General features: G+C 39.2%; 3 protein-coding genes across 4 annotated transcripts; 1 reads left to right on the top strand and 2 right to left on the bottom strand.

Annotated features, from left to right (window-relative positions):
* Positions 1–3,180: 3,180 nt before the first annotated feature.
* Positions 3,181–42,398, bottom strand: RPS6KA6 (ribosomal protein S6 kinase A6). The gene is made up of 22 exons (XM_030448939.1): positions 42,079–42,398; positions 33,142–33,201; positions 29,772–29,888; positions 26,586–26,667; positions 25,688–25,768; positions 25,107–25,186; positions 22,268–22,374; positions 21,962–21,999; positions 20,263–20,405; positions 19,451–19,521; positions 18,163–18,251; positions 17,665–17,729; positions 17,294–17,396; positions 15,888–16,012; positions 15,487–15,612; positions 14,821–14,910; positions 14,013–14,171; positions 13,180–13,341; positions 12,692–12,768; positions 10,902–11,019; positions 9,017–9,157; positions 3,181–8,093 (listed from the first exon to the last, which is right to left on the bottom strand). Exons 1-22 carry the CDS (start codon positions 42,157–42,159, stop codon positions 7,968–7,970), a joined length of 2,241 nt encoding a protein of 746 aa, XP_030304799.1. The 5' UTR covers positions 42,160–42,398; the 3' UTR covers positions 3,181–7,967.
* Positions 42,399–64,723: 22,325 nt separating this feature from the next.
* HDX (highly divergent homeobox) lies at positions 64,724–106,073 on the bottom strand. 2 transcript variants are annotated; one of them, XM_030449012.1, is made up of 10 exons: positions 105,998–106,073; positions 98,601–98,747; positions 93,003–94,121; positions 88,546–88,599; positions 80,330–80,476; positions 75,003–75,210; positions 71,722–71,801; positions 68,844–68,927; positions 66,392–66,514; positions 64,724–65,371 (listed from the first exon to the last, which is right to left on the bottom strand). In XM_030449012.1, the coding sequence occupies exons 2-10, from the start codon at positions 98,745–98,747 to the stop codon at positions 65,246–65,248; spliced, it is 2,088 nt and encodes a 695-aa protein (XP_030304872.1). In that variant the 5' UTR covers positions 105,998–106,073; the 3' UTR covers positions 64,724–65,245. The 2 variants fall into 2 exon arrangements, with proteins under 2 accessions (XP_030304872.1, XP_030304873.1); XM_030449013.1 differs by lacking the exon at positions 98,601–98,747 and having other exon boundaries at positions 105,998–106,012.
* A 22,069-nt stretch (positions 106,074–128,142) lies between these two features.
* Positions 128,143–283,917, top strand: LOC103528412 (connector enhancer of kinase suppressor of ras 2). The gene is made up of 25 exons (XM_030449060.1): positions 128,143–128,209; positions 187,429–187,592; positions 206,829–207,031; positions 208,313–208,400; positions 213,845–213,886; positions 217,592–217,711; positions 222,622–222,681; positions 225,734–225,802; positions 233,197–233,343; positions 235,529–235,662; positions 236,207–236,412; positions 239,616–239,702; positions 239,945–239,952; positions 241,060–241,305; positions 249,199–249,233; positions 257,711–257,759; positions 261,099–261,147; positions 262,499–262,674; positions 264,137–264,210; positions 270,702–270,773; positions 279,990–280,060; positions 280,803–280,906; positions 282,301–282,808; positions 283,116–283,315; positions 283,702–283,917. Exons 1-25 carry the CDS (start codon positions 128,143–128,145, stop codon positions 283,915–283,917), a joined length of 3,195 nt encoding a protein of 1,064 aa, XP_030304920.1.
* Positions 283,918–288,358: the final 4,441 nt, after the last annotated feature.

Raw genomic sequence — 288,358 nt, 5'->3', positions numbered from 1 at the left:
AATATTAAATATAAATTATAGTTATAAATCCCACCCCAACAAAGCCTCAACCAGTGAGTTACCACAGGTCACCCACCCCAGCCCTTACCCAGGGCACATTAAATCACAATAAATTCCATAATCAAAATAGTAAATGAAGTTGTATTTACAAGCTTCAGGTGTCTAAGTTACTTTTGAAAATAGTATTTAAAAGAAAAAGAAGCAATAAAAATATACACCTGATCTCTATTTTGATCCCAAAATATCTCCTTTGTACCTCTCAAATGGGTATTTTGTAGATTCCAGGATTTATGCTCTGGATTAGAAGTTTCCAGATTTGCCTCCTGCTGCTCTTCCCAGATGTTTCTGTGCTTGGCTGCACTGGATTCAAGTGTTCAGGAAAAGCAGATGAGGTGCCAGAGGTGAAAAGTTCCACATCCAAGTATTGCCCAAGCCCTTCCATAGGTGTCCAGGGGCTTTACTTTGGATATCAGGAAAATTTCTTCACTGAAAGAGTTGTCAGGCCCTGGGCACTCAGGGCAGGGGTGGTGTCCCCATCCCTGGAGGGGTTCCCAAGCCCCACAGCTGAGGTGCTGGGTTAAAGCTGGACCTGGGCACCTGAAAGGTCCCAAAGGATTCGTGATTCTGTGCTCAGCAGCTGATCCCTCAGCCGTGTCCAAGCTCCCCCCGGGGGCAGGCAGCTGAGTTTTTTCCTCTCTTGGGTCAAGTCCCAGAACAGTACCTGGTTATTTTTTTCCTCTCTTGGGTCAAGAGAAGCCAAGGGCAGAGGGGATGAAGCCCACATAGGGGTTCTGAGTACCAAGTGATGCCCGCTCGGAGCAGCCGATTATCCACAGCGGGGCTGAAGGAGGTGGAAAAAAAACCCCAACCCCACTAAAAAATAATTAAACAACTGGACTGCCATCCCACCATCCTGGGTCCGTATCCTCCAGCCCTCAGCGGGCTCTGAACCTTTTCTGTGCCGGATCAAAGCCTGGATGAAGGTTTCCAGGGTGCTGCCTCCATCTCCTGGGCGGAGCGGGGAGCGCAGGCGACACACGACGGAGAGAGACAGGACAGTGGGGGAGAAGGACACGACAGTGATGGGGGGGGGGATGACGACAGAGGCTGTTTGAGCTGCAGAGAGGGTGACCTGACTCCCCCCAACCCTGCAGTCGCCCGGGTCCGACCCCATTAAACACCCCCGAGAGGGACAGTGAGGGCAGAACCTGTCCCCAGCGTGGTCTGAGGGTCACGGTTTAGTGATGCTCAGGGTGGTTTTGGGTTGAGAGTTGGACTTGGTGACTGTAGAGTTTGTGGTTCTATGGTCCTGTGCCCCTGAAGCCAACCAGCACCCACTGCTGAGGAGCACGGGATGAGTTGGAGCCTCTTTGGGGAGCAAGCCCTTCCCTGGGCTGCAGCCCTGCTGCTATTGCAGCCTTCTCACCTGCAAAACTACTGAATTCAGCCTAAAAGTAGAAGACAACACATTTCTATGCCACACAAGCAATGTTGTTTATAGAATCATTAAGGGTGGAAAAAAAGCTCCCAGATCAAGTCCAACCATCAACCCAACCCCACCATGCCCCCTACACCCTGTTCCAAAGTCCCATGTCCATATGGTTTTTTTAACACCTCCAGGGATGCTGACTCCACCACTTCACTGTTCCAAAGCTCGACCACTCCTTCAATAAAGAAATTGTTCCTAAGATCCAATCTAACCCCTCCCTGGTACAACTTCAGGCCAGTTCCTCTCATGCTTTAGCTGCAGGAAAGCACATTGAAGAGGTTGTTGATCCTGGAACATCCCACTCACTCTCCCCTTTCTAAACTTTGGCTTGTCCTTGGTTTCTGAAAATCCTCAATGGCACCAAATCAGAATGGTTGGATGGTGGTTAATCCATCCAACTTAAGCCTTGGCTCCTCTCCCACCAGCCACACCTTCACCAAGCCAAGAGAAAGTCACTGCATTTGTGGGTTTCAGGGCTGCTGTTGCCATTTTACAATTAATTTTTTTCCCCCAATTTGGTTATTCTTTCCTGCCTACCTTCAAGGTGAAAATGAAGAAATCGACACCATCTTGAAAGCTTTTGTACCTGTTGCCTCCTGTATGGCTTCAGTCACCCACTTCTTCCCAGCCCAAAGGTCTTCAGCTTGAGGAGACCCCAGGGTTCCCTCCATGACCACCACCAAGGTTTGGTCCCCCCAGACACCCTGCAGGCTGGACCAACAGCAACAGTTCTGCTTCTTTCCCATTCCACTTACCAGTTTGAGGAAAACATTAAAGAAAAAGCAGAAGCACTTGCTCCTTCCCCAAATTGCTGAGGGGTTTTTTTATCTGCAGGTGACCTGGGATCTCCCTTCCTCTGCATTGGGCCAGGTCTGACTCCACCACCAGGCAAGAGCTTTAAAAAGAAGTGTCTTGTGTCAGCAAAACATCATCCAGGAGATGGACTGAGTGCAGGCAGCTGTGAAAAAATTCTCCCTGCATGTTTGGGCTGATGGGGCAACAGGAAAACAAGGGACCCATAACCCAGTCTGAATACAAACAGCAACACTACTTACCAAGCAGTCACTTGGTTTAGAGTAATATTCTCTTACCTTACTTAAGTGCCTCTATTTGACCTTTGCAGGAAAATTATTTCCTCCTAATATATAATTCAAAGCTGAATAGATACCTGAAAAACACACAGAAGGCAGACCATCCCACCCTGAAGTAATACATCAATCCTAGCTGGGAAGGTTATGTTTTATTGAGAGTGTGGCATGAGACACTTGACTGAGTATAAATTTATGAACAGCTCTTCATCTATGTGAGATTTTTGGCAAGATGTGCCAAATAATGCAAGTGACAGTACCTTTAATTTAGGAGTGTTTGCTCATTGGGGTTTTTTTATCAATTAAAAAAGAAAAAAAAAAAAAGGACTTAATGAACTTCCAAATCATAAATGATGGATTTTTGTCAATTATAAAATATTCTGAATTTGTAACCTTTTTATTCTAGTACTCAAGGAACTGCCAGCTATTTAAAACTGTACCTTTATCATTATTCACAAAGTTTAACAAAAATAAATACAATTTTGAGGTTGTCTTTGGCATGTGGTAATTCAAGGCAATAGTATCTTTTAGCAGCACAGTGGAAAGAAAAACAACAAACCATACAATGCACTACCAGATTCAGCCTTACAAGGAGAAGAGAACGTAGTACAATGCAAACTTTAATGTCAATATATACAGAGCTTTAAAGAAAACATTATTTTTTTTTTCATTTTTAAAATTAAATGAAATAAATACAATATGATACAAAATCCACAATATGCTTCAGAGAAAGAAATGACAATTACAATAACGGGGACCTTTTGGAGAGTTTCATCTTTGAAGTACCTCAGAGCATGGAATTCATTGCACACTGTTTTCAATTAATGCCCTTTCGTAGAGATTTACTGCCAGTCACGTGCCAGGAGAGTTTTTAGCTCTAATCAAGAGTTTCAGTGCAAGATGCCAAAGTGCTTGGGATGAGAATGCAACCACTTAGCAAATGCTGCTCATAAACCAGATGCAAACCACACACAACAGAACACTTTGTCCTGCAAAGGAGATCCACCTCCAGCATCTTTGCAGTTCTCCCATTTAAAAACAAAACAAAACCAACCCCAAAGCAGGATTCAGTGTTATTTAAACTCACTATGGGTAGCAAGCTACCACCCAAATTTTAATTAGTAAGAGACAGAATCAATGAAATACCTTTTAAAGCTTTCCTTGAACGTTTGCTTTCCTTACAGAAGAAAATAATCTCAATAAAACCAGTCACCAATTGTTCTGGGGGCAACTCGTAATTACATAAGTTATTAAAACACTCAGATCAGCTGTAGCTACACGCTAAGTGTGAGGGCTTTTAAAAAAATTTTACTGGTAGTTCTATTCCCAAAGGGAAAAGTAGGCTTCTCAACAACAACCTAATTTGGGAGAGTAAACATTTAAAAGTACACTGAAGGAGAGACAAACAGGATCCAGAATGTGCTTAACCAACAGGGTGTTAATGCAGAAGACAGTACAAAGGTGTTACCAACAAGTATGAGAAAGTTTCTGAATAAACTTCCCAGCAGAAATCTTTTCATTTTCTTCACCAGACAGAGCATCCTCATCCTGGATGATACAAGGGCTCTGTTATCAGGGCTTCAGAAGCCTTCTGAAAACTCTAAGAAAAACCTGCTCCTCCCTTCCACAAGTATTTGCAGAAAATTCTGGATAGGACAGACAAACTTAAGTGCTACAGAAAGCATACAACCCCCCCATATGTTTGCATTGATGTTTTAGCCTAATTTCATTGCTATAAATCAGGAGAACTACTATACTATTGTGTCATTCCTTTGACTCAATTCCTAGAGGCTATCTCAAGTTTTTAATTTTAACATCTGAGGGCAGAGAGCCCTGGATGCAGCTATCTGTCCCTGCAAAAAACAAAACAAACAAAAAAACCCCAACACCCCAAAAACAAACAAACAAAAACACCAACAAAACCCATGATTATGAGTACCCTGCAAGTAACTTCCAAGTGTTGAAGTTTGCTAGAGATCATTTCAACTATTGGACATGGAAAATTAAAACATGGAAGACAGAATTCAAGCTCATGGGTGACCTGGGTGAGGTTTGGGATGCAAGAACAACATTGAAACCACACTACAAAAGAAACAAACCCAAACCACACAATATGCTAACAACAGCCACAAAGCAGTGGCTCCACTGAAGCCACCCCTGGGGACACTCTGGGGTACAGGCACTCTTGGTTGTGCACCACTGGATGGTATCAATGCCACTGCAGTTTCTGGATACCTGACAGGAATACAAGAGAGTTCCTCACTTGTCCTCTAAATGCTTTAATAGGTATGTTTGTGTCTTTGTAACTATAAGGCTTAGTAAAGTTAAAACTTTTGTTTTAAAAAATATAAGTAAATCAGTAAGATTGTAACTACTCTGTCATCTCTAGCAGAGGTGCAAAGAGGATATGGAGTGAAACAATTTACACTAACCTTACACTCCACCTAACAGCACCTTGAAAGTGAGTGTTCTTCCATTTCAAACATTTAACTGATTACTCCTGAGCAGACCATGCCACTTTTACATTAATTGTGTAGCTGAACAAAGCCTACGTCTGGAATAAAAGGGTAAATATGCAACAACTTCCAAGAAGTATCACAAAGAAAATGATCATTAAATATCAGGTAGTAAGGTTAAACTACCAATGTACTCTTCTGTATCCCTGCATATCCAAAATGTTTCAAAGACTGATATGTTTAAATATTCACTGTAAGAGAACTCTTCCCCACAAATTAAGAATTAAAATTGGCATACCAGGTGACTGTCAGATATAACAAAGGTATTTGTCCATATGTTTTCCTTGTGATAAGACAACTTTGTAATGCTGCAGCCACTGAAACTTTGCTTTTAGCCCAGTAGTACCACTTGCACCAAAGGCTAGTAATGGTATAACCCCCCCAGGGACAACTTTATAGAAGATGTTTTGAATTCTTTGCTAAGAATCAGAATATCCATCTTGTTTGAGCACTTTTCCTCTTACCACCTTTGTGTTGCACAACAAGAAAAACTTAAGTACCTTCAGCTGCTTTTGTGCAAAATGCTTTTAAGGTGCTTATAACGTGGTGCTTCCAAGCAAGCTAAAAGAAAATACCAATATAAACACTGTTAAATGATTCATGAATAAAGCCATTAAAGACCAGCTGCTACCTTACAGGAAACCTGAAGACAATTCAAGTTTGACACTACTTGTGTTCCATGCCTCACATTCCCCTCCATCCTACATTATACCTTGACCTTGGGTTCAGGAGGCTTTTATTTCCACCACTGAGGTTTTTGCTTAGCATGAATTCAAGTTCTTTTGGCAGTCATTTGTAAATTTACCCCCAAAATTGATACCAGTAGACTGTAGACCAGAAGCTTCCAGGCATTCTTGCTGGCAAAGTTCTTGAGTAATGAAAAGAAGGATGAACCAGCTGCATAAGGGGCAGATTTTTTGTACTGAACAAGAAACTTTCCAGGAAGCAGTCATGTTCTTTGATAAGCTTTCAAGCATTTCAAACAGGCACCTCAAAACTAGGCACAAACAGCCCCTAAAGCTTCCAACATCTATCAAACACTCAAGAAATCTAGTATGGGGTATGTTCTGCATGATACAAATAGCACACCTATGTTTTCTACATTCCTTAAGTCTCAAATCTACACATATTCATACCTAACTATTTGGCCAGATATTTTCCATCTTCCCCCACCACAACAAAAGAAAGCAGCTTATCTAATAGTTTTTCCAATGCCACCAAGTACTTCACAGGTATAACCAAATACCAACCAGCACCCCCTTTGAAGATCTGAGTTGCAGTGCCAGAATTCTCCCAAAAGCTTTTTTTCCTGTCTCAAAAGACCAAGTTCTGCCACCACAGGCCCTGTAACTACTAAAGCAATCAGCAACAGGACATTTGATGAAGGCAAATCAGTGTGAAATACATTTGATTTTTGGTCATTTGTATCCTCCAACTGTTCACAGTCTAACAGGCAGTCACTGAGACATTGATTTTAAAACATGTATCATCCTACCATGACAATACAACTGCTTGGTAGTGCTTGCAGCTTTCCAAAAATACTTTTAAGCTCCTCATCTCTGAATGCATTAGCTCCCAGTCCACTAGCAGCTGGCACTGATTTTGAGAAGGAAAACCAAGATAATTCTGGCTCTGACATTAATTTCCTCTCCATCACAACATTTAGAAACAGCTGAAGTGCTACCACCAAGGCAGAGAGGGTGAGTGGGGTGCTGGCCACAGAAGACTGTCAGTAACTTGTCCATAACTGTGAAATTTCTTGGTCAGAATTCCCTAATCTGGGCACATTGCAAGGCTTATTTATTTTCCCAAGCTACCCCTACAGTTAGGCAACTAGAATTTTGCATTTATGTTCTGTAATATTTGTACATGCGGCGAGAGATTCAGGTAGAAGCAATGTTCTATAAAAATCAAATAAATAAAAAAAAAATAAAGTCCACGTGCCAAGTTTGTTATAATAAAGTGTCAGTTTGTCTTCTACACCAAACAAACTTAATATTGGATATATTTGGTGGAAATGACTGCTAAGGAAACAGCAACATAGTCACTGCATCAATAGACAATATAAATATCAGAAATTATTGGATTGCATGATGTTGTCTGAAGTGGTACCAGTGTTACTTAAATCCTTATTTTTCTCAGATTATACACATATTTTCTCCAGCCCAGTGCAGGACACAGCAGCATTTGTGGTAACAACTAGAAATGTTCTTTTTCCTGGAACAGGTAATTTGTTAACCAGCATTTCTTTTGGGTCACAAGTCATGAAATTAAGTGTATGGGTAAAGTGCAGAGTCTTACACATCCCTTTTGTTTGTATTTTATATAAACTTATCAGTTACTGGCACCATGCAAACACAGACCTTCCAAGTTAACATTAATGCATTTAACACTGGTACAATACAGAAGTCAGCTTTTCTTAGTAGAAATTAAGAAGTGAAACAAATTAAGTGCCCAATTACAAAATTACAATTTTGTCCTCCACAACAGGGTCTAAAAGGTGTGCAGAAGAAGATGTACACTGACACTTTATGTACAACTTGGTCATTGGCAACGGTCCCCTAAACCATTTTTCAAATTAACCCAAAACTATACAGGATGTGAAATAATATTTGCAACAGATCTCTTAAAGGACAGTGTGGAGAAATTCATTATGGTGTACCTGATGTTTAAATTAATTTAACAGATACAGCCTGTAAAACAACACAGTATGAACCTGTGGATTTTTTTTTTTCTTTTTAAAAAAAGGACTTTTACAGAATTCAAGTAGTGTAGCAGGAAACCATAGATGCCTTTTTGATCACAGGTCAGGCTAAATAGAGCCACTTATTGGATTTTCCCCTTGCTTCTGTTTGCTAAGGTGTCCCAGTGGATCTATAAGTCTGTTGATGTAAGTTTTTTCATGCTCCGTCGCTGAGCTAAACTTGAGGCTGCCACAGGCTCCAACACTGGCTGAAATGTCTTGTGATTCAGTGCAGAATATGTAGCAGCCATGGCTCCCTGGAGAACAGTGACACATAGAAAAGGTTTTAAAGGTGATTTTTATCAGAAAACAAAGCAATTGAATATTAAATTCTTAATTGACTACGAAAAAACAAAACAAACCAGGATTTCTGGCAGGTCAGACACATTCTCTAAAATTTGTTTTCAAAAAAACCCAAAACACCAATCATTTATTGCTGAATTGCTCAGGTTTCTAAGCACAGGTATCTGAAATTTCTACTTTTTCCCCTGTGTCTCTCTTTTACATACTTTATATTTAAGAGTAACCTTTTACTGTGGGTTAGATTTAGTATCTTTGAAGCAAAATTAGCACCAATTTACCAAATGCAGCCACTTAAATGGATATTCTGGTTCTGACTTATAAGCACAACACAGTTAAGAGCAGCTATCATAGGTTCTTGTTTTTTAATCCAACCAAACCAAATAAAGTCAACTTAAAAGTTGCCTGCATACAGCACAATGATTTTGTGTAACATCAGAAACACAGATGCAGAACAAGAAGATAAAATATTGGTGGATAAACTAATGTAGTTTATGAATTTGTATTAGGAAAGCATAATATGAGCCAGTGAGAAACAAATCCCAGAAGATTTCTTGAATAAGAATGCTATGAGACCTGTGGAAGGCTCATTCTCAGGTAAGTGTTTTAATCAGGTTCCCATATGGCCAAAACTATCTTCATCTTTGAAAACAAGACATCCTAAAAATCTCTCCCTTTACACATAGATTAAAAAAAATAAGTCTAGCAATAATTTACTTAGATAACTTCAAGATTTATGCACTCATGAAAATAATAATAAAAAAAATCAAGTGGATTTCTTTTGTAAAGCAACAAAAAGAAAAATTCTGCTTGTAACTCTAAAAGCAACTCAATTCATTGCCCATGCAGCAGGCAGTGGTCAGTCTCCAGGTGATTTTACCTTTACTAGATGTGGTGCATCTTGTCTGTTTAGTTGGTAATGTGGCAACTGGTCCCTGCAGGCTATCCATGAATGTTTTAATACTTGCTCTGCTGTGTACCGCTGATGGGGATCTACATGAAGCATATGTGATAACAAGTCCTAGATCAAAATGAAACACACAGATCAGATGCTGTTCAGTTAAAATCATCTTTTACAGACTTGAAAGCACGAATTATGGCAGTCAGGAAAAAAAAGCAGCCTGTGTGGGAGGGATTAGTACAATGCAAACACACACACACACGAAGATCAGCAGATAAATTGGATCATTCTGTGCCTTGACACCAGGGAAGCCAGACAACAACGTGTTGTACTATTTCATCAGTTTAACAGAGCAAGCCTTTATTGCCAAGAAACTTCTTGCTGCTTGTGTTTCTCAGCTTTTTTTTTTTCCAGGTTGTTTATTATTAATATTCCAGTTTAAAGACTAGAAATCCTATTAAAATTCAGCAGGCAGATTTTGTGGAAGAAAGCTATTGTTTGAAAACATTTCTCCTTGTTCATGCTGCACATTTGGCATCTGTGGACTACATATTGCAACTGAATTAATATATAGTGATATAATAAAGAATTTTGCCTTCAAGGAGCTATATAAAGTAACAGAAATGGCCACTTGTTTGTGCCTGTTTAGGAAGCATTAGCAATAAGCTAATAATTACAGTCTTGGTCAGAAGAGCTGGGTGGGAAGGGCACAGAATAGAGCCAGGAATAGCTTGAAAGAAAATGTATGAACAAGCTAACAGAACATTCCTTTTGTTTTAGGTACAAAATGTTAAGCATTCTGACATATAAAGAAGTGAACTACTTGTCCTAAGAGAGCATCAGCCAACAAGGATTCTGAATCACTCCTACTGAAATGAATAGTGGAGTTCCAAGGAACAGGAAAAGATGTAATATTAACCCCAAGCTTTGTAAAAGGAAACAGTGGTGACCAAGACAGCTCCAGGCCAAGCCAATACCAAACTCAAAAATAACACAGAAATAAATGCAAGCTTTAAATACAGCTGCACAATCAGCTGATGAAGATCTTTGGCAAAATATCCAACACACTGGGTTGTTAAAGTCAGAGTTTAATTGCTGAAAGTACTGACAAAGGCAACAGACCCAATTACTTCAGCACTGAAAACATTTAAGGAATCAAACTACAATTCTTCACCTATTAATGCAAGACTTGTTAGCTACTAGCACTAAGGGTTGTAAAGAAGTCATCTTTGCATCTAAGGCATCCCATAAACACCTGATTTTGGTCCAGTAACAAGGAATAAAAAAACTCCATAAGGATTGTAAAAGCCTATATTGGGACCTATCTTTTTCAAGTCTTTAGCAGCCATCCAAAGGGAGGATGGAGCAATGGGTTCACCAGAGCCACACCAAATTCAGCAAGGACAAATGCAAAGTCCTAAGCTTGGAAAGGAAGAAATTATTGCCAAAGTACAGGGTGGGGACTGACTGCCTGGGGACCAGCTTTGTTGAGAAGGACCAGCAGGTTTTGGTGGTAGACAGCACAGCAAATAGACTGAGGAGGTAATTGCACTTCTCCAGACAGCATGGCCCCAGGAATGGAGAGAGAGGACAAAGTAAAATAGGAGAGGTTATGGCTTCCCACTTTACAGCAGTGGAAAAGGCTGCCCAGGCAAGTTGTTGAGTCTCAGCCCTTAGAGGTTTCCAAAATCAGACTGGTCAGAGCTCACTGCTGACCCTGCTTTGAGCAGGAGGTTGGACTAAATGAACAACATTGCAATAAAGTTTGCAGGTAATAACAGCAAATTACTGTGTCAGTCTATTTCATAAAATTCAGCAGATGTTCATTTGAATTCTACAAAAATAAAACAAAACACATTTATACCTTTGCTGCATCTGAAACTGTGTCCCAGTTGCCTCCACTTAAAGAGAATTTTCCACTGCCTATCCGTACCAGGATCTCCTCTGGAGTATCATTAGGACCATTGGCAAATGGAGTATAGCTGTTGAAAGGGGAAAAAAAAAACAAACCACAAACAAAAAACCACTCATATTGCAAGAAATTGTTAAAACCCCTGAAATAATTTTGAGTAGACATCCCAAACAGACACAAACGTGCTATATACTATTAAATGCTTCATAAATTAGCATTTAATCTTTAAAACTTTATTATTTCATTTCCCTATAAATGTGGTTAATCAAGTATAATAAATGGGAAATGCAGACTAAAAAGATGTCTTAAACTATTATCTTAATAATGCATTCTAAACAGTGCAGACTTTAAATAGAACTGACTCAACATAAACTATGGCAGATTAGCAGAGCATGTCCAACAATCCAAACTTGGATCAGTACCCTAGCAGAATGGGACAAAAAAGCTGGAGTAATATCATGTTTAAGGCATGTGCATTTAATCAGCCTGGGAATGAGTACAATGTACATGCATTTATCATTTGGGGAAAAGCTACAAGAAAAATTTCATTATAAGTTTTTTCCTCCAGTGAGTTGGAAAGACTTAAACCACAAGAAGTTTGGGAGGCTTGTAACAGTTTACAGGGATTCCTGCAAATCTGGCTTATTTTCTACAAATCCTACTGTGACCAACTCAAAAGAACTAAACTGAGAAATCTGAAGATCAAACTGAATCACTTAAACACTGGATAACAATGGCAAGATGATGTTCTGGCACCTCCCATGATCATAAGCCATATTAGTTTTAATTATAAAACTTACCCTAACTCAGTCTTACTCAGATTAGGTAGTGATATCATAATACTGCACAGGATTTCAAATTAGCTTGCAAGCAGTAATAATTAAGCTTATTGCATTCTTTGTACTTTGAAAGCTCTGACTAGAGGGAAGATCATCATCATCAGAAATTCAGGAGCTATCCCAGCCAGCTAGTTCTAGTCTTTTCAGTTGATGAGCTTAAGAGAAACAAAATGGCAAGACAGAAATTCCTTCTGGATCATTCCTCCTCCATGCTTTTGGCCTGCCATGCCTTTGCTTCAGGCAATGTTCCTCAAACATGTAAGCAGTCTACTGCCCACAAGCTGCATAGTTGCACTTAAATCATACAGCAATTTGAGGTTTGATGACACAACTGTAGTGGTGGTGGTTTTACATGTGGCAATACCAATGTATCCATTTATTATTTATCAAAATTATCTATAAAATAAACCAAAAAAAAAAGGTGTATTCCTGTTGGAGGAGAATCCAGAAAACCCTTTATCATTCAGCCATTAAGCACTTCAGAGTGCTCAATGAAATTTTAGAGGTTTAGATACTTAAAAGGTTACAAGAAAGTGTGTTATACAAAAAAGGTCAAGAATCAAGTCCCTGGCAGGAGATACAAGTATAGTAAGGTGGGGAGGACAAATAGCAGAAGGAATAAAGCCACCACATACTTTTTCCAGACTAAACTCCCTCCTGGATACAGGAGAGTCTTTGGCATTTCCCAGCCATGCAGTAAAGGAGAAAGAAAGCCTTCAATCTACCTGTAAAATAAGCCTAGTTTATGTACACATTTACTTACAGCTCCTGTTCCACTGCAGGGTATTTGTCATTCTGCATTCAAAGCAGTGAGGTCATCTCTTATAATTGTAGTAAAATCATGGATTCATGCAGCATGATGGAGTTTTAGGTAAACAAAAAAAGCCAAGAAATCTTTCTCACCCTGCCAGCATTGTGTACAGAAGAACACCCAAGCTCCAGATGTCACAAGCAGCATCATACCCCTGCCTCATGAGAACCTATTAAAAAAAAAAGTGTCAAATATTTCTCATATATTAAAAAATCACCACAAACCAATACCACTACACAGCTTAAGGAGGGGTAAGTCAATCCTAGGATAAATGAGAGGTCTGAGTATTTATTTTTCAATGCATGAGTTACAGTAACTATAGACAGTATTTCTTGTTCCGAAGAACACCACCTCTTAAGATTCTGAACAGATTACATCTTATATTTGAGGGTGGATTCTACTATTTTTAAAGCAGGTTTATTATACACATATGCACCAGTGTTTAGAAAATATGTATAACTCTACTTAAGGACAACTAGCAGAATACTTGGTTGTTGGTTTTTTTTAAGCACTGATTGAAAGTTTAAGTATTCAATGCACCAAAAACAGCACAGAGAAAACACACAGCAGCTGAAGATACCTCTGGTGCCACAAAGTTTGCAGTGTAGCAAGGAGTCAGAAGTAGTCCATTTTCTCCTCGAAGCTGTTTTGCAAATCCAAAATCACAAATTCTGATAGAATCAGCATTATTTGAGTCATCCGTATACAAAATATTACTCGGCTTAAGGTCTCGATGCACCACCTTGAAACAAAGAAATTTTCAAGTCTATCATTTAGAAGTTGCATGTACATTTGTTTCTACATAAAGTGCAATGTATAAAAGCTATTCTCTAGCTTAATGTACTTATTAGCAGTTCTACACAATTATATAATGTTTAAGTAAACAGAAGCTACTTTAAGTAATGTCATAACAATGTCTACTGGCTCATAATTCAGCTGGAACTAATGTGACCAAGCAGAACAGAAGAAATGGAGTGGGGCTTTTCACCAGAGAATGCAGTGACAGGACAAGGGGTAATGGCTTCTTCACCATGAGGGTAATAAGGCACTGGAATAGGGAGACTGTTGATGCCCCAGCCCTGGAAGTGTTTAAGGCCAGGCTGGATGAAGCCCTGTGGGATGTATCCCTGCCTAGTAAGGGAGGTTGGATCTTGATGATCTTTAATGTCCCTTCCAAGCCTAACCCTTCTATGAACCTAAATATCTGCTGTTTCACAATCTGTAAAGGAGTTAAAAGGGTTTCCCAGAACAAGAAGATGAGGTGTTCATCTTATTCACCTCAGCCACAAAATACTCAGAAATCTTTTTTCCCTTCCGCCATAAAACCAAGCCAACCAAAGCACGTAAGAGAAGGCTATTTCTGTTAATTCTAAGAAATGTGAAAGGAGCTCTGCCAGAGAACAAACCACTCACTCCTTGGCAGTGCAGGTAGTCCACAGTCTTGGCTATAGTGTACAGCACAGCACTGGCTTCTCGTTCCGAGAAGAACTTCTGCCGGAGGATGCGATCCAGCAGCTCCCCTCCTTTCATCAGCTCAGTCACAAGGTAGATGAATCTACCATCATCATACACCTAGGGAGAAGTTTAACAAGTGCAGAGGTATATAAATACAGGCAGATATATTAAAAAAAGAACATCTATAATTACACATCCTGAGAAATGTGAAAATTACAGACTAGATCGTTCACCTATTCCCATGGAGCACAAACAGCAAAGGACTGAAAAATTCAATTTGGAAATTCAGGAGCCTTAAAGCATGAAGCATAGGACTGCTTAAAGTGTCACTCTGCAAGACAACATAAATTGATTGTTAACTTGTGTCTTGGAACTGGATTTCTCAGTTTAGGAACATCTTTGAAGAAGAGAGTAGCCCTACCACTCCCCAGTGCTCCTCCACAGACAACTTTTAGCTGCTGGTACTCAGGCTGTACAGGACAACACACTACTGCTGATTCAGGTTATTAGCTGCTCATTTGAAATAAGAAATAATACAGCATTTCTAACCCTTGCAGCATTCCTAACTTCAAGCTCATTGAACAGCCTTTAGAAAAAATTAATATCAGGACAAAGTCATATTTTGAAATACTCAACACTTCACCATATGTACTGCTCTCCCAATATATTTCACTACATAAAACAAATCTAATTAATCCCCAACGAAATCCCTAAATCTATATTTATTTACTATGTAATAAGAGGTAGCAGAGAAAGAGGTACATACATCCTTTAAAGTAATAATATTTGGATGTTGTCCATAACGCATGAGAATCTCAATTTCTTCCGAGGGATCTCTCTTACTTTTATCAATTATCTGCAAAATATAGCAACAGGAAAAACAACTTGGCTAAACAAAGTCTCTTTAATGAATATTTATATTTACATACTTTTTCATTTCAACAGTAGGATAAAAAAAGTTTCTAGGGTTCCTTACTTCTTCCTAATCATGACTAATTAGTTTTCCAGCTCTACATCCCATTTTTTATTAATTTCTTGCTCCTTACTACCTGTTAAAACTGTAACATTGATGCAGTCTGCTCTGCTCCAGTGGAGAAGGATATGCAATGGACTGTCTGAAGCATCACTGCTTCCCTGCAGCCCAGTTCCACCCCTACAGAGCTGATTTTATTTCACGTGTTCTCACAGTCATACAGTGTTTTCAGGTTTCAAAACTGTAATTGCAAAGCCAGTTCTTCAAGGTCATAACTTTGCCCTCAAAAAGAAGAGCTACAGAAGCTAATGCACAATTTAAACAAATGAAGAAAACACTGGTTTTAATTTCTCACAGCATGAAAACAGCTACAGCAGCTGGAAAACTTGTGCAGTTCAAGTTTACAAGTCTACTAAGCAATAATTTCAGAAGAGTCACAGTGAAATTTATTCAAAGTACCTTGACAGCAAACTCCATATTTGTAGCTATGTGTACACATCTCTTGCAGACAGAGTAGGACCCAACACCAATATCTTCCTTCAGTTCATACACATCAGTAAACTGTGCACTGTTTCCATGAAGTTGCTGTAAAAAACACACAAGCTGTCACCTAAAGCAATAAAACACTCTGCTGTAGTGTTTGCAACAGCAAAAATTTCTTCTGCTTGCTCATGCTTTCTGTTGTCAATTCTGCCTCCAGGAAGACAAACTTGCTTTTTACAACATAAAAATATCATGTGGAAGCATTTCAATAATGCAAATTATCATTGTCCCCCCAACAAAAAAAGACCAGACTATAAACACTAAATATTGGTCCACCTTTAGCATGTCAAGAAGCTCCCTCCAAAATTCAGTTTTACCTGTACTATTGGCAGTATGTTGGTGAGTGGTGATATTTTATGATCTTCTACAGTAGTGGTTGCAACAAAACTAAATCCTTTGAAGAGCTGGTGGGCATTTGCACTAGGTGGGACTCCTGGAGAATCTAGTTGCACAAACATTTGATTAGCAGGATTAAATCTTAGCAGAGCTTCTTTTAACAATCAGGAGACATATTAGAAACAACATTTTGAAGGCAGAGATGCAAATGAGCAGTACCAGATGATGAATAAGACTTCTGGTCACTTATCTGTCTTTTTATGTCAATAACACACACAAAGCAAGTATTCCTGGGTGTTATCTACAATTGCAAAACACTGCAAGAACTAATGAAGGAATTCATGTTCTTAGGAAGAAGTTTACTGAAGCACAACACTACTTAGGAGAAAGAAATAAAGATCATAGTTCAAGGCCTGAATAACAAAGAGTGCTCAAAGATTTTGCTGCTGTCAGGGCAGAAGTGAGGCAAAACAAGAATATTCAATTAGTAATGCTACTGTATAATTAGAACCAAATTTTCCTCACATTATATTTTGTGCACGTCTGAATTCACTGTTTGAAATTTCACAGTAAGCACCAGCTTGATATTTTTGTGTAACCTACCAGAACCACAGACATTCTCCAAAAAAACATGACAAGTGGTTGGATGCAACAGTTAAGAAAAAATATTACAAAAGAAAACCTAAGTGAAACTTGAATCATACTAAGCAATAAGTGTTTGCACTTACTGTCTTTTTTTTCCAAGCTCAGTTACTTGGACATTTTCATAATGCAATTATTAGGGGATATTTTAAATATCAATTTTTATAAGCTTCTTGAAATTAAGATGTCTTTGCAAATGATCTAGTTCTAACACCCAGTCCCCCTGTACTTTTTCCTCACCCTTTTCTACTTTTGTGTTGACATTTTCTCAAGGGCAAAGTCAAATGCAGCATGATTAGTGAGGGAAGGTGCCCAATCAAAAAATAATGCTAGCTTTAAAATTTAATTTTAATAATAATTAATAGCCTCAAAAGGTTACTTAGAGCAAGTCATTCTCAGTGGAATACTGACCCTAAAAATAATCACTGCTGCAAGAAAATTTCATTTATTTTTCATGCTGAATACTTCCCCTCCAAACATGTCTGACTTTAAATCATAACTAGCAACACTAGTTCAACTGTTAATATTCCTTTTTTGGTTTTGGCTTATCAAAATTTAGAGGAATATTTCAAAGAACAGGAACCTGCTGAGGAGAATATAGTCCTTCAAAGTCTTAAAATCTGTTGCACCCTTTCCTTTTAACTTCATCACTGGATTTTTCTTAACAAGCTTGCTGTTGTAACTTCAGTTTGTCCCTTCTTGTCCCACAAACCTCACCAATTCATAAACATAAACAAGCAATTACCTTTTGGTGTTTTTGCTGTGAATTCTGGATCAAAACAAAAGGTATCTTCAGGCTTTCCAGAAGCAGGTTTAAATGGGGGTTGAATTTCTCTTCTGAACAGTTTCTAAAGCAGAAGGACAAAGACATATAGGTTAAAAGCAAATGGGTGCTATAATTTTGCCAAACTCAAGGGTAACTAACTCTTTTTCTCTACACCATAAATACCATAGCTCCAGATGCCAAGGAACATTATAACAGAAGCAGAAGGTAACAGAAGGTACTGCAGAAGGTACTGCAGTGTTTATGGAGCCCTATTCACCTGCAAGTATTTATAATGCTACCCATAGAAAAATTAAAAAACAGCTTTGTTATTCAGATCACTTTGCACTTACATTCCAGTCAACAGTAGAAAAAAAAGGATGTCTCTTGATTTCTTCAACTCCATCAGAACCAGCTCCTGAACAAAGAAATATTGTATTTAAAACACTTTTGGATAAAATCTTCAAAAAAGATTGCACCAAAAAATTATTCATTTCTAAACAAATCTGCATATACATGGTTATTTGAGGGACATGTAAATATAGAACTATTCCAAGAATGTAAACCACTCAGTTAAGCAGCACACACCTCATCAGGGACATAAATAGAGTAATTTTCTTTGCTCTCACATTGCCAGATCTTTGGCTCACTGCTAAGAGTCATTGGTCTGAAAAAGTAATTCATTAGCCAAAGCCAGGAAGCAATGATCCAGGCTGGTATCCAAGAAATGGTATCTAAACCCAAACCCCATTGGCCATCTGGAGCTTGAGAGTCTCTAGCAAATTACTTTTGTTAAATAATCAACTCAGCCCAACTCCTTTTGTTTCAAAGATCCAAATAAATGAACCAACCTAATCTATTTGATGGGTTCCTTTTAAACAACATCCTAAGAAGACTTTGTGCTTCTGGACTGAGAAACTGAGGCATTCCAAGCTTTGCTCTAAAGGAAAACAGAACAAGAGGAAAAAAATGTAAAAAAGTGTACTGAAAATTGTCTACAGAGACTTCATTGCACAATTTGATGTATCAAAGTTCTGTTCCAAAGTCTTGTAGAGAGCAAACATTTAAGTCACAAGCTTTTAAGTTTCATGGCATACAGTGGTTTTCAAACAAACAAACACAGACCAGAGCAACAACCCCAAACCTCACCCACACCCCAAAACCAAGCTTCAAGATGGAGTAAAATAATTGTCAGGAATACAGAAGAAGTATTTTCCAAGATATCTTCATGAAACCAAAAGTTATCACCAAAGTAACTCTACCAGAATCAGCACCAGAAAAGCACCAAGTCCCTAATTATTTGCCCCTGAAGTCACTGCTAATATTCCTCTTGAAGCAAGAGCTTCAAGAAGGAGATCATTAAGCCATTACTTAAGAACTTACTGATTTTACCAAGTTTATTTTATGAAAACAATTATGCTAAGCCAAGTTGTTCTTCTGTAGAACTCCAGGATAACTTGGAGCTCCCTGTGAGGGTTATGATCTACTCCATTCACTTCCCCAGCAATATCACTACAAACTTACACCTGGACTAAGCCCAAACTGCTCTATATTTGTAAGAACAGAGTTGGTCTCTCACCCCCTTCCCCATCACCCCCCAAAAAGGCCCAAAGCTCTGCATGTGGTTTAAAGGAAATTGTTAGCTGAGCATAAATAAAAGACGAGGCCGTATTTGCCCAACTTACTAATCACCAGTTCACCCAGTTTGTCTTGTCAGACAGCTCCTGTTGTAACTGGGGTAACTGAATATGGGAAACGTGAGCATGGAACTGCACACTCTCCATCTATCCATCCCCAAAGCAACACCTGAGGAACTACTGCTTACAAAATGTGTGCTGCAATGGGAGCAAGAGAGCATGATGAGTGGCAAGCAGCACTGCTGCAATGCACTGCACTGTTTCTGTCCTACAAAGCCACAATGGAAATCAAAGTTCATCCCTAAGACTTTAATTCCTGAAGATTTGAACAGTATTTGCATCATCAATGATGTAAAAATTATTGGGAGGGACTTGGGTTTTTTGTTCCTGTTCTAGATGAAGGCTTGTCAAGCACAAGGAGCTGGTACAAGCTGTTATGTTAAAACATGTTTAAAAATTACATTTTCTGACTTTTTGCAAAAAAAAAGTAAGACATACTTACTTCAGTATCATATTCATAGTTTCATTTCGATCTTTACCTTGAAATGGTAGTGTACCAGTCAGCATTTCAAACTGAAAAGAACAAATGTTAATCAACACTTCTTCCCCCAACTGCTGAAACCCAGTGTTAATTACTGCACTCTTCCCTCCAGCTGCATTAGACATACTAGCCTAAGCTTTTAAAATATGACCAAAAAAATTGACAAATCTAAAACTTTTTCATTGGCAGTTTACATGATACTAAGAGTGGCAAGTGCAATGTAATGGTGATCTAGGAATATTTTACATCCGTAAACTACTTTAAAGTAACAAAACCACTTTAAAGTAACCATAGCCAAGTTTCAGATGTTGCATACTCTGAAAAGAGCAAGAAAAATAAATTCTAAACCAGTACATTGCTTTTATGCCAATATGTCTATTTCAGCCTGATGCTCTGACACATCACAGCAAAGGTGTGCCAGCAGTTACTGGCTTATTGCACTACTCCAGTATTCATTCAAGTGTTACTCTTCCAAAAATGCAATCAATATTCCAGCAAAACAACTCTATTTTTTAATTCTATCAAGTAACATGCAAAATAAATATACAACCTGAAGCCCCATACTGGCTGCACCTGCACCATGCTGCAGGTGCAAGGCAGCTTTTATTCAAATGAGCTGCTATTTCACTAGCAATTCAGGTATTGAATTCCCTCTTCTCTGAGCATTTGAAATTAAACCTGGACAAGCTTATCCCAAGGACACTATTTCACATTGCCATTTGCAAGTGGTTTTTTGTGACTTTAAGGAAGGGAAGGAAGGAAGCATACAGTACCATGAGAACACCAAAGGACCACCAGTCAGCACTCTGGTTGTGCCCTCGCCTGTTTACTACTTCAGGTGCCATGTACTCTACAGTACCACAGAAAGAATAGGCCTTCTTCTCTTGATCTACTGATTCTTTGCTGAGTCCAAAGTCTACAACAACAGCATTACAAGAATAGAGCCAGTAAAGAACTTGAGAAAAATAAAAGCAATCCTGTACAGGGTAATCAAAATCAAAGCATTGACAGCTTTCGTTTGTTTGCTTTCAAGAATTTGAAAACCCATTCTCTAAGTCATACTAAATAGATGATTAGCCACCAGTATTACTAAAAATCACATTTGAAACATTGAGCCTGGAGATAATTCTAATTTTCTTGTTTATTGCCTGCTTTATCCACACAAAAATTGGACAGACTTAAAAATGAGTTTCAAAAAGAACATGGTCTACATGGTCCAGTACTACTCTGTGATGAATAAATAAAATCAGACTAAAAATAATTATTATGTAAGACAACATGGTTCTGCAACCTGACTCAAGCTCAGCAGTCTTGCATATCTGCCTCCTTTATTCCCAGAATACTTTTTTTTTCCTAGCTTGAATACACAAGTTCTTGATACTATCCCAGTTTGCAAATGCCCCTCTTCTCAAAGGAGAAATGATAGCTAATCAATAATCCTATCAATTATCCTTCCCAGTTTCAGGAGAAAACAAAGATTTTAGGATTGAACTGGAATTATATACATCATGCAGAATATTACTAATTATACACTTTATCAACCTGATATCCATCACCATTATCCCATCAAATCTTTGAGAGTATTAAAAAAAAACCCAATTAATTTTACCTTGGAATCTAAAAGCAATATGTATAGAATGAAATATATGGTGAAATTTTTAATACAAAAGCATCACCTTAAATGCCATTTAAAGCTTTCAGAAATTCATTGTAATTTGGTTTCCAAATAGTCAGTCTTTTGTATATATCCTTTCCTAGAATAAATGTATTTTAATTGTTCCTCACAGAACATTTTTCTGTCATTTTAGATCCATTTAAAAGTGATAATCCAGAAACACAAAAGACAGTATTTCAGAAGCCTTTTTGTGCACTAAAATCTTTACACCAAAAGCACCTCTGCTTCCTTTTAAGACAAGTCTCACAGCCAGCCACTTGAGCCTGGGTTTAACTTGATCTTCAGTTAAAAGACATTTCACAGTAAATATTGATACAGCTCATTTTCTAGGCTTAATAGGGGATGGGTTTAGTTACTAACTTACCACCACCTGAACTAAAGCATCTGGAAAAAACACATTCAGTGTCTGGGTTTTTTCATGTTCATCTCAATTTCTATTTTACAGCAGTGCAGCTGCTAACTGCACCTTCATTTATGCAAATATTAGACAACATGAAAACTAACTTTAAGGGAACCTGCATGGACATCAGTATCTGATAAGTGACCAAATCCCTCAGACACATTCTCTGATTATCTAAAATACTTCAATAAAAATGTCTAATACTATATAAATAATCATTATACAGGGAAGAAAAACAGATTTATTGTAAGCAGTCTGTCCAATAAAAAAAAATTCTAAACCAGCTAAATGCTGGATCATACACACTCCAGACACTGCTACACATATCTTGGGCTTAAAACTAAAAGCTTAAATAGAAATATGTTCAGACAGTGCTATACTAATAAATGTTACCCACCTGTTAACTTGATATGTCCTGCTTCATCAAGCAAAATGCTGAAAATTAAAATTCACATTCACCAATACACATAGAGAGAAATGTTGACATATAACATTTAAACTGCAACAGTTACCAAACTTATATAAATATATTATAAATAACTTATATTATTAATTTAAGAAGTCAATATTATTACAGTTAAATCACATTTTCTTTTCATTTTGTTTGTTTATATAAGCTCACAGAAATATTTTTGATTTTTTAAAAAAATGCAAAGCAACAAGCAAAATACACATAATAGTGGTAAAATACATTTTACTTTACTTTTCTGGCTTCAGGTCCCTGTATACAATTCCCAAGCTGTGAAGGTGATCCAAAGCAAGGGCCAGTTCTGCGAGGTAGAATTTCACATCTTCCTCTGTAAACATAACCTAATAAGAACTGTATAGATTTACCTTCTGATCTTGTCTTCAGTTTTTAAAACTGCAATCTAAAAAAAAATAGTCCTGTCTGCCTAAATTTCAAGTTTTAGAAGCACCTAAGGAACTCAAAATTCATTTATGCACCTAGCAGAAATTGTATTAATATATATTAATCATCAATACACAAAAGAACTACCTGCAATACTTTAAGCCATCAGTAGTTACTGCTTAGCATTAACTAACTTTTGAAGCAATAAACTTAATAAAATATTACTTAATAGTACTCCTGCTGCTGCAGTCCTGTAGAGAATGGTTTTCCACTGCATTGTAAAATTCAGTACACAAGAGCTGTATTGGCTGGCTCTGAGTTCACACTCAATATTTATGGGAAAAAGTAGAGATAATTTAGGAAAAAAGTACAGAAAATAAACAGTAATGTGAAAATCTGCTGGGGATATTGAAGAACCTACTCTGCTCTGAATAAAAATGTGCTGAATTTCATGAGATACTGAAAAACTGAGTGATATTGCATGGAGTGCATTTGAGAAATGCATTTCTATCTCAAATGCTCCACAGGTTGTTTCTAATTTCATATACAAGAGTTAGAGCTGCTTGGACTCTTGTGTTCTACAACTTCCTGGAGAAGCTAATAATTTTTAAAAGAACTGCAATTGAATTTGAGGTTTAAATGAACTATCCCCTTACTTGTGGCAAACACTATGTATGGCAGAGAGTTAACAAGTCTGAAATTCAGATAACTGGGATTACTGAATTAGTAACACCCTGATCTGTGTTCTGAATTGCACAGATGGAATCTGTTCCACTGGCAATAGAAGCATTCCTCATTTCCATAATAACAGGTATTAATGCTGTCTGAACAATAACACTGTTACACTGCACCAAGTTTCACCTTCTGTGTTTAAAGAGCAATGTTGATCCTGGTTTTCATCTATATCCAAAGGAGCAAGAGGAAACCTGGGATACCAATTATTCCTTGGAGGAGCCAAAACACAAATCTCTGAATGCAATCATCATCAGTGGTCATCTACCATCTCCCAATAATGATTTCATTTAAAATTGCTTTCTGTGTCAAATGAAACATGATACAAGTCAACTTCATTAAATGTTACCAATAAAAACTGTATTTTATCCTCATTTCACTTCCACAGCTCAACCTCTTACATATACATCAGAATTTACAGACCAGAAGTGTTTTAGTAACCTCATACTAAAATCCAATTAATTTAAAAGATGTGTGGAAAGTATCAAATGTCATTGGAAATTTACCCTCAAGTGTTTTGTCCACTGTCTTTGTTTCACCATGTACTTTTGAAAATACTTTATCTTCCACAAGAAAATAAAATAAAAATAAAATTATTTTTTTTTTAAATCTATTTACACAGGAAGTGTTTAAGGCATCACAGAAGGTAACTCTGTTAAAAATTGGCAAGTTTTCTTACTGTTAAATCTGTTTTTTGTAAGACTATTTTTCTCAAAGGGAATATGTAACTCTTCAACTACCTACCTAGTATTATCATGGATAGACTTGCATCCCTCATTTCAGCAAGTTGACTGCTTGGTAATCCCAGCTCTGTTAGTGCAAGAGTAATTCTTCCTGCTATACCAGAATTTCTTCTATAATTAGACACCCTATATCAAAGAAGAGATTGACCTCTTTCCTACCTACTGTTGCACTGTTACAAGTCTTTTGCAAGTCAGGCAGTTTAAGCTTTTAACCCCCATTTTAGCCTCAAGGTTAATTAATTTTGAGCTCAATTCTTAGACATGAAAAGTGCTTTATGAAGGTCAACTTTTTATAAGAAAGGAAAACAAAAAGCCCTTTAAATTCTTCCTTCTCTGTTGCCTGTTCCTGAAGTAAAGCTTTCTTTTCACAAAAAGTATATGGGGAAAAAAAGCTAACTCATGACCTTACATACTGGGGATAAAACAGCCTCCTCATCATGAAACATCATTCAGTTTGCTCATTTAAGAAAGTGGCTTCTCCTATAAATTAGCAATATAAATGCATTTACTCAAGCAAAAACACTGGAAAGCTCTTTAACTGTGAAGTAGAGACACTGCCATTAAAAATGTACATCTTCATGAAACATTTGCAGAAAGTAAATACACGTCTTAAACATGTTCATAATACTTAAGGTAACATTTAATAAATATTTGATGACAAATGTTTAGGAAAAAAAAGAAAAAAACCAAACCAGGCTGTGTGATATTCCTTCCTCTCCAGAAAATAGAAATGAAAAAATGAAGTTGGATGTTAATGCTAGATGAAGGGGAGTGATTTCAAAAAACCTCAATGTTCACAATGGGTGAGATTAAGCACCAGGATTTATATTACAGCACTATGAAATTTTACAATGCAGCAGAAACTTTTTATATGCAGACTTCCAGGAGCACCTGAGCTGTCTATGAGCATGAGAACTATACATCCCTTTATTGCTAAATCTTGATTTTCTTCAGCTAGGTTTCCAAGCAACAAAACATTTTTAGACAAAAGCACTGTACTCTGCAGATATGAAATTAAAATTCAGGCTACTAATCAATACACAATTATGTTTCTTAATGTTATAGAATATATTCTAGAATACAGAAAGGAAGCCCAGCTAAGTTATTAAAAACTTCCCAACACAAAATGTGGGGGAAAGCAGGTATAGAAGACAACCCTACACTGATAAAAAAAGTCCTGTCTAGCACTGAGAAAAGATAAAATTTTAGGTACTTACCTCTTTGGATAATCGTGTGAATACATCTCCTCCCCTGAGAAAATCCAGTATTAAATACAGCTTCCCTTCAGTCTGAAAGGCTTTGAATTTAAAGAAAAAAATAAATAAATACATGAATGGTTGTGTGACAAAGATGATCTGCAAAACAGATTTGAATGCTTTTACAACTTAGAAATTTCAGTGAAAGGCAATACTTTTGCTACAGAACCAAAATAACTCAGCAGAACATGAGGTAATTCATTGAATGGTTATTTACTTCTTCACAGAATACAATCTTAGTCATACAGATTCATTACAATACTGTTCCTTTATTTCTCCTTGGGAAACACCAAGTATGTGAATGGCTGTGTTTTGATTTTATTCAAAAAGCAAAACATCTCTACAGAACTTGTAAGAATTTTTCAAATCTTTAATTTCCTGAGGACTTAACCAAAAATGTTTATATCCACATGTATTTACATTTTTTTAAAGTTATTAGAACCTGATCCTGACACTAAAAAGGCCACAACACAACTGAGAAAAGCCCAGATCAGCCATGCCTTCAAGGAATGAAAGAAACTAGCCAAAAAAAAAATACCAACCATAGTGCAGTTTGACGATAAATGGATGATTTACTTCTACCAATATATCTCTCTCCATTTTTGTACGAACTCTATCCCGAACTGAGGAGAAAAAAGAAAAAGTTCAGAATAGTATGAAACAAATGCATTTGGTACAGTACAAATGGAGCAGAAACCAGGATATGAAAGTTCTTGCTGTCTAAAAAAATACTTTTCATTGTTACCCAATTTGTTTTTAGGTCTCCCACAAAACACATCCTTCCATGTGTTGTTTTGTTTCTTACCTTCCCCAACTTCCTTACTGTCCTCACTTTTTCCAATACATCTCAGAATTTGTATTATAATCCATATTACTTTCAAGAAAAAAAATTCACATCTACATTTCCAGGCAGCTAACTTCAACTTCTAAATTAACTATTCATACTGAGTCTGCCTTTTAAGATTACTTTTCCCCCTTCACCCACTAACAGTTCCTACACAAAGTGGAGATGCATCCACAGATGTTTCTTCCGAAAGCCAAAACACTAAGCTAGCTTGCTACAGCACTTATAACAAGGGAATGACTTTATTTTAACCACAGTAGAGTTCTAACTTAAAAGACAAAAGGAAAATTGTTTATGAAATTAATTTGTTTTAATATAATGAAAAGACTAAACAGAATTAAATAAGGCAATTTTAAACTTTGAAAGAGTACTTTTTACCACATAATTAAAGCTACCTGGCCAGATTCAAAATAATTCTTTCTGGCCAGATTCAAAACAATTCTTAAACATGAACTTACAAGGTACTCTAGAAAAAACCCAAAACTGTTAGAGTTATGAACTCACTGAAAATTATTTAAAGAAAAGATTGAAAACAAAAGAGATACAGGTGCACTGAAAGCCATTTTTTAAAGTTTCAGTTCAAAAGACACACATACCTTTTAAAGAAGCTTTTTTCAATACTTTCATTGCATAAAGCTGCCCAGCATCAGGACCAATTATCTTCCGTACAAGGAAGACCTGGTAATATAAACCACATTTTTCAAATTACTGCTAAAAATACTGTGTGAACATTAAATCAGCCTGACTAGAAAACTATATCTTTACTTTCCTTTATTATATTTTATTATACTTTACTTTTTATCTTTATTATAGCTTTACTTTTAACTTCAATAGTACAGAAAAGGAAATACCATTTTCTTAATCCCATCCCTCAAAACTCTTGAAATAAAGAGATACCAAACATTCACAAGAAGTCTTTTTGCATAAGCAAGCTTAGTAATTAAATAAGCAACTCTCACAAAGCACTTGCAAACCTTCTGCTCATTTCAGACAGCTTTCAGGTGTTCTTTCCTAAGTACACACCTTTAAAGAAGGGCAAAACTGCATTCCCTTCACCAGACCAGATGCACACACACCACCAAGCTCTCTAGTTGGAAAATACAAATTCTTTCCTACAGCAAGCTGTTCAAATAACTACTGATCAAAAAACACTTACATAAACGTGTTTAAATTCTTGGAGAACAACAATTCTGCCTGGTCTGCCACCTCCCAAGAGATTTTTGAGGTTTCAGACCCAAGTCCCAAATAGGTATCAGGCTATCCTATTGAATTCTGTACAAGTGGCAAGATGAAAGCAAAAAACCTCACCACTGAAGATCAAAGTACCCAAAGTTGCCTCTGGAACAGCCACTCCAACAGGTTTGTCTACTCTCTCCTTTCCAGAAGAGTTTTAGAAATAGATGGTACATAACTTGACACTAAGGAAAGCAAGTTAGAATAATCAAGTCCAAATTCATCTACCTCTACTAATAATACTAATTCCTAGGGATTTCAATTTTCAAAATTCTTTGGTGTGTGCTCCCATTTCTAAGTTGTTCTTAGAGTATTAATTGAGTTATGAGGAATGTTTGTCCTGTAAAAAAAAGTACAAATCACAAGATAAAACCAAGAGTTAACCCAAAACTGCCTCTCTGACCTCACTTTTTTATTAGTACTAGATTTATTTACATGTATACTTTATCAGAAGTATAAGATGTTTAGAAATTATTTTTAAATAAATAAATAAAGGAATGGTTGTGTTACAAAGACAATTTAAAAATATAAAATAAACTTCTCAGGTTTTCCTTTCCAGAAGTAGAAATACATATGCTGCCACTGACTAAATAGTACAGGATTGCTTTTATTTCAAGCTCTGGTTAGATGAAAAACATGATGTTTCAAGGTTAACCATTTTTTTTGGTTTACATTCTTCCTAATTACATGACATTGGAGCTCAAATAGGGAGTATTGCAAACACCAGAAAATAACATTTGTAGATTGATACACACATAACTCTAGAAAGTAAAATATTAATAAGAACATCCAAGTATTTTAGTGCATAATAACTAGCAGCTAGTGAGAATATAAGGGAATACAAATCCTCCTAAGGACCAAAACATCTGCCACTGTGGAAACTACTCAAGCACCATCTATTTCATTTACAGACAAGGTCTCCATAATCCTGCACCTTGTGGATATGCAACAACTGGTTGTTAATTGTTAAGCACAACCAAGAGGGACAGATATTGTGCAAAGTGATTCACCTAAGGACATCTTCAGCAGGAGGTGGTGATGCCTCGGGACATTATCAAAGGCTGAAGAAATTCAGCACCTGGTACAAGGTTTAACCCTTTTTTTCTGTGAAGCAATAATGTTAAACCCTGCACAGATGCCAAAAAAGAGAGAAGGAGGATAGGCTGGAGCACTCTATTAGCCAAAGCAAACCAACTTTGTTTGCTAAATCCAAAGGGACATCCCTGGGAAACATGAATTGGAGAAACAAACACCATGAATGCAACAGCCACTGATCTTTGTTGTTTGTTTTCTCTTTTTGACAGAAAGTTACAAATATTAGCCAAATATTAGCCAAAAGAGCTCTGCTCAGATGTGCAACAGAACTGCCCGATTCTTCAAGCTGGCTCCTGAACAAACTTGCCAGGTTTCCAGAGCTCTAACACAGACATCTCACCAAGCTTGGGGGATTTCAAGGAAGAGCATCCCTTAGGCTGTCAGAAGTTGGTAGACTTAGCAGTGCTGGGTTAACAGTTGGACTTCATGATCTTAAATGGCTTTTCCAACCTAAATGTTACTACTACTCAAAGCCTGAACTCCACAAAGTAAGAATCTGAGTCAGGACTAACGTGTCCATACCAGATCTGCTGAAGACATCTCAAGTCAGGAATGACAAATGCTTGGAGCCTTTTAGGTCCTGAGGATGAGAAGTGTATGAGGGAACTGGCTACCAACACTACCAGATAAAGAAATGTTTCTTAAGTTGTAAAAATTATGAAATATTTTAAAGTCTACTTTGTAAACTCACATTTTCACAGATGCCTTCCTAATACCTAATTCTATTTTTCCCCTCTCAAACATCTCTGCAGGTTTGTTCCTGCCACAATACAGACAAAACCAGCAGAAAAACAGAAAACTAGAAACATATGTAAAGCTGATTGTCTCTTTTGTGTTGCAAAACATCTAGTTTAAGGGTCTGGTCTTAAAAACTAAGTTAGCTTCTCATACACTAGGCTGAGTGTGTCAATTAATGTGTTTCAAACTTGTGACTCAGGCATTTATTATTCATTTCATTTCTGCAATGTAATACCAAGTGGAACATTACAAAAATTATTTTAACAAAAAATTGCCATCTTTCTTCCATAACTTATTTGAATAATTGTTCACTCAGTGTCTTTTATCTGCAGATTGCTTGACAAATATAACAAAATTAAAAACTGAAATACGTGTCACAGGTTATTTATTTCACTGTTACCCTGCTTCAAGTTCCAAACTACCACGATCATTCTTTTGTATCTACATCACTACAGATTTCCTATATTGAAAAAAGTCAAGAAGCATGTCAGGCACCCTCAGCTAAGAGACAGATCACTGGATTCTCTGTATTTGTCTACTGATGTTTTAGGATGTCTACTGATGCCCTAAAATGTCCTCCTGACTACAGACTGAGGCTGTACATCCACCTCTACTCAGATTTGTCAGCTTTATAACTGAAATAAGGCAAGTAAAACATGAAAATAAGGACAAATGTCCAAAGTGGCATCAGATGAAAAGCAAGGTTATCATCTTACCTTTCCAAATGATCCCTGTCCAAGAACCTTAAGTAGCTCAAACTGTGCTGGATCTGCTTTCTCACATCCTTCTTTCACATGGTGTGTAATAGGAATTTCTTTCACACTTCCTTCATCCTATTGTTTCAAGGCAAACAAAAATACAACAGTGAACAGGCAACACTGGTTAGAAGTGCATGTAAATGTCTGCTTTTTTTTTGTTCTCTGTTTTGTTTGATTGGTTTGGGTTGTGTGGTTTTTTATATTTGGGATTCTAACAAGGCATAAAAGTAAGATGTTCAAATGAAGAGTTATCCCATCCATCTTATTTTAAATAAATGCATCCAAAATTTCTAAACTAAGGCAAAGTGCTCAAAGACTGCTCGTTTCCTTTTATCATAAATATTACAGCTACAGCAAAGATGGATTTTCTTACACAAAAGGAATAAATACACAGACTTTTAAAGCATTTCTAGGATGATCCTTCTGTGCTTCACCTCTGCTTTAGCAGCCTTCACTTTTCCCAGTGATTACTCCTCTCATCTTCCCCCTTTCCTGAAATAGTCTCAGTGAAAGCTAAAAGGAATTTCAACATTTTAGGTAATTATTACTCTTCACAGCAGTGAATAATAAATATGGTCATTCAGTAGTAGCTGGAGGAACATGCATCATTTGAAGAGCTCAAATAAGAGCTGAGTCATCTTAGGAACCCTGAATTCTTGGATCCAACAGAACCACAGCTCTGGGGTGAAGAGCTCATGGGAAGCCTATCCTGTGTGGAGAGCTCCTCCAGAGAGGTAATTCTGAGGTAGGTAGAAGCTTTGTGTTCTGTTGACTTTTTCCAGTTACTCTCCTCTTTAGCAAAGCAAGGCAACAGCAGCTACAATTGTGAAAGGACAAACAGACGTGATGAAAACAAATCAAGATTATGTATTGCAGCTTTTATGGTGTAGGAAAAGTTTCCTTAAGCCAAACGAAGCAAGATGTCAAAATAAGAACATCTGAAACTAAAACCTTCATGCTAAGGCCTACAACAGCAGCCTCAGCTGAAAAGGAGCAGCAACCCTCAACCCTGTCAAGAATGCCAATGAACTTCTTGTGCATGGCAAACACAACCCAAAATCCCACCTGATTTGCTTTTAGGGTATCCAAACTATTAACAACCATCCTCCTGTCCTCTCTTGAGTTCTTAATCTTGAAAGGCTCATTTAGGAAAAAGCAGAAAAGACTCTTACCAACCTACAGTGCATTGCTTCCCCTCATTAACAGGTATGAACATAGACAGAAAAAGACCTGATGATTTGATGCAACAGTTGGGCTTAAGACAGAACATCATTTTATGTTCTACAGAAAGTCTTGCTTCAAACTAACCTCTTAATATATTCACAAACTGTAGTCCAGCTGTTATTGCACAGAAATATTTTCCCCTCCCCTCTCTATGTCATATTCTTGTTTGTTCTGACTGCTTCCCAAGCAGAGGTAAGTATTAACACCAGACACTGCTGGATAACAAAGTTAATTCACACTAAGCCACTTTATTTCCCTCTTTGTTGACAAAAAACCCCCAGCTGACATTGGCTGATAATACAGTGTACACATCCCAACATCCATCTTGTTGACTCTGTATCTATATATTCATAGGGGAGATGCATATACCTTTTCATTTGTGTTTCTTTTTTTTTTAAACACATGCCTGGAATTTAAGGCAGGTAAGAACACTTTCATTTCAAGTCATCTGATGACAAATGAAAGCAGCAAGTTGTCTAGTTATACACCAAGTTATACCACAGACTTAATGACTGGTGCTATGAAATATGTAAATACTCTATTTAGAAGCCTTTTTACTTGAGCATCCTAATTTGTATGCCTTCACAGTGTGAATCTTTGCATGAGAAAAGATCTTTTAAGAGTTCACCTGTTTCTCTGTTTATCACCCACCTTGAGTCATTAGCCTGTGACATCACATGTGGTTGCTGAGGAGACTGACAGTTTTTCTAAATGTGAACTGAGAAGAATGTTTGCCATGCAAAGAAAGAATAACTTCAGACTTATGAAAGGAGATGTTTTTATGAAGCATTTTACCTTTGCAAAAGGTATCTCTATAATTTCACCTACCTACCTATCACTTAAGTACTAAAAACTGGCGTGACTGAGGTATGAAAGGACCTCTGCATCATCAACAAGAAATGAGCAGGTAAAGAGTTGAGCAGATACATAAGCAGGTTCATTTTCAATTCACAGTCTGGCTTCCATGAACTGCCAATTTGGTTATCTGATTTTCTCTCTGCTGCCTGAGCAGCACATCTACTTCGGGGCTCAGCTCCCACAAGCCTTGCACAAGAGGGGAACGATTCCCAGCAGGTTCACCAGGAGACAAAAGCAGTGAACAAAATGCTGCAATCAGTTATGGCTCTGTGCCATCTCCCTTCCTTCCAGCTCCACTGGTATGCAGCCCCAAGCACCTAACAAACAAGCTCAGCAACATCCTTTTTGGATCAAGTACAGTGAAAGATTGAGACAAGCCATTGCTCATCTTTTTTTGCTTCATGTCAGATGACTATAACACCAGTGGTTTATTGACTTCACACCATGAAATGTCCCAGCACTGCATGTCTCAAGCCCCAAGAGTTTATTCTCCAAATCACTTAAAAAATATAACATTGCAATACAAAGCAGTGGTTACAATTGGCAATAAGATCTACTTGATACCTTCCTTGCATGATCCTGATCAAAACCACATGAATGTGTGTGCTTAAAATTGATGGTAATTTTTTCCATGCTAATTTTTCCATGATTTTTTCCACACAGAGAATTTAGCCTTAAGTTTAGCCAGAAAACAGAACACTCATTTCAGCATCTCCTACATGTGCACATCACCAAGGCACCGGACAAAAATCATGCTTGATTTGGTCTATCTGGGACATTTCTACATAAAAGGCAAATTAACATACTGGTGTAAAAATTCATTCTGTTCTAAAATAGCAGGAATTAAATCACCTCTAGATGAGTGTACAGCAACTACATTAAAAAAACCACAAAAGAACAGATGACAGTGTAAGGAGAGCAACATTAAGCACAGGGTATATAAAAGGTTCATGGCTGAGCTGAATATTTTCTGAGGTCAAGGGACCTGTAAATGCTCTTTCCATCACATGCAATCTGTTTTCCTTACAGCATTGCCTTGTGTGGCAATCTTCCCCAAAGAAAGCACTTACAGCCCCTACCCAGGTACTTATTTTCAGAATCAGCTTTGAGACTTAAGAGCCTCTTCAGATCTGTCCAAATAAAATGATGGGTTTGAAAGTTAAAGAGCAGGGAATGAATACATTTTGGTTCCAAAGGAAGGCATGCTAATGAATGCTTCATGTGAACATTTATCAATTATACTTACATGGTAGGAATATGGTTCACCTTCTTCCATAGGCTCATCTGCCATTTTAAGGCCATTTAGCTGGAGAGGGGAAGGGGAATACAGAAGAGAAAAACAAACAAACAAACAAAAAGTCATCATTAGGACATAACAATTTAAAATACACAGAGTTTATAACTTGAGCAATTTACATTTCAGAACACACTAATGAAAACTGGTGTTCTTGTTGCTCTCAAGCTGCAGTTTCAAACAAATACTACAGCACAGCAGTTATATTTAGCATCTTCCTTATGTATCATGTAGCTGATCCCTTTGTAAATGCCATTCCAAACTAATTTAATTGGAATTACTATAAAATTTCATGTTCAAAAGCTACAGATCCCATCCATACAAGATGACACTAATCCTTCCATTGTGCACAAAATTTATGGTCCAGATGCTTTTCAGAAACCTAAAAACTGCTGCTGAAAATTAATTTGCAGTTTAAGAAGAAAAGATTCAGAAGTGATTTTAAGTCTTTTTGGAGCAGAGGGAAAAGTCCTCAGGCAGAATGAAGAATACTTACCACAGAATTATGATGCATAAAAATAACTCCCATTTCCTTAAAAAATTCCATTCCTCTAAAAACTTGCTTGTTTCAAAAGTTTAAATATCCAGCAAACAGAACACTCAAACTTTAACGAGGTACTTTAGAAACTATAGATCTGTGTATTATGGATCAATTTTAAAAATAATACCCCTGAGAGGCAAAAAGCATGACAAGAATCTGGATAGAAGCAATTAAATGTCAAGCTCTTAAATAAGCACAATACTTGCCAGCATTTGCCTACCCCCTTCACACACTTCAAACAAAGATATCAAGCCCACAGTCACAATAAGTTTATTTATAGATAAGTTTAGTTTAAGCTATCCTTAAGTGACAACTCACTGTTTTTTCACAACCAAAATGAAAAAATACACAGAAATACAAAGGACTTGCTCTGTTTCAATATGCAAAGCATTCATTAAAAAGTGGGAATACTTGATAAAAGGGGTGAAGCCAATTATAGATTTTGCTAGTGACAATTGCTAATTTATGTTAATTGTTCGGCATCACTAACTCCATGCCACAGATTTCACAAAACACTAAGTAGAAACAACATAAGAAAACCCAGGGTTTCTTTCCTGAAAACAGAAGTTAAGCAATTAAATTCCCGAACAAGGTAATGAGGTGGAGTTTTTTTTCTTCTGAATTTATCTAAAATAAATGCTTAAGATACTGCAATATGGCGTGAGCTGGCAAACTACAGGACTACAAAGAATCACAAAATGCCCTATCCAAAAACCAGACCAGAAAACTTGACAGAGAGGCAGAGACCCAGTGATAGCTGATACCACTTCAGTGAACTCAACCACTTCCCCTGCCTCTTCAAGGACTCTTGAATTCAAGCAGAGCTTTTAAGAGCTAAATCCTAAATTAATGATTTTGATAAAATTAAATCTCCAATTGTTGTAACAAGATACAGGCACTTATTTTTGGATTGCATCATCATAAAATAAAAATAAAAAAAAATAAATCAAAGAAAGTAACATAAAGCTTTGGTCACTTTCACTCTTCTTGCTACATATTTTTTTTTGCAGTTTTTTTTCCCCAAGTTAAATACTTGTAGGGATGGAACACCCAATGTATTTGTTACTTTATGAATTACTTGGATGGACCAAGAAAGGATGCCAAAGTTCAGGCAAGATCTGAACTCCAACCTCGTTTCAGATATTTCACTGCCATGCCATTTATTTTCACAATATCACTACATTGGACTCAAGCATGAATTCATGTGAAGCCCACCCAAGTTCTCAAAAATCCTATTTGGACCTGGTAAGAAAAATGAGTTTCCATTTGAAGTGCTCAGAAATAAATAGGCTTTAATTTGAGGTGAATTTAATATTCAGCTCACCTTTTCTTTAAGAATGGCCAACATTTTCCAAGGTTTTTAACTAACATTTAAACTCTGGAACCATATCACTAGCCAGAAGATCTGTGGGCACACTGAAAACAGTAGCTTAACTCCAGGCAATCAGATGGAATAGGAATCCAGCATGATATTTGATTTACAAAGTTCCTAAGCATGCCAGGTAGAAATACTTTAATACTTTCAGCTTTCTGGCAAATCAAATACAGTAAGTGACTGGATTTTTATGGCAGGTAATCAAACGTTGTCTTAATTAAAAATTTCCTATCATACACTTTCCCCCTTCATTGTTACTCATGTGTTTTGTTTTTTTTTTCCTGTCCAGCCTCTCCATAACACCAGAGACTGGGATGCCTGCCAACTTTTAGTACAAAGAATTTTATGTTCAAGTGCATGAATCTACTTTTATTGCCTGATATACACAACTTCACTTCTGCCTTACTTGTTTGTGAGCATTGGTCACTATCCATTAAAACCACAAAGTAAAACAATAAATGCCAATGAACCCACTGGATTGCAAACAGAAGTCTAGCAGTGTTAGAGAACTAGTAGTGTGCTAGTTATTCAGTATAGAAAACAAAAGCAATGAAAAAAATCAAATCACTGCTGTCCTATAGTTACTTCTACTGGCCAAGTTTCAGCACCCAGAAATTTCTTGTCTCTCAGACAAAAAAAGAAAAACTGCAATTAATACTTAATTTCCACCTTCAGGGAAACCAAATACAAAATTCTGCTTTTGCAGCCAACTAGGACCCCTTTCAATTATTTATTCATGAATATTTATGCACAAACATATATAGAACAGAACTAATTTAACCTGAGTTATTATTTACTGTCTATGAATGCATAAATTTAACTTACTGAGAATTAGAAAGCACATCTGTAAGAAAAGAGGTGAAATGAACCAAGTACTATTATTCTGAAGGATATTGTTTCATTCTGGAGTCACTTGGCTGCCCAGTACTGCTGAAGGTCTAAAACTAACTGAACATTTTAAATATTAACTTTCAATAAAACACAAACTAAACTCAGACTTTTAGGCAAACAGTGTCAATACTTTCCAGATTAAAAAAAAAAAATCAAGTTAAAGTATTCCATGTTGTTGCCAAGCACAAAGATAACCAAAAGCACTACATAAAGAAATGAGAACAAGTTAAGGTCAGACAACCTGGCAGGTAAGAAACTTACTTTTTCAGAGGTAAATGCCATAAGAGGCTAGATCCTTCAATGTTGAACTGCCTCTGCCTTCCAACTTAAATAGCTGTGATGGATCCCATGACTAGCTGGGACTATACCCTGTTACCTTGGGAGAATATCCAAAGGGCTTTTGTGGGCTGGTAAAAAGCTTAACTCCAATTGCCCATGTTTTTCTTCTGTTAATTACAACAGAGCAGATGAAACCCAGCACTACCAAAGATAAGAAGCATCTCCCCCCTACCCTGCTCCCTAGGAAGAAATGTTTTTAATAATTTACATGGTGAATTAATTATAGTTTGGTGGGTCTATAGGTTTAGGTTGAAAGGAGCTAGACAAGTGGTCAGCAAAAATGTCTACACAGAAAAACAGCACAAGACATAAAGCTGGTTTATTCTGCACTGTTTTTATGTGTCTTCCTTAAGCCATTCAAACAGAACTAAAGATTTTCTAGGTAAAAAACCAAACACAAACAAACAAACAAAAAACCCCAAAATAATTAAAAAAACCAAATCCACAGATCTAAAAATTTTATAATCAAAGTATTATTAGAAGTAGAAAGAATTATTCATCATCACTCACGGATAATTTTGCCTGGTTTCAAATAGGTAAAATTCTACCTCAGGATCAACAAAAGCTTCTGCATCCTCCCCAGTCCCTTCTTCACTGTGCTCCCTTTGCCAAGTTACTACAGCTACAGTCACCAGACCTACACCTCTCAGTTCTTCCACACCAACACAAGACAAACCAGTTTGCTTCCCCACAAACAAAAGCATTACTTCAAATGCTTATTTCAAAATGTGAAGAGTGGAAACCTACATTAGAAACCCCAATTATCCTGAGAGGACTGAGGAACAAAATACTCAGGGAAAAAAAAAATTCCTGTTAAGACAACCACATTTGTTCCTCGTTTATTTGGAATTACAGCTGCAAAGAATTTGCATCATTAATTTAATTAGCAACATATTGGCCTACAGAATTTCCTGAGAACTTTGGGAGTCTGTCCACAGCCACAGGTAAGAAGTTATTTTTTTAAAAAAAAGTCTAAAAGTTATTGTGAAAAAAACCTAAGACGTAAAGGCACCTGCTCTTCCTATAAAACATCCACAAGTTTTCTCCATGCAACAGGTTTTTTTAAAAAGATCTTGCTCATGCACGCAAGTAGAAGAGGCCAAGTAACTCCCTCCCACCTCCTTTAAACATGGCAAGTAAAAGAGAAAAATAAAACCATCTACCTCAAAAAAATGAAATAAATCCCTAAAGCCATAACCAATTACCAGGGAAAGTTCTAAAGTTCTTTTCCTGTGGCAAATAAGTCACAAGTTCAGACAGGATAACAAACATGTAATTACTGATTTTAAAAGAACATTTTGATCCTTCCCATTATCAGAGATCAGGGGAGAATCATGTGTGCCTCAGAGTAGTTATGGCTAGGACAAGACACAAACCCAAGCATAAGCACAGGGATCACTGAACTAGTGAAGGACTTGAGATCTTCTCATTTCTGCCTCTCTGGGAGATGATTTTAACTCCATAACCAAAGCTCTGGACATGGTGTTCAGTGGCAGATTAAAGAAGACTGGGACAGAGCAATATTTAAACTCAGTGAAAACAACAAAATTTATTTTTTATATTCTTAATGTAACAAAAAATTACATCTTTAAATATTAATTTTAAAGTTAACAAACCATACTGTTCTGGTTTAGAGTTACTGTGAAGTCTCTCCAAAGCCATCCTGGGGGAACAGACAGACCCCTTGCTCCTTTTAGAGACTCCCACCACCACAGCAGATTTCCAAAACTGTCTTTCAAAGTGGAAAGCCCAAACAGAATCCTTACAATTACACTGTAGAGCTTCTCAATAAATAAAGAAACTCATTGTTTTCCATTTAAGAGTATTAACATGCTTTTTTTTTTTCCCCCATTTTTTTCTCAAGGCAGCTTGTTCTCAGCAGAACTGTAAATTGTTGCAGTGGCTGAGGGCACTTAATTCAAGTTATGGCCAATACTACTGCTTTCTTTTCCTAACATAACACCACCTAATTGTGGAGATTTTCAGAGATGCACGAAACTAGGTAGCTGAGTCATCCCTGTCACTGCCAGGAATTACTCACAAAGGAGTTATGCAACTCCCAACACTGACAAAATTCTGTGGCCTTTGACAGACCAAGCTCAGAACATGCTTAAGAGGATGGACTGAAAACATTGGTCAAAATCAAAGATGCATTTATCTAAATTGGCACGGGTGATGGGTTATGTACACCAGCAGCAAAGCTCAACTCAGGAACATGGCTTTTGGAAGGCAGCAGCTTCCAATGCAGCCCAGTTTTCCAGCAGAATACTTTAATTTCACTTTGTTGTTCCAGCCTTGTCTTCCTTGTCACTGTCACCCAATTAAGCAACTGGTTTCTAAAGTATTAATTAAAAAAAAAAAGTATAAGGATAAAGTTAAACATTTATGCAATTGACAATATTCACATATTGAAACCAGCATGCACTTGAGTCAATTACACTTCTCTTTCCAAATGCATGCAAGACTACTTCAACTAAAAGGGCAGAAAACTGCAAAATTACTGTATTCTGCCCAAGTATTTTTGTATTTCATTCAGCTTGGTCAATAAAACGTTAACATTTAATTTCCTGTTTCTTTGTAGCCTGCAATCACACTTGAATAAATCTATAACAGTTGATTATAATGGACACCCTCATACCTATTTTTATTACCATGAAAATACTTAGTAATCCAATATTTAAGAGGAAAGAATTTCACTCAATATTTGAAATTTAACCTGCATGACATCAACCCTTCCTTCTGCCTGAGGAATTCCCACAGTGACAAAAGTGCTTCACAAGTGACACTGTCATAAGAACACAAAACCAGACAGGACCAACACAATATAGTCTAAAATGTAATCCTCAGCACTTCAAAGACCACCAACGTGAAAAGGGGCAAAATAATTTAGTCCTTAATTACTTCCAAAAGTTCATGTTGGTTTTAATGCCTTAAAGCATGAAAATGTGCTTCCTTCAAGATCACATCCTTCCCCTGCCAATTGTTTTTTTTTCTTCACTTCATCAACACAAGCAGCACCTCACTGATTCTGGTAACATCATCCTAAATTTAGTCAACAAGCAGACTCCACAGAGAGAAACATTTCTCAGATTTTTCCTCCTCTGCTAGAGCTGCTGGAAACAAGCACCAGCAAGTGCAAATAAGCTAGTTTTCAAAATATAGAACAATTCACAGTGACACTGCTGACTGCTGTTCCAGTGAGGCCAGGGTCACTGAGCTCTACCAGAGTGTCAACATAAGGCTGTGGTAAGTACTACAAAGCTGCAATTAACTCTGTAACATGAAAAGTGAACCAACAGAATTTTAATATGAAGCCAACCTTTGTGAAATCCTCAAATGACGAGGATACAGAATTTCAACAAATGAAAAGTACTGCAGACCCCTGAGATGCACTTAATACAAAGTGTTATGACAGTAACAAGTATTTGTTAACATATTTTGGGAACTTACACACGACTTGAAGAGACTGGTTTTGGTATCAATGAAGTCTCAAACACTGCTAGCCAAATGTAACACAGTGGTAACAAACATGATGCCTCATTTTAATCAGAGTACAACTGAAATAGCTCTATGCAGCCCCTGTTGAGTAAGTTGTTCATGTACAAGCTTGAGGAAAAAATTTGAAGAAAGAGTGTTGCAAACATTCCTCTTCAGATGTTAGGAACCCAGAGCTGTTTCAGCCACCAGCCCATGACCTGCTGGCTAGAGGAGGATGACTGCAGAACCAGGTTCTCATATCACCAAGCTCATGTCTTTTTACCAGCCCTGACTCTCTCAAGGATTTGAAGATAACTTCCATGTCCCCATCCTCAGCAGAAGTATCTGGTGAGCTTTTCTGGGCTGGTTCTCCAGCCTCTTGCTCACTGCCAATCCTCTATTTATGGCAAAACACAAAAGCAGCACAGAACACAATACCCTGAAAACAGCAAAAACCACAGTGGAGGGATAAAAAAATACTAAAACACCACAAATGTTCACATTTCAGCTGCAACACTGGTTAACATTGATGTATTGCAGTTTTCTTAAAGACAGCATCATCAGGGTGAAGAAAGTTCTGAGACATTCATACCTGAACTACAGCCTATTATTTTTACAGCCCATAAGGTTAATAGTAAGCCTAATACTTCTGCTGACTTTTTAATCCTTACCTTTAGCTTCACTAACATAATAAGGATTTCTCTAATATTGAAGTTCAGGGATTGCATCGAGTATTATTAGATCATTAGAATACTTTGCAGTGTTACTGTGTAGCAGCTGTGGTGTAGAAATGCATACTCAGTAATTACAATTCTTGGAAGTAGCACTCTGTAGACACAGCTATTGAAAATAATAATAGAAAAAAATTAAGACATTTAAAATCTCATGGCTTTACTCCTACGGTGAATTGCTGGTTTTTATTTTTCCCTTTCCACGCATAAGTTTTTATTAAAGACTAAAATTTCACCAAGGCTTTTAAAGGATATTCTTTCTTGCCAAAACTTTAACCTTTGCCTGTTTTGCACACTCTGAGGTCCGAGATGAATTTTCTACAGAACTTTTTGCTTGTGATAAGAAAACCCCACCGCATCATGGCAAGCAAGTATGACCAGTTTCAAGAAGCTTTCTTCTAGATAAGATTGTGTGTCTAATACACCTAGGTGTAATCTTTTTATTTGTCATACTTGATGATACTTGATAGACAGTCCTACGCTTCAGATTTTAAAGTGCAAAAGTTTTAATACTCCAGTGTCACGTTCTGATAGGTTACATCCATTAATTATAGCCATTTAATAATTTGCTTTTAAACAGCATTTGGTACTTGCTTATGGATGCACCTGGAGTGCTAAGCAATACCTCGAAGACACTTTTGAAGTTGTTCCTTGTTCTTGAGGACACTTAAGCACCCAGACCTCAGCCAGGTTCCTTCTGTTCGTTGAGCATCTGACAATTATTGTGCAGTTATTAAACGGGAAAGCAAAGGGACCTCTCCTGGGGACAACATCCAGATGCTCACCCAGATCAATTTCAGAAGTTAAAAGGAACTTTCCACGGGCGCTACGGCCACAAAACCCAGTTTATAAAAATTCTCCAGAGCTGAATGTGAACGGAGAACCCACGGCAATGACACTGGCACGGGTGGGAAGGAGACACAAAGCTCCCCGGCCTGCACCGCCCGGTCCCCGCACGCCCCCGTGGCTCTCCCCGAACTCCCCACGTGTTCCGGCCGCCCCGCAGCCCGCACCGCCCGGGGAGCGCGGTTCGGAGCCGCCGCCGCCGCCCCCCCCACCCGAGCCCCGCAGCGGGGCTCAGCCGGGGCCGGGAGGCGATGGCGTGGGCCGCGGTGGAAGGCGGCGGGGCCGGGCCCTTCCGGGGCTGCGGAGGGGACGGGAGGGGGCCGCGGGTCGCTCCTGGAGCCGCCGCCGCCTTCCTGGGACGGGACGGAGCTCCCGGGAAGGGCGGTCCCGGCGCGGCGGCGTGCGCAGGCCGGGTGCCGGGGGGATCCCGAGGGAAGGGGGGGGCGGAACGGCGGCGGCGCCGCCACAGAGGGCGCCGGGATCCGGCGGGGGGGGGGGAACAGACCGGGGGCTGCCGGGGAGAGGTGGGGGCCACCGGGGAGAGGCCGGGGGCGTTGCGGTCCGCCCGCCCTCCCCGCTTCCTCCTCCGTTCCGTCCGTCCGCAAGCGGCGGGGAGCGGTGAGGCAGGTGCCGGCGGGGAGTCGTCGGCGGCGTGGGGAGCTCCGCCTTCCCCCCCGCCCCGCACTGACCTCGGCGCCGCTCACGTACAGCTCCATTTTGTGGCAGGGCTCCGGCTCCTCCGCGTCCTCCAGCGGAGCGAACGGCACCATGTCCCGGCTCTCCTTTTAGCCGGGCAGCGACCGCCAGCCGCTGCGCATTCCCCGGTCCCGCGGCACGGCTCAGAGGCGGCGGGCAGCGGCTCCCTTCCCCTTCCTCCTCCTCCCGCCCATAGAGAGCGGCGGCGGCAGCGGCGGACCCAGAGCCCGGGTCTAAGGCTGCTGCCGGGCGGCGGGGGCGGCTCCGCTCTGCGCTGCCCCGCGCACACCCCCCAACATGGCGGCCGGAGGGGGCGGGGCCTGCGCGGCGTGGGGGTGACGTCAGCGCGGGCCGGAGAATCCCCCGCAGGGGGAGGGGGCGGTGACGCGCGCGCAGCCGTTAACGGCCGCTCTGCCGCGCGCCGCCTCAGTGAGGGGAGAGAGGGACGGGGGACACAGGGGACATGAGGGGGACACGGGGGACATGAGGGGGACACGGGGGACGTGAGGGGGACGTGAGGGGGACACAGGGGACACACACACACACACACACACACGGCATCCCGGGAGGGCTCACGGGGCTTGGGGAGGTGAGGGGGAGAGGTCAGTGGGCGTAAGGCACCTGGATGTGAGGGGAAGATTAAAAAAAAGACCCGGGGGGTGGGGGCTGAAAAAGCGATGGTGGAGGTGAGTGAAGTGTGTGAAGGAGGGGACCCACGAAGGAACTCCCTACCTGAGGGGTCTGGAGGTGCCGAGCGTGGGCAGGCCCGGCTGTGGGGCAGCTCCAGGGTGACACCTCTGAGGAGTGAGGCTCTGCTCCCGGTGAAGTGATACAGGAAGGGGGGGGAAAAAAAAAAACAAAAAACAAAAAAACCAAAAGTTTTGGTTTGCAGAATTCAGAGGTGGTAGGGTAAGAAGGACAAGGCGACTGGAAAGTGGAAAATTATAGCCTGGATCCTCCTAGGTGCTTGGTGAGATGCGAAGTGTGAGTAAGCTGAGCGTGGAGCAGTTTGCTTCACCGTGGTTACAAACACCAAGGGGATGGACTCCTTTGTTTCCAAGCATGTGGTTAGAGAGCAACACAACAGTATTTCCAAACCTGAGTGGGTAGAAAAAAAGCCCACGGGTGAAAAAATATTTCTCCAGTACCGTTTGATCTTAGGAGCTGGAAAACCCTAGATGACGCTGTAAAAAATACGTCGTTTTAATGACAGAAAGCTGCCTCAGTGACACTGAGTTGTTATTGAAACACTGCATGACTTAGTAGTGAGCCCTGCCCTTTAGATAAAGCCAGCAGAGGAGGCCTCAAACCATTTTTATCTGCCAAATAATTTTGATGAAATTAGCATGACCGAGGGAACAACATGGTACACCCCACGGAATGCTTGGCTGCCTTGCTTTTTTTCTTTTTTTGGCTCAGGAGTCAATCATCACACAAACAAATGCCCAGGATAAGATGCTGTGCTGCTGGAGACCTCGATGAAACCGAAGCTTTCCCAGAGCTGACCATCCCCAGCTCCCTGTGCCTGAGCCTGCTGAAGAGCTCACATTGTCACTGTGTCATTGCAGCAAGAGCCAGCTGGCAGCCCAGCATTTCCACTGCAAACCTATTTTTAAAGGTCTGTAACTCAACCATGGAAGGCAAACGTGTTGGGCTGAAAGGGGGAGTGTGTACCAGGAATTTTCATCCTTCAGAAAATAAAACGCAGGACCAAAGTTACCACTACTTAAGGGCAAGAGAGAGTTTATGTTTAAATTCCAGAGTTTAGCCTAAGTTACTTGTAAACATTACCTTTAACCAAAGCAATTAAGTGACACAGGAAACAAAGTGACAAGCTTCAGTTTCCTGGGTTTGGTTCACACACAGCTGGTGCCTCTGCAGAACCGGTGTGCATCTACAAGAAGCCAAATTTTTGCTGTGAGATTAAATCTGAATGTGTCATGAGGCAGATCTTCACTTAAATATAAAAGAAATCCAGTGAGAAGTGGCTTTTTGAATGTTCTTCAGTGCCCAGCAGGAGCTTGTGTCTGAAACTCGTGTTGCAGACACTGGTTTTCTGCATTTTTCATATTGCCTCGAGCAATGAGAGAGAGCAAATAAGTGTTTGGCATCCCCTAAATCTTAAAACTATAATATTTTAGAAGCTCGGAGAAAAGTAATGCTCAAGGAAGTTAGGATTGTTACTAGTGAAAACTAGAAAAGGGAAATTATTCTATATAGAGATATGGCCATGACTGAATAAGAAAAAGTAAATTCAGAATTTCCTTTAGTTTAGGTCTTACAGCCAAAGAAGGGAAAAATAGTCCATAAAAAGGCAACAATATAGCACTGAATTTTAAATCTCAGTAAGACACCTCCCCAACAACAGCTTCTATAGATAAATCAAACATTAAAACATAGTAGAAAGTCATTAATTAGGAAGGCCAAGGGCTTGTGTCTTGGCTTTCACATGAACATTTAAATATTATATCTTGGGATATTTTTCATACCTTTTTCCAGGGCATCTAATCCAGCCCCTGACCATGACTTCATGGGTATTGGATCTCCTTTGGTGTGCAGTTTTCAGATGAGGATATCAGATCTCATTTTGTGTGCAGTTTTCAGATGAGTATTTTTTTACATTCCAGCACCTTGATTTGCTCAGCAGGCTCTGCCCATGAGGTTCCTCAGCAGGTCCTTGTGTGATCAGTGGGACTCTACAACCATGACATTTCCTCTGTCAGGTGCTTTTTTATCAGATGAAGGTTTCCAGGTAATCAGTTTCTAAGTATTTCAATATTTATTCACTTCAAAATGAATTCCACAGCAAAGTGGCTGACAATGCTATTTTACCACACCCAACAGGAAAGTAGTAGTAGTAATAATAACAATAAAACATTAACAACAACAAATGAAACAAAACAAAAACAAACAAAAAAACCCAAAAAAACCCAGTAATGAAAATAAACTGGGATCTGCAGCAAAAGTTCAGCTTACTAAGTGTCAGTAAAATGTACCCCAGCCACTGAGCTGTCCCTTTTATAGACCTCAGTCAGCTGACAGCATCCATGCTTAGTTTGCTCCTTAGATTTCCCCAAAAGTATCAATTGTACACTTGAACAGATGAGCAACAGATTATGAGGTTTAAAAAAAAAAAAAAATCCCTGGAAATTTCCTGCATTTCCTTCCTAGCAGGAGATTTCTCAGAGAGCAATACTACAGAACTGTGTGCCCTGTTTTCTGTCAACCTGTATCAACTTTGTCCCTAAAAAAGATACTTTCAGAAGAATCCTGGAAACTTCAGTCACCCAGCACATTTTTCAAGTAAGGAAAAATCAGAATATAAAAGACCAGTGTCTTTTGTCACCCACCTGCCCCCAGTTAATGGCACTGGAATCTGAACCATGCTGACCACAGCAAGCACAGCACAGCTCCACCCTGGAGAGCAAAGCAGGAAAAACACAGTGACTTTGGGGATATGTGGATAGTTCCTATCAAGATCCTAGGAAGGAACATACACAAAAAGCAAAGTCTGAGGAATGACATTTTCATCCTGGTTTTACTGCGATGGAAGAGGCCCTGAAAGGAAACAGGCACAGATTTAGTGCTTGTAGATCCAGTTCAAGGCAGCCTGTGAAGCCCAGTATCCATTCTGGAAGTGGTTTTGGGGGTGATAGAGTTAATCTCTCAGGGCAAGTTTATTCAAGTTCATCATCACTTCACCTTTAATCTTTTGTACAACACAATTTAACACTTGCACAGACAGAGCAGTACAACCCTTTCCTATTGTGTGGATGAATTTACGTGGGTACAAAGCATGCTTCTGTTAGTCTGACTCGTTCTCATGCAAGAAGGGAAAAGAACTGTCCTGATGCATCCAAAATATATAGCTCCATGCCTGTGTTTACACCAAAATTATTCCAGAGGAGGAACTGATCTGTGTGCATTTGGGTTCAGTTATGGAATAATACCATGACAAACTTTTACTGCAGTATTCAGAATACAAAGCAGAAATGTGAGTGTCCCTATCCCATCCCAAATGAACTGATATTTTAAAAATGCAAATAGAGCCAAGCTTGTGTGTGTCTGCATTTACAGCAACATGGTATAAAATATACCATAAACAGTTTGAGGTTGCAAAATAGTCCATTGTATACTCTTTGTCCCACATTACAGAGGCAAGAAAAGTCACATGAGGAAACAGCAAGAATCACTCTCTCTCTCCCTCTGGCTATTTTAGGACCACAGGACAAACTTAGCAGCAAATTTTGACACATTTGTCCAAAATGAGCTAAAGAAAGATCTCAGGCATATGGAAAATGCAATGAATTGATCTCTGCTGACCACAGTGCTTTGGCAGTAGGGCATGAAACTGCAGATAAGCACAGTGAATGAAGATCCTACTAGGTTTTTTAAGCTTTTCTCAGTCTTTTTTACTTAAGAATTCTTAGTTCATCTTAATTTCAAAATGCATTTTGAAATTAAATATGCTACAATATTTTTTTCCCCAAAAATACAAGTGAGTGCTGGCAGCCAGCCACCTGACACGTCTCCAGAATTCTATATGATCAACAAAAATCTATATACACTCAAATTAAACATCCAGCATCCTGTCTCCAGCACTGGCCAAGAAAGGAGATGGCAGACAAAAAATACAAACAGGGCATGAGGTAGCTAAGAATACGTCTCCAGGATTTGTTTTCAGCCTCCAGCAACTGAGGTTTCATGTGCCAGAGGTGGTATCATCTTTCATGGCACAATCTTGATGGATATTTCTTCCATCAATTTGCCCGAGCTTTCCAGAAAGTCTGAATTGTCCTGGGCTGTTTAGTCACTCATGAATGAAGGGTGAGGGAAGTCCTGTTTCTCTGTACACATTTTCACCAGCAATTGGGAAACAAATAGAAAATAATTACCACAGGCTGTGACTGAGTAAGGAGGGATTTTGTTTTACATTCAGAAACAACACTGCAGAGGTGGATACTCAGACTGTGCACTGTTTTGGACTCTGTGCTTAGAGAAGTCCAGCAGAGAACTATGGATGTGCTCCAGCCTCTGACTTACAGGAGAAGCCTGAACACTCACTTTACTTTATCAAACCTTATCAGTAGCATTTTCCTTGGAAATTCAGGGTTTTCTCTGAAGGCTAAGGAAGAAAACTTGAGCAACTGTCTTCCTCATATAAACCCTTAAGGTTAGCTGAGCCAAATGCAGGTCAGAAAAAGGAATTAAATATTGAATAAGTCACCACAGCAGTGTGAACACACCAACAGATGGCAAATCTACCACAAATGATTGATAGTTTATAATTTATTTTTTTTAAAACAGCATCTCACTTTTGCATTTTCCAAAACTTGATTCAGTATTTGCCTTCAATCCAGTTTAATCCTTGAAGCTAAATCCAAGCCTGAAAAATTCAGCTTGGATTCCCAGCGAGTTTATCCTCAGAGCACAGAATAAACCATTGTCATGTTCTAATATGCAAATGTATCAACAATGATGAATACTTAAGGAACTGATTGCATCTAAAATCATTATGATCTCAACATTCAGGAAGTTTTTGTGACAGCAGAGGGTGTTGCTTCTGAAATGATACAGAGCCTAAGATGGTGCCAGTTCCTAAATTTAGCTATAAGCCCACATAGGATGTTTGAACCAGTATCCCAATCATCTCAGGTGAAAATTCTTTCCATTTTGGAAGATTATAATTAATTTCCTACCATGCCATGCTTAGAAAAATGTCTTAACCTGGAAGATGAAACTGGGACTTGGTGTCTGTCAGAAATAATTCAACAGGAGCTGTTTGTGTCTTGCAGATAGTGATTTTAAATATATATATATATATTTAGAAATCATTTTCTCCATATGGTGGAACAAGAAGACTTCACTGCATGAGTAATAGATATATTACTGGGAAGAGAGAGTAGGTTGCTGAACACCACTTCACTAATATTACCTTAGGTCTTCAGATAATTGCTGTAGCAGTGGTACTTAAAAAAACCCTGCTCCTGAAATAAAATAAACCAGTGCCCCTCCCCAACCCCCTGCTCTTCCTCTGGCTTCAGGGGGTCAGCAAAGCTTGAACTGATGGGTGTTTTGTCTCCACTACCATCAAGGTTATTTTCAAGCCTTGTTGACTTTGCTTTTGTTCCAATTGGGGCACAACTTGACTCATCAGTTCTTTATTTGGAAGGCACATCACATTTCTTCTCTTCATCAGTTCTCTTCCCAGTGAGGTCACTTCTTTGTGGCCATTCAATGCTTCCTGCCAGTGCCCATTCCCCAGGTGAATTCATTTTCACACAGAATCTTGCTGGAAGCCACCACTCAGCCACACACCCGTTTTGCAGCACTGTGACTTTGGGTTCCTCAGGTTATAAGCACACAACAACACCTGAGGACATTTTGAAATATGTTTCAGAACCAGAATCTGGAGCCCAACTTTTCTTGCCATTAAAAGTGGTAACAATATTCATAATTCAATGGGAGCACAATCATTCTGTAAGTAATTGCTATCAGGAATTTAATTTAAACCTCATTTGACAGACAGTTCTTGTTTGCAAGATCTCTATTTTAGGAACAATGCCTTGCTAGTGTATCTCTCTCCATCTTAGTCATGACTGATAACAGAATAATCTTCTCAACTACTTTCCTGCCTAATGGCTTTACTGCATTTTTACCTACCAAACATACAGGAATAGAAACAATTAGACAAATAACAGTATTACATGTAGATGAGCAGGTAAGTGACTAGAACTAACTAGAAACTTTACACCAGGCAGGCTGTCTAGGCAGAGAACCCTTTGAAGCTGTATACTGAATTGTTTAAAAGACTAAGATGCCTCCAGCTCCCTGCCTCTCAGCTGGCCATACACATGTCTGTTAAACACAGAATCTCAAGGCACCATAACTCATGTATATTATAAATATAAAATATATTCATATAAATCTATGAGCATCTTTCTAACCTGCTCCTTATGTGTCTTTCTGATTTAATTGCTGCTCTGCAGGAGTTCACTGCTCAGCCCTGCCAGTGCTATCTGATCAGGCAGCACTGCCAGCAAAGTCACAACTCTTTATCCCACTCACATTGTGCTTTCCTCAGGACAAATCTGAAGCAGCAATTACAGCTGCAATTTATCTTTAAATACCATTTATCTTTCATACAAGGCAACGCCACAAAACGCTTGGCAGTTCATTTCATTATCTTGCCTCTTCTGCTGCTCTAACAGAAGGCAGTGGTCGCAGGGCAGCTGAATGGTTAGTTAGGAAAGGACACAACCTCCCAGTTCTTCCCAGAGACCTTCCCCGTCCTTGGCAATAATTTCCCATTTGCCATAAACCTACGAGGATGAGCAGGTTATGAGGAGTTTTCAACAAGTTGACTGGGCCACTGAAAGAGCTGCTTCTCCTTTCAATGATGAGCTGTCAGGCATTGATCAGTAGCCATGGCAGAGCAGATGAAAGCAGGAAAAAAATGTCAGAGGAAGAGACTTGTTACTGATGAGGAAGAAACAGAGTCCTCACCATCTGAGAGGAGGATTCGCACAGCCTCTAATGGGAGATTTTTTCAGTAAACATTGTGTATCAGCCTCAGTGAGGAATGAGAGCACTCAACAGAGGAAGCATCTCATAGAATGAGGTCAGACTTTTAAAGAATGGCTCTCACCCAGCAGAGCAGACCATCAGCAGACCACTACAGAGTAAACAAGAAATAATCTTCTGTTAACGGGAAGAATAATGCTTGCGGGGGGTATCCTGAAAACCCTACAAATAAAATCCTACAAAGCTACAAAAGGTCAGCTCAGGCCTGGTATAAGTTAACAACATTTCAACAGTGAGTGGTGTTTTGCTGAATTTAAGCAATTTGGAACTGAGCCCTGCAGCTGATATGACAAGACCTTAAAAAACACAGGAGAAAGGAGCTGGATGGAGAGCCCTGGTGCTGGAATGCTGCTGGTGCCTGGGCAGGCTTCAGGGGAGAGGGAAGAAGGCAAAGGCTGCAGCAAAATACAATCCCATAGCACTGACTGGGCAGTGCTGCTTCTCTCTAAAGTTTGGAAAACTCCATGAGCAGAGCCACTCCTCTCCTAGCAGTGTCAGCAGTATGCAATGAAATTAATTTCTGGCAACAATAAACCCCTCTGCACCCCTGGAAAGTGCTCTAGGGATGGTTTTGTACCTTCCCTCTTTTCAGCTACAACTGTAGCTCAGATCATCCTGACCCCAACACATAAATGGGCTGCTGCTCAATACCCTGGAGTGTAGAATCACTGGTGTACCTTACATCTGGGGAAGTAATGTGCTGTTTTCATTAGATGCTTTTTTTTTTTTTTCCCAAACTTCTAATTCTGAGCATCAAACTTTATCTAATAGAAAGAGGAGGAGCCCTTGATATTTTTTCCTGCAGCTAATGTAAGGATAATAAAATACCATCTTTGGAAGGACAGCAAAAAAGCAGCAGGGCAGGACTCTCAAAAAGAGGAGGATCTGGTTTCTTAATATTAAAAAGAAAATAAGGCTCACTTTAAAAAATATGCTAACAGTAACCTAAGGGAAAAAAAGAAATAATGCTGGGTTTGTGTGGGAAGGAAGCATATTTCAATCAAAAGTGAATGACGTACCTTGTAATTACAGAAACCACTGAAAGAGATAGTCAGAATTAAAATACTTTAAATATTCATATTGAAGTATTAATTTGAAAATTTTTAAAGTGTGTAGAAGTGCACATAAACAGATGATAAAGGGCTGAAGTTCAACTCCAAGAACGAAGTCGTCCTTGTTAAATGAACACTAAAATTGTCACTGAGCTCAGCAGTGAGGTCTTTAGGCAGCATGTGGCTGGGTGAGCAGCTCTGCAGCTTCAGATTTAATGTGAAATTATGTCTTTTAGAACACCACAACTGCCTTCCAGTGATGCTGTTCTAAAGCCCATCAACTCTGAGAACTCTTAAAATCAGAACACCCCGCTAAATCTATAATCACAAGACAAGGGGTGATTAAGCACAATTGTTACACTCAGAGCAATGAAGTGAAGCATTTCTTCTGTTTGACAAAGTCCTCCTTGTTTTTATAAGACAGTTACAAAGTTATCTTTTTACAGACACGTAACATCCAGCTACTAATATTGCTCATTTGGCTTACTAGATGGAAGATATTTTCACTCAGGGACAGATTCTGTCTGTATTAACAGCCTGAAATAACCACTTAATACTGAAAGATAACATTCTGGGGGAAAAGGATGATGCTTATCTGAGAGCAGGAGCAGCACAAGGCTTCCACAGTGCCCAAGTCCCACTACAAAGTCAAGATTTTGATGGAGTAAATGTGTTTTCAACATGGGAGAACACTTTGCCCTAGATATTTTCTTCATGGAAGATTTTTCCTCCATAAAACATCGCGCTGAGTTCTCAGAGTTTCCTCTGGACTCTGCTTGTGTCACACTGATAGATCTACTCACCCCACAGAAAGCTCAGGGGAACTGAAAATTGTCATTCCTTGTTTGTCTGCTTGTTTGTTTAACTTCAGCCCCTTAGTTCTGGCTTCTTCCATAGCTGTTTTGAGACTCTGGGAGTGCTTTTTTAATGCTGTTGGCACGTCAAAGTGACACCTACATTTCATTCTGCTCTCTTCAGCTGGAAAACAAAACTGAACAAAACAAAAAAGCAACTCACCTACAAAACACCTTGGCTGCTCAGCCTGACCAAACAGCTCCTAACCAAAGCCCAGCCTCCAAAGTGGGTGATTAATCTTCAGGGCTTGGTGGTTTGTTTTGAGCAGCACCTGCCAAAACAGCAGCTGATGCATTTCATTTCAACATTACTGAAATATTCACACACAGGATTTTCTATAGACTCACACCCTGAGAACCTCAATCCCTCCTCCCTCAAATTGCTTTTGAGCAGGAAATCATGGTTCAAGCTTTTACAGGGTCCTTTAATCCCCCAAATGACAAGCAGGTCGCTCAGCCCTTGTTTTTCTCTTCATCCCACTCTCTATGTAAAAACATCTTCCCTCTGTTTTATCTCCATGGAGTACAGAGCTTCTCAATTTGTCTTTTAATTTCTCCCCGTGTCTGCTGAAAATTATTAAGCACATGGAGTGCTACAGAACCAGCTGGTTTGCCTCCAGACTGTCCATTCCTCAGCTGGCATCCATTTCACTGGGAGCTGCAAAAACCTTTTTGCTTTGTCCTTCAGATCTCCGGAGAGATTCCAAGTCCTTGGGGAGCTCTGGTTGTACACGTAGGTTATCAGGATCCTGCTGCAGCACGTTCAGAAATGTTTCAGCAACAACATCTGAGAAAAGTTCTGCTCCAGCCAGGGGCTGAGCTGGGAAGGGTCAGCATTGCTTCCCCTTTCCACCAGTGCCAGATCCCCCGAGGGATACAATCCCCCCCTGTTTTACTACAGATAAGAAATACACATTTAAAAGGCTTATATGTTAATGACTGACCAGGTAAGGAGTCACCAAAACCATGCAAATTGAAGTTTTTGGGTCAGATCTTGGCTTAGAGGAAGCTGGAGTTACCGAGGCTGTTTCAGAGCAGGAGTAGAAGCAGTTCAAGATCTCTTTCTCTTTCCTAAAAAAATACTTTGAGAAAGAATATTCATAAGTAAAATTCTCAGAGTATGGAAAAGAATCATAGAATCAGCTGGGCTGGAAGGGACCTCTGAGATCATCAAGTCCAACCCTTGCTCCACTACCACTGCAGTTACCAGAGCAGTGCTGGGTGCTGCCCCCTTATCACCTCATTGATTGGCCTCACCTGAGGCCACCAGCAGAAGCATATGTAACCCAACATTAGTATTAGATAAGGGTAAAAACAGCCTTTAAAACCTCCTGACCAGGACACTGCATTTGGATTCTTGCTTATAATTATTATTATACTGCTTTTAACACAAGTGATTATTTTTTGCACACATTTTATTTTTTTTTCTTTTGCATCTAATACAGTCCTAAAATGTTTCAATGGAAAAAAAACAACCCAAACCAAACACCATATGTAGCTTATAGTGAGGCTGTAATGACACAGGAAAAAAAAAAGAAAAAAAAAAGGTTGGGTTTTATTTTTTCCTTATTGAGCCAAAAATCAGCTGTCATTTCATCCCACTGCTACACCTACAGACAGCCTCAGCAGCAGCACACAGAGTGGTGCTGAGTCTGTTCCTCCTGAGCCCCAGCCAAACCAGTGCAGTCCCAGTGACATGCTGGTCTTTGGGTGACTTCTCCAACCCTATTTCTGATTTCATCAACCCCAAGCAGCTCCACTTCACCCCAGGGAGGAGGCTCTTGTGATGTGGTTCCCACTCACCCCCACTCCTCCTTTCTACCCCAAGGCCTCTGTGTTTGTCTCTGGGTGCATTTGTTACCCACTGACAGTGCTGTCCTGTCCAGTCCAGTTTTCCAGTCCCATCTTTCTCCATTATGGACTTCACTGACATTTTGTCCATCAGTTTAATGTGTCTTTAGCACCTGTAGTTCCAAGCTGGTTTGGTTCTCTCCCCTTACATTTCCTGCTGCTTCCTACACCCAAGAGAAGGGTAAAAAGAGGACTGGGGTGGCCATGGATTTCAACTTTAAATTCAGATCCAAATCATGATGGTCACAAGGCCGAGAGGACACAAATCCAAGCCTTTGTTTTATCTCTACTCCTCACATATTTTAAACCTTGTCTTTGCCAAAACTTTGCTGCACCTGCAGATCCAAACATGGGGTGAACCACATGTCCCCATCCACCTTGCTGGGCTCCTCCTCCCCTCCTGCCTACTTCACAGCTTTCTCCTCTTCCTCTACATACATGAATTTCCTTTTAACGAAAATGCTCCCCTAAAAACCCCAGGGCAGGAGAGGAAATGGGAACCTCTGAGGCTGTGCTGAGATGTTGACTCAGAGAGGGGCCACCCACAGAACCAGCTGCAAGCAGATCCCCACCCTCCCCTGCCTAGCTCTACATTTGCAGTTCAGTGTAGATATATATACACACACACACACATTTTACATCAACATTTAAATATAATATACTGCCAGCGTTAGGAATATTGAAATATCTGTGGTATCTTGGAAACCAATTGTCTCCAGTTGCCCAAATCAATTCCAGAGTGAATCAACACATTGCTCCAGCGTGGGAGCAGCCAGCAGTCAGCAATGCTGCCTGTCCCCATCCCTTTCCCCATCCCTGTTCCCATCCCAGCTGGCAGCACCTCAGGGAACAGCTCCACCAGTCCCAGCCACTCCTGTCCCCCCTGTAGCAGGACAGAGCAACAGGGAATGCTGAACATCTGTTCTCTTAAATGGCTTCCTCTGCTGAAAGTTGATTTAAAGGGGAGGAAAAATCACTGAAAGAGAATATACACAAGTGCTACAGCTCTTCTTTAGGAATTTTTTGCACAAAATAGGGGGTTTCTCCTAGCTGATTGTTGAGGCTGACTTAATTTCTCATTGTTTTTTCCCTGTGTCATTCACAGAAATAAGCAACACATTCTCTGGAAATTAAGAACTTGTATGTTCATTCTGCTGCTCGAGAAGGAAACATCAGAGCAGTCAACTCCTGAGCTCACATCCCACTGGTGGCAGCAAGAAATGACGTTGTCAGCCAAGCATGCAAGGTTTTGCAAGAAGAAATTTTAGGTAAATTAATGCTCTAAGGAAATGAAATTCAGAGAACAGTGAACATATGATCACAGAGCATGGGAAAATCCTCTTCTCCTGTCCCTGAGCACATGAGGTGGCAAAAAGCCTCCTTAGAGGGTTAAGAGAAGGAGCCTGGGTCAAGGGTTGGTGCCAGGCAGGAGAAGAGTGTTCTATGATCACTCAGGTTTACCTCATTGGGTTCAAACCCTGCTGCTTGGCAGCCAATAACCTGATCAAACTGAACAGTTTTATTTGTTCTGCTCCTCTCAGATCAGTTCTGCTTTTTTGGCCAGCTCTGTGAAAATCATGAAATTTGAAATAATGGCCCAAAAATGGGAATATGTAGCTAGGAGAGTGTGGGTTGCTGAGAGAAGAGATTGATGAGCTAAATATTTGGCAGAATTAAGAAAACCAGGAAAGATGTGGGCATAAAGAAATAATTCAATATCAAATTTCTGGCAGAATTCATAAAATCTATTTACAGCTCAGCTCACAGTGAGCCATTTTCTTACTATTATTGGAAATGAGGTCTAAGGGATTTTGGTTGCAATGGGTTTGCAACTAATATACCAGGTATTAACAGAATATAAAACCCAGGCAAATCAACCTGCAGTCTGGGTCAGACATACCTGGAAGGCAGAGCTGATCTGCTGGCAGGTGCCACCTCAGTGACTTGGCTGTCCTCAGATGTGTCCTCCTGGTGTGGCCGCAGCTCTGCTGCTTCAGACTCCATCCCTCTCTGATGGAGGGGGGGGAACTTGCTGGTTGTCTTTTAATTCACTTTTAAGTCCCCTCTGTTCCAAGTGCATCCATGGGCGTTTTTGTTCTTCTCCCCTGCCCTTGATCTCTACCTCCTCCCACCAGCTTTCTCATCTTACACACTTTGTTTCTTTCCTTCTTTCCATCCCTCATTCTATCTATATTCCCTTTCCTTTTAGCTTCCATGACTCCTTTCCCCCCTCCCCTTCCTACCCCAGGAGGGAGCCCTGGGAGCAGCTCCAGGCACAGCACTTGCACCTGGGGCTACCTAAAGACCCAGTGCCAGCTGCAGGGAGAAAAGATGCTCCTGGGCAGGACCCTGGGTCAGCCTCACACCAGCATCACCAGTTTGGTGACATGGGGAAGAAAAAACTCATTCCACAGCCCTTGGCTTTCTGAAGCAAGTGGTCACCTGGGAAGGTGAGGAAACAAATCCATGGGAGCTACTTGGGAAGGTGAGACAAATCCATGGGAGCTACCACCACTTGCTCTCTTCTAAACTGCTCCAGTTTCTAAGCCACAACACACCAAGGAAGTTTTCAAACAGGGCTCCAGCTACTCAGAAGCAAACATAACAAGGAGAAGCTCAGTCCTGGCAGAAGTTCCAGCCCTGCCCACCAGAAGGAACAACCCAACCTTGCTGCCCTCCTCAGAGGGGAAGGACAGACCTGGCCTCACACCCAGGTGACAACTTTGTGGTCTGGTTTTTCAGGCCTCCCAGCCCAAGAGGCACCAAAGTGAGGTGGAAGTGAGGGGCCAAGTGGGATTGTGTCCTCCCCCCACCCCAACCCCAGGGGCATCTGTACCCAAACCTCTTCTGATGAGAGGGGGAGTGGGCAGGAACTGAAAACTTCCCCTTAAATGGAAGAGAGGAGGAGGCTGTTGTGGGAAGATGGGAGCTGGTGAGAATATTTCTTTCAAAGAAAAAAAAAAAAGGCCAAATGAATTTTTAGTGAAAGATTTCACACAGTCCATTATTCTGGATTTCTAATGAAAAATAACAAAGTAAGTCTCATAAAATATTAGCTGAAGTATAAAAATCTTGGTAGGAGTAACAGAGCTCCCCTTTTATTCTTCCTTTTGTCCCTACTAAAATAAACCAAACATCTGCAAGTCAATAACCAGAAAATACACTTTTTTCCCGAGGCATTTCTTGCAGAAAAGCAGAGACAGGAGAGATTACAGCACAGCTGGAAGGCTCCATGTCAGGCTGTTTAGATGCTTCACTTTAATTTCTGGGAATAATTTTCTTCAGGTTTGAACAGCTCCAGAGAATTCTGTGTACCTGATAAGTGCTTGCTTCTTGTTCATTGGCTTTGCAAAAATAGCTGTCCCCAAAATTCTATTTGGTTATTACTTCTGCGCAGCCCTGGATTAATGATAAAACCCCCCCAAAACCTAAACAAATTTAAGACTGATGTTCAACTTCTGCAGCTGCTCTAATGCTCACAAGGAGGATGCCTTCTTTTAGTAAAAGATTTAATTTTCATTTCGATAACAAAATAGTTGCTCACTCTGAAGTATGGGGACAGTTCAAGACTTTTTCCCTCCAGTTGCTGGAGTTTTTCGCCACCAGGTGGCACTGCAGCTCCGGCCACCAAAACATCCAACTTGGTGTCACCTATGACTTTGTTACTAAATCTTTAGCGCCAGGCGCCCCTTTATTCATCTGCTTCCCTGTTTTGTTTTTTTTTTAACCTCCTCTGCTGCAGCCATCACCACAGAACCTTAATTTGGTCTTAGCTCTGAGGTTTTTGGCGAATTTGGTTGGCTTTACAGCACTGAGAAGTTTTTTAGTGACCCTGTGCTGCAGGGATGAGGCTGCACTGCCACCTGCCAACAGAATAATCACTTTTATTTCTTTCCTGTAGCTGTGGTACCACACTGTGAGCTCCCCAGGACAGCTCTGCTCTTGTTTCCATCACCTACATTTGCTCAAGCAGCAAACAGTCAGTGGCTCTAGCAAGTTTTGCCAGATTTCCATCAGCACGTTGCACCAATCACTGGGATTTCTGCCTGAAGTCAGAGGTCATGGGATTTACTTCTGGAAATTTTCAAGGTAGGAAGTGCCACAGCACGTGGGGAGTTCACAGTCACCTTTAAAATTATTTAAAATAAAACCAAACAAATGCAAACCACGTGTTAATGGTTCCCAGCTGTTGTTAGTGTTGCATGCCAGTTGCTTTCATGAGACATCAGTTGATGTTTTGGAAAGGGAGATTTCAAAAGGACAGAGGGCTGCAAGTTCTGGATATGGTTCCCAAAAGCTTCTTCATAAAGTAAAAATGAATCAATTTAAGGTATTCCTCACCCCTCCCAAGGAACACTCCATCTCTGAGTACCCATTTCCCCCCCAGAGATCCTCGTTTCACCCAAACCCAGGTCTGCTCCAAAGAAATAAAAACTCCTGTAAAGTTAACATTTTTTTTTCATTATTTCTTTTGGGTTTATAAACCCAGAGAACCGTGTGAGCTCCTCAGAACCCTTGGTGAAAATTAAGTAGCTTGTTGTTTGCTTTTTTTGTTAAGCCCACAAACTAGGTTGAAAATGCCCCAAATCCAGCTCCTGACAGTCCCCACTAGTGATCACCTGCACACTGCTGCTGGACCTGAACTGCTGCTCCAGTTCTGCCCAGGGAACCGGGACCTGGAGTTATTTCAGGAGTTCCTGATACCTGGGACAGAGAGAAAACTGGAGGAGGATTAGGGAAGCAGCAAACCAAGGCACCTGTGATGAGCCCTGACCTCCAGTTCACTCTCCATACTCTCAAAAGGACCCAGTTTTTCCAAGCCAATAATAAATACAGAAAGCCTCATATAGGAAAAGGAGTTAGTTAACCTTTATTTCATTTCTCCATAATCCCAAACTTGACAGACGTAGAAAAATATCCTTGAGTCTAGTAGACAAATTTTACCAATGCTAAATAGCCCTTTGCTCTGACCTTTTGGGCCGTTCTAGATACATTTGTACAAGCATTACTTCATTTGTTTTTTGTTTGTTTTTTTTCCATGAAAGGCTTTGCTAAACTAGAAACAAGAAACTAGACAGAGGAAAAACTTCATCTACCAAAGCATGCACATGAAGATTACCTTTCAAAACTTTTTAAAAAAAAATTAGGAAAGAAAATCAACCTTGAGACACAGATAGAGAAAAAAAGCAATTAGGAACATATCGAGGGGAAAAATAATTAACTAAAGAACAAGTCAAAGCAAATTCTGTAAACTATCTGTGGATAAGTTAAAATATCTATGGCACAACTTTTCACCAAAAAAAAAAAAAAATTAAGGCGAAGACCATCATTTTATATAAAAATAGCTGAGCAGGCTTCTAGAGAAGGAAATAAGCATTTCTTATGATGACTCTGTTAATACAAGATTATAAATACCCTTATATATACAGAACAAAAAAAATCAATACAATTGTATGGAATATTTCACTAGGCATCCATCTTTCAAATAAGCCAAGATCAAATGTCCTGGACCATTGTGGAGGTACTTCAGTTTCAGATTTGTAGTAGTTTCTTTGCTACACATACCAATACAAATAAAGAAAATGCAATATAAATATTGATTTTCACAGAGAAACCCAGAAACACACTCAGGTTACAAAGCTTGGACCAGAGAGAAACTATGAGAGCTTTAAGGAAAACATTGGAGTTACAGAATAATAATTAGACCCTCAGACTATTACTTTTTTTAAATCAAACTGATACCTTTAGTGAAACTAAAGCAGAAAATTTCATGGCAGATTTGTTATTCTTTCATAAATACAGCAGGTTGGTTGTTTGACAAGATCACCTAGAAATATCATTATGGGCATTTAAATAAATTTCCAAGCCTAAAAGTTACCAATTTTGCAAGGAGTTAAAACTATAAACAATATTTGTATGGATATTTTAAACTAAATTTCAAAACTATATAATCAATAGCAAGACATAAAAATGAGAGCAAATAAAATATATTTCAGGAGAATTACATTAATATTTTAAGTGAAAATACCTTTTAGAAGCTGATATGGTGATCAAGTTCAGTATATTTGTGCACATTATAAATATGTGTATGTGTATTCATGTACACTCAGTAATTCTAGAAATAATAATAGAAATTCTATAATTTCATTGGAGAACTGAATTTTTCCCCAGCACAGTTCAGTGAATTTGCCAATGACTTCTGAACGGTATCTGACAAAATATGAAGATAAATTAAGAGCTCTTGTCTTCCAAGGTGTAGGGATTTTTTAGTTCCTTTTCACTTTCTCAACTAAAAACCCAGGTTCTTCATTTCTGCCACTCAACAGAAACGGTTCCATCTCCTTCCTTCCCTCCCCATCCCTAGGCTGCAGAGGCTTGGACACTCTGCCTGCCCCCCTCCTGGTATTTCAGAGAGAGAGATGGGATGGGGGGGACAGGGACTTCAATTTTAAGATGAAACCTGACTACAAAACATGATTTATATTTACATTGCAACCTTCTCTTGCTACCAAGTCATTTGAATTTAAAACTCACTTTCAAGAAAATCAAAATTGTTTCTACAACGTCTCTATACAGTTATTAAAAACAACAACAGAAAGAACCCTGAACAAAAGCTGCAACAAGAATATGAGGACTTATTTATGAACCTTTTCATTCCATTGCTGGGACTCATCATTTGACTGTTCTCCTTGATAAGCTGTGATGTACTGATTGTTACAACAATCATTTAGGACCAGAATAAAGGAAAACAGTAACTGTACCCAAAATAGCCCAGCTAGCCCAGTTACTGCCTCATCCTTCAACTTTAATAGAAATAATTTACTTCTATTTACATATGCTAATCCTTTCCCCCTAAGATTACATCTTTATTATTTCCTTGTCCATACATTGTGTTTGAGACAATTGCATTAAAATAGCACTAAAATCAAAACCAAGGCTAATGTCTCACACTCAACTGAAAAACAAGGACAAAACTGAAGGATGTATCTTGGAAATAATTTATTGCCTAGAAAATGTTAAAAAATAAAATAAAATTCACATTTTCTGTGTGGTTTTAAAGGTGGTGTTCACATTTCAGAGGTAGTGTGTGTAAAATGAAATACAGAATTTTAAAAGAATTATTGAGTCAGTTCAGTAATACAGCAAAATGTTCACCAGAGCCAGAACACTGACCTGAACCCAGTTTCCTCCCAGGAACATTCCTAAGTGTCTCTTTTACTGAAGAGGTTTGCTCAGTTGTTTAAAAACAAGAATAAAAACCACCACAAGCCCAAGTTTCCACCCCGTTGTGTCTCTTGTCTTCTGCCCAAAATCCCAGCTGCTGCTTTGCAGAGACAAAGAAATCCTCTCCACTCAGAATAAAACCCTATTCTGCCATGGAAAAAACAACAACTTTGTTTTCTTTTTGCTCATAACTGTTAAGATTTCCCACTTGGCCAATGTGCTTAAAATATTAATGGGGTAGAGAAATCCAACACCAGTTTCTTTCTAATAACCAGTTGGAGTTTTCTCACTAACCACCCTCTCACTTGGATCAGGCATCTCCCAAATGAGCAACTAGCTCAACCTCGAGATGATTTGGGGCAGAAAAGGCAGAGTCTGGAAACAGGAGCTGCAGGTCCTCCTCACACCTAATGCAGCCTTGGAGTTCACTGGACTGGAGGTAGTAGTAAATCAAGAGTAAATCAAGCTTTTGGTTGTGACATTCCAAGTTGTGAATTCTTCATGTTTCAGATAACCTGTGCTGTTGTGTTTATGCATATTATTGTCTTTCCTTACACTATCAGTATCCTGAGACCAACAGTCAGCTCTGACTGGAGTACCTAGGGAAAAGTTAGTGCCGTGCATGAGTTTATTTTTAACATGAGGAATATGGGAGATCCCACTGCAGAGAGCTGACTGCTTTTAAGCAGCAATTTTCTGTAACTTCCACAAGAAGGGTGTTCACAATGCTGTTGATTTCTCCTCTCATTTCAACTTCCAACCACAACAGGAGCTACAGCTCCCTGCCTTTGCTGAATGGGCTTGAAAAGCCGCTTCCTAATGTAAGCAGCTGAAGATGGCAGTGGAACATTCCTGTTTGCACTCTGAGGACTGCAAAGCCCACGAGCTGCTTGTCATCCTCAGCCTTTTTATTGCCTTAGCGAGCAAGAAATACTTGGAAAGATTAAAGTGCAGTGCTGCTTCAAGAACCACACACTCAAGAACATTGACACTCGTATGGTACATCTGTTCATGAACTTTTATGTCTGCCCAAAATGTGCCTGTTAGAATATTTACTATTCCTCACTCCTGTCAGAGCTGCAGACTTGACAGGAGCATCATCTGCAGAGAAATGAAAAGAGGCACAGCTTGAGGAAACAGCTTCCTAAAGTCTTAGCAAGCTTGCTAGCATCAAAGCTTTCTCTGCACCCTCAGGACAGGTCCTGGTCTCTGGCTGGATGTGTCTCTTCTGAACTACCTTTTCCCACTTTGGTTTCTTCAGGAAGAAAACTTCAGCCCTCATCTCCTGACTGATGCAAGAGGGATAAACAGCACCGGGGAGGCATCGGTCATGGACCAAGCAAGAGAGAACCTTTGAGAAAGATGAGAAACCCACCCACTCCTGGCTGTGCAGTGGTTGTTGGCAGCAGAGCCAAAGCAGCAGAGTAGGAGGGGTTTGTTTCTGTCACTGGAACACAGCCCAGGGGCAGCCCTATCCATCACCAAAGGTCTATGCAAAGGATGACCCAGCACTTAACATGGGTTTAACATCACCTCACAGCAGAGCAAAGAACCAGAAATGAAATCCCAACATGCCAGGGGCCCAGAGAGCTGTCCCTATCCCTTCCCTTTATCCTGAAGAACCTCCAGAATTTCACCAGGTGTGTCCTGGTGCAGATGCATCCCAACAGGATGCTGCCAGCAAGGCTCCTGTCAGACAATTACTGAGCTGGAAAGGAACGTGCCTGATTCCCTCACCCAGCTGACCAAGCTGCAGGAATGGGGATGTGATCTGCTCCCTGGGACTGCACGCTGCCTGTCAGGGACACAAGCAAACCAAACCCCCCAAAAATGACAAAGGGGGTGTGCAGAGCCAGGCCTGAGGGCCACACTGGGAGCTGTAGGGTCACAGCTCTCAGGGTTACCTCACAGGGCCTCATCAGCTGCTCTGAAGCCACTGTCCTGCACAACTGCTGTTGCAGCAAGGATTTCAAACACCAGTAATCCTATCATTAACATTTTTGTTTTACATATGCCAGGAAATAAAGAGACTGGAAAAGAAAATGCAGAACAGCTGTACAGGTTTATCCTATCCAGCATTTTGTTAGGAATAGAATTTATCCTCTTGCTTCCTGAATATCCTGTAATATTGTCAAGTGTTTCAGGGTTTGCAAACATGACTGCCTCCCTGTTCTGTTTTGTCACCCTGGAGGTGAAAAGGACCAAAGAACAAGCCCAGGGGGGTGACGTGGATGCTTACTGCAGCTCCAGTTCCTGCTGCACATCCTAAGGAGGATTCCAGCTTCCCAGAGAAAAGGGACTGACCTAACTGCTGGGATCTGCTTGTACTTCATGCAAAATTAATTCCTTCACATCGTTTGACACAGGAGAGAAAAGCAAGACAAAGTAAAAGATGAATCATCAGTGACTTTTTTCTGGTATAAACGTGGGTGATTTAACTGACCACAAAGCCAAGATTCCCTGCCTTTTGTCATGGGAATTTAAGTGGAAGCAGCAGCAAAGCTCAGAGAAAACAAGAGGTTTCATTGTCAGTGGCACAAATTTCCTATCTAGAAAGAACAGGGATAGAAAGCATTGTTAACTCAGGATAGGAAACCCTTTATAAATGATTTTTTCAGTGAGCCCTATCTTACCCTTGAAGCACTGTGATCTTTGCTCACCAACCTCAATTTACTTTCAATTTGGGCTCAATTCAGCAGGCATGTAAAACACTGCTCCCTCTTTTGAAGGAGGTGTCTGCAAGCCAGGATGTGACCTGTCAGTTCACACATTGAAAGGATGAGAAATCTCCCACCTACCTTCCAGTTACACAGGGGGTCTTCCCTCTCTCCAGGGGTTCTACTCTGAGTTTTAATGCCTAAACTCAAATCAAGGCCCAACAACTTCTTTCTGTGGGCTTACTCTGTAGAACAGTTGGTAAGAAGTCCATGGGGAACTGAATACATTTTCTAGCAGCCAGAATGGTGAATCTGTTTTAGTTGTTTCTGTAGAAACAGCTTTTTAAACTGCTACTATCCCTTATGCAGCTGGCAAACAACAATACTGTTTAAAGTTCCCCATGCCCAATGATAACAGAGACAGAAGAAAACCCTGACAGAAAAGAGCTCAACTACCAATACTAAAATAAATTAAAAAGTATCTGTAGAAGTGATTAAAAAGGAAAGGACCAGACTGGGAAAAACTTAAAATCATGACTTCACCTCAGTATCAAGGAAAAAACCAACAACAAAGGCATTATTTCCCCAGCACTCTGGATTTTCTGAGCTACACTTCGACCTCCAACTGAAATGAAGGGAATTACTCACTGTGCAGCATGAATAAGGATTCACCAGAGCAAATGATTATTTGGCATAAACTGGAAAGATCAGGATTTTTACCAGACTTGGGAAGTTCTCTCTTTCAAAAATGCTTGCTGAGGAATACTTAGATTAGAAGTTACAGAGCATCAGTATCATGGGTATGCACCTACATGCACTACTAAATTCGTCTGAACATGTCTGGCACATCCATTTAATCAGTTGAGTAAAAGGATTCAATGTCAACAGCAGCTGGGGAAAAAAAAATCATTTCAGCCACTGCAATCAAGCTCACAGTTTAGAAATGGCAGCTGGTGGTTGCCAAAAGATTTGTCAGACAGGGCTACTTCAAAGCCAGGTCACACTCGGGTCTGCAAAACTCAATTCCAAACTCTGAAATACCCTCCAGGATGCAATGACAGCTGGGGATTTATGACAGGGTCTTGACAAAGTGGAGCAAAGTTTGTGGAAAAATATATAACTAATTCTTAAAACAATAAACAGAACCTCAGCACTCAGGGTCTGACAAATAAAAACTGTAACTACATTCATAAACCCCAAAATAGAAGTGTAAACATCTAATCCCATTGCTACTGTGAGAAGAGCAGAAAGCCATGTTCTGCAGCTATCAGTTTTCCCATATCCATCTAATTTGTTACAACAAAATGACTGCTTCTTTACATTATTAATTTACTGATGATCATTTTTTTCAGTTAACTTTTTTAGGGTTTTTTCAGCAATTTTGGTCAGAAAGTGAAGATTTGACAATCTGAAGTCATGTCATAAAAATGACTTTAATTTCAGATTTCCAAATGGGTTCGAGCACAATTCATGAAAAGCCCATTACTGTATTTGAATCCCCAATTTCTAGTCCACCTACCTGAGTAAAATTGGGGGAAAAAACCTAATAAACCAGACTGGTGAGCAAGCAACTCTGAAGCTGTCTGCGTGACAGGACATTTATTTTTCATTCTCAGATCCCTGCACAAAGACTTGGCTACAGAGCAAGAGTGATTCTGGAAAGTCAGAAGTTATCCTACCCAGGGCCCAGCAGCTGAAAGTGAAACCCTTTCCTCACACAGTTCTTTTGTTTCTGAAAAACAACATTTGGAAATCTCTTGACACTGCAAGGCGTAGCCATGACCCATGGTAGACATTCCTCAGGAAGGTCTGTGTCACCTTGGGCTTTCTTTTTTGGGCTGAAGGACACTGGAGAGCAAAATGCCTTTCTCTTGAAACCTAAGAGTTCTGTGGGGTTGCTTTTTTGTCAATTAAAAAAAAAAACAAAAAAGAAAGAAATCACAAACTGTCTGAGGCATTTTTCTCTGATAAAGAGGACAAGCTGAATGAGGTATCATCAGGCTCTGGGGATGTGTGATTGAAATCCATTTCTTCTAGGTCTGGAGGTAAGTCTGAGAGCAGTGCCTGCAAGGAAAAGTATTACAATTCAGAATGAGGAGTGTGCTCCATGTCAGCATTAAATGTCTGATAAACATGGAGTGAACAAACTTGGCTGAGCTTTCCAGTCAGTCATGATGCTGGATGGGTAAAATAAAAAAAGAACTCAGCACTGCCAGACACTGAAAGGAAAACCAGTGTTGTAAGCTGATGAACCTTGTAACAACCACCCCAGGAGTTTCCTAAGTATTGTGGAAACAGATTAAAACTTTTTTTTTCCCCTCAAGCTGCCCCAAGCCAAATTATTTATATTAATTGAATTAATATATTTTTAACATGCAAAAGCTTTAAAACATATATATAACCAAGCTCTACTTTGATCATGAAGGCAACAGAACTTGAAGCTGCATCCTAGATCATTACTGTTCCAGTGATTTATTTCTCTTCCCAAAGAGTTCAAGCTTACATCTCTGTACACTCAGTTTATGTGGTTTAAAAAAAATAAACAACCATAAATCATGTTTATTTTGGAAGTAAAAGTGTTGTATATTTCTTCCTTGCAAGTTAGAGTTTCTATTTTTACACCTGAAAAACTGCAGATTGTAAAAGCAAAAGGAAAAAAATGAAAAAGGAAAGCAACAAAATCCCTCCCTAAATAAAGCACAGAACATTACTCCTACAAGGCACGACCCAAGCCAGCATTACAAGAAGCACTTAGGTATCAACTGTGGTGCAGTGAAAGTGCACAAGTCTGGCTTTCTTCCCCAGATCTCACATCTCCAGACAAATCCCAGTCCCCTGGTGTACACTCCTGCTCTGGATGTCCCTTTGTAACAGTCACACTTCTCTGTCTGTGTCATTGCTTGTGTAGATTACAAGACCTTTCTTTTGCTCAAAGTTCAGCTCTTCTTTATCTTATAAGATGCTGAGCACAACAAAGTCCCTGTCATCATTTGAGCCTCTGGGCACTACAGAATAAAACCACAGGAGTGACAGACCACAAAGTGACAAACACCTTCTAGCAATAAAACCTGCTCCAAGATTTACCTGCTGCTGTTCTTTATCATCTGACTTAATAGCAAGTATCAAACTCCGAGTAAATGTCTGCAGTTCAAAATACTTCTGTTTGTGATTCTCCAGCTCATTCTCAATGAACCTGACTTCTTCATTCTGTGGGTGAAAAAAATGACAAAGTTCTGCAAACAATAAAGAGGACTGCATCACTCTGATGACACCTAAGCACACTTGTGTTAAAACTTATTATGATTCCTGCCAAAAGCAGAATGAAACAAAGGCAGAAGTTCTACACTTGCAGAATTACAGCACTACCCAAGCAGACTTTGCATACAGAGGGGTTTGAGGCCACCCTACCCCTGCACCCATGGGTGCTGATTAATTTCTCCTTATCCTCAGCAAGACACATGTAACAGAAACACTGCCTGCAGAATTACTGCTGTCCTGAAAGCATTAATGACTTGGGCCAAAGTTCACATGAACCTTTGCAGGAAGCACTGCTTTTTATTTTATAAGAATGACATTTAATTGCATTTTAAAATAAAGAAAAACAAAGCCTCCCTAGAAGGAGCTCTCTTGAAAGGCAGGTTGGCTGTGAGAAGAGAGAGCAACTAAATTCCATTATTACAGCAGAGGACTTGACACAAAGACCAGGGAAAACAACTTGAAAATTCTGCAAAGCTGTGGCAGATTAAAATAGAGCATCCTCTAATGCAGCTGGGTTTGACAGCTCACAGACCTCCCCAAGATCTCTCAGGTTGCAGAATAAATAGGAATGTGTTTTTAAAATGTGTTTTTAAAATGGAGAAATATCAGTGTGCATGCTGTGGCTAAAAAGGCAACCTTTCCAACCTTTGCATAAATCCATCTTACTGTACTTGCAAACTGCTTAATAGAAAAACAACAAAGTTCTTAATTAAAAATTCATATTTGCTAAGTACTTCAGTTTATTCCAAACCCCTCTTCTCCTTTAAAGTTACCAACTGATTAATATGCCAGATCGAAATACTAAATCTGTTGATCAAGGTAGAGCTGAAATTAATTTTCTACTTTTGCAAAGATCACATAACCTAAATAAACAGTTTGCTTTTCAAGATCAAAGTCACTGCTGTGTTTGGGCAAAAGGTGTCTGCACAGCAGCACCAAATGTGTCCTGCTTAGGCAACCATATGACTGATGAGGTTGGCAACTTGGCATCCAGAATGTTCCTTGCTGGCTGGTTTTGGTGGCAGCAAATGCTTATAGAAGCAAATGTCATAAGTGAGCTCAGAACCTGGCATTTTGGTTTAGTAGTGACATTTTCTTAAAATTATAACACAGAACTATGCTCTGCTTTTCAGGCTTGTATTTGCTCGATTGGCTGTAATTCGACTTCAGGTGATAGAGAAAGGTAAGAGTAAAGATGAACTGGACATTTTTGTAGGAAACCTTTTTTCTGATTTTTTTTTTCCCCAGAAAATTCATATTTCTTCAGCCAAAGCACTGCTCACCATCCTTTTTCAGGTTATAACAGCTCTGAGAAAAAGAAATTCTCAGTCTGCACTTTTGAGGCTTTTGTACGAAAATGAGCTGGCTGCATTTCTTTCAGCTGGAAACCTAGAAGCTGCCTATTTAGCAGTAGATTCTGCCCAGCCAAGGGAGGAATTCAGATTTATGCAGGAAACACACAGGCACAAAGACTAATCACTAATGTCAAACAACAAGCCCACAAACAGGATTCTGTAGGGCATGCTGTCACAATAAGCCTTTCACTGTGGTGACAGGTGACATTAAGAAAAGGTCATTCCCTCTCCATATTCATTCTTCACTGCCCTTACCAGGAAAACACTGCTTGAGTGAGTGATCTTTTTTGGTCTGAAAAGATGATCTATTTATTATTTTGGTAATTATCACTAGTAAAACACACCTGTTTCCTAAGGAAAAGAATAAGCAGCTACATAGATAAAACCATGCTCAACATACAACCTGGAACTGTGGCAGCCCTTAGGAGAGCAGCAGCACACAAGTAACCTTTACCATTTGGCAGAAGGCAGCAGCTGTCAGGTATCCAACTGCTTTTCCTCCCTCCCACAACTATTGCTTTCAGACATGTTGTGCACTTCAATGGTTTCTGCTCAGATCCCCCCCCGTTTTAGAGGACTCCAGCTGTTATGTCCCTTTCCAGAGCATCATACGTGTGCCCTAACACTCCCAAGAATAATTCTGACACCAAAATAAGAGTTTTGGTTCAGAGGCTGTGGAACATGAGGTGGGAGCAGGTCCAGCTGGAGTGATGTGACTGCTCTGCAGAAATGAGATTTTTCCTGTCTGCCTCTGGGCTAAAAGGCAAGGAGGAGATGGCACTGAGGGGATGATGTGTGGGAACCATTTCCTGGTAAACTCAGAGGAGTCTCAGGCTCCTACATGCCTTCACTGAACTCCTCACAGATGCACCCATCTGAGCTGCCTGTGAAGGACTGTCCTGTGTGACATCCCAATTACTCACCTTATAATCCAAAAGAGAACTCATCTGATCCACTTCAGAATTACTTATCATATCACTTTCTTCATCATCTATAATTTCTATTTTCTGAAACAGAAGGGAACAGTTCATTCCAACCACCTGAATGCACAGATTTGCCAAACCATCAGCAACCCCTATTTCAAACTGCCCCCAAAGCATGAAGGTGTCAGGACCTTCTGCTTGCTCAGGAGAAATCCTGCACTCTGGAGCTCCCGTTAGGTGGCAATCATGCACCTCAGCCACAGGCTCCAGGAGAATCCCAATGGGAACAGAGCTGAGAGCTGCTGCCATGGTGACTCAGGCTGTGTCCAAAAGAGGAGCTCTGTGTCACCAGGCTTTTGGCATTAAGTTGCATCCCATGTCTCACTGCAGCCTGCAAGTTGGAGTCTGTAAACCTTTGACTGAAAACCTCCTGCAGGGAGAAGGTTTTGGGGAGTTTACTCCTCTGAAGCAAAACAAACATCATGGCAAGTGACAGGCATGTCCTAACTGACCTAGTTCTTGCCTAAAAAAAAAACTGAAGAGGTCTCCTTTGACCTTCTTGGCCATAGTGCAAGTTAAATGCCCTCAGCAGCAGAGGATGTTGACACAAAGGCCAGTTCCAAGTGCATAGACATGGACATTTTAATTTAATTCATACAAATTCTTGAGACCTTCTTCAATGGGGTTTTCTAAAGGTATCTGAAGGACAGTGCTAAGGCCATCCTCAGTGCTGGTTGGAACTTCCAAACACATCCCAGTCATAGCTCAAGTTTTAAAAGCTTGACTTTTGCATTATTTACCATTCACATGTTCTGGTTTTCTTCCCAAGAGAAAACCCCATGTAAGAAAATTCTGTTGAAACATTATTTCAAGAGGAGACAACAGAAACTTTATACATTTTTAGTACCCCTACGAGATTTTAATTTCATTCTTATCTAAGCTAGTTCTCAAACAGATGAAATGAATTTGGATTAGACAGTGATAAGAATGGCATTTTTTACCAAGAACTCCTGAGGATAACTGCACAGATGAAACCAGAAATTGCACTGTATCTTTGAGAGGGAAGCAGTGCCACTGTAAGAAGGGAGGCTTGGCTTTTTTCACTATTTCATTCTTCTGTATACATTTATGAGACTATGTGATGAGCTAAAGCAACTCAACTATGTTTTCTAGTATAATGTTTGATAAAATGCAGGCGAGAGCCCCTGCTGACACTGCCCACTTTAATGGGTAGTTTTTGAGGTATTATTACTTCAGAAGTTTCTTTTCTGCAGCATGTGTGCATGTATTTTGTCCGCCTGCAGCCCAGACATCAGAAATTTCCTTGTAATCACCATGGAGAAATCTTTCAAGAGGGGTTCACAGTCTCTCACTTGTAGGACCCACCAAGCTCACAAGTATGTGTTGAAGGTAGGGAGCATAAACCACATTTTCTGTGCTTCAATGCCTGACAACCCAACTGAAGTGATAACATTTCAGAGGCTTAATGCCACAAAGATCAAACCCTGAGTAACACTGTGAGTCAAATATTTTTGGTTTTAGACTCAGCTTGAGAAAAGAGTCTCTAAATAAATGCCAAACAGTCACACGATCTTTCTCGTAATTATGCATTTTAAGATAGCAGGAAAAGAGATTAGAATTTCAAATATGCAAGTCCAGTGTATGGTAGTCCAATTTTTACTGCATATATTTAAAAGATTTTGTTACAGTGTTTTCAGAAGAGTGTAAAAAAACCTACTGTTTCCTCCTCCCCTCCTAATTTTATCAAATGATATCATGCTGGAGGTCAGGCAGACTGGAGAACTGAGTATCTCAGACATCACCTCTGCAAACCTTTTCCCTTTGTCATTTTACAACCTGTATCTCCATGGTAAACTCATCAGCCTGCAACTCAGGGTGATTATACCTCAGGTCAGAGCAGGCCACTAAGGTAAACAGAGAAGAAAACGGGAGCTGCTTCTGTTCAGGCAACCACAGACAACACAGCTCTTGGTTTGCAGTTTATGCCACAGATGATGGTATAATAACAAAAGAAAGAAGATGTTCTGTCCTTTAGTTATGTAGGAAAAGGGAATTTGCTGTTTGCTTTCCCACTTGAGGTTGTGTTTGATGAGTGTAACACAAATGTTCTCCTCCCATTTTGAACTCTTGTTGTTTAACATCTCACTGCAGCATAAGTGGAGCTGGGAACTGGAAGCATCCCCTGTTCATTCTGCAGATAACTTTTAAGATAAAAATTACCCTACCACTTGGGGTCTTCTCTCCTCTTCCTCCTCTCCTTTCTTCTAATTTGAGAGAAGGCAGGCTAAACAAAGGGGATATATTGTATTATTTCCCTCTAGCTTTGCTTTCATGTCTGACTGCAGTCAATTAAAACCAGCAAGAACAACTGTGTTTGTTCTCAGTGTGAATGCAAGTGAGAAATCAGAAACATCCAAATAATGCCCTGTCAAGGGTGTAGGAATGAAAAGCAAATCCCCAGCCTCTGAGCTCACATGTTCCAGGTGAGCCATAACTCTAGAGAGATTTAACTTTCTTAATCCTACAGAAGACCACTTTTAATTACTATTCTGTTTGTTTGGGTTTTTTTTATTCATTCTGTTTTACTGCACTCTCTACTTTTGGAGCACTACCCAAGCATTGTGCTCTGCTCTCTAGAAGAAAAGAACACCTGGTTGTTATAATAAAGAAGGTGCATAATTAAATTCCTCCTGAGTGTACACAGCTCTGCTGTTTTAGTACTTTTAGCACAGCTTCTTTTAGTGCTCAACCAACAAGGAAGGAAGCTTTCAGCTAGTGAAAAAACCCTGGTGTTGGAAATAACCTCAACAGTAGCAATTAGGGAGGTCATGTTTGTGGAAAAGGAAGGCATACATACCACATTATCAGCAGATACTGGGTTCTGGTCATCATCTTTGTGACCAATTTCTTCATTTTGAAGAGCTTCATTTGCCTCTTCTGCAGAAATAAATTAGTTTTTCAGAATTCATTCAAATTTTATGCCGAAGGAACAGTTTTTACCACTAAATGTGCCACATCTACTAAATACAAAAACAAAGGCATACTACCAATGTCTATTCATAAAAATACTCTATAACTTATTAAACATCATATCACAAGTGTTTCAGGGCAAAGTCATGCCAAAAGCTACCTGAAATGACAGGAAAACTACCAGTTCCACTCTTCCAATGAACCAAAACCTTCCTTTTTTTATGTTCAGGTTGAAATATCCAGAAGTGACAAAAAGTTTCACATCAGAGGGGTACAGAACTTTTTAAAAAATATTAAAATAAATCACTACATAAAAAATTCTGCATGCCCTGTCAGGATAGGGATCGTATCAGAATCCCACCTCCTTCTTGCAGACACTGCTTAGTTTTAAACCAAGAACTGACCAAGCAGATTTTTCCACTCTTGTATGGCAAGTGTTTATCCCTCATGAACTTAACCTGCTCCCTTCTGTAGAAGGAAAGTTGAAACTGTAAATCTTATCCTTAAAGCTCTACCATGAACTCCAGATGATTCTATCAGCCCTGACTGTGGCCAACAAGAAAAAACAAGGCAAACCCACTATTATTTTTCTGACCTTGACTTTAACTCTCCACCTTAATAGGCCATTAAGAAGAAAATGGTTGAGAGAAACAGCAAATCAGGAAATAAAACACAACACAGAGGCAAGATACCTAGGAAAAAATCTTAAATTATGTGATTAATTGTTTACTAACTGGAAATACACTCCACTCCTTCCTAGTGCAGGTAAAATCAGTTCTGCAGAGGGCAGAGCTTGCATGAGAAGTGTCCCCCAGTCCCACTCCCACACCCCAAGAGTAAAGGAGGCACAGGGCAGCAGTGGGACACTGCAAGAGAGAGCTGACACTGATGCAGGGTCTATCAATTCCATGCTAACCCAGGGGCAACAGGATTTAACTGGAGGTTACAACACTTGCAAAGAGAGGGTAATATTTAGGCCAGACCAGAGAGAGTTATTGTTTTCAATAAGTAAAATACCTCTAAACTGAGCAGATTTTACCTGAAGTTGGTTCAAATAAGTGTAATCCACCACCAGCCACAACTTGAGAGGAAAATTTCTGCTAGCAGCTTTTTAGCAGAAAATTTCTGCTAAAGCAAATGGGAGGACAGTAAAGCAGGGAGCAGTACCCAACCCCATCACCAGACTGGAGGACTGAAGGTGACTGGAGATGTGCCTCAGGGACTCTAACAGTCCCTGAAGCACCAGCCCTGGCTCCCTAACCCTGAGAGCCCCCACCTGCATTCAACAGTTGAAGGAAGCAGCTCCCTACAGCACTTTCAGCTCTTTAAATATTCATCCTGAGCTGACATGAGCTGGCACAGCTCCAATGGCCTCCACAGAGCTGTCTGCACTTCCACAAAGTATGGATTCAGTTAACATATGTTTGTAAGAGGTAAGGCATCATGAGAACTTTCATGCCTGGTTTTACACCAGAGTGCAGCTTTTTTTTAATACATATTTACACACTACATTTAAAGAGCAAGAGGCATTGACACTTTCACTCTAATAAGGTGACTAAAAATATCTTTCTCCTGTGTTTGAGTGTAGGGGTTTTTTGTTGTTGCTGCATTCTTGGTTTTTTTCATAAATTGGGACCAAACATTCTAGTTCTCCAACTTGAAAACAATCACACATGTGTGACTGAACAGGACACATGATTATTGGTGGAAATCTTTTCCAGAAAGCTCACAATAAGCTGAGCTGCCTGGTACCTACTCCTTGGCACAGGAGAATTGAATAGAAGAAATTCTTGTGTTAGAGGAATGAAAGTGGGATTCCTGGATGGTGTGGAAATCTTACAGTTTTCTTGCACTTCCTTAAGCTTTGACCCTGATATTCTGCTCACAGCCTTTCAGCCTCACCCTGTTTTATGAAAGCCTCCTTCAAGAACTGCAGTGTTATTCCTCACTCTGAGCCACAGAGAATTCAGACCCTTCCCTGTCACCATTTTCTTCCAAACACATCTGACTCAATCTGTTCCTTCCCCACCTCAGGCAAATCAAAGAGTCTCAGTGTCTGCATCTCCCTTGCCTTTCAATCACTTGACCCATTTCTTTATCATCTCATTCTCCTTACAGTAGAATGTGACAAAGGTATCACAAATTCACTCCCAGCAATCCTCCATTTTTTCTACTTCTTCCCTTTAAATCTCCCAAACAAAATGACAAGATCAAGCCTGGCATGTCAAGCTGCAATAGCATGCACTGGATCAGACCTTCCTTGAGCTTGGAGAGCAAAGGCTCTATTGATCTCTCCTAATCAGAAGCACTGGGAGCAATTAGTGGAGCTTGTGAAGGCAGGGAAGGTTCATCAGCTCTGGGCCCCAAGAGAGGGAGAGAGGGTCTGAATGTGGTTAGGGGGCTCTGGGAGGTGGAGTCAAAGTGAATTAAGTTTGTGACACTTCCCACTCAGGACCATGCCATTTCCTGACAGCACACAGACCCCCTGGATGTGGACTTCTGAGGCTCTGAGTGGTCCCTTGCCACCAGCTTTGATCTTTTCTGTGAACTTGTATTTGCTTGTCAGAGATCACATCCAGGCAGCCTCATGGCAGCAGCTCCTGGGAAGCTCTTTCAGTTCAAGCCCCAGTCTGAGCTAATCCATCTTCTGAACCATCAGCATGAGTTTGGTATCAGGAAACCTCTCCCTACACAGCTCTGGGCAGTTCACACCCTTTAGTTTTTGTTTAGATGAGACCTGATGGTGTGATTCAGGCTGACAGGAAGGGATATCCAAGCTGGCGGGGGGGAGCTGCCCAGTTATCAGAGAGTAGTTTTTAAAAGCTGGCTTCCTAGGGAAGGGAGATGGATTTCTACTCTCTGTCTTGGCCATTTCTCAGTTGCATCAGCAAATTGTGAACTTGTCATTTAACTCTGGATGGATCTGGCAGAAACAGAGATTTTGAGAGCAAAGGTTTCTGCAAGATTTTTGACAGCCCCAAAAATATTCATATGGAGAGAAGTAGAAGAAAGAGACCAAACAGTACCTTCAGTATGGCCAAGTTAGATACCTTGTGACTGTCAGACACTCTTTCAGACATTTTTGAATGTCTACAACAGAGAATCCAAAGCATGCACACTGCACAGAGTTAAAAATATATGCACAGTAGTAACTGCATTTTCAAATACCTTGTGAGCTTCCTTCAGATAAGCAGATTGATACTTCATCATTCCTATCATTATCATCCCCCACTTCAGTAGCAGTTTCCTCTCCTGGATTAAGTGCTGATTTAGAAACAAATTCAGATTGATCAGAGAAATCAGCAGGACCTCCTCTAGGGGGTGGGACCTCAATCCCCATTAAACGATATTTCCGTCTTCGATTCCCAATCCAAGTCTTGTAAGAGAAATAAACATGAATGAAATCAGAAACTATAATAAAAGCAACAGGCCCACAACCAAGTGAAATTAGCACATCTCTATGACAGGAACAAGAGTTTAGCCAGCAGTTCAAGGGAGGTGGTTATCTCCCCCCTGTATCTGACCCTCAGGAGGATTTCCTGGAACCCTGTGTCCAGGTTGAGTCCTTCAGCACAAGGGAAAAGGGAAGGTGCACAGCAAAAGGAAAAGAAGCAGAAGTCACAAGACACAGCAAAGGAAGCTCTGACTAGAACTAAGAAAAAGCTAAAAAAAAAAACCAATCTTGAAAACTTGAACAGCTTGTCCATAAGAATCTTGGCATCTCCAGCCTTGGAGGTACTCAATATTTTAATGGACAACACCCTGAGAAACCCAACCTAACTCCAAAGTCAACCCTGCTCTAAATAAAGGTGATCTTGGAAGGTCTCTCTCCACCTAAATTATTCAACCAATTGAACAGAGGATCTTGGATCCAGGTTCTCCCACTCTGCAACATCCACAAGGGGACTAAAGCTCACAATAACCCAAATGGCCCACCTGGTCTAGGGTTTCATACAGCACAGAAGAAATTGCCCAAGGTGGTAGCTCTACATGACTGCACTTTGATGACAGAACCTAACTTGGCAGAATGAAGTTCAGAGCAATACTGTCCCTCAGTCCTGTTTGGCTGGTGCGCAAATCTCTAAGAAACATTGTTTGTAGTAAATGTCCTGCAAGCAGTGGTGGAAACCCATTCATGATCAGATGCTGTAAGTTCATTTTACATCAATAAAAGTAATAGTCTCAAAAAATAAACATCTCCCAAATTCTCCAAGATGATCTCTATCACCATTGATTGAGTTCTCTGATAAAGTCTACAGTAAGTATACTTAAAAACATAAAAGTAGAGTTTAACCTGATATAATAAGAACTGTCTGCAATTCCTCACCTCTTAGCTCTCTCCTTTCCTTTGCATTCCTCAGGCTTTTAACTTCTCATTCAATTTCAATCCTACTTAAGAGCTCTTGTACCCAGACACTTTGTTCCACCCCAGTCAGCTCACCACTGGTGTCCCAAATTTTTTCTCAGAGCAAGGAATCATTTTCTCTGCCAACTCCAAACTTCCAGTCTTCCTGACCTGGCTCTCCTCCCCCTTCCACAACACCTAAAACCCAGCAGGAGCAGCACTGAGCAGCCTCATGTTCCAGAACCTCACCACACACTGGCCCAGGATGGGTTATGGTGGAGTTTGGCCATGGAAGCTGACATGATGCACACACAGCACGGTCATTACCAAGTTCTGAAGCATGCTCAGGGCTGGAACTTCTAAATTGCTAAAAATCAAACCCATCTACAGATAGGTTTGTGCTCCAGAAAGCACAGGCAGCTCCTTCTTTTCAAAAACTTATGATCAAGGCTTGGCAAAGGGCACATCCCTTCCATAAGTCTGTGGTGCAACAGAGTTTACCAAACACATTAAAATATTAAAGGATTTTTTTCCCTTAAAGCTATACTAAACAACACTACTCTGGTTTAAATCAGAAATGCCCACGTTGTTCCTCTTCACTATCACACTTTCGTTAGCAACAATTCTGATTGAATGAAAAAGTTTATAAAAAAAGCTTTCCTTATAAAATTTTATCAAACAGAAAAATTACAAAGAACAGCAGTCCTAACTACTAAATATAGCTTTATGTTGTCATAGCTTTGAGAAAAAAAGAAAATTTTAAAAGCTGAATCTCTTTAAGTAGCTGAAAGATAGCATGCTTAAGAGTATTTTTAGCAAATCATTTTTGTTGGGTGAAACTTATTTTGCCACCTCATGAATTTTCCTCTTTAAAGAACATAAAACAGAAAGCTACTTAGATATTTTTGTACATTATATACAGGGTTTTTTGGGGAAAAAAAAGTGGCCTCTTCCAGACCTATTTCTCATTTTTCCAAACACTGCATTGCCATTCTTTAAATTTTCTCATCATCTTATTATGGTGGTAAGAAATGGTGCTAGAAGTTGCAAATCTGCTTCTTTATTCTGAAAAAATTGAGCAAAAATGGAGTCACTTGGGAAAGGTAGATCTTACCTCTCTTTTTATATCCCCTTCAGAGCAGAAAATCTTTTGGTCAACTAACTGAATATGTCATAGAAGACATAGTTATTTTTATAGAGTCTTAAATTTAAATGGGAAACAAAAGCAATAAGTTTCCATTTCCTGTATGCTGCATTTACCAGAGAATATTTTGGAGCAGGAAAATGATGGGTGTAAAAGCAGACTTGTTTTTCTAGGTAGGAAACCAGCTTAAGAATTCTAACTATATCCCCCCAACACCACCTCCTTAAAAACTCCAAACACCTGTGAAGTGCATGTGATCAGGCTCTCTGAGATAATTTTCAGGAGCCAACAATGACCTCAGGAGCAACATCCCCAGCTTCAACTGAACAGATGACCAGGAAGAGTTAGGGAACAAGAGTGGAGTCCAGGCAGAAGAAGCCAGCATATGTCTGCCCTCAGGCAGTTTGTAAATAAGCAGACTGGCAGGGAGCAACTTAAAACCCATGATTCCAGCTCTCCAGATATTGAGGTTAGGGTGTCAACGTGCTAGAAAGATCCTAGGTTGGAGCCCTGAGCAATCCCACTACACTGAAAAAATAAAGGTGGAATATTCCAAGTTGTTTTTCCTGAGTCTGTGTTGATGTTAAGCCTGTGGTGGGTGCCCAGGAGGAGCTTGTGACCTTTTATGAGCACAACCTTTACAGTCTGTACTGAAAATTGTCATGCAGTTTTTTTCTATTCCTCACATATTTCTGAGGAGTTGGAGAGCTGTCATTTGTCTTTCTCAGATACTTCACATCTCACTGCCAAGAAGACTGTTCCACTTTCAGATGCTATTTTGGTATGAATGAATAAAATTAGTCAAGAGAAATATAAAGAAAAATGTGTAAGTAACCACAACCCCCTCCAAATAAATGTAATCAGGAATAATTTTAATGTAATAAAAGAAATACTGTGAGTTTAATGAAGTATTGGCCAGAGGTCATGTATTTCAGAGCTGGACTTGTGGGTTTTTTAGTAAAAATATTCTACAGTTAAATGTTTGCATGTATATAAAATTTTACTATGTATATACTTATTGTGTGTATTATTTTATGTATTTATATTTACTTGGGTTTTTTATATATATATGATACTTATTACTATTTTATGCATGCAATATCCATTTTATGAACATCCCAAATGGAGGAACAATTGATAGTTGCACACTAACTGGAATTTAAGGCACACTGAAACACAGAGGCAACCAAGTGTTGCAAGTAGAGCTTGTCCCAGCAGTGTCTCTCAGCCCATGGGGCAGAGGTGCTGGGCTTTGCTGGTGCCCTAAAGCTGACTATGTCATTGCTGGGTCCTAAATCCTTGTGCACACTGATCTCTGGACACCCCTGTTTGCTTCTGAGGAAAATGCAGGCTGGCAGGTAAGGAGAAGCACAACATGCTGTGCCTGTAGAGATCCCTAAACAAATTTAGGGCATATCCTCTAGGGCAAAGGATGGAAAATACCTCTCCTACAGCTGGGACACACACAGTGTGCCTGAAAGAAAGGAGGAAGGACTGAAGATGTCACTCATCCTGTGGCATTAATTCAGCCTGTACAAAGCAGTAGCACAGTGCAGGACCAACCTCCACCTCATTCTTGCTGCAATTCTCAAGTCTACCATGCAGAGGAACCAGAGGCAGAAGCAGGGACAGACACTGGCAACACCACCAGTTACTCTGAAAAAATCCTTTTGTTCATTTGTGTGTCTATGTTCTGACCCAGGTAATGCCAGGGAGCCTTCTGGAGTTGCTCAGAGCCTGGTACAACTGTCCTGAAAATAAAAGCATTTCAAGCAGATGCTCTTGAAAGACTCATAGAAAGCTTCACACTGTCACCCTGCGTGCCACCAAGGATGTTCTTGAGGGAACAAAGTAGGGGAGGTGAAACATGAATGTCCATTTTGAGATGCTGTAAGAAGAAACAGCTCCACCTTTCAGAAGGAAAACTTGGAAAATAGGGAGCAGTTTTCTTCTCTACAAGGAAAAGAGTAATTCTTTCCAGCCTCCAAAAGTAAAACCTCATTTTTTATAAGCACTCAGGAAAACAAGCAAGTAAATAACCAGATTAGGGCTCCATACTGGGGGTAGCTTTGGCACTGTTTTGATACAGCAACCCAAGAAAGCCCTCCACAAATAAGAGTTGGAAATAGGAGTTCCTAGTTCTGCTGTTGTAGCAATGCCAGAGTTTTAAGAAAGAGGTGGAAGAAGAGGGGAAAGGCTGAAAAGACAAGTCACAACTGTCACTCCCATGATGAGGGAAAGGAAGGCTCTAACTAGGTTTTTTGTATTGCCTGCAAAGACAGTCTGACAACTTTCTGAAGAATGGAAAGACTGAATGAATGAGACCCCCAGTTTGAGAGTTATGATCTAGGTGCTAATCACACAGCTGATGCTGTACCAAACTTCTCAACCTCTGCAAGAGATGATGTGGAATTGTTCTCAGGAATCAGGTTATCTACACCAAAACTGTACTTCCTAAAACAATCCTTCCTCAACAACACCTACCAGCCTACCAAAGGGAACTAACCCAGAATTCTTTGCAGTACCCTTTGCCCTTTAATACATCCCAACCTGGCTTGAAGACAGTCTTGTAAAGTATATTTTTCCTATTTTTGAGCATTTTCTTTCACATGTTTACAATTATTTTTTCCTGGAAGCCTTAATGAGAAATATTTTCCCTGCATGAAATGCTTCTTTTGTTTCCTAACAAGAACTTAAATCACCCTTTGCAGTCATTTAGGATATCCCTAAAACAATGTAACACTTTTACTTCAAATCTCACTCCAGTCTAAAGAGACTGTCAAACGGCTCCAAGTGCCACTTCTGCTGCTGATCAACACGGCTCTTACCTGAGGGCTTTTTTCTATTTATAGACTGCAGAAAGAGCAAGAGAGCACTTCCCACCCTGGTCATTCATTATGTAACACGTGAAATCTATTTCAAGCTTCCTCATGAAATTTTTAAAGGCTTTCATCTGCCCTATTTTTGCTTCTGCGACAAGAAATGGGAAGACTCTGGATTTCTTACCCGCACTATTTCACAGTCAACATTTAATTCTGCAGCCACAGCTTCAATTTTCTCTCTGCAGACTGAGCCCAGGCTGGTCATGCCATTGTCCCAGTATTTCTTTAGGGTAGCTAAGTCTCGGTCACTAAACTGTGTGCGGTCCTGTAACTGTAAGATAAAAAACAAAACAAAACACTGTTAGATTAAAAAAAAATTCTGCTTATGCTGTTCATTTAATTTCCAGAGGTCTTGTATACAGTGAGACACACGTTACACTGTCTCCTTGGCTTTCTTCTCTTTTAACTCTCCCTTAAGAATTTTTTTTTATTATTTTAAGTTTGTTTTGGTTTTTTTTTCCAGGGCAGTACACAATTCCCTGGGATTTGCTTTAAAGGCAATAGCAGTGCTAATGCAAGTTTAAAGTATTTAAAGCTTTGTCTCAACTCCACCTGATTTTAAAAATTTATTTTATTTTATTCTGTAGGACCTTACTGAAAATAACTTTTTTCCCCATTGTGTTGTTTACTCTCTCCACCCAATTTATGCAAATTATTCCTTAAGGCTTTTCAAGTTTCTCACCCTCCCCCACCTAGAATTCTTTTATCTTACTGCAAACTACAATACATGCATAATTCAAAGGATTCTGACTTCCTAAAGGGAATACTTTAATGTTTGTTTGGTAAGCTTCAGAGTTTAAATTGGTTCCACTGTTCATCTGTGAGCTCCCTGACTCTTTGTGTGTATTTTATCAAAATGGGTGATAGTGGATTACTGAGAGAAGGAGTAACACTGAGAATCAATTCTCAGACACCCTACTACTTCTTGAACTGTCATGGGCATACAGGATGATTTGTTTGTAGAATTCACAGGCTTTATAAAAAATTTTAAGCCCAGAATTTCAACTAAAATCTCCAGTTTCTTTATAGCAGCCTATGCTTGTCATCTCTTCTGCTATTAAAAGTACATGAATGCAACAGTAAATTCTGCACTAGCAAGGAGCCACACACACCAAAGCTGTCAATATTTCAACTGTTGAATCTTGGATGACATTTTTTAGATATCTGAAATCTGGGGTATGTTAATTTAAAAACTTTAAAATGGAACAAAAAGAACTTTTGCAGAACTAGAGCCATTTAACAATCTTGTGGAGTTATCTGTTTTAATCCTTGTGACTCTTCAGAAGACAGCATTTCATTCTTTTAATAAATGACTGTTTCTCAAAATGTTAGAAGCACTTGGATCTCCTTAATATATGAATATAAAACAGGAGCACCAGAACACTGTCTCCCTCAAAGAATCCCAGGTGGTCCAGTAAAAAAAAAAAAAACAAAAAAACCCCCACCACAACTGTTATTTTCAGGTATATTCCATTACTAACTGCTACCAGGTGCTCAGATTTTTATCCAGGCTATCTTTTCATGTGTTGAAGTACAGAATTAAAGAAGCTGTTTCCATCCTCGCCATCCCTGAGCACCCCAGGTATGCTGCCCAGGAGCTGCTCTCCTCTACTCCTGCACATGAGATGCTCTCCCAGAGGGCACACTGCTGTCTATTTTTTCATCTAAAAGGAATCCACCTGCCTCATTTTGAGGCTGCTCCAGGATGGGTAGAGAAGTGCACTAAGTGAATTTCACCTCCAGAGCTCCCTGCTGAGCAAAGCTGAGTCCCTGGTGCCCATTCACCCTCAGCAGAAGTATGTTTTGCTGGTATGCCTGACCTGAGCTCTTCCTATCCAGCAAGCCATTTTCAAAGAACAAAAGTTCAGTTATCTCCTCAGTCACTGCAGCAATAGCTCCTTTTATAGCTGTTGGCAAAGTAGATTGTGAGGTCTGGAAGAGATGGAAGAGCTCATTCTGGTTCTGCAGTCACGAAGCGGCAGCCAAGCACCAAGGAAAGGGAAGACAGAAAGGAGCAGGATGGCAACACCTGATCTAACAGGGGAACAGTCACTCCAGACTCTCCTGCTTTCCTGAATGCTCAAGACAACCTTCTGAAGTATACTGGGTGTTTTTTAAACATCCCTAAGACTGGCTGTTGGTTCTGGAGAGTTGGCACTGCTGAGCCTGCAGCAGCAACCCAGCGCTCACACAGCGCCCTGTGCTTAGCAAGAAAATAAAGCTGCAAATGTCTTCAATATGCACAGCTGAAAGAAACCCCCTGGAACAGACTGTGCAAATTCCCCCTCCCCAGCAGAGGGGTGAAATGAGTTCAGGTTTCTGCTTGCCACATGCTTTTCCAGTTACCTAAGAAAAAGTTTCTTCTTCTGAAAGAACACAGGTCAAGAACACCCGCTGACAGAAGAGCTTGGGATCTGCAGCAAGGATCTCATGACAGACAAAGGCAGAGAGCAACTGACTGGAGATGGAGCTACCAAAGGGATGGTACAGCAGGAAGGGTGCAGAGGCTGCCCGGCTCTTAACTGAATACAAGGATTTTAAGTGGAGAAAACAGCACTTAGCAAAACCATCTGGCCTTCAAAACTGTACTTTAAAAACCTTTTCTGTTTTAGTTGGATGTTTATTCGCTCTGACCATCTCCTCTAAGTGTTTTGATAAAACTATTAGATAAATCACTATTCAATGGTTTGCACCTCACAACTGCTGTATGATTTTGTTGCCAGGCCAAGGTTGTAGAGTCAGTCTCAACAGCTTAGATCAAAGTTGATGCTTTGAAGTTAGGGGAATGGTCCTGTAGATATGTTCCCAAATAAAACTTTTGCAGACACTTACAGTGGAAAAAACCCCAGGAATTATGTTTTACCTCCCTGTCAAAAATTACCCCTGGTGTTTCAGATGACAATAAATATTTTTGTTGTTTTGTTGCTGCTACTGCCACACCAGGTCTTTATCCTTTCACCTGTTCCTGAAGAGCTCATTCATGCAGCAGCACATGAACCACACAGATAACGAGTGCAGGTCAGAGAAGGAACTGAAGAACAAGTTTTTTCACTTAAATGATTTTTTCACTCAAGAACAAAATCAAGGGGAAAAAACAAATGCATGTAAAAGGAAAATGGCACAAAAAGTCAGGTTCCCCCACAGGGCTGAGGAGAGCAGCCCCAGGGAGATGTCTGGCTCCATCCATCCTAGCAAAATCAGTGTATTCTTCAATTGGTACTTTTTATCCCACTTGCACTTTTCTGTTTTGGAACACAAAATTTTTGCCATTTTTTTCCACCAAGATCAGCACTGAGAAACCTCCTGAAGACAGCCAGGCAGTAGGAACTGAGCCTCTGAAAAGCTGAGATGTACCATCTTAGGAAAGGGACATTTTGGCAGCAAAGTGATGACTGTAACACAGTCAGTTGGTCTCTGCAGCAATGAAAGACAGAATCTATCAGTTTTCTGGACCTGAAATTTCACAAGTGCCCCAAAAGAAAGAGTCTTGACATTTAAGGGCTCTGATTCACCAAAAAGTTGCTGTGAGGGCAGCAGGCCACTGCAGAACCAGACATGCTTGATGTTCTTCCAGAGCTTGTCTACTTACACTGCTCTCCCTCACTGCACCACCCTAACCCTCACCAGATGGAAATAACCCTGCAGCTTGGACAAAGTTTAGATCCAGACTGACCACCTCTGTGTCACTGACTGTGCCATATCCCTTTTCAGGAATCCCTTATGGAAATCACAAACTACACTGGATACCAGGATCATCCCCTTGACAAAGACTGTATGTAAGTTTGATTCCTGCATTTTAAGCTGCTCAAAAATGACATACTGCTTTTACAAGTTTTTGTCTGAGAAAAGAAAGGGTAGGATTTCTACACTGAATCTGTAACTACACTTCCATCAATTTAGTTAATAGACTTGTCATGCTTATTATCATCAGAGGAACTGATGAAACAAGAGAAAAAACCCCACAGTCCTACAAATCTCATAACGTTAGTGGTTACGCATCAGTCAGCAGAGGAAAAAAATACCAGAATATTGAAAAGCATCATATTCAGCACAATGCCTTCCACAGCTGAAGACGAGCTAGCAATTGAGTCCATATTTTTCCTTCATTGTACCAACAATTATGAATACAATTCTCATTTCCTCTCTTCAGATCCTCTTCTTGTTGATTTGAGGCTGGGCTTTATCCCCAGCAGTTATTAACTCTTTGCTGAAGCCTTTACATTTAGCAGTCCTGTTGCCCATCATTTGGAAAGCAGAGAGCAGCTTCTTCCCCAGCAGCAAGCAGACTACCAGCTCCCAATGAGGAGCAATCCTTGTGAGCAAATGGAATCAGCAGTTCTGTTGAGCACAGGGTTAAACCCTGCTTATCCCCTGACCTCTCAAGTGTAATAACAACATTCTTGTAAGAGATGACCCAGTTTATTATAGACATTCCTGGCACTTTGCCCAGCCCTTCATAATACCCACTGTGCATGCAGTATTTGTGGTGCAAATCTCATGCCTGTAATTGGTAAGAATAATTGCATTGCAGTGGAGTGTCCTTTTTATTAGAGCCAGCTTTTGCAGATCAGTTTTTTTATGCATCAGTTGAAAATGCTTCAAGCCACATGCACAAAAGCTCTACACAGTCTTCAGATTATTAATAAAAGACATGCTAACTACATGGAAGAATTGGAGCTTTAACATAAATGTAATACTGTTTCACTTGGGCTGCAGCTGAGCACAGCATATTGTTAACAAAAAGTTGGGTTTATTTAACCTGCAGTGAAATCATCAGCTCAAGAGTTGAGTTCTGATCCTATGTGATGAAATGTTCTAAGGTACTGGTTATTTTTAGCAAACAAAGCTTTCAAAACAAATTTCAATCGCTACCACTCAGAAACTCTACCATGGAGAAAAAAGCAAGGAATCTCACAGGGGAATACTTCTTCTGCACATGATCAAGGTTCCTTAAAGTAAAAATAGTGATGCTTCTCAGCAGTACTCTCTAGCAAGCTCCCTGTCTATAAAGTAGAGGCACTTCTTACTTTAGGTTACTCTATAAACACATCCAATCTCCATCTGAGCCAACCTAAGGCTGGCTTCATCTGATACCCACTCTCACACTGGAACCAATGAGTCCCTATCTGCTGCTCCACACTTTTAGTATTTTTTAAGGTCTCCCTCATGTTCCTCCACTCCCTCTAAGTCAACTCCTTTCAACTCCGAGGAGACACAACCCATTTTGTTGCTCCCTACATGGCTATTCCAACCCTTTGATCACTGATATTGCCTCCCTGCTTAATTTTGGGAGGAATGGGAAGGTCAGAAGTGCACTCAGCACTGGCTCCTGGGTTTCTCTAAATGAGCATAGTGCTGATTTGCTTAGTTCCCCATTCCTAAAGCTGCCAGCATTCAGCTCTCTGCACTCTGACACTACTTAATGCCTAACTGATTGTTTCAAAGGATTATCCATTCATATCTCAAGATCTTATTTGTAATCATAGATACTTCTAAATAAGCCATTCTACATCTAATAATGTATTCCCCCATATTTGACTAAAAAGTCTGCTTTTCCAATTTCTGTCCAGATATGAAATCCTTTCCAGCCTGCAGGGCCCCAGCATACAATAACCCTGGGTGGGACTTGGGTGCAGAATAGCATATAATAAAAAGATGTATTTTGTCTAAAATTATGGTAAGATTTGCCTTCCCTTTGCATTAACTGATGGACTGCTCTTGGGTGTAGTGAAGAGGTGCTGCTCACAGCAAGGTCATGACATGCTATGTATGTTCACTGTTCAGTCCTGTGGAAATCTTCAGGTTGAAGATGATTTTTCTTCTCTTGCTGAAGACTGACTACCTTACTGAGACACACTCCAAACAACTTGACTGAAATAAAAAAATTTCTTCTTCCTGGCCTTTTAGGAGAAGAGAGGAAGGTGCACAGGTGAAGAGAACTTCAAGTTAAATCTGGTATAATTTTAAAACAAAAGGTACAACTGAGGTGCACTTTGACTTAAGGAGGTTGCAGTCCTTGTTATCCTCCCTGTGAAGAATCCAAACTCAGTGCCTTGGTTAAAGGCAATGCATTGCAGACACCCCAGGACAGAATTCAGAGCTCCTTCATTTCCAAAGACGCCCTCATGAATAACTGAGAGGATGATATTTCTGGACCAATATTCATTAACAGTCAGGATTATGTCATCTTACAGCATAGCTGAGCAGACTAGAAAGACTTTTGCAGAACTGCGCAGTTTTGATTTCTCTCTTGATGCAGTTGAAGGACAGGGCAAGGAAAACAAAACATCAAGGCAAGAGATTAAAAATTCAGAGCATCTAAAAGACTATCTTCTCCATTTTAAACAAAATACAGATTAGCCTTTTTACTGTTTGAATGGCAGTAATTGCCATAATCGCAGATCTACAGCTCTACCCATTCTATTTCTGTTCCCTCATGCTCTTTCTTCAAAAGAACTTCACATCTGAAACTGAAGTTTCCAAGGAAGTAGGAGTTTTTATTCTCTTTCTGTTGTCTTACACCTGTGTGTACACAGCAGTTTTAGAGTGCCAACTCCTAAACTTGTCTCCTTAAGAAGGCTGATTATGCATTCAAGTTGGAGAAAGTACATCCACAAATCTGGAAACAGATGTTGTCAAACCAGACTGCATTAACCAACAGGGTTTATGCATTTTTTATTGATTAAAACAAAAGACACAGGATTAAAGATCTTCTAATAACCATCCTTAAACTGTCTGAGGGTTTTAAACTTATTGCAGAAGTTTCTTCTACAGCTTGTCTCAGACATCTAGCATGACCACCAAGCCTCAACAACCCATGCAGTGCTGAGCAGGAGGGGACATTGTCCTGTCCCACTCCCTTCATGGCTCCCAGCCACTGCTGCCTACTTCCAGCTGGCTCCTGCACTCATCTGATCTCCACTCAATTCACTAAGCACAAACCCAGCAGAAGAAAAAGTATCTGACAGGTCAGACACTTGACCTGGATCACCTTGCAATTAGATATCAGCTCCAGATGAGGTGGCAGTGAACCAGCAGGGAATGGGGAGGGGAAACCTTCTCCTTTCAACAGTGATGTGCTTTGAAATCAGCTCAGCCTAACAGTGAGACTGTACTCCAGGACACTCACCCAGCTCCCTGGTGGTTTAAAAGGTCATTTAGTGACAGAGGGAAAGTGCCTTTCAGAAAAGCTGCTTTTCAAAAGAACCAGGACTTAGAAAAAAAGGAGGGGGGAAAAAAAAAAAAGATGTGATGAGCAACAACAGGGTTTGTATAGAGGTATTGGTTCCTTTGGAAGATGCTCTTAATTCTCTACATAAATAGAAGTAAGTGATACTACCAGAATCTGCAGAAACTATAAGGGTGCTATAGTTGAGACCTAGCAAAAGTCTGAGAAAACACAATTAATATGATGGTCTTTAGATTCTGACCTCTATAGGAAATGCTAACAAACTCATTCCTTGTGAAGACCAAACAGAAGAACTGGAAATTAAAATGGAAAAAAAAGATAAGAGTACTGGGTACAGCAGAGAGGAGAAGGCAAGGAAAGGTTCCTCCATTCCCTAGACATCACTGCCAATGCAGCACACAACACATGTCAATGGTTTGATGGCATCTGTTTGGTTATTGCAGCCACTTCCCTAATTATTGCTTCTAATAAAGCTGGACTAATACATAACAGCCTCTTGAAAAGCTTGGTGGGACCATCCAACCTGCAGGTTCAGGGTGTATTTCCACAGCAAGCAGAACTGACACGCTCTTCAAAAATGCAGTCTACCCTTGAGCAGAAATGTGGAGCAGCAATCCCACACAGGAGCTGATCAGAGGTGTTCTCCTGACAAAAGCTGGTCCATACTTTGTGTTATTGTGAGCTGAGGTCACCAACCTGGCTGATTCTGCCTAATGTGAAGTGATATATCATGCTCCAAAAAGTTACTACAGACAGCACAAACCAACTCTGTGCCTGTGCAGAGTAGCTGCAAATCTCAAGCATTCAGTTGCCTCAATTAACCACTTCTCTTTTAATATGAAAAATGTATTCTGAACTCCCAGTCCTTATCAATTCAAATGTTGTATTTCAGCTAATAGCACAGTTCATACACCTGGCCACCACTGTACTTGACACAGGATTTTGACCTTGACCTGCTTTTAAAGATCTACATCACCTCTTTGTTAACTAAAACACTGCATCTGCAGGTGACTTTCCTGTTAGTCACAGTATAAAGGGAAAGAAAACCACCCACACAAGGTAAAAAGGACTGACATTTTCAAAAAGGCATATTTATAAACTTTTCATTCCTTCACTTGATGCATTAGATACTTAAATGGAAAGATACTTACTGCTCTTTTTCTGGAACAACCTGTAATCCAAGGCACAGTAAGGTTTCCTGAAATCTGTAGAGGGGAAGGAGGAAACAGAACAGAAAACAACAGCAGCTTAGGTTGCTGTGACAGCCAGTACTGAGCAGCTTTCACAAGACTTCAATATTGTGCATTCAATTCCAATAAAAACGTCTTTCAAGCAGGTTAAGGTTTAAAAGCAAAACAAAATCACCCTTAGCCTTGCTACTGTAAAGATTAAATAGAAAAACTGTGTCTCTGGGTGATGGAGAGAACACGACAGCAGCCTGGGTGTTTCTCTACTTTTGCTATCTCAAAATTTGTATTTGAGAGTACAAGTTTTCACCTTCAATCTGTCACAAAACTGGTAAGATGAAGAAGACTGGAGTTAGGCAAGCACCAGTGTCAGACAGAATTACAATCATGTATTTTTCAATTTCATCAGTTAAAATTCAGAAAAAAAAATACTATCATGTTAGTAACTGAACTATCCCATGTCAGATGTTAACTGATTATTAGCAGAAAAACTGGAGAAGGGGAAGGGCTATGAAGGCAGGGATTAGCTGCTTTAATTCCCATTCCTTCTCCATCATTCTCAGAGGTCAGACTTTATTAAATAATCATCTTGGACTGTTTTCCCTGGCCATCTGAAATGTGTCAAAGCTTGGAATAGTTTAGGCTTATTTAGGATTCCATGTTCATCTTCTGCTGCAGACAAGCAATGCTTGAGAGACTAAACATAGCTGTTGAGAGATTAATCAATCTCAAGTCATTACACACACTATGTATGGAGGAAGAAAAATCTACACACTTCTGCTGACTGTATCAAAGCATCATAATAGTTTTTGTATTTGCAAAGTGCTCTACTAATGAATCTTGCAGCATGAGCACAACCAAAGATAGGATACCTGGTACAGCTTGTCTAGTGTACAAGCACATCAGATACTTTTATTCTTTGAGCTTTTAGCTGGAAGCATTTGGAGGTTGCCTCAGGTCAGACACTTCCTTTTAGCAGCACAAAGTTGGTTGAGGGGTGCTAGAAATGAACACCCTCTCCTTCCAAGGGCAAGTCTGCCTCAGCTTTTGTGTCTAAAATAGTAATTTCTTAGTTGCACACACATTTTTTTGAGAAATTCTGTATAAACAAGTTACATCCATCACAATTCTGTATCCCACACAACAGCTTCACACCACAGAATCCACTGGAAATGCATCCTCAGTACCCACCCAGGTGCTTCTCTTCACAAATGTAAAGTCAGGTTACAGAAAAAAAGTGCTTTTCCATGTGAATAAAGCAATAACTCTGGCAGAGCACCAGTGCTTACTTGGAAGACAAATGCATGCACGTTCTGACAGGTGGGATGTCAAATGTAATCAAGTTTATCTCAGTTGAACTACTGGACAGACAACCAGAGTGGGAGCATTCTGAAGTGCCTCTATGGAAAAGGCACAAGGGTTGGGGCTTTCTGTGGGGGGTTATTTTTTGAGTGAGCTGAAGAGTTCATCTGCATCCCCAGTTGAAACTGTAGTCCTAGTGAGCTGTAAAGCTGACAGCCTGCAATGCTTGTCTCAGAAAAGATCCTACACCTCAGAAACAGCCACTCTGGCAGAGCTCACTACATGAGAGCCCTGCATCATCTTTTCCCAATCCTCCTGTAGGTTTACCATCCCAAATTCAGTGCCCTGGAACAAACCAAAAGCCCCAGACCCTGTTGCTGTGTGTCCCAGCATGGCTTGAGGCCACTCACAGGGTTTTTGCAGCCACTGTTTCCCTGCCACTGTCCTCCCCACAGGTTCCCCCAGAAATAAACAAACCCGTGTGACAAACACAATTTCCGTTCTGCTACAAGGATCAGGAAACACTTGGTTCAAATCTCTTCAAAGAAAACGATCACCCCCAGCCTAGCAGAAAGCTGTGCTGGCCAAATGTGGCAAGAAAATTCCTCCCTCTTGTTCAAAAGTCTCTAGGGAAGTAAACAAATCACTTTGACACATTAGAAAACAAACAAACAAACCACTAAATAAAAATGGAGTCTCATTTCCTTAAATAAAACAAACTCACAGCTCATTCATATAAAGTAGCATCCTTGAAAGTGAAACTCAAAAATAATCAATATACATTACACCTATATATCCTAGAACACTGGCTGCAAGGCTTAGGATTTTCCCTTGAAGAAGACAAGGTTATATTAAATAACCATGCTTCGGTGTGTGTAACAAAGTAATTAAAAATATATGTACTTTCAACAGTACTTTTCTGCCTCAGGGTTGGGGGAAGGAAACCCAAGAGTAAATCAGAATTCAGCCTTGTGGGCCAGCAAGTAGAACCTTGAGTTCAATATGCCTCAAGTCAAACTGAGAAAAGTAACTGGGCTGAACAACTTGTTTACTGAAACTGCTCAGGCATTAAAATTGATCACTTGATTAAATTTACTCTTAAGTTATACTAATATGAATTTGATTGAATGAACCACTAAGGAAGCTGTAACTAATTGCTTATTAGACACCCCACCAATGTACAAGAGTAATTACTTCATCAGAACACAGGGTCCTGACTTTGACTGAGCATCTGCTTGGATGTTTCACTCCTCCAATAATACTATAGCTCAGGTTTAATCTGCTTTTAAATGTAGGAAGTTTGCTCCAAGTTTAAGGATTCCCATTCCTACAGTGATGGCTAAATTAGCTAAAAACAAGCAACAGAATAAAGAGAAACTGAGTACAAAAGAAAGTTTAAAATCTAAAAATTATTAAGCTATAGGGGCAAGTGCTACAGCATCTGGCCAGGGTGTAGGATGTTATCCCTCTGCAGCAGCAAGTAAATTAACAGCAATATGGCCAGTTTTTCCAAGCTTTAAAACCATGAAAAGTTAAGGGATATTATGGAAAACAGGAACTCCCTCAATCCAAGGTGCATCCCCAAGTCCACAGGCATGGAAGTCAAATGGGGTACAGATAAATTCCTCACTTATGAGAATAACAGGCAATTATCATAACGGAGAAAAAAAAAACCCAACAGCTTGAAAAAAGTTGAGATTTCCTTGTTTAGATTTATACTACACCCCACAGACAGCTGAAATGTCACCCACCATGAACCCTTCTAGCTGTTCAAAAAGACTCCAGCCCTATTCTCAAAAAATCCCAAAGTTACTTCAATTTCCATGTAGAAATTAAAAAAAAAGAAGTAAGAAATACATCTCACTGACCCCTTTTCAACAGTATAATAAAGTACCAAGAGCACACAGCTGGAGGTACCACTAATGTATTGCACATCATGGAATTTCAGAGGAATTTATTTAACTCTATTGTCTGCACTCCTGCAGCCTGACCAGCTCTTACAAATACAGCCCAGCAAATACACAAAGGCAACACACAACTTGTCACATGCTGGCAGCCCTTAGACTTTAATTTTGGTGTCTCTAGACTGTTGTCATGTCAGATGGCATCAAAATCCATGAAAAAAATATCAGTTTGTATATGTTCTGCACAATTAGAACAAAAAATTAGAAAAATAAGTGTTTCAGAGTTGTGGCTTCTTCTGAACATCTTTGAGCTCCTCAGTCAGCTGCATTTAGTATCTCCCTCCCTCTCAGTATCATAGAGTCATTTGGGTTGGGAGGGACCTCTAAAGCTCATCTACTCCATCCCCCCTGCAGTCAGCAGGGACACCCTCAGGGTGCTCACCTTGAACATCTCCAGGGATGAGGCTTCAACTACCTCCTTGGGAACCTGTGCCATTTTTCCAGTGCCCTCATGGTAAAGAACTTTAAATCTTTATCACTGAGGTGACTCTGTAACAGGATGAGGAAATAACAGGACTGAACCTAAAACTGATATTTGAATGCTGCAGGAGAGGAGAAGCATTTGGTCACACATCTTTACTTGTTTGCAGGAGATCCTAATCCCTGACTGAAAACAGGTCCAAGAGCTTGGCAGCTGTGCAGGAAGCAGAGACAGTGCTGATGGAAGAGCTAATCCAAGCTGACATTAATAAGGGTGAGCAACTGTACAGCACAGAAATGACAGCATGATCCCACCTTCTGCCCACTGCCACATGGAAGTTGTGTCTAGAGAGGAACAGCCAAGGGGATGGCTGTCACACATGCTGCTGAGACACCTCAGGACAACCCAGAGCTGAACAGGCACCTGCAGTCACAGGTACGATCCTCCTGGATTCAAAGTTTATCTAAAGAACATATGAAGCCCACACTGAGCTCCAATATACAGCTGCCCACTGCAGTCACATGCTCAGCTGCACAGGTTAAGAGTGCTTCCATACTATGGTCCTATCTACACTTCTGTGGAAGAAGGAATTCTCTCTACTAGAAAATGTAAACAGAGCACAGCCTGATGGAAGGTGAACTTATGGCTTATTAGCAACCAACTTTCAAAGAAAACAGTACTTATCTATAACCTTGTCTTCAGGGTTTGAAGACAGAGATAAACTGACAGATTACCTGGTAATTATTTTGGTTTTGTGACAGCCTCAGTTGACTTGAAGACGTAAAATGAGGAGAAAAGGTACTCCTTGATGGGTTAGCACTGTTATACAAGGTGCTGGATGTTGTGTGCAATGAGGTCCGTGCAGGCAAGTGGTAATCTCTGTTATGGTACAGAATGTTGTCAGGCACGTCCCTGGCGTTCACCATCTGTGAGCTACAGCTCAGGTTTCTTCCTGGTCCAGACAAGGCTGTGCTTTGGTTCTCCACACGAACAGAACTGCTGCTTTCACAGTATCTGGAATAGCTTTGCATTTGTGCTCCCATGGATGCCAGCTCCTCTTCCCTGGCATATTCATCATCCACGTCTCCTGTCTCCATCGCGATGGACAAGCAGCTGCCCTCCCCCTGGCATTGCCTCTGGGCTGTGCTGCCCCCCCCCAGCCTCTGAGCCTGATCTGTCACTGCCAGGGAAAACACCTCCCGGATCTCCAGGTTCTGTGTGCTACAAGGAGGGTCCCTGGCGTTGGCCCTTTGTCCGGGGGCTGTGTGTGACACCAGATGCTCTGGTTTCTGTAACCTCTGGCACCCCAGGGGTTCAGCTTTGCAGGGTCTGTGGCACAGCATGGGTTTCTGAGGTAACACCAGCTCTGCTGTCTGGACCGAGGAGCCACCGTAGCTTTTCTTTGTGTGACTGTAGATGGAGTTGGCAGAATTGAGGACGCTCGTTTGCCGCGATAAAATAATTGTCTTTTCCCCCACTAAGAGGGAAGCATTCTTACAGTGTGGCACCTGTCGCCCCAGAGGGATGTGCTGCTGCTGAAACTCTGCATCACTTTTCCCTGCCAGCCGTGGAATTGAGGTTTTGTGCATTTCTGCCATAGAAGCATTTGTCTGCTTGGCAGAGCCCTGTCTGCTGGCTGAAGTGGCCGGGCTGTATATCCCAGTGACTATCACATCGTTGTTAGCAGAGGTCCAAGAAGCCTGCTGGCTCTGGGAGCGAGCAATATTCACCATGTTTCTAACTCCTGCTTCTGGAGGTCCTGAGGGGGTAGAAGTAAGAGTCCCTGGGGGAGTGCCCCCAGAATCCACAGCACTCTTGCTGCTCATCTTCCTTCGCTTGTTGCCAACCCAGGTCTGCAAACAACAAGGACAACAAACACAAAACAAAAGCACTAAATAGCCAGGAAAATTGGGCAATGCCACTTTTCAGCACAGCTGATGAAATGTTAAGTGTTGCGAGTCGAGAGCTAATTCTACTAATATGTAAATAATTTACTGATTATGCAGAGTCTGAACAACACAGGGTGGAAATCTATGTCTCCTGTAACTGAGATTCATACACTGATACACAAGAGAATCAGTCTTGATTCCAAAGCTCCAGTTTCTTGAAAATCCTGAGACTGCCCCTTGTCCCAAAGTTACCCTTAAGATATATTTCACTGACACCTCTGTGACTAATTCCCCCAATTTTAAATTTTTAATATTTAGCTCCTTGGGATGCAGAATCATTGCTGAGGTATGCAGCTAAACTTTTGTAACCAAATAACTGGGAGATATGACCTTCAAAACTGACAGTTCTTGGGTTTAGATGAGAGAGGAAGTAAAAGAACTCTTTCTGTTAGACAATTACAAAGCAATCTTATGAATTATTTAGACCTATGGACTAATTCCTCCTCTGCCAGCTGCCCAAGTCAAGATCTGATGTTAAAACCTGTTTTTGACAGACACTGATGGACAAGATTAGTACTACTGGGATAAGACTCCAAATGAAGTTTGCTAAAATGGACATTTCCAAAAGTGACAGTGACAGTCAACAGTTTTGTGCATAAGACAGTAAAGGAAAAAGTATTTGAAAAAATGCAGGCACTATGGCAGTGGTGCAGAGGTTAAAATATCCTGCTGCTTTAAACAGAAAAGCCTGTCCTGCAAGTAAGACATTACGATAAAGCTGAAAGAACTGAAGGGGAAACATCAACTTCAGTATTTCAAGAGAGGTAATCTGGTGGAAGCATCAGCTCTTAACACTGCAAGCATAAGCACCACCTAACTATTCCTGGAAACTTTCCTGATCAGAGAGACAAGACTAGATCAGTTCTTTGACCCCAGGATGTCTGTACTGAATATAAAGGCAAAAGCATGCAGGATACAAGTGCCAAAGAATAAAAAATAGGCTTTTGCCTCTGCTTCTGCTGCTTATAAAGAATCAGATACACATACAGAGCTCCAATGACAGTTTTCTGCACCACTCTAGATATCATCTGCTAGAACCAAACCAAAAGCAGGACCTCAACATTAAGCCACACAATAAATAACTCAATATTTAATCGATAAACTCCCTCAGCCCATAACAAGCAAACTCCACTGAGTTCCTGTCTCAGGTTTCCATCTCACCTGAAAGAAGGAAAACTTTCTTCACATACCAATACCTGCTCAGGAAGTAAACAGATTTTTCTCCAGGAACATACACATCCATGCCACACTGCAGCATGGTGCTCTCCCATTTCATCCCACTCATTTTTGTCATCAAATTTTACAGCATGTCTAATTTGAGGCATGATTTGTTGCACACAGCAAAATCTCAGTTATGAGTGATAATATTTCTCTCCTCAAAAGCAAGTTTAAATACAGCAATTACAGCCATGGATATCAAGTTACTTTCCTTAATAGCATAAAACAAATTTAGAAGATAAAAAATTTTTTTTCATAATTTCTGCTCAGTCAGTAAACTTTCAAGCTAGAAATTATAATTAGAGACACTGAACATTTTGGACTAGGAAAAGAGATTTCACCCTAAACTTTTCCAACTGTATAAAACTAAAATCTGAAGTTGTTCTCATGGTTTCCCAGGAAAAAAAATGCATTCAAAGAAATCCAAGTAATTTACTAGTCCTGCTGTTCAGTTGGGATTAAAGCACAGTTTTGTGGGACAACCCAAATCATATTTGCCACTGCTGGAAGGCTCCTAATTCTCCTTATCAGGTCCCCAGCATTTTGCTCCAACCATTTCACCAAAAGCACCCACCTGAATGATCAGTGAGTGCAACTCCCCCAAAAGCCATAAAACTGAATCAGCAAAAAGAAAAATGAACAAAAGTTTTGACAAGGTTAGCAAATTCAACTGGGATACTCTGAAACTGAGTGAATGCAAGAGATGCTCAGTACAGGAAGAAGAAAACTACACAGCTGGAAAAAGGGCAAGAGTACAAACTTTCCAATTTTTAGCACTGTGAGACATTATCCCAGAGAATTATATGAAACTATACTCTGAAAGAGAAGCTCCACATTGTTACTAGCTTGAGAGCTTTGGTATTCATCTGGGATGTGACAGAGCAGCCAACTACAAATTATACTGAGAAAAGGGACACAAATCTTTTTTTCAGTCAAGCTCCCCAACCTGTAAGTTTGGGGAGTACTTTCACCAACACTGGAAACATTACTGAAATTGTTAACTTCAATTTAGGATGAGAAGAAGCTCCCAGAAGGGATGACAAATCAAAAATCAGATGCTAAGAAATTTACCTAGGATTTAAGAGATCTTGGTTTTACATTCCCAGTTTGAACCAGGAAGAGCTGGAACTTCAGAACGTGCCACAATCCAGATACAGACCACAGAGGGACTGTCAGTGGCATCTGGCCATGAGTTTTGACCAGAAATTCCATCCTAAACCTGAAAATTAGATGTCCTCAGGAAATTTTTCATGAGGTAGAAAAGAATAATGAAGCTGTAACTGTTCTGACATCTGGTGTTGCACCATGGAGAGAACCCACCTGGGGAAAAAAATCAGACTTTTGCACTTTGTCCAGTCACATTGCTCACATTTCATGTAAAGATAAAAAGCAACCAGCAGAAGTGGGCTAATATTCACAACCAGGCCACTCACACCTGGCCTAGGTAGAATCCACCTCTTAAATTTAAGGAGGGACATGTTCTTTTTCTGGAGTAATTACCACATTTGCTAAGTTTGAAAGGAAGAATATACTTTTATGGATGGCAGTGATAAAATCTGTAGAGTAGAAAACAAATTCATCAAATCATAAATTGGACTTTTCTTTTTTCCAGCCCAGCTCAAAACTGGAAAGACTGGATGTAGCTCTATGGAACAAGGCTATAGAAATGCTTTAGAGAATGATTTAGAGGAAAAAAATATTCATGGAGTTATGACATTTGAATTGCAACAGTTACATTTGGGGAATTCATGTTCCTGTTATAATCATATCTGCAAGTGCCAGCTGCAACTCAAGTATCAGTTTGCTAGACACTGTGCAAAGAAGCGCTGATCTCTGTCCAAGAGTTTTATAGAAAAAAAAAAAAAAGGCTGTAGGAGAGGCAGAAAGGAGAGGTGTAAAGAAGAGAAGGGTAAGACCATAAGGAAATAGGACAATTGCAGAACAAATGCTGGGTAGGTTTCCATTGCACTTGACAAGCAGGAAGAGTTAAGTTTTGCAAATAAAGGCTCAGTAAGGGAAGAAAACTCCAGGGAAAAGGCCAAGTTATGTATTTGCAGTAAGGGAATATGAAGATGGAAAGTGAATGAGGAGTGCAAGTACAGGACAGACAGGCTGCCTCCTCTAGGTCCTTCAATAAGAATAAAAATAGAAAACCAAGCCCTGACTGCATCATCAGCATCCAGATTCCTGTTACAACTGTTTGACTGTTCCAGGGAGTCCAAATTTCTGGCTGACTTTCAGAACTTCCCACCACCTAAAGCTCAGAAATAAGTTTTAATATTTCCAGATTATTTTAAGGGAGGGAAATTCAGGTAAGAATTAGGAAGCAGGAGAGGCTGTTACTGTCCATATGCCACTGGTGAACCAATTAAAAAACCCCTAGACCAGTCTTACTTCTTCCTCTTCAGTGCCCAGTGCTGCAGCAACTCTTGGTAGCTCTACTACCATTGTAATTTTTTCAGCTAATGCTTCAAAATGTCTATTTCTGCTCTGAGACAACAGCCATTTTGTTGTCTACTGTTTCACAAAGGGATTATTAATTCCTTTTCCATGGAATTCATAGAATTTGGAAGAACTGTTAGCACTGGTGACATTCTTCTGTTGTACGCAAAGAATGTACTCACTGTAAATAACCACAATATTTATGATTGTGACACAGAATACAAATGTGACAGTGTGTCAAGAGAAATACTTCCACAATTATTCCTCCAAATACATTAGGTTATACAAATATGTTTAACTTAAGAATAGTTTCCTTACAATATGACCTTTGTTTGATGCAATACATTGCACAAGGTTTCTGCAGGGCAACTTAATATGCAATTTAATAAATAAAAAAGAACCAAACCCCAAACCAAAACATGAAAAAAGACAAGCAACAACAACAACAACAACAAAAAAAACCCAAATAAAATAATAATTTTTAAAAAATCACTCCTTGTGCAATCCAGGCCCCTGCTAAAAACAGCAATCATGTGAAGACATTTCATCAGAAACAAACTATGAGCAGGCTCACTGGATAAAAATGAACATCATACATGCGTGCTGAAGTCTGATTTAAGACAAGTATGAAGTTAAGAGACTCCAGTCCTCTGCAGATATTTTAGGTAAAGAAATGAACGTGTCTAAATTTAACAGATAAATTTGGAAGGCCTCAGTACTTACCCTGACTACACTGAAGTCCAGTTTAGTTTCTTGTGCACACTGTAATATGAGCTGAAAGCAATTTTTACTTTGATTTGTCATTCCATTTTCATAATAGCGCTGCAATATCCTTTGTTGCTCTACAGTAAATACAGAACGCAGATTCATCTAAAAATAAAAGAAGATACTCTGAAAGTTGGAATAAAAACTTCAACACTAGCAGAAAGCACAGGCTCTCATTTATTCTTGTTGTGATAACACTAAGTGTTGACATGTTTTCTTTACAGAGTCCTTTACCAACACTTTTACTTACTTTCCAAAAAAACCTGCTACAGTCAGCATTAGTGATTCCTTTGTGATAGACTCAAGTTGAACAGGTGAACTATATATTTGGAAAAACACTGTCAGCCTTTCATAAGGAAATAAATATTACATTGTGTTGCTAAGTCCTAGAGCCTTTAGTTTCAAAGACAAAGTTTCTCCCTTAAAAAAAAAGGGGGCAGAACAGAGTAACACCAGCAGCTCCAGTATTAGCAGGTCCGTTTCCTCTCCTCTACCAAAAAAACCAAAAAGAGACAAAAACTGAGATAAAACAAAGGTGACTCTTTGGAACAGCTAAAGTTTCCTTCAACTTCAGCAAACCCTACACTCTTACAGCTGCTCATGCTAGTCCTGCTGCTGCTCCTGGCACTTCCCCCTGCAAAGTCACAAAGATCAAGGACCAGAACTGGAGATCAACTCGGGGAAAAAAACAAAGAGAAGAGGAACATCAGACAGCTCTGCTCCAGCCCACTGCAGTGCTAAAAATTAACAGCAAGGAGGGACCACCCAAATCATAGCCTGTGTTTAGAAAGGTTCAAGCTACTGTGAAACCCTACCCTCAGGCTGTAAATCATCAGGCTTTTTAAGAAGAGTTATGTGCTGTTTTACAGGGGTATAATCCAATGCTGGCTACAGGACCTCAGGATGCCTTCCTTCCCTTTTGCTTTGTCCAAAGCAGTGCTGAGTTTTCCAGCACGCTCACCCAGAATGAAGAGACTCCTGCCAGATTTGCAGCAAAACCCTTCAGGTCTTCTTCTCAGCCTGGTCAGCACTGGGTCACCCCCCAGAGAGCTCTGCTGTGTGGGGACAGGGGCAGCCACCCCACTCCACCACACTGGGCAGGAAAATGTGAAGAAGCTTGGAAAATGTAAAACATTGAACATTACCAAGTTCAGAACAGGCTCCCTAACTTCACACTGAAGCTTTATGCTCTTCTTCCATGGTCTCTACAGGTAAGGAATAGAAGCATCTAGTGACACCTAAGAAAAGAGGAGCCCCATCATCACAGGGTTCCCAGAACAGGGCCTGTATTTTGTGTATTTTTGTCCCACACAGGAGGCCACCAGCTGAGACACCACAAGAGGTGGCAAGGAAAAACCTGCACCCCACATTGTGTCTCAGAAAGCAAAAAAGTCACCAGTCACAAGTTGGTTTTAATACTTCCAGCACATGTATCAACACAAAGCAAAGAAATCATCTTGTAGGAGAATAAAGGGGAGGAGGGAACCCTTTGTAACCACCAAGCTTTGTTACTGGTTTTGGTAATCGTGGATGGAAAGGAGAAGAGTGGCCATACACTTCATCTTTGCACAAGAAATGCTTCTCATTTATAACAAATATTATTACTAAGGGCTCAAAAAGCATGAACAGACATACAGCTCCTTTCACATTACTGTAATTGAGATAACTACACTATGTAATGTTAATGAGTATTAGAGTTCCAAAGGCCTCTCTAAAGGAAAACATTAATATCATAGAATCATTAAAATACAGAATTTTGGAGTAAAATGCTTGTAGCCAGAACTTTGTCTTCAGAGTTTTCAACAGGAAAATCACTACCAATTTGCAAAAATGACTGTGTTCTTTTCAATTACACTTAAAAGAGGAGATGATTTTTCAATCCCACCTTTATCTCTGCTCCCAGTTCTTGTTTACTCTCTCAACCTAGAGCATTACTGAAGGCACCATGACCACATGCAGTACAATTCAGGCTCTGCCCAGAGTTTTGCCTCCCCCAGAATGTGTACTCAGTCTCAGTCAAGATATGGACCAAGGAGACTCTTGCTCTGAAGGCTCCACTGTTTAAGGAAATTTATAGCAATCAAAAGAGGAGGCAATTATTAGCGCATTAACAAATCAATAAAGCTCATTAAAATGTACTTTATAAGGTGAAGAACTGTCTCCTGATCACCCCTGTGGATATGCATGATGATGCAGCCACTGACAGACTTATGCTACTTCTCAAGAATACAGAATTTAATTTTGTGATTCTTTTTCCTCCTGCATGATTGGCAGAGCCAACCTTTCACTTCTGTCTCCTCCTCTTTCAGCACCAGTGGTCCTGGTTTATTTAGTTGAGATCAGTTCCCAAAAATTATATCAGCAGAAATAGTTATCAACCTTCTGTCTTTTGAGATCCAGGTGAAACCTGTCACTCAATACCTCCAACATCCCTATCCACAGGTTCATCAAAAAGAAGTCTGCTCTCCAGATAGTTTCTCAACTGCAATGAACACTCCTCCAGTTGCAAGATAAAATTTTAGAATCAGAACTGGCAACCTACAAGGGAAGATGTGGGTCAGGTCCTGGACACAAGTTTTAATTATGTGGATTTCTGTATCCAAAGTCACTTCTGAGCTAAAATACTTCTGTTGCTGTATTTGACATTTGCACTTTAGATAAGGACGAGGTGGAGCATTGTCACAAACTCTCTTGATCTTCAGATAGACCTATAAGCACTGCATGGCAGATTTTGCCTAGCTAAGCTCAAGAAAGGTCATGGTCTGGTTTAATGAACACCTCGTTTTTGCAGTTTGTTAACTGCAAAACTGCCAAGCAAAACACTGCTCAGATTCCTTAGTGACTTCTGCTTTGAATCCAGTCAAGTGCAGCTCTGGGTAAGTGTGCAGAGGCCATCAGAAACTGGTTTATTTAAACTGATTGCAGGACCCTAGAAATGCAGTTATGGAAGCTGAGTTGTAACTGGTGCTTACATTCCCACATCTCAACTTTCAGCTAAGAATTTACTAATGCTTAACACAGACTAAATCCTAAATCAATAAACAGTTCTGTACCACCTCCCCTCCTATTCAAACACATTTACAAAAACCATAGAAGGAAAATTAAAAGGTTTTTAAAATATCATTATCTATCTAGCTATGTAAATAAATCTTATTAATTTTTCTCTCCCAATCAACTAATATTTTTTTTAACTGCCTTTACCAAAGGCAACAAAAATTTAGAGGCAAGGTGCAGAATGAAACAGAGCACACACACAATGCTCAGCAGGCAGCTACACAGAAAACTTGATTCAAATTTTACTCAAAATACAAATGTCAAAAAAACCTAACATAAAGACCCTGGATCTACAGGTCCACTGCAACGAGCCATGCCATTACATCCCTTAAGATTCTGAACTATGCTACAGTTGCTTAATATAATATGGTTATTAACAAGATGTTAAGCCCCAGACAGCAGAGAAGTGATAAATAACCTCAGCATCCATCACTGGTGCCTGTGGACCAGCTCCCTGGCGTGCAGGACATCTGGCAGTGTTCCTCCTGTAGCAGGTGAAAAGCCCACTGACAATACCTGATCTGTAAAGTCCAGATGGAAATCAGTTTGCTATCAGCAGTTCTTAAGTGCTTATTTGGAATATTTAAAGCAGCAACCAGTACTGAACAAGCCAGTTACTGAAAGCCACAAAGTCCAAAGCCATCCCATTAACCCATGAAGCACTGCCTCTGCCCAGCCCATCTTCACAGCTCACAACCTTTCCACACTTTACACCCCTCAGACCTAATAATTTACCTACAGCAACCTGAGCAAGCAAACATCTGTAAGAACACACTGCTACTGTTTCTGAGACAAATTCATGAAGGGTGTATTCAACAAAGGATTGCACTGCTTGAATTCTTTTTTTTTTTGAGACATATTGCCTGTTTAGCATGGGTTTTCACAGTTATACAGACTAAGACATTAATTCTTACACTCTCTTTAGTATGGGAAATAACTTAAAAAGTGATGAACTTATTAAACTTTCAGGTAGCCACATCAGTCTCATCAGCAGGTCAAACCCCCTCCTAACAGGCTCAGTTAACTTCAAAGGAAATAAACTCCTTCTCCCAATTTGTGCACCTACAAAGCACTTCAGTTCCCTCAGGATTTCTCACCTTTGTCTTGAACCTCAGACTCCAAGTTAGAAATCCACACGGATTTTTATCATAATTTCATTTTGATCTTGACTTGCCAAGCTTAGAAAACATGCATTTGAGCTTTTGGGAAGCCAGGTGTCCAGCTGGTTGGCAACACATTGGCACTGAAAAGAGAGTTTGTTACAGAAGAAAACTCTGTGAAAGTCATTAAATTCAGGGAAAACAATATGCAAACTGAAATTCCAGAAACAAAAGTCTTTTTCTCACTTTGGTAAAAGATGGGGGTGGCAAAGAAGTATTTCTAAGGATTCAACACCAGCCTGTTATGCTAATTATTTGGACAAGTATGTTTCTGTGAGAATATTCTAGGACAGATGAAAAAGCAGGGTTCCTGCAAGTCCTTCCTTCAGCCCTGCTATGTGTTCTGGGCCAATCAACACCACTCAGCTTTCCACTTTGGTGGAAACCTCCTGAATCTTCCGTAAACCCAGAAGGACTTTTTCTCTATAGGCAGTGGGTTAGATGTAGAAAAAACCCAACAAATCAACAACTGGGGACAGTGAGAGATCTAAGGCTGGAAAGTGATAAGGACAAAGATGCTCTTCAGTTTCTCCAAGACTGCTGTGTAAGAGCCTGAGGAAGGACACTCCTACACCATCACCCTCCTCAGGAGAGATGAAGGTTGTTCTTACAGCTGAACTTTTTTTACACTTTAGCTGCTTGAGCAACTTTTGCCACAGCATCCATCTTCCTGTGCAGGAGGGAGGACAAGTGGAGAGGGAGAACACAAAGGCTGAAGCCAAGTTTGCTTCTGAAGTAGCACTGCATTTGCTCCATGAAACAGGTACCTCATGGAACAATTATCCCACATCTTTTGCTGCAAATGCCTGGTTTTCCTTCCACTCTAGTTACTTTATTCAACAACCAAAATTAAGACTCTCTCCAGGGAGGTCTAGTGAAGCCCAGAAATGTATTTTCAGAAACTAATGAAAACAACTTGGTGTCAAGAGGTATCACAAAAGAAAGAATAAAAAGAACAAAAGAAAGAAAGAACAATAAGAAAATGGGAATAATCCTGTATCAATGATTTCCTGATTAAAAAAAAAATCAAGAGTTACTTAGCTGGGTTTTTTTGCAGTGACTACATAAAAAATCTGGGGGCCAAAAAAAAAAAACAAACCAATAAAACAGAAGCATAAAGAAGGGGGGAAAACTGTGCTGTAAAGTCTGCCTACAGTATATAGCTCTACAGTCTTAACTCCTCTCATGCCTTTCATGTGAAACTATAATTAATTTTAAAAAAATTAATGCAGAGAACAAGCCACCACAAAGTACCCAAGTGTAAAAAATCTTTATGGTATGAAGCATTATAAAACCATCAGGGAACCACACAGAGTGATAAAAGGAAAGAAAAAAAAACCCCAACAGGCCTGCAAACCTGTTGCTGTTCTAGTCTGTCTATCCACAACAGGTACAATAAGAAAATCAGCACACTCCTCAGTTTATTCCCTTTTTTATTTCTCTTTGCAGACATCCAGTGGTACAAAATAACAAGACTCAGAATCAATATAAACTGAGAAAAAAATGCAACTTCAATAAGAAAGCTACTATATATGTAAATAATACAAGACTGCAATAGTGACACTATTACTACAGCTTTAAAAACCTGAACTATACCAGCTACCACCTAATTCACCCTCCACATCTGCCAAAAACTATTTTTTGCACAATTTAAGGGAAAAGGAAAAAAACAAACCACTAACTCTGCCAGCTTTCACACTAGGTGGGGACATACTGGATGTACATCAAGCAAGAATGTTTAATAATCCGAATTTGTAGGTTACTGCCTCTTTCCTACACAGGCCAAAATAGTTACAACTGCAAGTGCAGGAGATGATGCTTATCGTTGGCTGTAATACCCAAACCAGCTCGTAAAACTACTTTTAAAAATCCATGACTCACAGCACAACTCTCCAGTAAGTACAGCATTTGTAGTATTGCATTACAGCTCTACCTATAAAATCCAGCCCTTTAACAGGGACAAATTAGACAGCTCTCAGTAGCTTAGTAACATCATAACCTCTGACCACAACTCTGCAGCTTGATGCATTGCATCCCTTCCCACTTTCATCATGCAAATGAGACTTCTGCCTTCAACTGCATTAGCCACATGTTTTACATTTATCAAGCCCACAAGCCATTGTAAGAGCTGTCAGGAAAAAAAAAAAAAAAACAGGGAAAAAAAAAAAAAAGGGACACTAAAATGCAGTTTTACTCTGAAGACGTGTGCTGCTTCAAGAGTCTGATTGGGAAGGTACAGAACTGCTTCTGATCAGTCTCACACGATGGGACCTATGGCACCAGAAGGCCTGGGCTAACAGAATACAGGGGAACAGGGTTTTGACCAAGGGACCCGGCCTGCAAGCAGCACCAGCACCTCCAGAACCGAGACACGCCCGGGCACTAGGATCCCTCCAGGCCGCCACAGGCCCCTCAGCCCCCGCACCACCGGCGAACACCTCAGGGGGAAATCCCCACAGCGAAGGGACAGAGACCCTGCTCACTCAGCTGCCACCACCACGGGCCCTCTGGTCCCATAACAGGGGTTCTGAGGTGGCCTTTTGACAGGCAGAGGTCCTAAGGGGACACAAGGTTTGTGCCGCTCCCTGGCTGCTGACCCCCTCCTGCCCCACAGCCCTCACACCAAGGAGTAACGTCACGCTGTCCTCTCACCCCTCCTCATCAAAGCCTCCACCCCAGCCTCAAGGAGCTGCCCGAGGGGTTATGCATGGGCAGTGACACGAGTGGGTGACCCCCACCCCACGCCGCTCACGGTACGGACCCCCCGCGCGCACGCGCCGCAGCCTCCCCGCAGGGCGCATGCGCAGCGCCTCGCAGGATGCCCCCTCCTTCCCCCCCCCACTATCCCCCCTCCCTCCCGCCGGGCTGCCAGGGCAGTGCGCATGCGCGCATGGGGCGGCTCTGCGCGGACCGGCCCGCCCGGCCGCCCTCCCCCACCGCCAGGCCGCTGGCCCAGACACATCATCATCATCATCATCATCATCACTATCATCATCATCACTATCATCATTATCACCATCATCATCACTATCATCATCATCATCCTCCCCGCCCGCCGCGCCCCGCCCCGGCGTTCACCCCGCTATCCCCCCCTTCCCCTGGGGACTCCCTCCCTCCCAGCGCTCAGCGCGGCGGGCTTACCGTGTCTGTTATCGGGGGGCTGGTGCAGGGGGAGGGGGGGGGGACTGGGCTGGGTTTTCTCCCGGATTCAGCCGGTTTCGGCTGGGTCGGTCCCGGCGTCACACAATGAAATCAGCGCCTCCGATCATTAATTCTCATCATGATCGTGACGTCAGCCGCAGACAGCGGCCAATGGCAGCGTGAGATCAGCGCCGGCCGGGACAGTGCTCGCCCCCGCCCCTCGCCCGGGGTGTGGAGGGGGGGGGAGCGGAGCGAGCGGAGGGAGGAGGCGGGAGCGCGCACGGTGCCCGCTCTGAGGGGCCGTGTCGGGGAGGGATGAGCCGGCAGTGGTCGCCTCGGAGAACCACGGGAATTACCTCAGAGCACAGAGGGAGATCGGAGTAGGGCACCGGAGGGATCGCCTCTAAGCACAGGGGAGATCGCCTCAGAGCGAGATCTCTCACAGGAGATCACCTTAAAACACAGGGAAGATTGCCTCAGAGCATGGGGGAGATCTCAGAGCAATAGAGAGATTGCCTCAAAGCTTGGGGGAGATCACCTCAGAACACAGGGGGAGATCACCTCAGAGCACAGAGGAGATCATCTCAGAGCAATGGGGAGATCGCCTCAAAGTGCAGGGAAGATCACCTCAAAGCACAGGGGAGGTCACCTCAGAACACAGGGGAGGTCACCTCAGGGCACAGAGGAGATCATCTCAGAGCACAGGGGGGATCGCCTCAAATCACAGGGGGGATTGCCTCAAAGCTTGGGGGAGATCACCTTAAAGCAGTCACAGGGGAAGATCACCTCAAAGTTTGGGGGAGATCATCTTAAAGCACAGGGGCGTTCGCCTCAGAACATAGGGGAGATCACCTAAGAGCACAGAGGAGATCATCTCAGAGCAATGGGGAGATCACCTCAAAGCTCAAGGGGAGATTTCAGAGCATGGGGGAAGATTGCCTCAGAGTGCAGGGGAGATCACCTCAGAGCACAGGAGATCGCCTCAAAGAAAAGAGGAGATCACCTCAAGGCATGAGGGAGATCACCTCAGGGCACAGAGGAGATCATCTCAGAGCAATGGAGAGATTGGCTCAAAGCTCAGGGGAGATCACCTTAAAGCACAGGGGAGATCACCTCGAAGCTCAAGGGGAGATCTCAGAGCATGAGGGAGATCACCTCAGGGCACAGAAGAGATCATCTCAGAGGAAAAGGGAGATCACCTCAGGGCACAGAGGAGATCGTCCCAGAGCACAGGGGGGATAGCCTCAGAGTGCAGGGAAGATCACCTCAAAGCACTGGGGAGATCACCTCAGAGCATGGGGGAGATCACCTCAGGGCACAGAGGAGATCATCTCAGAGCACGGGGGGGATTGCCTCAGAGTGCAGGGAAGATCACCTCAGGCCACAGAGGAGATCGTCTCAAAGAACAGAGGGCATCGGCTCAGAGTGCAGGGAAGATCGCCTCAAAGCACTGGGGAGATCACCTCAGAGCATGGGGGAGATCACCTCAAGGCACGGGGGAGATTACCTCAGGGCACAGAGGAGATCACCTCAGGGCACAGGGAAGATCACCTCAGAGCAATTGGGAGATCACCTCAAAGTGCAGGAAAGGTCACCTCAAAGCATAGGAGGAGATCACCTCAGAGCATGGGGGAGATCACCTCAGAATACAGGGGGAGATCACCTCAGAATACAGGGGGAGATCACCTCAGGGCACAGAGGAGATCACGTCTGGGCACAGGGAGAGATCACCTCAGAATACAGGGGAGATCACCTCAGCACCAGGGCTGCGTCAGGCGGATAGGTGCAGGCAGCCCCTCAGCTCTTTCCCGCCGTTCCCTTCTCCCTCACACTGCCCCATCCTGTCCCCCTTGGCGCTATGGGGACAGTGAGGGTGTAAAGTGATAGCAGCGTTTTGAGAGAAAAGAAAAGAGTGAATAGGCAGCTAAAATAAACCTGACTGTGTTTTACTGCGGTGCTCTGGGCAGATGGGGTTCTGGGGTTGTTTAGCCTGAAGAAAAGGCTCAGGGGAGATCTTCATGCTCTACAGCTACCTGAAGGGGAGGTTTAGGTTAGATATTAAGAAAAAATTCTTTACTGAAAGAGTGGTGAGGCATTGCAATGGGCTGCCCAGGTGAAGGTGGTGTAGCCTCCATCCCTGGTGGTGTTGAAGAAACATTTAGATGTGGCTCTTCTGGATACAGCTTGGTGGTTGTAGTAGTTGGACTACATTTGGACTCATGATCTTGAAGGTCTTTTCCAACCTTAATGGTTCAATGAGTAGGTTTTGTCTCGTGAAAGCTCCAGCAAGGGTCAGGGTTTTAGTGGGGTGATTGTACTCAATAAATAAACTTTTCGATGGCTCCTGGTGATTGTGTTTGGTCTGGGAGGGGTCTCTTCAAGCGGGTGAGGACAGAGCAGGTGCTCACCTATGGCTTGGCTGGAGCTGGTGGTTGTAGGAGCACCACAACACAAACCACTGCACACTTACAACACTGTTACTAAAGGAGCCACAGTACAACCAGGTGTATCAACACCATCCCTCCTTCAGCCTCTGTCTTCCTGATGAAGGGAAACCCAGTCAATAAACTTGCTGGAACTTCTACACCCCTTGTCGGTGCTGACAGATGATGTGATAGAAATTGTGTAAAGTCATTATTGGCTCAGCTGTGGGAGCACTAAGAAGTCAGAATCAAATCTGAGGCCTTGCTCTGTTAATTAAAAAGCCTCTAGACAGGCTGTTTTCCTATCCTGAGCAGGTTAGGCTGTAAGTCGCAATGTTAAAATACTAAACCAGGCAATTAATTTCGTGCAATGGCTTTAATCAGAACTCTTGGTAAACATTTCTGCAGGACTGAAAGAAAAGAATTGCTACTCCTTATTCGCAGACAGCGAGAAGCGGTTGATCTATGTTTATTTTAAAATTACAGTATGTTATTTATATTGCTTAAAATTTTTAACAGTGACTCCTGACTGTTTCTGGCCACCTAAAGCTATGTCTGTGCTCTTCCATGCAGCAGGAGGACGTGCTGCATGTTCACTCATCCACAACAAAAATCGAGAGTGTCCTTAAATAATCACATAGGAGGTCATGTTCTGTCCATGTGGTGACTACATTTCCTTCACCACCCTGGCAAGTCAATCAATCAATTAATAAAGCTTAATCTGAGCTAAAGGTTACTTCATCTTAGATTACCTGAACTGTCTCAGTAAAGCACCACTCTCTCCTTTACCTCTCCTGCTTTACTTAGCAGAGGATGGACCAAGCCACGTCTCTCCTGGTGTAGCTGATGCTGAGAGCTCCACATAAATCCAACACAGTAGAATAATCCATCAGATAGACTGATGTGATATTTCCTTAATATCACCCTCCATAATGATGTGGTGTAGAGGGAACTGGATGAATGAGGTGGGCCAACTGGGAAGGTGGTGGTTTTCTGGGTGGGATTGGGTACCTCGCAGCTCAGCTCTTTGATAGAACTCTCCTGCTGCAGCACAGTTGCTCTAGCCACCACAGAGAGCCAGCACGAGGAAGAGGAGGGGACAACCCTTTGGGTAGCAACCCCCCCTGGTATTTGGTTATTCATAGCAGTAAACACCTTGAATTTAATGACAAGATCTTTTGGGTAGTCCATGTATTTTAAACCTTCAGTTTTGCATTATGCTGCTTCTTCCCCAGATACATTCCCTTTTTCTGTGTGCCATCCACACTCACCTTGTAAAAATTACATAGAGCAATCATGAAAACCCTACACCCCTTTTATAGAAGATATTGTTCTGGAACTCGCTGTGGAATGACCCCAGAGAAATCTGGGATGTTTTCTTCTCACATTATCTGGGGCTTGGGAAGCTAAAACAGTGAATCCATCTCCCTGAAATCCTTTGAAAAAGATACAGTGCTGTTTGACAAACCACACCTTATTAAAGTCTTTTAAAATGTTGAATAATACAAAGTAATATTTCAGGACTCTTATCTAACTAACAATGGGTTCACAGGTGCTTTTTCTGCAGTTCATATCAAAAAGTCATGGAATTGTTCTTAAAGGAGACATCAGTTGCGTATTTAAAGTTATCAAAGAAATTAATATGCAGACTTGTGAGCACATAAAAGATCTGTAGATCACACTCACAGGAATTTGTCTCAGTATAAAAGGTCAGAATAAGAAAAGAAAAAAAAGAAAAAAAGTAAAGGAAATGTGAAAAAATATATCCATGGTAGTGGTAGGAGCAGGGCAGAGAGGCATACTCAGCAGTACACATTGGATGATTTAGAAGGGTAAACAGAAGGTATAGGTGAAAAAAAATCTGCTGCTGTTTGCATCAGCAGAGAAACAAGCTCCAAGAACTTCACCCCGTTTACTTCCGTCCCTGATGTTGCCTCTCAATGTGACAAACCTTGATGTAAAAACAATGGCAGGAGGAAAGGAACCAAATATTCTTCTGCTGCAACCAGCCCCACATGTTTTCCTATTCATTAAGAACAGATTTAAATTAACAGGGGCTGGCAAATTGGTCCAGTGGTTTAAACACTAGCCCGAGACATAAAAGGACTCCTTCCATGAGGGAATTAGCATCAAAGGGAGACTCGGTGATGTAGCTACTTTGTATTAGCTCATTAAACTAATTAGCTCAGCTTACTATTAGTTACTCAGCTCAGTGTGGGTTACTGTTTCTACATGGCAGCATTCCTCAGGAGTAGGTGCCTGGGTTTCCAAGCACCATGTCCTGCTCTGCTGGCAGCCACGGGCTCTGGCTGTCCCAGTGTCCACAAATGGTGGGATGGGCAGTAGGTCAGGAGCCCTCTTTTGTGTCCCATGGTCAGGAACCCAACTGTGACACCACACAATCCTTTTCTCCCCTCATCCTGAAACCTTCTCCCTTTTCCAGCACTTCATACCGTTCTCACCTTCCCAACAGATGGTGCAGGTACCAGAGGTCTCTGTAACGATGACCCAGAAGTGTCCCTGAGAGAAAGGAGTTGATGCGTGACCCTGGGTGACAACCCTGAACAATTTTGTCCGTGCAGTTTAGAACAACAGCTGCTACTTCACTTTTGGGGCTTTCTGTTGAATCTAGAAAACACTAACAAAGGCAATGAGGCAAAACCAGCCCACTTAACAGAAACTTCTCTGAGGACAGCTTCACTCAATTTATTATGCCACTATTCTGGTGATGCCAGGACAGAATCTCTAAGCCAGACCTGAGGGTGACCTGGAAGAGTCAGTGGTGTCTCAGGGAAGGGTGAGAGCAGAGTGGGGAGAAGGACAAGAATGTTTCACCAGCAATTTGTGTTGCAATTTGGTGTGAAGCTTCCTGATCTCAAATGAGTAATTTGCCTACTACATTTCATTAAATCCTGGAGTAATACATCAGCCAAAAAGGGACTTCATTTGTTGTTGAGTCTCCCCCTTGTCCTCAAAAAGAATTGTCAAATTTGTGCTGGGAAAATGTATAAATGTGTGGGAGAATCTAATACTGACATCTCCTCAGTTATTCCAGTGCTTGACCATCCTCCCATTAGGAAATTTTTGCCAACATTCCTCCTGAATCTTCTCTAAGTTAAACCCTCAGAACAGATATCTTAAACTTCAGGCTCAAAACTGACCAGAGCTAACCTCCTTCTTGCTCCTTTCATTTTGTCAGAAACCTGGAATAACAGTTTTCTGGCAGAATTCCTCAGCCAGTTCTGAGGCTTTGGTTCCTCAGCTTCACTCCAGGAACTTTGCTTCTGACCCAGCCAAAAGCCTCAGTGAAAGATGCCCAACACTCCCCTCTTCTGTCTCCACAAGGCTCATTATTCTGTCACAGAAGAAAGCCAGATCACACTGACATGATGTGTTCTTGTGAAATCTAAACTGCCTGGTATTCAATTTACCCATTTCCACCCAAACCTGTGTGCCTTTTCCTGTCCTACTGATGCCACTGGCATCGCGTGGGTGTGAGTTGCTCCACATCAAACCCTTTGGTTTAGTTGTCTGCTCTTCCATGGATTTCCAGCTTGATGAACACATGAAATGACAGCAGTGGTATTTGGCTGTTTCACAGAAAGGTTGTGATGACACAGGAAAGGTCGGGAGGCACAGGGCTGTCATGAAAGATCTGCTAAATCAGAAGGTTCTTCCCAAAAGAGTGATGGAGAATGGGCTGCAGCACAAACCTTAGGAAAAAATGTTAATATGGAAAATTCCTTGCAGCACCTTTTCTGCGCCTAAGGACACAGCCAGAATTAGTGGTCTTATGAGATTTACAAATTTTTCTGTCTTCTTTGAACTTGGTTTTGCCACATTAATTAAAATTAGTTGTTAATCCTCACTCAGTGCATAAACAAAGCTCCCAGAAACTGAATCTGCAAATGCATCCCTTATGCTAGTATGCAAAAAACAGCTGCTGCTTGTGGAAAAAAAAGTATGCAAAAGAGCCTGGCTGTATATATTTTAGGGATTTGTTCCACTTTTTTTAATTTCTTGGGATATTTTTATGAAAATCAGAAATGCTTTTTTAAAAAATTATTCTTACCTTTGATATTTATTCAGACACTTAGCTGTGAAAATTATGAACCTGAGGAACGCTAAAAAATGCTACACATCAAAATGAAAAAAAACAAGGGGGGGAGGTAGTTAATGAATATTTATTTCCACCCATTAATACTCCTAGCAGAGAGAATTTTATAGTTAAAGAAAAAAGAAAAAAAACAAAAAAGAAAAAAAAACACAAAACAAACAAAAACCAAAAAAACAAAACCAGTGAAGACAAGAGGATGTAAAGAACCAGGGAGGGAATCCATAATTTCTGTTGTCCTGTCTCTGTAACATGTTCTGTAATTAATACTTCAGCTACCCCATCACCTTCCTGCACAGTGAGCCCTCCACACAATCAGCACGACTGCCTTAAAAGTTTTATGCTGCAAAATTAAAGTGTTTAAATCCTTCCTCACCTTTCATTCAGTACCACAATTAACTCCACCAGTTGCCATTTTCAAAAAGCGGTCTGCATGTCACACTCTTGACATTTTTGGAAGTGGGAAATCAGCTGCATTCCTAAGTCAGTTCCTCAGTTTACTTTTTTTGGTTTTTAGTGTGGGAGTAGCAAGGGTCTGGGTTGGTTGTTTTGGTTTGGGGTTTGTTTTTTTGGGGGGGAGGGCGGGGGAGGAGGGTTGGTTTTTGTTTGTTTGTGGGTTTTTTGTTGGTTTTTTTGTTGTGAGGTATTTGTGGTTTTTTCTAGATCTATAGTAGATCACATTTTCATCCTTAACTATTCTACAAAACTTTTTCTCATAAATATCTCTAAAAGCCATCATTCCTGAGGTTTGGTGAGACCCAGTGTGCCAGGTGAATTGTTCTCCCTGGGAGAGAGGTCTTTTGTAGCTAAAATATCCTACTTTGTTCAGTCCCATAGAATCCCATATATTTTGCAAAAAGGTTGTGTAGGATAATTCTTATCCCAAACTGCTATCGCTCATTAGGAAGTTATCCTATTAAGATTACAAAGTAATCTTCCATCCCTGTCTTTGAGATAACACTAAAACTGAAGTATTGATGGTTTGATGACAAATAATTTTCCCTCCCTATGAACCCTGTCATTTTATTTTATCTACATACAGAGGAATTTGTTTAAATGCAAATTACTTGTTCCTTGAAAGCAGGCAATCAATTCAAAGCTTTGCAGGCACTTCTGTGCAGACACTTCTGTGTTCTATTGAACTATTTGTTCCAACAATTTCTTTACATGAAATCCTACTTGTGGTGAGACTACATTGTTTCCAATCTGCTTTACTTCCTCCTACCTATAATCTTGTTTGAGCTCAGTCCAGGTAAAATGGAATGATGTAACATTAAAGAGAAAATGTTTTTTTTAAGAGGAGGGGAAGGTTACATCCTCTTCCCAATCATTTAAATCTGATAATAATTGTTATGTGATAATTATTACATGATATTAATTTCCCATCTATCTGCTGGCAATATAGTTTGTGCTGTTGAGTTCCTAACAGATGTTCCTTCTTGAGCAACCCTTTAAAATGCTCTTTTATCTCCTCTGAGTTCAGACAGGATGCCAAATCTTTTTTAGATACAGGCCCAGCCTGTCACCCGTGCTTGTTATCACGAGGCAATGCTGCTCTGGTGATGCACTTGAAAGCAGCATTTGGTGCAGAAATAGAGCTGTCTCCTTTTTTCCCAGCAAGATAAGAATACAGGAACACAGGAACCCAGGATAAATATGTTGCATCCTATCAAAAACCTTTTTAGCCTCATGTCCTGCCCCTGACAACAGCTGATGACAGAGGTTTTGTGCTGTAGTCCAGGAGTAACTCACACAGGAGTCATCCCCTTGTTTGTAATTCAAGCAATCAGTGTTTTAGGTGGCCCAAATACTGCATTTATCATGTTTTAATACTCCAAAGATCAGGTGTGGGAGCTGGAGTTTCCTGCCAGGATCAATATATTGCTGAGCAGGGAACTTCCAGATTGGAAACCTTAATTAATGTTAATTTATCATCAGAGAGTTCTACTATCAATAACCAATACTGATCTCTGGATTGCACAATGAAAAATATTGTATGCATTCTATACATTTTATTATAAAAGAATAGCATATTTGACACTCACATGGACACTTTGGTTCATGCTGTCCTCAGTCTCCTGTCTCAGGCACTCTGATGCTCCATCCAATATAGTTCTTCATCACTCATTCTCATTCCAGAGTACTTTTTTCCATCTAGCAAACAGAATTAAATATCAGAAAAGCACCAATGAACTTTAAAAGTAAAGCCCTGTTTGAGGCTTCCTGTTTCAGTAATCTCATTAATATGTTCTTTTATTATCAGATCTGTTCTTAAGATACTATTTTATATTATGTGAAATGACTCTAAGTAAAAGCAGGCAGCATCACATTAGTGGATAAATCGGTGTCAGCAGCAGTAAGAGTTGCGATTTTTCATTCTGCAGTGAATAAAATGAGGGCAACTGTGTTGCATTAAAGAGAGTTTTAATTACTGCATCCTTTGTTCTGGTCAAAGTAAGGTCTGCACCACCAGCACTCATCATCTTTTGCTGGTTGGTCAGCTTGTCACTTGCTTTCCTCTAAAATAACAAATAGAAAAGTCAAACCAATGTGTGTATGTAGTGAAGTACCCAACAATTTGGGTTGCCGGAGGATGTATATGGATAGAAGGATAGCACTGATTTATGAGAGTGTCTTCACTCACCTGGAATGACTTAAGTATAATTACCTTGTGTTTCTGATGTTTTTTTCTCCCACTTCTGTCACCCAGGACCCCCTCCCAGCTCAGTCCTGGCTGTGAGACCCTGCCCCAGGGGGAGCACCCATTACTCCTGGCTTCAGGGAGCAGCCACCTCCACTCTGCCCTAACATATTGTAAAAAGAGTAAACCAAGCTTTTGGATGTAATATGGGGAAAAAAAATTTAGTAAGTGTTAGCAGTCTCTTTCAATGAAGTCCCCGAAGCAAAAGCAGCAGCAACCTGGCTGGCAGGGAGCTGATGGTTTTGCTTAGCAGACCTAAATCACCCTGTTTATCTTGGGTGCTCAGCTAATGAAAGGGTGCAGCCTGCAAGCCGTGGAGCTTAAGCTCCATTAACTAATCAATTTGTAACTCTGGGAATTGAAAAAAAAACAAAAACAAAACAAAACCAACCCCAAATGGAGCCTAAGGCAGTGGTCAACACAACACTGTACTTCTGCTATCTCAGAGGAAGCAAAGCTTCAAAGCAGAGGTGTGGAACATCAAGGCCAAAACCGGGCTGCAAAGGAGATTCCAAAGATCACCTTGTTTGCCAAGGAAGAAAAGGGCAATGCGAGAGAGCGATCAATGATTCGAAAAACTGAAATGCTTTGGAAATTGAAAGCCTGGAAAGAAATGAATATCGTCGGCATCAGTCAGATGTAAGCGCAGCCCAGCACACAGCAATTCCCCCGTGCTTTTCCTGGTGCCTTTGTGTGGCTTCCAAAGGGGAAGGTGGCTTTCTGCCAGGCTGCAAACATATTTTTTTCCCCGAGCTACTGGATCTCTCCGGAGCTGCGGCTCCTGCTGTGCAGGTAGGGCACCGCAGTTTGCAGAAGCAGTGGCGGAGACCCCGCTCCGGGTTAATTAACTCTGCCCTTCAGCAAGGATTAGAGCGGCTTTGAAAGCATCTCCAGGCAGGGAGGATTCAAGAAAAGCAAACAGCCCAACTTCTGAGGCAGGCTCCATTGCCAGGGATTTGACTTATTCAGGATCTGTGTCAGCTGCACTCATAGACCTTCATCAGAGTTATTTTATTTTTAGGTAAACACTTGCAAATGAACTTTCTTTTTTTTTTTTTTTTTTTTTTTGTATGTGTAGCATCATTTGGGAAAGGAAAGAAAAAACAGGAATACCCTACCAGCAATATTGTTATCTGAACCCTACAGAAACATTTGGACCTTTCAAATTAAATGTCAGGTTGTTCCTGTTGAGCCAAATTCTTGCAAATTTCAGCTCATTAGCATACCTACTTTCCAAGTCAAAACCAGGCTGCTATGCTTCACTTAAGTATTACTACTGCTACTACACGTTCTGACTGACACAGCCCATCTTGTTACTCCTGTAGGAAGAAAAGGGGAAGCTGTGAGCACAAAGGAATTTTTACTCCAGGCAACAGAATTCTTTGTGTACCTAAATGTAGCTTTAGTGTGAAAATATTTAATACAGAATTATATTATTTTCCCAAGACAACTAGGAAATGTGATTTAGCTGAAATGACTGTAAGAGAAGGGACATAATGTATTAGGAAGAAATCCTCTAATTTATGTCTACTACATACATTTGGGACAAGTTAAAGAATCTTACAATGTCCTCAGTAAGCACTTAAACTTGTACCCTGGGCTCATAAAAAACCTTTAAACATTTAGATAGAAAACCATGCTTCCAGCTCCTGAATTCTATATTTAAAATACTTGGATGGCATTAAGATAAAATACACAGATAATATTCAGTGCAATTACAAAAATAATTGCACTGACAAAATTAATTGCCATATGAAGTTTTCCTTTTCATTAGGCAACTCCAGCTACTCCCAGAGTCTTTCTGGCAGGGTGACTTCAGCTCTTGAGACCAAGAACTGAAGCATTGCCAAGGGGCCTCTCCAGAAACACACCAAACTTCTGCATATCTACAGATCTGAAATTAAGTTTTTAACCTGCAGCTTTCTTTTTGGACATTTGAATTGGGTTTTATATTGAGAGCTGAAGTGGAAACAAAGGATTCAAAGTAGATTTCTAAAAATTATCCCCGGTAGCTCTTTCCACAAACTTCATTGAAGTGCTTGAACAAACGTGGATGAAGCCCAGGCTAAATATCCTCCAGTTAACCTGAATAAACCTCTTGACTAAAGCAAGAGTTGCAAAGTAACTCTGAGCCTATGGAGACAAAAGTCTAGCCAAGGGGAAACCAGGAAGTTATTAAATCACCAAAGGATCCCTTTTTCTGGAGATTAAAACTGCAAAGATAGCAAAAACGTGACTCACAGTTCCTGCAAAGTTCTGATGCCAGTGGTAGTTTAGTAGCAAAGGAATTTATGTTTACACTCTAGTACATATATTAGGATTATAAATAGGAAAATGTCCTACCAGAGAAGTACATCACAGATGTATTACCCACCAGTTTCCATGGCTGTGTACAGTAAATGAATATATTTCAAAATCAGCCTTTTTCCGTGGCTCAAAATGAAATATATTTTTGTTTAAGTGAGAAATCATGTTACTTAGAATTTTAGGGGAAAAAGCTTTCAGCCAACCTTTCAGCCTCAACTATTTTTAATCCTAGCATTTCCTGTGAATAAGTAAAAATATAAAAATGACTTGTGCTGTGAAAAACCACTAAAATAGCTTTTTCCCTAGGAGATTATAAATGTCTGGATAGATGAGCAGAACATTCAATTAACATGAGAAATACCTTCTGCTGAGTTTTGTGGTGATGCAGTGTGAGAAAGCATTGATACAACAAAACTGGGGATCCCAAAGGTGTAAGAACTTTCCTAGAAACATCCATTGATGTGGAAATGTGTCTGCAGGAGATGCAGTGCAGGAGTGTTGAGAAGGTGGCACTTCACCAGTGGAACGTGCAGGCAGCATTGAACACAAGCAACTGTGTGTGTTGTAGTTTAGAAAGCCAAACAAATTGATAAACAATAGATGGAACTAATGATTTCACAGACAGGTGAATGAAATCAGTATTTTTTTTGACTCTTTCAAATGAATTGAAGACAGCAGCAGAGTTACTCCCCTTCACCAAAGAGCTCAGGGGGGGCTAAATGAGCAGTTTAGTGGCCAAAGGTTGTTAACCCAAGCTTAGCCTGGGAGAAACTATGATGAGGAGGGAGGGAATATTGGAACACAAGGTGTAGGTTTTGATTTAAACTCGAGCTTGGTGCTGCAGGTGGGTGAGGATGCCTCCAGCCAGCACCTCCCTGCTGTGGCTCCCTGTCCAGCCTCATGCCACCAATCCCAAAAAAGAGGGGAAACTTATTCCTCCAAGGCAGCCAGGAGGTGGAATCTGAGCTGAGTCAAGCTGTAGGAGCCCTGGGCTCATCTAAGCCTAAGGAGGTGTTTTCTGAGCTGCATTGATGAGGTTTTATTTTAATCTCCCTAATAATAAAAAGCAGACCCAAGAAGGCATGAGGACTGGAAGCTGAATCTGTTCTGAAAATAGAATGAAACAGTCACTAAAATTGCAGAGCTCTTCCAGACAGAAGGCACAGGGCCTTCTGTGAAATAAGGGTCAAGTTCTTAGCAGATTTCTGCTCTGTCTCACCTTTTCACAGCACTGGCTCACGGTGACAGCCACCTACAGAGAGGTTTTATAGCCAAAAATGTCTGCTGCTACTGCACTGAACTTAAAACTGAAACCACAAAACCTCAAACTGCAGGAGATGTTTGCCTTCAGAGAAAACCTTTGTCCTGCAGCTGCTGGGCTAAATTCAACTGGGAAATTAACAGAAGTTTGAGGAACTAAGACAGTGAAATTCAGTGCCAGGGGCAACTGGTGATGGATGTGCAGTGGGACTCCAAGGGCAAAGCTCAGTCATGGTCATATCTGTGTTGAAAGAGTCTTGGCTCCTCTTTTGGGAATGGGTTTTTTTTACCCTTGCAGCCATTAGGGAGCATTTCTAATCATTCTCATAGGCAAAACATAAGCCCCATTAAGAGAAGGGTTAAAAATGTAAATTTTTCTCACTCTGAAGAGTCTGGGAAAGAAGATGATCTCTTCTTGGAGACTTGAGAAAACAGCCATTCCAAGGACTTGAAGGACACTGGTCCTAAGGAAACACCCAGTAGTCTGGTTATGATCAGGAATTAGTATTAAAAGATGTACTATAACATCTGAAGCCCCCTGAAACAAGGAAAGATGAAAACTACTCCCAGATTTTAATGGCAGGACTGCAGATGGACTTTAGTTGCTGAGGAACATATTGTCAAGACAAGGACACTGTCTTTCTCTCACCAGGAACAAAAGGGCTGTGGAGATGCCTTGCAGGAGGGAGGAGATCCCCCAGGTTGGGAGAAGGAAGAGGAGGAGGTGCAGCTGGCAGGGGGATTCTGACTGCTAAGGGTATAAATGAGGCTTCTGAATTTCAGATTTTATTTTGGAGCTGAACTCATGCACTTTGTGCCTGCAGGAGAGTGAGAGAGAAAGGAAAGCTGACCTTGAGTCACAGCTACAGAGCTTACCAGAGTTCTTAGTAATTAGTTTATATCTACTGCTGCTTGATCAGAGCATGGATTGTCACCCCCTCACATGGTTTCAGGTCGTCCAAGTGGATTTTTAAGAAAAAAGGAAAGAATGATGTTGTTTGCTTCCTTCCCAAACTCTTCAAAAATACAGTGACCAGTGCATGAAAGAGAGAGCAGAGCTGTGTGGGATGGGAAGAGCAAAGGAAGAGCCCTGACAAGTGAATTGCAGGAGGAAAACTGGTTGGTGCTGCACAGGCTCCTGGTTGAGAGCAAAGAGCAAGGTGCTGGGATGTACTGGAGAACATGACAGCACATATCACTGCTATCTTTGTCTCTTTAACATCAAAGCAAGTTAATCTGGGGAGACAGGCTGAAGGGAAGAGACCTTTTTATTCTGCATCCTTCTTTTTTAGTAGTGTTCATTTGTGTCAGTGCATTACTACAGGGAGGATGAAAAACTTCCAGCTCTGCATTTCAAGTCAACCTTGCATCCCCCACTCATTCACTGACTTATCAAGGGCATTATAGGAGGCTTCAAGTATTAAATTCTCTGAAGTAAACATGGTGAAGGCTACAGCCAATGTTTTGATCTTGGGCTGCTCTGGCAGGTATTAACAGCCTACAGGAATTTTCTTTTTCTACCTTGCAGATTATTATACCTCTTCACAGTTTTAAGGCAACAAAAAACTTGGCTCTAGTCACCCACTGGGAATATCTCTGTAGTCACTGCACAGCCAGTCCTCCAAGCAAATATTTAGTCTAACTAAACATTGTGAATGAAGAGGCTGTTGGAGTATAAAGCAGGAGCATAATCTCTGAGGTTTTAGCCAAGGCATTAGAAAGACCTAATAATAGCAGGGCTTTGCAGAGATACTGAGAAAAAGCCATCATGAGAATGCCTTCAAGAAAAGCTTTGCCTGCTGCCAGTCACTTGGCAACATGAAAGACAAGCTGGGACTGAGAGTCACACAGGAAAATGAAGGTGGCACCATGACCAGGTAGAATTGTATGAATAGGACATTCTCCTTGCCAGCCCATCCCCTGTGATCCCCTCAGGTATCTCTGCAAGGCAAGATGATTCTCTTAATATTCAAATATTTCTGTAAGGCAGATTTTACCATGGGATGGTGGATAAGGTGCTTGTGAGGCACCAAAGAATCCAGTGTTTTTTCTGAGGGAACACTTCTCCACATCACAGCCTGGATCTCACTCCAGTGCTCTCCTGTACACTTGAGCTTTCCTCTCTCCTACCAGGCAAGTGGGTGTCCCTCAGAGCAACATAAGTCCCATTTGCAATGCTGCTGAGCTGTTTTATTCAGAGAACAAATGTATAGAATCAGACAATTGTCCTGTTTGGAAAAGCCCTTTAAGATCTTGGAGTCCAGCCACTGACCCAACTCCAGTGAATCCCATGCTGAACCAGACTGCTAAACACCACATCTCCACATCCCCTGCACACCTCCCTGGACAGCCTGTTTCAGTGCTTGACTTCCCTTCCAGTGAAGTTTCTTCTGACGTACAGACCAAGTTCCCTGAACACACCAGGAAAATCAGCAAGCAATTTTGTTACAAAGCCTCTTTCCAGCCAGCAAATAATGAATAACAAGGGAATGTGGTATCAAGAGTTTGGAAGTTTTATTACTGTTGTCAAGTTTCCCATTATTACTGTTTTTTTCCAAAGTAATATGGTTTACCTAATGTAGTGAGAAGCAGATGGTTTATTGCTCTAAGTGGCTATATGATTCTTGCAGAGGGAGTTTATTGAACACTTCTTCTGTTTTCTATCAAATACATATTTTCTGTTTATTTCCTAGAAGAAGGAGAAAGGCAAATATAAACTGTATGATATCAAAATGAATGTGGATCTATTGACAGGAAATGAAACATGTTGTAGTAGTAAACATTCTAATATTTTAGTTTCTTAAAAGAAAAGAAGCTGGGAGTTAACAGCTGCTCAAATTTTAAGCTTCATAAATGGAAAGATTTTAGGGCCAAAAAGAGGAGTCACAAAGATCTGGTTTGCTCTGTGTACTACAGGCCATTGAGAGCCCTGTAATAATTTTGGCATCATGCTGACAATTTCTATTAAGCTGCACCATATTTTGGAAAGAGATTGCCCAGTTTTGCCTTCAGAAACTCTCATGCTGATCCCGTGACTGTCAATACCATAAATCCTATCTTTGGAAAACTGAGTTAAGAGACTGAACCCATTCTGAGCACAGAATTATCTGCCCAGTGCAACAGGATCTCTCCTGAAGGTAACAGGTGGATGTGAGACTCAAATATCCTTACTGCAAGATATTTGCCTGTTTCTCCCTCATTTACCCACACTCTCCAGTCAGGTCTGAATTCAGCAGAACTTTATGGTTATTCCCAGAGGATTTCTGTGCAGAAAAATGATACCAAAGACCCTTTCTGCAGTTTTTCCCTGCTGACCAAGCTGATGGTGGCAAACTGCAGAGATCAATTATGCAAAGGCCCCCGTGTTACCAAGCCTTTTTTTTTTTTTCAGCAGCTCTGACTTAGGTCTCACCCAAATATCTGCATCCCCATGTAGCTGCCTCTTCTAGCTGTGACTCCTGGTGATACAAGTCTGTGTATCAAAGCATCCTTCCTGGCAAGGTAGAAGCCTGTGTGACAGGCACTTTCTTCTTGTCTCCATGCTTTGAAGATTGTCACAGCAACTCAGAGGTTTGAGCGTGCCCCCTTATTTGGAGCTGTTTGGGAGGCTGTAAACATGTTGGCAGCATTAGCAAGCAGGCTGAAAAGAGGTGATCCTGTTTCCATTAACATGAAAACTTTTCAGTGTGCTCAGAAAAAAACCCACTTGCAGTCCTAGCCAAAGGAACACAGAGCTCACCTTCTGTGGGAAAACTTTATTCCTGTTGTCACTTCCCAGTGTCCTTGCTGAAGTCATTGGATTTTAGTGATTTAGAATCATTGGATTGTTAGAGGAGAACCATATTCTTTATGTTAATTTTTTATGAGGCTTTAGATACCAGTGACATTAGCATACTTAGGGTACATTTAGAACTCTGAATAGGGCTGCAAAAAATGGCCATTTTTTCCCCAGAGATGTAATCTACAGAATTCACATTATATAAACTGTTATTAATGCCAAGGAATTGTAACCTAAAGGACAATTTCTAGGGGAAAAAAAAAACCAACAACCAATCTATGATAAAATTAATGTAAGAAAAGATGAAATTTGCACTACTTCTGTGTCCATGCTTCATCCTTTATATGTTTTTGGCTAAGCAGAGGACTTCAGTCTCAAGAGGTGTCAGAACAGGATGTTTTGTGAACACTAAAATAGACAAAGAAAAAATGCACTGCACAAAACCATCCCAGCAATGTCAGGACGTTTTTCAGCAAGTGAAATAATGAAATTATTTCTCTCTAGCCCTGAAGACATGAAACATTTCTTGCATTTTTGAGGTGTTAGCCCTGATTTTCAAACCACTTGTTCAGGGTGTTTTACTACCAATTAATGTATCATTTATTGTCATTAACAGATATCAACAAAATTACATCACCTAGGAGAGTATGAAAAATTAAAGGTATTAATGAAAGTAAATGTACTGCACTAATAAAAATTCTAATGTTCTGATTTCTTAGAAAAAAAGCTGGAGTTTAGAGCTGCTCAAGTTTTTAAAGTTTATAAATGGAAAGATTTGGGGGGGATGTGTCAAAAAGAGGAGTTATGAAAACCAAGCTCTCCATCCTGAGGTGATTCTGGGGTCCCCTGGCAGTTTCTGTGAAGCAGGACCACGTTTTGGAAAAAAGATTGGAAAGAAATCAGAACAATTTTTTCCCGAAGTTCAGTGTTAAAAGTCTGTCATTCGTCTAAGAGCCGTGGCCGAGCAGGGGGGTGGCGATGTCCCCGTCGTGCGGCGCTGAGCGCGGGGCCAGCAGGTGGCACCGCAGAACGGGGACATCGGCTCCGCGGCTCGGAAGGGAGGGGGGAAGTGTCCTCCCCAGCATCCCCTCTCACCTCTGTCAGATTCGAGATGCTTGGAGAAAGGAGAAAAAGGATTCAATGCCACAGAGGGGGAAAATCCCTCCCAATACCTGCAGCTGCCTCTGGTGGAGGAGGGAGAAGAGCGCCCGGGCACGGGGAGTGTTTGGGATGTCAAAGGAGTGGGATGGATCTGTCCTACAGCACTTGGTGACACTTGGCAGTGGTCTCCCCTCCCATCACAGCCCTCAGATGTGCTCCTCCAGTTTTTCTGAACTTAGCCAAAGGCAGCCAAAATCCAGCCCCTGGAAACTCGTGGTTAAGAAAGGGAAAGGTCTCTGATGAAATGGGAATATCTGCTGATCCCTCTGACAAATGGAAGTTGGGATTTGGTCCTCCCAGCACAAACCTCTGTGCTCAGACACAGTTGCTGGAGGCAATTTTCTTGCCTTCCACCTCTGAAACTCGACGGTTACGGTGCAAAAAAGAGGTTGGGGGAGAGCAGCAGCAGGCAGAGCCTATCTTAGGACAGAAATGATCAAAACTGGTAATTCAGCTACATTCTGGGGTTTGTTTTGTTTTGTTTTGCTTGTTTGTTTTTAAATGTTATTTTCTAGAAAAAAGCAGATGTATAATATGTGAATATTACATGATTAAAAAGTTCAGTGATAACCAAGAGTTCAACAGTGTTTTCTGTAGCAACTTTGCTTACATTTCCATTTATAATACAACTTACAAATGTCACAAGTAAAGCATTATGTTCCATTTTTTCAGGGGATTCGTTACTTGTTTAATCTAAAACTGCATTTCCATAACAGCTATCAAATCCAATGTTGAGATCTTCTTAGACTAACCTGCTTCTAAAGGATTTGGTTCAAAACTGACAGCAATTTCTTCTTCAAGAAATGTGAGAATAATTGTTGCCAGATGAAAACTGCAAGAAATATATGATTGCCCTAAGAGGTCTGCTAATTGTGGCATCAGGTTTGAGCATCATCATTCATTGGAAAGTTGGCACTGGTCAGGAGATACAGAAGATCATTTAACTGCATTGCATGATGACCATGAAACAACAAAGAATAATGGTTTGATTGGTAATCCCAGAGATACCAGGCAGGGCTCAAAAGCTAAAGAACTACCAGCACTATTGATGAGAAGAAGGAGGGACTTGAAACTTTTCAACAGTTGTCTGTTCAGCCTTTGCTGTCAAAGATGACAGCAGTGATTATGGCCTGAAATTACCAGATTATTTTATATGGGCCTTTGACAACATCACTGCATCATATAGTGAAAGCTCTGTTTCCTTTCTCTGTTTCAAACGCCTTACTTTGCTCCACTGCCTGTGCAGACTTCAGTCAGAAAGTATTTCTCATTTACATGACCTAGATAGAATAATAGTGAGAAAGATGTTCCTTGATCTTTTTTTTTTTTTTCTGTTGATTTGCTGTATTCAGCCTGGAAGAAAAACCCAATCATGGGAATGCATTGTTTCTTTTATGTCAGTATTAGGAAGCAATGCAAGGTAGATTGAGGGACAGATCCAGGCAGAAGCCTGGCAATAAATGGGCAGGAAAACACATGGCAGAGCTTTAGGGATGACACAGTTTTGCTTCTGTTCTAAAAAAGTTGCTTGTTTAGGGACTTTTCAGAGTTGATTTTGCTACAGTGACCTACACTGGCAGTACCTGGGGGCAGGTGATTTAACTCCAGCACATGGCTGGCCCCGTGTGAGTAATGAGGACAGTAGCTCAGAGTAGTGGGGGGCTTATCCCATGATTGCTCATTTTAGACTCATTACTAAAAAATGCCATGAACTGACTTGAACTGCAGTTACAGAAGCACTCTGAATGCATCCTGACTCCCTTCAGCCTCTTGCCCAGCTGGACCCATCTCTGTGGTCAGTGTTGGATTTCTTTCCTGATCCAGACAATTCTCCCATTTCTCGTGTGACAGCACATAAGAAAGAAATCTTTCCTGAAATAATAAAGCCTGAAGCAGAGGAAATACCCAGGTCCAATCTTCCATGGGCTGCCCTGATGGACATACCCACAAAATAAGTTAAAGGAGCATTTGTCAGGGCTTGGAATGACTGGTGACAAACCATGGCCATGCACTGTGCAAGGGATGGTGAAGCTGAATAAATAAATCATCTGCTCAGGAACAAAAGAAGCAGAGTTATCATTTTTAACAACTTTAAATATTTCATTCCAAGAAGTAGGCTGGTTCCAGAAAGCCAAAATGCAAACTGTGGCTAATAATAACAAAGAAAAGACACAGGACAGTATCTAATGGCTAAAATTTTCATATGTAGTTACTGCCTGGACTAGCAGGATGGAGGTGAAATACAATATGAATAAATGAAAATGCAAAGCACCTTTGTGGTGAGGACCCTCAGTAAGAGGACAAGAAAAAGTTTTTAAAAGTCCTCATTCTGGGAATGGAAGTACTGATTCCAAAATAAAAGTTTTGGGCTTCTTTTGTCATCCAAGGACAATCACAAGGAATGAAGTATGTCCACTGACATTGATGGCTTTTGAATTCAGTTTCCATGCTCTTTCAAAAATATGTCAAAATATACAGAAAAAAAAAAGTCTGTCCAGTCAGGCATGGGTAGGAAATGTGAGACAAAAGGACACTGACTGCAAGCCTGTCAAATTACAGGAATTAGGAAAACAGTCCAATTAATTATGAATGAAGACTAATTCATGTAATTGTGTCCAAATACTGAATTCATACACAAGGTGGCTCATAAAAAAATATCCCAAGTGTATAAAAAGTCTACTCGTGGCTGACTTTTGCCTAAAAAGAGAAGTATTGTGTATTGAAATCTTTGTCACTATTATGTCCATTGTAAACAGCAATTTAGTCAGAACTAAAGCTACTGAAAGTGGTCTCCCAAAACTCATAGAGGAAGCTCACATGCTGTTCAGCTGGAAACAGCCTGCTTGGAGGAGAATTGCTGTGAACCCTTTTGTAAAGGAGATCTGTGCTCTGAGCACTCAAAATACATCACAGAATACTAATCACACTGCTTCCCACAGCAAGAGAGAAATGCAAAATGATAGAGTGCATCACTGAGCTGAGCATGGTGCCTCTCTTTGGAGACATTTCAGCAGGGGGAAAGAGGCTGCCTCTCTGACTCCTTTTTATATAGGCTTAAAGAAGGACCCTGAAATAACATAGCATAAATATTCCATTTGTATTTTATATTCCCCTATATGGGGAAGAGAGGACAGATCTCAGCTTGGGTAAATTAACAGAGCTCTAGTGGAGGGAGAGAGACTTGGTAGCAATCTCATCTCCTGACATTGATGTGCTGGTAGAACTTGGAGCAGAGCAGGAAGCAAAGGCACAGATGAAAGATTACTGACTAGAAAGGTGGAACTGCTTTGTTCTGTCTTTTTTCTTTTTTTTTTTTTTTTTTAGGGAATCTGAGTTTCTCCCCCAGGGATGAAATAGTAGGGCTGAATATCTCAGGCAATGGATCAATGGATCAACCAGACAGCAGGCAACCCTTCAACCAGGATGCAGAATGTGGGCTGCAAAGCATCACAAAAGGGTCCAAAAGGGATTCTTTGGCATATCTCATTTAAATGTTTCTCCTCCATCTTAGGGAAGGGTAGCAAACTTGAGTATTAGGGATATTGAAAACATTTTTCTTTCCCCTCCCTAACAAAAGGGAGAGGTTGACTTACGGTCCCAGTGCTTTGACTCAAGAAACTTGCAATACTTGTCTGTATTAAAGTGCTGTCGTAGTGAAAATTGACTCTTTGGTGCTGTCATTCTTTCACTCTGTACTGAGCAGCTCATAGGAGGAAATATTTTGGTTTGAATGTAGCCAGAAAAAAAGAGTTTTCTTCCATAAGTCTCTTCCTGGGTGAGACTTTTAATACTGTGTTTGAGGTGCTGAATTGCATGATTCCATAGGATGACTCCAGCAACGTTTTGCATTGTAAAGATGGAGATGCTCAGCAGTTTGCCAGATGCCAAGTGATATTCTGATATTTCTATCTTCCCTTTAAACTGAGTGACAGTCAGCATATTCATAATGAAGCCAAGACAATCTGCTATCAAGTTACAGTAGTGATATTTTCCCTGATGAAGATCCCAGAGCTCGTTGGAATAAAGCTCCTTAAAACTCAGGGTCTGGAATAGCTCCAGCTTGAATTGCTCTCCGTGTAAGATAATTTTATATTTGTGCCAGTCTAATAAGTAGATCAGTGGGTAGAGGTTTTTGTAAGTAAGTCTATATGTACTGCACCATTTCCTGGCTCTGTGCTCCAGTGTGTTGCAGGCTGTGTGCAGTGGGGGAGGTGCCAGAGCTGATCAAGCAGTGTAATTTTATACATTACTGAATCAGTGCAGGGGAAACCTGGAGGGACAAAGCATCATCTTCTCTTTGGACTGCACTGTAAAATCCTCCTGCTCTCTCAGCCCAGCCATGCTCTGATACGTTTTTTCTCTCCTTTTTTCTGATTTTGGTGTGAATGATAAAGTGATCTGATGATGGCTCTCGTTATGGAACCTATTAGCAAGTGGACGCCCAAGCAAGTAGTGGATTGGATGAAAGGTATGATCATTTATTACCATGTATTCTCTGTACTTTGGATTCTTGCAATTTACAGATCTGCTCTTGCATTCTTTGTTTGGGAAAGAGTTCATTCAGTTTCAATATTGCATAGGCTGCTTTGCACAGTAGTTTTTCAGACACGACTGAAGGCAGAGGCTGTTTCAGCTGTGCAGCATGTTGTTGGAATTTCTGCTGGGAGCTGAGCGGGGATCAAATGCATTTGTTGCTAAATGCAGGCACGGAGTGGTTGTGTCTCACAGCTCCATTATGCACTGCACAGCCCAACGTTAGGATGTTTGCTTGCTTGAAATTTGCCCTGATTAGGTCTGTTTGGCTCAGATCAGGTGATCTGATGCAGTGGCTGTGCAGCACTCGTGTGTGTAGTTTAGGGGACCACAAGCAGCAGAAGGTGCCAGTGACTGGACTGAGGAATTCTGCTCCTTCCCTGACACGTCCTGATTTGTTCAGGCTTCCCAACCACTCTGCTGTTGTATCCAGCACCCCCCTGTCCCAATCCCCATCCCCATCCCTCTCTGGACCCATGGAGGGTGCAACCCATGCCCTGCCTGGGGTGTGCAGGGCTGAGCAGTGCTGGGCTGGGGAAACTCTTCCCCAGAACTTGCCAGGGAGGATGATTTCCCCGCACATTCGCAGCTTCCCGACACAGCCAGAAGCTGTGACATGTTTTGCCTGACAATGCTCACGGCTGTGCTGCAAACAGATTGCCTTGGATGGGAGGGTGAAGAATTGCTTGTGATGAGGAGTGTTTGAAATTTCTCCAGGCATGGGGATAAATGGATTTCCACCCTAGGATGCATGAGTGTTGTTAGGTTTTGCTCCGCATCAGCTGTCTGTCTCGGGGAGAAATAATTTCTGCTACGAGGCATCTCTGTTATGTAAGGAGGAGAGGTGCAAATTGTGCTCCTGCCCTCACCCAGGGAAATCATTTCTGGAATGTGATTACTGAACTTACTGGAGAGTTGAATTGGCTGCCCACCATAATATCCTTAAAGCTTTCCAAGTGTTATCGTTCATAAGGGGATGGTTTGATCTCATTTTGCTGAGATATGTCTCCATACTTAAGTGAAATTGGGCTGTTTAGGTGCTCCTCAGCTGCATTACAATTAGGAGTAACTATTCTTTTCCAAGCATACAGTACAGTGAAGCTAATGGCACCTCAGGGGATGCATGCAGTTTGCTTCTCAGGTGTTTGTGAACTCAGGTTAATTGGGAGATCTTAAGCAGGTCATTAGGATGGATCCCAAAACTCTGAGATAAAGGACTGATTCTCATACTCCAATGTCATAAAATCAATTCTGAACATTTGTGTACATGGGAGTTTTCTGATCCACACCTTTATTTTCAGTATGTAAATGAATGAAAAAATGGACAGATCATTATCTTAACTCATGGCTTACATTATAAGTAAATTAAATGTCAAAGGGTGTGTAATACTTGTTGCTGAATTTCAAAAGACTTCCTGCCACTTTTTAAAATCTATTTTGCCAGTTACACCTGGAGTAACATTAATCCATAACATTGATCCATAACATGTGTAGCATTGACCATGGGCGGGTCATGCAGACAAAAGGTTTTTAATGGTATGGAGTTGCCTGACTGTTGAATTTCTGTACAGAGACTGCAGCCATAGGGCTGTCTGGAGTAGGCAGTGTTCCCAGCTGTGTGCCTCTGGGATTGAGCATCCATAGGTAGAATGCAACAAATACTGAGGTGCTGACAAGAGAGGTGTTTTCCTTGGTGATATGAATGCTACAGAAAGCTGCACATGTGCCCAGTTTGGCCATGCTAAGATCACAAGACCCCCTTTATATCCCAGTGTTTGCCTTTATAAATCCATTCTTCAACTCAGCCAAAGAACAGACCTAACAAACCCAAATGGAACCAGACCAGAATTAGTTGAAAACTACTTGTAAATCCCTTACTTCACCAAATTTGCCCTATTTTGGTCACTGTTTACCTGTAAGTCACATATATTCTGAACATCAGCTCCATCAGCTGTAGTAATTCTGCTCAACAGCTATTAATGCATTAGAGAAGGTCTGCACAGATAGTAATATTCAAGTGATGAGGTGGCTTTTACTTATGTCTTCTCTGCTGAACAGTACACTTTGACAACATTAAAAGATCTAGTAAAGACATTTTTTAAGTATTAAACTCACAACCACACCGTGGGTGTGTGATAGTATCTGTGCAGCATGTTAAGAAACAATGTAAGAAATGCTGCCAGTGTAGTATGACTCTTTTTTTGCTTAAAACTGTGTATTCATTTAGCTTTATTTCTAAGGGTTGTATATTATGACATTTTACAGGGAAATTCAAGTCAAAAAAACATATTGCTATCATTTATCCTCATTATTTCAGCTATAGTAATTATTTTTAAAAGCTGTTAATAAAGTACATGTTTTACTTAACTGGCAGTAAGTACCAGCACCATGAAACAGTTGAAGAGAAGATGGAAGAAAGCCCCAAAACTGATGTTAATAGTTTGAGACCTGGCTACCCAGAATGTTCCCTGGTTCTGGGCTGTTGGTATCAGAAGCAGCAGTAGACAAAGCCCCAACCAAGAGGGGACACCCTTCTGTTCCTTTCCTTAAGGAAATGTTACTTGCCAAAAAGAGTAAAAATCAGTAGTCTCTAAGGAACATTCTTATGACAAGGTGGCATCTTGTATCTGGCCCCAGTTCCTTTCTCAGGAACTCATTCAACTGGAATTCAACTTGGGAACTGCATCTGATGGCAGGGACAACCTGGAAAGGCCATCCAGGTCTTTAGAAATTGATTTTTGAGGCTTACAGAGGATCTAGAAGCTAAGACTTTAGACACCTTTGGGTTAAAGAATTTGTCTTTGCACAAAAAGATTTTGTAACACAGCAGAAGGCCCTGTGCTTAAAAAGAAAGTTTTCAAAGAAGCAGGAAAAAGTAGTGGTGAAGATACAGCTTCTAGTCACTATTCTTTTTTTTCTCCACAATTTTACCAGATTTTTAAATTTCTCTAAACAGTTTTCACTTCAGAAAAGGAGCAAGTATCTCTCCTGGTATATACCCATTTCTTACATAACTTAAATGTTGTCCCAGGGATATGTGCTATGGGCCAAAAAGAGAAAGAACTTTGCCTTGCTCAAGTTCCATTGTGGCACTGCTGGAAAACAAATATTACCCATGAAGCTTGCAGGTACATTAACAGTTAGAATAATTTTCAGACTTGGGTAGCTTTTCCTTGGATGGATTTTAACATATTAATGGGAGTAAGTGACACACTGTACTTCAGTATTTTTATTTGTAATAATACTTCTACCTGGAGACTTTGTAGGGGTGGCTCAGGGGGAGTGGTATGGTGTCTTATTCCTGACTTATTTGCACTTGGGATTAATAAAAGATCATAGTTTGTGTTTCCATTGGAAATAGAACTTAAAAGGTATTCTCTGTACTTTTTAAAATAACAATATTTCAGATTTTGTACTGCCTAAGTGAAGCAGTTTACAAGTAGATCATTTAAAATGTGAACTCATTTCCAGAGATGTGACACTTCTGTCCAAATAGATATTAACTTGTCAAAACAATCCAATGAGATGAAATTAAATACAATGCAATGAAACTCAGCTGTGACTTCCAGAGAATGGAACACTATTAAACAGCTGAAAATTAAAATAGGAAGACAGTTATTTCCTAAGTACCTGTAAGTAATAACTCCACGTGGAGTCAGTTACTCAAAAGTCTTGAGGATTGCCAGGAGGGTTTTTCTGCTGAAACAGCCTGCAGAGGAGGTTTCTCTCCTAATGAATGCTCAGTTTCAGAAGCTCCTCTCTCAACTGCAACACATTTTTTTCCCCTTTAAATCCAGAATTTCTCCACTCTCAACAGGAGATGCAGACACGAAAAAATAAAATTTAATTCAGTTGGTAAACTGATTAACTGTGCTGCACTGATCCTGTGCAGAATAATTATATGTTTAGCTGAAGGGTTTTCCTTAGCATGTAATTCCCTGATTTCAAGCTGGCTCAGAAAAGAGAAAGGAAGGGAGGGAAGGGGGAGCTGGGAGCAGGGATGCTGATGACGTTGTGGACTTGTTAGCATTCAGGTCATGCAGGGCTCAGGCAAACCCCTTCTCAGTCTTCTTTTTCTTTTCATTAGCTCACTACCTGTTCTGTAGCAGCCTGGTGTAACCAGGGAGTCTCCTCTATTTACAGAATGTGGTGTATAAACTCTTAGAGCCAACTGGAGACACAGAAATATTCTGCTCTACTGCAAAAGCAGCCCAGAGGTGCTGAGCTGGATGCTATTTGGCTTCCTCAGGTCCTGAGAAACCCATAATGAAAGAGCTTCACAAGATGCAATTTGAAGAGGAGTAGGTAACCCAGGTCATATCTGATTTAGAAAAACGGAGGTTTTCTAAAATCTTTCCAGTTCTTTCTGAAGACAAATGGGTTTTGAAGAGAACTAAGAGCCACAAATAGAGATGTCCTCAGAATCAGCACTGCATTTGCAAGCAGATCTGAAGTAAAGGTTTCATCTTTTTCCTTCTACTCTCGCCAATTTCAAAACCCAAACCAAAAATTGACTTGCTGGGGCTCCCCTTGGATTACTGCATCCCATAGCACCACATTCCCAGCTGTTAATAGGAAGTCCCTGAATCAGAATTGTCTGCAATTCCTCTCTGACTCCTTTGACAAGTTTCAGACTGTAACACCTTTTAGTAATGAATTGTGGCAACAACTCCTCTGTTGAGTGATGTAAAGTATGGGCTTTAAAAGGGACTATACAAACTGTAACCTGAAAGTTTAGGGTTTCAGCTCAGTGTCTCTTGGTAAGGAAATCTAGCAGTCTAGCACAGGTGAGTTGTTCTCTTGTGATGAGTAAATATGCCATGAGAACACATTGGATTTTTCTTTACTCTCTTTCCTTTGATGTTTTGCTTTCTTTTTAATTTTTAAAAAATCATCTTCTGTTGTCTGGATTTTCTCTAAATTCTTTTTTATTCTAATGTTCTTCCAAAATATTTGCATATCACTAAGGATGAGTATTTATTACAGTTACTGGGAAAAAAAGGCCTGGCAAGCATGTCACAGCTTTGTTATCACCTTTGGTACACATGGAAAATGAAAGCAGATGCAGTCAATGATAGCCATAAATCGTAATTTTTATCCAGGAACCTTTTGAGGACCAATTAGAAACTGGCCTATATATCTTCCAAGAACTGACTGGATTAGCAGTGTCTCCAGAAAAGATTTCAGCAACATTTAGCAATTAAATGGTCTGTCTTTACTAGCTGGAGTTTTATGGATCTATTAAAAAATTTCCCTATCTATAAGGCAGATACATTCAGACCTTTTAAATAAATGTAATCCTGCTTGCAGAGAAAAGTCAGAGCTCAAGTCACATTTACCAAGTGTAACCAATCTTCCAGGTCATTATGTAGAGAAATTCATTTCATTGTCTTGAACCTTAACATAGGCACCCAGACCCAGTTCTCATTCATTCCTGTGTCTTACAACTTTACCATAAGTTCTCAATACACATTATGCAAAATCCCCAACTTTCTTTAAGTTCTGACCACTATGGGGAGGACAGAGTAGCAATGAAAATCCAGAAGAGATTTACCTTTTCCAGGTCTCCATTATTTCACACCATGTCATATTCAGAAGGAAAATTCAGAATAAATTGGATCCTAGGGATGAATTGAGGCACTTTACATCAAGAAACTGCAAAGATACTGGAGCCTCCTGAGCAAAAATACACTTCCCTGGTTTCTTCCCAGACATAATCCCGACAACACATTGTAGAGAGACATTGTCAACCAGGTGCCTTGAGTTGCCAAAAAGTGGGTATGTGTCCCACCTTTATTGGCCCCCTGGTCTTGCTCATGCCCAATAGGGGCCTGTCCTAATCAGGCACAGGTGGACTCACACCCACTCTTTGGCAACTCAAGGCACCTGGTTGACAATGTCTCTCTACAACACATTCTTGCCCTATTAGTTCTAGATTCTAAATTATTAATTGCTTTGGCAGGAGTGACTGCAACACACATACCAGAACCCTGATGACTCCGCATGCAACACTTCAGGGTTACTATTGCAAGTTTAGAAAATGTGTATTTCTTAGAAAAATAGCAGAACACCTCAGTGCTGCAGCATTTCTGGCTGCCTAAGCTGGAAACCAGTTTTAGAAACATTAAACTTTGCAGAAAAATATGTTGTGAATAGCATTTTAGTGCTTGTTAGAGAAACCCTGTCTGGATGGTGGAGTTTCAGGTGAAGTTCTTCCCATCTAATGTGTCTCAAACCCAGCAAAAAGGCAGCTGTGTCCTTTCTGGCTCTGTCCTCCACATGGTCTCCTAAATGTGGGTCAGATGGATGCTTCATGTGGTTGAACACAGAAATATTCTTAGCTTTTCCTACCTAGTGAAATTTCCATAAAAGACAGGTTTAATGTCTGCATTTCTGTTTGCAACAAAGGCAAAAAATGCAGGAGGTACAACAAATATTACCAGGTTTGAGTATGGCAGGGAAGTAAAAAGTATGTTACAGTTTGTCCTGAGGTGTTTTGTAAAACTCTTGTAGCAACTACAAAGGTTTAAAAGCTGAAAAGGAAATAACTGTTCTTTTTTTAATGTCATTCTTGCTGGAAACAGCTGTCCTGTCCTGCTGACAGAAATGGGGGCTGCAGCTCCTCTGGTGAAATTAGTGACACTGTTGATATTCAATGAATTATTGTAGTTAAAAAGCTACAATAGTATGGAATATGGCTGAGCAAGAATAAACATTTGTTCAATGCTGTAGATATCTTCTAAATGTTACTTCTGAAGTTTAGTTTTATCACCAAGCATGAAACTTTCCTGTTTCCTAACACCATTGCAGTGATGACAAGAGTTGGAAAGATGGAGCTTCCTGAGTTGTCATTACAGGATCCAGAGAGAGAGAAAAAAATGACAAGGTTGTGTCTGTGAAGAGCTCTAGTGGTGAATCAGAATGAAATTATTACTGCTTAACTAATACTCAGATGGCTCCCAAGAAGCATCCTTGTTGACCTTCAGCAGCTATGCACTCATGAATTCAAGAATACAAAGTTTGGTTTTTTCCCACTCAAATTCTCCACCTCTTCTCAAGTCAAATGAATTATAAAAAGACTGTGGTGCATTTTAGTGTGTACTAAGAATGTAACACTCATTTTACAAAATTCATTCAGCCCTGCTCCCTACAAAAGTAGGCACCTTTTTCATTGGATCATCTTACAGAGGCTGGAAAAACTCTATAGGTTTCAGGAGTTCTTAAGACACTTGTCTTCTGTAACTGTGCTGGAACTACTACAAGCACAGAAAGGACTAATTTGACACCTCTGCTTTTTAGCTTACCTAGAACACTACCTCTGCTTGAGTCCAGACAGACAGGGGTGTCAGCAGCATGACAACTCAGAGAGGAGTAATTATCACTTGAATGAAAAGGATGTTACAGCTCTCTCTTTACCAGCTTCCCCATTCCCTTTTTGTCTCTCTGCTCCTGTTTATTTGTATTATTCTCTAGCAGGATATTTCTTGCCTCTTTCATATTCAGATGGAGACTGAGCATTAGCTTGTGAAGCAAAGTCTTCTTTTAACCTCACAGATTCTAGTTCTGGCCTTATATATCCCAGGAAGGGTTGCAGTGATTTGGAAGTGGATTGCCTTCAAAATCCAGGAGAAAGTAACAAAAGGAGAGCAATGGGAGGAAAGAGTGGAAGAACTCACTTCTTGATGATAAATCCCTTTTCTCTCCCTCCCCAGTACTCTCCAATCCATGTCCAGTCCTGTGTGGCAGCTTTTACTGTCCTGTAGTACTGAGTTCAGGTGATACAACAGGGAGCTCAGCTGCTCTACCATGTGGTCTGTCCTGAAATCCAAGTATTCCTGCTTTTTTCCAAACAGAAAGATGTGTCCATCCTAACCATGGCAAACAACAGAAACCAAGAGGCACAAGTCGGCGAGTTTTGATCTAAAGCTTGGTGAAGTAGGAATACTTCTGTGTGTTGCAGATGTGTACAATTCCATCAGAAGGTTCTTTTATAAATAAAGGGTTACCCTTTTGACAGCCTCTGATTAATCAGAGCAAGCTGAAAGCCACCTGCCTGCAAGAGCCCCAGCACAACCTCTGGTAGCTTTAGGATGCAGCTAAAGAGAGGAAATATTGATGTTTCATTGATTCCACATTAAACTCTACTGTGAATACCAAGGATGCTTCTGAATTCTCTTTCAGACCATGAAATATTTCTTCCCTGGAAGACATGGGGAGGTGGTTCAGCAATGGCATTCCCTGGATAGGAACAGATTTTATTCTAGATAGGAATGTGCTGCAGTGGGCACATGGATGCAGCCAGGCAAGTCAGCATCTGTTATTGATCACTCAGCATGACCAATGAGCTCATCATGAAAATGTCCTGAATTACACCACACTAAGGAGAGACTTTAATTGCTCATTGTCAAGAGATTTCAATTGTTCCTTGCCAAGCCACAATGAGAATTTTCCTTAGCTACACAGACAGCAGCTTTATGGTTTACAGAGGAAATAGACACTGAAAGCAGAGAAAAAACACCTTGAAACTTGCATTTGAATCACATAGTTGGAGGGAACAGGTAGAATAATATAGAAGTTCAGAATATTCATTATTTAAATGTCATATAAACAGAAATAGATCCACTTAGTGCAGTAGGTTTCCAAAATTAGATCATGAAGAATGAAGAAAGCTTGTGAAAAATCTCTCAAAAACACAACAAATAATTACCTAAGGAATAAAACAGAGACATTATAACAATAGAGAGACAGGAAATCTCCACACAGGAAATAAAAGGCAGGCAAAGCTATATTATATGTCTAAATAGTTATAAATTAGAAAAATGGAGGAAAACACATCTTGAGGCTTTGAAAAGTGGACTTAAACCAACTAGGGAACAAGGGAACCAACACACTGGGGCATCTTATCAGCTATTCCTTCTTCATCTGATAGTTCTCAGAACAAGTTATCAACAGGTTTGGGGGTAGCAGCAGCAATATTTATTTGCACATCAGCAGTGAGGAGACACTTTAATTAGAAACCAAACTGCTCACATGATCATTCAGGGAAAGTGTTTTAATTCAATCTCCTAATCATTCTGAAAGCCATCAATATTAATCAGAATGTGGAGAAACCCTTCCCTGTTCCTTGTTGGTCATGGGCTGCTCTTTGCCTGTTCTCTCCATGATTAAGTTCCAGAAATTTTACACATCCAAAGGTAGCTCTGTGGTTACTTCATTAATGAAATAATTTCATTATTTCTCCTTAATGAGGTCCTCCAGTGCCAAAATAGTATGCATTATTTTAAAGATGTTTAAAAAATATTTATATTTACAATATTTTTTTTTTAATTAACAACATTTTCAATTGAAAGATGTTGCTATATAGGGAATCTTGGCATTTGAAATTAATTAATTCCATATAACCCTTGGCATTTTTTCCAAAGGCACTGGTTTTCAGAGGTATTTAAGTATCCCATGAATGTCTTTCACAGGTCTCCAGCTTCCATGTTTAAATCCAGGCAGAAATTCCACATAACTAAAGCTACCTGGTTCTTCTGTGCAATGTCAGCCTGGCCTGCTGACTGCAGGGCACAAAAAATGCTTCACCCCAGTGCTTTTCTAAACTCTTTTACCACCTAATGTAATGCTTGAATTGAGTTGCTGAAATTCTCATAAAATTCATTCTTTCAAATCTCATTAAGGTCCCATCTTTTGAGGGGAAATGGTAAACAGAATTTCAGTTTTTGCTTGCAATCTGCCACATAATAGGAGAAATTTAAGCCTTATAGCATCATGTTAAGCCCTGTCAATGTGCCATCCTGGAACAGGCTGTATTTGTTCTCATAATGAAGCAAACAACAACAGTGAAAAAGCAGAAGCAAACAAACTGCATCTGTGGTTAAGCTTAATAAGAAGCCATGCAAACTTGGGCTGACATTATCTGTGCAAGCCCCACCTTGGGCATCACTTTATGCTGTTAGGAAAGTTTCGTGGAGATGATTAAGAGAAGGCCACAGTTGTATACAAAATTAATAAAATATATCTTTATCCTTTTCAGCAGTTCAAGAGAGACCAGGATGAATTACATGTGTCTATCAGACCATCACTAATCCTTGTGGAGCCAATGGTTTTTGTTACTCCCCAGCTCCCATCCCCAAAACATGGTGAGGAAGCTCCATGACTAAGCACTGCCTGAATTATAACAGAACTGACATTTTTTAGTTTTGGTGAAGAGAGATAAAACAGAAGATTAATCAGAAGAACCATTTAGTGTATACATTAATATATTGGCCAGCTTCTTACTCTTAAAAAGTACATTTTGAAACAGGAACTGTGATTCTTTTGAGAGTCAAACACGAAGAAGGTTTCTCAGTTCCTTCCAAGGGGCACAGAGGAGTTTGAATCTAAGGGAAGGGGAATTATCTGAGAGTTTAGCTGAATAAATAGAAAGTCAATTGTATTTCCAGACTATGGATGCACTATCAAACGTGCTGCTTTCAATCTAGTGACTGTCAATACCACTCAAACCATAAAAAAGAATAAGAAGAGCATGTTTGCTCTTCTTGTCTCAGAAATTAAGATTTCTGCAACAGATATCCTAAAGGCAGCTGAAGGTGAGCTCCTATCAGTGAATGCTGCATACAGATCAACCTGGTCCACAAGACAGTCTGGTAAATGAGAGACAACTATGGAAAATAAATCCATTAGTACAGTGCAGCATTCCTTGTGCAGAAGTGTCAGTATATCTTGTGGACTGTCTGCGTAATGTAATAAAACTGATCAAGCAGTATAATTAGGAAATATTCTTGAGGGACACTTTAGTTCACAGTGCAGTCATGCACTGGCATATTTGCTTTTTTCCAATCTAAAATTTATAGGATCTAGCAAGAGTTCTCTTGATAAAAGCAACCAGCAACTAGTAAAGACACCACATTTATTAAAGCCATGCTTACTTCCCATGTTCATTATCTTCCATTCTACCTCTGTGCAATTTCTGTTTCCCACTCCTGTGTTTTAGCTCATTGGTTTCACTCTAAAAATCAATAAATGCTACAGACAAGGAGGATACTAACAGGAGTGGAAAAAACCTACCTAGAAATCCATCAAAGGAAGACAGAGCAGTCTAGTGCAGTTATTGGCAAACGCAAGGATGACTTCTGATAAAAAATACAGGGACAATTACACATAAAGAACGGGGAAAGTACTGCTTACACACAGGGGTGGTAGCACTGCTGTTCAGATTCAAATAACAAACTCATGTAAAGGTAAATATGATGTCTATGATTCAGAAAATCCTCATTTTTCTAAATCCATATCAAACCAAGTCATCGTGGTGGCATTTCCATTTTTACCCCAATGAAAGGTATGCTGATGTGAGCTTCACTGAGATCCCAGCAGTCTGAGGTGATAGAGAGCAGTCAAAACACTTTGAAAAACAGTGTTAAAACTCATGGCCTCATTCACTCCTAATGAAAGGCAAAAGGGAGATGGGAACTGTCTGTTCTCCCTGTGTGCATTGTGTGCTTCTCCTCTGTTTTAAAGAGCAATCACCCTTCAGTCCACAGCTGGCACTTCAGTTCAGCAGAGCATTGTCCTTGCACAGCTTTTACAACAGTGTGTAAAACTTCTGAGATGAAAGCCACGATGGGAATATAGGAACATTATCAGCATCCTGCTGCCTGGTAGGTTCTTTTCTTTTCCAGATCAGAAAACCTGGGACAAGACTATTTACTAGCAAAGAGCAATGGCAACCTCAGACCCTGTGGACTCCTAACTTCTTCTTAGCCTCTGGTGTCTCCCCTAGAGCAGAATTTCAACACAAAACTGCTGGTGCACAGTTCAAGATATTTTTGAACTGCTAAAAAGAATGCCCCCAGTGACAGGCAGAGTTGTCAGGGACTGAAAGAGGTATGAGAAGTTCAAACCAAGCAGGTAAAGGTCCTGAGCTTTACAGCTAATAAGTATTCCAAGAGCAACAACTCCTAATAGTGACAGGGAGAGCCAGGGATTACTGTCAGCATCTGCAGCACATTAAAGTTTTATTTTTGGGTGCTTGCACTTTCGAATCACAATTATTGTTCCATAGTGCAGAGAAAGTGCTCCAGGAAAGATCTGGCTTGCAATGACCTCATTGGGGAAATCACATCTTCACAACTGAAGCATTTTTCTGCTTGCTTATAGCCCATTAATTAAGGGGAAAAAAGAAACACGTTATTCATCATGTTTGCTGTGGTTGGATTTGAAGTGCTGAGAATGAAAATAATAGTCTTGATTGTTATTATTAAGTAATATTAAATGGATTGTCAGAAGGAATAAATACAATTGGGCCTGTGAAGGTTTAGACATCTGGTACAAGCATATGGTTGGGAATCATTAACTAATTGTTACAAAAATATAACAAAATGTGTTTTTAATGGCAGAGTCCAGGCCTTTAGGAGGCCTGTTCCATGTGCTTCCCTCTTGAATCAAAGCTCCTTACTGTCCCTGTTGTGCCTTTCCAAGAGCATATGCAACACTTGTTAAGTCCCTGAGTTTACTTATTTTGAAAGAAACAACTTACACATCTCCTGTGGAAACTAATTTGCAGAAAATGTTTTTGGTGGTATTGATTTTTCTGTGGTAAATGGTCTTCTAAAGGTGGTGGTGGGGGGGAGGCAGATGACAGTGCATGGGGAAGACTTGGGAGGAATTCCCTAAGCAGGAAGTCAGCCTGGGTACCAATGCTCAGGTGTCCATTTAGCAAGAATGATTCTGTATATTCATTCACATAATGACTCAGCACTAAGTGATGATTTTTTTTCTGAAGGGGGCCTACAAGAAGAGAGGAGAAGGCTCCAAGGAGACCTTATTTCTTACTGTGAAATTTGAAATTTCTTAATTCCAAGGAGACCTTACTGGAGCCTTTCAGGTCTGCAGGGGACCTACAAGAAAATCCTGTGAGGGATTTTTTAGGCTGTCAGGTGGTGATAGGACTGGGGGAATGGATTCCAAGTAGAGGAAGGGAGATTTAGATTGGAAGTTAGGAAGAAGTTCTTCACCATGAGGGTGGTGAGACACTGGCACAGGTTGCCCAGAGAGGTGATGGAAGCCCCATCCATCCCTGGAAGTTTTAAGGTCAGTCTGGGGGTGGCTCTGAGAAACCTGAGGAGGTTTCTGGGCTCATGGCAGGGGGTTGGAACCGGTGATCTTCAGGGTCCCTTCCAACCCTGAAAATTCTATCATTCTATGTTTTTTCACCCAATGATGCTGTGATGAGTTATCCCCAAGCCATGATGAAGAACTGTAGAGAGCTTTGATAGGTCACACACTACTGCATGGCCAAGTATTAACCAGGAATCATATAGAGAAGCAAAATCACATAATCTGTTCATCATAAGCCAAGCACTCTGTGAACCAGAGCCTATGGGAAAGTGTAACATTAATTCTCTGTTCTTTTTTTGTGTATTTTGATTTCATCTTTGATTCTGTTAACCTAAAACATCTTCACAATATATTCAACAAATGTGACTCGCTGCAATTTTCTTTATGCTACTTATTTAAGGAAAAAAAAGCCTTGGGCTGCACAGCATTACTAACATTGAGAATGCCTGCTGTTTCTCAGGTAGCTGTCAGTTTAGCATAAGGAAATAGCTAATTATTGTAAGCAGGTCAGTGAGGAAGAAATCTGAAAATCTATATTGCAGTTGGACATCAGTGTCCATTGAATTCAGCTGAAATTTCCTACTGCAGAAATACGTGGCTGGAAAAAAAATCCATTGGTAAAAATACATACTGCCAACATTTAACAATGTAACCTTATCAGAGTTGAAATTAAAGTAATGCATGCAAATGAGCTCCTGGATTTGCATTAAGATGAGGTTGAGAAGAGTGGTGAGGAAAACAAGATGTGAGTAAGAAAATAAATCAAAATGATGTGAATAGATACCCTCTTTGATATAACAAAGTTTTTCTACAGGAAGAGTGGATAAGAATCACAGAAAACTTCTCAGACACTGGGCAAGAAACCCTTTGTAAATATATTACTATGTATTCTGTAATATATTTTTATCAAATATTTATTAATTTTTAAAGACTTAAATTACACTTGGGGGTATCAAATCCCTTGAAATTCCAAGGCATTTAAGTACTGCAGTCTGTTTACTCATGTTTAAGAACTCAGAAAATTCTATAAAAACATCAGCTTCCTGTATCATGTGGTGCCAAAATAAATGCTAAGAAAGTGAAAGATTTTACTATTCAGATTATTTTTGGCAGTGTTAAATGTTTGGCTTGATATTTCATTTACTTTGAAGGTTGCAACAGGTTAGATGATTTTATTTTGCAGCAGTTACAATGGACTTTTTAGTGATGACTATGTATATATATATATATAAGAAAAAATATATAAGAAGACAAATATATATAAGAAAAAAACAACCCACTTGTAGGGATATGGTGCCTTAATCTCCTGTATCACTCCTGCCACTGTAAATCACTGGTACATCACTATGAATCAATGTACCCAACACTTCATGGATTTATGCATAGAAGTACTGCTTACAAAACCAATATGGTTTAGAAAAAAAGAGAATTTCTCCCTTTTTAAATGTAGAATTTCTCCCTTTTTAAATGTAAAGTCCACTTTAATTTTTCATATCAGACAATTAAAACTACTTTATTCACTCACAGGTGACATCAAGAGCACATGCACTGCACAGTCCATTGAAATCAACAAGACTGTTTCTAAAATCGGGTGCTATTTGGTATATTTTTGTGCCTATAAACAAGCTGAGCAAGGTGATTGTTGTTTGGTGACACTGAAATGTCCAAATAGCAAAGACACTTCTTTATCTTTTTTTTCTTAAAAAAGAGTTTAGGTAAAATTTGTAGACTTGCTGAGCCAAAAAACCATGTTGGCTCTGTGAACCTTAAAAGCTCTTGTGGTGATCATTTGTCTGCTCCTGTGTAGCTCCAGACACCTATGGAGTCTGAGCTCACCTATGGGCTGAGCTTGGCTGTGATCCCATCACTGATTGGAGCAGAAATTCCTTGACTGCTGCAAGCTCTCATTTAATAGTAGTTTTATAGTTTTACTAAAATTTTTTGTCAGCTGCATTAGTTCACATTTTCACTGCTTCAGGAGAAGACTCAGATCCTCAGAACTGAACTTGCAAGTTAATCTATGTTTTATTATTTAAATATATACCACCAGAGCATTTCTCTTTGAAAGAATAACCTTTTTTTTCCTTTTCTTTTGAGTATAAAAATGGACTTCTCCAAAAGTAACTACATTCTCCATGCGTCGTATGTTCCTCCAGTCTCAAAAGAGATGCAGAAACAGCAAATATTGAAAGCTATTACAGTTAATAAAAATTCTTAACTGTGCTGCATTGATTGTGGCTGGACTGATTACACATTGAGTTTCATATTTTCTCTCTCCTTCAGCTCTAAGTGCATTCAAGTTGGCTTGAAAAAGGAGGGAGAAGAGAAAGTAGAGCAGGAAAGCTGGTGACGTGGATGGGCTCCTTAACATTCCCCTCACACAGGGCTCTGGCAAATCCCTTTCAATCTTTGTGCTTTTCATTAAATCACTACCTGCTTTGTAGCAGCTTTTCTCAAACAGTGATTCTCTGCCATTTACATAACATAAACTCCTGCATTGTGCCAAGAACCACTGTGGGATTGACACCCATAAGGGCTGCTTTGATCTGATCCTTAAAAAAAAAAAATTTACGTCAGCACAAAATTCAGAAAGGAGGAGGAGCAGACTGAGGAAGACATCAAATAAGATGGACAACTCTGGAACACTGTGTTTGAACAACCAGCTCCTCTAGAAAGATAGAGCTGAGTCTTTGCACTATACTTTGTTATCCTGTAGAAAGCTTTGGCCCAGAATGTTGATCATTTTTGAAAGCAGAAGATGCAAAGATCAAAAGAACTCCAAAAGAAAACAGAAAATCTTTCCCTAGCCAGCATGTACACTAATCCAATAAATGGAGGCACCACGAAGAATTACAGCTGAGTGAAAAACCTTCTGCCATAGAACTCCCTAGACCATACAAAAGCTCTAACTGCTATCATTTTTGTTAAAACTCTTTAATCTTCTTTTTTTCCCTCACATTCTTTTTTTTTTTTTCCCAAGGAAATACTGAATATCTTAGGCAGAAAATAATTGGCCAACACGTCTCCTCAGCCAAACTTCCACTGTTCCTTTCTACCCTGAGAATGCAACACATGATCACAAATCCCAAATCTTTCATTCTGACACCTACCCGGGTATTTTATGACAAACTCTCACAGGTTTTGCCTGGGGTGCCACCCTTGAGATCACAGCAGGAGCTGAAGCCCCCAGGCCACATGGATATGGAGAGGAGACACCTGGGAGACCTGAGTACCTTTTTTTTTTTTTTCCGTAGTGACACAGTATGCTGGTGGGAAAACAGAGCCAGGAAACCTTCTTCTCAGAACAGGGATATTAGGTTGTTTTCACAAGTTCAGTGAACTTCTTAGAAGTGATACTTATTATCACCACCGAGAAGGTGAAAATAATGGTTTCTTTGTGCATCACTTGTAGGTGTGGAACTTCCAGAACTAAAGCCATGGACAAAAGTCCAAAGACATAATGATTCCAGGGGTACCTTGCTTAAAACTTGTCACTTCTCTCTTTCTCTTACTTCCAATCCTAAAAGATGCAAGCAGAGAACTGTCTTCATATCAAGTCCTACACCCAGAAATATTTATTTTAGTAATTTAAGAGAGTAAAACTCTTATGCCTCATTTCTTTTCAGTTCTGCACTGCACAGACCTTTAGGACAAGAACAATACAGAGTTAGGCATTAATTGAATATGTAAATTTGCTCATATCTCTCTTGGTACTCTCTGTATTATAGATTTTAATTAGTTTACCAATCTAGAGAAGGCACTTCTCTGTGGTTCGGTATGAAACAGGCTACACAGCATATTTCTTTTTCATCTGAAGAACTGCCTAGAATATATATTTTTTCCTTTTGCTGTAATAAATATCTTGGGAGAACTGCTGCTTCACAAAGACTTCAGCTGCCCCACCATGGGGTGATGCTGCTGAGTCACAAGGAAACTCCAGACAATCCCCTGTGTTTCTCCATACGCTTTACAATACCTCTAATCACAGAATAGATCTTACAGGAATTCCCATCACTCCCTCACTCTTGATTCTATTTTTTCCTGGTTGATGTAATCTCAGATACTTGCTTTGTTCTTTGCAGGTAGCAGGGGAAAGCAAAAGAGGAGCAAGAAATTATTCTCTTTTTTTTTTCTTTTCAGCCTGCTGTCTTTTGTCAAGTCTCCCACTAATGGCTGTTATGAAATTAAAAGGCATGGTTAGAATGTGGAGCACTTACACATTACATCTGAGTTATACAATTTCTTCTGCAATTTTGAATTTCCAGCCAATCACTCATAAGCAGAGAATGAAAGTAAGTAACTAAGGGGTGGGGAAAGGAATAAAATGATACCAAATTTGATTCCATGAGACATTCTTTTTGTTTATTTTACACAGATAGAGTTGCAAGGGCTCATTGCTTAGTACATTTTGTCTCAGAAGACTGAGAGCTCCAAACACAGGCAACAGCTTCCGAGAATATTGCCTCAGTGCAGAGTGATGTTTATGTTCTCTTCCTAAAATGTCTGATCTTGCTCATCCTGAATTCAGCAGCTGGATTCAGCCTCCTAGAGGAGTTCAGCTGAAGCTGAATCAACTCTTTTAATTACCAGTTCATAAAGGTCTTCAGAAGTGCACAAAAGTCCAGTCAAAGTAACACCATTTTTTCATTGCCTTGGACCAAGGCAAGAATGTTATCAAAGGCAAAGTCTGCAGGAGGACAGAGCCTAATAAAAATGTCTGGTTGCTCTGATGGGTGAATACATAAATTATAAATGAGATCTCCACTTTGCAAAAGAGGATTTCTCATACAAGTGCCACAGAAGTGATATCACAATGTTCTACTGAGCAACTAGAGCAGAAACCCACACATGCACCAAGTGGGCTTCTATGAGCAAAGCTGCTACAAGAAGGGGCAGAAGGATGATGAGGGGAGGCACATTTCAGCAACTGCTGTAAAAAAATAGCTTAACTGTACTGAGAATCAGAGAAAGGTTGATTTCAAATATCAGAGAACTCTCAGAAATAGTGCAGCATGTGGCATGTTGGAGTTGGACTTCTCTGGCAGGTCTCCAGGACACTTGTGGTTGTCCCTTCTGAGACACGACAGCTGCATGGAGGTTAATTCAGAAAAAATGACAGAACTGTACAGGTTTCACAGATCTGTCTTCTAAATCTTCAAGTCTCCCAGCTAAGCAGATCACGTATCAATTCCAGAAGAAACCCAACAGATTTAAAGGTAACCTTCAGTATAATTGTAATCCAGCTGACATTTGATTTCACAAGAATGATTTAGCTATTTTTCCAAATATAGGCTAAATATTTTTGCATGAGAAAATACCCTTTTTTTTTTTTTGACTCCAAAGAAATACCTGTAATTCAATAATCTCCTGTTGCATTTTGCTCCTGCCTTGAAAATTAAGATTGGTTTTGCTTACAATTCAAATTCCCAGCCATCAAGTTACCAGCTTGGCAGTTATGATAACTTTTATGGAATTAATTTCCATCTCAAAAAACTCTTTTCTCCTGAATTTTAAAGCTCATTCTGGCTGCTGGCAAGAATTCAGTAATGCCTGAGACATTACTGTTTATTTTTTAAATAAGTTTGTCCCTTAGGGAGAAAAAAAAAAAAAAAGGAAGGTAAATCTCATTCCTTAAACACGATAGGTCTGCATGTTAAGTATGACACCTGAGACATCTCTCTTTCTAGTTTTATGCTATTTAAATCTGGATTTGTTTAGTTAGTTCTTGACCAGTTAATTTGTCTTGACAGTTCTCAGGGTCACGTTTAGTTTATCCCCATGAGTGCCTTGTTCTGGAAGAGAACAAACAGCATTTGTCTCATCCATTTGCCTTCGGTTTCCAGATTTGTGTTAACAACTTCAAAAAGAATTCTAAGAAATAGGTTAAATAATATGGAACATAGATTAAATATAATGCCTGCACTTCCCTACAGTGTTGCCTGAAAGATCTCTTCATGGACAAAATGAATAATGGTTACCTCAAATGCTGAAAACTTCTGCTGTTATTGCACTCTTAAGGAAGGAATGTGTCTTCCATTACTTCATAAGTAGTCTCAAATATTTTCATAGAAATATTTACATTAAGGCTATTGGAACATCTATAGAGAGAGGGAGGGTGCTCCATTTGCCTAAAATGATGATGCCCCAGCATTGGAGGACACCAAGAAAAAAATAATCAGAAACCACATGGACTAATAGGAATTCAATTTAAATTTGTGTACTCATGAAGTGTTTTGCTTGCTGTCTAGAAAACATTGACACTTAAACTAAGCTATGAGCTCACAGTGGATTTTGAAACAAAGAGGTGCATGAAGACACTATCTTGCAATATCACAGCTGTTTGTAAAATAAAGAAACTGTAAGTGGAGTTACTTGAGCCCAGACATGTCATGGAGCTTGTGACAGCAGAACAAGGGTGACTAGAAGGGACTGTGTCCACACAGTAACTTCGTAAAAATACATCCTGATCTTGGTTAAAACCAAACCAAAACAAACTGAAGTCGATTTAGTGTTCAATATGTCAGGGGATATTTCATAGCATGGATTTGGAAGTCATCCAGGCACTGCATGCTGCAGCCTTTGCTATTACTTTCAGCTGTGCTTTTCCATATACAAAGGAGCATCTTTCCCTTTGACAGCACACTGCACATCAGCACATGCTATGTAAATCATCTCTACTTGAAAACCTCTCTCTGTGTATTGGAATAGTCAGCAAATCATCTCTCTTAATAATGGATGTCTACAGGTGCCATAGGGTTCTGTTATTGTACAACACTTTAAAAAACTGCAAAAAAAAAGTCTGCAAAGAAGGCCCCCATGGGTTTGCACATGAGTGTCAGTGACATGGGGAATTACAATCAGAGTAGAACATAAATTTGAATTACATGGCCAAAAGGATTTATCTTATAGCCCTTCCAACAGCTTTCTTTAAAACATTTCTGCTCCAAGACCCCAGACAACTAACTAGGGAGTGTTTCCATCTGTGGGTAAGAAAAGCTGTAAATAGGTTTAAGATGTATGAGTCCCATGAAACTTGATGGAGTTCCAGTCTTGCTTACTCAGAAAACATGAACTTCAGCTTTGGTTCCCACCAGCCTGAAACTCACACAAAGGGAACATCTTTCACTGGTAAGCTGGAACCAAGAGTGCTCTTAATGAAGGACAATCAGTTCATATCAAAATCAAACAAGCAAAAGGCTCAGACTGTATGCCTGCACATTTAATGGAGAGAGGTGAAATAGGCACTACAGAGGATAGAAGTGTCTGGAAAATTTCTGGGATAAAGAAGTTAGTTAAAACAGTAACATTTGCCAAGAAAAGAGAGCATTAGATAAGTATTAAGAATACTGAAAGCAAGAGAAGCAAATGCATAATGCATGAGTGTGGAATGTGGTAGGCTTAAACAGTGGAACAGTAATCAATAAGATACTGAGAGGGTTGGCTGCAGAGGACAGAAAAAGCATCATTACATCATGAGGGCAAGATCTCAGCAGTGCACCTTGGAGATCCTAACAGGATCATATTTGCAACTTGAAAAGAACACACGTAAGGTCATATACTTAGTGCCAAAGCTATCAGCCTCTGAACTGAGAGAAGGACATGAATAACAGGTAAGGCAGCAAAGGGACAAGTGTATTTCATAAAGCAATAACTGCATAGATTGGTAACTTCTCTCAAGACAGAATTTACAGAAACAACTTTCCGGCATTTCAGTCTCTTAGAATTAATACAAAGCCATCAGGAGAAGCTGTCCTAACCCAGAAACTGGTAATACTCAGGAGTGAACTGAAGAACCGAACTCATTAATGAAAAATAATCTTGATGCATTTTATTTCCAGCAGACACAGTGATGAACATCAAAACTTGGAAAGGAGAGGCAGCATGTTAGAAAACACATTAATACTTCAGGGATTTAAATGCCACCAACTGTAAATACATGCAGGTTTACACCCCCTAAAGAGGGCTACAAGCAGCTATGTATCTTCAGGATCAGTTCCTGCAGAAAGTCAGTTCTGAAATTTATCTGGATGACTTTAAATACCCTTAACATGAGGGTTTTTAACCTGGGGTATTTTGACAGTCTAGTTAAAGAAAAAACAAATGTATGTCTCTGCCCAGAGATCTGATGGAGAAAGGATGAATAACTTCCGAAAGAGGGCAAAGACACACAATGAAAATGTGATGTGGGTGGGGTGGGTGCCTCTTTATATGTCACTGAAACTCCCAGAAATCCATATCTGACCCTGGACTTGGATCCTAACTCGTCTTTGGAGTTTTACTTGGTTGTTCTAATGCCTCTTCAGGTTTGAAGGCTGTTTGCAAGCTTTCTGCTATTCCTATTAGCACTGAGGGTGGCTGATCTTAGTGGTAGAAGCTTGAAATCTGACAGGGGGAGTCCCTAGAAAATATTTTTGCTTTCTGGTTCTTTTGTCAAGTACATTAATGGAGATGGGAATTATTGCAGCCACTGACACAAAAATGAGAGCTGTTCCAGGCAACTGCAATATTTACATAAAATATCAAAGGGAGGAGTGGAAACCCACAAAAGGAGGAAGAGAGGAGGTGGAGTTGATGGAGTCTCTGCTGATCTTTTTTGTCAGCTTTCCAGGTAGAGTCACTTAATGAAGTCTGAGCAGTCTCAAGCTCAGCAGAGAAATGATTCACTGCACTGTCTTCAGACTACAGGAAGCAAAGCATGCAAAAAAAAAAAAAAAAAAAAAAAGGCTTTTCAAACATATTTCCATGGGAGACGCAGGGCAGGGATGATCTGAAGCCATACCTCCCAAACTGCATCTGGATGCTCCTGTCTGACTTGATCAAGTCAGTTTTGATAGCTTTCCCAGGTTATTTACATTCAGCCCAGTGGGTTACACAGGAAAATTGCTGGCAACAGCCCTGTCACATCCTGGTGGCTCATCAGCCAGTCTCAAACTGGGTTAGAGGCTGGCAATCAGTGACTTGATCAGGGCTATGTGCCTGAGATGTGTTTCACAGGCTGTGAAACCATCATTAGGCATTTATACCAACAGAGCCTCAGAATGTAGCAGACTATCAGGTTATTCAAACTTTTTAAAATCAAGTCAACTGTAAATAAATGGCTCAGCTGATGTCTTTCATACTTTGCTGGCTTCAGCCACCTTGCTCTTGGTTTTTTATGGCAGAGAGCGGAGCAGTGTGGGTGCCATGGAATGGAAATGGACATGAATATGTAGACAACTTTATACAGATTATTTTTGCAAAGCTGAGGCAAAAGTTCACAAAGGATAAATTTGGCTTCATGAAGATGCCACAAAAGTAAGGGATAGCTAGATAATTGTTTAGCAATTTTAAAAGCCATTTTCTTCTATCTCTAAAAAAACCCAGAAATATTCTCCAATACAGCCAAGTAGCTTGTAAAAAAAAATACTATCTGACAGTATCATGTTCAATCAAGACAAGCATAGTACTGATACTGCATCTTAAAATCAGAAAGGCTTTTTAAAATGAAGTTTTCTTCTTCCAACCTACTTTTTTATTTTATATAATAGTGTGATTTGGAAGGATGTTTTTTAGCAAACGGATAGAGCCTTTTTTGGTGCCAGATCTGCACAGAATGTCCTCTAAGAACAATAAAATTCCTGTTCAGTAGATAGATTCTTTTTTTCTACAGGGCTCAGAAAATGTGAACTTCAAATTATAAGTGTTCAATTATGACCTCAGGAGTGTGGCAGTGAGAACACACATGAGCAATATGACAGTGAATATGTGAAGTGCTCCATAGAAAAATAAGACAATTGTGAAATTGTTTCTCTCCTTGGGAGACACTGTTATCCTGAACTTCCATGCTTTCTACAGCGTCCTTGGCCATGTAAGAAACATCCAAATTATTTAGCAGATGGCATTTTTTTTCCTCATAAAACTAGTGGAGAATAACATTAAATAAGGCTACTATTTTTTGTGATGTCAGTTAGAATTCCATCTTTTTTACTCCTTACAGCATATAAATATTTAATAGCACTCAAACCTAAGCTGCCTGGAAAGAAAGAGCAACATAAATATATAAGTGAGAGTTGAGTATTAAGCTACCCAGTCCTTAGGAAAAGTCTTACAATAAACCTAATTCAGTCCAATAACACAACTGGGCCTCAGTGATAACTTGCATAGTCATATCCACATCAGAAACTGAATTAATATTTGTACAGAGCTGTAAAACCAAAGGACATCTTTCTTGGATTCCTGCAGAGATACCTACATACTGATGTGTGCATTCTTTTATCTCATTAGTGTTGTGAATCTTTGTGTTGACACAGATTAATACACACATCCCCCTGGCTTGATAATGTCAAATGTTTTATCTTGCTTTTAAAAAAGAGGCAGATTCAATTATAGACATGCTAGCACAATCTGAGCTGATCCAAAGGCAGATCTGTTTGTATTTGTCTAAGTTTCCCACCATCATCTTCAGTGTACAGGAACAATGACAATTTGCAGTTCTTACCTTTCTCTGGTACAATTATTCCACATAAGAGATATGAGATGTGTTTGTCTTTTCTATTTGATAAATTCCTTTCTCCTGATCTTCCTTTTCCCAAAGTAATCTGAAAATGAATTAAATCAAAGCAAGTGAAACATGAAAACAATGTGTAGGTCTCTATCTTATTTTTTTCTAGCGTTATTTTCTACCTATCTTGTACATTTTTAAGTTTTAAATGGTATTTTGAAAATCCAAGGAAAAGAAAGTCCATGGCAAGAGTCTGACAGCATTTCTGCATCAGGCTGAAGTAGGATGCTGGATGGTTATCACCTACCAGCCATTAAATTCCCATAAATCTGTCTATAATATCTACCTAGCATGTTGTAAATGGTAACATTGGACAAGTTCCAATTTAAAGGTCTTGCCTATTTATTTGATATTTATTTTCTTCTCAAAAATAAATTTTGCTTTGATTCTCTCAGGACTTTGAAAAGGATTCATCTGTGTGCTTAAAGCACAATTTTAAATATACAGCCAAAATTTCTTGGCTCCAAGAAACCATATTTTCATGATTATGTTGCACAAGAGGTCCCAGACTAACACTGAACTGCACTCAGGAAATAACAGCAATCTGCTGCTAAGGTGTACATGCCTTAAAAATCCAATATCTTGAGTGTACACAAACATTTCAGAGGAGAAAAGCACCTGAAGGTTATGAACCACTTCTCTCTGCAGCCTCCAGGAAGCTGGTCTGAAAAAGGCTCAAAAGGCTCTTTGATCTCCAATACATGGAGCAAGCAGTGAGGGCACAGCTCTGTAAAACTGTGTTTTCACTACTCATGAAAAGCATTTTGGAAAAGCAACAGCACTCATTGCTGATTCAATAAAGCAGCTGGACATTTAGTTAATTGTCTTGGTCTTCAGGATAAACAAAATCTCTCAAGTTAAACTTGCTCCTGATTTTTAAATGAATGTCAGTTATATGATAATGAACTTTCTACCATTCTATGTTTTTTCACCCAATGATGCTGTGATGAGTTATCCCCAAGCCAGGATGAAGAACTTTTTTTCTTGTGTAGGAACAAATAACCTCTGTAGAGAGCTTTGATAGGTCACACACTACTGCATGGCCAACTATTAACCAGGAATCATATAGAGAAGCAAAATCACATAATCTGTTCATCATAAGCCAAGCACTTTGTGAACCAGAGCCTATGGGAAAGTATAATATTAATTCTCTGTTCCTTTTCTGTGTATTTTGATTTCATCTTTGATTCTGTTAACCTAAAACATCTTCACAATTTATTCAACAAATATGACTGGCTGCAAGTTTTTTTATGCTACTTATTTAAGAAAAAAAAGCCTTGTCCCTGTCCCTGAGAGGGGGGTTGGAACTGGATGACCTTAAAGGTCACTTCCAATTCCAAAAATTCTATGATTCCATGACTCTATGAAATTTGAGGCTCACTTACCTTTAACCTTTGTGCCACAGGTGTGTCACACGGAGGTGTGACAGGGACTTGGAGAGCAGCATCAGTGCACGTTTACAGCCCAGAAAGCAAACCCTGTCCTTGGATTCATCAAGAGAAACATGGCCAGCAGGAAGAGAGAGGGGATTCTCCTCTACTCTTCTCTCCTGAGACCCATCTTGGAGTACTAAGTCCATTTCTGGAGGCTCTGGTAGAAGAAAGATCTGGAGGTGCTCTTCCAGAGCCATCATGAGCATGCTGAGGGCTGGAGCTCCTCTCCTGTGAGGAGAGACTGAGTTGGGGTTGTTCAGTCTGGAGAGGAGAAGGCTCTGAGGAGACCTCATTGGAGCCTTCCAGCATCTACAGGGGACCTACAAGAAAATCTTGTGAGGGATTTTTTTAGGCTGTCAGGTGGTGACAGGACTGGGGGAATGGATTCCGAGTAGATGAGGGGAGATTTAGATTAGAAGTTAGGAAGAAGTTCTTCACCATGAGGGTGGTGAGACACTGGCCACAGAGAAGTGGTGGAAGCCCCATACATCCCTGGAAGCTTTTAAGGTCAGTCTGGAGGTGGCTCTGAGCAACCTGAGGAGGTTTCCCTGCCTATGGCAGGGGAGTTGGAACTGGGTGATCTTCAAGGTCCCTTCCAACCCTGAAAGTTCTCATTCCGTGATTGCCGCCATTTCTGCACTCCCTGAGGCGGGAGGAGGATGATGAGGGGATTCACCTCAGAGCTGCCTGCGCGGCTGCGCCGCCTGCCCCTCACGAAATGGCTGCTGCCTCATAGGGTCCAACCTGCTGCCAGCGGTAGGAGTGATGCTGTGGGAGGATGTTCCTGAGCCCTCTGAGAGGTACAGCTTGGAGAGAGAGAGGTGGCAGGAGAGTATGGAGGAAGAGGAATGCCAGAGAAATGGCGGAGCCTGAGGGAAGGTGAGTCCCTGCAGGGCGTTCCTTGAGGCTTCCTCCCTGCGGTCTGGGATTGCGGTCTGAGGGAGGAAATTCGATTTTGTGTCTGATGAGGGAGGGGATGCAGCTGTGTGCATATATATGTGTGTGTATGAGCATATACACACGTCAGCAGGAAGAATGCCAACAAAAAGCAAGGGAACAAACTGCACAAAACGAGCGGGGAGGGCAGCGTTAAGGGTCGTCTGCATGCCGGACGCTCGGAGATGGGCCTGGAGAAGGAGGATGAGGCATGGCAGAGAGCAACACATGTATGTGTACATATCTCTTCCTATTCTGTGTGAGATAGCTTCAGGAGGGAGCCTGCTTAGGGTGAACTCATTCCAGCAAGCGTGTCTGTGGGATGAGTCCTCGCTGAGGTGAGTGGGTGTGAGGAGGATAAACAGGCGCCATGTGCTGAGGCGTTATTTCGGCAGAGACGTGTGAGCAATCCTGCTGCTGCTTTCCTGAGGAGGAGCTGATAAAATCAGAGCAGTCAGCCACATCCTTTCGTCTGCTTCGTTTCTTGAATTGAGCACAGAGTGAGTAAGCACTGGCTGCTAAACAAAACAAAACCCACAGTCACTTCTGACCTCATCTGCACCTCGATTTCTTACTGTCATCTTCTTCCCAACAGTTTTATCCTTCTTCTGAAAGGAGCAGCTCACTGAAGTACTTGTAGCTTCTCTCTTGGGCATTACTGTCTAAAAAATACCCATATTCAGTCCTAGGATATTAAGTAGGTGCCCATTTGTTAATGGATCAAGTAGAAATATCTCCATCATTATCTTATGTCCTCAGGAGGGTGGCAGTGAGAACACATGCGAAGGGTTTGGCAGTGAGTATGTGAAGTGTTCCATAGAAAAATAAAACAATTGTAATGCAATAAAATCCAAATCACATCTTAAATTCCGTACTTGTAAGTTTGTGTGTATATAATTTCCTAGAAAATAATGAGGTACATTCAAGTTAAAATCACATTCTTTTTAGCTGCTGAGGAAAGCACTAGTCCATTATTTTCCATTCCTTTCCCAGTTCCTTACAAGCTATATGTGCTGCAGTTGGGCTTTTGTGATAAATAGCTCTGCAGAGAGCAAAAGCTTGCTCATTTTCTTTGATTTCATCTGCAATCACCTCACAGTTATTCAGGCTGCAGGTGCAGAAACTCAGAGCTGGTTCCCCTGGAGCTGTGTGGGTGTGAAAGTGAAGTACTGTACGTGATGCAGTGCTGGGATCTGTGGCTTTCCTGACTCAGGTCAGCCCTGACTCTGGAATCTCCTGGCATTCCTGGTTCTCCTGTGCTCTCTGCAGTCTCACACCCGTGTCATTGTGTAATTGCTGATTTTTTGCTTAATTTGTGTTGCCCAAACCCTCAACTACTTTGAATAAATGGAAGGTGATTGTGTTTGGTGTTCTGGACATTTGGTGTGAACAGATTTTACAGGGATTTTCCCTTGGAAACATTAAGGAGGTTATTGCAACTATAGGAGCTGTTGCAGCAGGTGCCAGGTGACTGAGCTAGAATCTCTGTCAGAAACAGGCTGGCAACTTAGTTTCAACCTATATTTCAATTTCGTCATTTAGATCAGAGGAATCTGATTCAGGCTCCATCAATGCCATTTTTGTTTCACAAACAGGTTTCTGCTTCTTCTTCCTTGAAAAAAAAATTAAATGTACTTTAAATATCAGAGTTTAGGAAATAGTCTTGTAGAAAAACAAATTTTTTGAAAAGTGTATTTGGTATTAGCAGTCAGACCTGAATCTCTTTTTAACTGTAACAAGTAGTATAAATGTTCCAGGACTGACTCATACTTTGTATCCTTGCCAAGAATGACGTGAGTAAATATATCCCAAAGCCATCTCTTTTTCAGTAGACTATTGTTAACTGCCTTTTGATATATTATAGCAGCATTCATCAGATAAAGTTCAGTCAGGAGTCCAGTTATATGTGTTTAGGGGTTTTTCCATTTTTTTTAGACCGTCTCATTCAGCTTTGTTTACAAACTGAAGGACCTGACATGACATGAAATAGTGCTATGAAATTTCAGGAAAATGTTGTTACAGATATCCACTTATAGAGTCCATATTTTAATATTTTTTCAATTTACGCACCTCAGTAATAGTGAGTTTTTAAAGCTGAAAATACCATAAAGATTCAAAGTAACTTTAGATTAGCTATTTAAGATCCAGAAGATAATCCAGGAACATTTGTGCTACTACTCTTAGATGTACTTGGTTTGCAGGAGCTACTGTTGGAGTTGGGATTCAAACCAAGGTCTGAGGAAAGAACTAGGCTGCTACTTCACACAAGCTTTTGGGGGAAAATGAATGAAGTTGCAGATTCTAAGTTCTCTTCATTACATGAAATTAAAACTAAACCAAATACCTGAATGTTTTTATTGTTAGGGAATTTCTGAGATATTTTCCAAAATCAGAATTTCTAAAAGGCTTCAGTTACAGCTTCAACAGGCCTAGAATACTGTAGACAACACAATTTTTAGACACATTATTGGTACAACATCACTAAAAAGCCTTTATTGGCAACATGAAAGCAAGACCTTTGTCATCTCAGTTCATGAGTATAATATAGATTGTGTAATTTGAAAAACAGCAGGATTTTTATTTTAAGCCATTACAAAATGCAAGCCAAAAGGCAACAGGATGCCAGCAAGTGAAAAGAAATTGTTTGAATCTTATATATAAACCTTGTAAGATTCTGTTGTTACTTCTTGAGATAATGAGATGGTGAATCCTACTGAACACTGTACACCACGATGTCAGTTTCTGACTCCCACAGTTACTACAGCAGGTTTTCAGATCTCCAGGCACCAGACAAGGAGCTCTTCTTTGAATCTCAAAGGAGTTAGCTTTACAGCAGAGATGTGCCTTGAAGCTGGAACATTTATTCATGGATCAATGGATGGCATTGCTTGAGAGAAGCTAGCAGCCTTGCAGTCTTATTCCTGTCAGTCTGTTTTGATGTTAGACTGGAGGAGATTTGTCTAACACTTGAAAGGAGTCTTGGGATGCAAGAAAAAAAAAAGGAAAAAAAAAAAAGGAAAATGAGATCAAAGAAAGGCCTGATTATATATTGTTTAAATTGGACCTTCCAGAGCTGGTATGTAGCAGTTTTTAAACAGTAATTTTATACATATTATTTTTTTGTGTAAAAGAAAGATTCTACTTCTAGAAGTAAACAAACAAGTAATGGTTAAAATGAGCAAGGTAGAGGCCTGGCAGGCAAGCTATTCATTTGATACTCATCTGGGGGGAAAAAAGAGCTGTTTTCCCATATGCCTTGGAATTTCAAAGCAGCACATTGCACTGGCCCAGTTTCCATGCTGGTTAGAGCTGCAAGTTACCCCTTTTTACAAGGACAGCATTATCTTTACAGACAGCATTATCCTACAGAAAGGGGAACGTGGAACTCAAGTCTGATCAATTTTGTCAGAAAATAACTTACTCAGGGGTTTATACCAGCAGAAGTGTTGCCAGCATAAGATCATGCTCTTTACTGAAACTGGTACGTTAGTGCAAACGCTGTGTCTGTGTCAGAGCATTGGCCCTGCCAAGATTTTATACCAGGGTATTTTTTATTGGGGAAAGTGGATAAGAAATAGCTGATCAGATTCTGTTGGTGAATAATCACTGGTAGCAGCTCTGAAAGAGGGCTACATAGGATTTAAATCTTGCTCAAAGCATTTCCAGCCTTGGCTGTTGTGAAGCTCTTCCAAATGCAGCATAAGGCAGTGCTCTTACTGAATCACTAACCAGGCTGCTCAGAGAAGTAGCTCTAATGAATCAATCTTAAATGGTGTACAAACTGGAAAGCTGAAATAGGCAAATTTAACATTTCAAAATGCTACAAAGAGTGATATTGACAATATCTGCTGCTGCTAATTTCAGGCTGAAGACAGTGTTTTTCCAGGACAGGTCTTGACATTAGGGATTGCTTTTGGTTTTTCTTTAAGTGATTTTTAAAAATGTTCTGAATTTGGTTTTTAGCATGAAGGGATATATAAAGTATATATATATGCAGTATATATGCTGCATATAAAGTAAACAAATGAAACTGGAAACTGGGCATACAAATCCAAAATAACTTCAGGTAAACCAGCAACCAGCAAAGTTAACTGACCCACAACAACTAGGTTGGGTTTGTTGCTCTACACAGTTTCTAAGCTCACTTGTTTTATTTCTAGGCTACATTACAGACATCAGTGGAACAATTTCCAGAAACATGAACATACAGGTGTAGGGAATCAAGACTTTAACCTTGATTTTTTTAGTCCTGAAGTACAATTCTCTACCACCTGAACTAGAGGAAAGTATTACTACACTGGTAGTAATTTTACACCTTCCTTACGTATCTGCTGGGAGCAAAACTCATTCCCAAAGAACAAACAAACTGTTTCCCTTTTTTATCTTTTGCAGGAGAGGGGGAAGGGGCTGTTCTGAGGGAATGAAGAAGGGGAATATTCTACCATGCATGACGGATGATTTAGTTAAATGTAACCACAGACTTTGTGCTGCCTGATACACACAGCAGCAGTCCCAGATGACAAACCTGGTCTAAAAACTTCACTGGTAGTGAGAAGCTTCGTCAAGCAGGACTCTGAGTGACAGATGCTGACCTATATATTTTCTGAAAGATCTCTAAAACTTGCTCCCAGTTAGTAGATGGTGGTGATGCCTTAATGGCTTTGTGGTTCTAGGAGTTATTCATGCTCCAGTTTTTTCCTCTGTGCTGATGCCAGCAGTGGAGTGCTAGTGTTCTCTGAAGGGGATTTTGAACAACAAAATTTGTATAAATATAGGTGTGTTTGGAGCATAGCTTTGTCACAAGACTGTAAAGAGGAGGAAATGTCTGATCTTCATTGAGTTCTTCAGTTTCTCAATACAGAAGAACAGAACGAATGCAACATTTAAATTCAATTTTCAGGGATTATGGTATTTTCCCCATGAATATATTAAATTCACAAGGGAACGGGCTGTGTTTTGAGTAGTTATGCAATTGTTCCAGTTGGTATTTTGATAGAGATAATTACAGGGACATTCTAAACAAAATTTATCTTTTCCCTAAACTTGTTTCTGCTTTTAACTTATTCTAATAATTTTCCAGGCTGTTAAAATTGCCTGAACTCTAACAAAAAGATAAAGTCACTGTTAAAGCACACTGCAAACCATTTCAGCTATGTCTTAGCTTGAGTCTGAAAGGTTATAAAGGGGAATGAGAAGATGTTTTATTATTTTAATGCTTTTTCTGTAGGTGGACTTATCCAGAACATAAAATATGAGTTTAAAAAATGTACTAAGACATCCAGAATATGAAGTAGAATGGTTCCAATTCTTTATGTTGTTTGGGTTTTTTTTCATTCCAGCCGTTTCTGGCAAAGCTCTGGGAAACTGCTGAGTTTTGTTAAGCAAAGGAAATTACTTGGGCAGTTGTTCAAGGAAAACCAAATAACAATTAGTATTGTTTGAAAGCAGTTATTACAGTGTTAAAAATAAAAAGTCAGTCTTGCTGGAAGTATTATTGGCTGAATAATACTTCCTTCTTGTTTTAGTTAAGAAAGATTAGTGTCTTTTCCTCATTTGAGTTCTGGAATGACAAGGGGAATTTGAATATTGGAAAATAATTCTTGTCTCCATTATATTCTTTTGCCTCCAGAGGAGAAAATATTGCAGAACCAACTCTGTTTGCTTCCTTTTCTTCTACATACTTCCAATGTGTTTTAACCAATACAAGCTGATATTCCTGTTGCACTTTGTTTCTGCTGCCTGCTGATATGGAGCTCAGTTTTTCCCAAGTGTTTTTCTGTAAGATGTGTAGCATGGATCATATTAGTCAGGCTGCCTGTAGGATCATGTCCTTATTGCTACTGGAAACAACCATCTCTTGCTTTGCCTGACAACACTTTTTAATTGCAGTCATCAAGTAGCCTGTTCCCAAATGTTGCTAGTTAGAAACATGTGTTTAAAGATGTCTTGACTGCTCCCACTTTGGAAGTCAGGTTAGAAACCTTCTCAGTCTATAAATAGAACAGTGTCTGAGCTGCATGCAGACCTATTTGTGCATCCTCATTTTTAGATTACATTTTGGGCTATGAAGCTTGTCCTTGCACAGTTTTCTAATTGGATTAATGGAAATAATGTATTAAAAAGAAGCGGAAAACATAAACCTTTTCATTTTGTTGTTGTGCATCACCTACTTTGATAAAAGCAGACTACAATGGTTGCAAAAGAAATGGATTACCTTAAGGAAAAATTGCTAAGCTTTTCAGTGTGTAAGTGATGCAATGCTGTATGTTCACAGGGCAAAAAAATAAAGTCAATAAACTAAGAATTAACACATCCCAGTGCCAGGTGTGTGAATAGGAAGGCACTCGGGCTGCCTGTGGGTTCTCCTTTTAAAAAGAAACCATTTCTTCACAAAGGAAAAAAAAAAACTGAAACCACTGGGGTAGCATGGAGACTCTGAGCAGTTTGGTGATTTCAGAATCTGGTAAATCCAGAGGATTCAAAGCATCAGATGAAGGCAGAAGTGTGGAATTGGAGTCAGATATAACCCGAGAATTTAGGAAGAAATAGCTTTTTACAAGGCTAATGAGAAGTTAGGAGTGAAAACAACAAACTAGCATGGGGAACTCTGGCATCTCTTCAAAAACTGAGAAAGAAAGACAGGGGTCATGTGCAATTTATTTTTCATTGCTGCATTAAATACCATTTTGGTTCTGACTTGCTGCCTGATTGCATGGCCAGCAAACATCTGCAGACAATTTGGGAAATTCTGACTGACATTTGTGTCCCATATCTGAGGACTTCTGCTGGACATTAGTTTTAATGCACAAGCCGTGCAGCATTACACTTTGGAGCATTCTATGATTATGTTTATGCAACATTTCCCCCCAAAAGAAGGATCACTCTGTATAATCTACCTAGTGCCTCATTAGATGTTATATTGCTGTATTTGGTGCTTATTGAGACAGGGAACTGAGCCTTGGTTTGTTTTGAATACAGTAAACTCTTTCATTTTCCTGCTGAGCCGCTGATGATTTTTCGGGGGCTTTGTTTTCTGTTTTTTTAATAAAATCTGGCACGAAATTAGCTTTAGGGATGTGGCTATCAGTATTTCAGAGGAATGCAATAAGCCAGCTTTAGATCTCTCTGTTAATGAGAAAATATATTCAGGAAGCTCAAATAATGAGCTTGCTAATAATATAACAGGAAGCTGATTCTCAGGTTGATGTGTCCCCTTCTATTAAAAGTTTGAACATAATTTTTGAAATCCTGTTTAATTATGAAAGATGATGTGTTAATGATAAAATCCTCCCATCAGATCAGCTGGAGGCATTGCAGATGTAATGGAAAGAAAGGTTTGACCTTCCTCAGGTGCAGATTTCTGGTTTTATTATGTAGTTCTACCTAATCTCTTCTGAGAGGATGAATTCCAGCAGCTCTTTTCCAAAGGTGTGAGCAGGGGGGTGTCCTTCTGTGCTAATGATTGGACCTGCCCAGGTGTTCCTTCTTGAAATACTAAGTGGTTGATTAGCTGGAGTTACACCTGAGTATTTAGAGGCTTGGAGTAGCAAGGTTCTAAGCCTTTATATCAGAGGAAATTTTCTTTTTTGAGTAGCAAACTGCTTTTAATGCTTAAATCAATACTTTATAAACTAATCTTAGGGTTTTGGGGTTTTGTTTGGTTGCTTGTTTGTTTTTTAGTAGTGCAATACTGCTTAAAAATACCTGCTTCATTCCCAGTGGATAAGACCAGAAAGATGGAGGCAGGCAGTCTGAGACCCTTGGGGAATGTATTTTGTTTTCAGTAGGAATTCCTCAAGAGGAGCCCCATGCCATGTGCTGTCTGAGCAGAGGTATGCAGAGTTTTTGTCATCTTTAAAGAAAGAAAGCAGGTATGTCAGGTGAGGTCTTATGTGAGATGCTCACAAAAATTTTCCATTTCAGTTGTTTCATAGTCCTAGCTGCTTAATAAGCTAAAATAATTCTAAGAAATAGTTAGGGAAGTATGAAAATGCTGTTTTCTTTTTGGTTAATCAGAACATCAGTCTTGAGCACCTCTATGGAACTGGGATGGATTTTGATCATTCCAATGCATACAAATAATTGAGAATTTATTATTCTTTACAATTATTTTGAATGTTTGCAGTTGCAGAGGTGCTTTTCTTCACACACACAATTTCCTATTCTTATGCTATAGCATAGGCAACACAGCAAAATCTCTTCCATGATTTCTGTGGTGTGAAGTGGATAAGTGTTCTGCTGGCTGTGTTTTAGATTTGTGTATGTTGGTTTCCTATGCATTATCTCAGTAGTATCCTTAAATAGGAAACTGGCTTTAATAATGCATAAAGTCATCTGGTATTGCTCTTCAAAAACCTTGTAAGCTTTCAGTTCTGTGTCTAAATGAAGTCCTCTGTTGCTTTGTACTGCAGTGACAGAATGTCACATTAATTTTTACTCATCACTGATAAGTATGAGCTTGCAAGAACCCTTCTTTTGATCATATGTGATAACTTTGATGTTACTGAAACTTGAGTGTTTGTAGGGAAGATATTTTAAATAACAACTTATAAGCCTAAGTTCCATTGAAAATGCCAGTTTTCAAAGGAGTGACTGCTGATTTAATTAGAACCAGAGACTTCATTTTACCCTGGGCTATGTATCACTTGCATCAGAATGCACTTGCTGGCTTAATAACCTGTTCAGCATCCAGTTCTGTCCAGGGGCTTGTTTGCTTTGGGGTTTGTTTTTCCTTTTAGGAACACGACTGCTCCTAACAGTTGAAGTCACTTCCCACTTACTATGGGAGTTTCCTGGTTCTTATCACAGTTATTGAGCAAGAAAGGGATCAGTAATTTTGGGTAGAAGCATGAAACACTGAGCTACTGCCCTTCTCAGCTATTTGCCCCTATTGTTTTAGATTGCATACTGGAAGTTTTATTGTAGCTTTTTCTTTAAATTTGGGTTTGAGCTTGGGAGTTGTGTGTGTAGGGATGAAAGGGGATTAAAGCTCTGATTCATTACTCTGCTTGTTCATGCTTATGAAAGGTCATCTCTAAATATCTCACTAATCTCATGCACTCTTCTAGCTGGTGTATGGTCTCAGCAGAACATTGCAGCTCCTCAGTGCCTTTCATTATTTGGGGAAATCCCTCCTGAAGATTAAAAACCCAATATCAGCTTCACTTGTGATGTGGTTTGAATATCCTTGTCCACACACACCTTTGCTGAAGCCTGGGGCACTTGGCTGTGACACTCTGTGCAAATGGTTTTGCTGCTTCTGGATTTACTTCCTGAAGCCTTACCTCCTATCAGCCTCCTGGAAAATGTACAGAGCAGAAAACTGTCACTCATCATTCACTGGCTGGGTTTGGGAGGGTTTTTTGGTAACAAACTAGAACATAATTGTTAATTAACTCAAAAGCATAACCAGTGTGATTGAGAGAATATAAACCTGAGGAGGAAGAATCAGTCTGTAAGATGATAATCTGAAGAATGGACACAAAGAAATCCCTTTTTATAGACAGTGGACCTACTTTTAGGATTTCATAGTTATGCATGATGCCTGAAATTCAAGATGGTTTCATATTTTCTACTGCTGTCTCTTTGGTGCTTTATGTGATGCTAGCTTTAGTTGGTGACAAATTTTCTAACCTCTTTGGGGCCAAATGCAGAATATGGAGGTATTAGAGACAGTATTTCAACCCAAACAAAGCTGCCAGGGACTGCCAAAAATTCAGGTAAAAGCATAAGCAAGCACCTTTTCCAGATTTTTGTCTTCTAGTTAAATATTTTGGATTTATTTTAAGTAGTATCTTCCAATGAAGTTTGGTTTTCTGATTCTTATTGTGTTACAACCTAATAATGCCATCCCTCCTTGTTTTCATATGGTTTTCTGCATCTTAATATTGACATAATGATTTTTTACAGATGATATTTCAGGTGGAGACTGTGATTTTTTTGATGTTTTAATTAAGGAACTTGGATGGTGAATAATTTTCTCACATAGAGAAACTTAGTCACTCATGTCTCCACACAATATTAAACTTTAATTAGTATTGTTTAAATAAGCAGAGTAATGGGTTTTGTAATTCAAACAGCAAAATTGAGCTGTTTAACAGAAGTCATCCCTCTCCCTAACAGAAGTGTAGTTATATAAAGCTTTGTTTCATTGTGCCCTAAAACTGCACCACTCGAAGCAAATACAGGAATTCCAGTGATCTCTTCTTAATTTTGAAAAAAGAGGCAATAAACAAAAAACTTAAACTAAAGCCCACTCCCTCTCTCCAAAAAACCTGATTCCTCATTCTGGATTCTTGAAGGAATTGTTCATCATTTTGGTCTCCAGGACTGAAATATAGAATATATTAAACTCCTGTTTAAGGGGAAGAAAAAAATATTCCAAAGATCTTAGAATAAATCCAATTTATATTGGAAAGCAGTAAGGAGAGCTAATACTGTGATGGTGAGAGATTCTTAACCCCACACACTCTTTAACACTATGATGATTTATACAACCTTGTTCTCACTGTTATTTTTCTTTTCCCCCTCTTCTTTCATTTGTTTCTTCAAAAATCAATCAGAATATGCTGACTAGAGGGCAGGTTGTTGGCATTATTTACCTATATAACTTATAAAATAGGTTAAACAGGAGCAAATCTATATGGCCACTAAAACCCCAAGTTCTGGCTGTATGTAAACAGCATAACCACATTGCTCAGGGTCCACATATTTCTTCTGGCATTTGAAAATTATCTGAACTGGTATTGAAAATTCAAGGGAGTAATACAGTCCCTCTAATGTTCCCCTTTTCAAGCCAGAATGCTTTTTTTTTTTGACATTTAAGACTCCTGCAGGGTTTACCTAACGACCTTGGTGTGCTGTGTGTTCTGCACAGCTCAGAGCCTGCTACCCAAGGAAGGATTTTATTTACATGGAACAGCATTCCTAAAAGTGGAGATGAGGAGCAACAAAAAGATGGAATCTTCACTCAGGGAAGAAAAGGTGATTCTTGATTGAACAAGGTGATGGTTGTAGAAATGAAATCAGAAACCCCTGGGGCCTGCAGAGCACTAATAAGAACACAGCAATTGGGCTCTTCTGCTCTTGGTATATTCTCCATCACCTTTAGATTTTTTTTCTCCCCACTCTTTGTTCTCTAATTTTTTTTCCCTGAGGCTTGCAGTCTTTTTATTTTATTTTATTTTCAAACTGAAACTAGTAACTACACAAAGTATCTAAAAATAGTAATAGTGGTAATAAAAGGAAAATAATGTGATTAATAAATTTTGAAGCTTAATGCTGATGGAATAAGAACTCTAGAAATGGTATTTTTAGATGACCAGTAAGATTTATATGCTACATAAAATCTGCTACCCTTTTGCAAATGCTGTGCCTCGTAGCTGGTTTTACTACCACAGACTTTTCCGAAAGTTACTTATAAAAATATCAAGAAACAAAATATCCATCGGTTTCCAGAGTGTTTGCTCTGTTTAACAACATGGCTAATGGGGTTTCAGTGTTGTGTTTTTTGGCTTTTAAAGCAGCTGACCTCCATCTTTTTTTCTGGCTTTAACTTCCAGCCAGTCTTTTACTGCTAAAATGAAAGTGCTTCAGTTCCTGATATTTTCTTGCTTTGGCCAGGTACTAATGAATTCCAGCTGCATCACTTACATCTTGCTTTTTTGTAAGTGAAATGAATCAAGGAGCTTATCTCATGATGTTCCTCTTGATCTTGTACCACTTTTATCTATCTGTCTGATACATTTTTAAAGATTGTAAAATTGTAGGCATCAAAACTGGGTGCAGTATTTGAGTACCACTTCAGCAACAATGCATCCAGAGGTAAAAGCACTTCTCTGTTTCTTTTAGTGTATCCTCACATATTTATCTAAGGATCAAGTTATGTCTTTCACCACAGCATTATATCCTGGGGCTCATATTAAGTTACTGAACCATCCCAAGTCTTTTTCAGAGGATCTGATTACCCTGATGTGTGCCCCCATTCTGCAAGCATGCCCTACAGTTGTCTTTCCTGAACATGTAAAATTCATTAGGCCATTTTAAAAAAAAATGCACTTTTTTGAAAGGGTCAAACTTATGAAATGATGCAAATTATGCTAAACAATTACCTTAGCAGCAGCAATATTGTTACCAATCTCTGTAGTCTATTTTGTTTGTGGTGGTCTTGGATTTAACATCAGCTGAGATTTTTAATGAAGGACAGAATGAAATTGTAGTAACTTCATGGCAAAAGTTAATCACCTGCCAGTGGTTAAGAGTAATGAAGTTACACAAAGATATAGTTCAAAGTATGCAACAAAAAAAAGGAAGATTGATAAGATTATAATGATACCAGAGAAGAGTTAAATGGGATTCGGGAATGGCTTGCAATGTGAAAATTAGGATTTGTACTCTTACAGAAGCAGACAGGTTGTAAATACAGGGAGTAAACACAGGATATTGGAACTGCACAGGAAAATAACAAGGGTCTACAGAGTCTCTTAATTACATAAGAGAGAAAAAGTATAATAAAAACCAACTGGAATTAGATATCATTTGGCCTGCTTCTCTAATCGAAAAATGAGTTTCATTGCTAACTTAGTATATATGTTTTTTATAAAATTCACACATGCACAAACCCATTCTTCAGGCATCAGAGTGTGAGTTTTTCAGTCATGTGCTATTTCACTGATGTTGTGTAAATTAGGAAAGATTTCTCTCCCCCCCCCCCCTCTGTTAATGGAGAGAGGTGGTGGTGAACCTGGGAGTGTGAAGTCTAAGCCTTCCTATTTTGATAACTGAGTATCACATAATGTATTGTGTAGGCTCAAAGCATGTAACATAGGATCTAGTTTTCTCTGTGCTATTTCCTCAATCATAATTTTTCTGGCTGAACTTTGATTTTAAAGGGAAAAAAAGCTCCTCTTCCCTCCCTCCAGCTAACCAGATTGATTTTATTCTCTTCACGACCAAGTTAGAAAGCTCTCTGCATTGTTGTGGGGCTGCAATCCTAGTTAGACAAGATCATTTCCTAGAGGTGAAGTTTTGCATAATATCTCACGAGCTTTATTACTGGAACAGGAATCCCCTGGCTTTCCTTTGGAAGTTAATTAGAGTCTGGGCAGGGAATGAGTCAGACTGAATTGTGTGCCTGAGAGTGGGGGGTGATTACAGAACCAAAATCATATGAACAGCTTCTCTTAACCTGTTGGTAAAAGCAATTACTAGCTGGGGTTTTTTTTACAATAAATTCAAGGCTCTGAAATGTCATTTTAAGAACTACTTTGCTTAACTTTATGAAAATAATACACACAGGAGGATGGTGGCATTTGTGTCCTTCCTTTTGGAAGGAGGTGCTTAGGAGACAATGACTTCAGGGTCTGTAGGTGGGGGAGGCTTTTTGTGATGGCTGAAAAAATAAATCAGTGAATTGAGAATTCTGTCAAACTCTGAATCCTTGCTAATATTATAGATCACAGAAATTCAAAATATCTATAAAACACAAGGACTTGCCTTTCAAAGGTATGCACTGAAGTTTTTGTGCCCTTTCCTCCTGAGGCAAGCATTGCATTTTAATTCATGTATTTTGACTCTCAAAAAAAAAAAAAAAATGGAGGGTGGGGAAGAGGAGACAGAGCAAATTCAGGGTTAAAGTGAACAACAAATTAAAAAAAAAATTTTTTTTTGTAATTTTCTTTCCATCTGTGAAAACCCAAGTGAAAGCCTTTTCAGGCTCCAGGGTGGCTTTGACTTGCAGGAGCTATTGAGAGAAGATAGTGATGGAAAGCTCAACACAGAAGGCTTGGGAGCTTTTCTCACAGAATGCTGTGTGTTTTACAGGAAGCTGAGGATTATCTTCCTATGAAGACTTCACTCACATTAATAATACTTTGAGTAATGGTGTGATGGCTGCAGGGCTCTCCCAGATGGTGTCAGAGGATTTATTATCCCATTGATACCTGTGCATTTTGCTTCCCCTTGGTAGCTCTCTTTCAATTTGTCAGTTCTTCCCTTTCATATATGAGCTCTTGGCTGGGGTTTAACCAAGTGATGCTTGTTAGTATACTATCAGAAATTTCTTTTCTATTTGCATCTATTTTCAAGGAAGGAGAGCATTTCTCCTTGTGATGGCAGGGATTTGCATATTACTGAGTTGATTTTACCCTAGCAGTTGCTTTGCAAAATAAAAGTTTCTAGCTAAAGGCTGCTCAGATTACCCTTTGCAGCAAAACACTGTCCCTAGTTTAGACACTTTGTTGTTGGATTTGTACTCCACTGCAGACAGACACTGCTCCTTCTTCCCCAGGCAATGGGTGCCTTTTGCTTAATAATTGGTTAAATCAAATGAGAACTCAGATTTAACCTTCCAGTTTTAAAGAAGACAGACACCCAACCAACTGTGCCACCCCTGACCATTACCTCCTAATAGCAAGACCCAGAGGGTGATGATAAACCTTCTCTGCCCTGAGCAGCCTCACTGGGATCTTCCACCCACTCCCTGCCCAGAAGCCTGGTGGAATCCCAGACTGTTTGCTGATTTCCAGCCCTACCTCCTGGGTGAACCTTGGGCCTGTGCTGCAGGTATTGTGTCCTGGCTGGACCCCTGGGTGACAGGCATCATAATTTTGTCCCTCATCCTGCCTACTTTTGCTCATCTGGCCTCCCAGCACCTTGTTACCAACACCCAGTTCTGCCCTTTGTGTCTGGGGGCTGCTCCTGACAGTCCTGGAGAGTCACCCTTGCCTCCCAGCTCACATTCCATTAGGAAGAAATTGTCTGTCTCTGCTTCTTGATGCCTGGAAAAATAAAATAAAAATATCACACATTGTTCCAGAGGTGAGTCAGGAGGGAGGTACAGTTTTGTAGCACTTGTACTGCTTAAAGATTGCAGGATGACCAATATTTCAGATGTGCCATTTAAAGTCAGCACAGCATAGCAGAAAAGTAATGAATATAAGAATCTAAGTGACAAATCCATATTTCTTTCACAGTGTGGTGATTCACATAAAAGCCAGTCAAGAAGTAAAAGGGTTTTTTCGGTGCTTTCTCCTTTTTAGAAAAGGATATGCTTTTGAAACCAACAGTTTAAGGATTTCCCCAGGTTCCCAGCAGCAGTGTGCTGTACCCTCTGAAGTTTTGTTTTGCTGTCCTGCTCCACTGCACTGAGTGATGTTTCTTCTCTCCAATCTCCCTATTTGCTCTGGAGAACAAGGGATCTTGGGGTGGGGATATAAAGCAAAATTTAGAAACCTTCTAACAGCTGAGACTGATAATATGGGGGAAACTGATAACATGGAGAACTTTGTGTGCTGTTGCTTTGGTCCTTCTGTCTTCTTCCTCTCTGTCACTCTTCTTAGTTCTGTCATTAGAACAAGGAATTACAAAATGAGCTCAGCATGGACTTTCAAACCTTTAAAGCATTTATCTTGTGCTTTGCCAAGAAGGTTCCCAGCTTCCCTCTTCTCCCTTTCCTCTCAGCCTATTACTCTGATAGCACATTCCCTGGAAACCACTAATTCAGAAATTAAGTTGCATAGCTGAACTCCAAAATTACTTTGGAGATATAAAAATACATGCAGGTACAACATAATTGGGGAGTATGTGTTGCTATGAATTCAGTACTCTGGCAGGAGACAACAGGTCACAGATGAGCTGCTATTAGACTTTCCTGCTGCACTCATTTTTATCCACTCATTTGTCATCTCTTAACAATAGAGCTGCATTTTGATAACAAGTTTAATTTGTCTGCTAATGATTCATTTCAGTGCTTGAATATCTACAACCATTTAGGAAGCTTTGGCCCATACACAATACAGGAAAAATACTGAAAAAAAAGATGATGATGGAGTTTAAGTGCAGTACTCATCACAACTGTTTTACTAATTTGAACAATATATATTCCTCTGTTAAACTGTATTATACATAATATCATTTGTCCTTTGTCTGCCTAGTTGAAAATATGATGTTAAATAATTAACTCATTAGCAGAGGAGATGAGAGGGATATTCTTTACAGGAAATGTGCCTGGAGCATTGTCTGAAATGGAAGTGTCAACAGACAGTTTATGTAATAAATTGGTGGACAATAAGAAATTATTACCAGTTGTTTCATGACAAGAGTTCTAAAAGTTGTAAACACAAACCAAACAAAATGCCCACAAACCACAACGAAACTTCAAATGTGAGGTGGCTGACATATATGCTTTTATTTAAAGAAGTCCTAGTACCAGAGGGATAGAAGACTGCAAATGAACTATAAATCTTTAAAAGGGATTCTCATGTGACTGTGACACTGGAGACATAAATCTGATTTCCCTTCTAGGCAAGTTTGGTAGAAACTACTGTTGAGAATGAAGAGTTACATGAATAAATATGATACAATGGGAAAAATCAATATGGTCTCTATAAATGGAATTGTTCCTCCTAAATCAATCTGAATTCTGGTGAGAATGGAGATGAAAGCATCTTTAGTTTGATTGATGATATTGGATGTACATTATAAGAATACTGGGGAGGGGAAAGGAGAAATCCTTTTGTGGATGAGTACTCATTAAAAATAGAACATGAAGGCCAGGGATAAGGGATGGTTCAGCTTTATGGACTATAACCAGCACAGTTTCTTAAATTTTGTGCTATGTTTTTTAATGACTTCTGGCCACCAGCAGAGAGGTTGTTAGCCTGAGATGAACTTCTAAGATTTTGATTTCTGAATAATTTGGTTTGCTGTTGCTGGATTGTTGCGTGTGCCTGTGAGTGCCTTTGGTAGGTTTTTAGAAGAAAAAGAGAATTCAGGAGGTGTGTAGCAGAAGAACATTTCATCCTCTTTGACATATCTGATAGGGGATTGCAGATGAAATTAATCTGACACAACTGCTATAATAATGGATGAGCATTAATGAATATTCCTTCTTTGTAACAGCAGAACATCTTCGATGTGTAGTGGTTGAGTTTCTACAAGCAGCACTTTTTAATCTCCTTAACAGTATAATCCTTTGATGAACTCTCTTCAGAGTTGCTCTAGGCAGTCTGTCTTAATGTTACAGCTGTAAATATCAACTGTAAATTTATTCATCTTGTATAGCTTGAAAAAAATGCACAAGCAACTGAAGCTAAATAATCCAGCAGCCAAATCTACAAGAGTTTGTGTACTGATTATTTTTAGTGTGTAAGGCCTGAGGATCAACAGGCCCTCAGGCTACCAAAAAATATTTCAAAATTTAGTACAACTTTTTATATATAATCTGTACATAGCTCCTAACTGCTGTAAAAACAGAACAAGAAAACCCAACCTTCTCATTATTAACATAAATATTTGATTGCTTCCTTCAGTTTTTTACACCCTGCAACCCTGTGCATTTCTTTCTATGGCAAAACTGCACACTTAAGCAGATGAATTTTGCACTTCCAGGTCTACTAATGCATTTGTGCATGATTATTAAGACTGGGAACATGACAAAATGTCACAGCCCTGAAAAAAAAGTCTATTAAAGTTAAATAAAGTCTGAGCTAACAGCAAATCATTTTGTGCTACGTAACAAGCACTGCATACTTGTTAGGAAAATGTGATAGCTTTGGTTAGCTGATAAAATGGATAAATGTGACAGTGTTAAAATCTGCACTGTATTTCTGTAATGCAATGTGAAAAGTGCCTGGTTAACCCAGAAATTATGCTACCAACTGGCACTGGTAGTTGCATATACACTAAATTCAGGGAGTTAAATATCTCCTAAGGCACTTGAAGCCTGACAAAGCAAAGGATAATTCTTATGGCAGCTCATGGGAGCAGATGTAGCCAGAAAACAATTGTCCCTCTGGGACACCTCACCTGCTACATACAACTCTACTTTATTACTTTTCTGTGTCATAAAGAAAATCCTGTTGATATGGAACACTTGAGATTCTGCTGTTGTGCCCTGAGAGGTGCTATTCCTTCTTGAAGTTTTTGAGATGTTTAAAACATCAGTTTCTCATAAATCTGGAGTTGGAATCAGAAATGCAATGAGTTGAGGAGAAAATGAGAGTACCCTCAGTATAGTCATTTAAATTTTGTAAGGTTTGTCTGGAAAATGGGTGTGAAAAATACTGATGGAGCAGGAGGAGTGTAAAACACAAGGAATGACAAATTTTATTATTCTTAAATAGTAACTAGTTATTGGTGTTTAGAATGGCACTGTGATGAAGTTATTTCATTGGTTTGATTTGGAACCTAATGACCTTGTTTGTCAAATAATTAAATTTCTCATCCTTTTAGAAAATACTTAAATGATCCTTTACCTCACCATTCTGTTAAGGGATGGCAGTGTAAGATGCATTTAGTTCTATGGTTTGGCCACTCTAGGTGCTGGTGTTGTTTAGGGAAAGAGGTACTGGAATATCCAGACAAAATTTGGATGAGTAACACATCTCATAGTATAAAAAAAAAAAAACAAACAACAAACCATCTCTTGGTATGAAGAGAATCCAGTGTGGCACTCCAGATTTGCAAACTAAAAAGACCAAATATAAATCAATCAGCACTCCAAGTCATTTATGTTTGTGGCAGAATCTAAGCAGCATGGTTTTGCCTAGCATTAAGAAAGCTGATTATTAAGGCAAGATTTACAATAGAAAAGGAGGAAATCAACAGAAATAGTTGCCCAATTTTAATATCAGTAAATTAAAATCTTGAAAATTTGTCTCCCAACTCATTGGAGAGACATTTCTTCACAGCCCCATCTTGTTTGCTGGTAGGAAGTTCTCAGTCACCAGAGTATTCTTGGTTTTCCCTTTTCCACTTGTTTTTTCCTTTATTTTTTCCCTTCTTCCTCTCCTCTAACTGATGACTCTCCACACAGTAGCAGTAACCACTTAATAGCTCCCAGTTGGCACCTGTATTTCATTAACTTTCAAGTGGTTTAGTTCTCAAAGTCACACAGTTCTGTTCTGACAATATTTCAGCCTTTTTATTAACACAGCCTTTTAAGTTTATTGCTAACATGTTTCATGAGCACATTCTGCCTGCTACAGCTATGGAAATGAAAGGGAACAGATTTGATAGAATGTTAGAGAAGCCAATTTTAGAAAGCCAGCAGAAAGGAAATGTGTGCAGGAGGAAGAGAAAATACTCTGTTAGACCTGGAAGGTAAATTAGTGGAGGAGTTCTAAGAATTTGGAGGTGGATTCCCAGAGAGCATTAATGTTTTCCAGGAATAAGGGAAGCAAAGAAAGGACAGGGAAATTAAAGGATAATAGTGAAATTGAAAAGGTATTTGTGTGTGAGAGAGAACCAGACTTTACAAAATGGAAATGGGAGATAAGGGTGAGTTTTTAATCACTTTCTACCTTTACCTTTAAGGCACAGCAGGAAATCTAGCAGCAAACAAATACATTTTGAAAGCTCAATGCAGCCTTTGCTCAAATTTTACCATTTAGCGTCTCTGAGGTGAGCAGGGTGAAGTCTTGCAAATCATCTTGGAAGACAAATGTGGAAAGCAGAGCCTTCCAGCTGAGGTCTGATGCTCTTAACATTGTACCGACCTGTCACATCAATACTCATGTTCTTGCTTGCACTTCTGAAAAGACTCAATTTGCACCAGGAGTGGGAGTAACAATTTGGAACTGAGCTGTCCCTCCCCAACGTGCATGGTTAAGAAGACACTGGGAGGGAAGCAGCAGATTGTTGCTGTTCCGCTTGCTGAAACGAGACAGAAGTTGCCCACATTGCAGTCCATTTTAGTTTTCAGTTATGGAAACAATGATGAAATGCTTCATATATTTTCCAGAGGCCATAGCTGTGCTTCCTTCTGGGACTTCTTGATGCCTTTTTGCTGCAGTTGGAAGCTGACTTTTCTATTGACCCTTCTGGTGATCAGAGATGGGAACCATGCAGAGAGATGGAGCCCTGCAGGTTTCCTGCACTAAGAGAGTGGTTGTAGCAGAATTATGAAAACACTCTGAGTTAAAATAATTGGAAGCCAAGGTCTGATAACTTTTTTTTTTTTTCCTTTGTCAAGCTTCAGAAGAGAGTTGTCATTCCTGCTAGGTTGAAAAAGATAACAAAAGAGGGTTTGACTCACAGTGCTTCTGCCTGTTACTGACTTATCTAAAGTGTTTTGTCAGGACCGTCCTGAAGAAATGATGAAATATTTGGAATATTTTGATCAATAGTTGAGCTTGGAGAGAAACTGTTTTCTGAGAAGCTCGTGCAGCTATGTGTTTAGTTGGCTGGAAGTCCATGTCACATACATTCATTTTGAGATATGGGATCCTTAAAAAGGGCAGAGCCTTCAATTCTACCCTTGTCCCTACCTACCTTGGTTCATCTTCATACATTTTCAACTAAACAACCACGTTTCTCTCTACATTTCAGTCTTTTGAAAGGGAATCTACTTCAGGGGTGAAAAAACTCCTTGTAGTAGCATGCTTAGATGTCCATGCAGCAAATTGCTGGTTTGGAGTAGGTCTGGAACAAGAATGATCAGAGAAGCCAATATTTAATCCTCCCAACTGAAGCAAATAAAAATAAAACACAAAACTTGAAAGAATGGGTGGTATCACCTTCCTCCTCTCCCCTGAAACAAATTCAGCTTTTTACAGTATAGGATGAGTTCTATTTATTGTCTTATTTTCCCCTCATACTCAACATTTAAATTCAGCTCTTGGAGTTAAAAAGGAATCATGTAGGAACATGGCATATGGGCATTCACCTCAGAAAATCTGACTTGTGTTTACTGAAAAAAATTGTCATGTGTTGGCATTCATTGTAATTCAGCTTCACTGGGAGGCTGCCAGAATCCAGTCCAAGTGTGTTCACAGTATATCCAAAATACAGCACAACTGCCAAGTTTGTAGTAGTAAGATGGAACAGCATGTTTCAGAATGAAACATTTCCCAACATGCAAAATAAACTCATTCCATGTTGCTTCCACCCTGGTTATCACATTCTTTTTTTAAACAATGTTTTAAAAGAACCTAGTGGCATAAAAATAGTCCTTCTGAGACTATTTCAGTATGATTTAGGGTTGGATTAGGAACTTATAGCTGGGGAAAAAGAGGGGAATGTTCTTAATAAAGCTGATGAAGAGAACACTTGTCTATGGACCATCAATTATCCCTCTGGTCTCCAAGGGTTTTTCCTTCAGCCTTTGAAAAGCAGCTTTGTTTTGACCTTTTATCTTTCCATATGTAGAGCCAGATCTCTTTGGTTTCAATTCAGAGAGTTGTGTCCCTGGGGAAAGCTCTGGAAAGTGCAAAAGAGGCCACTGCCACTTCTCTTGGCTCCTCACTGACTGTGGCTCTTCAGGACTGACCCAACCCATCAGTCATGGTCTGGGGGAATTTTTCTCATCAGCTGCTTGTGATCAAGAGCTTTACTCTGAATGTGACCAGAGTTCTCACGTTTCCTGTCAGCTGAGTTGTTTTCTCCATCGACAGCCATGACATTGAGGCCCTGGAAGGCTAGGTAGTGTTTTCTTGATTCAGCTAGTATTTATGTACACATTTCAAGGGTTTTATAATAAATATCCCAATGTATTATGAGAAAGTTATGACAGAAGATGACAGAATGTAGATGATGAGACAGAATGATACATTTTGTATTGTGGTTAATGTCTTTTTCTGCAACCAACAGCCTGCAGGTGTCAAGTCGTTGCACTGTCTATCCTACACTAGAAGAGACATCAAACATGGAGCAATTATAAGTACTGAAAAATCTAATTATGCTACCAAAATGCATCTTTTCTGAGGAAACAAGTGTTCCTGTACCATGGGACATATTAATTCTCAGAGGATTTTTCAAAATGGAGGCAGCTTGAAGTGAGCTATAAATTTTCTTGATGATGTCCTTCCACAGAGACATGAATTTTGATCTGGGAAATTGCATGGGACCATCTCCAAACCTTTGGCCACTGTGGGCTCAGTCATGCAGAGTTCAGTTCATGCTGGCTCTGCTCCAGCAATGCACTTAAGTTTGATTGGGATGGTGTGAACAGCAATTGGAGGATTAGCAATATGCAGGAAAGTGAGGCAGGCACTTAAATTCTTTGTTGGATCAAGGCCATGCTCACACAAATCATCACTATTGTGTGTCCTGTATTAATGACTGTACCAACAATAAACCCCTATACAATCAGACCAGAATTCATAAAAAATATTTTTCAAACAGTTGTGTTCCCAGGTTGCTTTTGTGGTTTGGTTTTGTGGTGGTTTTTTTGTTTTGGTTTGGTTTTTTTCTTTGGGAAGGGGGAGATCTATTGGAAACCTCACTACTATGATTTCCACAGACTGCATTATCTAACATCAAACTGGAGAGAAGCCTAATTGGATTTCTGTTTTAAAAGAAAATGTACTTGATTTGGGGAGTGACATAGTCTGGCTGCTGTTCCAGTTATCAAAACAAACATTAGATACATATTAAGGTTTCATTTAACTGTCAAGGATTAACTGATGGTTTCTTTATTCCTAGAGCAGCATTTCAAAATTAACTCTCTACGATCTTAGCTTCATTGACCTGTCCAGCTACCTCCTCCTTTGCTTCATCATATTTCTATAAACAGGACCCCAGTCCCAGCAGAGACATATGGGACTAAATCACATTTTGGGCTGAGCTTTGAAGAGCCTGAACTTGGTGTCCCACTGGGAAGAGGGGGTTCTGCTGATGTCAGCTTCCTGTGGGAGAAGAGTTGTGTGTTTCCTGTAGATCCATTCTGAGCCAAGCTGTGCACCCTCTGGAAAAGCAGATAAGTCCAGCACACTGTCTAAAACAACTCATAAAATCCTCTTCTGCCATAAAATTTCCTCTGCTGGTGGCTGAAGTGAAGCCCCAGGTTGTCACCGTTTACCTCTACAATCCTTTTAGCTCAGGTGCATGGGGCTCCTGTTCCCAGAGATTGAAGAAGCAAACTGTAGCTCACTGGGTGCTAAATCCTCTCAGTGATGAAGCTGCCTGAATTTTTGCTGTGATGTGGAGAATTAGCAACCAAGTTACACTTGCTCTTTGCCTGCTCTTTTGATTGAGTGAGCCACGGGCCAGTGGTTTAACAAATTCCTCCTGCTCATCCAGCACTTTTCACCACCTCTGCTACAACCTCTTTGTAAGCATTTCATCAGTAGTGGTGGGCTGGAACCCTTTGTTAAAGATGGTAACATTTCCTTTAGAAATCAATTGTAACACTCATTAAAAGCTTTCCAAGCTTTGTTTGCATTTTTACTAACACATAAAAGTAGGGAAGATAAAAGGGGTTGCATCTGGGATGCTCTGAGCTTCTTCCTGATTTCTTGAGAGAGATTTGGTGTGCCCAGATTTACCTCTCAGTTTTCCAATAGGAAAAAACAATTAAACAATTGGAGCAGTAGGTGACAGAGGACATTTTCACTGAGAATTAGGAATATCCTAAGAAATGCTGTTGTCTTTCATGTCATATTTTTAGAAGTCCAGAAATATGACAGTGCAGGAAAAGTTCATCCCAATGATTTAAAGACAAAATGTTTCTTAAATATGAAAGTCATGTCTCTTCATCTTTTGGGATTACCTCAGTCTTATTTTTGTTCTTTTTTTGCTCAGAGCTATTATATACAGAAGCCTGGAGTAGATGAATTTATTTGCTTACTCACTTTTTTTCTTATTCTTTGCATAGCCTGCTCCTACTTGAGCTTCTGGGTTGTGTTCCAAGACCAGAAGATGACATCTAAAGTGTGTCTGCCTGTGCTGGTGGCACTAGGTGTAGAAGGAAAACGTGACAGGAGCCAGGCACTTCTAAGTGTGACTTTGGAGCTGGGTGACCTTTCTCTCTATGTGCAGTTCTCTGGCATTTGTGAAATAGAAGAGACTTTTCTTCTTGGAGACTTTACTGGGAAAGAGAGCTTGAGTAGTGCAGCAGCCTGCTCCCTGAGAAGCCAAAAGGAATGTCCCCCAACATGTAATTCCATATTGTGCTACTTTTTCTGACATAGAATTAATTTCTCCTGCTCAGATAACCTAGCCCATTGCTCTGGGTTCTTGGGTCTGTGCTGTCAGGGAGTTTGTCCATTTCCCTTCTCACCGGCAGCTCTATTTAGAGCTTTTGTGGACAGCTCTCATTCCTGGCACATTACTATCTCCTACTCCTTGTCTGATGTCAGAAAAACAATGAGGAATGGTCTGAGAACTGCTTTAGTTCTCTCTGGGGCAGTCTGGGCTCTATGCCTGCAGCAGTGGATGGGAACTCTGTAGTATTGCCAGTCAGATGCTTCCCTGTAAACATTTAAATTTCAGGTGCTAGTCCTCACCAATATCCTTTTTTTTTATTTTTTCTTTCTTTTTTTTTTCTTTTTTTTCTTCTTCATGTTGTTGTGTAAAAGAATTAATCATCTTAAGCATATTAAAAAGTTTCTCAAAGATATGAGTGATATCCTGTGGTTTTGAAATGTTTTGTAATCACTTGATTTTACTATATTTTTAATGCACTGAATAAATTTATTGCTTTGCTGGGCAGATTAAAATTTTCTTAGACATTGAGCTGTAGTCATATTTTATTCATGGACTTACAGCTATATATTTCTTTAGATATGATAAAATTCTTGCTAGTTTCATGTTGCTTCATAGAAGTATTTAATCTTGGATAAGCTATGGCCAGATCAAATCACAAAACATTTAGAATTCAGAATTAAACCACAAAATAATAGTGATTTAAGATGTAATATTTTTCATCATGTAGCTGAAGCCAGAGACATAGTTTGTCTTAATCTGATGCTACATGAAAAGTGGCAGTGAATAACAATTTCTAACTCTCACCCTGTTCAGTAGCAACTGCAAGAAATTTGTCTGGAGTAATTAAGTAGCATAAACAGGTAGAATAAAAATGGGTAAATATAAAGAAGGAGAAAAGCTTATTTCTTCAATAGGATTTACAGTTTGATTTCTTTCTTTTGTGATTTCTTCCCTTTGCCTACTTTTGCCACTTTAACAGTTTTATTCCTAGTTTGTGAATTTCCTGACAAATCTCCAATTCCTGACAACCTTAGATCAGGTTCTTTACTTAAGCAGTTAGGAGCAATTAACTCTAGCAAGCTGTGTTTAGCTCAGAGTTGCTGAAGGAATTGTGTAGAGCAGCAGCCTTCCTGGTTTGGGGTTTTCACCATAAATACCTCCACTGGATCTGGCTGTTCTTTTGATATCTAGGATTTTAATCAAAATATGGCTGGGGATTTGAAACAAGAATTAATGCATTTTGGCTCTGGAACCTCTGTAGTCCTTTCTGTTTGATTCTTCAGTGTCAGGTCTCTTCCCAGCTCCCAGCTCTGCACTTGTTGGCCCTTGCTGACAGAGGATGTGTTCTGGGGGTTCTGGCTGCCCAGCCCCAGGTTTTCTTTGTTCATCAGGTTTTGCAGCCCTACACAGACCTCAGGAAAATAGAGTTTCCTTAGATGTGTGTTGCTCAGAGAAGCCACTGTTCTGGGGGCTCTGTGCCACTCTGCCTGGATGGTTTTGAATATGACTGTGAACTAAATTTAAGGTAGGGCTTCATCTCAACTTTAAATGTCTCCTTTAAATCCCACGAATTCTGTCCCACACTCTGTTGACTAGCTCAGACAGATTTATCTCTCTCCTCAGGATTTCTTCTCTTCACAGCTAGGGCAGGACAAGTGGGGAATATCTCTGCATTACTCGTACAAAAACGTGCTTGACATGATACTTCTGTTTGCTTTTGTGTGATATCAAACTGTAATTTTTTGAAGGTCAGTCTGTGATTAAGACTTTCCTGTAGGGAGTGCAAGGTGGATAAATCCTTGGAAGGTGGAGAAAGGAACTTTCATTTATAGGTATTTGTTCTAGTGCTTTTGCTTTTAAGATCAGTCCTTGTATGTGAGAACACAGTTAATGTTTTTCCTTTCTTGTTAGAATTTCTGACCTTGGAGACAACAAGGGTCTGAAATAAACCCACCTCAGTGTCCTTAGGTTATAGTGAAGGATATACTTGATTTCCTAGTAATTCCACCAAAGAATACTTTCCCTTTCTTGATAGTTTTTAACTTTTTAATTTATTTTTAAAATTTGTTGTTTTTTCCCCATCATCTTTGGCAGCAGGTTAGTGCTTACTGCAGAAACATCTTGGAAACAGAACTGGGACAGACTCTGGGTCACCCATGCCACAGCCCTCCAGTAAGGGGACAGGAGAACGCAAATGTAGGCACTCATTGCAAGAAGAAGGAATACAAAACCAGATCCCATCAATTCTCTATCTTAAGAAACATGCTTAAAATGCATGCAGGGTAGATGTTATTTCTTCTAACTGTTAATATTTGTTAGTATTCAGTCATCACCAGAATTGTTCTGATGCAGAGATATTTGCTCTTTCTTGAATAGGTAAAGAGTTTTTTGAGGGTTTAATAATTATGTTGGTTCTGCTTTTTTGCTCAAGTACAAATCAAAACAGTAGTAGAAATGACTGGCAACTGTTGTTAAACCCTTCTCAAGGAACCTGAAGAAAGATTTACATTTTTATTAGCATGGAGAGCTAATAAAGGCACTTCTGTGTGCCATCACTTTTATGGGAAATTCACTAGTGATGTATCTTGAGGTCAAGATGGTGAAATGTGACAGCAAGGAGCATACTCTTGTGGCTTAGAACATGATACATTCTGAGTGGGATGCTTTTCTTCCAGAAACAGCTTTCAGGTCAGGTGTAGCTCCAGCAAGATACTTGAAAGTGCCATTTATTAGTTCTGTCAACACCTCCTGTCAGCTGGTGAGGAGCCAGTTACAAAGTCTTCCCTTCCTATTATTCAGTCATAGATAATGAAGGCAAAACTGTATTAAGTAATTGACTTCATATAAGTAAATGTCAGTTTAAGGGTGATGGCATATCATTAAATCAAATTTTATAAGTGCAGCCATTTATTCATTTGTTATTAACACTCCTTGACACATCCCCTTACAAAACCTTATCAGGTCCTCTGAACCCTTAAAATATTAATAATTTCAGAAGAGCTTTTGTCATGCTGGAGTAATCATCTTGGAAAAATGCTGCCAAAAAAAGCTTGTAGCTATGGACACTGGGATTACAGGAAAGCCAGTTTTAGCCACTCTAAAACAATAATTATTAAAATTGAAAAAAATCGACATAATTGATGTAGTATCCCCATGTGGGGTAGAGCTTGGGAGGATGCTTTGTGTGTCAGACATGAACTTTTGGTGAAGTGGTTGTGATGCTTGCCCTCATTCACAAAGGACACTTTGGAGAAGAGAGGAAGGGTATTTATTTGCTTAGGAACTTGCTGTAGATTTTTAAAATTCTTGAGGATTGTTTCCCTTTTGCAAAAAGTTCTTGTGGCTGAGATCTCTCCCTGCAAGTGAAACTCTGGCCAGTTCTGGGGAGAGAAGAGGACCTGGGGTTGGAAGATTCCATCTCCCTTCAGCTTGTGCCCTTGGAACACTGCTTCCCTGCTGGTACAGAGAAATAATTCATGCTCAGAAAATACAAGAATAGGGAGAGTGTGGAGGAGACAAAAAAAAAAAAAAAGTGACATCTGGAAATGGAAGCTTGGCAATGGAGTTGAAAATTCTGTGTATTTTGCTAGGAGGAGAAAATGAGAATTTTGTGTTAAAAATGAGGAGGGTGAGAGGACATCTGTAAGTGGGATTGAGAGGGTGGGGTACTGCTGAAGGGTGAGTAGAAGGGCAGCCAAGGGGGGAGAACGGTCCTGGGTGGGTGCTGCTGGTCTGCAGGGGGCTCTGCTGGGGACAGTGTGGGGTTGGGGTCCAGCAGGAGAGGGACAGAAGGAAAACAGACTCAGTCAGAAGTCTGGGGCAAGTGGGAGAGTTTCTCTCCACTCAACTTCAATCCACTCTGAAGCCTGGGTTGGAAATCAACATTTTTGGTGTCAGCCAGTATCTGGAAAACATTTATTCCAAGGGTTTATCTTGCTGTAGTTCATGCAGATGATGGATCTGTAAATTCAAGGAGCAGAAGTCTGCTTGAATTTGCATCTGAAACATCCATCTGTATCTGTGTGAATATTAGAGTGCCACAGAGGAAACTCATCTGGGAAGCAACATTTAAATACCTTATATTTGCACAGTCAAGCATTTCAAGGTCAGTAATGCCAGAATGGATGGACTGTTTATTTTTATTTTTAAAATAATCTTAATTCTTCCATTTTTCTGAGTCTGTGCACTCATGCTACAACTTGTGACTTTTCTAATGTAATTTTTGTATGAAATGTAGTAACCAACCTTCTATAGTGCAACGGATTAGATACAAGTAGGCTTAGAGATGCAAAATACTGCATGAGACTTCCTAGGTTTTAGTTAAATTCTAAATTTAAGGAAAGTTTAGGTCTGAAACACCCCAAACTTGGTGTTTTAGAGAGGCACATTATCTTTGTCTCTTTCTGAACTGCAGGGGTATGAAGATCCTTGACTCCAGGCACTCCAAACATGTTTTTTTTTCTCCTGAAACGGCTCAAGAACAAATAACTGATATTTGACAGTCAGCTTAGTATGAACACAGCCCTGAGGATTATGCCTTTTCTTTATCTGGGCTGAATAATTCTTAAAAAGCTTTTAACGTCATTGACAATAAAAAAAATACAAAATCCACCTGATGATTTTCGTTGTTACAACTTATATAAGAACTGAAAAAGATCCACTGAGCCTAAGCCCTGTGAAATAAATCAAAGGCTTGCTTTGGGTTTTGGGTTTTGTTTTTTTGGTTTTTTTAATCAAGAACATTCCTGAATTGATGTGTGTATTCCATAACATTCCATTTAGGAGGAACCAGGCATTCTCCACCAGCTGCTAAAGAGTGTTTTATATAGAAAATACCACTTGGTTTGCTGTGTTTGTGAAATAAGTCTCAGCTTTTTTGCTTTCTTTACTTGAACTCTGTAGATACTGTTAACCTCTGGATGTATTTAAGCAGAGCTGCAGATGTACACTGGAGGTCATGACAGGAGTAGAAGTTTGTGCTGCCTTCTCCAATGACTTAGATAATTTCCAGCACAAAAATATTTGTGGGTTGTTTTTTTTTTCCATTAGTGCACGGCTAATGGTCTGAGCTGCAAGTTGCTTTGCCTAGGAAGTCCTTTCTTGGTGGAATCTGGAGTGGGAAGTGGGGGATGATGATTTTTTGGGCTGGATTCCTGTGTAGCTTGAAGATAATGTTCCTGGTCACTTGGCAGAACCAGCAGGGATCAAACAAATGGTTTTCTTATGGTTCCAAACCTCCTGCAGCAGTCTGCCTCTCCATGCCTTTTCTCCAGGCACACAGTTTCTGACTGTCTCTTACCTTTTCTATTCTCTTTCTTGCAGTTTGTCCTTTTTTTCCCCCCCTTTACCCAGAGGTAGTTTCAGTACAATCAGTGTTCCTTGGAATGATGAGATGACCCCAGAGGCTCAGATCTCAGCTCCTGTACTGCTGGTTGTGTTCTTTTCAGCTCTGTTCTTCCATCACATGAGACTTCTGCCCTCCCAAACCTGCACAGACATTTCCATTTCTCTCCACTGAAGGACACAGCACCTTTAGTGCATTTTCCTCAACACCTCGCACAACATTTGAAAATTGATTTTGTCCCTGTTTCACTTTGATTTATTGATTTTTCTTTCCCCACATTCTGCAACAAGAGAGATATGATTACTGTATAGGTTGTGTTAGTGAAATGATACATTAATAGGAATATTAATTTACTCTTGGCAGGCCAAGGTGTAATCCTGAACAAACTGAGGAAGTTCCATTGACTTTTAGGTGTTGTCCTTTAGACCTGGATTCCACAGGCACTTCTCAGATTTGCTGTTGAGTCTAAAACTTTGTGCAATTGTGATTTTAGTCTTCTGCCATGTGTGTTTTTTTAAAAAAGCAATATTGTAATTAGGAAAATTCTTAAATGCTTTCTTAGTACCTTCATCAAATCGGTTTCGACTTCTTTGCCAAACTGCTTTTAAGTGGACTGTGACACTTCCTTGGTCAGTGCTAAACTGCAGAAGCCAGGAGTGGTATTTCTGCCGAGGTGTTTTCCTTCTGTTTCATCCTAAAAGCAGAATGAGCAACATTGCACTTTGGGAAGAGAGAGAATTGTTTTGTACAGCCTCTCCTGTCAGGAGGATCACCTCGTGGGAGCAGTCATGTTTGTGACAAGCTGAACTGGCAAGGACCTTCCCTGTCTGCCCTCCCTATAACCCCTGCATTTCACAGGCAGAGTTCTGTTGCTCAAGCCAGCTGCTACAGATTTCCCTCTGGGAATAATGATGGAGTTTGAACATAACCATCATTTGGTCAGGAATTTTTAGGATAGATTGCAAAACCAGCATTATTTGCAATGAGTAAAAAAATCCCTTGAAATATCTGAAAAAAAAGAGAAGAGATTAAGTATAATTTATGGAGATATTTGTGGAAAATGGAAAATAACAGACTTCTAAACTTAGAAATCATTTTTCTTTGGTGATGGATCCCACTTGACAGAGTTCCTGTCACCACATTTCTCCCCTGTGAGACCTCTCCTCTCCACATCATTTGGCTTCCATGCAAAGAGGGCAACAACTTCTGCTTTTCTTTTAGTTTTGTAGTTTTTTTGCAATATCCCTGTCTAATGCCAGAGAGGAGAGAACAGATCTTTATGTAAGACACAGCTATGTCTGTGCCTTTAATGAGAGACAAACCTGATGGTTGTTGACATCAATGAAAGATTCATTTTAATCTCAGTGAATCTTATTGCCCACAACATGCACCATCTCTTTCATAACATTTGCTCTGAGTTAATGCATCAAAAAGCCAGCAAAAATCTGATTTGAGAATTTCTTATAACATCTAGGTTTGGTTTGTTGTTTTAATGATCCCTTTTCTCTCAGTTATGCAGTTCAGAAAATAAACATTCTGAAGCTAAATGGCTTTTCTTTCCCTGTCCTTCCTCCCTATCTTTTTTTCCGCCTCCTTTCCTTTTCATGTTTCCATGATTTATGCAATTTGCCACATTCCCCGCTTGCAAAATCATTGTTTGCAGTAAACATTTTCCTTGGCTCCTCCAGTGCAGAGAGAAAGTTTTCCTGGTCCATGTTGATGGAAGAAAGTTTCTTTTCCTTCAAAATGGGAAGAAACAGGTGGCAGACTTCTCATCAGGGATGCTGAAGTCTCAGCTTTACAGTAATCATCCTTGTTTAAACCTTTTCCTTGGATTCATTTATCTCACTGAAGGATATATTGGTTACTTACAAACTGTGCCCCCCCACAAGTTAAGAATGTGTAGGAACAGAACTGCAAACCTCTTTGGTTTTTGCCTGATGCTGTAACTTGGGAAAAGCAGTTTATTTACTTCCACGTCAGAGTTGATGCCCCTTTTTTAATCAGTGAATCTTCACTGAATCACTGAATCTTCACTGATTAAAGTCTTATCTGTAAACAGAAATTATATGGAGAAAATTGCATAAAGAGCACTAATGAAGCCTCGGTGGCTTGAGGTAATATTCCATTTGGGTCTGAGTCAAAATGATCTTCTGTACTCCTTCTAATTGCATCTTTGATATTTTCATGCTAAAACCAATTATAGCCATGTTAAAAAAAAAAAAATTAAAAAAAAAAAATCCAAGCTACTGATAGCTAAATTCTTGCTTTATAACACCTCACAGCTACCAAACACAAAATTTTGCATCCCAAGAAAAGAAACAGTGGAATACAAAACCTAACTGTGAGAGAGACAGAAAAGCAGAGAGCAATGGACAAATTTATCTTTGTGTGTGTGTGTTTATTAGATGCTGTCATGCCATGAGACAGCCTGCTCCTTCAGTGATGTATTTCTGTATTCTGTTGTCAACTGCCATACTGTTTGCACTATTAAGTAAACTCCTCCTAAAGATGCCCTGGGGAGCTATTACAGAGCAGTATGAATAATACAAATTTCATATTTTGCTCTTCTGTCATACATCCTCTCTGGCACAAAGGCACATTGAATACATCTGGCTGCACAGTTTTCATAGGAGTTCACATTCATTTGATTGGTTCTAAATCTCTCTGAATGCTCTGAATACTCTGTGCCCACTGATACTAGATTTTAGAATTAATTTGTTTCACATTTCTTCAAAATAATTCAATTTCTGGTATCAATTTCGATGTCTTTTTCTGATGAGTTTTAGGCAAATACTCAGTAAAAGCAAATCTGAAGTGCTCAGGTTCTGGAATTTGCTCTGAAATTGATCCTAGGAATTGTTCTTCAGCAAGCAGAGAACATAAATGTGAATTTCAAATGTAAAGTAATAAATTCTCAACCTGGAGGGAATGGTCTTCAACCAATCCAGGCTGAAATTTACTTACATAAAATTATTAATTAATTGACATTGACAGGTGGAGGGGAAAAGGTTCCTGTCTGCAAACCATTCTGGAACAGAGGAAAGGCTTAGGTTAAAGAAAGTAACAACAAAGAAACCAAACTACCTCATGCTTATGAATAACAACATGAAATATGACATTTTTAATCACTAACCCAGTTTTATATGGGGATACAAATATTAATGACTATGAGCTGTTCACATTACTTGGAAAATGATTAATGAGCATGATAACTGAGGACTATCAGTTTACAAAGTAAATAACTGTGTGGCTCTGAAAGATAAATTAATTTCAGGAAAGAGCAATAAATCCTCCTGTATTTATGGAGCAAATAACAAATACATTGTTTTGGTTTATTTAATTGTTATATCTTCACAAACCTTGTGTCTCACCTGAATTATGTTGGCTGAACTGAGACTTAATGTGGTAATATTCAGCAGGGCAAATCTAAGGCATTGATTTCTCTGTCTCAGATAATCTGTTTTAAAACCTGAGAATAGAAAAAATCCTAAAAGAGGAATAGAAGGAAGAATATTCTTCTAATCATAAGCTAAACTTAAACTTAACATTTAGATCTTTATATTATAAAGTTTTTTATCTTGTCCCTCTGTGCTGCTTTGTCTTTCCCCGTTTCCCTAATAAGTACCATGAAGGTTGAAAGTTAGCATTAAAATGTGTAATAATACTGAAAATATTGTCAATATGAACTTCTCAAGCATCATGTTCTACACTATGCAACTTAATTTATTGCACATTTTCCCCAGTAGATCCCAACAAGAAATTATACTTGTATTCCAGGTAAACCTCTGTATTTGTGAAGGGCAGAATTATTGTTTCTGTTCTCTGAACATGCATTGCTGGCTTTTCTTCAACAGGCCTTGATGATTGCCTCCAACAATACATAAAAAATTTTGAACGGGAGAAGATCACTGGTGAGCAGCTGCTGCACATCACTCACCAAGAGCTGGAGGAGCTGGGAGTCACTCGCATTGGCCACCAAGAACTGATCCTGGAAGCAGTTGATCTGCTATGTGCATTGGTAAGGGATTTCTTGCATCAATCATCTCAGTAATCTGGGTTTACACATTTCCAAATGACAAATAATAGACTGTGTGCTTCTACAGACACGGTGGCTTTGCTTCATGACAGGACAGAAAGCTTCTCTCAGCTGTAAAGAACCTATAAATATCCATTTTATGATTATGGATGATGATCTTTTATTGCTCTTCCTCAGACTTTCTTGGTCTTTCATTCAAATGCCATTGACTTTCCCTACTGGCCTCCATGTGGATCTGTAATTACATCCCATCTGCCCTCCTATTTCATTGATATTCACCACAGTACACTAAAAAAAATAAACCTGAGTGTTTGAACCATGGCAGCATACAAAAAGATGGTGGTAAGGAGGTGGAAGGTCTGCTATTTAGACTGGAAGATGGTTTAAAATGAGCTTTAAGACAAGATGGGAATGATAAAATTGACTTTATTCAAAGTGCACACGTGTCATTTTAAAAGGGTTGGTTTTGTTGTGGTTTTTTTATTATTATTTGTTTGGGGTTTTTTTAGCAGCCTGCAAGCATCCAGATTTGGAGGAACAGTTTTCTCATATAACTGGTTATTAATTCAGTTAGCCTCTTAACAAAAAAATTGATTTCAGAAAATTCTTTTTTTTTTCCCCGTTAATTCCTACAACCTAATGAAATGCAATGTATTAATTTAATTCTAAAGAAAAAATAACTTTGTGTAGGTGAACAGGTGAAAGAATATTCAAAAATATAAGAAAGTAAAGTACTAAGATTATATATGTAAATTACATATGACAGTCTTGGTATTTTAATTCTTTATCAGGAGTTCTGCTTTTGCACAAGCTGGGTTATCCTGTGGGATTTTGATAAGATAATTTGTCTCCAACAAGGTAACTGGCAGTAAAATAGAAAACAAGTGGGGAAAAAATGCACTTGATCTTAGAAAAAAGCAGTATGAAGTGCCTTTTCTGATTCATGTGCTTCTTGCAAGTGCCTCCAATTACAAAATACACTTGATGTAACTTGAGATCTGTTCTTGCAAACCAAGTAACACAGAGATCAAACCAGAGAAATGCTTTTGGCCTTGACAGCCCTACCTGTAAGTGGTGCATCCTGCATAACCAAACAAGCTTTTGTGTTTTGTCAACATTTAGAATCAACCTCAAGAGTTTTTCCTCTGAAACATTGTTTCCCACCATCAAAGGAACCTGGATACCCCACCATCTTATGTTATTTAAAGAACAACACAGTGCTATGCCCTGATGCTAGGCAAAAATAGCAGACCCAAGAAGTCTTCTCTGGGAAAAGAACTCCCTTCAGTCTGTGTGCCCATTAGGAGGACCCTTGCTGATTTTTTTTTTTTTTTTTTTTTTTTCCTTTTTGAACAAAGAAACTTTACCTTTTAAATCCTTGCCTTGCTGCTGGTCAATAGTGCAGCTCTTTTCTTGCTGTGACATCTCATGACTTTTTTTTTCCTTTCTTTCTTTTAAAGCAGGATGGGGCTTCTCCAGCTCCTGGTATCATTTATTTAGCCTCCTGACTATCAGCCCTTGCCCTTCCTTTCTCACTCTGTCTACAAGATGCCTGCTTTCCCCCCCACCTCCTAAATTTTTATATTCCTGCCCATTCCATGTGCTTTCTGCTGGGTGAGCCTGCTGCCTGCAGCTCTGCTCCTGGGGGGATTCTCTCCCTTCTGACATTTCTGCCTTCCTGCTATGCACAACACATTCTTCAATTCCTGCAACTTCTTACTGGGCCAGGACCACAAATAAAACTTTTACAAACCTAAGCATAATATCTATTTTCAATCTGCAGTATTTTACCAGAATTTTCAGCTATGTAACCAAAAAGCATCATTAAGAATTACTCTTAATTATTTTAAATAAAGACAATAATTGAATGGCATGGGAACTGATGCTGCATTCATTAACAATTGAAATATGTTTCTAAAAATATAACAATTGTATTCTTATTCTGTGCTAAATCCTGAAAGATTAATAGATTATTGCACTAAATTCTGACTGCTTAATGCTGGTTAAGTGATGAGGGGAAGTTGTCAATTGGAGTTCATCTCTCTATTGAATTTCTAGGCTGGACTACAAAAAGAGGGAAGCTCTTCTATAAAAAGTAATTTAAAAGGGTATAGGGGTAGCTGTGTTTTGCTTGTGCCACTAAACAGGAGCAAACAAATCAGAAATTATTTGAATCAGGAGCATGCAATTTTACCTCTGATTTCCTCCTGAGTTACATTATAAGGAAATTTAATGCAACTTATGGGCAGATGGAATACAGCCCCAGTCAGTGAGATGTCAATACGTTAATGTATTCTATATGGGTTTGTTTTCATGTAGGCAAGGTGCACAGAGTATATTTATAGGTTCATATATATGTAGGCTTTATTCTTATTATTATTTTAAAGTTTGTTGTGAAAAAAAAAATTGAGGGGAAGCATCAGTTCAAACAATCTGGTCTAAAAGTCCCCATGTGGAGGGGTGATGGCAGCAGGAAGGATGGGTTTGTTCTCTCTGTCTCTCCCCTTGAGCAAGGCCTGTGCTGGCAGAGCACCCAGAGAGGATCAGAGGCAGCACTGAGTTGTGTCAGCACCACTCTGTACTCTGCAGATCAGCCACTCCCTGGGCCATGGCACAGAGCATTGATTTTTATTTCTTTATTTATTTTTCCAAACATGGATTTCTCAATTGATTTCTCTTTGGCAATTGGCAGTGTCCAAGCTCCATGACCTATTTCTTCCAGGCAGCATTAGCAGGATGTTCCACTCCATCTTAGCTAGCTGGGTTGGGTAATGCTTTAAGCAGAAACAGCTCCAATGTGCTGTAGAAATCTCTCAGGTGAGCTCAGGCTCAGTGATGCAGCAGGTTTTCAGCTGCACCTTGGCCGTGGGCTGAGCTGAGGAACAGCCCTGTGGCATCAGGAAACCAAGAGAAATTTGCCTGCCTTCACCTCAGCTCTTGGAACACTCCAAAAATGCATGTTGTGCTGCTGTGTGCTCCCAAAGGGCTTGGAAATCATCCCTCTGGCTGCTGGCAGGATGGGGAGGGGTTGACTGGGGGGTTACACATCCAAGGGCAATACCTCTGCCATAGCCCTACACAGCACATGGGTGAATGCTGAGCCACAGTGAGGCTGCTAAGTGCAAGAAAAAAACAAAATTAAAGGAGGCACCTCTTGAGTTTCCCCCTCCCTGTCCTAAACCACCTATTAGTTAGAATCTCAAATGCAAGTGATTAAAGGCAGGGAAGGTTCATTATTACCCATGTGACTTCAGTATGATTTTATATCCACTTCTCTCAATTAAACATGAGAAAAAAACACTCGATATTTTGTCCTGGCTAAGTGATTCAAACCATTTTATTCTTTCTGAATAAAGTCAGAAAAGCTACTATCAACAGGTACAGACAGAGGTTATCATTTTTCTTTTGAAAGGAAGCTGAATTCAGAACATTCTTTAACATTGCACATGAGAACCCAGCCTAGAGATGAATCTACATTTGAAGAAGATGACCTGCAGTAGGAAAGGAGATGTAAGAAATGTAAATAGGGAAAAATAAAAGTAATTGATACACCTGTGCATAGCAGGAGTGGTAACAGTATGTACTTTACCTTAAAAATTAAATAATTTAAAATGTTAGAATAACCTGGTTTCTGAAAGGGTGATACTGCAGGGCAGAAAGTGGTACTGTCTTTCTTTATAGGAAAGAAAGTCCTGGCACTTTGTTGGGATTGCTCAGGTTGAGTTAATGTGCTATGAAGTGAAAAGCCACAGGTGAGCCATACTTTCAGCTTCAATTCTTTGACCATTCTAGAAAGACATTTATGAATAGAGTTTTAATTATGAAGAAAATTGGGAATGATGGCTGGGGGGGAAAAAGCCCTATCTTAAAAACCAAAGTCTTTTCTGACTAGTGTGGTCAGAAGCTATTCTGCAGTTATTTATCTGAAGTGACCTAAATTACAGTAATGGACTCAAAAATGCAGGCAATTTAGGTTTGGGACAGTAATTTTATTAAAACTGAAATCCTAATCTGGATGTGTATTGGAAGACTAGTTGCACAAAGGCTGACTCTGAAGTAGTAGTAGGGCCTGGGGAAAGTAATTCTTTGATCGACAGTAAAATACATTGGAAAGAAGAAAAAGGAGTATTTTTGAGGTCAACAAGGGTTGCTGTTCAAATCTATGCAAGTAAATTTAATTTAATTAGGACAGTATTGGAGTCAGTATATTGTAAAAGTCTGCACAAATTAAAATATAAACAGTCTAGTGGGAAGAAAGACTTGGATAATGAATGGAAGAAAAATGAATGCATGATGAGAAGCATGCTCAAATATAGATTGTATCTCAAGTAATTAAAACCACTGTTAATTCATAGGCATTCGGCTAGTTAAATTAGGCATTGTGCTGTGATAGCATTCAAGGAGAAATAAAGATTAGAAAACTTCTCTCTGCAGTTACTGAAAAGCTAGCAATCCAAGCATGATAGTTTTTTCTGCTAGAAGGCAAAAGCAAGTCACCTGTGGGTCAGCATGTTTGTAACAGCTGGCATGAGTTTAATTTGCTTTGAATATTTTAATTGTTTTTAAAAAAACAATGTATGGACCATACATATTTCTTTATTGGGCATCTCTTTAACAAAATTATAGGAGTAGTAGTATTTAGTTGGTCAGCTGGAAAGCATTTTGCACTAATGTATTTTGAAGTGCCATGCTGAAGATGAAGCAGCCAGACTTTCATAGCTGCCTCTCTATCTATTGACATGGTTGGTTTTTGTTTGAGTTTTTTTCTGAATTAAAAGTATTGAAATTTTGATTACATTAATATTACTTTTTTAATGGCCAGACATACAATGATCTCTCCTGGGATCCTTTTCATCTTTTATCCTGCCAATACACTTTCTGGTTTGTCAATTCTATGAGTATATTGTAAAGTATTTCCCCTCACTGTACCAGATATGTAATCCAGGTTCATTTTTAATATGACATTCAATATGTCAGATACTTATTTTCTCCCCATATTTCAGAGGTTATTTAAAGGTGATTATTCTAGACAAGAAACATCACTTTTTATATATGTATATAGGTGCTTAAACAGATAGAAATAACTCTTCTCTCTTTGAAATGGAAAGCCATCTCTCTTAATGAGATGTGAAGGGATATTCCATCTCCTCAGCATAACGAGGAACCTGGCACATACATTAGTTTTGTCTATACAAATATACATCCAGAAAGCTTTATTAATCTCAGCTGGAAAAGAAATTCAACTTTTGTCAGTCCAGTGCTATTTATTATGTTGTGCCAAAACACAGAATTAATGCTCTTGAATGGTTTAGCTAATTATTCCACATATTAGAAAGGATGTATCACATTTTGCTTAGTCTAATTAGCTGCTTCTTTCTTTCTTAAGGATTGTCTTTTTTTTTATTTTTGAAGTCTGCTGCCATTTTTAGTTGAGTTTGTCCAAACAGATCACAGTAGCCTGAAGTACAGCTGTGCACAGGTATTTTACACATGCACATGGAGAATAGGTTTGTCTTACTGGTAAAAAGCAAGAAATTCAAGGTCTTGATAAGCTGGAAAAGGAGAACCTTGAAGGTTATTACCTATTATTTGTGTTGACTGCCTGGTACAAATGAAATTCCCTCACTGTTAAATGAGACAGTGTGCCCTTAGCAGACATACAGGCAACTGTGTCAGTTGATTTTTTTTTTTTAATTATTTCCTTAAATTTAATTCCTTAAATGTAATTCCTTAAATTTTTGTGTATTAGTCACCTGCACAGCAGGTCAATGTTAGGAGACCACTGAGAGAGAATAAACTCTGTTTTCCCCATCTTTTAATGTCATAATCAAAATAGATGACATTGTAAAAAGATTTCCTCTTGTCCCAGAACAATCCTTTCTACAAAAATGGGGAAAACCACGTTCTATAAAAAGTGTTAAATTGTAGTTTTTGTCTGAACATGCATCTCTTTAAATACCAGTGAGAATGAGCATCCTAATCATTGCAGGCTTGGCTGGTGAGCAGGCTACTACAGGAAAACTACTGCCTGTTGCTGAAACATAGATGTACTTTTTACAATTTTCTGAAATAATCCATTTATAATAATCCCTTAATGTATTTTATTTCTGGTTGCATGTCTGGGTAAACTCAGGGGCATTTTGTCAATGAATGTTTCATTCCTTTTCATATTATGAGTTATTGCCCCTGACTGGTAGAGAACAGGACACCAGGATCTGTGCAGTTAAATTGAATTCCTATTTATTAGGCCAAAGCAGTAGAAGAAATGTATGCAAATTAATAGGGAGGCAAATGATCTGGTTCTGCAAAACCACGTGTGTCTGCTGTAGGCCAGGAGGAAAAATCCTGACTGAAATTCAATCTAAGTAGTGTTGGAATACATTATGATTCCTGTGTGGTGTTCTACCTCTGGTTTAGGGGGTGTTCATGGTCCCTTCGTTTCTGTCACAGTTCAGATTTCTCTTGAGCTGGAAAACAATGCTTGTGTTTGTAATTTGAGCCCTTCTTGGGTGTTCAGTTTCTTCAGGGCTGATGATAGTGGGTCACAGTTCCCAGGAGAGATGAAGGAAAGGACCTTTTTCCTACTCAGTGGTAAAAGAAAAACCCAACAGTAACACCCTGTTGCACTTCATGGTTGTTTCTGCTGAAAGCAGCTGCCTTAACATTGAATGTTGCAGTGCTCAGCCAATGTTTCTTGCTTCTTTTGCTTGGACTTCTTTGTGTTTCAGAAGACATCTTTTATTGCACAGCAGTCTAGTTTGCCAAAACCAGTGGACAGCAGAAAGCAGGAGAGTCAGCTTCTGGTTTTTAACCTCCTTCCCTTGCTGCCTAGCTCCAATATTCTGAATTGTTCTGCGTGAGCTCCCCTGTGTCCTGAGCCACAGGCTAGCCAAGATTTGGATACTTGATTTGTCTGCAGTATTGTGGACTTTACCCTGTGGTCTCCTAAGGATGCTTACCTAGTCTTTGTGGATTAATTAGAATTCACATATCCAATTAATTTATGTGAATTATTGCTTCTAGGATTGCAGTGTGATGTGTATGGAGTAGCCTGCTAGTTACACATGGATAGGCTGTGCATCAGAGGACTCACATTTTCTTTTCTATCTTTCTCTTTCTGCAGAGAAAGATGCTTGTAATATCTCTGTCCTGTGGCATTTCTTACCCCGTGATAAAGAGTTGCTAGATTTCAATATCACTTTCAATAATATTAGAGTGTGTTTGATTAAAGATTGCCACACAAACAAATCTTGAGGTTCTCAGGGATGCTAAAACAAGCATCATTCTCTTCAATAAAATAATGCTTTACACCTTTTCCTTTCCTTCATGATACTTTTGTGAGCTGAGAATGCATTTATGTTTTCACAGGGCCTAGAGGGAAGTCTGTATTTAACTTCTTGTATGCTTCTGAGTAGAGGAATGAGAACCAAGTGTTGACCATCTTGCAAGGGATGAAGCTGTTAGTTACAGACCTGGTTAAGTCAAGTTAATTTTTTTAGATCATTCTGGTTTTGTAATGGCTTTTATTATACCCCTGGTGTCAATGCTGGCATGCAAAACTGTGACTTCCATTTGTGTTGAGAGGAACTGATTTGGCACTTTTAGACTGAAGTTTGTGTAGCCTGGATTTGTGTAAACACACACAGCAGAATAAAGTACAGTGAAACTTTTGGGAAAAGTGGCTTAGATAATTCAGTCTTGGCCAGGTATGTTTGGGTGAGTCCCCCAGCTTTTGGGAGCTAAAGAAATATTGATTTCAGACAGGTCAGAACCAGTGGTTGGATTTATAAACCCAGTCAGACATGCTTTGAGGCTTGGCTGTGGGCTACACTTAGGGTCTAGTTAATTTTTGGCATAGGCATTAAGTTCTGGAACTGATAACTTCTCTGTAGTGGAATTTTGTACAGCTCTGGCAGAGGGAATTAGTTTTTCTGCTCCGGTGTTGGCTGACATAAAACATAATTACTGATTGTTGATGCAAATCCACAATAATTTTCTGTGCTCAGACATCAGTGTGTGCACTGACTTGTAAAAAACAGACTCATGTCAGGAGCTATTGTAGTTTTTCTCCTTGTTTGAATTCTTCATGCACAAGGAGGGGAAAAATAGCAGTGCAAAAAAATCTGTTTCAATACTGGTCACTTTTCTCTTTTATCTGCCGCTGTCTTCCATGCTTATTAGACCATTGTAGATACTTCGTGCTGAATAATTCTTACTGCTGAGCTGAAATCATTGTCACAAAAATGTGTCTGAACATTCCTGGCCTCTTCTTATCAGGAGATCTGCAAAGTTAGTGCTCTATTCAATAAAGCATACAAATACAGCTCTTGCAGACTAGCATATGGGTTTGGTGTTTTCCTCCTAAAAATACTTATATACTGTTGCATTACTCATATACTATTGCATTAAACATCTTAATATATGATTTAAATCAATTAGCCAGCTGGGACTGGTACAGGCTATTGCAGGAAGAGGTTAGTTTTTTCCCCATTAAATGAAAAAAGTAATATTCCATTTAAAATGTATATGAAGTTATTTAAAATAACCCAGCAGGTGAGTGATATACAGAAATTTTCTTGGTTTGCTCATATGTTCAAAGTCTTAATCATCAAATAAATTGTCATCTCTGTAGTGGTCTACATTAAATATATTGGTGTCTTTTTAATTAAAAATAATTGCACTGCCACTTAGATAATATTTTAAATAATTGGGTATAAACAATATTGTGAGCATTTACAATCAGCTTTAGTTTTTTTATCTTGCAGAAAAATATAATTAAGTATAATTCATGTTTTCTGTAGGATCCTGATTTAAAATCTACACTGACCAGTCATAGAATCATAGAATTGGCTGGGATGGAAGGGACCTCAGAGATCATCGAGTCCAACCCTTGAACCACCGTTGAATGGGGTGCACATTACAGTCCCCTTATAGCAAGTGCTCTACCATGGGGATTCTTTGCACATCGGAAGTACAGGGAGTAGGTCAGTGCAGGTCGAGTGGTGGCATTTTCCCTGTGATGGAAAACACTGAAAAATTGCCCTTCTCATTTGCAAGGAGCAATTTCTTTCATAAATTCCATAGAAACTTAGTTTTCAAAGCACTCCATGTTACACTGTGAGTTGCTAGAAGTTCCCTGAATTAGTGCTTATGGAACTGCCAGTTCTGCATGAAACTAAGTGAAATCACAGAATCATAGAATCCTAGGGGTTGGAAGGGACCTCGAAAGATCATCTAGACCAACCCCCCCTGCCGGTCAGTGTTGACTTTATGTTTAAAAAACAAAAAACCTATCATTGATTCTCTGAACTTTGTGTAAGTTCACCACTGTTTGAAGTTCATTTTTTGTGTTCCATACTCACCTTGTAGGCTCTGTCATCTTACATTTCTGTCTAATTAATTTTAAGAGGTACTTAAAAAAAATGCATTTCCTTTGACTGGTCGGTTAGGCTTTATATAAAACGATGATTATTGTGAAATAAATAGCAGAGTTTAATTGGCCACAAGGTTTTAGTAGCAAGTAATAAAGGTTTGTGGTTATTTGACAGTGAACTGCACATGTACAGCAACAGCTTCCAGCAGATTTTGCTGAGAAGGATGCAGCTGATGGATCAAGATCAGAATATTGGAAAGTATAACAAAAACCTGAGACATTCTGTCCTTGAAATAAAGCCAGTGGAGTTCCCTGGACTGGCAACAGGAAACTTCAAGGAGAATTTGGGTGTAATATAGGTATTTCTGAGAGAGATATAATGTATTGGCAGTAACCAGTAGCATGGCACACACTGGGACACAACACAAGCAGGCATGGTGGCACTGCTACTGCAGCCAGTATTTGGAAGTCACTTTTAGAAGGATTTAATATGGTTTTGGAGGTAATATCTACTAGGTCATCCTTTGGTCTTGTTTATTTATCTCAGGATCTCCAATCAGCATATTCTGCATAGCTTATTTCCATACACATATGGAAGAGGTCAAGCCAGCACAGATGCCTGGTTTACATATGTTTTTTTAATTGAAGCCATATGCAGTCCTTACTTAATATGAAGCATAGTAATTGGAGAAAATCTATCTTCTGAGGGGAAAAGCCACAAAACAGACCAACCTGCTTCATCCTTTTGGGTCTAGTGCATCACAAAAGAAACAGAGCCACAGCTTTAGTTTCCTTCTGGTATTTTTTCTGAGTTGGCAGTGGAGCTATTAAAATGCACAGAAGTCAGCTTAGCAGAGGGTGAATAATGTATGGATGGTGCAGTAGACTCAGGACTTGCTATTAGTACATTTATGAGAAGGTTTCATTGTTTCATGCCACTGTAATATTAAAGTTTTGCTCAAAAAATACAAGTAAACATTGAATCTGTTTTGAAAGGGAGAAAAGTTTTAAAAATGCAGTTTCAGTTCTAGGCAGTTTGGAGCTAAACTCATGAAAATAGAGTTGAGAAGAAAATGTCAATTAGAAGTGCTATGGGACAGCAGTTTTCTCTTAAAAGTTCCCCACTGGAAGATTGCCTATTGGATTTGTTTAATGTTGTAGGGCATTTTTTAAATGCCTGTGCTGAATGTAATGAATTTAATTTCCTCATACCTTCCTGTGGTTTAGATACTTGTAGTGCAGTGAGATATTCTCAGTCTCTCTCTCCATAGATCAATATGTACAGAAACATGAAGATGTTCCAGTTTATTCAAGCTTACCAAACTACAGAGAGTTCTTGGATATTACACAATTTAAATCATGTTGACTCCATTAGGATTAAACAGACCAAGAAAGCTTTATGCAGTTGTTTCAGAGATCTGCAGCCCGAGCTACAATGCAAAACCTACTTTTAAAATGTTCAGGCAGAGGATAAGAACTGTGGTTAATTCTTTGTTATCTCTGAAGCATTTCATAATAAAACCAAGGATGCTGTGCAGTTTTATCTCAGCATACAGCAGGTCAAGTTTTGTCATCATCAGTGACACTTCTGAGATCCATGAACAACAAATCTGCACTCTATGTCCAGGGTCTTCTCTTCTTCATCTGGAAAGGTCCAGTCTAGCCATATATTTTTTGGTGTTTTCAGAGGAGGTAACTGCAGAATATAAGCTCAACCTCTGATTTTCCCTGATTTCCTCTTACCAGCTGTCCAGTTATTTGACTTTCTTAACACTTTGACACAATTTTAACAATTTATTTCAGTATTTTGAAAAACATCTCTTTCAGTAGCTCATCTCATGGTCTTTTTGACTCCAGTTTTTAAAGGAAAGACTATCATGTTCTCATTCTGTCATCAGAAATTTATGGCTTTTTCAGTCAAATTATTTTTCAAGGCCCCTTAATTATGTTTGATTACATGTGTATGTATCGATTACAATGGAAATGCTGAGGCTGCCTCTGGCAGTTAAAAATATAGTACAAATGTTAAGTTTTTAAGGTTTAAATATTTCATCTTAGCACTATCTATGTAATGTGTCTGTTTACAAGGTAAGAGGGAAGTATATGGAGTGCTGAGAAGCATTGTGACAAGTTCCAAATTATAGACTCAGGAGACAAGAAAGAATTGTGACACAATTTGCTTCTGAAAGGTGGGATAATTATAATGGAAGGGAGCACAATGGGGAGGAAAGCTGTGCATAGGAAAAACTTGAGGTGTTTCAGATAATATACTCTGATTTGTGTTATGATGCTGCATATTTGCACAGTATTACCATAGTTATTAATAAATCCCATACTTTTTCAGAAATACTGTGGTCTGTGCACATAAAGTAGGTTATTATACTGTGGTTTGATTCATATCATAAAGTGATAGGCAAATGTTATAAAAATAGTGAGCAGCTTTGGTTTTAGTGTTCCTAATTTGCTGATTTAGAAAGAGAGTGCTTTTAAAGAAAATGCAGAAACAAATTTGGACAATGTTTTATTTAAACTGCAGTCCCCAGCCATTAGGATAGAATGCATTTCCTTAATACATGTACAGTTTGCAAAAACAACAGGAGCTAGGATTTTATTTTTCTGAAATATGTAAATTACTGAATATTTTAGTTTAAGCAGCACATATCCAGATGTGGCCTCTTTTTTCCTAGTGCAGAGCAAATCAAATTTATTTAGGAAGCTTGGCTGCTTCTGTAATTTGGGAAATGGATCCTGATTAATATCAATACAGGTATAATTTTGAGTGTTAATACATTGCAGGATGCATTAAAGAGTCTCCTAGGTATAAAGTGACTGGAGCAGCCATTATACTGGTAATTCCACCAGACATTTACTGCAGCCAGAGAAGTTAAACTGTGCAGACTGGGAGTTTGTGATAAGACATTCTGAGAATTGGGTCACATTGGGTTCAATTGCCTCTTACTCAGATGCCTCCTTTGCTCACAGAGGAGGGGATTACCATCATTACCCAACTAAAACATGACTGCACTGTGACAAGTCTGACACTCTATGAACTACATCTGACAGAGCAGCCTTAAAACTCTTTGATTTACTTTAAGTCTTCATTAAGTGTTGCTAATAGCTGTATTTTATTATGGTAGTGGTTCCATTTTTTTCCCATTCACAAAATGTGTCCAGGTTTAGGTTCCAGTCTCTAGACCTGAACTTGGACACTGATCTCTAGAAACACTACTGGATTTTGTTGGCTGGTTTTAGCTGGAAGACATTTTTAGGCATCCTAGAAGACTTTTCTTAGAGTAAAGTTGGAGAGAGCTGGATTTGATGGATGGAATATTAGATTGCTAAGGAACAGCCACATCCAAATAGTAACAATCAGTGGTTCAGTGTCCAAAGGGAAACCAGGGATCTCCTTTAAGGGTCTATATTCTAGGACTGATAGCTTAATAAAGAAATAGGATCTTGGAATCATTTAGGCTGGAAAAAACTTGGATCATGAAGTCCAGTGGGACTGAGTTGCACACTCAGCAAGTCTGGAGGTGCCCCACACTGCATGGTGCAGCTGCTAATGTGAACCTCATGAAGTCCAAAGTCCTGCACTTGGGCTGGGACAGTCCCCAGGATCAGAACAGAAATTGAGAGCAGCCCTGAGGAGAAGAAGGTCTTGGACTTCATAAATGAGAAAGCTGGGCTTGTTTAGCCTGGAGAAGTGGAGGCTCTTGATTGTTTTTAATTGTTATTCATATAAAGGATATTCAGCTTGTAAATTCTTTTTGAAGGGGAAACTGACTGGAACTCATGGACTTTTATTCATATTATTGTTATAACCTCAGTGTTAAGTGGAATCATAAAAACATTACTACAAAATTTGAACAGATTCCCTATCTGATGAAATCAATGAAAAGTTTACAGAGATGAGTATACTGGATTAAGGTTTCTACTGTGTTTTCTGTTGGGTTCTCAAGCTTAAAAATGTACCTCCAGAAAGAAAACAAACTGAACAAACAGTCTGGTTGGTGGTTTACATTCTAATTAATTTCAGAATTATTTATGCTAAAATTTAGAGCCTGTGATTATTTTGGCTTTTTTGCTTTTATTAGGCAGCCTGTTTTGTTCATTAAGTGGTAAATGCTATCTGCTATCCCAAACAGTGTCATTTTCCTTGCCAAACTGTGGCCTTTGCAGCAGCAGCATTCACAGCCACGGAGCCAGCAGGGAGCTGTGGGATCCCATCTGCCTCACCAGGTTTTCCCAAAGGAGATTCCAAAAGCCCAGAGCTGCTTTGGGGAATTGTTTTTCCCAGGCATCTGACAGCACCGAGCTGCAACCATCTCCCACGGGGACAGGTGGGGAAGGGTCCTACAGGGAGCAGCTTTTATATCAATTTCCTAATCCTGATCATTACACTATGGTGTAGCTAGATGTTTATACATCCTTGTAAATATATATTTATATATATACACATATATCACACCCACTACTTCTAGGAAGGACAGCATCAAGAAAAAACAAACATTAAAATTAAATCCATTTTTAATGTAAGTTAAAATCATTATTTATGCAATATAAACTGTTCAGTTCAAATTATATGCTGTGACAGCTGAACTTCAGTGTGCATCCATTTTTTACCTCTGTCCCATCATAGCAAAACAATTTCATTATAGTAGTGCCTTTAAATATATAATGCTGGTTTAGTTTTTTCCCCACAGAAGAAGCAAACTTTCTTTATGTTGAAATTATTCCTTGCTTTGCTTTTAATCTTCAGGTATTTACAAAAAAGTTAACTAGAACTTACCACTTTTTCCCACTGTAACTATTTGGTTTTTTTCTCTTTATCACAACAATTTTACAATATTAATTTGCAATTACAGCCTTATTCTAGTAGCCAAAATTTTCACAGATTGTTTTATTGGCATAAAATACTAACTTGCAGTTATTACAGGTAATAAGATATGAAAACGCCCTAGCCCATAGCTGAATATTTTTTTAATTCCACTTCTTTAAATATTTAAAAACCCAGGTGTTGCATTGTCAGATACAAAAATCAGTCAATTTTTAATAATAATTACTCATTCTGTTTTAAAAACAGAACTTCATACCAGAATTGTGATAGAAACAAAGAGCAGGGAGGGTTCAATGTCACAGTGTATTCAGCTAACTCTTCATGTTAGCTTAATGAAGTAAAAAGGAAGAAATGTCTTTTTGGAGACATATTTCCTATTTTTCAGTTTCCAGTGGTTTTCACTATATGGAATATTCAACAGCTTTTCTCCTCTACCTTATCTTCTCCTCTGCAGTAGTAACAACAATCTATTGCAAGTTGTTAGAAATACCTTGTGTTCTCTCCTGTCTGTTCCAGCACATCTGACAGCAGACACTTGCATTTTCTGTACTTGAAGAAAAAAAACTCAACTGCAAAAGCTGTGGAGGTGATCTGTGTCCTCCAGCAACCCTCCCTAGGAGCATTGGAACTGGCATCTCCAAGTGAGCAGGAGATGGGAATTAGGGCCATGGCACAAATGCTCCCTGATAGTCTGGAAGTCAGGGAGTTAGAGAATGAAATCGCTAAAATTGAAAGCTGTGTTTTACAGACAGCAAACAGACCTGACCCTGAGTCAGTTGTACATCTCACCAACAAATGTCACTTTAAGCACAGCTTTGTTATTACCACAGATATTCTTCTCTTAAAAGCTTGTCTGGCTCATCTCACATTTGCATTTCATTTCTACCTCTTGGAATCCTACTTTCCAGCTCCTGTCAGTAAATAGGACATCAAGAACTGCTGAGCTCCAACCTAAAATTTACTTCTGCATCAGTCTGTCACTGCACAAATCAGATAATCTCCAGCTTCCTCTTCTTTGTGTTAAGTTGCTAATGCTACCATATATTATACTCAGTGGATATACAGAATTATTTACTGTTAGAACAGTGTTTTTACAGGAAGAAGCTTAAGTAAATACTTACTAGATTTACCAGTCACATCTTTCTGTGTTCAAGATTTACTGTTGCTGTGGCTCTTCCTTCCTGCAGGCCCATCCTACTGAAATGGAGTGAGGTTGCCTTTAGTTTACTTTCTCTTCTCACTGAACAGTTTCATGATCCAGATTTCATGACAAATTTGTGATTAACTCTGTGGCTGTGAGGTTCTTTGGAGTTGCTTCATTAGTCAATGCTTCTTCTCTAAACCTGTAAGTCCATTTCCATTAAGAATTTGGTAAAAAAGTGAGTGTGCAACAATCTTGAGCATCATGAAACAAAACTAGGGAATGAACCAAACCTTGCTTGTTGGTTTTGGGTTTTTTTTAACCCTACTCTTGTATGAAAAACAATCCTGCCTGTGCTAATGGCACCCTCTAGTCCCTTTTAGAGACTTTTTCTTCTCCCCCCCCCTCCCCTCTTTCTTTTTAAAACAGAAGTTATATCTAGGATTTACAGTGCAAGAAGGAAATTACCTGCCAGGAAACAGAATTTTACAGGCTCAGGGGCATCATTTCTATGGTGTGTCTGCAACTAACAGCACATATTTAACACAGTGAGAGCAGAATATATAGCTGTGAAAACTGAAGGCTGCTATGGCAGCTGTGATGCTGATGCTGTCTGGCGGGTTTAAGACGATCTCAGTCAGCATCCTGCAGATGAGATGCCTACAGGAATGAGAAGAGCTCTGGATACTTGCAGTGTCATGTCTACAGAACCAGGCTGCCCTCCTACTCACTCATTATCATAAACTGCAACTCTTCCGTCTGTCTTTTCAAACACATTCACAGAATGATAATCAACAGGGTTCAAATGTGTGTCTTTGCTCACCCCTTAGCCCTTCCCTCCTCTGGAGCAACATCTTTTATATCCCACCACCTCAGCTGCTGACCTGGGAGGCCTGCAAGAGCCCCTGCCTTCCTGCAATAGTTTTTTGGGGGGGACTTTACTGCACCAGAGCTTCTGCCCAGCAAAGGGGTTGTGCAGGAGTTCCCATGGAGCCTGTGCTGCTCTGGCCCTGGAAATTAGGGTGAGGTATTTGAAGGTAAGACTTTGAAGGATTATTTTTTCCCAGTTATTTTTTCCCAGTTTCTTTTAAAAATTAAGTTCTTGGATGTGAGGCAAGCTTACATCCAGAGAGATGCAATCTTTGTCTTTGAGGGAGATATTGATTCACTGTCATTCTTGTAATATTTTAATCTTTTCTCCGTTTATTGTGTCTTGTGAAGTCTCAGCTGAACCACTAGCCTGCACCTGCACTGTGCTGAAGGATTTCCTTCCATCTCCTGGTTATCTTTATAAACATATTTAATCTATGCTTTGCAATATTTTAAGTTTTATATTGACACTGGCTGAGGTTGCCAGTTAGTGGCAAAAAAGCCACTTTTTTGGCTTTTATACTTTACAAACTTTCATGAACTTTAAGATGACACAAAGAACCAGCTCCCTCAGAGGATTTCCTCAAGCACATTTTCTGTTCAGTTCTTTGTGTTTTCCAATGACTTGAGCAATGACTTCTTTTGTTAAAAATCAGACACAGACTCAGGTAAAAGTGTACAGGCTTTTATAGATTCACTGGTCAAATTCTTTCCTTTCCTGCTTGGCTTTTCTTGAAAGCAAACTGAGAGGTTTCTAAAGCTTTTATGCAGTAATGAATTATTGGGAGAAACATTTTCTGCTTGCTTCCACAAGGATAAGCAAGGTTAGCTTCGGAAATAGAACCAGGAGGATCTGGTTTATTATCCTCGCAATGCAGTGTGGAGTTTGCAAAATGAAAATCTGTCTGAGGGTGAACTGAGCACTGCCTTGATGGTTGCTAACTGGTAGATACTCTCAATAAATCCATTTACTCATTCTGACATGAGTAAAAGTTGGGAAAAAATAGAGCAGGGGAGAGAATTCCTTCAGTGCTTCAGTAAAAGAAAGGCCACAGATATTAAACAGAGGGCATACTAATATCAAACACAACTTTGTTTTATAACTAAACTGTTTCAAAATAGGATGACTTACTTTAGTGAAGTCATTGTTAACTGTAAAGTGTTCTGGAAAAGAGAGAATTGTTGTCATCTAAAGCTAACCCAGTGTGACTTTTATTTGTTTCACTATTCAGTCTTAAACTGGATGCTTCTAAGCCTCCTTGACTAATTCTGTCCTTGGAATCTAAAATTATTTTAAAATCTAAATTCTTTACAGAGAGCTAACAATGGTAGCAATCTGATTCTATTCCTTGCAGGTTGCCTTTTAAGTTGGAGGCTGGGGCTTGATTTATTTTTCAGAGTGAATTTTTAGAGGGAGAATGGCCAGCAGAGAATGTGTGGTCCTAAGGACCACCTGAAGTGGTCCAAACAACTTTACCAAACATTTGTTTTTATTTTGGTTGACTTCCATACAATCCTTTCATAAGCTTTTTTTATTAGTAGAAAGATTTTGTAGTGTCTGTGGTTTTTTACCCTCTATTTTGAGAAAGATTAGGTAGGAGAATTAACATGTGATATTCATCATCAGCTATCCTCTGATAAGCATAGCTGAAATGAGTAGCAATCAATCCACACTCTAAAAGGCAATTTTGTTTAAATGTTCAGAAAATTCTTTCATATGCTACATCCTGTTGTGGCAGCAGGGAATCTGGTTTCCATTCAGTCTGAGACTTTCTAAGTGAATTTGAGTGAAGTGTATAAATATATATACATACAGTTATATATATAACCTGAGATATCTTTGTGCTTGCTACATGGTTCCAAGTGGCAAATTGATTTGGTAATAAAAATATGTAGACATGGATGAAGAATGTGAAGGGAAAAGGGACTCACATGTGGAAAGCCTCACTTAGATTCCACCCTCCCCCATCAGAATCAGAAAAATGGAACAAAATCCATGAAGAACTGTTAAATATGAAGAGACTGTCTCTGGCTGAAGGCTCTGAACCCCTGACAGCTGTTACCTCCTGCCTGCCCTGTGCTCAGTCTGCCCTGCACTGCCACAGCAACCAGGAGTAACACATCTCACAGCTTTGCTCTGACCTGATGTGACTGTTCCCATATTGCATTACACATGGGACAGCTGCTCACCAACAATAGCAGAGGTCAGGAAGGAATTTTCCTTTGCCTCTCACCACGGCCATATAAAATTTTATACCTTATTCCAAGCGTAAGTAAAGGAAAGTTCTGCTAAGGGTAAGTTATTACATGTTTAGCCTGGAGAAAAGGAAGCTGAGAGACCTTGTCACTCTCTCCAACCTACTTGGAGAGATTGTACAATCCAAGGAGACTGCACTGAAGCGGGGGTTGCTTTCTGGTCCCTGGGCGCAAAAAACAGGGCAAGAGGAAATGGCCTCAGATTGCACCAGAGATTTAGATTGGGTATTAGGAGAAACTTCATAGAATCATAGAATTGGCTGGGTTAGAAGGGACCTCAGAGATCATCGAGTCCAACCCTTGAACCACCGTTGCGGTTGCTAGACTATGGAGTAAGGAGTAATTAAACACTGGTGGTTGAATCACGATCCCTGGAGGTGTTTAAAATACATGTAAGATGTGGTGATTTGGAACACTGTTTAAGCACTGGACTTGGTAGAGTTGGGCTATGGCTGGACTCGATCTTGAAGTGTTTTTTCCACCTGATATGATTCTGTGATTCTGTTAGTAGAGGAACTGACACAAATCTGACTGAGATCCAGTGCAGAGGATCCAGTGCTAAAGGCCTTCTCCCAGAGGTGACAAATACACCAAATGGTTTGTTAACCCTGAGCCATTGCAGGCAGGAGAGAGCAGACTGATTCATCTTTGCTTTAGAAAACTGGGAAGACCTTGAGACCCAGTAGGTGGGGATTCTTCAACCTATTTCACTTAATTGTCTGTCTTCTTCTTTCCCTCCAGAATTACGGTTTGGAGACTGAAAACCTGAGAACTCTGTCTCACAAGCTGAATGCCTCAGCCAAAAATCTTCAGAACTTTATAACGGGTAGAAGGAGGAGTGGCCATTATGATGGCAGGGCCTCCAGACGACTGCCAAATGATTTTCTTACCTCTGTAGTTGATCTGATTGGTGCTGCCAAGAACTTACTAGCCTGGCTGGACAGGTAATTTACTATTCCTCAATCCCTTATGCATGAGAAGACTTTTTTGGGTTCTTTTCTATTTGTTCTTTCTTTTTCCTCTTGTAGTCTTTTATTGAAATATTAAAATTGAAATATTCCAGTTCTGGAATTCTAGCTCTAAATTTTTTTTGTGAGTTTTTCAAATGTGCCCCTTTTCTGGCAGAAGGATGTTGAAGTCTTCTTTATTTACTTCTTCAGATGCTTTTCAGTCTGATAGGATTCTGTGCAAAATTAATACTTCTCTGTTATTCCAAGCTGACATCTTACTGTCACAAGTGGTAATATCATCAGTGATTTCAGGAAGAAGGGTAAGAATGAAAACATTGTGTAGCTTTAATCAAATGCTATCAAAAACAGAGAAAAAAGCTGGAGCTGACCAAAAAAATTAAGAATATCCAAAATAAATTATTTTGCTTGCTTGGTCTGAAAATTGAATTTTTATTATAGTTTATATCAAGAATAGAATTGATTATTAATGACACTTGTGGTGTTGCCTAATGCTCAACCATCGACCACTGCTTGGGGTTTTTATGATAAATTTATGAATTCTGGAGAGACAGAAACCAAAATATAAACTAACATCAGAGCATTTACCTTTCGTTTCTCTTACTCTCTGGAGTTACAGCAATGGATAGCTTCATCCTAAACCTGAATGCTCTTGAATGTATAGAAGGCACCTTAGGAATCCCAGAGAGAGTGAATCACCCTCCTCTACAGGGTTTGTATAATCCTGGTGACATCTTCCTAACCTAATGCCAGCAGTCATATTCTCTTGGGCAATGACCTTGTCAGTTCTTATAAATTCAAATAGGGTCAGATTCAGCCAGAATGCAGAGTGCCTGAAGAAAATCCAAGCATGCAGGAAGCTGTTGGTGACTAAATAAGCATTACTTTGCTTTCTGAATTAAGGTGCTAACTGCTGCTGAAGAGTGATGTACTAGACATTCTGGGTTTTTTAATGAGCTGTACAGAGGAAATCTTGACTACTTAAAATTATTTGGCAGCTCCTATTTCCACTTTCCATCAACATAACAACTTATATTCTGGCCAAAATCCAGTTTTCATCTTTCCTGCCTATGTTGTTTCTTGTTTCAAAGTCATGTTATACAAAAGCTGTGAAGCTTGGTGCTGGAGACTGTCATGATTATCTGCTTCATACTTCTGTTGTGTAGAACTGATCTCTAAATTGCATATATCTCCTTATATTTTAAACAGGAGTTATAACCCTTAATGCTCTATAACCTTATCCTTGCTTTGTCACAGGTCTCCATTTGTCAGTGTGACAGAATACTCACTGCTGAAAAACAACATTGTTCAACTGTGCCTGGAACTAACAACCATTGTGCAACAGGTAGGGCTGGTTATCTTCACTCAGAGGCCACTGGCTTAAAAATTGCCACAGTAAAAGCATTGCTAACCTTTTACTTTACCAGCAAAATTCTTTCAGCATTCCCTTTCTGTTCTTTGCATCATCTCTTTCTCTGGGAATGACAGGAAGATTTTTTTGCTTTATTTACCCTCATGTGTCTGGGGAGATTGAAGGACAGTGTGAGGTTAAAAATAATCCACTTTGTTTTTCAGTAGAGAATTTCATGTTGGGTTTTATACCACCATGCAACAAAAGAACAAAGCCACAGTGGGAAACAACTTTGCTGCTGCTCATAGTGTATTACAGATTAAAATATGAAGGATATCTTTCAGGGACAAGATTCTATAATGCATACAAATATATCAAGAACTTGTGCTGTGGGTTCCTCACTTAAAGGAGAGACAGCTACATGAAAGATGTTTAGTGAATAACATGAAATATTCATAATATTAAATGAACCAAATATGGAACAGATAAGGGGGGTAGTATTACCATCACTGTCATTCATTAATTAATTTTAATTTAGTACAATCCACAGGTGCATAAAATTAATTTATTTAGTCTGTAGTGCTACATATAATATACAAATAATGAGTCTCTGGCAGTGCTCCTGAAGCAAGACAAGAGGTGACACACAGCTATGGGAAGACTAAGTGGAAATTAGTTTCAGAAATATTTACCATGAACTTCTCCTCTTGTAAGTGGCTAAAAATATTAAGGGACAAAATAGTGTTATTGGAATACATGCTGAGGTTAGAGAACTGTCAGAGCTGTCTCTGGATGAAGCAAAAACACAAGATGAAGGTACTGTAGGAGGGAAAGCAAGAGGAATCTTAGTTGAAGCTGTTTGTAATCACCTTAAACTGGCCCAGCCTCCAACACATGGGTTCCACTGCCTGCCCTGCCCTTGTGCTGTGGGTTTCCATGTAACCTCACAGTATACCACCCATGGAACTCATTTAATTTAAAAGCCTTCCTGGAGTAGTAGCATCCTGCAAACTTTGGCTTTTTCTCTTCAATTTAAAAAAAAAAAGAACTAAGGCTGGTAAATATCAGTCTTTTTATTTCACACTATTATCCTTAATTTAGAACACTTTGTTTTATTTCTTGCAGAATTTTTGTCCTTTCTGCATTTTTGCAGTCCAAAGCAGAGATATTTTTCTCTTAGTTTAAAATCCCTATGCAAGCATTTAATTATTTATGTATCTTTATTAAGCTTTCTCTTACAGGGTGTTCATAGCACTAGGCTATTTTTGATTTACAGACTAAGCAAAATGAACTTTTCCACAGTATAAAAAGTTTGGGTTCTGATTCCACCCTTCAGCTGCTTTTGCACTTTGTGAAAGTGAAAGGTGAAAAATAGAATCATTTTGAATTGCTACAGCCACTGCTGTTGTTCATTTAACTGCTTTTGGCAGGTGAAACTCAGGTCGTCTCTTCCAGCAATAGTTTGGCTCTTTTTTTCAGTTCTTTAACTCCACTCTCAAAGCTGTCCTCCTTTTGACAACTTAAAACCAATCTATCTTTTATCATAAAGTCTACAACATTCCAAGCTGAAAAATACTTAGTTCTTTAGGTCAGTTAAATGTCAAGTTTTGTCTTTTCTTAATCTTATTGTCGGATGTGGGATACTTGACAGCTGCAGAACCATCCTGATTTTGAGGTTCAGGGTCCCATCAAAATTTCTTGATGATAAAGTGCAAAAAAGCCCATGTTAGATCAGAGCAGTGCAAATGTCTGAGCTCTCTGTTAGCTTCGTTGTGAAGTCAAGCTTGGAGTCTGTCTTCAAGGCAGACTAGCCCTCATTTTTGCTCTGAAAATTAATTCACCAGGCTAATTGAACTGTATTGGATTTGATCATGCTATAGTGTCAAGGCTACCCTGGGAGAAAGATAACTGGGCTAACAGTGGAAGAACAAATCTGAGATTTTGTTAACAAAATGTAGTCATGGGATAGTTTTCCACTGAGTAGAGAGTTCACTTGCTCTAGTAGAAGTTGGATTTCTGGTTTGTTTTTTCCTAATTATGCCAAAGATGCCTAAACCTCTACGTGAGCCTTTTGATACATGCATGAAGCAGCATGGGCAAACATTCTCTAAAACAACTTGTGTCTTACCAAAGAACATCAGCAAAAATCAGGCTAATTTTTTTTCCAACAAAAGCCATATAAAATTTTGCTTGTTCTCCCCTTTGGTAGTGTCAATTGCCCTCACTGAGATACATTTAGAGACCATATCACAGACTTCTACCTTATTTTCAGTCAAATATTTTGTGTCTAGGCTGTAATATGTGATTTAAAAGCTATGTAGTTTGTACTGCAATTGATAGAAATTGCTGTTTCTTAGCACTTACCTGTACCTGATCTAACTTTTAAGTTAGCCTCCCTCTGAGCTCATGCTTGGATGAGGTAACCTCCAGAGGTCCCTTCCACCTGAGTTCTCCTGTGATACAGCAACTACCATTCAAAACGTGGGTGTTATTTTCAGGTTCAACTTTGCAGACTTCAGCTTTCAGTCCCTCAATCTTATTTTGCTTGCACTTTCTAAAGAACATTTTGTTATCAAACATCTGTTCACACTTTTCTAAATATAGATTATGATTGAGACCTTACCATAATTAAACCAACTAAAATAAGTTATTTTAGTGTATTTACTGGGGCATGTTTGCTAATTTCAGAGAAATCTCATCCTTTTTAATGTAGCAAATCCAGAAGCTTGATTTTTATATATGCAGGCAATATGTTTAAAATACAGTTCTGTCATATCCACCATTCAGACTGCAGTGTTTTGTTAGGAAGTGACATCCAACTGGCAAACAAAACAAGATTTTATTTTCTCTTCCAAGCTGCTCTTTTATAGGGTCTCAGTTTCTTTTCAGTAGTTGACTTAACTCATGCTGTTTTATGGAACTAAGCAAACTAAATATTTTTCATGCATTAGTATTTTTCTGTGTTAGTCAAGTGTCCCCAAGATTGCTCATGAAACATTCTTTATGACATCTGCTAATTTCAGTTATATTTTCATTTTTTTAATTTTCTTTTGCAATTATCAACTAAAATTATGAATACAGTGTGGGTGAACACGAGTCCTAGTGACCTTTTGTCTTCATGAATATTCAAAAGAATGCTGTTTTACTTTCTCAGTCATGAAGGTACCCTTCCCTTGAAAGGCAGGATGCTCTGCAAAGTGCAGAAACTGGCTTATAGGTAATACTGCTGCTGGGGTTCTTTCTATAATTCCTGTATTTTGCCATTTTACAGAGGGGAAATAGAATGCAGCTACTGATTTGTTGATGAGGCTTTTTTAAACTCTAAGAGAAAACATTTTGATATGTTCTCTTGCTTATGGAGGATGCAGAAAGAATAACACTATAACTATTATGCATTTTCTAAGAAAAATAGATCAACATCCTATAAATGTCAGTCCTGGAAGATATTTTTTTAATGAGATCCCTAGTGCATTGCTTTGTAACAGGGGAAAATAAATCAGAAGAAAATTGTGACCTACATATCTTAATATTTTAGTATAGTATAGCAAGTGCTTTTAACCTCTCAGTTAAACTAGTCTGATGTAGATTAAAAAAAAAAAAAAAAAAAGTCAATATGCATCTATTTTGGAAGGATTCCCAAAGCCATTAACATTTTTAATGCTAATGTAATCTTGAATGTGCAACATAAGTATAGCTAACATTAATTCTGCTCTACAAAACAGTAAAATTTCAGTTTTACTGTATATAAGCCCTCTGTTTTTTGACCTGAAGTAATTAAGCTTGTTCAGAATGAAGCTCATATTGTATTTCTAGCACAGAAATTAAAGGAATAATTTAAAAAGGACCATTAGCTCTGAGCTCAATCTGGAAGCCCTGCTGAGATCATTTTGTTCTCTTGGTTCTTGGAGGGTTAAAAAGAGATGGTGGATGTGCTGTTTGAAGTGTGTAAAACTTGCAGGAAAGAGACTGCCTTGGGCATTGCCAACCAAACTGACTAATTGGCTTCTTTTTTTGTGCTGTAGAAAATAGCAGTATGAGCACAGAAAAAACATCAAAGGGATACTTGACCATGAGCTGCTAATATAAATTCTTCTCTGTGTTCCTCACAATCTTCTGGTTTTTAACTGTCCTGTTCTATGACAATAATCTTTAAACTGTATTCACTTAGAAATTAATTTCTCTACAAAGGTGTTATAATCCTCCAAAGCAAACATCACCCTTAGAGCTGAGGGCCTGAGGGTTGCATGTTCTCCAGATCTCAGCCAGGCTGAAGCAGCAGCTCCAGGTGGGCTGATGGATGAGGTTCTCAAAGAAGCACCCAAGGAAGAAGGTTCTAGAACCAAGCATATCCCCAGTAGATGGGACAGAACCAAGGGTTTAAGCTGCTGCAAAAGAGGAGCAGGGATGTGCCAATTGGCTGCTATTCCTCTTACAGGGTACTGGTCCTGTAGGCAGTCTACTTCTAGAGTAAATTCAGTGAGGATGTTGGAATATTTTCAAGGGTTGTTTAGAACAATTGACCATTATTGCTGGCATAAGATCCAGGGGAGAGGAAATCTTGAGAACTATAAGGAACCTTAAGTTACTTGAGGGAATCTTTTAGGTATGTCCATAAGTTAAACTTTACATATTCAAGGAAAAAAGGCAAATAACCAAAGCAGTTTTTCACTTGTCATACCTCCATATTTACATGTATTTCCTGAAATCCTTATCTTGCTTTGTAAAAAGGTTTTTGCAAAGTGGCATAGCAACTGGAGAAGTATTTTGCAATTCCCCAGCATGATTTTTCTGTTATCCACCACGAGTTCACTTGAAGGTAAATGATCAGGGTCACTATGGCATTAGAAACAAGATTCCTGTGGTCTTTTGGGGATGGTGAAGGCAATCAGAGCCTCGGAGCAGAAGCTGGAGCAAATCAAATGGGCAGTGTAGACACAGCCCAAGGTTAATATCTTTAGTATTGTACTTGCAAAAATATTCTCTTCCCTCTTCCTTCCCATGATTTGCAGTTACATAACAAACCTAGTGGTGGGTTTAATACAACTGTCCACACCCCACACAACTTGAAGAAGAATAACAAATATTCTGCCTGACTTAAGGCTAGGCAGTGTATCTCCTGCTCTGTGCTTCACTGAATTTCTGACATGCCAGATTAATTATATTCAGTTACTTTTTTCTCACCATCACGAATCTGTCCCCTCTACTTCACTTCATTTATATTGCTGCTAGTATTGAAGAAAAATAGATCCCTGAGGTTAAGCAGCCACCAGAGAAGTCAAGTTTCCTAAGAGTGTAAAGCAACCTTTTGGATGTGACAAACCTCAAGAGATTATTTGTCTGAATGAGTAAATCTATAAGAGATAATGATCAGCATAAAGCATTCTTCCTTAGGAAATGCAGAATAATGTTCATTAATTATTTTGGGTTTTTTACTACAGGATTGTACAGTGTACGAGACAGAAAATAAAATTCTTCATGTGGTAAGTAATCTAAGTAGTCTGCTTTGGTATTCTCTAATCCTGCCTCATCAACTTAATTTTTTTTTCTTTTTTTTTAATTAAAACTATCATAGGATATTTTACACAACTTCTGATGAATTGTATCAGTTGCTGAAACTTAGTTTTCCTAAATAAGACCAAATAGTTAAAAAGTTGAAACTTGTTTTCAAGATCAGCAAAAGAGAGATCAGCTCACATGTTCTGTGACCTCCTGCAAACAGTTCAGTGCAAGTTGCTTGTGCCTCCTACCAGTCAGTTCAGTGACTGCCCCAGTGCTCCAGATTTAACACTCCAAAATGTCCCTTTTTGGGTCAATGGAAAGAAATGGAGACACTCTGCCCAAATTATGCTGATAAAATATTTTTTCACTCAATATTCTGTTCCCACTTTCTCTGCACACTTGTGGAAGACAGAGTCATTCCTTTCAGAACCCTGCCTACCAAACCTTTGTTTTCTTTCCTAAATTGGAAGTCTTTCAAGTTTAAGGCTTAAAGACTCAGCTTGCTTCTGCTATTCCCTAACTTATCCCTCTTTATTTTAGCAGGCAAGGACTGATACTCACTTTCCCTTTCCATACAGTTCCCTGGAGCAATGGTCTCCGTTATACGTACAGTTAATTACAAACACATAATTAGGCTTCTCAGATTGTTTCAGAAGCTTCACAATACTCTTACTGGTGTAATACTCTTACTAGGATTGCTGGTGTGGAATTCCAGCAGTGGATGCATCAGACCTGGGGCATTACTGACTGCACTGATTTTCAGACAGCACTTTGTGCCTTCAGCACTCAAAAAATCTAATGGCATAGGGGGATGGAAGAATTTTATACAAAGTTATTGATTAAATATTGGCCTTTAAGCTAAAATACTCTCTATTTTCCTGGTACTGGCACTGAAAACTTGTACTGATACTGAGATAGACTTAAAACCTATGGTGAAAGGGAAATCTCAAAGGATTTACAAGTTCAGATAAGCTTTTGACAAGCTCTATCCAAGTGCCTGACTTTTTTTTTTTTTAAAGCCTTTTACACATCTTGTGCTTCTAGGGGGATTAAAAATTGTTGTAAAACATTGATGTGCTGTTAAATTCAGAAAGCATGCAGTGACTTTTAGAAAAAAAGCTTGCTATTGCAAACTTGATTCTGAAAACATCTTCTAAAAGCACTGGAAATCTTCAGGGCTTTGGTATGTGAATATAGATATGGACACATACAGACAGACATCCTATAACCCACAATTCTAACTGTACATGGACTTTTAGCAGGAATGTTACTTTTGACTTTTCTAACTGTTCTGGAAAGGTAGAGAAGAAAAATTCTGAAGATGTGTGATCTTCAGGATCACTTAAACTGTGTGTCTGAGAGTCAGGTTTCATTTTTTACAATATTTCTTCAGCAAAATGTGGTTATTGGGACTGAGTCAGTTCTTTATACTAATATAATATAACTATGATGATTAAAAATTAAAACCTGCAAGCTGCTTTTTCTCTTGGCAGTAAATAGAGAACATTAACTTATTCTTAGTGCCCTGACCCAGCAGTGGCTGCCATACTAAAAGTACTTCTTGTGATGCATAATTTGTATTGAATTGTTCACAAATGAAGGGTTTCCTTGAGATTCTGTTCTTGGTTTTGCCCATCGAGGGAAATTTAATAAATGGTTTTAGGTGTTGGATGGCCTGTGAAACTGTCTGTAGAATTCCTCTTCAACAGGTACAGAATATCATGAAGAACCCATTTTGGTTTGAGGTTTTCTTAAGTCCATTGCGCCATCTGGAGAGTGTGCACTTTGCTTCTCTGTGGGTTGGGAACTAGTAGGCAAGACGAGTCCTTTCTACTTTTTTAATGCCAAAAATACATACTTTAGCATATGTTAATGTTTCATCTCGTTTTGATAGTGCCATAGCAAACATTACTTCCTGACCCTGTGCTGTTATTCATAAATTCTGCTCAGCCGCTCCCATTTCTACCATCTCAGCCTTTGCATTAGGCACAGCTGGTGTCTGGCCTCTGGTGTATCTGCTGTAACTACTTCTACAGCAAACTGATATTTTCAGTTATTTGAATATAATTTCATTTAATATTTTCCTGGTGCTAAAATCCTGCTTAGACTTTAATTATCTTTTTGAATCATAAAGAAATCCTAAAGATCCGTAAGAGGAAATCTGACTGGAAACTTTTTGCTGTTTATTCCTTTGCAATGTTTACTGAGAAAGTGATTTGCATGTGGCAAGAGTGAAGTTAAAACATTACATCAGAAAGTAGAAAGTGTTGTTCAGTCTGCATCTAATCTGTACATATGACCTTAGAGGCCCTCAATATGAAATCATAATAATATATTCAAAAGCTGAATGAAAGCAAATACAGACAGGGTCAGCCATCAGCTCATATGGAGCAGTGCAAACTATTTTTTGAGGGAGTCAGTTTCTGTATCTCTGGTGGGAGAAGACAGGACCTAAAGATTTGTTCAGGGGGTCTGAACCAAAGTTGAAACTGCTAGAAATATTTCTGGGTATTGGTGGCCTTTTGATGCTGTCAGGAATGCCTACATGGGATGCTTGCATCTTTCAGCTGATACAAAATACAAACACCCCATCCAGCACTCCAGAGCTGTACTTGGTTTTCCAGATGAGTAACCGTACAGTGAATGGCAATATATCCTATAAATTCAGTCAGTTAATTTATTCATTGTGACAACTTTATTTGTTTAACTCATATGTATAGTGTCAAATGAGATATTAGAAATCCTTGTGATTTTGCAAATGCCTGAAATAAAACTTCTTCCCATAAGGGATTTCACTGGAATTTGCTATAATTAGGGAAAATGAGAGTATAGTCCCCAAAGGAAAATAGAATCAAACAGCACAACTTCAACAGGAAAACCATTCTGAAATTCATCTAAATGAATGCTTGCAGAATAGGTTCAAATATTTTTAGGCATAGGCTTTTTGGAGGAATGCTTTAAGTGACACTTGAAAACTTGATATAAATCTTCACACATAAAGGTTCTCTGAGGGTGCAGACCAAATCCTCTCTGATCCATGGCCTCTGATTGACAGATTCAGTCTTTCAGTATCACTGCTGCAATCTGTGAGGTTCCTACTTTGAAGGTGTTCAGATGGATTGGCATTAAGATTTTGAGATCCTTAGCTGGAAGGCAGGATAACATAAAATAGTAGAGGTCTTCTAGAATATCAGTTAAAGGGTGTGTTCAAAGATGTGTAAGAATTTTCCTTCAGGAAATGGATTAACTAAGGCACTTTACTGCCAGTGTAAGTTTTTAACAAAGTGAAGACTTTCTAAGCTGCACAGAGCAGAATTCACTTCATTAGTAGTGTTGGTAGGGTTGCTCTCATTATTTGGTAGCTAAAATAGGTTATTAAGTTGGTGTATAAAGACTTTAATTTTGCATATTTCATTCGACTCCCATTTTATTTATACACAGATATTATCAGTGCACAGTAAAATATTTGATCAGAAGAACTGTGTGCATGCATGTACATTTTCTGGAACTTCATGAATATTTTATGTACCCTTAAACTCCTCTTCTTGATTTTCATATACCTGTAGTTTTTACAGTGCTAAGAAGTAAATTTACATGTTTATTCTAAACTAGTTCTCAGAATAAGAACTTATTCACCAATACTCTGTTTGATATGAGGAGTTGTATTGACTTGTTTTTCTTTGTAGTGTAAAACCTTGTCTGGGATTTGTGACCACATCATTTCCCTCTCATCTGATTCTCTGGTGTCACAATCAGCACATCTTGAGGTAGTTCATCTCACCAGCATTATGCCCAGTGAGGGTTTGGTAAGTAGCAAAGCAGTTTAAAGTTTAATTATTAGAATATGGAATACAAGCCTCAGGGTTTTAGGGTGATTTATTTTTTTTAAATTGCTAAGAGGCCAAAATGTATTTTCATGCAGTGTCCTACTTTTTTTTGTAAGCTGGAATGGATTTTTGAAAGTTATTTAATTAATATTTATCTAAATAAAGGGGTTGTAATTGTTTTTAAAAATCAGAACTTGTTTTATCTAGGACTTAATCTGCAACTGGTAGCTGTGTGAGCAGCTACAGAAAACTTGTACTCCTTTGATAGTCACATTGCAATTTTTAGAATGCACCTAAGTAATCCCTAAATACATGCATCTGCAAATAAAATAAACTAAATATCATTAATGTGCTTTGAAAATTATTGAGGAAGGCATAAAAATAGTTTTATGCCTCCCTAATGATTAAGTTCAAATAAAACTTTCAGAAGCATCTTCCTAGAAGCAAAATAAATCCCTTCTATGTGTAAGTTGTTGCTCACTGAGCAGAATGGTTACATGTGAATATCTTGGTCTTTGTTCTGACACTGAATAGCAGTGAACATCCCATGGGGAATCCTATCAAAGTTACAAAAGCATAATTACGTTGAGCTATGCATCCTCATTTGAGAATGATGTATTTTAATAACATGAGGGCATTTGTATGACTACATAAGTTTACTTTTATTGTTAGATTGATTATTCAATAAAGAACATTACAACAGTGTAAAACACATTTCATTTTTAGTCTGTGGCATCACAGATGCTTAGCCCAGAATGTTATCATCAAGACAGACACAATTTGCTTGTTATGCTGCTTTATCCCAGTGGCCAAATATCTTCCCTTTGTGGCCCATTTCCCCCTCTTGCCCTGATTTCTGGGTTAATGCAGGGATTTCAAGGAAATAACAGGTCAGTATCACTTACAGCTTGTGTAGTTCATATGCTGTAAATCTGTCAGTGCTTCTGGCCTGCAATAAAACTACTGTATGCTGGCTCTGTCTTGCTTTCCCTTCTATCCAGAAATTTATTTTTTCTGGAGGAAAATCCACTACAGAGAACAGGAGCACAGGTAGGATGTGTTTTCCTTCAAAGTGATGAACATTTCAAGCAGGAGGTGGCATTGCTCATGGTTCCCATTCAGTGGCAGCTTTGGATGGAGGACAGGAAGACAGACTGGGGGAGAACAGAAAGAGTGGAACCTGCTTCAAAGCTGGTATATCCTGTATTGAGTTCAAGTGTTCCATGGTGTGCAGTATCAGAAGATCTTGGGTGTGAACAGGGGACTTTCTAAGTAGCTTTTCACAAAGTATTGGAGTCTGATTTAAAACTTTAAGGCATGGGAGACCAAGATGAGAGGTGTTGGCTGTCTCATGGTCCTCCTTTTCCTCTGGACCACTCTCTTTTCTAACAGAACACCCAGCAGACAAGGCCTGAGACTCTAACTCTGGGTGGAAGAGTCATGGTGTAGCTCTCCATGAGGGAGACAAATACTGCAATCAAAATTGGCCATACATTTTTATATTTTCTTTTTAGATGAAGTGAAATCACAGTGAATGCCTGAACTTCCTGTACCTAATTGTGAAGGCATTATGTGTTAGGTTGGAAAGTTCCTTATCATCAGTTTTGCTGATGCTGTCTTCTGTTTAAAAAAAAAAAAAGATGAAAAAGGACTGTAAATGGGAATAAAAGAAAAATCGTGTGAAAAGGGAAAGAAAACATTATTCAGAATCAAATATAGAACAGACTAATGAATTACAAATGGCTTTCTCATGATTGTATAGCAGTTTTTTCCACAGGATCTCTGCTCCATTCAAGAGAAAAATGAGTGCTATTCAGTGAATGGAAAGTATTCAGAGTTCCATTTTTATCCTTATCATTCAGTACAGGGGTTGAGGTCTTATTTACCACACTCCAGCAAAGCTCTGCATTCCCTGAGTTACTAATTTCATCGTGAGGGGTTGGTTTTTTTTTTTCATATGGCCTTCTGAGTGCTTCACAGCCACTTGTTAATTCATCCTCACAACACACTTGTGAAAATGACACTGTTATTTGAGTTTTATAGCTAGGAATCTAATGCACAGAGCAATTTGTGTCAAAAGCCCTAAATATCTCCTTTCCAGAGGTCTACCATACAATTTTTCAGCACACTTGTTACTTTTCCAGCATAAGTTCCCAATACAGAATGTCTTGGTTTCAAGTGTAGCTGAACTCTAGTTTTCTAGTTTGAGATTCATGCAGGGTTGGTACCTAGAAAATGCACAATTATTTGCCTTTGAAAAATGTGTTGTAAATTTCTGAGATTTAGATAAGAACTCAGTTATCTGGAATGATGTTCAGCTGACTTAATTAAGAGTCTTTCTCTATTTTCAAAACTCCATCTGCCCAACTGCTTTTATTATATGCCTTCTTATTTCTCCAACAAAAGAGCTTGAAATCTTATAGACTTTGCATAAGCTTGCCCATAAAGTGAGCTAATTTTGAGGTCCAAGTCCATGAAGTTACTACAAGGAGTCAGAACTCCTGTGGGGGCAGTGTTTGTGTGTTTAATTGCTTAAAGAAATCTCATATCATAAAACATTTTCACAAAGGGACCATATGTCATTTGAATGTGCATCTTCACTTCTAGTATTTTCTAACTTTCTGCCCATGTTTTTATGAGCTTTATAATCTTCTCTTTCTTCCCTCTCTATAGTTCCTTTTTTTCTTTTTTTTCAGTCTGCTTTATTGCAAAATTTTCTTATCTTACACATTCTGCAGAGCACACTCTGTGCTGGTAGTTTAATAGCAGTTTGCTGGACAAAAGAATTTGCATTGAGCAGCACAGATTTTGGGTTCTGTTCCAACCTCTGGTAATTGTGTTTGCATCCTGTTCTCTGCAGGCATTTACTGCCCTCCAGAAACATACTGGGATTTTTTTCCCCTCTCGTTCCATTCCTTCCAAAGCTGTACCAGTTGCTCATACCAGTAAAATTGCTTCCTCTTTTTCCTGATTTAGCCACTGAATTTCCATATATTTTCCATTTCATTAAAAAAGCAACTGTAAAGACTGGAAACCACATTTTCTCCTGAGCTGTAGTGGTGGGTATGGTAATACCACTTACATCTGAAGTGCACTGCATGATCAGCCTGTAAATGATGTCTGGAATGCAAAACTTTGTTTTAAACTATCACTTTTACAAACTTGAAATAAATTCCTGTGCTAAAAAAGTGACTGTGTCTGTGAGAATATTTTCACTTTTGTTTTGAGTTTTATACTCAGAACTTCCTCCCATGTGGAAAAATATTGTTGGAGCTGTTAATTTATATATGCTAGGGGAAAAATTATATAATTATGTGAAATTATATAAATTTATAAAATACCTTGCACTCTGAACTATACAAATAAAAAATAATAATATTGAAAAATATAGCTTTTTACACAGAATGCAATCTTTCAAGATTTTCATGACATCCAGATATGTCAGCAAGACAAAGTGCTACTCCAGTGGTCAATAAGAAACAAGTTTTTCATGATTTTTCATTTGGGAAAACAAGGATGAAAGCTCTGCATAGGAGAATTTTAAAACTGAGTCATTCACTAAAATTGCTCATTTTTTAAATGTATTTTATTCTTAGAGTTTAGTAATGAAGATGAAAGAGCAGATAGTAAAATGTACCATTTCTTCATGTTTAGTCAGTTTTTATGGCTCTCAGGTGGCATATTTAAGAGATTTGTAATTTGATTTTTTGTAATTTGTAATTTGATTTTTTTTTTCCTAAAATACATAAAGCTAACCAAAAGGCTAACTTAGAAAGAACTTAGAAAGAAATTTGTGGTGAAATTCAGTAAAAAGTTCAGCTCTGTTATTTTTTTGTCCTTAATCTTAGTCTAGATAGGTGGAGAATGAATCTTGTCTAAACAAGGAGGGTTTTAGAACAGTGATATTAAATTTTCTCTTAAAATATTTAAATAAACTGCTTATCAAGGAGTCTCCTTTAAGAGAACAGATAGTCAGGGTGAGTAAAATCTACAGTGGAGCATCCTATGCAGCAGAGTTAAGCAACCTGATCAATTTTAGCCAGTTAAAGATTTTAAATAAAGGTAAACTTGCTGAAATGGAATCAGTTTACATTAAGGTAGAAGTCACATTTCCTCATGATGAAAAATCAAAATAGATCCATCTCGAGCAGGTTACTAATAGCCTCATCCTGTCAAGTTTTGGTCATCTCCAAGTCAGAGATTACACAGTCTTGGCCACCCCTTCCAGTGTTTTAGCATCCTGATGGGAAAATTGAGGAGGAAGAGGAATTTGTGCATTCTTTTTTTCATCAAGTTCCATCCCGTGGAACTGCATATCTCAGTTCATGGTCAGAAATGTTGAAATTGGTTTCTCTGAGCAAATTGTTTTTTCTTCTTGCTCCAAACTTCTATTTTGACAGCACAAGGTGATACAAAAGTTTTGCAAGAATAATGAATCAGCAGCATAATGTACCAATTAGATTTCAAAATTTGATGTGCAGCCTTACTGTATGGAGAGGGCTGAAGCTCTGACCTTACTCCTGGGAAGCAAGAACACCAGGAGTTGAGTCTCACTGACATTTCAGGCTTGGTGTGTGAGGATTACAGCTGAGGTAGATACCTGCTGAGGTATCCTGTCAATGAAGATGTTGTGCTGATGCTCAGTGTTGAATTTTGTTTGGAAAAAAAAAAAAAAAAAGGCATTAAGTGAGAAAAACTGTACTGTTTATAATGGGTCTTGATGTATGTTTGTTTAACTTAGATTAGCAAATGTTAATTGACCATGGTTCCTTCCAGTCTGTTCAAATATTATGATCCTTAAACTGAACTAAACATACTATTTTAATTATCATACAAACATGATTTGTTTCCTGCAAATGTTAATTACCTTGTTTGGTTTTTTCCCCCAGGGAATGTATATCAAATCAACATATGATGGACTACATGTAATTACAGGAACCACTGAAAATGTAAGCTGCTTTATTCTGAAAGACTTTTATGATGCATACAAGATTTTTTCTGTATTTCTGCAATGCAATTTTAATGTGAAAACTTCCTTTAAATGAAGCCACTTTTTATTAATGCCTTTTAACATTTCTTTACGTATATTAGCTATGCAAAACTTTGGAACCCCTGAAAATAGACATAGAAAACTACTTTTGAAATGAGCAATAACACTATAATAAAATGAAAATATTGAAGCACTTCATGGTTCTTCAAACACACCTTTTTTATAGTGTTCATCCATCTGCTCTCTCTGGTACAAAAGTGTTTCCTTTTATATTATTAAATTTTTCTCATGTAAAAGCATCATCAGTAGTCTCACATAAATAGTAAAAATATATATTTTTAAATAGTTACAATATCAGCAGTAGAGGTGGATGTAAGAAATATGGGTAATGGGGGAAGGTAACTTAAGATATATTCAGTATCAGGCAAGTTATAGAATAATCTTTTCTAAACCAGAAAGTTAGGAGTAACCACTGACAGGACCAGCACAAGGAAGGAGGAAATTATGGAAAGAGGCAAACAGATTTTGGTCCAGGAGTGAAAAGGAACAGAAGATTTGAAAATGTTAAGAAAAAAAAAGTTAATTAATCCAACTCGTCCAACTCACTATTGTGCGAGGGTGCATAAAAAGTTCTCTTAGGAAAATAACCCTTCCTGAAGGAATTGTATTAGAACAAGTTAAGCAACATTCTATTTTCCATCATCTGTAGTTAAAATACAGAGGAGACCCAGAAAAATGCTTTCATTTTTGTTTTGTTTGTAGACCCTGAAGTGTTTGGCAAATCTGAACCAAAAGCACACAAAAATGCTGCAGCACATCAATCACTATAACTGATCATAGAAAACCTACACAGTGTGACAACAATAACAAAGTTGTTGCTAAATGTCTTTCTTGTTAGTTAGTTTGCAATTCATAATTACAAACTTATTTTAAAAAAAAACAACTCAAAAAACAAGAGTTGACTTCAGCTGCTCCAATGTAATTACAGTGACAGGTTTCATAATAGGACCCATCCCTTCTGCTTTTCTTGTGGTGCTTTAGTCACACTCTTCTCATTCACTCCTGGATCTGTTCAGTAGTGTCTAGCTGAGTAAATTACAAGTTCAGATTTTATAAAGCTAATATTGAAATTATGTACTGCTGACACCCAAGAAGCAGAAAATTAGCCCTGTGTATCTACCACAGGTAGTACTGGCTGGCAGTGCCTCAGGGGAGTGCTGGCCCTGCAGGGGAGCTTCAGGTGTGACATGTTCTACAGGATTTATATCTGTGAAATAGTATTGCATGATAGTTTTTGTCACTCAGTGCTTAGAGACCTCAAGCCCATGAGCTTAGTGTCACTTAACCTCATGAGTTAAGTGTCACAGTGTGTGCAGACAAGTCCAATGCAAGCTGAACTTAAAATTAGTTTGTATTTTTTAATATTAATTACATTGACAGTGTTTAAAGGACTTTAAATAACAATGCATGTATCTTGGGTCCTGAAACTTGTGGATGATGCATCTTGATTATGGTGCAGCAGATTTTGTTCATAGATTTAGTTACTCACACTATAATTAATCCCCCGTTTTTACTGTAATTCTAATTCATTTTAGAAGCATAATGCTATTTGGAGGGAAAATATTTATATATTTATAATAGAAATTCACAGGAGGATTTACTAAATTGCCAGCCACTATAATATTTATTTTTAAGTAAACTTCAGATGTCAAAACTTTTTTGAAATAACATCACATAAAAAGTTGCTGCATGGTTGGGGTTTTCTGTTTGTTTGTTTTTGGGTTTGTTTTTTTTCCAAAAGTGAAATTACATGTGAAGATAAACAAGCTTCAAAGATCTTTAATTTCTGGCATTTCAGCAATTTTTAAATTTTTTTTTTTAATGATAATTGACCTCAAAGCCATTGTTTAATTTGAAAAGATAATAATTAACTCATTGTTTGAGATGGGACAATCTGTCCTCCCCTCTCTCTGACTCCATATCTAGCAACTTTCTCCAAGTCTCCTGGCTGGTCTGTTTCCTTAAGAGCTGACTTACACTCTGACTTTGTTCTTGAGTTGATGTCCCACCTCTTTTATTCTTTTCTGGTTATTTTCTCTGGAATTTCCAATCAGTGTACCCAGTGCCATTAGAACACTCCTGTAAGCCAGGGCACAATGCAAGGAAGTTGCCATCAGTTCTCAGCTCTCTGCTGCTGAGCCTGACTGCTGATTTCCTGCATGTCTCACAGATTTAAGATCTGGTTTCACTGAAGCATTTAAAAATGTTTTCTAAATAGCAGCTGACCATGTTCAAGTAGCTTTGCGATAGGATTGAATCCATTTTAGTGTGATCAAAAGCAGCCACACTTAGGATAAGGTAGTTTCTCAGCTCAGTGGTCACAAAATGATGTGTATGCTATATATGGTAGAGTGTCTGTGTATGTATATATACATATATAAAATCTCCTGAAGAGTCAGTCACTGACATTACCCATTTCTAAATTACCTCTTTCTGTTTTATAATGGCCAAGCTACTAATGGAGGTGCTGGAGCTGTAGTATTTGTAGGATCCCTTCAGTGCCCTTAAGCAGTAAAACTTGTCTGTGAAGCATTTCTGTCACATGCATGTGACCTAAACCTGACTGTGCAGGAAGCTCAGGAGTTGTTGATTTAACAGATTTCCTTTTATGTGATGTATATTTCCTCAGCATATTCCTTGCAAGATTGTGACTGCTCATACTCCCTGCAGAGAGGTAGAGAAGCTGGAATAGTTGAGCCAGGCAAAAAAGGTGCTCATCACCCAGGAAGAGGGATTCTAAGTGACTTCATCAAATCTCCCTCTGTAACCAGAACAAACATAGTTTCTCATAAATACAGTTTTCATAAATATGAACAATTAGTTATTGCTGACAGTAATATTGTTGGGACACAGATTTCTTGCCTCCTTCAACATCCATTGTTTTAATATCTGCTTTTCCCTTCCCCTCTCCACACCCCCATCTCAAGTTAATAATTATTTCTTGTCCTTAGTCTCCTGCTGATCAGTGTAAGAAAATCCATGCTGGTGATGAGGTGATCCAGGTCAACCATCAAACTGTGGTAAGTATTTTGGAAATACTGTTCTGTAGGCTTTGCCTGTTCCCACTGCTAAGAAGGTAATAATCTTTCTTGCCAAACCAGGTTATTACTTATATCTTTAAATATCATAACCACTGGTAACACTTAATAGTTGAAGACATAAACTGAGTCAGGAACCAGCCCAGTGGGATTAAGCCAAATTTACACATTGAACAGCTGCTGCTCAACATCCCATAGTTCTTTAAGGAGCTCCCAAAATGTTCAACTTTTCCTCTTAAATAGAATTTTGCATTCTGCTTAGTATGGGATTCAGATTAAAATTGCAGCAGTGCTGTAATAGCCACATATTCTGAATCTGCTGGGGAAAAAAGAGACAAATTAGGTGTCGATAGGAATCTGACAGGTTCTGCTTTTGTCCATTCTTGCAGATTTATTTTTAAACATGCAGGTAGTTTTATAAAGTCAATTAAGCTATTAATGTATTTAAACTTACCTCAGTCTGTGTATGCAGAAGTGTATGCTGGGTCTAAGAGGTTGTGGCACGTGATTTGCATTCACTTAAACTGGGCACAGCTGCATCTCCCTCACAGCTGCATTCTGTGCTGTGCATAAAAGTGCATTTTGCTTTAAGTAGAAATGCAGAAAAAAAAAAGTCTCTGCAGTGTTCATAGTATTGTGTTCTGACTTTAAAAATTACTTCACTGAAGAATTAATGATGCATTTTTTAAAAAAGATTAAATTACTTGTAATTGAGCTCTAAAAGCCTTTCAGAGCCTCAACCAAGGCTGAAGGATTATTTTCTTCCTATTTTGGGATGATGTCAGCTGCTGCCTTCTGACAGATGTTTTGTCTTATGTCACTTATCACAGTGTTGGTGATTACTGAAAAATAAAATGCAGTCAGAGTTTGTCAGAGAACTCTCTTACATCAGAGGACTGTCACTTTAAAAACATTTTTTTTAAAAAAAATGTACAGAAGACTGGAAGCAGTGTTGCTGAAGCTGGAGGTGAAAGGAGCATTTGTGTTTGGTACTTATTAGGCATGAGAAGCATCTTGATAATGATAACTTTCTAAAGTGCTTATAATAAAAGCATTGAACTTTGCTGAACCCCATCTCCAAACACAGCAGCAGCAAAGTTAAGCAATCTCTTTGTCTGTGTGGTGGAAATATGGAAGCCTGACTATTGAAATCTTATGATTAGAAAGCAAATATTTTCTCTTGAAAAGAAGTATAACTTATTCATTTATACTTTAAATGTTAATGCAGCATGGGGCTCTTATCTGTATTAAAGAGATTCCCTGTGTTGTCATAGTTGATGAAATATGCATTAGACTGCTTTCTCCATCAAAACCACTCTTCAAGTGACAGACCTGATTTAATCTTGACTCACAGAGGTGAAACATCCTCATTCAGCCACTCCAGAGCTGAGTTTCTGGATAGCAGCTCTTGCCAGAGGTGTTATTACAACAGGCCCAAGGGGTTTGATACTTAATCCCTTTCCAACTCAGGGCACAGGACCAATAACTGACTCAAGTGGCACAAAATATCCTTTTTTAAAGAAAATAACCACAATTAATGATTCATTCTGAAGTTTTTCACAAGATAGGAGAAGAGATAAATGGCAAGCTGCTTCTGCTGGAAATTTATTCTTCCTTTGAAATGGTTGGGAAAGTCTTATTCCAAAAGGCTTTGGAAACTGAGACAGTAACATGGAACTTTTCAGCTGTGTATATCCAACCCTTGGAAGCTTTCATTTACCCTTGATTGGTAAGGGAGGCTCCACTCCTTCCTAAAACATGTACCCAGGTGAAGTTATACAGTGTAAAGAGGCAGAAATGTATTTTCTTCAGATATTTCTGTGCTTCAGAGATCCTGCATCCCACCAATGTTATCTTTGTGCTTTGGTTAAAACGTTTTCTTAAGACTGAAGCTTCTGTAGCATTTTGGTAGTGCAGCAAATATATACCCAATTCAATGCAAAATGGCTTGAAAGAATATGTTCTGAAGATGATCAGAGACAGGAATTTTGTTATTGCCACTACTTAAAATACTGCCCAGATTAGAGAATGTATGGCTCTTTTTTAAGAGTTTCCAAACCTCTACATGACTACTGGCATAATTTCATCTGATTTTGACTGAACTAGGCAAATATATTTTCCAGATAAATTCATATTCATCCATTTTGTAAGATTAGTTGAGTTTTAAAACTTTCACTGACATTCCCACAACCTGTAATGAATTGTCCCAGCAGCTACAATTAATATATTTGTTTTATATAAAGCATTAACTACATTAAAAAAGAAATAGTTAAATTTATTGTTTTTTCCCCTGAAACCAGCTATATTACCAAATCTATTTAAAACAATTAATAATAAAAGACAGCTTGTTTTTCCTTTCCAATAGATTTTCAATGAAGTTGAGAGTTTTAAAATATAAAAAAACAATGTTGAGAAAGTATCAAAGGAAAGTAGCTTACAAATTATATAATGCAACAATTGAAAGAGTTAGGAATAAGACTTACTACAAGGAATCTGGTCTAACTAAGGAACACTCTGTAATACAATTATAAAGATCAAAGAAAAAATAATAGTACTTTAGGCAAGATATTAATTAAAACAGACGATTCACCACTGGTTGTTAAGATCATTTAATCATTATCCAATTTCCTTATTTGCTTTTCTGCTTGTCCTTCTTGCTTATTAGATTTTAATAAAACAGCATAGAAACTTTAAAAATAAGTTATACATTCTAAATTACTGCCACCCTAATTTAATTTTCGTCACAGTATCAACAGGCACTGCATCTACCAGTACTGTGTAGGTTTTACTTTTTTACTTTTACTTTTTTACCTTTTTTTTTAGTTTGTCTCTTATAAAGTTATAAACAAGTGCTGCAAATGCTGTTCAAGATGTATTTGTTTGCAGACTTATTAACCAGACATTAGGTTCTGTGGGTATTATAAATCCTGCTACTTAATTGGAAGATTCAATTTCATATGGTCTTTTTTTGAAGCTGTTTTATATGAGAAACATGATTTTTTAGCCAGAATATTGGGACTGTCACAAAGTGAAGACAGATTAAAAGTAAAGCTGAGATAGTCACTAGCCAAGAAATGTCTGATTCTTTCCATTTATCGTAACAAGGGTGGCGTGGAGCAGGAAGAGAAGAAAACCATGACAGATATATATACATATCCAGGATGGAAACAAAGTTGACTCATTTAATACCAAATCATCTCCCCCTCAGTTAACTGAAGAGAAAGTCTTTCAGTTGCAAGCCCCAAAGAAAGGATTTTGTCTGCTTTAGGCTAATAGGGAAAACTAAGGCAAGACTTACTAGTGAACACCATGCAAAATTTTGCAGGTGATTTAGAGAAGAAAGGGTAACTAAAGACATGAAGGAGAATGGTATTCTAGGTGGAATGCAGCAGATATTTATGAAAATTAAATTATGTTCATGTTCTACATTTGATAATTTTTCAGATGCCAGAAATATTGCAGATCCACACAAGTACTGATCTTGCTGCCTGAGCATCTGTTAAGTATTGGGTCTACTTCTGTACAGAAAAGTCCTTGGTTGAAAACCCAACTTTTCTGAAAACTAAAGCTTTTTTTTTTATTTTCTGAGGCTTAGAATTTGAAGGTCATTGAATAGGACAGAGAGCAAGAATAATGCTTTTAGTAACTCCTGTTGAAAGCTTGATGTTACTCAGGAGCAACTGGCAGGACTCCAGAAGTCAGAAAGTAATTAATCCCAAATCAACTGAGCACCAGAGAGGTGACGTGACTGAAAATGGCAAAGATGAACTTGGAATTAATCAGGAACATGTTTCCAGGAGAAACAGGGTTTTAATGCCATTGCCTTGACATTGGCAATATCTTGTCTGAAATAATGTGTGGTATTCAGGCCATTTACTGTTATCAAAGGTGTAAAGCTACATATGAACATTCCAAAAAATGGGTAAAAAAGAAAATGTAACATCTTGCCTCATATGAAGAGAATTTTATTCAGGATTTCAGTTTGGTTGACCCAGCCAGCTAACTCTGACACAGAATTTCTCTGAAGAGAGATTATAAAGACCAGAAAGAGAAAAAAAGCTCTCTAAGGTAAAAAAATTACTGGTGTGCAAGAGCAAAAACCCATGCAAACTTCTCTGCAAATCTGTGATAGAACTAAAGAGGTCAGCCTCTGATGGTTGAAGAACTAATGAAAAAGATTGTTAGAGTTGGCTGCAGCTTTGTAGAAGGGTAAACAAATGGATATCATAACCTAGAAAGGACCCTTTGAGTCCTAACACCTTGGCTTTGGTGTGTAAGGTGCTTATTCCCTCTAAATAGCTGTAGTTTTAAGTAATGTAATTGTATTTTCACACTAAATAATGTTATCCTTTGGAGTGATGGATGCTCTGTAAATACAAGCTCAGCAGTCTAATGCCTTTTCATACTGCTCATTGGACTTTTTCAAGATTAGATTCATTGTCAGACTTTTCCAAATTCCATACATTGTCAGGAGCCTTGACACAGTGAAATAATTTCAGCACTGATTTCTTAGTGTTAAGACATTTATTGAATTGATGTCCTAGGTGGATGTTTGAGCTGTAAATTTGAGTCTTAATGAGACCTCATTTTAGGTAGAGGTAAATCTGCAAGTGCAGTGCCAGGTTACACCATCTGTGTTGTGAAATATCAGTAGGAAAAGGGGAAATGTAATGAGAATCATTTCTTCCACCCAAAGATGTCATTCTGTTTGCAAACAAATTGCCACCTGTCACTTATTCCTTGAATTTTGCCTTTTAAAAAGACTTAGTAATGCATTGCTTCTGGTGGCAGATCTTGCATCTTTTGGGAATCTTGCTGTATTTCTCCACTAGTTAATGAAAATAAATATGTATAATAATAAATGAACATTTTTTTCCCCATCATCTATTGTTGCAAGTAGCAGTTAAGATATTAACAAGAAGAATGATTCAGCTCCAGGTGTTAATTATGAGCTTCTCATTCAGTGACAGAAAATAGTCTTATAATCTTCCAGCACATTTTTGACTAATAATAGTTTCTGCTTTCCATGTTAATGAAACAAATTCACTTGATTAATTCCCTAACAAGGGGAAGTGAATTATAGACTTAAAATACAAGGGAATTATAGTCTGTTTCCTTAACAAAAAGTTGATTTTACACAAGCCTTCCTTTTTTATTTTTTTTTTTAAATGCAAATATGAAGAGAGGTCATACTCTTGAGGTTCAAGTAAGTATCCAGATGGCTTTGCTTATGTGTTTGGAGAGCCTTGAGGGGAAACATCTGTCCTGGTTCATGTAAGGGGTACTGCAAAGCAGAATTACTTGTTTTCAGGTGGTGTGCAACATAGTGTGTTCTAAATAATTAGAAAACACTCCTCTGTACAGCTATTTCCAAATCAAATGCCTACCAAGGCAGCTCTTAAATTCCTGTTTAGTGAATTCCATATCTCCATCCTACATAAGATGAAATCTGGCATGACATGGTGAGCAGAACATGCTCAGGTCTCCTACCTAACTTCCATCTCTAAGGACCACCCTATCATTGTGGTTCTTAGAACATTTAATTTTTCAGGGTCCTGGGGGATGTTTAGGGTTGGATAAGGAACTGAAGGAACTGAGGAGCCACAATCCTGCTTTATCTCCAAACTTTAGAGAAAGCAATGCAGTTGTTCCATCCACTATGCACTCCTATTCACTGTCTGAGCTCTACATTTGTGCCATAACAAACCTTCATAATGTTTTGAAGGAATTGGCACAGAGGTGAATAAATCTTGTGGTGATTTGGACTACTGGAATCCTTTACTAAGCACCATCATGTTCAACAGCCCAGCTGTTTTTTCATTTCCTTTTATTAGATAAATACATAATACACTTAATGCCTGTGCAGTCATCCCCAAGTGCACTGGCTTTTGGGTTTTTTTTTCCAGCCTTCCTGGGTTTGTGTCTGAAACAGTAACAAATCTTGAATATTAATTTGCTTTTCACACAGCTCATCAGTAAATCATCATTGGCTAGGCAGCCTTTATTTAAAAAAAAAAAAAGAAAAGGAGAAAAGATGCTTCCCCTTCTTTAGTCAGATTTTAATGCTGACCTTGGTTACTGTGTGAAATATCTTAACCCCAGCTGTGGAATCTGTTCAACTTAAGGTATATGCTAAAAATCTTAAAGGAGCATAATCTTTTTGCTGAATACATCTCACCATAGGTAGAAGATCCTGATTGCTGTTAAACTGTCATTCTTTAAGAATAAATGCCAAAGTCTGTCTCAAAGACTGGTTTTCAACTAAGATTTTTAATCCACTGTAAAGACTTCTATTTTTTCAAAGATATTTTTAGTAATACAATTTATAATAATACGTCCAAATTCCTAAGAGCATTTTATCATAGCCTTGTAGTAATGACTGCAGACTCTTCTCTAATGGATCTTGGTATTTAATGGTTTTGTCATTAAGGTTCTCATTGGAATAATTTATCACTAACTTAATTATTTATCATTCTTTTCTAAAAGGAGCTCATGGAACTCTAAAGTTTTCAGCATTCTGAAAATTACATCAATCTGTAAAAATAAAGTAATATATATATGTGTGTGTGTATCTATCTATCTATATATTATATAGTACCTGTCATTCTATTTAAAATAAAAGTTTGTTTGGAATGCAAGCTGACATACTTGTGCTTGTTTGGCTGTGAGCTGTTTATAGTCCCTACAATTTGCATGTGCTTATGGAAATGTGGATTTAAATTCAACAGCACTTAAATGTATAAGAAACTATTTTTATAATAAACATTTTAATCCTATAATATTATTATTCAGTTTCAAACCTCTTCAGTCATTCAGGATAACAGAACAAACTTTTATTTTAAAAAATATCTCAAAAATGCATTTTCTGGTTTCATGTGTAAGAAGTTCATTATAAATTTCTATTTAAATAATCAAGAAAATTAAGAAATGTCTCTAAGTAGGTTTTTGAGAGCAGCACATATAAAATCCTCTCAGTACTAATGGTAATCTTTTATTTTATGGCTATGTTTACAGTTTATGGTAACTTAAATTACTTGGCTCTATCCAGGGGCTGTACAAATAAATCAAGTAAATGATTTTTTATCTTCAGTGAGGATCTTTAAGCTGTAACATATGTCACACGTGTTGCTACAGCACAGTCTGTCTTCCTCCTCAACAGGGAATATTTCAACTCAGTACCCAGACTGCAGTTATTTGATTTGAAATGTACAGTGACCTAACAAATTTAAAGGGAGAAATTGTTCATTTATGCTCTTATATTGTTGAGAAACGTAGCTTAAAAAAAAACCAACCCCCCAAACGAAAAAACCCAAAAGCCCTCCAGCCTCAGCAGCATCACTTCAGCTTTCAAAATTCCCTGATGACATTTTCCCTAGGTTGGCTGGCAGTTAAAGAACCTGGTGAATGCCTTGAGGGAAGACCCAAATGGAGTGATTTTAACCTTGAAAAAACGGCCTCAGAATACCCTGGTGTCTGCTCCTGCCCTTCTGAAGAACGTGAGGTGGAAGCCTCTTGCACTTCAGGTGAGAGAAGAAAGAAAAAAAAAAGTTCAAAGCTTTATTCACAACAAAACACCAGAATTTCTCCTTCCAGGGGAAGGAAAACGAGCCTTGAGAAAGTCCTGAATTCCTTTGAAATGAGGTGGAATAAGCTGATGTGGCAATACTGCATGTGTCAGGAAAATTGTTTTCCTTCCTTTTTCTTGGTGAAGCTGGAAGGCAGAGGAAGCAGACCTGCTTCTGGAAGTGTTGGCAGGGTAAAATCCCTCATGGCACAGGATCTTCCAGGAAACATGGAAGCCTTTGCCATGGTAGCCAGATTAGGGAAAGTGCCCCAGGCTTTTCTTGTGGAATTATCAACAATTTCTGCTTTGTTGATGTTTTATGTCTTCTCCTGGTGATCTAAAACTCAAGATCCCCGAGGATCAAAGTGTGTTTTGACACTCTCACTATTAAATGTTTCTACTTTATCAGAGATTAGTGCAGTGAGGGACTTACATAAAAATACAATTAATTTTGGAAAATAAAAAGAAGGTTGCCAGTGTTACTTCTAAACAGTAGATTTTGTAGTAAGATCTTGAAAATCAACTCCAGGTTTTCTTTAGCACCTTTTTCAGTCATGGAGCCATGAAGGTAAGCACAAATATTAGGACCTGGATACATTTCAGGATGCAGTTTTTTGTTTTGCTTTTTTCCTACAGTTCTCACCTGGACCAAGTATTATTTATTATTATCATTAATGACTTGGAACTGGCATGATTAAATGTCAAGATAGTATTTCCTGGACAGCTGACATAACAGCTTGATGCTACTGGAAAGCAGTGATCTCACTTCCCTCTCCCTGTTCTTGGCTGCAGAATGTCCTCCCCTTTCTTTGACTTTGACATTTTTTAAACTCTCTAGAACAGTTTAATTTGTTGAATTGGTTAGGAAGGCCCCTGGGTTTATTTATTTGCTTGTTTTTCTGGAATTTTCTACCACTAGTGGATTAAATTGGCTTTTACAGAACAGAGGCTGCCAAAGGCTATTGACAGGCTTTCCAAAATAAGAGATTCAGCATAGAAAGGAGGTTCTATACTTCACAAAAGTAACCAGCTGCATGAATACAGGATGTAGAATGACCAGTTAAAACCAATATCTCCATTAAGGTAAATCATGACACAAAATTCAGCAAATGTGAGCCTGTCACAAAAAAAGGATACCGTGTATGGATGTGTTATATTCCATGGTGTGTTACATATATGAACATATTTTTCCGTTCTGATTTAGTGTTGGTAAAAAACCAAAACAAAACTATCACATAATTAGGGAAGGAACAGAGGAAGTAGGACTTCAGAACATGAAATTCAGAGGCCAGAAATAGTATTTGTTCAGGTTGGTGTGCAGCAGGAATTGTTTAAACAGAAGTTGTCATGTTTTCTGTAATTGTGGAAGACACTTATAAATGTTGTTAATAATTTTTTCCACAATAATTATGTTTAGAATTCCATCACAAGGTTGATTTATGAATTATTAATGACACAGAATCTGTGAATCCTTAAAAAATTTATTTATTTGCTCTGCATATTTTCCCTTGATGCTTAATTAACAACAGCCAAAAGTTACCATATGCCAGAGCTCTGTGCTGCAGTTATCTGTCACTGACACATGTCACTCAGACCATTTTCTCATCTTGTCTCTAGTTTGCATTATGTGATATTGGAAAACTATTATCATTTTTTAATTCTGTGATTAACCTCCCACTCAATATATAGTGGTTCTTTCATTTGTGGAAAATAATGCTCTGGATTTTACAGAAGTGAGCACACCAGCAACTTTATTCAGATAAAATACAATATCTTATAAATTCTCTTTTTATTTGCAGAAGTTTTCTGGTTGGAATAATTTTTTTTGTTACAATTACTTGATTCATAACATTAAACTTTTTATTATTTAGCTTGAGACAAAGAATCTGACAGGTGATATGAGTAGCAAAGCTTACTTCAGTGACAATTTTATAATAACCTTTAGTCTTGAGCATTTTGGTAAAACAGGCTTCAGGAGATCTCTTTTTGAAGAAACTGCAGTAATCTGAAAAAAATTACAAATCCAAAAAAAAAAAAAAAAAGGCCAGGATTCCTAAAATGATGCACATTGGTATACTTATTACTTGTAGTACATAAAACATTAATTTCTTCCTCGTGTGCTTTTTCCTTTTTTCTTTTTTCAGCCTGTAATTCCAACCAGTCCAACAAGCAGCTCTACAACACCAACAAGTACAATGGGCATATCCTCAAAAATGGACAACTCTGCACTTCAGGATGTTTTCATTCTGTCTCCTATGTCAGGACTTTATGGCCCCAGGTATTTACATCCAAGTGAATTTGAGGGGGTTGAAAAATGAGATTTCACACTTTCATTTCACTAGGTTAATAAAAACAAAAAAAATGCCACAATAAAACCAAATATTTAGTAGAATTAAGAACTAGAAACATATTAAGCTGCATATCATTATTTTGAAAATTAATTTTCACTTAGCTAGATACAAAGTGAGCAAAACCAATAAAGACTCTGAAGACATCTTTAATACTTGAATTTTCTTTGCTTTAGTGTGACAACTTTTGTCTTATCCTAAAGCAGGCATTTCTCCAAGGGAAGCCTTTACCCTTTCATCCCTTATGCTCCCTTTCAAAGGCTAGAAAACTCCTGAATAACTACAGTTAAAATGGAACCTAATGATTTCCTTAATTTCTTTTGTTGAATTGAGTCACTTTTATGAAAGCTCTCACATAGAGCATTTAAATTACAGGACATTTCATTTCTAGTGTTTAGGAGAGACGGCTGTTTGCTTCAGCTTCATCAGCAAATGGTTAATTGCTCCATGATCTTCTGGCTTACTGTTTTCTAGGGATGAAATTGGACTAATGTCTTGTGATGATATCAGCAAATTTGGAAAGTCTGGAATGAAAGGCTCTGAGTCTCCTAGCTACTTTCTGGAGCATGAAAGTGGGAAATACTACACCTTAATTGAAGGTGAAGGCCACCCTGTGGGCTCTGAGTATGAGAGAAGCAGAGCTGCAGGAGTGAGGAGAAGAGAAAAAACACCCACTCATGGTAGGATTCATTCACTTTGTGATTCTAGGTTGACTGAGTTTACAAATCATGCTTTTAACACTGCAGCATCCCCAAATATCTGTCATTCTTTGTTAGACTGTGACCTCTTTGCTCTGAATACAGAACAAAAGTTTATGTGGAAGTATAATTAGACTAATTCAGCATCAGGAGTGTGTAAGTTAGCTAAAGAGTTATTGTGTGGTGTATAATGAACATTTTGAGTGATACTTAAATTCATATTATTTGGATAGGCAGCATCTTGATTTACTCATTTCCATTCACAAGCTTCTGCTCTTTTGAGATCTGAGAAGAGCAGAAGTCTGCAAAGATGAGAGCTGCAAGGGGGCTTCACTTCCATCAAGCTAGAGTGATAATTGACTGGAGCTGGAGTTTCCCAACACAGCACATCCATTTATTTCTCCATGCATTGTTCTGCTTTTGTCATTCTGAAGTTTGAAAGAAATCTTGCCTGATGTTTATCAAGTAAACAGGATTTTTGTCCCCATTTTTGTGTTAATCTGTTATAGGTAGGATATTTTTACTAACTTCCATAGTCATATACTTGGTGCTTGAAAGAGCTGTAACACTGAGGAGTAGGATTCCATCTGAAGTAATAACCAGTAATACTCAGTCTGTATCTCCCTGAGAAGTGGCATAATTTAGTAATAAAATTAGAATGAAAGATAGATCTTGACTGTGATTAAAATTGGAGCCAGATGGATGTATTTGGCTTGCTTTCATATATTCATGCTGCATGATGACTTAAAATATTGGGCTCTGTCCCAGCAATATGCAAAACTTGTCTTGTTCATGATGGGCAGTTCTGGTTTTCTGTTACTTTGAAAACTTAGAAGGAATAAAATTGTAAAGTCTCAGGAATATGCCTTGTTTCAAAATCAATTTTTAAACTAGATTTTTTTTTAAGCTGCAGGTTAGATTTATCTGTCACTGAATCAGATTTTGTTCAGCTGTGGTAGAATATTTTCTACTTTTTGATTTGAACCTTTGAACCACCAGAGTGTCAACATGACTTCCAGTTCAAAGACAGGATGCATGGTAGATCCAGTAAACACTTATCTGATGCTGGAACTGGATAACCATGGGCAAAGGAAAGAAAATAAAACCTGTGGGATCTTTCATGGTTGAGGACATGCTTTCATTATTGGTAAAACTCACTCAAACCCCAGTTCATAAATTCCTGCCGTGGATTTAAGAGAATGAAAGTGGTTATTGGAAACCAAACTCTGCTGCAGCTGGTAGGGAGAAGGATACTCAGCCAGATGAAAGTCTCAGTGCTGATGATATATTTACATTCCAAGGAGGAAAATAAGAAATGCATTTTCTTAAATACAAGTTTAATTTTCAGAAATTATTTATCATGGCTGCTGAGTTTTTGTTTGTTAGTTTGTTTGTTTTATCAAGAGTTATACACTGAATGTAGTCTAACATGCTATGGTGTGGTTTTTACACAATTTTACAATTTTTTTTCTTTCAATTTAGCCTGCTGTATTTGCACAGAATGATTCTTTGCTCCTCAGAAAAATATCCTAGGTGCAATGTTAAAACAATTTATAGGCTACATTTTGGGGGGCAAAGAAGTAAAACTGTGCAAAGTCACTGGTTCCTTTATTTGGCTTGTGGCATTATGCATTTTTGGTAGAAGTCTCTTCAGAGCTGCAGAACTTTCTTCTCTTTACATAAATATTTCCAGGTCCTGTGTTGATCTTCATTTTTTTGTGTACATTCATATTTTTGCTTATTAACTTATAATCTTTATTTGTTTCTCATTCTTTTTCCATGTTACTGACCCTTACTTTTGTTTGATTTATTGAGGGTTTTTTTTTTTTGTGAAATAATACTGTTCTTTTAGGGCTGAATGTAAGATTAGGAACTGAATGATATCTTTACCTACAAAGTTGGTCCCAGCTGTCAGGCAGATAGGGAAATTGCATGGGTTTTCCATACAAAGAGTTGCCTACTAACTTTTATGGTATACTGAATATATTATATAATATATATAATATAATATAATATAATATATAGTGTAACAATATCATATATAATATAATAATATAGTGAATATATAATATATAAAATCTTAGTATTTCAGGAATTCTCCATTAACCATCAGAAAATCATGTTATCCAGAACCATACTTTGTTAATACACCAGTTTTTTCTTACATAATTTTAACATATTCATTGCTAAAAGCTGTATTTTGGAAAAAATGCTGAATAAAACCCTATATTAGCATACAAATCATCACTCTAAGCAACCTGGGGAAATTCATGATGAAAAGAAACTCTTGTTTAAATCAAAATGCTTTAATTATCCTAGAAAGTGAGCTGTAGCACTCCACCATAAGTGTTTGCTTAGTGCTAAAGACACACTCTCAGTTTAGTCAGATGGCATGCAGAAAAAGCACGGTTTGGCTGGCTGGGTCAGACAGAATTTAACCCATAATCTGGAGGGTGTGTTCCTTTGTTTTGTGATAATAATTCAGGCTGACAAGGCCAAAGTGCTAAAGCCTGGTAGTCAGTTTTGTAGTACTCAGTTTCTGACCTGCTACCAGGGTTCTGTTGGTACCATGGCAGGGAACCACCAATGCACATTAGTGTCTTACAAGCACAGTGCCACAAAATCAGATTAATTATAATCCTAACGTCTGAATCTTCTTTCTTCTTGTTGCTGTTTCCAAACTGCACTCAGTGTTTGCTTTTGAAGGCATTTGAAATTAATGTTCCTTGAAATGAGATTCCCCTCATTACTCACCATGTGATTTTCCAGGTCAGATAGGTTTTACTGTTTAACCAATAGATATGTAATGTTGTAGCTGTGTTTGCTAATATTTGCTAAGGCATATTAGGCCATTAAAAAACTGCTTCTTTCTTTTTTCCAAAACATCTATTTAATGAGTGAGCAAGTTTAGGAGTTTCAATTTGCATTCTGCCTTAGACTTCCAAGTAATTTCACCCAAGTCAGCAGTAAGTTCCTCCAGATCACTATGATGAAGAGGAGAATCCAGCACAGATGATGTGTAATTGATCTTGAATCCTACAATTTAATAATGTAGAGGTGCTGATAAAAAGGATTGCTCTGGAGGGTTATGGCATGCCTGTAATTTGTAGCTATTACTTATTCTCTTAGAGTCTTCTATTTTTAAACTTCAAAAATTATATTGGTTTATCTTGAATTGTTTCCAGGGGATTTAAGGCCTGTATCTATGCCCACTGAGTACAGTTGGATAGGGGAGTCAAAAGAACAAAACATGTACAAGAGGGGAAGTAGAGGTGAGTATTTTCTTTTTTCTCTGCTGTTCTTCAAGGGATTTTTTTGTTGCTTCAGAAGTGTGAAGATACCATCACATGAATCAAATCTATTTTTCTTGAGTGTCACAGAGAATGTGAAAGAACCTGTTTAATATCTGGGGTTTTGTTTTCTGAAAATTAAAGTTTGTATCTGTAGGAGGGATTTAGTCTCTCTAATTCTAGTATAAAGGAAGATAAACATAAAAGGAAAAAAGATTTAGAAGATTCAGAAGTAGGTTAATAACAATCAGTTCTTAATCTTCATAGTTCTAGAAAACAGTGATGTTATAGATGTAAGATAATGCCCTTTGGGACATTTTGAATTAGTATGAATGAATATTTGAAACAGCATTTGTATTCTGAGTGTTCAGACCAGCAGTTGTAATCATAGACATTTCTATTGATTCCAGTGGGAATTATAAACTTTGGAAAGAAACATGGTGATAGCAAATTCCTTTTTTCCCCTCTCCAAAGATTATCTTCAAATATGCAAAGTGTTAGGCCAAATGTTAAAAATTCTTAAACAAATACTGTTTTTCAGAACCTTTTAGGCACAGTGTAGGTAGCTGAGAGAAGTTCAGGCTGATTACTGATGATGTGACAAAATTGATTTGTACTCTTGAAAATGAATACGGGATTTCAAACTACCTTTTTCAGTCACCTTTCATTCTAAAATAAAATTGATTTCATGTAAGGCACAAGTTTTTTTCAATTTATTCCAAATACATTGATTTATCTTTAGTTTCTATCTCACTCTTACAGCCAGATCTTTTCCTCAGACTTCTTGCCCATTTTGAAACTGTGCCCATCTGTGCACATCTCCTTAAACCATTATACCAGTTTATTAGCTTCTTTGAAGTTGCAATCCCTGGTCCCAGAGAATTATTTTTTTTGGATTTGTATGCTCACTTCCTCACTTCCCCCTCAGCCTGCAGGTGGTGTCAGTAAACGTGGTACCAAGGCCCAATGCAAGCCACCCCAATTCCCTTGACATTCCCGTGACTCTTCCAGTCAAACCCCACCAAGTTCTGGTCTTTGCCATCTCACCCAAACCTTTTGGCTGTGTTTAGATTTTCCCTGGGATGTGAACAAGCTTCATGCTATCCTGCAAGGACCTGCACCACCACCTTTTCTCTGCTGAGGTTTTGTGCCAAGGACTTTGTTTGCTCTTGGTGGGAACCTTGGTGCAAATAAGTTTGCAGAGGAAATTGTTTCAAATGAAGTGAGGAATGAACCAAGCTGGAAATACAGATGCAGCCAAAATGGTTCTCAGTTTGTTTCCTTTTACTAATGTTTCTTTTTCCTTTTTTTTTTTCTTCCTACAACAACTGACTCTGAGAATTCACTCCTGAGGTATCTGAGTGATGACAAGATACTGGTTATCCAAGAAGAGCCTTTGACACAAAAAGACAACAAAAGGGACACAGGCCGTAGGTCAAGAAAAAAGGGCAAACCCACGAGCAGTCCAAATTACCCTATTAGTCCATCTGTATTGACATCTACTGTTAATGTGAGGCTTGAACCTGGACAGCAAGATGTTTTGAATTTCTCACTAGCAGAAAACAACACTGTTCCTCTTTATCATGTAAGTACATTGGAAGAGACCTTATTACATAAAGTACCTGGGAAACACAAAAGACATTTTCCCTTTAAGGATTGCTGTTATATTAACTACTCAGTTACATTTAGTTGGAGTTGACCATATTTTTTTTTGTTCTAGACCCAGCATCTGATAGCAATTCATTATAGATTAGTTTACATGTTTTTATATTTCCTCTTCAGTCACTATGTCTTGTAAAAACAGACACATTTAATGGAGTTACTGTTTATTTAAACTGCAGTACCATGGCCACAGCCTAGTAATGTGAGTTTGTTCATGCTGATAATAGATGAAACATTTTGCACTTAAAATGGATGACAGGATGGAGATTGATTCAGTTGATGAAAGACTCAGCTGTTCTTGTAGCCACCATGAAAAAGGTTCTCGTGGCTGTTGTCTTGGGGAGAATTTCAGTGATACTGATTTGGATATTCTGAAAGGATCAAGAGCCCTGCAGAGATCAGTCCTTGCTGCTCATGTCTCTATATTGCCTTTTGCAGAGCACTTCAATTTTACTCATGCTCCTACCATTTGGGAGCAGACTGATGCATTCTCATGTACAGAGTGGTAGCTTCAAAGTGTTTTGTGCTCAGCCTGCAGTATCTTCAGGGCAGGGTTTGACTGAAAAAAGCTTATTTGCTCTCATATTTGAGATGGAAGCTTTCAAAGTTGTATTTATTTTCTAATCATGGTGAATTTCCTAGAAACACACCAGAGAAAGAAACAAGAGTTGTAGCAATTTTCTTTGGACTTTTTCATTTGTAGCTTCTAATTGGTGCTCCTCTCTGGTCAAAATCTTGGGAGATGACTTTTATTTTCAACAAGCCTGAGAAGGGTCACTTTAGGGGTGAAATCCAGCCCATGATTCATCTCTGTTGCTGCAAGGTGTCAGCACTTGATAGTTGAAGATCAGACACTTTTATTCTGTCTCCAGGAAATTTAAGTTTCATTTTTCTACCCTGCCTAAAGTTAGTGTTTTTGGAAAGGTAGAAAGTCTTTTCCCCCAACTTAAGAGAAAGTCAAGTAGCTTAAAAATCAGGTGATGTTTATGCTTTATTTTACTCTTTAATTATTGAGCAGGAGATGTTTATTCTTCCTGAAGATATATTATCTTGCACAATTTCCATACCATCAAATGAGCTTTGTGTTCTGCAAAGCAGTTTGCAAATCGTTCTACAAAGAAAAATAATTGCATATTATAGATAAAATATATCTTAAATTTTGCAGTAGTATAACATGCAGTTTCAGTTTATTTTTTTTCACTTTTTTTCTGTTTAAGTTGCTGTGAATTGGAGCAGTTATTGACTCTGTGGCTTTCATTTTATATGAAAAGAAATGAGGGTATTTGAAGCATATGATAATTAGCAGTATGAGAACAAAGTAAGTATGAAAAAATAACCTAATGACAGAACTTGTCAGCTGGAAAAGCTCTGAAGGAAATGCAGGAAGCTGGAAAGTTGGTGTCATGGGAGGAGAGAACCTTGCAGGTGGTGGTTGGTCTACCCAAAAAGTCAGAGCAGTACCTATTTCACAAACTCTAATGTGACATGCAGTAATCACAGAAGAGGATGCATATAAAATCATTATTCATGGACTGACAGAGTGGTATAAATTCCTTTATCACCATGAAATCAGAATATCTCAGGCACTTAGTCAACTCCCTTATAAATACAGAGGAGGAACTGAGTCGACAAATATACAGGAGCTGCTGACACAGATTTTGTGGCTTCTTGCCAGAACAGAATCATTCATGTTAACAGCCTCTTTCCACTTAAAATACTGAAAGAATTCTGAAAAATGAAGCAAAAAATTGTTTGGTGTATCTATCCTGAAAGATGGTTACCCGCAGTGAAAATGCTAAATATGAAAGAAAATTTAATGGCATTTTTATATCAAAAAGGAAGAGAAAAATAGCAGACAGCTGTGCCCCTAGATAGATATCTGGGCTTTGTGTAGATCATCTCATTTCCCTAATATCTAAAGGTGTTCATAAGGTTTTGAAATGTATTTACTTACTTGGATAATGAGATTTTATTCTATCAAGAACTTATTCTTGATTATGGTTAAATAAAAGATAATTTTGAATTTTACTTAACCAAATCACTACAAAAGAGCTTTTGCTACTTTCTTATAAAAAATAATTTTCAAAAAGGATTTCTCTGAGGTCAGCAAAGTCCTCCTTGCTTTTCTGCTCTCTGTTTTGTTTTCTCAGCTGCTTGGATGCAGTACTGGCAGATGACAAATCTACTTTTGCTTTTTAGTTGTTTGTGGGGTTTTTGTGATTTGTTATAATCAAATTTCCATTAATTCCTCTGCACATAACACATGACTTGAAAAACCTTTGGATATCGATCAAAATTGCAACCCAAATAAATGCTTTGGGAGATGGAAATTATAATCTTAAACAGGATCTGAATAATCTTTAGTAAAGGGAAGGTGATAATGCCTTGTAAATGAACAGGCATGGCATGATGGAAGGAGAAATTGAGATACATGGTGACACTTAGCCATTGCTTTCTTTTCTAAGCACTTATATAAATGTGTATATAAAAAAAAAAAAAAGGGCTCTTACTCTTACAGTAGTGTAAATTACCAGACACAAACATGAGAAGTTTTACAAAATTGGTAATTGCATAGATTCACCACTAGATTAATGCTTTGGAAGGCATGTTGATTTGGAACCTGAAATTAAACAATTAGACTGATTCCCTAAGTTGCTGTGAGGATGCAGATTCACTATATAAAATGGATATTTAGGTAGTGCAATATTGGCAGTATGCCCAGGATGTAAACTGATGCATAAAGCTATGTGGCAGTGAACTATTGCTGTCAAGGAACACTGCCCCTTTCAGGAGATATTTATAACACTAATTTAATCAATATGCAATTCTGTGATGCATGTGACAGAATCCAAGGAAGAGTCAATTACTATTAAGAAGGCTGTTATAATTAATTATTAATCATTAGAGTATTTCTTAGAACACAAGTTTGTATGTTGACTAATGCCTCACTTCTGAAGTGACATTGTTTACCAGATTAAGCCTAAATAGTGAGGCACATGTAAATTCCACAAAAGTATATCCATTCTAGCATTCCTAAAATACACTTAAAACCTGAATATGTTTTTATTTTGCATTACCAAAGTGCTTTCTGAAGAAAATGATCAATTAGGACCCCTGCACAGCAGAGCTGATGTACATGAGAAACTTTTTATTCTACATTTTCCCCCATAAAACAAAACCCAAGAAGTCTTGAATGGAAAACACATTCCCTCTTTCAAGCCATGTTCAGGATTTTAAAAATCTCTGGTGAGCTGTACACTTTCCACTGCTCAGTTCCATTTTCCACTATGGGAACCAGCTCCTCTTTAAAAGGAATACTGAAGCTGTTCTTCTAGGCTCAGGCTGGAAACCCACATGATGTCCAATTTCAGATTTCCACTCTGGTTGGAAGCTCTGAAATTTAATTTGCTGGTTACTACATTAAATTCTCAAATAAGGTAATAATCTCTCATCTGGTTTTACTTGGTGATAAGTGTTCTGGGCCTATTATCTACAAAGTAATGAGATATTCTGATTTGTAGGATCATAGATTAAGAAATTGGATTATAAACCATTGAATCTCCGGAATTTTTTGTGAATTAGAATTCAGTGTGTAGAATAGACTTAATTTTTAATGGATTTTCAAACTGATTCTTTTATTTCAACTCCCTACATAGTAAAATGGAAATAATGGCTGCTCTAGGGTAGTTATTAAGAATGTTATGGCAGTAGTCACTTTTGATTTTAAAGATAATTTGAAGCATTATGGTTGCTTAGGGTTAGTCATAGCTTCACAGCACTTGTTTAACTTGCTTTTTATTTCCTTCCTGCTGATCACAGGAAGTTGGTAATGCATGCCTTTTAGCACAGAGTGATGTAAATGCTATTTAACTGTTCTTGGAGCTGCAGAAGGCAGCTTGACAAATTACATCAAGCTTAATGGCACATGCTGAGATCTAAAATGTGTGCAAAACCAATGTAGATCTGTTCCTCTGTAATGCATACATGCTGGGATGTGCCAGATGTTCCAGACACTTTTTTTTGGATGATAGGCAGTCTGAGTGCTACTGTGATATGTATAATAACAAAGATAATCTGGGAAAATCATATACACTCAGCTCCATATGACTGGAGGAGGTTTTTTATTGCCAGTTTTGCAGGGAAATTGCTCTCATTTTATTTCTTCCTTCTTGATTTTGCAGGGAGAAACAAGTGTGAATCATAGAATGGTTTGGGGGTGAAGGGACCTTAAAGCTCATCCATTTCCAACCCCCCTGAATGGACAGGGACACCTCCCACTACACCAAGCTGCTCCAAGCCCCATCCAACCTGGCCTTGAGCAGGAGCAGTTCTGAGGCTCAGCTGAGGTATCAGCATCTCCACCATTTGTTGTAAGACCTCTCCTGAGCTCCAGCCATGCAGAATTTCAGGACAGGGACAGGAATTTTGGCTGGAGCTCCCAGCAGTGGGTAGGACTGCTGCATTTCCACTGGTCTGTGATACCTGCTCCAGCAATCCAGCCCTGGGCCAGGCTGTGTTTAATGCTTGCTTTTAAGTATTTACTCCTTTCAGCTGTCATATTGTGATGCTTTGCAGCAGAGCAGTCATGAGACTGCCTTTATCCAAGCATACACAATGTTTTCAGGAGTAATTTTGCTGTATTAGAGCACATGTAAATTATGTTATTCTGCAGTCTTCAAACAAACCACTAGAAACAAGCAGTGGAAGTTAGCAAATGAAGCATTCATTAAGCCACTGTATTCTCAGGTGTAAATTGCAGCTTGTAAAGCATTCTGGGGTCCTTTGGCTTCAGAAAGTTGTAATAGAGCTAAGGCTTAGTGTACTGTAAACAGATGGATGGCTTTTTTTTATTTTTTCAGGCTATCAAAGAAAAAGTATTTTATTTCTGATTTTGTATCTGTAGGCTAAAGATAAATTCAAGTCATTCCAATGGATATGATTCAGCATTTATTCATGAATGGCAGCTACCTCTGCTATGATTTCTACCATAATTCCCATATTTGTCATCCTGAAGAATGTACCACATGCAAATACGCAAACTCAGCTTCCTTGTAACACAAACACCATCTCTCCTGTTGCTGACAGAAGGCTCAGCATGGAGGAGGACAGCAGACTCAGGAGTCTCCCTTTCCTCAGACCTTGGTCCTTGTCTTTTCCCTTCTCCTGCTCAGCAAGATTTCTGCCTTCCCCAGCAGGAGAATGAGGTTTTGCAGGAGAGAGTCCTGTGGAGAGCAGACTGATGGGCAGCCTGTGCCTAGAGGAATAGGGAAAGTAAGAAAAAGGATGGATTGGACTCTCTTTTTGCTTGGGTGAGTGGGTTGGTGAGGACAAAGGCAGACTTTGGCCAACATACAACACAGTTTATTCACCATTCTGACTTGTCCTTTTGGACTATAATTTCTTTTACTCCATGAGACAAATTTTGTTAGCCACAGGGCAGACTTTCCTTTAGACATTCTTTTAAATACATTTTTGAACTCTTGTATAACCTGGGATAGCTTCTCCTTTGGATGTAACATATTTCAAAAATGGAACTTGCATTCTGTAATAATTTTTCCTGTGTATTCAATGGGTCAATAAGCATCAGCCCCTTGAGACAGAGAGATAAGTGAAGCCCCTGGCAACCAGGCTACTGTTTCACTTTTGAACAAACATAATGTAAAGAAATGCTTAGGATAATGAATATGTGAGCTAAGGAAGCAGGGGAAGAAATAATTTTTGTAGTGCATTCAATATATGACTATAGAAGTATAGAACAACATTTATGATAGAAGGAAAAGAATTTTTTTACAGCTGAATAAAAGACATCAAGATGGAATTAATATATTGCATTGAAGCATTGAGATTAGTGTGTCACTATCAAACTATTCTAGTTTCATTACCCACTGTTCTCTCCCACTAGAAAACTCCATCTGAACAACAACTTGGCAATGTTTTCAGTCTTTGCAGTTCAGGATACTTTTGTTTTCTATGATTTATGTCATTTCTTTACATCTTAGGAGCAAACATGCCTTTACATTATGGAATCCTGACTCAAGGAAACCATTTTTTGGTTATCAGTTATTTATAGAAATTTCAGGTGAAGAGGAGTTTCTGCAGAATTAGCTTTAGGAGAGCATCATCAGATCTGCTTGTTAGACTGTCTAGGCCTTATTCTCCTTTCATTCCTACTTGTGCAAGTCAGAAAATAGATCCACTACAATCCCTAGGGCTACTTACATGTGAAGCTGAGTCTAAAGAAGGATGATAGGTGCCAGTGACCTGAATTTCACAGAATTTTTGCTTTATAGTCTGTGGCAGCATCACCAGACTTGTGCCTCTTGAGCCTCCCATGTGTCTACTTGTCAGGAAAGTGGCCTTTTAGTAAAATGAAGCAAAGTTACAGTTTGGGAACTAGGTTAAGGCCATTTGTTTTCCAAATATCAGGGACATAACAAGGTTACACAAGGAAATGAATTATCGCTGTATGCACACATGGACAGAAATGCCAGCATGTGGCTTTTTCTGTGTGTGTGCTCAGAAATCCTTTGACTGGTTGGCATTTCAAACCAGCAACTGGATTGTACTCAGTGATAGCTTCTGTGGAGATAAAAATTCAGCCAAAGAAAAGGTCATATGCATGACCATCTGTGTAAATCTGTAGTAATCCCTAGTGCAAAATCAGTCGGAGTCTTTACCAATCTTTAATGATCAGCCCAGTGATCACTGCAGGGGTAGTTAGGACACTTCAGGTACTGACTTCCTGATCCACTTTGGACTGGTTGTCAGTACCTTCAGTTGCCTGATGGGCTGCAAATAAATCTTTGCCACCAGCAAACCAAATGTAGGTTCACTGTGTTCCTATGGCAGGCTGATTCTCCTCTGGGTATGAGGAATAGCTTGGATAAAAAGGAATGTTTAGGAGAAAAGGAGAAGAAAAAGGAAAAGAAAAAAGTTGGGTAGATCGACATGGTCCTGCTCAGGGGAAAGTGTCTCTCTGATCTTGGGCTAGATAAATACTCCAAGGTGTGATCAACCATCTGACAGCAGGGCTAAAGCAGTGATAAAAAACCACAGACTTATACTTGGGAAAAAAAGTACAATCTGTTTCTGGTTTGGTTATTCAGGAAGCATTTAGAGCAGAAGAGTTTTCAAGTGCAAATTTCTGGGTTTATTAACAAACACATGTTGCTTTTAAAACATATGTTTTTGTAATTTCAAGATGAAAGGCTGTTTTTTAGCTGTGGGAAAGCTTTTCCATCAGAAAGCTTGATTTAAAGTAACAAAAATGGACTGAATTATATTTTTAATCCTCAACCACTTACTGCTAAAAGTTCATTTCCAAACCACCAAGGAATAACCAATGTAGTAGATGAAGTTATATAAAGCTATGTAAGAATGGTTTTAAAGTTTTTATGACAGGTTCATCATTGCTCTTCAAATCTTCTCCAGTCTGTTCTTTTAAAATTCTGTGTTCTATATTGCTGTATTTGTACTTTACATTTAACAAACTCCCTTCCAAATATTAACATTTTTGCAGGCATTGACATCCTCACACATTTTTCACTCCCTCTGCCTTTTAAAGAGCTTTGATCACAATTACATAGCAGCTGAAAGTATAAGTGCAGATGCAAGTTGTTTTAAACATGATCTTCATTGTGAAATAGCATTTAGTTAGAAACTGAAATACATTTTCCATTTCCTTTTCCTCAGAGTTACAGAATGACTGCTGTGGTTTAATTCTGTGACTTCTTTTGCTGCAGAGACCTCAATGCTGAGTGCACCAAGGAAGTGCAGACTTCAGTTGTTCTTAATGCTGTTTGTTTTTCTTCTACAGAGAGCAGGGGACACAGTCAGTGGAGACACTGAAAGGTAATTTCTTCTGTTATTCTGAACTGAAATATATTCATAATCTTCCTATAAATAGTTTTTACTTGTTTGCTTTTAGAAATGTAGGCATGATGTCTGAGGAAAAAAATTTCAGGATTTAGTGATGAAAGCATTAATATCATTTAGCAAATCTCACAGCTTTCATTTTGCTAACTTCACCCCATATAAATATAAATTACAGAGTTTGAAAAAAAAAAAATCACAGAAATCACAGAGCCTTAGAGGTTGGAAATGATGCTGAGGGATCATTGAGTCCAACCCCCTTGCCAGAGCAGGACCACCAAGTGTAGTTGAAATACTTCAAATAGAAGTTTATTAAAGATTAGTGGTGTGAAAAATTATATTACTACAACACAGTAGGTGTTTCCCCCCCATCCTTTTTTCTTTTTCTTTTTTTTTTTTTTTTTTAATTTTGAAATTTGATACTTTAGAATCACTCTGAGGGTGAAAAGCATAATACATGTCTAGCATGATACTTTGAGAACAGAGGCAGAACTTTTCAACGAACTTCTAAATGCTACCTCAGTTTGTACAAAATTACTGATTACATTTGTGGCTCATATTGATAAAGACAATGGATACTTCAGTTTGTCCCTTAAAGCTGAATTAATTCTAATAAATACAATAGTGATTTTGTCTTTGTTGCCTTTGCAGTTTATCTGGTGATGTATGTCATGTTCTGGTTGCATCCAATAAGTTGTATTAAAAGAATAAGTCTGAAATAACAGATATTTGGTAACATAGAATGTCATATTTACACTTAAATGGAATCTCTTCATATGGATAGTTAGCCTTTTTCACACCTTTTCATCCTACATATGGCCTACACCTATTTAAAAAGCTAAACCATGCACTGTATATAAAATAATTACACTTGGAATGCTTTCAATCTAATGGATTTACAATTTATGATGAATTTTTCAGTGCTCTAAGTGCCACTGCCTTACAGCTCGAGGTCTGAGTAGCACAGCACTCATTGCTGATCACCAAACACATCACCTTGTGCCAGCTTTTTCAGGACTCTCAGCATTTTTACCTCTTTATATGTGCATCAAAACATCAAACTTCATTTCAAAGGCAGTGTCAGTGGTAAGAATTTACTGCTGGAAATCACAGATCCCTCTCTCAAAAAAGCCATACTTCTCACTCCTTTTTTTGGTCTTCCTTCTCCACACCCCTAGTTTCTTGCAGCCACAAGGAATTTTGTTCTTCCTAGACTAAAGTGTGCCTGGTTATTCCAAATGGTTTGCACATGCTCAGTTTGGCAGGGACATTACCATCCAGATGGAACATCCTTGGTGAACAGGACACAAGTCTCTATTGGACATCTGCCCAGAGATATTTTTCTGGGACATATGACTTGATGAGATTTTGGCAAAATTGCATATAACCCCCACCCAGTTCTTTTACATTTTTATATATTTTCATATATTTATATTGACTTCTTTTTATATTTTTTGTAGAATCACTCTCCCATATATTTAAAATTTCAGGTCCAAAAGCAAGGCTCTATTATTTCTTTTCATTTTGTTGGAAAATATTTTGAAAAGAGGCAGAGTTATATCTCCCGAATACAAATATTTCAGGTATTTATCCAACATAATCAGGTTTTGGAGAGTGCAAGGCAGATTGTATGGATGGATTCATGTCATTTGGGTGAAACAGCATTATCTTCATTAGCTTTACAGTTTCCTATCAGGCTTCTGTTACATGTTTGCATCCTTTAAAAAATTAACTAAAACAGAAGAAAGCCATTTCTTGCACACAGGAGTCACTGCATGCTGCAGGGAGTATACACTGAGAACACCAGCAGCTACATGAGAAATACAAACCCACAAGACTACAGGATGTTACTATGAATATCCACCTTTTCACATGCTTCAAGCCAGTAGAATGTAATGCAAGTCTAGCAGTTTTATTGGGTTTTTTTTTCAGCCTAGAGCAGAAGGGAGTGAGAGATTTCTGCATTTCAACTCTGGTCTCTTCCCAACTCTTTTGGCACATCTATATCACATCCTTCCCCCAGCACTACACACAGGGCAAGACTTTCCCCATTCCTGCAGAAAACTCCACACCCCTCATTAAAAAAGGTCCCTTTACCCAGTTAACTCTGCCCCTGTCTGACCCATGCAGAAAATCTGAGCTCTACTTTTAAACAGTCTTGTGGCTAGAAAAGTAGGGCAGCCACAGGCAAGTTGTGACTTCTGAGCAGGTGTCATGGTTGCAGAAATTATGCTCTGCAACTGGGGGTGGAATCAAGGCAAATGTGAGTGTTCTGAGGTTCCAGGGAGACAGAAGAAGTGGCTGATTAGTTGTCCTTTTTACCAGAAACGATTTCCCCTCTTGGGTATTGATTCACAAATGAGAGAGAGGAAATGGGCATCCAACTTGTAATCCCTGCTGCAGCCTTTTTTGCAGACATTTGACTGTGTCTAATATCTGTGGTCTTTGGTTTTCATTTAACTTAAGGAATCTTAGTTTTTTGTATTTTGTTTTGTTTTGTTTTGGGTTTTTTTGGTAGTAGGAAAACTTGACATCTGTGAATTCTAGACATTCATGTGTGATGTAACCATGACATCATTACAGAGACCTTCGCTTTGTAGCTCTTTGCTAAGCTAACCACACAGGCAAGGCAGAAGGGGGTTCTATCATTCATACCTAACATAACTGCTACTTGAATAAACAGGTTTTATGACAATTTCCACTCAGTTTCCATGTGCAAATGCTGCTCAGGTGCTTTTTCCTAACATGTCTTTGTAAATATTAATGCTTAAATATAGTTTTAACCAGGTCAACAGTGGCACATTTGGAAAGTTCTGGTTGGTTGGTTGGTTGGTTGGTTGGTTCGTTCTAGTTGTGGTTAATGCTAGGGTAAGAAATAAATAGTTTTAAAATAAATTTTAGTCCTGATCTTGTTTTGTCAGCTTTGCAGGTCCAGATCCACCTGTGCTGCAGGGACTGCAGAACAGCACAGAAGCTTCTGAGCTGGCTGATGCTTGAAGTATCAAGTGATAGCCTCTAGCAGAGTTCTGAGCCAGCATGGAGCTAAGAAGGGATTTCAAATCCTACTACAAAATACTTAATAATTAATTTGCAATGAGAATTTACTTGTTGAGATAGGGATATGTTACATAAGCTATGGAGGTTGTAATAACCTAAATATGAATCATGAATCCAGGCAAGGGGGTTGCAAATGCACTCCTGTAGCCAAACATATTTGCTACACATCTGTTCTTGTGAGCAGCCATCAGCAAGTTTCATATTGTACCTACAATACTTTTGTAGACAAATGCATTTTCTACTATGCTGAATTTTTGATTTATTTTATTTTGCTTAAGTCAATTATGGTGGCCTTGACCATGAGCTGCAACCAGATTGCACTTGGAGTAACTCAGAACATGAGACAGGAAGGTTGAAGAGAGCTTTGCATGTCCCTTGCATCTAAAAATTTACATCCCCCAAGTAAGAGCAGGATGAGAGGGGTCATTTTCTTGCTGATCACAGGATGTGTGAATCCTCAAGCCCTCTGTGGTTTGAATCACCCACCCCACATTTCTACACATCCAGGTAGCAGCAGGGACTAACAGGAGATTCTCAAATACTCTTGGACATCACATGAAATCTTCTCTTAATCAGATATCTGTGCTGTGTATTTGAGCTCCTTCATTTAAGTAACCTTATGAAACAGGAGCCATCCAACAGAGAACTAAGAAAAGCTCTTAAAATAATCTGTTTATGGACTGTGCATCAACTGGGAAATTCCACACAGGTCCCCAGTGTGAATGCTCAGAGCATGTTGTACCATGACAGAACATGAACTGCACAGCCCAGTGTTTTATACTCACTGATCTCTCTGCCACGATTAAATTCTGGCAAATGGTAATTTATTTATTTTTTAACATATTGCTTAACCTTTATAGAGTTAAAAAGAAAAAAATCAAATAAACTACCATTGTCTAAAATTATTATTTAAACAATGATAAATAAATGTGAGCAGTTTGTTATTCCTTGAACCATTTTATATTTCTTCTATGCATCACTGCCAGAGTAGAAAGTTAAAAACAGTCAACACTATAGACTGTAACTGTTACAGATACCAAAAGTGAGGTGACAGGTAAGTCACAGTCACTGTAATTATTCTTGTTTCTAGACTATATTCATTCATTCACTGGGATTTATTATCTCTATCCTGTCACCTGTGAAGAAGGCAAAATGTTAGCAATCTAATAAGATAGATCAGTTTGTTCTGATACAGTTATAATTTTCATTTAGTGTTGGATTTAATGATCATGAAGGTAATAGAAAGGGAATTGAGATAATTAAGAGCACTGATAATGTGTAAGAGCCATTCTACTTGATTTTCTTTCTGAGCATTGCTTACATGATCAAATCAGGTTTAAATCAGCCCTTCTTTTCAGTAGATATTCTCCAAATTTTTCAAACTAAACCACTACTCCTTACTAGAGTTTATGGGACAAAGATGTGTTGTTATCTTTCTGTGTCAGAAAATGAAAAACATGTTCCTCAAAAGGGAAAGAGGAATGAGTGCCAGTGTGAAGGTGGCATTCAGCTTAGTGATGCTGCTTTTGTGGAGAAATAGCAACTCACTCCTCTTGACTGTAAGAGGAATTGCTGTGAGAACAGAAAGTGCAGGATATTCAGGACTCCAGTGATGCTCCTGAATGGATATAACTGCTCTGGGGGTGTGCAGCTGCTGTGATGGTTTCACATATAATTCAAATATAATACAAATATTATAATACATTCACACATAATACAAGTATTCAGTATTTGGTTGGTGACAGTTCTCAGTGTTTATGAGAAATCTTTCGCCAGGTCTGTCTTTACATCCTGATTCTTGCAGCTTGTATCCAATGCCTTGAACTGGAATACTGGACTTCTGCTATTTCTAGGGTTTTCCATTCTAATTTGTTTTCTAGAGATTCATTATCACTGTTTTCTAATCACACAACACTGTTTCTCATTCGAAAGGTTGATTACAAATTCCATCACTAGGTTTGCCCTTCATTTACATGTCCTTTAAGATGCAAATTAGAACCTACCACACCTGCTCAAGTGCTTTAAAGTCTCTGTGTTTTGTTTCTACCTAGGTGAAAGTCATTCCATCTTTTTTTAGCTCATTCTTGTTGATCTTTCCACTCCAAACCTTTGTTCAGCTTCAGCATTCTGACTGAATACTGAGCCAGTGTGCAGCTAGGGCTGAGACCAGAGAGAGATTGGATTTAACCTTCATCTCTTCTTGCTTTTTAGTGCCTTTATTTCTAATTCTTCTTCCCTGTTTGTATTTGTTTCAGTTTGCTTGCAACATGCATTTTGGTCATAATTCTGAAGAAGATGTAAGGAGGGAGGCAGCCCTTATATCCACAGACATTCCAGTATTTGACACACAGCTGAGGAGAGTGTATCAGAGCTCAGGGTAGACATTGCTGAAGTCTTCTATATTTCTGTCAAATTGGAGTAGCTCAGAAACCAACTGGAGGGAAGTTGTGTGTAGAATAAGTATTTTAGAATGAGATTTATTATAAAATCAAATTTCAGTTACAGTTTTGCTGTTATTTGCTCTGCGTTTTGCCTTTTTAAATGTCACATTATGCAATGAAAGTTTTGCAAACAACCCGAAAGAACTTTTTTATTTGTTATTGTTTTTTTAAAATTCATATAAGTTACTCTTGAGTGGTTGGTCATCTTTTTTTTTAGATTCTGCAGTTTCCTTCAAAAGCAGTATTGTACATAAACAAGAAAACAAGCATTTAGTAGATCAAGTACTTTAATTGTTTTGAGAAGTATCTGCCCAGACCATTCCAACCCTCTCACTCCTCATTCCTTTCTGGTTCATCTCACCCCCACCCTTCACACCCTCTTTCATTCTTTTCCCTTCCACCTCTGTAAAAACTGTTTTTCTAAAAAGAAAGGTGAGGAATAACTCAACCAAACATGATCCAGAGCTTTTCAACCAGAGTAGACAACTCAGGAGGGTTTCTCTGTGTCTACATTAATTGGTTCTGCCACATTCACACTGCTAATTTTCTTGTCTGGAGAGAGGACAAGAGCATTATTCTGTGGTCTATAGATCTGAATATGTAGGGAATAATTAGATTCAAGGAGGAGTATTTGATAGTTAAACCTTAAAAGAAAACACAGTAAAATCACTTCCTGCAGCCTGTTGAAAACTGTCCCCAAATTAAACACAAATAAGCTCACTGGGGGCAGAGCACCTATTGCTGTCCCTTCAGAAGATGCCAACTTCTGGAGAGCTGTCAGAGCCTGACTGCAGACTCCTTCTCCAACTTTACAGCATTTTTCCTGGTGAGAGTCTGTGATTACAGGGAGAAGATGCATTATTATGTTTGCATTGAAGCAAATAAAACTTGACTAGGGACTTTTCAGATAAAAACACAGATGTTTTATTCATATTGTATATTGGCTGAGAGAAAGAAAGGGAGCATTGAAGCTGACACTTTCCAGATGGGTCAAAGCCATGATTAAAGAAACAGACCAGAAATCAGGGGGGGGAATGCCCAGCAGGACTAGAGTACATTTATGGCATTCTCATGGGTAGGCAGAAATGGAGCACTAATGACAAAAATCTGCCTGGCACGTTTTGGGTGTCTGTCCATTCCTTTAGCACATGTTGGAAGCTCAACTTTTGGGGATTTCATTTGTTTCTTTTGATCCTTGCAGTCTAGAAACAGCTCAGAACTTCTAAGTCATGCCTATTAACTTTTATGATTTTAATGTTTTGCATCCCATCTTTTACTGCAGTCTGGAAATGTCCTGTGACCAATAGATCCTTTTAACTGACACTGAAGTTGTTGTTTTTCATGGTAAATTTGATTTCTCATAATGATGGAAATTATTGAGTGAGAATTCCTCTTTCTGTCTTTTTGACTTAGGAAAGATGTTGTTGTTATTATTATAAGACCAAGAGAACTTGGGAGTATGTCAAACATGTCCCCAAACCGTTTACTCCTTTTTCCTTTTTCTCCATTTCCTTTCCCATTCTTGCACTCCTTTTCTATATATAGGACATAAACAAAAATACATTTTTAAGGTTTTCCCACTTCTCGTTTTTCTTACTTCAGAAAATGAGGAGAACTTGGTTGTCTAAGAATTTCTGTGCTAGATCAGGCCAAGCTAACCCTGATTCATTGTCCTGTTTCCATCAGTGGCCAAGACTGTTTGCAAGTGCCTGAGGGAAAGCCTCTGGTGATGCTTTTTTCTCTGCCCTTCAGCCTCCTGGAGCTGAGCAGTGTGCCAGTTTCTCCAGTACAGGGATATGGATGTAAAAAAAGCCCAACAACAAAACTCTAGCAGCAGATGGAGCCTGCATTTGAAGTCAGTTTGGGAAAGTTAACTTGGGGTTCATTTTGTTGCTAAGATTTTCTGTTCTTTACATCAGAATTGTTCCTGGGGCCACAGGCAGTGGTCACCAAGCTTCCCTCCAATGGCAAATGTAACTGGAATTCCTTGTCTGCCAGCCCAGAAAACTCTGTTAGAACACCAACACCACAAAAATATCCTGGGTCTCTGATGATCTCAACTTTAACTTCTAAACAGCTGTGGTCTTTGTGAATTTCCTGGGTTTAAGTGCTTCCAGAATATGAAAGAGGGAAAGGTGGGGAAAAAAAAACAGAACAAAAGAAGGTATTGGGCTTTCTCTGTGCATCCCTGAGAGTTGTGTCAGATTGGTCTTGGTAGTTACTTACTTATTACTGTCTGGGTGTTTAGACATGTGCTTACATCCAGCTAACAGTAACTGAAAGGAAGACACACGCTAAGCAGTAATTTGGGTTATCCTTGGCTTGATTCTGTAATAACAGGGGAAGAAACCAATTTTGCAATACACAGAACACATACGGGTGGGTCTTAAATGTCAAAATCAGTCCAAATCCATATCTGTAAGCTGCTACATTTTAAAATGCAAATTACTCTTTAAACAAAATGGTCATGGTATTTCTACATTTTTCCTATTTAAAATCTGTACATTTTTCCATCCTAGTCTGGACACTAGGGATCCACTATACCCCTGAATGATGTTGGTGCTGAAAGAAAAGCACAGGATTTAGCCCTGCAACAAAGATCCTGTGATTTATGTGTCCTGAGACTCAAGTCTCAAAGACAAAGTAATTGTTTTTGTTTCCTTTGGATCCTAGCTAATCAGGGTTGAGTATTTTTAGGCCAGTGATTGAATCAGAACCAGGTCTTCTCAGATGATTCATGTGTTCCTTAAGACAGAATATTAAGAATAGGTTTGCTCTTTTCATTGCAAGCAATTTCTAAAGGGTCTTCCATTTTAAATTCTGTATTTTCACTAACTTTGACAAATGATTATGCATTTCCAAATGTGTATTTGCACATGTAGAGTGTGTGTGTATGTGCACTAGTCATTCTCATGATTTTTTCCTGCAGTTACTTATATTTCTTCCTCTCTGTCCTAGATATGCAAGTTCTGCCATTGATCGTCAAGGAAGCACATCCATGAGGAAGGTAATGATTTGTGAATGTACTCCTAAAAAGTACCCCAACAATCCAATTCATTGTCATATTTCTTTAAAGATACTTAAGATACCAAAAACCTTGAAAGTTTTCTGTTATGAAACACTGTAAAAATAAAAAAAAATAGGAATCATTTCCTCATTCAGAAAAACTGGCTACTGCAACCACAGGAGGTCAGTGGGTATTGCAGTTTTTAGTTTAATAAGAACTTGAGCTTATTTTCAAGGTTTGGGAGGAAAATCAGAGAAACTAAGTTGGAAGGGACCTCTGGAGGGAAGATGCTCCTGAAGGCAAATGCAACTAAAAAAATAATCTTAAAATATTTAAATAGTACTCATAGTATTGTGTTGCATTTCATTGTGTCACATGGGATTAAGATTTTCAAAGATTTTTGTGATACAGCTTTTGAAGATCTTCAATGAAAAACATCTAGACATTATTATTTAGTATTTTGTAAGTATTTCATACAAAGAGCAAACAACAGAACCTTCCTGTATTTCCTGCCTATTTCTTTATTCCAACTTAGCACTTTTCCACTAAGTTGGTGCTAAATAACTTTATCATCCAGCCCAACCTTACACATCATCTGAGGAAATCAGTGTGTGCCCTGTGACTTGGGCACTTTGCAACTGAATGCACCAGTGGCTGTGTTTGGAACTTGTAAATGGATTTCCTTAAAGCCTCCTCAGGCCCAAAATAGCAGAGACAGAGACAACCAGGTTTGCATTGATAGCTTTGGTTCCCTTCATCCTGACAGGTCACTGAAGCTCTTGGTCTCCAGGGCATTTTTCACGTGTAGCATAACTTTTCATTTGGTGATTCTGGGACAGCACTGCTCCTACTACACCAGGATTATTTGAGGTCTCATTAATTTAGCTTCATGTAGCACAGCTGCAATTCTGTCATCACTTTTTTTTCCCATCATGTGCTTCTTTTTAGGGTGAGGTGTGCTTCTTTTTAGGGTGTGCATTTGGTGTGACATTCTACTTTGTGGTTTTTGAGATGAGATCTTAAATGCTGACAACCACAGTGTCTTCTCATATCCTCTCTCTGTTTCCCACAGCAACTCTGAGTCATTTTGAAGTTGTGAGTTCTGGCTGTTTTCTTACAGTGTTTACCACAAAGTTAATTATACAGTAGTGCCTTTATCTCTCAGAAAATGCAGCTTGAATTTTGTAAGTTAGTGGTGCTTATTAGGTACCTATTCCCAAGGTGTTGTGAGCCTTTTGCTTTCTGTAGTTTTCTTGCTTTGGTTTTATTGTGCATAAACCAAACATGGCAAGAGTAATTAACTTATATTTTTAGAAGAGCTAATATTTTCAGTTCCCCTTGGTTTGTTGTGCTTGTATTTTCATTACTTTTGAAAACCTTTCTGTTGAATGATGCATACCAGCTTCTGGTGAGTATCCAAATGCCTGGATCCTCCAGTTTTCCATTTTTCTTGCAGTTCTTTACATTTAATGCATAAAAATTGCAATTTAATTATTTTATCACTATTTTTTAGCCTAAAAATGTGGTCAGATTGGGTGTTCTCTTTTTCAGAAACAGATACCTACTCTGTCCTAATGCATTTTTGTACAGATAGAGGAACAGATTGTTTCAGTCACAGTCACCACAGAACTCCAGCTGGCACAATCTGACTGACCAGTACTGCTGCTGGGGCTTACAATGCATCACTTTAAAAAAAGCAATCCTGTAATACCTATTGATTACCTTCTTGCAGACTTAATTTTGTTTTTTCATTTTCTGACTGTTATTTGCTTCCTCTCCTATAGCACAGGAGCAAGCATTAATCTTTGTCTTCTCTGGTGCTCAAAACAAAGAGATAACTTTGCAGCTATGAAGTAAATGGGGAGTATTTAGTATCTTAGGGTGATACAATGCACATACACTCACAGAGCTTGTCACCTGTCTGAATTACAATATTTTGGTGAAGCATCCATATACTGGCTGCCTGGGGGAGCAGTCTGAGATAAGCAGGACAGCAGTCTGAGAGAGCTGGTGAAAAAAAAGGTGGAAAAAAAAAAGAGAGAGAGAAAAAATAAAATAAAAAAGAGCCAGCCCTCTCAGAAGCCAGGAATTAATGATTTCTGCAAGTCTCTGAAAAGTGTCCATGCTGCTCAGTGCTGGGAAGTGCCTGAGCTGCAAAAGGGTTACAGCCAGACCTGTGCATGTGCAAAACATCCCCCCCCTCCTCTGCTTTTATTTAAAATAAAACTTTGCCTCTCCAGCAGCTGGGGGCCTGTTGCCAGCTGTTGGGTTTGATAGAGGTTGAGCTGTCATCTTTTATACCCTCCTTATTACCTTAAGTAATATTTTCATTTTAATCAGTTGTTTTAAATGTTAATGCTGGGATGTTCAAACACTGATGGAACATTCTGTACTACAGTTTGAACAAGGGCTTTTCTAGAATGTCTTTGGGTTTTGACCACATGGGAAAGAGCTGCCATAAAATGGGGTAAGGAGCCAGATGATCCCTGGCAGAAAGTTGGGGCAGCATGAAACATCCCTGCTAGTGACTGAGGTGCCCTTCTTCTAGGCCCAATAATGAGCTGTTACCTCTCACAAAGGAAAAATCAAGAGTTAAAATATTGCCTTTTCTGTGCTACTCTCTCCCTGGATCTGCTGATTTATCTCACTGGGAATTGCTGCACCCATCAGGCAGCTACTCCCTTGTCTTGTAATTTTTCCCCTGATATTTATAATCTGTTGAGTAGTCCCCCTGTTTTTTAATATGTGAAATAATGAGATGCTTCCAGGTTTTTTTCTTAAGAACCTGTAATGGTTTTAAAATGCAGCCACAAAAGAAAAAATTTCTTTTCCTCAGAGCTCTTCTGCCAGCCTACCAACCTTACAAACTTAAGTGTTTCCTGGGGTTGGAAAAAATCAAAGCTGTGAGCACAGGATTTTACAGGGTAGCTGGCTAATGTTTGAGATGGCTATTTCTTTTTGAGTGTATATTTGTGTAACTATCTTATGTATACTTAAAAAAACTTTCAGGTATCATTTATTTTATTAATTCATAGAAATTTAAACCCTTCCTTCTCAAACTGCTGCATAACCATTCATGCAAAGAATCCATAATTATTTGATTGGCATTATAATTAATAACTGGAAAAAAATGGCATTTTAATTTGCAGGTTTAGCACTGAGGTGTTCTCTTCATGACAGTTTATAACAATTGTAAGAGAAAAATGACAAAAATGAGATCCTATGGTAACATTCTGTAGCTAATCCTAAAATCACCATGAGGATGGTAGTGACTGCCAGCTGTTTCACTGCTATTAACTGCACTGGGTTTTCATCAGTTGATTATGTTTTTTCTTGCAGTCATTCCATTATGCTTCCCTCAGGGTAAAAAGCAGAAAATGGTCAAAAGGTAAGGTATCTGAGGTCACATTTTGAAACTAGAAAATGAGATGGCTTCTCTGATTATAAGCTGTCTGGATCTGATGTCAAAGTTCAACTTAATTCAAGTATTTTAAAATTTGATAGTAAACACCGAAGTGAAATACCAAGTTAAAATGCATAATAAAAGTGTTTTGAGGTCTCATATTGCCAGGCTCCATGGTAAAATTTCCTCTGACAGGTAGAATGAAGGCAGAATCTTTAGATTTTGCTATTTCCTTCTGTTCTGTTCCTTTGTCTATTCCTGGCTTATTTGAGACTGTTAAAACAATAAACAAAAGAAAAATAGAGCATAATAATTAATTTCAATATATATAGCCAGTCAGATCTTTTTATTCTAATGTTGGTTCAGTCTCCTTTCTATGGAAATTTTCCTTTTATTGTAATATACATTTTTAATACTTCTAAGGCAGAGCAGGACAAACCACAGTCTGTTATTCTGATCAAAACATAAAGAACTTGGTTGTGGGATGATGCTGAATAAAGGATGGCCTTGTAATGTTATCCAAATACCTTCACTGTTTCACAACTGTGGGACAAATACAGTCCTTGTAGCAATAGAAACTTGATTTTTCCCAGAAAGGTATTTTAAAGAAAACTACAGAGTTCTCTTCAGAAAAAAAAAGAATAGCATAACTAAGATAAAAACTGTTCTTACTGATATTTACAAGGCATGCTAAAATTTTGAGCCTTTCTATTAGAGTGTATTGAAATAACAACAATAACAAAAAGCTCCTGGTGCTGTTTTTATCAGGATGCAGTAAAGTTAAAATATTGTTGTTCAGTTAAAGTCAGGATAGGAGAAATGTAAGCATGTGCATTTTTATGGAAGTGGCTGATCTTTCTTTTTTTATTGACCATAAATATTGACCATAAAAATTGAGTTAAAATTCCCAGAATTTGACAGACCTTCTATTGCTAAAGGTAGCAAGCAAAGAAATACAGAAGGAGGAGTGTTTACAGCTGTGTGCAGGTGATGTGCTCTGAGTCTGGACTGGGGGTTAAATGAATACATTTTCACTATGGAAAGATGATGTCTATCATGAATCAGATAAAAATGCAGTGAACCCTCTAGAGACTAAATTCACCAGTACATAAAACAGGCCCTTTTTGGTTTGTATTCATGCTGAAACCAAAGTTGCAGAGCATTGTGCAGTTAATTGTTCATTCAACCCTCCTGTCCCTGCAACTGGAGAGGATTTGGCTTGAAGGATTTGGAACCCAGTCTTCATTAAAAATCCTTAGTGTGTATATACTTTTATATTTATTTATAATAATTCTTTCACTCTTCCACTCCACTCACCCTCTTGTTGCTCTCTTAGGGAGCTCTCTGACAAGTGGGAGCAGGAGGAGGATTTCCTGCAAAGATTTGGGGCACGGGGATTGTGAAGGATGGCTGTGGAAGAAGAAGGATGCCAAAGGTTATTTCACACAGAAATGGAAAAAGTACTGGTTTATTCTGAAGGATTCATCCTTGTACTGGTATACAAACCAGAATGTAAGTAGCCTCTGTGTTTGGAGAAAGCCAAAATTAAACCTTAAGCTTTATAATTCTTTCCAACAAAGCCTGGTTTTACTGCATATTTTAGGCAACTGCCAGGTCTGGGTCACTCTAGCTGAAATATATCAGTTGCAATTATTTCTTCAAGTCTCCAAAGTCCATGTCCAAGCTTTATAAAACAGAAGATGTTCCCAGCACTCAAAGGAGTTTATATGTCAGTAGTTTTGTACTTATCCACAGATAGTATTGATTTGGACTAACACCACCTTCCCATTCAGCTCCTTAGCTTCAGTTGTGTGGGGAGATGGATGCAGTGTAACCATTCATGTTTGGTAAGCATTATGTGAAGCAGATGGGAACATCTGAATTGGGAGATCTTTTTATTTGGAAGTTATTCTTGTATAGATGTTCCTCTTGCTTTTTGCTGAATTAGTCTGGAGTTTGCAGTTTCTCATGTGTAAAATGCTGGTCTTGGCAAAACTGTATTGAAAATCATTGGGCCTATGCTTGTGCAATCTGCATATATGTAGGAAAAAATAATGGAGTGGAGAAGCCAAAAATCATTAGGCTGCTGTTCTTCCATTGGAATGCATTGAATATCAGTGCCTGATCTAAGCTGTCTGCAAGCAGCCTTCTTTGAGCACTGGTATTTTAGGCCATCTTATCCATTTTCCTCAAGAGGACAATTTTACTAGCACAATTATTCAGATTTTTAATATTTCCTTGACAGCCCAAACCAGTATTGCTTCACATTGGGGATGATCAAGACCTTCAGGTTGTGTTCTGCATGTGTTGTTTGTCTGACATTGTCCCATGCAAGGTGGGGGTCAGGATGTGTCCCTCTGATTTTGAGGCTGTTGTTTACAGCCAAGCCATAATTCACAGCACACTTGCTCATACTTTTCAGAAATCTGATGGGGATAAGTATCTCTCCTTGCTTTTCCTGGTTATATTACTTCCAAGGAAGCAAAAAGTGATGAGAGAGACTTGGTAGTTACTACTCCTCCATCCAGTCACTGGGGAGCTCCATGTAGTAACCTCCCCAGGGGTTTTTAGGAGGGCAGACAGTCTGCACAGTTGTGACTTTAAAAGGAAGCACCCACAAAACATTTTTAAAAGGTAGAGGATGTGGTGCAGAGACTGCAGCTGTTGATGTTCTGAATGCAATTTAGGAGCTGTATTTGGTGCCAAAGTGTTTTCTGTAATCTTTGGCAAAGGGGAATTGGGGTGACTGCAGCCCTCTTAAGGAACTGTCAGTTTTGTTACCTCAGGAAAGTCACTGACATTGTATGATGAAGAAAATACAATTTTTTAAGTAAAAACATAAGGAGGAAATGAGTTCAGTGTTTCAATTGATTTGGATGGTTGTTCTTACTGTAGGGCCCAAATGACTACTCCTCACTTCTCTCTTTTTTAACATTATGCTCTCCTTCACCATCACTTTCTTCTCTTTTGATAGGATGAAAAAGCAGAGGGATTCATTAGTTTGCCTGAGTTCAGGATAGACAGAGCAATTGAATGCAGACGAAAACAGTAAGTAATGTGTCAGCTGTGTTCATAAATTCAAGGATTGCTCTTGGAAATATGTTATAGATAGCACTGAATATTTGCAAAGTCCAAAAAGTTACACAGAAAACTTTGAAAAATGTAAATAACTCATAACAGATCCTCTGCAGCCTTGGTCTTCCTCTTTTATTATAAAAGATACAATTTACTGTAAATTCCATCAAATATCTTACAAAGAATCAGACAGCTCTTTGGTCAGATTTCCAGATAGCCCAGTTGCAAGAGTAAACAGTAAAAAATAAGGGGAAAAAAAGAAAATTAATACAGCCAAGAGAGGCCCAGTGTGGTCATCTTGATAAGAATCAAATGTGCAAGAAACAATTCCCCTAGGAAATACCATAAAAATATCAGAGTAAGGATGGTGAATACAATCCTCCACAAAGGAGAAAAGCTTCTTTGTTGTGTTATTCTCAGCTGCTAAAAATGTTCTGTTCCATATCCAAAATCATCCTTGTGTTACTGTTGATCTGCAAATTGCAACTACAAGGTTCTGCTCCCAGCAAAAAGCATCTCCCCAGCTTGATCCCAACCCCTTGGGCAGTGCTGGGCTTGGGATGCATCACTGCCAGGCAGCAGCTTTTACAGAACAATTCTAAAGCTTTCAGACCAGCACTTTGCTGGAATCTCCTGAATTATTTGCATCTGTCTTCTGTACACTGCAGCTGGATTTTTAAAACTTGCTGCCATGAGGAGCTACATAGAATAATATTACAGATACTCTCTTACTAAAGGTTTCCTACTTATTACTAAGTATCCTGCATTCTGGTTCTGCTTTTCCAATGACTAAACATCAGTTTGGTCCCAGGAATAGAAGACCTACAAGTATGAACACACACACAATGAAATTACTGATGCTGTGAATTACAATAGAGAGTGCTCAGCAGAAAATTAAACCTCTTCAACTGATTGTGGGTGTCTGGGGTTACTGTCTGTCTGAGAAATAGAAGAAAGTGCAATTTATACTTCTTCTGCTGCTGGTAGCTGAGGGTATCACTGTAGGAATTAAACACAAACTGAGCACTGTAAATCCCTCTGAGGATATTATAATGACATTGAACAAGAATACAGGAAAAATAATACCCTTTTGTTAGAATATAAAACACTTAACTAATTTCAGTGAATTAGCCAAGATCAAACAGGTCATTGTTCACAGCTAGAAGTACCTTTAAGAGTTTTTCTCTAAGCATTAGAACACATTTCCTCAGAACACTTCTTGGAGAACAATTTCTTTAGGGTATATGCACAAGAAAAAATCTGATTAACTAAAACTATGCACACTACTGAAAACTGAGTACCTTCAGGCATTGAATCCTTTCAAGAAGAGGTAGGTCCACGGGTAAAAACATAATGAAGATGTTAATACTATTCCCTTTGGTTGCTGAATTTCCCTTTGATTTCTTCCTTCGTGGACTATCATCTGTGTATTTCCCCATCATAAAAATGTCACCTTACATTTGCCACTGTTTTATCTGCTGCACTGAAAACCACAGAGAAAGTAAATTCAGAGTTACACCCACTTAGGTTTCAGTGTACCTGACACCTGTGAGCAGAGGGTTCTGCTTGGGTTGCTCTGATCCACAGCCCCCAGAAGCCCACATTTAATAGGGAGGTTTTGTAGCTGCTGGAATGGAAACTAAAATTCATTGCAAGCCTTGAGACATGAAAATATAAATCTGTCTGTGTTCTTACTTCTCTGTCATTGAGTTCATTTTAACCTTAATGCAAAGCTAGACCAGCAGTTAGCTTGACAGTTAATAAGAACAAGGGAAAGAAACTTAATTCCTCATTCTTTTTAGTAGGTTAATTTTAAGTTGCAATTGGCAGAAAAGTGTGCCTAATATTTTAGTGCATAAAGAAGTCCAGCTAAAATCACAGCATTGGTTTTCTTTCAGCTCTCTCAAATGCAAAGCTAAGACCATTTGGGGACTCAGCTTGGATTTCCCCTCAAATTTCTGCTACTATCAGAGCCATCAATGTGAAATGCTCAAACCTTATTGAGCATAAGAATTTGAAATCTTGCTGGAATAATAGGCCAGGCTTTTGAACTGTCCTGTCAGCTGGAGAATCCTGTTCTACTCTCACTGATGTCCCTACTATATGTTGAATAAAATAGCCTTAAGAAATTTTTCCAAGAATATATAGTAATTGAATGCATTATTCTGAAAGGTTTGATTTGCTTCACTAATGCACTTAATGAAGGTACCCTGATTATTATACAAATGATGGCATTATCTCAGGCTGGTTTAGCTCTCCAGGCTATATTCAGATGTGGAATGACCTTGTCCCTGTGAGAGAAGGTTTCTTGCAGTGACACTGAAAAACTTTCCACTGCTTTTAGGCAACATCTGCAGCTTCATGTTGAATAACAACCATCCTGTACTAGAAATTTCAGTTAGTTAGGTTTGTGTGGTGTGGCCTGACATGAATTTCATGGTATTTTCAAAGATACTGATAACCATAGTGCCCCATCCTGAAGGTGATCCACAAGACTAAAGATTAATGGAACTACATACATGATTTGTCATTAACTAATGTTTTCCTTAACTTTCAAAACTCTCCACCTAGTGAAAATTTTCGTTGCAAAACCAATGTAAATTTTAGGCCTCAAACTTATGGAAGTGTGTGCCATGCAGCTGGCACTTCAGATTCTGACTTCAGAGCCAGAATTCTATACAAAATGTCACTGGTATTGTATAGGTAGAAACAAAGTTAGGTCTTAAATGTTGCTACAGTTTCAGTAATTTTTATTACTTCTGGAATGGAGTTGAAGGTTTTTGTAGACACCAAACCAAACTTGAGCCCCAGGAGAGAAGGCTCCCATCCTGCTGGAACCATCCAGCTACATCCATAAATTCCAGGGGGCAATTTATGGTTCCCTTTCACTTGGTACTCATTACACACATCTTGGTTGTGGCATCCAGCTTTGGGCTGTTCAAACCAATGGAAAGGTAAAAATTGTTCTTCAGCATTGTTTATATTTCTCTAGACATGTAGAATTATTTCCCTTGAGACTTTCCTGCAGTTCTTAATGCTGGTGTATCTAAATGCTTCTCTAATAACAATCTTTGTGACAATTAAGGTAGGTGAAGATGGATTTCATTGTTGTGTTTTGCAGCCCAGAAAAGAACTGCAAAGCATTTAAATCTAAAATTTCCACAGAAGTGGGATCTCCATTTCATAACAATAGAAGTTATTTTTCAGAGTATGTAAATATAGAACAGTACAATGCATTAGTGCAGCTGTCAGTGCTCACCTTTTCAGTAAATTATCAGCAAAAAGATATCAAGGAACATTCATGTAGTTATGAAGTTTGTTTGCCGTGGCTTAGCAGCACACACTAACTGTGACATATTTAAAGTTTTTAAAGGGCTGACTTTGAAACCCCAAAATTGGCATTTTAATGCTTTAATGTATGTAAATTTCCTGTCTAGGAAAATAATCCTATTTACAAGCAGGAACTCCATCATGTGATATTCTAACAGGATTAATCAGGAGGATTAGAATCTTTAGATCCACCACGTAATCCTCTCCAGTGCAAACTGATGCTTAAATCTCAGTTGGGCAGCTGGAATGCTGGATGGTGGGGATGTTCCACAGGAGTTCAGACCAACTGCAAAGTGTACTGACATGCAGCAAAAAATCCATCCCTGGTAAGAGGACACCAAGCTCAGACAGCCAAGCAATGCAGGAGTATTTGTTTAGCAATGACTTCTTTCTTCAGAGTATTAAAATGAAGTTCTGGAAGGAACTTCTGTGAGGAGGTACTGTGGTTTTTATTTAATTGCACAGTAATTAACAATAAGCACACATCAAATGCGACTCCACATTTCTTCTTCACAGATGAGTATCATCTGTTCTGTTAGAGCTGAAGTTCCTGTCAGCAGGCATGAGGGGAGTAAAAATTCCACATTAAGAAGCTGGAGATAAAAAAGATAAGATTATTTGGAAAAAAATCATATTATAATCGGGTAAAATAAATAAATAATTTAATCAGTGTATACTTAAAACTATATTTTATATGATGATCAAAACCTCTTACATTAAAACCTTATCATGCAATAGGTATAATTAACAAGTGGATGCCACCTAGTGGGCATCAAAGTTTCCTCCCCAGTCGGGATTTTCCATGTATTTGGTATTTTTATTTACAAAAAACAAGTAGCAAGGGGAGATGAGGATCTGCAGTTGTCACTATCCCTGTCCAGATGCCTAAACAAGAATTAAAAGCCTCTCTGTTTTGGGGTTTTTTTATGGAATTAAGGAGTTTTATGAAGACCCTCTGTGCAAAGATAAACTTGTCCTTAATGTACTCCTGATGTGAAAGGAAAAGTGCCCAGAAATACAGCTCTGCTGCTGTCCTGTTCTGCTGCAGGACTTTCCTTAGCAAGACCTTTTCCTGTGAGCATTGCTGTCAATAACACACACTGGAAAATCAGTGTGCCCAAGTGAAGCTTCTTCAGCTTTCATGTTTGCCTCTGAACACTGCAATAAATCAGAGCAATTATTAAAACATTCATTTGCATTTAACCTATTAACAGCAGAAATTTTACATCACAGGTTTTCCAGAATGCCATGGGTAATGATTCCTAATCTAATTCTTACATCTGGAAATTACCATATAAATGTCAGTGTTTTAACATAAGTGTTATGAATGATAGTGTAAGGTTTTTGTAACATTTGCCAACTAATCAAAATAATAGTATTTAATTATCTGAGTTTGTGGTTTCCTTGACAGCAATTCCTCCTTTTAATCATATTCACACACACACACAGAAAGTCATAAATATGATTATTGTTCTTAGCTGCTTTCAAATAACTGCTCAGCTGAGGGAGAGCTTAGGGATTGTTCCATATAAAAGCATAAGTAAAAAGCATTTTTATGTGAACTTTAATCAACCATGCTGTAAGATTTTGAGCTTGATTATTACCTCATGCCTGGAGCCTGAAGAGAGGACAATGCAGGGGGGGGGCTGGATCCACGCAGCCCGGAATGAGAATCAGAAACACAGACCTGAGCTGCCCTGGCCCAGTGGCTGTGAAGGAATTGGGATGGGAGGAAGGAGAAGAAATATTAGGAATGCCCAGAGCACTGTCACTCCCACAGCCATCTTCTCTCAAGCTGCTTTTCCATACCTGAGGTCACTGCAGCCAGAAATGCTGAGCTACTCAAACTGTACTCATTGCACAAGTTCAACAGTAGAGACTTCTAAGTTATTCTGGGTTGGGATATGCTTTTGGAACTATTCTAGTGATGTCTAATTTTACTTGCACTTTCCAAAGAACTTCATTCTATAAATTAACCTTTCCAGAAATTTAAATCACCAGAGAGGGGAAAAGAAACAGAAATGATTTGAATCAAAAGCCATCGAGGAGAACAGACTGCAATGTAAGAAGGAGAAATACAAAAAAATTGACCATGAACATAATGTAACAATAAATATGAGTTTTAAATCTAAATATTGGCAACTGTTATTTGCTAGGTGGCAGGTGAAGAAGGATTAGGAATTAATTAACTCAGTTTGACTGCAGAAAAAATACAGCAAAGATGAGTAGATTAAGAAGCAAAGCACCTGGGATCTGGCTGGTTTCACAGTAACTTGACAGAATGATTCCTGGAATTAGAGGTGACTACTTAGACTTAAGACTGCTTAAGGATCTTTATTACCTACTTCCAAACAAAGCAAATCTGGCAATTATATTCCCTAGATTGTCCTGCGTGCTTCTGTTAAGCTCAAATTAAACAAAGATTATAATTAGGGCCAGAAAAATATTGTATGAAATTTTAGGAAATGTTATTTATGTATTTAAGCTTATTCTAGAGATCCCATGGCTAAGAAAAGAGAAACTGACTGTGATGTGGCTGTTAATGCCATCCCCAGCTGAATGCAATTTCTGGCTGGTTATGAATCTCTGTATTCTTCTTCTTCCTCATTTATTAATGTACAATAACATTAATTCACATATATCTTTAGACTCAAAGTTCCAATACAGATATGAGTCAGTTACAACACATAACTTGTCAGTCCTCTATATTTCTTTCAGTAAGACACAAACCACAGATAAACCTCAAATATATGAGAAAAGGTGATGGGACAAAACCTTTATTCCTTTAGATCAATCTTTGGAATATAACCAATCTGTACTTAAATATACTCACTATAAATATACTTGGCCTTCAAATTTACCCAAGAAGCTTTTTGATGTATAACATCAGTGGTTATTTGAAAGGATTTACAGTTCCAAACCATTCAAAAGCTTTTGAAATTTTTTACCAAGTACCAGTTAGACTGCAAATGTAGATGTAATCAGATCAGCAGGATCTGTCTATAAAGTTACCCAGCAATGCCTACAAAACCTGCAAAATGCTGAGAAACTGTAGAGCAGGTCAGTCTTCCATCTTTGTAGCCAAACTGTTGGGAACAAAAGTTATCTTTGATTTTTTGTGCTTTTTTTAATAGTGCCTTCAAAGCATGCCACCCCAAAATCAAGAGCTTCTACTTTGCAACAGACTGCCTTGAAGAAATGAATAGGTAAGTTATATATTATTTACCATGCTAGTCCAATAATTGAAAATAATATTTCATGGGAGTCTGTGAGCTCTTTTGGCCCATTCAGTGTCTGCTGAAACGTTGTCATGTTCCATGCCTCAGTTCTACAAAAGGAATGTGAGGGAAATGAGTTGTGCTGGTATCATCTATGCTCATTAGAGTTCTTGCTTGTTAATGTGCATGAAGTTTATCATGTTTCTAATTTTGTGTTGATCAAGGGCAAACATTAATGGACAATAAAATCTTCTGGTACATAAAAACAATGCATACATAGCCAAGCTCCTGCTTAAGTGTCCACCCACATAAAGTAGCTTTGGGTTAGCTCTGCTGATAAGCCATGGTAATGTGGCATCACCTAAAGCCAGAGAAAAGCAATCTGAATATTTTTTTAACAGGAATGGGATTCAACTAGAAAATTGACTTTATTTTTCTTGCCCAAATTTTAAAAAAGCACCAAAAAACCCCACAAACAGCCCAAAACAACGCAAAAAAGTAACAAAAATCCCAACCCCTCAAAACAGCACCCCCTCCAGTAATTATTAATTTTATTGATTAATTTTATTAATTGCATCACTGTCCCAGCAAGGAACAGAAGCAAGGGAAGTGCAGCTCGTGGCATTGCTCTATGGGTTTAAATGTCCTTGGAGAGGTGCTGGGAGGGCATTCAGAACTGGACAAGGGCCTGGACACCTGATCCAACATGAAAGTTGTTGGAGCAGAAGAAGGAGCTGCTGTGGGTGAGGTGTGGGAAGAGCCAACCTCCTGAGATCTCTTCTGAATACTCTGTGCTTCTTTTTTGTGACACAGTGATGAAGGCAGAGGTTAGGTGGAGGTGGGGAGGTACACTTGGTCCTCAAAGGCAGAGCCAAATGTTCTACCTCCTCCTGTTACTTCAGTAATTTGCTTATTCTCATCTGAGGGAAAAAGCAAGGGCACATGGGACAGTGATCTCATACTCTGAAGTCTTAAATTTTTCATGGGATAAACTGCTGAAACTTTGAGAGCTGCTTAGTTCTGTCTGTTTGCAGACTTAGACACAACTGGATATATATTTTTTTTTTTCCCTTTGGAATACTAATGTCTAAAAATAATTATTAAATTAAACATCTATATTCTGTGGCTTGCGTGGCTCCTCACCAAATACTGTACTGATGTACAAGAGTGGCTGTACTGAAAGAGTTCAGACCAGTTCATCATCCCCTGATGATGACTTTCAGTTCTCAGGAGTACCTTGCTCAGGCTGGATGACGGTTTTAGATGAATTTGCCCAGAAAATTTTTCCAATATTAATAGTGTTACAGTGTTCTCTTATTTAATGCAGCTGAGAATTTTTTTTTTTTTTTGTCCAAAACTGACGTGAGGATCTTCTGCTCTTTTTAACTATGCATGGTTTCTCCCTTGACTTTAGCTACTTGGCTAGCTATGATTTGTTGGAGTGCCATGGATCACAGCTTTCTATTCTACCATAAAATGTTCCGACTTGAGGAGAACCAGGAAGCCTTCACATACATTCAATAAACTGCTCTTGCAATATTCATTGATTTTTCTACACTAGGGAGCCAATGGCATTGTCTTCCTGACAGTTTTACAGCCCTCATGGAGAGTCATAGCTCTCCATGGAAAGGTACCAAGAGGGGTTTCACATCACACTGCCATGTTAGTTTGGAATTTACAATGCCCTTTTTCCTGACTTTTTGGGTCTGCTTCCCACAAGAGATGGCAAAGGCTGAGCTTCCCCAGGAAATATTTTTGCAGCGTTTTTTTCCTTCAGAAATTCTGTTCCTGTAGAGCAATTGTCTTTCATTCCCCAACCCAAATGATGGATTTACTACAATCCCTGGGCATTCCCTGCAGCCTTGACATGCTCCCTGGAATTCCTGCTCACAGACACCCTTGTGTGAAATTTGAAATGAGTAAGCAAGAATCACAGATAGAAAATGCAGTTAAAATACTCATTTTGCAAATCTCTGGCTTCCCAGCAAATTGCTAACCATGTAATCTGAGGAAATAGGGCAAATATTCTGCGTGGTATCTCACACTCCTGCTGTCACCATAAAATTTAACTGGATTTTCTGTGCTGACAGAAGGGTAAATCTTTCACAGTGAAAAATAAAGGAGTTCTAATAGGGAGAGGAACACAGCATCCCTTTTTTTTCAGTCTGTGGAGAACATACACCCTTTTTTCAACAGTATTTACCATCAGATTTTAACAGCTGCTTGTACACTTTCTTACTTCAGATTCACTAATTTTTTTTTCCACTCCAGAATATTTTAGTCTGCCTTTACCACTGTGTTGCTACTGGAAGAGTTGTGTACCAATGGGTAGTAATTGATTTGTGTGGAGCAGATAGAGTTACCCTGTTGTAGCTGAATCTTTCCTGCTGTGTTGCATGGTGCAGACAGACTTTGGTTTGCAAAATTAATGTTCATGCTGTTTTGTCAGGTCTTACATGAGCATGGTTGTGTTCTTAGAAATGAATTAATAATGCAATTGATGAGCTCATCTTTCACTTCACGGGGTATTCCAGGCTTGTTAAAGGTCTCATTTCCCAGAACTGCTTCATCTATTGCCATGCCATGCATAACCTGGTTATGGCTTTAATTCTCCTAAGGAAATTAGCACTCAATTTAATATTCAGTTGTTTTACAATATCTACTTTATTTAAAACTTCCATGTGATTGAAGTATGCAATGCAATGTATTCACAATCTCCTCATGGGCTCCAAGTATTCCATTTCTAAAAGTTCCTATTTTAGGCTGAATAATTTGCTCCTATTTTATTTGAATAGCTGGGTTAACATTGCAGTTTTAGTAACTCACATAAATCCTTTGCATTCATTCAAAAAACCATAACAAACATCTGCTACCCACTGAAACAGACTGATGATTGATTTATTTTTTTTTTTAGGGGTCACTCCCAATATTTTCTAAGTAAAGACCTGAAAGATTCTAGCATAATATTTCTTTTTAAATGAAACTGTTTGAATATTGAAGTATTCTGAACTAAATCTCTGATTATAAGCAAATTTCAGGCTGTGTATCTTCTGTATTTTTATGTATAGAATATAACAAAGCAAATGACTCAGAGCTTTTCCTAAAGGCTCCTGTTTATAGCTGAAGTCATTCATCTGCCTTCCTTAAATTTTGGGCACCTTACTCTCCTTGACACATCTTGGCCAACTCAGATGGCATCTTTTGCAGTTTTCATTTTCTCCCAAACTTCACTTACAAATAAGCCAGCACCTAGGGAAGGCTCTTGGCAACTAAAAAATTCAGATATATGCCCCTATTGGATATGGCCCCTGTTAAGCAGGAGCTCCTGGAGAAATGAGCAGGGGAGTAACCATGTGAGCTCTGTCTGTCCTAATTTCACAGTTCTTGAAGAAACAGAGCCAAATAAGTTATTAAAAAACTGATACTCCCCAGCCCCTTGCCTGCTGAAAAGCAAGGAGAGAATTCTACAGAATATGGGAAGTACTTTTCAAATAGAAGTACCTGAAGTGGAGCTTCCCAGTGGTGTTGTAAATAAACAGCAGGGTTCCCCCCTTTTTTTTCCTTTCTGTTCCAATAAACTTGTTTCAAATCCAGGAAAAAATAGTCTGTGCCTGAGGCCACTTCAGCCTTCTAATTTATTGTTCTCACATACAAGCAGCACAAGTAAAACAATTTCCTGATCAGAATTAGCTGCAGGCCCCAGGGACTGGATGAAACCATGATGGATATGGGAGTGAGTAGAACAATAGTAGAGCCACAATGCCCTGTCTGGGAAAAATACTACTCCAGGAGGTACCAGTAACGAGTTGTAAGGCTTCAAAAGCTCTCCCTTTTATTTTTAACAACCATTTCCTCCTTAATGCAGGCTGAGAACCACTGCTTCATAGCATTGCACTGGAGTTTCAAGCAGCTTCCAGTGCACAATTGCAGTTATCCAATGTGCAACTCAAATTAGCTTTCAGGACTGAATTTATCCCTGATGCACAGGAGTAAGGATTTGTATTGGCTCTCTGTACTAGTTTAAATCCCAAAATTAACTTAATCAAATTCTGCTGTAAATAATACCATTCTGAATTGCTACAGTTCTGGGGGTCAAACAGTTCATCTGCATTTAATACAGCAGATTTTGTGCTTGCAGGGCTGTACCTCTCAGTGAGCAATGCACGGGCACCAGTCACATATTGGGATGTTGCACAGGAGAGGCCAAGCTGCCAAGTCTAAAAGTTTTCAGTAATATAAATAAGAAGTTCACATCATTAAATCTGTCAGGCATTTCACATCTGGCTTGGCCTATTTGATCTGATTTCTTTAAGATGGTGAACGAGGAATTGCATCATTTCACAAGCAGAGAAAACTCCTCCTGAGTTAATTTTTTGTATGGTTTTGATAGATCTCCTTAGGATTTATTATTGGTTTTATTAGAGATAAATACTAAAGTCTCTCATCAAGTTATTGTGTGTATATTCTCTGCAGTACCTCATTGTATTTATGCACTAAGATGCTTTTCACTTGTTACCAGAAAGATCATTTATTTGCTAGACAAGCAGTGACCATTTTTTTCTCTGGTGGTCAACTGGGAAATAAAAATCTAACCAAACACCAAACCAGACTTCTGACTAAAGAGGTATGGTTGTGTGTTTTGTGGATTAATCAACATTAAAAAATAAAATTAAACTAAATTCCCATTAAATGCATGAAGTAGAAGCACGTGCAAAGGGAGCACCAGTTGCCATGGTTCAGTTGTCAGCTCCTGAGCTGTCTGGGGCTTTTTTGCAAGCAGACAAATCTAAGAAGACAACGCATGAAACAAGATCAACACAGTCATGTCAAATTATCAAATCAGAGAGTACTTACAGTTTACCCCATGAATGATTTTGCTTAACAAATTCCAGCAACTGTGAAAAATAAACCAGCAGAACTGCAGGCTGCTGAGAGATGATATATTGGGAGAGATGAGCTCAGTGAGAAGGCTCTGCTCAGATTTATATTTCAATGTGAGACATCAGTTACTTTTCTGGGCTTCTTTTGTGCTCAGAAAAATTAAGGCATCATTTCAGCCATACCTATTACAGGAACCTTTATTCTGTTAAATGAATATATTACCTGTACAATCTTAGAAAACAGTGAATATAATGTGCTTTAGGAACAAAAATTGGAAACATTGATTTTTTTTTTTAGGTGTCCAGTAAGAAAGATTGGTTAGGAAGAAGCCAGCATAACAAGTAAAAAATCAATTTCAAAATATAATTCTGTACTGAAACAGATTTTACAGTGAATTCTGGCAGCCACTTATTCTCCTGCTGTAAAAATATATATATATAATACAAATATTTTAATCAGAAATCAAATATAAATTTCATTGAATAAATTCTACATATGAAGTAAACAGTTCAAAGAAATCTCTATATTTTAATGGGCTTAAAGCTAACTTGATTAAGTCAAACTTAACTTTCACTTCCATTCTGATTTTTCTTGAAATTTTTTTTTAAATGTTACTTTTAATGTTTCTTTTCCTACCCTAAACATAAGAGTTCTTTCAAATTTGTTATCAAGGAGATTATCTCAGTTGTTCTGTGGCTGGGTTTTTTTCTTATGCTGTCCTACTCTGCATGGTAGAAAGGAATAGGACAGCCCTGTGGGTGAAGTGTGATGAAAATTATTGTCACCTTCAGTCCCAGAACCTCAGCCTGACCTGGGGCTGGCTCCTGCTCATGCTCAGCAGGAGGGAATGGAGCAGTCAGCAGAACTTGGTGTGTTTGTACAGTGAGTAATGGCACCTTCTGGGTTTTAATACAGTCTGTTAGGTCAGGAGGGCTATGAGAAATCCTTTCCCCTGATGTTTGGTCCACTTGAACATTTCTCCAGTGTTTTTATGGCATGATGAGTAGAACATGGCCCTGCCTCCTGACAAGTCAGGGCATCTCAAGCATGACTCAAGTCAGCATCAAGTTTTGATTATTGTCACAGCTCCCCACTGCCCTCAGTGCCTTTCCAATCCTCACTTTCCATGCCTGGGGGGAGAATCAGACTCCCAGAAGAGGCCCTGGGCTGTAATCCCCTGGTACTAACCAGAATTATCTCAGTAAATTTAACTGAACTTCCTACTACACAGCTCTATTTTATCCTGAAGCAGTAGCAGTGCCTGTTTGTAATCAACAGAAGTAATTAAAGCCAATTCTGATTTATTTAGAATTTAAACCACGGAGACAAATACAAAACTTACTTATGTGTTTAGATGGCTTTACTTGAGTTTTAACTTCCCCTGCTTTTGGCACACTAAGGTACAGGCAAGAAAAAATAATGAATAAACAAACTTCTTGGTCCCTTGTAAGTTGTCCCAGTGTACCTCTGCAAGATGTAGTAAACCTTCTGGGGATGCTGTACAACAGTGAAGATAAAATGTTGTAGCCAAAAATCCTTGGTCTATTCAGCATGGCTTCATGTGTATCACAGGGAATTTCTATCTGTAATGCAGACCCTGTGGGGTGTTGAGTGGCCACACTGGTTTAGTTGTTTCATTATCAAATGAAAGCTGTTGAAATTGTCAAAGAAAAACCACAGGTTTGAGGGAGGAAGAGGAGTCCAACTCTCTGCCTCAGGAGGCCAAGATATATAGAGATGTCCATGTAAGATTGCTCTGCGTGCACCTGCCTGAGGATTTTATGTCTTTTTCCAATCACCTGAGATTCAAAGAGCTGCCAGGGGAAGCAGCCATATAAACCAAATTAGATAAAAGACCTCCTGAGGTTTTTCCACTGCAGTGACTTGTCAGGTGTAGTCTTGTGCTGCATGACCTCCAATTAACTGTGCCCTCATCTCTCCCTTTGGGACTCCCAGCCTGACACATACTCCCCTTGCCTTCCTCAAACCTGACATTTGCCCACCAGCCATTCAGTCCAGAGTTCAGCACCAAATGGCTGAGTTTCCAAGCTTGCCACAGAGAACTTTTTATAACCTTGACTGCCTGTTTTCTTTTAAAAAAAAATTGGTGTGCTCATCAAGTAAATTCATCGAGTTTACACAGTGTTCCTTTTGAACCGAGTTCCAATTTCTTTGGAAGAAAAATGTTAACTGTAAGAGAAGGATTCATAATCTCAGCACTTCAATAACTCCTGATTAACCTCAAAAACATTCATTCATGCTTTTTTTTGAAAACACAAAATCTAAAATTGAGATTATTTTTCTTTCTACAGAAGAGATTTTTACCATTATAAACCTCTGAATGTCATCAGATAGCCCTTTTTGTTGTCTTGACAAAGAGCTGACTCTAAATTGTGGTAGATGAGGTAAGAAAGTGGGTGTAACCATGGCTGGGGAGCTTCTTGAGAAAAATATGAGCAGTCATAAAGAAGGAAGATTTCCTTCTGCTAATTCCAGGTGTGGACATTGAGTAAAGTTGATGCTCTGTGTATGTTAAGAATACCTGTGTTCTCTTGAGGGTGAATAGTTACACTTTGGCTGTTATCTGTATTTCCTTCTGAGGTTTGAAGTCCTCAAATTAACAATGAGCAACAAGATCCATCGAGTCAGGCATTTAAGACAATGGAATTCTTATGCATTGACCACCAAAACAGCTGAGTTTGTTTTAATTTTGAAAATGGTAATGAGTCCTAATTTCTCACTGGTGCTTAAGCAGAACCTTAGCTGAAGCTGTTGAGGCATTCTGCTTAATTGCCAAAGGCATCTGGTAAAGTATGACTAAATCTATTTTGCTCCAATGCTAATGAGTTTAGAAATTCAGGGACAACTATTGAAAACCCAGTGAATACAAATGCTTAATAATGAGCCAGGCGATGATGTTATTTCAAGAACTGCAATAAAGAATATGCCTCTTAGAGAACCAAATGTCAAGCCATCAGCATGCTATTTATTGAATGGAACTATGCTGGTGAGCACTGTGGAAATTAAGCATTTCACTAGACCTGTAAATCCATTTGAATTTAATTTCCTTCCTGATAAAGCTGAGTTATTGACAGGCTGACATGATGGCTGTAAGCAGGCTCAGCCCAGCAGCTGACAGTTGTGGAAACAAATCTTCATTTCTGTTTTGATTTCCAATTTGCTTACTTCTGTTTTAATACTGGAAGGCAAAGCAGTTTTATTGTACACCTCTTGATCTTTTCATGGTTTTACAAGTAAATTAAAACCTCTAACAATTCCCTGAGAGTAAGAAGCAAATGCTGCTGTCCCCCTTGGATGCTTTTGAAAGTCCTAAGCTATGCAGAATGCTTTGCTGAAGGCCCCGTGGTGAGTCAGTGTTATATTCAATATTCCAGATTCAGATCATTGCTCTCAGCATCCACAGTGTGTTGCTCAGAGCAGATCAATACTTGCTGAACCCTGTGCTATTTTTAGAGAGTTCACTCTCCCTTCATTTTCTGCCTCCTTGCTGTGTGTACCACCTTCCACATGCTCTTGACCAAGAATATATCCACGTCCTTTTTTCTCTTCTAGTATGAGCGAGAAAGAATTACACTGAATAGTTTTCTTGGTTTAATCTGCAAAAAACTTGTCCTTCTAATTTTGAATGTATTGCTTCCTTACGTCTTTCTCAAAGTCTTTGAAAGATGTTTTTTTCATAAGATTCATTAACCAGGAGCATAATTCTTTGCAGATTATATGTTGCAACTTTAAAAAAGAGTAAAAAAAAATAGCTGCTTCCAGAAAACACATGCAGTATACTAGGGAATTAATGACTTAGTAAATACTAGAGTCACTGAGTAAGAGGAGACCTAAGAAGGCATCTAAATCATGGCAGGTGCCTATTAATAGGGATTTTTTTCCTTTGATGATGAAGATCAGATGATTCTTGGTTTTCCATTTGTTGAACATTAAGAAGTGACTTTTCTCTCTCTGGTGATTTCAGTTTTTCCTCTCTTCCATTTATATTTTGTATAAACATCCAGTCACCTTATATAAAGAAAACTCTACAGGTATTTCCCCCAATATAAACTATAATATGAAACACTGGACATGAAGTGGAACATCCTTCCCTTAAAATTGTTAACCACTCCACACAGCTGTATCTTGATTTTAAAAGCCTCCACAGTGTGTTATTTTGGGACTACACATTGTCTCTGACTTTTACAAACGTTTAGAATGAATATGTCCTCACATTTACACTAGATCTTCCTTTTAAGTACCTCTTTTGATTTTTTTTTTTTTTTTTTTTTTTTTTTTTTTTTTTTTTTATTGTTGCATTAGATGGATGAATCGTTTGGGTCTGGCAGCAATTGGTTACACACCTGATGACAAGGACATTCATCCAGATGAAGGTAAATGCTTCAGAGATTATAATTAGGAGAGCAGAGAATACAGATCTGCTCATTATTTAAGCAAAGTTAGAGGTGTAATTACACACTTCTTTGTTAACATCTGTTCCACATATTTAAAAATAACAATTTTCATAAGAATTTGTGTCCTTGAAGAATTTATATTGGTGCTACCACTGGAGAAAATCCCAAGTTATAATTTTAAGGAACACTTAAAACAAAAGTCGAAGAGAAGGTGAGGTTCAGGGTGAGGTCTGATGGCCTGGATCCCAGCTGTCAGGTATGCTCATCACCCTAAACCAAGGGAAGGCATCACAAACAGAGGCCAGTGTGTGCTTTGGAAGTCTTTTTGCATCTCCTGAGCCCATGTGCAAGCTTTGCCTTTTTCCCCATCCCCTCTGGTGAAGCCTGTTATTCTAACACAACTAAATTCAATGTTAAGGCTCAGCTCTACTTTGGCATCTAGAACAAAGTTTCTCATCCAAAGTCAGTGCCTGGGAGCTGGTTTTTATGTGCAGTAGTAGTCAGATGTCTAAGCTGCTCTCTGGAAGGCCAGCCCAAAAGGTTCTCCCATGGATCTGTGTCCCTTAGGAACCAGACACTTTCACAAGTCTGTTCCTCAGAAACTCTAAGGCACCTCAGAGACTCTGAAATGTTTCCCTTTGGGTGCTAACGACAGTGTGAAAATGTAGGATCTGCTTTCTTGTGGAAAAGCCCATGAGTGAAACCTGGAATGCTTTGTTAGCAGATTACTGGAGTGAAAGTGACCAGGATGACATCGATGGCTCCTTAACCCTGAAGCAGGAAGGGTCCTCAACACTGTGTGACTCCTATCATCGAACACCCTCAGTGAGTTATAGATATTGCATTTGCAAGTAGGTCACCACGAAATATCTCTGTGCCTTGATTAGCATTTTCCTTGTTTTGGGGTATTTAATTTAATTTTCAGAAAGGCAGAACACAGAGCTCACTGTAGGAATGAAACTTCTGTCGTTCCTCATGAGCAGGGGTGAAGGTCTGTCACCAGACTGTAAATACAGTGGGGTTTTTTGTAGGATTTGGGATTCTATATCTAATAATAGGAGAGAATATTCTAATGTTGATTTTACTGCAGAATATGAAAAGAATATAGTGAGCAGGAGTATCTGTGTTAACTGAGACTGGTTTCCAAGGATGAATGTTGGATACTGGTTGCCAGTGATAAAGATGAGATCCCATTCATTCTGTAATTGGGTTTTATTACTAACACTTTTTTTAAGAAGGTGTATACAAGACCACAGTAGTGGCAGGATTGTCTCCTAGTGTCAGGATGTTACGTAGCTGGTAAAAATTCTAATATATTGTGTACAGACAGGTGTTGATACCTGAGGGAATACAAAATAAATAAAAAAAACATTTTGTTCAGGAAGAAGCTCTAGTGGCAAATAAGACAATTTCTATTTTACAGAACCTAGACAGGCTGTGCTACCATTCTATGTTTCTAAGCACAGATAGGACTGTTCTCTATTTTTCTTTCAGATTTTTCTTCAGCGTGAATGACACGATCCTCACACAGCCAGAACCAAAGAAAGAGTGACTGAGACAACAGCATCACATGGGTGAAGTTCAGACTGGTTTTCACCCATGTGATGCTGTTTGATCAACTGGGATACAGGTTAAGCCCCTCCCTTTCTATTTTTCCACTTTTTTGCCTTTCTCTTTGTTTTTGAACTAAAATTATACACAGACCCAGCAGAATTAATAAATATAATTTAAGAAGTTCAGCAGTCCCCCCAAATTCAAAAATCTTCCTGGGTGCTGAAGGTTAATTTTTTTCTGTTTGGCTGGATACTTTTATCAGGGAAAAAGAAGAAGGAAAAAAAATAAAAAAGGAAAAAAGAAAAAGAAATTAAATCCAATTGTGGTTTCTTTTGGGGACTTCCATGTCTTTAGAGCACACTGCTGGACTGAGTGTGAACTGGACAGGATTTCAGGAAACCTGTGCCACTGTTCTTTCCAGCAGGAGCTGCTCGTGGGCAGAGAATGTGCAAAAGAAGAATAGGGAGGGGTTAAAACATGGCACTTTCATACAAGATCTCACTGCCAGCTTTGTTCTGTTTCCAGGGGTCCATGTCGCGACATATCGACATGCACACATCCGTCCATTCTCTCAGTGTGTGTCACATAATGTTCTGCACTGCAGTCACTCTCTTGTGCCTGTTCACAACGCTGTCTGACAGTCGGATGCTTTTGTGTCTTTCCAGGTGAACTCCTCAAGTCCATTCCCTGAAACCCAGCACGGTCGCCACTTTTCCAGCGAGTCCACGTATTCCCAGTCTTCTGCCGAGGATTCCCGCCCAGAGGCAGCAGGGAGCACCCACTCCTCAGGCTGCAGACCTCCCTACAGAGAAAGGCGCTCGTGGCAGGATCTGATAGAGACTCCATTAACCAGTTCAGGACTCCATTTCCTTCAGACTGTTCCTCCTGAGGCAGACTACATGAGTGGCCGGGCAGGAATGTCCCCAGAGCACCGGAGACAAGCGACCCTCCCGGTGCAACGCCGCCAGCATTCCGAGCAGGATGGGCCCTTCCCTTTGGTGGAATGTCCCCGTGGACACAGCTCTCATGGCAGGCCACAGAAGCAACGTAGTCAAAGTCTTCCCAGAAACAGAGATGTCAGGGGTAAGGGACACCTAAAGGCCATAGAAGGAATGGATGAGATGCTAGAAGAGCAAGTTCCCGTTAGGAGGCACAATAGCTTCTGTGCAGAAGGTAAGATTTTGGAGAAGTTCTGATCCCTGCTGCCAATCTTGCCCTTCCTCTCAGCAAGGTTTTTGTGGCTGTTGTATGGTGGCAAATTCATCAGGCACTACACTGGAGTTAGGACTTGAAGTGCTTGGATGTGGTGGTCGGAATGGAGCTTTGGGGTTGATCAAAACATTCTCGCTTAGCCAGCAGAAAAACTGGAAGACTGCATTACAGGGTTCCTTTATTCATGACTTTTCAGTAGTGCTGGTTTTAGAGACTTCATCTGAATGATTTGATTTGTTGTTAGGTTTCTCTGTCTCTTTTCTTTCAGAAAACACAAAGGAAATTGAAGAAAATGTAGATGGTCTGCAAGAGCTGTACAAATCTCTGGAAGAAGCCAGTTTGTCAGCTTTTGGGGAGCTGCGTCCTTCCACCAAGCAGGAGTTCCGCAAATCTTTTGTAAAGAGATGTAATGACCCAATTATCAATGAAAAACTTCACCACATCAGAGTTCTCAAGAGCACTTTAAAAGTAAGGCTTTAGCATTAATTTTGTGTGTAAGCAAAATAAATTATTCAAGTATAATCTCTTCATCTTTTCCATGGACGATGCTTTCTTTGCAGCTTTAGAAGGCTGTTCCAAAGAAACTAACAATACTTGAAAGCAAACATGTTCCAGCTTCAGGGAAATAATAATAATTAAAAAAACCTACACTTTTTATGGGGATGTCATAGAAAGTTCCAAGGACTGAGATGTCAAAGAGCTAAGCTGTTCTAAACATAGGTAAAAGATTCAAGTGTCCGCAGTTGTTTCCCTAGCACTTTGCATTATAATGGAAGAAGAAATAAAATGTATAAATGCAAAACGTGGCATAAATTTCATTTTGACATCTACTGTCTCTTTCTGGAATTTGACAGGCAAAGGAAGGGGACCTCACAGTGATCAACAGCCTTCTGGATGATCCCAACTTAACATCCAAGAAGTTTAAAGACTGGAAACTAAAGAACTATGAGTTTTTCCTGGACATTTGTGAGTACAGTGCTGCTGTGAAATCACAAAACGGAGCCTCTGAACTTGCAAGCTCAGCACCCATGCTGACACACACACACTCATTCATTGAGACCCACGTCTGACAGCACTCACCTCCTGAGTCATTGCTGGGTGCCAGGAAAAATCAACTAAGACAAACACTGTAATATTTATTGATCGTGTACTCAGCAGTACTGTAAATAAGTCGGGTAAGAGAATAGTGCCACAGGATGCCTACTACATTGCATGATAAGACAATAATATTCTTTATGAATTTTTTTTGTTTGCTATTATCAACCAATGTCCGTATCAAGCTCTGCATTAGAAAGAAGCAGTGCAGAAGTGTAACTGAAACTAAATCCCAGTATATTTAAAGTACTGTACTCAAACTAAACTTATAGTATGAGCTCCTGCAACCATTTTATATACTTAGATATCTATAAGGACATATCTATGTATATAAAATGCAACACCGTAGTTGTCGTTTGCTTTTAAAATGCCCTAAAGTTCACATTTTCACACATTTTTTCTCGAGAGAAATATAAAAATTAAAACATAAATGCATTGGCCACTCTTTGAGATGAACGTTTATTTTTTGCAACATTTCCAAGTAGTGACCATCTTTGCAAATAAAAGGACAGAGTTATCAAAGTGTAAACTCAATCCCTATAGTGTGCCTTAAAATGTACACTGTACATCTAGCAAATAGATCCCAACCTGGCCCTATGGGCATTCTGTACATGCCATTTAGATACTGTGTGTGTAACATACTGTGCCTGCCTCTCACAGGAATGGCTATAAGCAAGCAGGTATGGCACAGAGGTGAAGACAGGAGTAGAACAATGTTGGTTGTTCACTAATGCTGCAACTTTAAACCGATTTTAATAGAATTTGAAGTATTCATGGTGGAAGAAAAACATCTGCACTGAATATGGCACATGCTGCAGGTTTTCATCTTCACTGTGAATTTAAGTGACACACGACTGAGTCACAAAATTCAAAGAAGCTCTGATGCTCCAAGGCTGGGAATTCAGTGGAAAAAAATTCCTAAGGAGTCAATGACATTCTGTAATAGACTGACAGCTAGAGCTGAGTAAATTATTCAGAGTTACATAATGTCTGGCAATAATTTCTAACCTTTAGTCTTACATTAGAAGTGGGTGAAGTTATTTAATGCATTATTTGAAAACCAATCTGTATTGATTGGACTGGGGAGAGACCCAAGTCACATGTAGTGTATTTCACTTCCTTGCCTGGATGGGAATCATTTTTGAGAATGAGATTCTGGAGGAATCACTTGTATGCCTGGGGGGGAGGTTGCTCTGAGTGGTATTGAACATGAATTTCAAACACCCATTGACAATTTTCTTGACTATTCAAGAGTATTTCTGGAAATAGTCTGAAATAGTCTGGAAAGCAGAATGAAGGAGCTGTGAATACAGCTGACATCATTTCACTTAAACAGAGATTCATTGAGAATTTTTACACAAGAGAGCCCTAGCTGTCTCTCATACACCAAGAACTGTAAAATTCTTATGGTTCAGTCTGATACAGGAAATAAAAGTCATTACCATGAGGTCCATCCTAGTATCCAGGAAGATATTTAATGACTTACAAAGCCAGAGCAGGGGGAAGGGATCCATCCTCCTTGTTTAGCTCAGTCTCCACACAGCAGATGTGGTGGGCTGGTGGTGGCTGGCCACCACATGCCCAGGATGCACTCATTTCCCCTTCTCAGAAGCACAGGGGCAGAAAATATCATGGAAAAGCTCCTGAGTTGAGATAAAGACAGGGAGATCACCTACCAGGGACCATTAGGGGTAAAACAGACTTGACTTGGGGAAAACTCAGTTATTTTCTTGCTGATAAAACTACAGTTGCATAATAAAAAGCAAAGAAAAAACAAAACCACCTTTCCCTTGCTTTCCCTGTTCTTCCGAGGCTCAATTTCTTTCCTTCTTTCCCAGCTTTTCTACCTCCTTCCCCTCTCAGTAGCCCAGGGAGATAAGGGATGGGGTGTGCAGTCAGGCATGACACCTTCTCTCTGCTACTCCTTCCTCACACTGTTCCCCTGCTCCACCATGGGGTCCCAACCACGGGGTCCAGCTCTTGACTAACTGCTCCAGTGGGGTTTTTCCATGGGGTGCAGCCCTTTAGGAACTGACTGTTTCAGCATGAGATCCTCAAGGGGCCCCAGTTTCTGCTAGAAAACCTCCTGTTTGGGCTTCTCTCCATGGACTGCAGGTTCTGCCAGGAGTTTGCTCCTGTGTGTGCTCTCCATCTGCTGCTGATTCCTTCTGGAATCCCCACCTGCTCGAGGCATCATCCTCCAGGGGCTGCTGGAGGTCAGCTTCCCTCAGCATGACCTTCTCCACAGGCTGCAGAATAACTGCTCCAGTGCCTGGAGCACTTCCTTCCCTTTTTCTTCTTTACTGATGTTGATGTTTCTGTCTCACTCCTCTCACAGCTGCTGTGCAGCATTTTTACCCTTTCTTGAATAAGTCCCAGGGGCACCACCAGCCTCCCTGCTGGGCTCCCCTCTGGCCAGCAGCAGGTCTGGTTTGGAGCAGCCTCTTGGAGAGCCCACCCCTGCAGCCCCTCTGCTACTAAAACCTTGCAGTTTAAACCCAAAGCCCAATGCAGCAGCTGAAGAAACAAAATCTGCATTTATTTTTTTTTTATTCTCCTTTGCAGGTGTTGTAGCTTAGATTTCCTGCAAAGTTAAAGCAAAACTCCAGTGATATCAGAGGAGCAGGATCATGCTGTATATGTTTGGCTTGAATACTAAACATGCACTTCACCCTCTGCCTAAGCACCTGAGGTAGTAAAAAATATACAGGAAATAGAAAACAACACGTTGGAGTTGCAGTGCTCATGCAAAACAACTAAATTTAAATGTATTTACTATGTGAACGTTGCAGTTACAGGACAACTGGATAGCAGAAGCATAAACAGAGAAAATACGTGTAGCTTTTCACATCAGTTCTCTAGAAGCTGGATCTTTCACTATTTTTAATGCTATCCCTCATATAATGTGGGAGAAATATTATGCAGTGAAGCAAGCAGTGGGGTAAATGACAGAAGCCATTTAGAAACCAGTTCATAACAATATATGCAAGCAGTGATAGGTGGACATAAGTTAAATGGATTGAACTTCCTACACTTAGGAAGAAATTTAAACAAACCTTTTGTTTCTAACCTAAAAGATGGTTTGTGCTTTCAAAATAAAAAGACCTATATGATTTTAAAATAGCTTTCCAAAAGGATTCCAAATGCCACCACATTGCAACTCAAAAGAGAAATGACAGTTGTCCACTGAGCATATTTCAGGAAGTCCCTAGTAAATAAAAAACAAGTTATTTCTCTTCTAAATTGCTGCTCACACAAACAGCTGAAAATTACAAACATTACTAGGAAGACACATTGCTCGAAAATAACACAAATAGTAATGACCTGAGATGGTTTTGATTTTCATTTCTGAAAGTTAATATGAGTAGATGAAAGTAAAAGTTGAGACTTCCTCCTGGTGATCAAAGCTTGTCTTCAAAATCTCTCATCTGTTCTGAAATTCTCAGTCCCCAGTCTGCGTTCTGCTCTTGGAGAGCTGTGATTTGCACTGAATGATCGGGAGAAGTTATCCAAGAGATTCCTAAGGCAAACTAAGATACAGTGGAGAAATTCCCTATAATGGGGTTAAGATTAACTGGGAGAAAAGCCAGAAAGCTCTGTTGAAGATTACTTATGCCTTAGAGAAAGCAAAATCTGATTATTAACTCAAGCAATAAGATGATTTTATTCTTTCACAAACATCAGATGGCATTTGAAAGTCAGTTTGCAAGAATTTTCTTGTTGTTCTTGCATGTGTACTCAACTCCATCCCACAGCCCTTCCCTCCACACCACTCATTTCTTCTTTCTGGATCTAGGTACTGATCCAACTAATACCTTAGGAAGTAATGGACAAGTTCTCCATGGCACAATTATTTGGAATTTCCCAATCTTTGAAATTACTGGAATGCAAAGTGCAGTACTATAGGTAGTATATTTTAAAATCCTGCTTAGGTGTTAAGATATGTCAGTATTTAAACAGACTGCACAGTGCAGCTGGAATGACAGTGGTCAGGTTTATACTTTGAAATGGGAAAAATTCTTTGCTGCTGAGCTCATCAAGGAAAATCACCACCACGAGCAGAACACATTTCTCAGCATTCAGACCTGAAATCCAGCAAGTTGGGATAAAACTTCATTCCTCACATAGACAAACACCCAAAGAGATTGTTTGGATGGAGTTTATTTCTCAGGTTTTATGAAAGTTAGTGTCTTCACTCACAATTCCTGGAATTAAATGCTTCTTTTTAAGCCTCTAATTTCCCTCCTTTGTTAACACTTTTCTGTAGTCACTGAAATCTGGGACATCTTCAAGCCAGCCCACACATCTTGAGCACTTTTTGAGCTGCTTGAGCATTGTGAGGAAAGATTCATCAATTGCTACTAAAAGGTTTTGGTGGATGAGATTTTCCATCCTTTCCAAGCAAGAAATTCTGAA

The sequence above is a fragment of the Calypte anna genome, chromosome 4 (genome assembly GCF_003957555.1).
Source record: "Calypte anna isolate BGI_N300 chromosome 4, bCalAnn1_v1.p, whole genome shotgun sequence".
NCBI lineage: Eukaryota > Metazoa > Chordata > Aves > Apodiformes > Trochilidae > Calypte > Calypte anna.
The sequence above is the reverse complement of the archived record's forward strand: the minus strand, read 5'-3'. Positions and strand labels throughout refer to the sequence as shown.

Coding starts and splice junctions, on each gene's coding strand:
- RPS6KA6 (XM_030448939.1), bottom strand. CDS start 42,159: ATGGTGCCGTTCGCTCCGCTGGAGGACGCGGAGGAGCCGGAGCCCTGC. Junction 26,668..29,771: donor GACAGGGATCATTTGGAAAG/GTAAGATGATAA, acceptor TTATATTACCAG/GTCTTCCTTGTACGGAAGAT. Junction 19,522..20,262: donor GGTCCTTTGGTGTTCTCATG/GTACTGTATGCT, acceptor TGTTCTTTTCAG/TTTGAAATGCTGACTGGTAC.
- HDX (XM_030449012.1), bottom strand. CDS start 98,747: ATGAATCTGCGTTCTGTATTTACTGTAGAGCAACAAAGGATATTGCAG. Junction 80,477..88,545: donor GTTGTTCCAGAAAAAGAGCA/GTAAGTATCTTT, acceptor TTTATCTTACAG/TTACAGGACCGCACACAGTT. Junction 66,515..68,843: donor GTTCTCTTTTGGATTATAAG/GTGAGTAATTGG, acceptor TTTCACCCACAG/AATGAAGAAGTCAGGTTCAT.
- LOC103528412 (XM_030449060.1), top strand. CDS start 128,143: ATGATGGCTCTCGTTATGGAACCTATTAGCAAGTGGACGCCCAAGCAA. Junction 207,032..208,312: donor TTACTAGCCTGGCTGGACAG/GTAATTTACTAT, acceptor GCTTTGTCACAG/GTCTCCATTTGTCAGTGTGA. Junction 217,712..222,621: donor TTATGCCCAGTGAGGGTTTG/GTAAGTAGCAAA, acceptor TTTTTCCCCCAG/GGAATGTATATCAAATCAAC.